The sequence below is a fragment of the Lethenteron reissneri genome, chromosome 22, assembly GCF_015708825.2.
Source record: "Lethenteron reissneri isolate LAM-NWPU_2019-01 chromosome 22, ASM1570882v1, whole genome shotgun sequence".
Lineage (NCBI taxonomy): Eukaryota > Metazoa > Chordata > Hyperoartia > Petromyzontiformes > Petromyzontidae > Lethenteron > Lethenteron reissneri.
The window spans coordinates 7424574-7712931 of record NC_083800.1 but is presented as its reverse complement, the minus strand read 5'-3'; the positions used below and the strand labels follow the sequence as shown (position 1 = coordinate 7712931).

General features: G+C 48.8%; 7 protein-coding genes across 7 annotated transcripts in view; 4 read left to right on the top strand and 3 right to left on the bottom strand.

The window, feature by feature from the left end:
- Positions 1–10908, top strand: part of LOC133345591 (cytochrome P450 26B1-like) — a 25396-nt gene extending 14488 nt beyond the window's left edge. The window contains exons 5-8 of the mRNA XM_061556499.1: positions 1184–1459; positions 3397–3552; positions 6371–6679; positions 7901–10908. Coding sequence (XP_061412483.1) covers positions 1184–1459; positions 3397–3552; positions 6371–6679; positions 7901–8317 — 1158 coding nt within the window. The 3' untranslated portion in view covers positions 8318–10908. The remainder of the gene's footprint in view (positions 1–1183; positions 1460–3396; positions 3553–6370; positions 6680–7900) is intronic.
- Positions 10909–37684: 26776 nt separating this feature from the next.
- Positions 37685–49824, top strand: LOC133345588 (cytochrome P450 26A1). The gene is made up of 7 exons (XM_061556497.1): positions 37685–37911; positions 40130–40354; positions 40754–41038; positions 42882–43028; positions 44653–44787; positions 46124–46267; positions 47603–49824. Exons 1-7 carry the CDS (start codon positions 37867–37869, stop codon positions 47963–47965), a joined length of 1344 nt encoding a protein of 447 aa, XP_061412481.1. The 5' UTR covers positions 37685–37866; the 3' UTR covers positions 47966–49824.
- Positions 49825–104177: 54353 nt separating this feature from the next.
- LOC133345586 (myoferlin-like) lies at positions 104178–188756 on the bottom strand. Its single transcript, XM_061556495.1, is given in 54 exon segments — positions 104178–106271; positions 106577–106724; positions 108462–108571; positions 110486–110670; positions 110957–111056; positions 111286–111427; positions 112109–112204; positions 113755–113843; positions 115448–115587; positions 115844–115986; positions 116833–117003; positions 117514–117605; positions 118826–118981; positions 119790–119918; positions 120634–120738; positions 122381–122440; positions 124010–124089; positions 124574–124739; positions 125900–126061; positions 126561–126662; positions 127194–127352; positions 129768–129949; positions 130477–130554; positions 130913–131024; positions 131417–131587; positions 133624–133766; positions 134183–134285; positions 135135–135249; positions 136942–137102; positions 138267–138398; positions 139962–140117; positions 141107–141299; positions 141935–142041; positions 143155–143244; positions 143246–143280; positions 143682–143859; positions 144456–144569; positions 148080–148195; positions 153375–153457; positions 154523–154566; positions 155500–155568; positions 155997–156100; positions 157360–157486; positions 159698–159813; positions 161383–161413; positions 162052–162102; positions 162633–162695; positions 163198–163326; positions 164449–164618; positions 173311–173413; positions 174098–174203; positions 177956–178047; positions 186348–186403; positions 188279–188756. Coding segments are annotated over 54 exon segments (6192 nt in total). The 5' UTR covers positions 188373–188756; the 3' UTR covers positions 104178–106238.
- CEP55 (centrosomal protein 55) lies at positions 167687–210214 on the top strand. Its single transcript, XM_061556496.1, is given in 14 exon segments — positions 167687–167776; positions 177508–177649; positions 195934–196092; positions 199445–199884; positions 200269–200529; positions 201409–201486; positions 202028–202132; positions 202134–202152; positions 202774–203175; positions 204326–204648; positions 207289–207360; positions 208438–208542; positions 208778–208969; positions 208971–210214. Coding segments are annotated over 11 exon segments (1884 nt in total). The 5' UTR covers positions 167687–167776; positions 177508–177649; positions 195934–196092; positions 199445–199620; the 3' UTR covers positions 209034–210214.
- Positions 210215–213843: 3629 nt separating this feature from the next.
- LOC133345411 (free fatty acid receptor 4-like) lies at positions 213844–221844 on the top strand. The gene is made up of 3 exons (XM_061556135.1): positions 213844–214825; positions 216246–216371; positions 218513–221844. The coding sequence occupies exons 1-3, from the start codon at positions 214220–214222 to the stop codon at positions 219005–219007; spliced, it is 1227 nt and encodes a 408-aa protein (XP_061412119.1). The 5' UTR covers positions 213844–214219; the 3' UTR covers positions 219008–221844.
- A 557-nt stretch (positions 221845–222401) lies between these two features.
- LOC133345585 (retinol-binding protein 4-like) lies at positions 222402–230572 on the bottom strand. The gene is made up of 6 exons (XM_061556494.1): positions 230418–230572; positions 228096–228217; positions 226845–226978; positions 225689–225795; positions 223923–224135; positions 222402–222804 (listed from the first exon to the last, which is right to left on the bottom strand). Exons 2-6 carry the CDS (start codon positions 228213–228215, stop codon positions 222791–222793), a joined length of 588 nt encoding a protein of 195 aa, XP_061412478.1. The 5' UTR covers positions 228216–228217; positions 230418–230572; the 3' UTR covers positions 222402–222790.
- A 3398-nt stretch (positions 230573–233970) lies between these two features.
- On the bottom strand, positions 233971–285720 carry COL17A1 (collagen type XVII alpha 1 chain). The gene is made up of 54 exons (XM_061556688.1): positions 285568–285720; positions 283289–283405; positions 282482–282550; positions 280717–280788; positions 276467–276544; positions 274780–274818; positions 274122–274346; positions 273308–273511; positions 272790–272837; positions 271995–272021; positions 271109–271156; positions 269718–269930; positions 269206–269448; positions 268215–268286; positions 267479–267544; positions 266907–266993; positions 266440–266508; positions 266122–266160; positions 264894–265100; positions 263863–264102; positions 262689–262736; positions 262045–262098; positions 261617–261661; positions 261256–261327; positions 260693–260797; positions 259981–260043; positions 259273–259308; positions 258696–258749; positions 258155–258190; positions 257288–257323; positions 256720–256782; positions 255869–255904; positions 255363–255434; positions 253486–253512; positions 252670–252722; positions 252125–252200; positions 251516–251596; positions 250604–250639; positions 249620–249703; positions 248741–248830; positions 248457–248516; positions 247271–247321; positions 246491–246556; positions 245340–245399; positions 244097–244150; positions 243630–243680; positions 242813–242950; positions 241528–241587; positions 239586–239909; positions 239037–239159; positions 238022–238111; positions 237049–237075; positions 236224–236277; positions 233971–235760 (listed from the first exon to the last, which is right to left on the bottom strand). Exons 2-54 carry the CDS (start codon positions 283311–283313, stop codon positions 235717–235719), a joined length of 4440 nt encoding a protein of 1479 aa, XP_061412672.1. The 5' UTR covers positions 283314–283405; positions 285568–285720; the 3' UTR covers positions 233971–235716.
- Between the last annotated feature and the right edge of the window lie 2638 nt (positions 285721–288358).

Below are 288358 nucleotides of genomic sequence, written 5' to 3'. Positions count from 1 at the left end.
GGTGGGGGGCTAGATCGGTCACTGAACGGCACGGAGGAGAGTTCGTCTGTCCTAGCTTGTGAACAGTGAGGGCTTGAGAACCACCATGTCATATCGGTCGGAACTCCCTAGAATAACGTTTCCACGCCACGCCCATTCTATGAACAGATTTATGTAGGTAGAAACCTGTTCATAGGATTATAGGAAGATATGTTGCCGTATTCCTGGATTATTTTAGTAAGGCGTACCTTGTACACGAGCGTAGAATCCAGGGAGATTCTAGGAGCAAGTTTTGACTTTGTGATTCACACCCTGGTGATGATGATGACGAGAAGCAATATACGTGGTTCAGAGGCCAGAGATCTGAGCCAGTGCCACAGAGATCCTGGAATCGAATCCGTGTGAAGGTTATCGAGTGGTTTAGGGGTTAGAGATATTGAGCCAGCACCACCAAGACCTGGGTTCGAATCCAGGTGAAGGTGCCCAGGTGGATTACGGATTAGTGACATCGAGGCAGCGCCACTAAGGATATGAGTTAGAGTCAAGGTGACGGTGCCCAGGTGGATTACGGGTTGGTGATATTGAACCAGCGCCAATAAAGATATGAGTTAGAGCCAAGGTGACGGTGGCTATGTGGCTGAGGGATTAGGGCTCTGAGTTGGCACCACTGAGTCACTGGGGTCACACCTGGATTTAAGCCAGCTGCGATTAAACTGGTTCTCAAGTTTAGTGAGATAATGGTCTCAACCCAATCATCAATGGCTGCACAAAGACCACCCCTTTGAAAATTGTGTTCTCATTAAAAATGGCTTATTCCAGGTCTGGGAATGAAACAAAACGACAATTTTACGTGCAGCAAATAATGCACGAAGGGCATATTAAGACAGGTCTGTATTTATAGGCCTATTAAAGAAGATTCAGACTTAGTTCTGTGATGTTACCTTCCAAGATCCTTCTCTGACATGCGCTGATACACTGCTAGCTGAAAGAGCTTTGGATGGAAATGTCTTCATATCATCACAAGATGATGCTCATAGCACAATGTGGGAAGGCAGCAGCAGCAGCAGCCACGCGATGAGCCGCCACCAACAATCGCCCATTGTAATCAGCCAAATAACGAGCGTTTAACAATCGGAACACGATTATGAAATCCCTAACATCACCGCCGTTAAACTCCCCCCCCCCCTGCCCACCCTCCCTACAGGTGATGGCGCAGGTGTTCAGCCACGCGGCGCTGGAGGGCTACCTGCCGCAGGTGCAGCAGATGGTGCGCGCTGCCGTGTCGCGCTGGCGAGACTGCCCCGGCGTCGTCACGGTGTACCCCGAGTGCAAGACGCTGACGTTCCGCGTGGCGCTGCACGTGGTGGTGAGCTCGCGCATCGCGCCCCACGAGGAGGCGCTGCTCGCCGACGCCTTCGAGCAGTTCGTCGAGAACTTCTTCTCACTGCCGCTCGACGTGCCCTTCAGCGGCCTGCGCAAGGTGAGGAGCACAGAGGAGGAGGAGGGCGGCCCGCGTGCGTGCGTGCGTGGCGACACGGTGGGGCACACCCCGGGACTAATGTCCAGCCCAACGATGAATTTGTCCGCCCCCACCACGGGATCTGTCCACCCCACCACGGGCTTTGTCCACCCCACCACGGACTTTGTCCACCCCAACCTGCACTCCTGTCCACCCCCCCACCCTCGAATCTGTCCACCCCAATTTGGACTCTGTCCACCCCACCCCCGACTTCTGTCCACCCCACCACGGAATCTGTCCACCCCACCACAGGATCTGTCCACCCCACCCCAGATTCCTGTTCACTCTACCACGGACTCTGTCCCCCCCCCCCCCACCCTCGAATCTGTCCACCCCAACTTGGACTCTGTCCACCCCACCCCCGACTTCTGTCCACCCCACCACGGAATTTGTCCACCCCACCGTGGACTCCTGTCCGGGGTGGGGTGGACGTACCGATGAAGTTACTTTATTTTACGTACACTTACAACTTCGCAATGGCGAACGGGTTCATCGCGAGAAGACGTGCACACGCGCGAGGCGTCATGTTGACGGACTGCCGAGAACGACGAGCGGTCTCGGGCAGTGCACGTCGCTCAAAGGGACGATGATCCCGCACCTTCTATTATCATGGTTGGCTACGTACGGCGCAAAAGAAGTTCAACACACACACGTGTCTAATGTAGAGACGGAGCGATGAGATCGGCCTCGTGGCTCACAGACAGGAGCTAGACGGGTGGAATTCATCCGGCAGTGGATAGAACATGCCTGCTGATGAAGATGCGATGTGTAGCGATGAACGCGGTGATTTTCGTGAATGTGTTCTTTTTTTTCATTGTCATCGTCAATGTTTGTGTTTAGTTTGTTGTCCTTCCCCCCCCCGCCGCACCTCCAATTGTCACGGTTGTCTAAGTACGTACGGTGCGAGAGAAGTTCAACATGCGTACATACGTTAACGATTAAAGGGGGTGTTTGTGGTCGACTAGAGAGGAACGGCGCACGTTTTCTCACTCGTATGTCAACCCCGCCATCGGCAGAAGTGTAGACCCTGAAAGTTCATTTCAGTTTGCTCATCGCCCTTTGGCTGTCCCATACCGAGAAGGGATTAAATAATAGCCGAGTGCCGTGTCGAGTCTTGCGCGATTCAGTCAAGCCCGGTCAAGCCTTCCCCGTCAATGAATCTTGTGTTGGTTCGATGAGCCGCAGGTGAAAAAAAGATATCTATTTATCAGAAGAAGAAGAAGAAAACTACTCCGTGGGTTTAGATATTCCCCCTCTGTCACCCGTACTCAGGGCGAGAACCGTCTGCAGGATTTAAAGTTTGCAATCGATGCAAATTTACCCGCGCTGTGCGACCGTGGTTCGGTTCGCGGCGCAACGTGGAGCGGACCCTGCGCGCTTTGACCTCACGACAGCGGCCGGGACTCACGCCCGGGAGATGGAGCGATGAAGTCAGCTCGTTCCGCAGCAGTTAGATGGAACGTTGCATCTCGATAAAATATTTTCGCAACTTAGCCACCGTTGGTATGTTTTGTTTCATTATTGAAATTTGAACTACCGTGCCTGATATGCAGTAGGTAATTGGTTCGATCCAGAACCGGACGTCTGTAGATTTGAAGTTTGCATGTCTCCCTCCCCGTGGTCGCGTGGATTTTTCTCTGGATCCTCCAGGTTTTCCCCTCCACATTTAGAAACACACGTTTAGAGCATTTGTCTGCTCTAAATTTCTACGTGACAAGTCACTTCGTTGAGCTATCATTTGTGGGCAGGTCGCTTGTAAAACAAACTATACAGCTCAGTGGGCCTTACCTGGTCAAATAAAATGTAGTTCAGTCGTTTTAGCTTACTTGCTGCTCTGCATGAGAGTGGCTTCATCATCCAACCCTGACTCTGTGTCCCCCCCCCCCCATCTGCCGCAGGGCCTCAAGGCCAGGAAGGTGTTGCACGGTTACCTGGACAAGCTCCTTCGCGACAAGCGCGAGCGGCCGGAGCTCAAGGAGTCCCAGGATGCCATGGACATCCTCATCAGCAGTGCCAAGGAGCATGGCAAGGAGATGTCCATGCTGGAGCTGAAGGTGAGAGGACGCAGATCTTCTCCAAAACCCGCGGCGGTCGTCATCCCTGTCAGCCACGCAGAGCCTCTCCGCCTCTCAGATTTAGTTCGATTCTCCTTGCCGACGTCTGTACTTATGTGCGTTGAACTTCTTTCGCATCGTACGTAGACAACCGTGCTGATCGGAGGCGCAGGGGAAGGATGACAAACTAAAAACACAAAAACGGGAATGTGCAGTGATTGAAAACGTTTTCTTTTCGGCATCACTGGTGGTGGTGGCGATGCACGTGGTTTGTAATCCTGCACTGCGGAGGCGAGGGTTCTGGGAATCACACAAATGTTGTGAAATCCCTTCCTGTGGGCGTTGAGGTGCCATACCCTGACTCGCCAGAAGGTGGCACCAGCAAGTGGACAAAATCGCCATCTGTTTGCATCTGTACAGGGGATAGAGTGCAGCTCCCTTGCACGATAGTATTAGTTTTCTTTGGGTGCTCTGGTTTCCTCCCACTTGTATAATAAGCATCTCACCATTAATTGGCTGACATCTTAAAATAAAACCCCAATGTAGCGGGACACTCGCCAAAAGAGTAAATACGTGCATTTGAAATCTTTATTATAATCACGGTAGAATTAAGCTTTCTAAAAGCACTCCATTCCCATCTCGCTCGCCTCTTCGCTTCGTTATTTTGATCCCGGTCCATAGTGGTTTTTTTTGCAAAAAAAATCAATGCGCGGTGGGATTCATTTGAGTTTTTTTGTTTGCGGTGGGGCAGTTGCGGTACCCTGGTCAGCTGACCGGTCAGCTGACCGGTCAGCTGACCGGTCAGTGCCGCGGAGGGTTCATGGCGTGGTCCACGACCACTGCTGAAGCGCGTCGCGTGAACGGGGAGATTTGCAGACGCGATAGGCGGGTGGGCGCGCGGTTACCGACACGTCGGGCACGTGTTGCTCACGCTGCGAGCGCAGGAGCGTTGGTTCGGGTGATGACGATGCTGAATCCTTGGCACCAGCGCGTGGCTACCGCTGGATTCCCCCGCTCGTCCCCGGTTCCTCTCCGCACCTCCGAGTCGTCGTCGTCGTCACTCTGTTCCTCTCTACGAGAGCGAGCGAATTCTCTGCGGCGCTTTACAAGTTCAAATTAGTGTTACACTGGTCAAAAAAAAATAATAAATTCTGGCCTGGACTTTTGCAGCTGTTTTAGACTAATTTCAGGGTGCTGATTCCAAATCTGATCTCAGATTTGCTATCGGCATACCCCATTTTCATTGATTTTACCCAAAATTAACTCTGTCACTTATGATTGCAAGTTGTTGCGAGTCAGTGACTGCTTTAGTGTTAAAATATGGTGCTGTATTTTTAGGATAGTGTGTTTATAATATCATTTTATGTAAGTATCCACATTTATTTAATATTTTTCTTCTGCAGTTTTTATTGAAAATGCAATATTTGATATCTCAAAAACCTGATGTGATAGACAAAAACTGATGCCAGATTTGGAATCAGCACCCCAAAATTACATTAAAACCGTTGGAATACCTGATGGCAGAAAAAGTGTGTTGACCAGTGATATTGTTAGCCTCCCCAAGAAAAATGCCAACGTTGGTTCAACGTTGGCCCAACGTGACACGTTTACCGGGCTCTTCCATCTTCGTGTAATTGCATCGAAGTTTTCGCCCACTCTGCATGTGAACAAATACAAAGACAAATACATCTCCCCTATAGCCTTGGCAAACTGTTGGGGCCATTGTTGCTGGCGAGCGCCTATGAAGGCCGACACATGGAAAACGAGGTCAGGAAGATGGAGGGGGGGTTGGCCAGCTCCTCACCCAGCCAGCTTTGTCTCCCTAGTGACAATGTTTATTTATTCACCGCCCCTGGTTATTCATTTGAGGCTGAGTCAACCGAAGGGAGGCACAGGACCGGTTCAGATAATTCACTATGTAACACGATTTTTGTTCGTGGGTAGTAAGTGTTATTTCTAATTGCTTATGCATCAAAAGTGCAGAAAATGGATATTATTCTCCACGAACTTTGCTTTTGTGACCAGGACTTGATGTGAAGGAATGACGACACAAATGCACACACCACGTTTTCTCATTGAAAATAGGTACATTTCTAAATATCACTGTCCTGGTCACAAAAGCAAAGTTTTTGGGGAATAATAGCTATTTTCTGTACTTTTGAGGCATAAGCAATTAGGAAACAACACTTACTACCCAGGAAGAAAAAATAAATACATTTGTTACACAGTGTTATTAACGGAGTGGATTATTAACTTTGCTTTTGTGTCCTGGTCACAAAAGCAAAGTTTGTGGGAAATAATAATAATAGCCAGTTTCTGTCCGTTTGAGGCATAAGCAATTAGAAAATAAAGCTAACTACCCAGGAACAATTTTTTTATTGTTTCGTGACACATCATCGCCATACTCTTACGCTTTTTTCGGTAAAGTCACGTAGGTAAAAAATTTAAATAAAATTAATAGAAGTAATAATAGAAATAAAATAATAAATCACGACGTTTCGGAGGCAACACAAACTTCCGTCATCATCGCCAGCCAACGCAGCCCTTTGCCCGCCGGTGGGGCTCATCACGCGTACACGCGCGCGTTCGTATGTAGAGCGCACACGCGCGCGTTAGTATGTCGAGCGCACACGCGCGTTCGTATGTAGAGCGCACACGCGCCTGTCCGTATGTCGAGTGCACACGCGCCTGTCCGTATGTCAAGCGCACACGCGAGTGCTGTCGTGAGTTTTCACGAGCGAGAGATGCAACCCGCTCGGCACGCTGCTCACCCCCCTGTACGCTCGCCGCACACGCTCTACTACGCACACGCAAAAAGGAAGCGGCCGTGGAGCTGATCTTCGCCGCGCACGCCACCACGGCGAGCGCCAGCACGTCCCTCGTGCTCCAGCTGCTCAAGCACCCCGACGCGCTGGCGCGCCTGCGGCGGGAGCTCGCCGATGCCGGCCTCGTCGGCGGCGGCGGTAACGGGGGTCCGGCAGAGGCGGGAACGTCCGAGGGGCCGCTGCTCACCCTCGGACGCCTCGTCGGCCTGCGCTACCTCGACTGCGTCGTCAAGGAGGTGCTGCGGCTGCTGCCGCCCGTGTCCGGCGGATACCGCACGGCGCTCAAGACCTTCGAGCTCGAGGTTCGTTCCCTGTGGGGCCTGGGGGGGGGGCGGGCCGGGGGGGGGAGGTAAGGGTTTACCCTCAAACTTTTGACTTTTGAGGCACCGGGGTTACAGGCCCCTCTGAAACCTCTGCGTTGATCGGGCCCCGAATCGTTGTTACAAGTCACAGGTCATAGTTAGAGGTCACAGGTCATTGTTACAGGTCACAGGTCGTTGTTACAGGTCACAGGTCATTGTTAGAGGTCATAGGTCGTTGTTACAGGTCACAGGTAATTGTAACAGGTCACAGGTCATTGTTACAGGTCACAGGTCATTGTTACAGGTCACAGGTAGTTGTTACAGGTCACAGGTCATTGTTACAGGTCACAGGTAGTTGTTACAGGTCACAGGTCATTGTTACAGGTCACAGGTGATTGTTACAGGTTCGTTGATTGAGTGCTGCACGAGTCGAGTAGAACGAAGGCCGAGGGAAATGAAGGGCTGGCTGGGAGCAGGTCGGAGCTGACTTTGGAGAGTTGAACTTGATCGTGAAAAGTGACCAACACCCCCCACGCCCCCCCCCCACTGTGGCGGTGCGTACCACATGGCGCTTGTCACGCGCCGTGCTGAGAGAACGACAGCCGCTAAGCGCATCGCACGAGCGTCACAAGCGGTGGCAGATATGGGGAGGCTTTCATTTCATCTGGCAGTGGATTGATTATGACGATGATGATAGTGGTGGTGAGATATTATCTGCCTTGCCTGATATACAGGTGGTCGTGATTTCTCCCCGTGGTCGCGTGGATTTTTCTCCAGGGCCCTCCGGTTTTCCCCTCCACATTTAGAATCAACGTCACGTGTTTAGAGCGTGATAAGCCACTTCGTTAAGCTATCATTTGTGGCCAGGTCGGTCTTACCTGCTAAATAAATTAATACAATTGCCTCGTTTCGAACTACACATGCAACCGCATTCTATCAATTAAACTTTTTTTTATTGCAGCAGGTAAGACCTACTGATCGATATAGCTCTTTCAGAAGCGACCTTGCCACAAATGATAGCTCAATGAAGCGGCTTATTATCGCGTGGACATTTATCGCAGCCAAATACGGCAGGCATCGTCCGAGGTCGGGATTGAACCCACGGCCCTCCTGTATACCAGGCGAGGTAGTCAACATCCCCCAGCCCACCGCTGCGCCCACATGCACGCGCTTGACCGTCGCTATTTGCCCTCCGTCACCCGGCCTGCTCCCACCCCGCAGGGCTGCCAGATCCCCAAGGGCTGGAGCGTCCTCTACAGCATCCGCGACACGCACGAGACGGCGCCGGCCTTCAGCTCGCCGCTCGACTTCGACCCCGACCGCTTCGACGCGACGCGCGCCGAGGACTCGAAGGAGCGCTTCAGCTACCTGCCGTTCGGCGGCGGCGTGCGCAGCTGCCTGGGCAAGGAACTCGCCAAGCTCATCCTCAAGGTGCTGGCCGTCGAGCTGGCCGGCGGCTGCACCTGGGAGCTGGCGAGCGCCGAGTACCCGCGCATGCAGACGGTGCCCATCGTCCACCCGGTGGACGGACTCCACGTGCGCTTCAAGGCCCTGCCCGCCGACGAGGGGGTCGAGAAGAAGCCGGCGGCGGCGGCGGCGGCGGTTTCGGAGAGCGACGGCGACGCCGAACGGGAGTGAATCCTCCCGCTCGGCTGATCCTCCCGCGTCACGGCGGACGGGGGGATGTGACGCGGGGAGACGACGGAGAGACGGAGGAGAGATGGTGTTGAGGTGTTATGTACCCCTTGCGCGCGTGTCTGTGTCTGTGGGTGCGGGTGGCGGCGTAGCGGCGAGGGTGCCGCGCTACGAGCCCGGCGACCCGAGTTCGATTCCCGCTCACGGCCACCGGCACCAGTGACGATTATCTGAACCGGTCCTGGGCCTCCGCTTGGTCGATTCAGCCTCAAATGAGTACCTGGTGCGATGTGTAAACATCATCACAGGGAGACAAAGGCGGCCGGGCGTGGTGTTGGCCACCCACCCTCTTGTGTGCCGTGCTGGCCTTCATAGGTGCTCGCTAACAGCACTTGCCCCAACAGTATGTTAAGGTTATACGGGGGATCTTTGTTATTTTTTTAGGTTTATTAGGGCACTCTGGTTGCACCGTATGTGGATTAATAACGAATAATAATGCAAATTGTCCCAAGTTCGGATATGTGTGTGTGTGGGTGTGTGTCCGTCTGTGTGTCTCTCTCACTATGTCTGCCTCGCTGTCTTTCACGTCTTTTTCGCTATTTTTCTGGGTGTCCATATTTGCAGTTGTTTGTCTCACTGCCTGTCCGTCTGGTTGGTTTGTGTGTCTGCACGTCTGCCCCTACTTAAATAAGAGTTGGGTAGTTGTGACGGTCTGAATATGCCTGTAAATGCTACTCCTTTGGTAGGATCCCGCTCTAAACATCGGACATCCCAAGCAGTTCCCTCCTGAAAACGAGCCTCGAAAGCCCATTCGCGAAGCGGCGGAGAGGGCCCGGATGTGCCATTCTAGTTGACATCGCAATCGGCTGAGTAGGTTTGGAGGTCGCGGTTTGGGGGAGACTTTCATCCAGCAGTGGATCGATTGATGGGTTCGGCATTGGGTAGGGATAGAGGCGACACGGAGGGTCCCGACGTGAAATCAAATGTCCACGTGCTCCCCGCGCGTAGATTCACTCTGGTGGGGGGTGAAATTAACGTAAGAAAAAAACAACCAATGTCAGTTTGTTAGTGGGTTTGTTGTTGTTGCTGTTACTTTACCATTCACTTTTATCAGTGGCCGCGGTGTCGTGGTCAGCGCAACCGGACGAACGATCCAGAGGTCAAGAGGTCAACCAGTTCCAAGTGTCTTAGATTGACCCCCCCCCCCCTTGCCTCCACACCGCCTATGTCCACCCAGCAGCAATAACGAGTGCTCCACGGTGCATCGGTGGGGTAAAGTGTGGGAAAACTCCCACCTCGTCCACGACGTTAGGCCAGCGTGGAAGAATAGGCCAAAATACCACCCTCCGTCAGAGGAACGCTCCCCTAGAGCTCTCCCCAGTGGAGGCCAGCTGTGGCGAGAGCACGTGACCCCAGGAGCCGCTCTCGTCGTGTTTGCCGAAGCCGCAGATCAACCCACAACCACCACCACCACCACTCCACCCCACGCCGACTCACCACCACCACCACTCCACCCCACGCCGACTCACTACCACTCCACCCCACGCCGACCCACCACAACCACCACCACCACCACTCCACCCCACGCCGACTCACTACCACCACCACCACCACCCCACGCCGACCCACAACCACTCCACCCCACGCCGACCCACCACCACCACCACCACTCCACCCCACGCCGACCCGCCAGCACCGAAAGGCTCCGAACAGCGCCTGGCTCACTGACGCGACACCGTTCCACCTCCGCGCGCGTGAGTAGCGATGCGCCCGTAATCCGCTGTCGACGCGTTCGTGTCACTGGCGCTTGGCAAGTGCTCGCGAGATCGCCCTTCAGTAGCCGCGTCGATAAGATGTATAGAGAGGGAGGGGTGGGGCAGGTAAAGTTGAAGGAAAATATTTTATTTTTGTATAAGTATCCGGTATAGCGCTTAATGATGATGTCCAACGCTGCTGTAAAAACGCAGGATAAGTTGGCACGGTGGGGGGAGGGGGGGGTCACGTTGGGTTTAAAGCAAAAGCCGCAAAGGGAACGTCGCAAGGACTTTCGGAACCGAGTGACATACCGAGACGGGCGATGAAGCAGTCTCGACACGTTGCATTGCGTGCATGACCCAACCTGTACATACGTTAGCACTTCATGTAGTCGACACTATCATCATAAGTTGTAACCAAACGATGTATTATTGTTGTTGTCGGTATTATAATTATTGCGTGCTATTATTGAGACCGCTGTCTGTTTCAGTATTGAGTCTGCATCCTGACGAGTATTTCCGCGGGTAGCTGACACGTGCGTTGTCCGTTACAAGATAGCCTTAATGAGAAATCACACACACACGCGCGCACCCATGGATTTCTATATTTGTACTTCGCGGCCTCGTCATTACGGCATTGCATTCGTTGTTTGTAAATAGAGCACATTTAGTGCCCTCCCTGTGTTTGTTTCTCAAGTATTCCCCCCCCCCCGACATCCCCCATCCCACACCTTCTGTCCATTTACGCCAATATTGAACGTAAGTTCCCCCTAACGTATTTAATTAACATCGGCTGTGGATCATGTTATTTAATAATAAAAAAACAACCCGACGTAATGACACGCTTGTGCGTCTTCCCTTAATGTGTGTGTGCGCGCACGTGTGACAGATCTCAACGACGGATACTGTGATAGCTTCATCGTCATGAACCGCGTGTCCCGAATGTTGTCACGTCCGAGTCGGTGGCTGTTGATCTGAGCGCGACGAAGTGAAATCGGTGGCCCTGAGAAGCTGTAGGAGTGCCCGCTGGGCGAGTCGCCCGATCAACCCTCACGCTTCGCCGCCCAGTCGAATAGAAAACAGTCTTTTTTTACGAGGAGTCATGTTTGCATAGACCACAATACCTGCAGTCATAATGCAAACAAAAAACACAACTCTGATAATGTATGCGTTGTCCTTGAAGTTGATTGGTCCACACCCGAGACAGCTTTCCTTAGAGCCTAGTTTCACATGGTGTTGGACCAGATGACGCCTTTTGGCTCTAAGGAAAGCTGTCTCGGGTGTGGACCAATCAACTTCAAAGACAAGTGCATACATTATCAGAGTTGTGTGTTTTTGTTTGCATTATGACTGCAGGTATTGTGGTCTATGCAAACATGACTCCTCGTAAAAAGGTGTCAATTTTGTTGCCAGATAAAAGGGTAAAAAACCAATTATCATATTTTTTACTGGAAAATGAGGTTCCAATGGAGAAAAATAGTCGACACTTCTAGTCGATTGGAATGATTTGTATAATGTACGACTGACCTATATCGAAGCTTACATTTGTATGATAACGTTTTCCGTTCAATGCGACTTTACGAATAACGTGAATTTGAAACAACACCGTTCTATCGCGCAAAAGCAAACGCGCTCCAGTCTCTCTCGCCGCATGTAAATGTTTCAGCCCATCAGCCCTATTTCATCACTGGCTTTTGGGGCAGAATGTAATCGAGCGACGTTTGTGTAAGCAACGAAACTCTGGACGGCTTTCGGCCTTCGGGGGTATCTCATCAGCAGAATCCGGCTTTGTTACGCAAACGTCGGCCGGATATAGCCCAGTCGTTATTGGCAAAGAGCAGCGAGCACCACGCTCACGGGGTCGCGTCGAACGCACAGCGAGCGCGCATGGCAGGACGGTGACTCAACGAGCGGCGAATGCGTGGTGCGGTGTACAGCTTGGGTGGCAACAGTCTAGGCGACTTTTGCTCGTCGTCTTGTGCGGCGGAGAAAACATCCTCCTAAGGTTCAGCCTCCACTTCTCCCCGACGGTCCTCATCTTTTGATACCAAAAGGGCGACGGACCCCAACATCTTAAGGGGCCGGTCAACGTGCTCGTCGACTACGCCAAGCTCGCCATTTACAGGGCGAGGAAGGTGGCCCTGGAGGGGAAACGTCCGGCCAGCAGCGTGGGCATCTTCCGCGCTCTGGTCGGAGCCAGGGTGTGTGGGCTGGAGTTCCGCCATGCGGCGCGGCTGACCCACGCCGTGCCGGCCTTCAATGAGCAGTGGGCGATGGAGGAGGCCGTGTGCTCGGTGGCAGATGACGGGGAGCTCTGCATGCAGTTATGAGCTACCCGTCGGAGGCCGTCGGACTGCGAGAAGGGCTGCGTGCAGAACGAGAGAGAGCGAGAGAGTGAGCGAGAGAGTGACCGAGAGAGTGAGCGAGAGAGTGAGCGAAAGGTGGGGGTTTACATAAATTAAAGTAAAAAAAAATACGAAATGATAAACGAAGCAAAGTGCCGACTGCACCGAGCATCTTCTTGTTTCCACAGATCGTAAAAAAGAGAGGGAGGGAGGGAGAGAGAGAGACACGTGTGCCCCGCAATAGGATCAGTGCTGCGCCACCTATCGTCTCGTCGCTGGGCACGCGACGCAGACGTCTTTCGCCGAAGGCACGAGGCGTGAAAGTGTAAAGTGATCAAATGCGCGCGTCCGGGACTCGCGGCGGCGACGTGCAACGATATCATGCGGCGGTTGTGCGATCTGGTGGTAGAATAATCCGCGTGTATTCGTCTCAAAGTCCTCGCCTTTTTACCCATTCATTGCTCAATCGTCTCACTCCCCAACCCACCCCGGTAGCTACGCGGGGCGGTGATGCGGAATGGGTGTAGTTCGTGCGCTCAGCTAAGTTGAGTTCGATTCCCGTCTGCGGATAATTTCATTGGCGATTAACCAGCGTGGTGAAGTATGGTCACCCCCGGCGCATAACCACAGTGTGCAGAGGCCGTAGCTTAGCAGTGAATAATGGATGTACATTTATATTTTCATCGTACGAGGTCAATTCCAGAAGTCTCTGGCCTGGAGAAACCGACTTGCTGTACTGCCTTATGCTGGTTGCCCTACAGGCGGGCGTCTCACACACTTCATATGTCCATCTCTGCGTGGCCCACCAACCCTGTTGCTATGTCAAGCTGGCGTACGCGTGTCGCATTCGCCATTTACCAGAGCTTTGTTTTTCCACCGAATATTGCCCGGGTCGCCGGTACGGTGGAGGAGAGTGACGAGCAGCAGTCACAAGCCGTCGAGCGAGGCATACTTGGGATGCGGCGTGGCCCAATGTGTGAAACCGAATTTTCTGGGGCGCTGACCCAGACAGATCCGGCCTAAATGAAGCTCTGGCTGCTACGTCACCAGACGGTGGACTGCTCGGCAGTGGACTGGACAGGCGAGTTCCAAAAGGTGTGCGATGAGAAGACACGCGCGCGAACGCAGTCAAAACACCGACAACCAAATCACGCGCCCCGATCCCACCTCTGAAGCTAAGCAGGTTGTATAGCCTGGTTCGTACCCGGATGGATAACAACAACAGGGGGCTTGCCGAGATGGTGCATCCGTTTGGGGGGGGGGGGTGGGAGGTGTGTCCAGGAGTCAGGGGATGAGTGTCACCCCCCCCCCCCTCGTATGCGGTGACGAGTATTTCTCAATGTTCTCCGGTTGCCTACTCACACGTGAAGCCCCAATCACTCGACCAGAATTCACGGTCAAACATCGCAAATTGTCGCCAGACTCGGCGAGGCTTTGCCGGGTAAAGAATTTGTAATTCTCAGTTTTTGTTCATTGTGTCTGTCCTTAGGGGCAACTTCGCAGGCGTACATGGCCCAAGTCGGAGCACAGGTGTGCGTGGTGATGCCGCGGTGCAGTGGTTAGCGCTGCTACGCTACGGATTCGGCGACCCGAATTCGAATACCAAACACCCCCTAGGTAGACTCGGCCTTGAATGAGTACCTGGTGCTGTGTTGTAAATCAGCATTTTGGAGACAAAGGCGGCCGGGCGTGGCACCGCTCGCTAACAGCAATTGCCCCAACAGTCTGTCAAGGCTACAGGGAGGACCTTTGTGTGTGATACATACGTGTGTGTGTGTGTGTCAGGGTTACTGAGCTACCAACTCGGCGAGCCGAGTTCGGTTGGCCCCGAACAAACACAAACATCTTCCCGTGTGCATGGCAAGTGCTGCTTGCAAGTGCCTATCAAGGCAGTCCCGGCGCACCACGAGGGTAGGGCAATGTGCCTGCCCGCCTTTGTCTCTCGCGCGGTATGCTCGGGGTAAGCTCAGACACCTCGCTCGGCCGTGCGGCTTGTTCGGTGTGGGGATGTCGGGGGGAGGTGAGTTGGAGTGACCGCTGTTGTTGTTCATGGCAGGCGGTCGAACCCAGGTAGGTGAACTGCGCTCATAGTGCAGTACACTAACAGTCTATACTTGCCCCGACAGTCTCTCTCTCTATATATATATAGATTTACCTGACCATGACAAAAAATAATTCTAGATTTTAAGCTTTCGTGACTGCAAGGATTCATATTCTTAGGTTTTTTCGGTAAAGTCACGTAGGTAAAAATTTTAAATTAATAAAAAAAAATCACGACGTTTCGGAGGCAACACAAGCTTCCGTCTTCAGGTGGAACCGTCACAGCACGATAGCTGTATCAAGTGAAAAAAACTAAGAATATGACAAAAATAGCAAGTAAGAAAAACCATGCATATGCGTGAGTTGTCGAACGCTTTCCAGCGTGCGTTTTTGTGTGTGTGTGTCTCCTTCCTGGGAATGTTGCATTACTCAACCAATTAGTTGAATCAGTTAGTCAATTAATTAGGCAAATGATCAAGCAAGCAATCAATCAATCAATGAAATTAATTAATTCCGTTCGTGACCACGGGGGTGGGGTGGGAGCGGCGGCTCGGATCGCCGCTCAACCCGGGAGGGTGCGACGGGCAAGGCGGCGATCAACGCGGCCGTAATTGTCCCATTGCGGCGTGGGCCACCCTGGGTGGGTCCCCTCTCTCGTGGCAAGGCAGCGTCACACGACGGCTTTCTTCGCATGGGATCATCGTTACGAAATTTGCCGTGGCCCCCCTTCTCTCTTTCCCCGCAGTGCACCGACGGACAGGCGGAGAAGCGAGCGGACGGAGCCGATGCGTAAAGACGCTGCTCTCAATCTTAGTTGAAAAGCATTGACGCACCAGGCAACGTTGGAGGGGTGGGGGGAAGAGGAAGAGGAGGGGGGGCGGCGAGAGTTCAGCCAAATAAAGATGCGATCCAAAAACACGAACCAAGGTAAACACGCCAGAAAGCATTGAGATTGACTCGAATGTTCTTCGTTCGCGGAGTGCTTTAACACAACTCAACAGCTCCGCGTTTGATCCCGAATCAAAACTAACTGCGGTAAAAGCTACGAGCAAAAGTTCTAATGTTGGGCCATTTGCGGCGGAAAAAGTCAAATATACAATGCGGTCGATTCCACGGCAAAGGGAATAGCACAGCATAACGACCCATGAGCCACGTTCATTTGGGATGTAAAGTTACCGCTTTGTCATGAAGTGGTTGGTCAATGTTGTTTACACGGAAAGTACGATGGACATATATATTTGTGTGTGTGTGTGAAGGCCCACGTCATCGCAGTGTCTAAAGAGGCATGAATCATTCTTCTGAGTAAAATGTGCGTTGTCGTAAACCCTGCTCAACCAGACACAGGCAATGAATGCGGTTGTCCCGTGAACAAACGTGCGAACTGCCTACGCGTTAAATCGTTCTTGTAATTCAATTACAAATGAATTGCCCATATATATATATAAACAGTCATTTATAAACCATCGTTAATTCACTTGTTGGATAAAGGCCTCGCCTTTCCGTTTTGGTCGTGGGGATTGCTTGGACCCCCATACTTCACCACGCTGGTCAGTGCGGTTTGCTGAAGGGATGGGTGCCCAAAATCGTTTCAATTATCAATCAGCCAATTAAATTAGCCGTGGTCGGGATTCGAACTCAATTCGCCAGTTTCATAGTAGAAATATATTACATTTATAAATGCCAATTATTAATCGTGGAAAACCTCGTTACTGAGTCTCAAGGCTCATTTTTAGCAGGGTCCTGCATTGGCATGTTTGGCCGATTCCATTAATGACATTCCGTGGTCTAGAGCAGAACATTGTATCCAGCCACAATAACAAATTTACCAGCTATGTTGGCCAATACAATAATAATTTCACAACCCCACTCATGCCGAATAGTGATCTCATAATTCACAGTTCACGGCCAAAGCGACAATTTGTAATCGTTGAAGTGATGCCATCTCAGGTGGTGCCGAAAAGTGAAACATCTGCTCTGGTCTCGTGGACTCGGGAGTGTTTTGCCTTCACGTGGACGTGGGAGGAAACTGGAGGAAAAGCAGGGAAGGACAGCGAGCGTACGAGGGAGTGGACACTCAAACTGTGACCCACATGATGGGAACATCGGTCACGAGGGGGGAAGCGGGTTATGAACTTGACAGCGAAAAGACGCGCGTTTACATCGTCAAGCAGATTCATCCCATCTGCACACTGCGGAGAGGGTCACGCAGAGTTCGCGTTCGTCTTCCTGGAAGATCTATTTTAAATTTGTTGTTGTTCAGAATCATATTCCGTGGCAGCACGTGACCACTCAGAGGACAGGAGACACCATCAGCCGCTCCGAAATTATCTTCCACGAGGCATCTCTCCCTGCATTTTACAGCAGCGAGTTCACGATTATCTTCTGGAATATGTCTCCCCATAGTACCGTATTCCCCCGATTATATAAAAAAAAAACACTTTAAAAAAATCTAAATGACCTCAATGCTTTTATTTGATTATGTTGTATGTGGAGAGACGGATATGCGAAGGAGACATCGATCTTCCGCTTTGATACTCTCTTATTTATATTTGCCACAGCGACCGCGAGTGATTATTTAGAGCTGCGTGTCACAATTGAAGTTTGCATCGTTCAAGGACTCCACGTGGTAAATAAAGGGCCCTTGCCTGTACGGCCGGCAGCTCACCAGCCGGCGAGACTCTGTGTGTGTGTCTATGCCGGTCCAGAGCTTGCTCGTCGCTAATCAATGCTGCTGACATTACGCCGCGGGGTCTAATGGGCTGTGAAAAAACTCTGTTCGATTGTTTTGTTGTTTTTGTCGAGACGAATACGTCACGGGAGATTGTGTCCGTTTATTTACGGTAGTTACTTTCCATAGTTTTGGGGTGCGTCTTACTTTCCGGGCCATGTTCTAATCCAACTCACGCACGATTCCAGTCGACTCGAGTGGACGGGAGATGGTCCCGCGCCTCCCAGAACTTGAGAGTTGATGGGGGAAACTCCAGTTGGTTGAGACAATCGGCGCGTTAGACGATGCTCCTACAATAGTTACTCGACTTGTCAACGTGAGTTGGGGCAGTGCCTGGTTTCCGCTCGGTTGGGATTCTGTCGAAGGGAATTCGGGCCACCGAGAAGCGAAATCGGCCGGGAGAATTCGTTCGGTCTCTTGTCAGAAAGGAACCGGCAACACGAGTTGTCTACAACATGGAGACGTAACACTTTGGGAGGTTGAAGCAACTTAGGTTCATGGGACAGAGACGACATTTCCCCGTGCCTCCCGATTAGCACGGTTGGCTACGTGCGGTACGAAATACGTTCAACATACATACACACATCATGCAGTTCCGCACCCTTCACTACGACACTCCTCACCAAATCATCCCTCCTGCGGATGATTGACGTGATGCCCATTGCTGTAATTGCAGTGCGTATGCTTTCGCCAGATGTCGTCGGCTGTCACAAGCTAAGCAGGGAACAGGGCCTGGACAGCGCTTGGATTGCCAGCGTGGTGAAGCGTGCCCATATAACCTCAAGGACTCACACGGTGTTGGGGGGCGGGGGGGGGGGACTGGGGAGGTCACACAGCAGTGGATGGACAGAGGGGGCTGTGCGCGGACTTCGCTTTCGATGTTATTGACGGGGCTCTTGAGATGAATCACGGGGCCGTGCGGCGAGCCCGGAGCGCGGACGTGGACACCGACGAAGTGGAGGGATGGAGCAAAGAGCGGAGAGGTGCGAACAGTCGCATGCCGAGGGAGGCACGTGTGGGATTACACTGAGGACGAGGGGCATTTGGATAGGATCACACGAGAAATTAACACAAATAAATACTTGATTTGAAGCTTTCGTGACTGCAGGATTCCATACTCTTTGGTTCTTTCGGTAAAGTCACGTAGGTAGAAAAATAAATAATAAATAAATCATATATCACGACGTTTCGATCGCAACACAAGCAACCGTCTTCAAGTGGGACAACCACGGCAAGAAAAAAAACTGCTGAAGTAGGCTCAAGGACCCGCGCGATTTTTTTCTTGCTGTGGTTGTCCCACCTGAAGACGGTTGCTTGTGTTGCGATCGAAACGTCGTGATCTATTATTTTTCTACCTACGTGACTTTACCGAAAGAACCAAAGAGTATACAAATAAATACATAGGTGGGACGCGTCGCTAGAATGGACGGTGGGCTATAGTAGCTCCCGATCCCAAGTGGCACCCACAAGAGGGAACAGATGCCCAAGGGGACGTCCACCGTGGAGATGGAGGCGACAACGAGGTCGGCCCGGCCCGGCCCGCGTGCGTGTCTGTGTGCAGCAGGAACGAGGTGCAATGTTGGTTCTATCGAACGAACGTGCTGTGCGATTATACGTCGGACATGATCGCGAATTCTCTGTTCAGCAAGTGTGCGGATCTCGCCGAAGGCTGCCGCTGCCTCCGATGACGATGATGAAATGAGATGATCTGTGAGCGCGGAGGCGCAGAGGTTAATGTTTCGCGTGGCTAGGTCCAGCTCAGAGTCCGTGCCCTTTCGCTAATGCCAAGCTGATTGGTCGCGCGCGCTGAAAGGGGGCGCAACAGCGCATTAGCGCGGTGGGTTGACGGCTCTTCTCATTTAAATCCGCAGGCGTCCCACTGACACCCGGCCCGGTCAAATCGTTAACATCCAATTAAGCGCTCAGTGGATGAATTACCCAATCTGATTGAAAACTTAATGAGATGGGGACCTCGGTCAGAAAAAAAGAGGATTTACTCAGAAAAGCCGGATTCCTCACTAACCCCCCCCCCCCCCCCCAGTGCAGTAGGCGCAAAGTGGCTTAGACTTACCAAGCTTGTCAAAAGTTCCAGCGTTGTCTTTGCAAACTTCTTAGCGCTCTATGCCCAATTATAATCGCTTATCTTGCCTTTCCATCACGCCCTATCACGGAACCAATTCTCTCCCCTACCATCCACCCAGCCCGCAACACGTGGGTGACCGACGGAGTTGCGTGTATACCTGGTGCGATGTGTACACTAGGGAGACAAAGGCGGCCGGGCGTGGTGCTGGCCACCCACCCCCTCGTGGGCCTTGTCGACTTTCAAAGGTGCTGCTCGCTAACCGAACTCGCCCCAACAGCCTGTTGAGGCCATACGGGGGATCTTTGTCTTTGCTGAGTGGTTGGTGGAGTTTTTACTTCGATGTAAGTTCTGGCTCTCAAAAAAAATAAGAGATGTGTGGGGGGGTGGGCGGGGGAGCGGTGGCACAGTGGTTAGCGCGCTGTGCTACGAACCCGGCGACCCGAGTTCAATTCCCGTTTACGACCAACACCGGTGACAATTATATGAAGCTCACCTAGATCGACTCAGCCTCAAACGAGTAGCTGCTGCGGTGTGTAAACATCTCCCCTTGAGAGACAAAGGCGGTCGGGCGTGGTCCTGGCCACCAACACCCCCTTTGTGTGCTGTGCGGTCCGCAAACAGCACTTGCCCCCAAAGTCTGTCAAGGCTACACGGGGGATCTTTGTCTCGTGCTTCAGTTGCACTCGTTAGTTTCATTGTTGGCCGCATTCGTTACGTGCGACCGCGTGGAATAATTCGGTTCGACAGTGACATTGATTATAGCCACCACCACCATCATGATGATGATGATATAAACTTCACGCAGTCTTAATAGTCGTGTGCCGAAGATATTGTACATTTTATTTTCTCTCTCTCTCAACATAACATATACAATTTTGGAAAAAGGTTGCATTTTAAATGAAAGGTCTGGGAAATAAAATAGAATTTCGCTCCAACGCTTGTCATGGAAATTGCCAATCCACCGTTGGGTGAAGGCCTTCCCCACGCCGGTCAACGCCATGGGAGTTGTTTCGACCATACTTCACCGCGCTGGTGAGTGTCCGTCAGTGAGTCTGCGGGGACGACAGCCTCGTCTCTTGTCCTCGCCCCCTCTCCCACCCACACCTCCGACAAGCACGGCTGGCTACGTACGGTACGAAAGAAATTGAACAAACAGAAAACACACACGCGGGAGTCGAGCTCGGCGCATCGCTCACTGCGCTAACCACTGCGCCACCGCTCGAGCACACTTCTCCCTGAAGCGTTCGCAGTGTCTCTGACGTACGTCATCGACTTGGGAGTCTCCACCAATGCAGAGGTTTGGTGGCGCAGTGAGTCGATTCGCGTTCCTCGGTCCACGGGAAAGAGCCCCGGAAATGACGTTCCAAAAGTTTCCACGATGTGTGAGCAAACGTCTTCTTTTAAGTGAGATACGCACACGCGCACGCGAAACGCCCTCGCCGTGCATTTGTAGCGGCCTCGCGTCTCATCCGTACTGCCTCTACGACCCCTTGCCATCTCCGTGAGCCGGAATCACCCGGAATGTGCCCGAGCCGCGTCCCGCCAAGATCCAAGACTGCCAAGCGGGATTTTTTGACCTGTGTAGTGATTGTACAGGCGCCCAGCATGCGTAGCAGTTTAAGTGAATTTTGTTTGTTCCGCGGATGATCCCGTTTAGCCAGTTGTTCGGCTACTTTACGAGAGAGTCACGTAACCACGTTTCGACGAGCAGGACTAGCTACGTACGGTGTGAAAGAAGGTCAATGTACACAGCGTCATCATCATCACCGTCACGTTCCATGCGGCAGATAGCCCGAAGATGTCCACTGCACATTTCGCAAATTTGTTTTCCACTTTCCCCTTTCTCTCTCTCGCTCTCTCGTGCCACTTTTTAAATCCTTTATATTAAGTTCACTTGCTTGCTTGCTTGCGCGCTTACGACCGTGCAAATATTTCGGTTGTTTTTTAACCCACTTCCCGTGATCCAATCGAGCTGACATTTTGCACACAGACTCGTTGTGCGTGACAATTTATTTTCGTGAAAACATTTTTCCTAAATTTTCCACTTTTTAGGAAAATTTTTTTTTCATATTTAATTAAAATACCAATGTGATAAAAATGAAACTCTTACTCAAGAAAAACAGAAATGAATAATAAAATAAAACCGATGCCACGCCTATAAAGGATTTATAGTGAAAAACTTTGTTTTTACGGGTTATTTTTTTTAATGCTCAAGTGGTGCGCACATCTCGCTGGTATCACAACAACAACACCACCACCGCGAGCAGTTCGACGATTCCTCGGCGTTCGCGGGGGGCCACGTGTTTGGCCAACAGGCTGGACAATGCCCGCAACATTCGTTGCTGTGCTGTTACTTGTAGCCTCCGGTGGTGTCCCGCCTTCACCTCCTCGGCGTGGTGAAGTATGGTCGAATAAGCGACCGGGGAGGCCGTCAGCCAGCGGTGGATTGAGCCCAGGGCTCTTCCCTGTGTCGTCTCCTCTTGACGCAACCGTCGACAATCGCCGGTGTGGATGTCGGTTCAACGTCACGACGAGCGGAGAGATTTGCCCGAGCGTGGTAATTGTTGACATTGCGGGAGGGTATACCAATAACAACACCTATTTTTTTTTCATATAAAACACCTTACGCATTGAAGCGCTGTATCATAAAAAAAAACATTAAACTACGGAACGACGATGGAGGCGGCTGATTGCCTCAACCAGCCGGTGTTACGTCAAGGCAATGAAACGTTGGGGGGTGTGGGGAGGCATTCCTTTATCCAGCAGTGGATAGATCATGGCTGATGATAACATGAAACTCGCTCCGCGTAATTTAGCTTAAGTGGGGGGGGGGGGAGGGGGGGTGCTGGACATCTGTAGAAAAGAGCTCTGCGGCTCATCGGTTACCTCCGGTACAGACACATCTTCTGACTCGGCACCGCGCGCGCATCCCCCGTTCTGGACGCGAGGGGGATGGATGCGCGCAGGGGAACGGGGCCCACGAAAAGAGTTGGCCCCGGTTCTCCATCCCCCCCCCCTCCTCCCGCCGTCCCTGCCTCCCTCGCTCCTCTCTCTCTCTCTCGCTCTCTCTCTCTCTCGCTCTGCTCACGCACCCGGCGCGACCCGATAGTGAACCGTAGCCTCGGCAGCTCTGTCCCCTGCCTGACCCCCGCGCTTAGAGCAGAGAGGACGAGCCAAGTCCCCGCGTTGCGCCGAGGCTGCGCCGCTGAGCGGAGTGGGGCGAGCGAGGCAAAGAGGTTGGGGAGTGGGGGGGGGGGAAGAGGGAGGGGTGGGATAGATTGGGAGGTTAGTGGTGGGGTGAGTGGGGAGCACATAGCGCGAGAGAGGAGGCGAGGGAGGGATGTTGAGGGGAGGATGAGGGCGGTGATGGGCTGGGAGGGGGGATATGGAAACACGATTTGTGAGAAGGGAGGGCCCAGCTGTAGTGGGGGGCGGGCGGGGGTGGTTCACAGAGGATGGAGTCGCTGGCGTCCATGACCTCATAGCAGCGCATCGAATGAACAGCTCCTTCTGTGTGTGTTGTGTGGAGCGGTGGCGCAGTGGTTAGGGGAGTGCGCGACGAACCCGGGTCACCCAAGTTCGAATCGCGGCCACGGGCTGACGTTGGTGGCGAGTGATATATGAACCGGTCTCGAACCCACAACCTCGTGTATACCCAGGCGAGGTAGTTAACATCTCCTAGCCACTGTGATGATGAGAGAGAGACACGCAAACTCCAAATACACTGCAGGCGTCAGGGTCGGGATCGAACCCACGAACCTCCTGTATACCAGGGGAGGTAGTTAACATCCCGTCACCACTGCTCTGTCTTGGTGGCCTCACCTCTCCCTCGTCCGCAGTTCCGGCATTAAACGGTGCTCGCCAAGAGCACTTGCCCATCAGTCTGTTTAAAGGCTACACGGGTGATCTTTGTCTTGTGTGGCACTGCTATACGGTTGAGCGTTGGGTCAATGGCCCCAGTAAGACTGCATTTCGTCTACTGACCATGTGGTTAATGAACTGCGTTTACTGATTTAACAATCTGAATACATTTATGTTACGTAAGAAATGTTGTTTTTTTTGGGTTAGATCGCGCAAATATAAATATGTCGTTAAACCCGTCACCACCCGACACAGCCAATTAGGAAGATTTGTTACGTAGAATAAAACGTGCCAATTATGTACTACTTCAGCACACCAATGTGTAGGAGAGTAAATATTTACATGTTGTTACATGTCCTTGTGCCTTACTGCTGACGTTCACTGATTTGCGTTAATATTATCCACTTCAAAGTTTTTAACCCGTATCATGTACAGTCCCCTTTTTCAGTCCTACCCACGCCCTATCGGTCTTGGGGGTTGTTTGACCATACTTCACCACGTTGGCGAGTACCTCTTGGACTTGTGGGATGCTCAGGGCCAGTTCAGCTGTCACTCGTCTCATGATGCGAACCGAATTCAAGTCCGCCGGGTTTACAGGTCAGAGTGCTGACCACTGCACCACCACTCTTTCCCTCGTAACTGACACCACGTGCTAATATAAGGGTTTAATCGTGGCGTTTGACGTTTTTTTTCCGCTTCAATGTCTTCAACCGGTTTTTTTTCTGTACACCTGCTTTTGTGTTTCCCAGGCCTTCCTTGAGAGCTGTATTTGTAGTGTCAGCTGACTCTCTCTGGGCTGTGGCTGCCTGCGACCCATCACTGTGGAGGCTGCAGCGGAAGGTTGGTGGATCACCGCACAGATGGGCTGTGAAGCTCCCTCCTCGTGAGCATCGAGGCGGTGCCGTACCCTGGCTCGCCAGGAGAAGACAGTTGCAGCGAGTGGACTAATCTCCATCTGTTTACATCTGTACGGGATAGAGTGTTGGACCCCTCTCACGCTTGGATTTTGTGTGACTTCCTGGTGAAATAAGTAAGTATATATCATATTATTGTAACAAAATACAACGCATACATTTTTAAAGCACGTTTGTCTGCATGTTTTACCACAGGCATGTGTGGTCAATGCAGACTCGATCCCTTGCGATGGGTGTCTATTTGGTGGTTGGACATCTTCACACCTCCTCTTTTTTTTCCGGAAAGGCGAAAGCCGATTCATTATCCATCAATGAGTGATTTGCACGTGGTGCGAAACTGCAGTATCTCGGTGAAAACCCACCACGTGTACGAAGGGAAAGCACACTGGCAGGTTCGTACCACGTGGGTTCATGAAAAAGCAGTTCTAAACAAACGAATTTTCAATCGAGGCAGGTGACAGGGTTCGGCACACGTGGGTTCCACATGAACCCACGTGGGTTCAGGATCCCACCACGTGTACCCACGTGTGTTCATGCGGAACCCACACGTGCCAAGCCCTGTCACCTGCCTCGATTGAAAATTCGTTTCTTTAGAACTGCTTTGTTTTTTGCGTGTGTTCAGTTTGTTGTCCTTCCCCCCTCCGACAAGCACGGTTGGCTACGTACGGTGCGAAAGAAGCTCAACATACAAACATACATTGCAGTCCACGGTGTCAAACAAGTTTGTGAGCGGTGTCGCTGTGGTTAATGCATCGCGCTTCAAACTCTGTGACCGTGAATTATGTTTTCGTTCACTTCTAACGTCATAGAAACACGTCTTCTCCCCCCCACTTCTTCCTCGTTTACCAAACTGCACTAACCAGCGTGGTGAAGTATGGTCAAACAAAACCCTCAACTGACCTGCCACGGGGGAGACCATCATCCAGCGATAGTTTGGCAAATGCACGGCTGTACGGTATTTTGTTTTTGTATATCAGAATAAGAATATGTATTTATGCTGGAGCAATCCGATGAACTATAAAAACTCTTTTTCACAGATATCTAGTAGTTTTCACAGATCAGATGTCCAATAGACAGTATATTTATATTCTTAGGTTTTTTTCGGTAAAGTCACGTAGGTAAAAAATTTAAATTTAAATTAATAAAAGTAAAATAAAAATAAAATAAAAATATATTTAGAGAGAGAGAGTATACACTGTAAACGATTGTTGAAACTGGAACAAGTGTGACGGGGAGGGACAGTGTGAGGGTCATTGAACGCAAAGCGCCAGGACATTGTGGTCGTAGGGCCAACGCGTCGGGTTGCATTGCACCTTTGAGCCAGTGCCGGATTATCCTCGTAGCAAAAGTAGCGACATATTTATATCAGTTTATATGCTACGGGCCCCGCAACTTTCAAGGGTCCGGCGCTAAACGCTTTCAAGCTATCAATTCCGGTTCAGTGATTCTGCACTTGCTCTATTACTATAGTACTATACCGCTTTCAACCTTTATGAACGACTGGGTGTTTAAGTTTGTCGTATTATCTGGCTGTATAGCAAGTGAAAAATACAATTACTTTACTACGCAAGTAAAAAATGTGTGTTTTAATATTTACTTTTTTTTTATTTAGGTCCCCTTTATAACTAACATATGCTACAGGCCCCGCACTATCTTAATCGGGCACTGCTTCGAGGTCCCCCTTTTTGAGTTCCCTTCGTTGTGCGGCGGCGGTTGTCCACGTCGAGCACTGCCGCGTTGCGAGGGGCGAAGGCGGCTTCCAGCAGGGCCACCAGCAGGGCCACCAGGGCCACCAGCGGGCCACCAGCAGGGCCACCAGCAGGGCCACCAGCAGGGCCACCAGCAGGGCCACCAGCAGGGCCACCAGCAAGGCCACCAGCAGGGCCACCTGCAGGGCCACCAGCAGGGCCACCAGCAAGGCCACCTGCAGGGCCACCAGCAGGGCCACCAGCAGGGCCACCAGCAAGGCCACCTGCAGGGCCACCAGCAGGGCCACCAGCAGGGCCACCAGCAAGGCCACCTGCAGGGCCACCTGCAGGGCCACCAGCAGGGCCACCAGCAGGGCCACCAGCGGGGCCACCAGCAGGGCCACCAGCAAGGCCACCTGCAGGGCCACCAGCAGGGCCACCTGCAGGGCCACCTGCAGGGCCACCAGCAGGGCCACCAGCAAGGCCACCTGCAGGGCCACCAGCAGGGCCACCTGCAGGGCCACCTGCAGGGCCACCAGCAGGGCCACCAGCAAGGCCACCTGCAGGGCCACCTGCAGGGCCACCAGCAGGGCCACCAGCAAGGCCACCTGCAGGGCCACCAGCAGGGCCACCAGCAGGGCCACCTGCAGGGCCACCAGCAGGGCCACCAGCAGGGCCACCAGCAGGGCCACCAGCAGGGCCACCTGCTGGAAGCCGGGGAGGGGGTGGCCAGTTTCATTGGCGCCTTCGTGGCAAATGTTTGTCCGGCTCGTGATGATGCCCGGGGAATATGACGGGGGCCGGCTCGGCGACATCGTCGCACGTGGCAGCAACTCCATTCATTGTTTTTGCCGGTTGCGTCGATTGCAAAGCACGAAGATTAAATAGTGTAGGTGTGTATGTATGTGTGTGAATTAGCCTCAAATGAGTACCTGGTGCGGTGTGTACACATCGCCACTGGGGAGACAAAGGCGGCCGGGCTAGATGCTGGCCACCAACCCCCTCGTGTGCCGTCCCGGCCTGCATAGGTGCTCGCTAACAGCACTTGCCCCAATAGTTTGTTAAGGCTATACGGGGGATTTTTGTATTTGTCTTTGTTCGGGTGTGAATTACGTAGCTAATCAGTGTGCGTGTTTATAGCCTGTGTTGTCAATCCACTGCTGGATGAGGGCTCTCACCAGGGATGTACGGCCATACTTCACCACGCTGGTCACTGCGGGTTAAGGTTGGGCGGAGAGTGACAGAACGACGATCGATGTGGCCCCCGTTGGCCGCAACGCCACTCGCTTGCCAGGCTTAAAACCTGCTTAGCTTCAGAGGTCTTGACGGGATTTCTCGTAGAGAGAGCAATCATTGTTGTGGTCAGTTACACGAGTAAAGGGAATCACAACGTGGGTCACAGACACTTATGGTCACAACAGGTACAATTGTAACCCCATTCATTATTTGGGATATCATAGCCCCGGACTGTTCTTACGTGGCAGGTCTGTGCGATGTACCCTTGTATAAGAGCCCTTGAATCGGCATGTATTGTTCTTGTAATTCCACAACCGTGGTCTTCTGTAAATCCGTTACTGTGGAATATTGTGATTCCGTTAGTGTGGAATGTCGTCATTCCGTTACCGTGGGATATTGTAATTCCGTCAACGTGGAATGTTGAAATTACGTTACCGTGGACTGTCATAATTCCGTCACCGTGGGATATTGTAATTCCGTCAACGTGGAATGTTGAAATTACGTTACCGTGGACTGTCATAATTCCGGTACCGTGTGATATTGTAATCCCGTTACCGTGGGCGATTGTATTTCCGTTACCGTGTCATATTATGATTCCGTTACCGTGGACTGTTGTAATTCCGTTACCGTGGGATAGTTTAAATCCATTAGCGTGCAATTGTCTTTGTGCAATTTCCACACGCAAAGATGGTGTCGCGCTCCGTGCGTGCCAACGGAGTGTATTCTAGCTGATTGACAGACGAGACGATAAATGAACGAGACGTGTATTTTCTGTTGGAAAGTTGTGGTGAGTTGGAAAACATCAACAACACTCAATCCAGTGCATGGGTCGAGTCGTAATTCCGAAATCAGTTTCCAATGTGTGTACGTGGCGTGGGGGATAAGGACAAATTCTGGCCCTAGGTTAACTCAGCCTTAAATGAGTCCCCGTGGGTATGTATGCTGAACTTCTTTCGTACCGTACGCCCCCCAGTGATGATTGCGCACTGCCTCTCGAAGTTTGTAATCATTATCACTGGGGGGGGGGGGGGGGCAAAGGCGCACGGGGATGGTGCTGGCCACACCACCCCAGCCTTAACAGGCGCTCGCGAACAGCACTTGCCCTAACGTTCTGTTGAGACTATACGATGCTCTTTGCTTTGTGCGTGTGTTTATCTCTGTGGGCGCGTGCTGTGCGCGCGTGTGTGCGCTGTACCGCAAAGCACTTAGCACAACATCCTTAGCATAAGGGTTTAACCTCGGCCAAATATTTTTCCAAGTGTCAATTAAATCCTCGTTCCGTTCCTTGCGAGGTCTTGCACACCACATACAAAGAGGTCGATTACAATGGAGGAGTTTACTCGTGGCCAATGACTTTATTCATCGTGTTTGTGTTTTGCAATGTGTGCACTTTTATCTCTCCGTATTTACTGTCGTTTTATTTAGGGACATTGACATTCTTGTAAAAAAGAGTTTGTCGGTCGGTCACAAGTAAAATGTACCACCTGCCTTGCCTGTCTGTATGAGGACATCGCCTTCATAGCGTTTAGAAACGTGTTCGACACCATTCACTTCAAACTTAATTTGGAGCTTTCGTGACTGCAGGAATTATTATTTGGTTCTTTCGGTAAAGTCACGTATAAAGATAAATTAATAAATTAAATTAAATACTAGCATACGACGTTTCGATTGCAACACAAGCAATCATCAAATTTAGCATTCTCAGGAAGAACGTAATCAACCAGGTAGGGTGTTGACTGATGTTATCCGACTCTCTGTTGTATTACATTTCTAATTATACTAGATTTGTGTTTCTATTTAATTTATACCTGATGACGAGTGCTTGTGTTGCAATCGAAACGTCGTATGCTAGTATTTAATTTAATTTATTATTTTATCTTTATACGTGACTTTACCGAAAGAACCAAAGAACCATTCACTTTGTTCCGTACCACCAGTACCATCAGCCAACCTTCACGGCAGAGTCGTGGAAGCTGCAGCCACGGGAATGTATCGCAATGAGCAAACAACAGCTGTGAAAAAGAACCTAATAGCTCATCGGATACCTCCAGTATAAATCAATATTCTGATTCTGTCAGTCGTGGGGGGGGGAGGGGGGGTGTTTAACCATACTTCACCACTTTGGTCAGCGCGAGTTGGTGGAATCGAGGTGGTAGGGGAACGGTGGGGGAGGGGTGGGGCGAAACTCGAACTCAGGACACCGGGTTCAGGGTGCAGTGCGCCAACCACTCCGCCACCGCTCCCTTGTTGAAATGCAAATGAGAAGTATGTATGAGAAAGGTAAAATCAACAGTCGTTTAACACAGGGGTCGGGAACCTTTTTGACTGGGAGAGCCATAAAAGCCAAATATTGCTAAATATATTTCATTGAGAGCCATATAGTATTTTTAACGTATAATAAATTAAATATGTCTTACTTTTAATGCGACTTCTGGTGCTGCATAGTTTTTGCTGATGGCCTTGTAGTCTGGTTCATACGTGGTGAGGTTGAGCTTCATGCAGGCGTGACCCGTGCAATTTATTTAAGTATTTTTAAAATCAGTTCCAAACTGATTTTTTTTTTCAACTCAAAATTGTCTGGGAGCCATATGCCGTCACTGGAAGAGCCATATATGGCTCGCGAGCCACAGGTTCCCGACCGCTGGTTTAACACATAGGCTTTCGCGACCAATAGTATTGATAGTAAAAGTGTGTGGTTAGGTAAATGTAAATGCGTCGTTAGTAGTAAGTAACTGGCACTTTTTTCTCAGTGACAAACATTACTAATTGGCTGTGTCGGGTGGTGGTGGGCTGACGACACATTTATATTTACGCGATTTAACCCGAAAAAACCGTTATAATGAATCAATAGTCGTGCGAGATGGTCATCTAATGGCCAGTCTGCCTTCGATGCGAGTTTCAAATGAAGAAAAAATCAGCTCCAAGCGTCAAGGGCAAATTATCTCTGCAACCTGTTATTTATTTGGTAGGTAGTAAATACACAAATAAATCTCCGTTTGTTTATCCGTGTAAACATATCGCTTTAGTCCACCGGCCTATAAAGTTCCACGACAAGATGACGGCCCTTCCACCTCCCACCGTACTTCACCATTCCGGGCAAGTGCGGCATTGGTGACAGTACAGCGTCATTAAATAAAAATCAATATAATTACGCAATCATTGTTAACATCGCTCTGGAAAGTTCATGGGAATGATGGCCTAATAATAATAACAACAACAACATATTTATACATACGGAGACACGAATACTGTAGAGATGTACGCAATTATTTGTTTCATTGCCCATTAGCAGATTAACTGCTCTCAGCAGGGGGTGACGGTGGGGTTGGTGGTGGTGGGGGGGAGATAGTGGGAGGGAGGGGGGTGGTAGGGCTGGCTGGGTGGGTGGGGAGAGACTCACAATACACGCTGTTTTGTCATGTACAAATTTTCATCTGAATGAGAGCGCCCGTCGCTCACGTAGATTATAGCCCGCAGCAATTACGGGCACCCGTCATTATGTTTACGTGACCCACACTTGACCCCGGACTGTGCGGCCCGTTTGTCCAGTCGGGCGGCGCGCTAACAAGCGGGGAGGGGAAGGCGAGCGAGACTGCGAGGGGGGCGGCGTACAGAACGAGAGAGTGAGCGAGAGAATGAGCGACAGAACGAGCGAGAGAGAGAGCGAGCGAGAGAATGAGCGACAGAACGAGCGAGAGAGAGAGCGAGCGAGAGAGTGAGCGAGAGAGTGAGCGACAGAACGAGAGAGTGAGCGAGAGAATGAGCGACAGAACGAGCGAGAGAGAGAGCGAGCGAGAGAGCGAGCGAGAGAGCGAGCGAGCGATCGAGCGATCGAGCGAGAGATCGAGCGAGAGATCGAGCGAGAGATCGAGCGAGAGAACGAGCGAGAGAACGAGCGACAGAACGAGCGAGAGAGCGAGCGAGTGAGCGAGAGAGTGAGCGAGAGAGTGAGCGAGAGAGTGAGCTAGAGGGGGGGGGGGGGGTACATAAAGCCCAGTTTAAAAAAAAAACATTTACGAAATGATGCACGAAACAAAATGCCGAATACACCGAGCATCTTCTTGTTTCCACTGATCGTAAAAAAAAGGAGAGCGAGAGGTTGAGAGAGGGAAGAGAGAGAGAGGGAGGGAGGGAAGAGTAGCGGGGGGGGGATAGAGGAAAGTTCAGAAAGGGGATGAGAAGGGAGGGGACACGGGGTAGTGCTCGAGACTTGAGTGAAACTTAATTAACTCTGGCTATCTTCTTGGTGTAGGGGGAGGAGCAGTGGTAGTCGCGGTGAGCGCGATGCTCTCTGCGCTACCGAAGCCGGCGGCCCGAGTTTGATGCCTGGCCACGGCTAGCATCAGTGGCGAGTGAGATCTCAAACTTTCCTGATCCCACCCCCCTCTCCTTCACCAGCCCGCATCGATCAGCGCAGTGAAGTATGGCAGAACAACAACAAAAACCCTACTTCGTGGCCTACACAGCGTGTGGAGGGCCCTCATCCAGCAGTGGATTAACAGAGAGCTGTACTTCGATTTAAAGCTTTCGTGACTGCAGGGATTCATCTTCTTGGTTCTTTCGGTAAAGTCACGTAGAAGGGAAGTAATAAAATAATAAAAATAAAACATAATAAAATAATTCTCACGACGTTTCGGCCACAACGCAAGCAGCCGTCCTCAGGTGAAGAACAGGTCTGTCGAGAAGACAGAGTCTGAAATTCAGAACCAAGAAGAGAGGGCTCTACGTTTCTAATTGCATATACTACATATACACACACACGCGGTGTATGTAGATGGATATCACAAACGAGGCTGTGCGCCCCAATCGTGATGTCCTCTTGACATGCCCAAGCACGCTGGGGATTTTCTTCCCATCGCGCCTGCAAGTTGAAGGGCATTTGTTTGGAGCGAGTGCAATTCCTCAGCTGTGAAACGTCTCGACTTAAAAAGGGTTTCGCGATCAACATTCACAGGCAGGCACGCGTACAAAAATATACAGAAGAGCATGAGATATACATGCAGGGGTTCACTGGGGTGTGTGCGTTGAATTAAGACACCCACAAAGCTCAAAAGAGCCACACATATTTTGACGTTAGCGTGCGCGCTTCGATAACACCCCATCCATTTCCCTGGAAATTGCGAGAGAGAGGGAGAAAAAAAAGCCCGTGGGCTGTGCGTACATGGTGGACAAGAAGGCTACAACGGTCCTTCAAACGTTTATGATATTATTATTGAATCGCAAACGCCCTGCACATTTCACAACCACGCAGTGAAGGATGTCGCCCACGCGGAATTGCTGTTGTTATTCGTGCTGACGTGGGCGTAAGGTTGTAAAACGAAAGGAATTGCGCGCGGTTGTGAGTCACAATGCTCAGCACAGGGCCAGGTCTCAGCTGGCGATCCACACATCGCCGGCACTTCCATCCGATCGCCCTGCGCGGCAGGTGAAGCAGCAACAGCAGCAGCAGCAGCAGGAAGACACCCGAGATAACCTGACAGCAGCGGGGTTCGTCCGTGTTAGGGATCACCAGAACTGTGCTTATAGCCATATTACTGCTACCCAAGGGCGTTTTGCAACTTTGTACAACATGTTTGAACGCTCGAGTGTGCACGTCAGCACCAAGGTGTGCTGAAATACGATGAAGTCTCGGCAAAGGTCAAGGATTCCCCGTGTGTATCATAATACACAGACGAAAGAACCAAAGAGTATGGACTCCTGCAGTCACGAAAACTTCAAATCAAGAGGGAAAGTGCTGTTAACGAGCAGCCATGAAAGCCGGCACGGCATATGCGAGGTTGGTGTGGTTAACACCACGCCTGGCCGCCTTTGTCTTCCCAGTTCTGACATTTACACAGTGCACGAGGTGCTCATTTGAGGCCGAATCGACCTAGAGATAGGCAGGGGACCGGTTCAGATGATGGCCACCTATGTTCGTTATCCTTGGCAGGAAATCAAAATCGGGACGTGGCGTTCCTAACCCCGTGACCACACACACACACGCACACCTACTGAGTACAAATTGTAAACAAACCCATAATTGCACGTTGTTAAATATGGCCTGCAGTCAAGAATAATAATACTAATAATAGAGTGGCAGTCAATGAATACAATGCGTTCGAGAGCACGTGTACGGAGGAGATGGAGCGATGAAATCAATGTGCTCGGTGGATTGCTACATTACAGAGTCGGTGGTGGCTTGTGAAGAGTCCATACAGCAGTGGATTGACCATGGCAAAACACCTCGCAATGCGACGATATATTTTACAGTGAGTTTCAAAAGCAACGCATGAATAGATTGCAATCAACCAGATACAATGAAGTTCATTCCTACCAAGTGAAATGTTATTAAAGTTTTCTTCTAACAATGAAATCGGTTGTAAGTCAGGTCTATGTATACATACTACACCAGATTAAACTATATATTTGTTTTTATGTTACAACGTAAGGCTCACCGAGCTATATACAGAAGGTCTATTTTAGAAGCGACCTGGCCACAAATGATAGCTCAACCGAGTCGCTTATCATGTGAAAATGTCGAGCAGCCAACTCCTTTAAACGCACGTTGATTCTAAATGTGGAGGGGAAAACTGGAGAAGCCGGAGAAAAATCCACGCGACCACGGAGAGAAAGATACACGCAAACTCCTAATATACAGGCGTCAGGGTCGGGAACGAACCCACGACCTCCTGTATACCGGGCGAGGTAGTAAACATCTCGCCACAACTATTGCATCCACACCGCAATGACGTCGCTTGAGATCACACGAAAGTCACTTCGTGTCACACGAATAGAAGGCGAGGGTTGGTGGGTCACGCACGCACGGGTCTGGGAAGCAGCTTGGCAGACCCGTCGGGGCCGAGAAGGAGCCATGGGACTCGATCTGCGCGAAAAGTTCACTTGGTATCCCCTCGTTCACGCGTGGTGGGCGCTTCTCCCTGCAGGTCTCCGCCTTCCTTCACACGCGAAGCACCAACGCTCATTTTATTGGTACTGAACAAAACGACACATCACACACGCGTGGCAGAAGCCACCTGGAAACGAGTGGTTGAGATTCAGGGAGGCGTAATTTGCCGAGTATATAAAAGCCATCGTGTCGGATATATCTGGGCATACATGGCATCACGAGAAAATATCTACCATGTTCACCGGATTATAAGACGCACTTGTTTGTCATGTGCATTAAAGCATACGCGTGTGTGTATGGGGGGGGGGGGGGTCATGCGTGCCAAAATTTGATTAACTTTATTGAAATTGGACGCAAGTTTTGGAGTGCGTCTTGCTTTCCGAAGCGTCTTATAATACAGACAAGACGATATAATAAAAATATACGTATATATGTGTAGTAAGCATAATAATTGCGTAATCATTTATTCAGTGCTCGCGAACGAGCGCTACGATACCACAAACCAAAGGTCCCTTTTTCAGTCAGCGCTGGTGGGAGCAAATCAAAACGCGGCCTTGCGCATCACGCAAATTCTCTCTCTCTCGCTCTCTCTCTCTCTCTCCCCTCCTGAACCTTTTCCCCGTGTGACCCGAAGTTGAACCTCGATGGTGAAAGAAGCCACGACGGCAAGTTTTTTTTTAATCTCAGGGAACTCCGATTCTTGGCTGGGTAGCGCGACGGACGGGGTGAGTGGAGGGCCAGTAAACGGAGCCACCTGTACAGGGCAGCCAAAGGCCTCTCCATCACCCCCCCCCCACTTCCCCTCCCCTCCCCTCCACCTCCATCCCACTATCTCCGTCTCTCGTTGATTATTGTTGAGTATTTTTCTCTCTGTAAACTGCGATGCCGAACGCACAACGGAGCAAAATTAGAAAGCCAACTGGTGATATGCACATTTACATCACGTCGATTGAACACGAATTTCTGTGTGACTGCTTCTTGATGTGTTTAGTTCGCTGTTCCCCCCCCCCCCACCTCCGATTATCACGGTTAGCGATGTACGGTGCGACAGAGGTTCAACATACATACACATATCAGATTGAAACGTTATAATAATGAGGAGGCTGGCTGGGGCGGCCTCTGTCAGGACCAGTTCGGCTCATGAACCCGGCGGGCTTAAGTTCGATTCCCGGCCACGGCTAACATCGGTTGGCGAGTGACATCTGGACGGGTCTTGGATCAACCCCCAACCCCGCTTCGGCGAACCGCACTGACCATCGCGGTGAAGTATGACCAACACCGCACTCCGACGAACGACACGTAGATAGGTTCAAATAAAATAACAAAAAACTACGACGTTTCGATCGCAACACAAGAGATCGTCATCATTCCTCCTAATGACGACAGCTTGTGTTGCGATAGAAACGTCGTAGGTTTTTGTTATTTTCTTTGAACCTATCTACGTGACTTTACCAAAAGACCAAAGAATATTAATTCCTGCAGTCACGACAGCTTTAAGTTAATACCGCACTGTTGGCGCAAGTGCTGTTAGCGAGCGCCTATGAAGGCCGGCACGGTACACGAGGCAGGTGAGTGGCCAGCACCACGCCCGACCGCCTTTGTCTCCCCAGTGGCGATGTTTACACACCGCACCAGGTACTCATTGGGGACTGAATCGACACACGGGAATCCCCAGGACATGTTCTGCTAATATAATAGTCGCTGGCGTGAACGCGCGCGCTGACACGCAATCTCTCTTTACACACCAACTTTTAATTGCCCCCAATAAGGCAGTGAAAAACCCGTTCTGAAATCACCAATCAAACGTGTTCGGGCGTAATCAGGCTGCACGGCCAGGTTTAACATAACACGTGCACGGCCAGGTTTAACATAACACGTGCAGCCTAGCCCCTGACTCGCAAATGTGGGCTCCACGGTGTTGAGAGATGTTAACTACCTCGCCCGCCATACAGGAGGTCGTAGGTTCGATCCCGACCGCTGAGACGCTTGTGTATTTGGAGTCTGCGGTGTCTATCTCCCCCGTGGTTGCGTGGATTTTTTTTTACGGGTCCTCCGGTTTTCTTTCCCCCCTTCACATTTATAATAATCACCGTGCGCGTTTAGAGCATTTGTGCCCGCTATACATTTCCACGCGACGATAAGACACTTCGTAGTAGACCTATCATTAGTGATAACCAGGCAGGTCGCTTCTGAAAATAAGAGCTATAGAGTTCAGTGGTGGTGGACCTTACCTGGTTAAAAGAAAAACTAACTATTATTTAAAAATCGTTTCGCAAGTTTCAGCTTCACAGCGCGCGCATAGCAAATCGAAGGTTGGGGCGGCGCATTTAAATAGCGACTGCAAGAGTTGGCATTTGTTGTCGTGTCCGCCGCGGAGATTGCTGAGCGGTGGCGTGGGTTGGGTTGGGTGAAGAGGGTGGCACTCAATTAGGCAGCAGGACAATTGTCTCGGCAATCTGCATTACAGAGCCACGAGATACCCCGGGCCCACTCCCCGCTCTCCTCTCTCCGTGGGTCGCGACGCGCCCATCGGCCCCGTGACTCGACCACTTCTCGAATTAAGTGCGAATGCAACAAAAGAGCGCTATTTGATTCCTTGTCTCTTAACGTGTCGCCTAACCCACCCCTCCCCTCCCTCCTCCTCCTCGCAACACAGACGTCGAGAGAACGTTTGTATTTAAAGGCCCCTCTCTCTCCGCGGCACAATGAGCGGGTGGGTGACCAACAGTCAGTTATATACAATTGACCGGGTAAACACAAACGTCTTAATTCCGTAATTGACGACGGCTAAGTGTTCTTGCGTACACAATGGGGGCTCGCGTCGCCCCTAATGTTAAAATGGATTAAGGCGTTTAACAAGCAAACGTGGGAGCGCACTACGGACACACACGGAGAGAAGAGAGAAAGGCATAGACACACGCACGGGGCAACACAGACTCACGCACAGGTCAACATAGACACACACACATGGCAACACAGACTCACACACAGGTCAACATAGACACACGCACAGGACAACATAGACACACGCACATGGCAACACAGACTCACACACAGGTCAACATAGACGCACACAGTTGACAACACAGACACACACACACAGGTCAACATAGACACACGCACATGGCAACACAGACACACACACAGGTCAACATAGACACACGTACAGGACAACATAGACACACGCACAGGACAACACAGACTCACATACAGGTCAACATAGACACACACAGTTGACAACACAGACACACACACACAAAGAGAGGGCAACATAGACACACACAGTTGACAACATAGACACACACACAGACGATAGGCCAACATAGACACACACACACAGAAGATAGGCCAACATAGACACATACGCAGAAGGGACCTTTGCATGGAAAGAGAGAGTGTCCGCCACCAGACCATGCGCAAGCCACGTGGGGCGGGTGTCGGCTGGGTCAGGGGCGGCGGGGGGGGGTTACTCAGAGGGCCTGGCCCAGCTGTTGAGGAGCCGCTGAACTCTACTTGAACCAGTCTATCTGGCCGTGATAGGTAATAGCGACCTGTAAAAAGAAAACCCCAACACAACCACAAAAAAACCCTCCTCCTAATCCAGCCACGACGAAGCGGCGGGGGGGGGGGGGTGCATAAAAAGAGCTTGGAGCTTCACACCAATCACTCGGACAAGGAAGGGAGAGAGGGTGGCACCACACCACCCGGCCTCTACCGCTACCCACCACGCTCACGTGTGCCGGCGTGTGATCAATTCACGGCGAGCGGGAGACGCAGCCTGGAGCGTGTCACCATCGGCAATCGCAAACGAGAGACGCCGTTCAGCACTCGACGCCGGACTTCCGCGACCGCGAGGTCCGACGTTCGTCGCCATGGCTCTGCTTCAGCTGGCGATCACCGTGACCATCACGATCTTCACGCCGCTGCTGCTGCTGCTGGCCACGTGGAAGCTGTGGGAGAGGTTCTGCCTGCGGGACCGGGACCCCTCGTGTCCCGCTGCCGCTGCCGCCGGGATCCATGGGTCTGCCTCTGATCGGGGAGACCCTGCACTACGTCCTGGGGGTGAGAGCGACAACGACGTTACCACCACCTACCACCACGAACCACGTGTGTGTGCGCGTGTCTGTGTGTGCGCGCGTGTGAGTCTGTGTGGTAGTGTGGGGAGCGGTGGTGGAGCGGTTAGCGCGCTGCGCTACGAACCTGGCGACCCGGGTTCGATTCTCGCTCACGGTCAACACCCAGTGGCGACGATTATTTGAACCGGTTCCTGGGCCTCCCCTAGGTTGACTCGGCATCAAATGAGTACCCGGTGCGGTGTGTCGTAAACATCGGCACCAGGGAGACAAAGGCGGCCGGGCGTGTTGCTGTGCCACCCGCCACCTCGTGTGCCGTGCCGGCCTTCATAGGTGCTCGCAAACAGCGCTTGCTCCAACAGTCGGCTCAGGCTACAACGGGGGTGATCTTTGTCGTGTGTTTACGTGTGTTTGTGTCTTTGTTTGTTTAGGGTGTAGTGCAGGGTTCCGCTTATTTAGAAAAGGCCCATCGCCATGTCGTATTGCACCACGCAGTGCATTGCGGCTCTTGAAATCTATTGAGGTTTTTCAACGAATTTTCGAATAAAAATGTCTCCTCTCTTTGGTACTTGGCTTTCTGGCCCCTGGTGTAGCGGGTTGCGCTCTGCGCTACGAACAATACCGGTGACGATCACCTACAACTGGTCCTGGGGCCCCCCACCCACCCCCCACAAATGAGTATCTGCTGCGAAGCATCGACACTGGAGAGACAAAGGCGGCCGGGCGTGGTGCTGGCCACCCACCCCCTCGTGTGCCGTTGCGGCCTTCATTGGTGCTCGCTAACAGCACTTGTCCCAACAGGTTGCCAAGGCTATAGGGGAGGTCTCTGTCTTTGTTTACGTGTGTGTGTGTGTATAGCCCGATCTGCATTGGCGCTCGCGAACAGCACTTGACACAACAGGTGGTTTTCAGAGAAGTTTGTTTTCTCTAATTCTACACAGGGCTTGCTTTGCTTGCGTTCGGTGGTGACCACGGCGACTCGCGAGCTCGCAGGGACAGCCGTTAAGCTATAAGTATACTGGATGTGGTGATCCGGGTGGGGAGGGGGGGGATATTTTTAGTTGTTGTTTCTGGTGGAGGGATGCACCTTGTGACAAACCGCACTCTGCTTCACCAGTGCCAAATTTCACCTTCACAAGCCCTTCCTCCCGGAGCAACCATTTTAAAACGATGACAAATGTACACATTTATACTGGTAGGAACCTCCTGGTTACACCAGCCTACAGGGGATTATTGTGTCCGTCCGTCCGTCGTGCAGGGAGGGGCTGGGTGGGGAGGGAGGGGCTGGGTTGGGAGGGTGGGGAGGGGCTGGGTTGGGAGGGTGGGGAGGGGCTGGGTGGGGAGGGTGGGGAGGGGCTGGGTGGGGAGGGTGGGGCTGGGTGGGGAGCGGAGGGTGGGGCTGGGTGGGGAGGGCGGGGCTGGGTGGGGAGGGGAGAGTGGGGCTGGGTGGGGAGGGGCTGGGTGGGGCTGGGTGGGGAGGGTGGGGCTGGGTGGGGAGGGTGGGGCTGGGTGGGGAAGGGAGGGTGGGGTGGGGCTGGGTGGGGAGGGGCTGGTCACCCCGTGGTGTCCTTATAAAACTCAACGTTTAACCTATTCACGCCGGCTTGTCCCCGCCCTCACAGTCGGGCATATTTGCGGAATACACCACGCCGCCGTTGTCCCTGGCCATTGACCGAGCAACCCAACGTTCCTACCAGCTCCCTCCGCAGGAATGTGTTAAATGTGACACGTTGCTGCTGCTGCTGTTGATGTTTACATGGCCGTCGCCCGAGTTCGATTCCCGCTCACGGCCAACATCGGCGACGAATATCTGAACCGGTCCTGGGCCTCCCCGAGGTCCGATCGGCCTCGTATGAGAACCCCGATGTGGCGTGTATAAAACATCAGCGTCGGAGAGACAAAGGCCGGGGGGCGGCCAGGCATGCTGCTGGCTACCCTTCCCCTCGACACATATCGCTACGCTCGTCACGTTCCGCCTACCCCAATCGATGTTAACGCACCCGGCACGACAAGACCTCTCGCTTGCGCGGTCCGCTTCTCGTCACGTGCGCGACCCGCTCCGGCGCAACCAACAGGCGCTCGCTCGCGGCACACGCGGCCCGACGGTCACCCTTTTGCTCGCGCGCTCGTTTGTACGCACGCGCGCCCCGTGGCCAAGCCGTGTTCTGATCGGAGGCGCTCGTTTGTCCGCCGGTGGGGGTCCACAGAGGGGCAGCTTCATGGAGATGAAGCGCCAGCGCTACGGCCCCGTCTACCGCACGCACCTCTTCGGCATGCCCACCGTGCGCGTCACCGGCTCTGAGAACGTGCGGCGCCTGCTGCTGGGCGAGCACCGGCTCGTGGCGGCGCAGTGGCCCACGTCGGTGCGCTCCATCCTGGGCGCCGGCTGCCTCTCCAGCTCCTTCGACGGCGCCCACAGGATGCGCAAGAAGGTGAGGGTGCCCCCCACCCCCCCCCCCCCCCCCGTCTCCCCATCGGCCATGATCTATCTCCACTGCTGTCGCCATCCCTCGCAAGCCAACTCGCTCTCACTCTACCCGGTTCACGGCGGGATGTAATTATCAGCGATGCAGGCGGCAGGTAAATATAAGTTGCCGGAGGACAAAACGCCTTCGCCGTGTTTGGAGTGTCTGGCCAGGCTGGCTGGTTTTCACTCGGGATAGTCCACAGTTTGGTTCACGTCGGATCAATTTTACGCCAGTTACCGTGCCCCCCCCCCCTTCCATTCCCACCGCACCGCCCTCCACAGGTACCGAACAAGCGGCAGAGCGAATGCGTGAATGAGAATACGTCGTGGATGATCGTAATATTTTTTTCCCCTCCCACCCCAGGTCATCCTGAAGGCCTTCTCGAGAGAGGCCCTGCAGAACTACGTGCCCACGATCGTGGAGGAGGTGTCGGCGATGCTCGGGGACTGGTGCTCGCGCTCGCGCCCCGTGCTTGTCTACCCCGAGGTCAAGGTGCTCATGTTCCGCATCGCCATGCGGCTGCTGCTCGGCATCGACGTGAACGGCATGGCGCGCGGCGAGATCCACGCCCTCGTCGGGGTCTTCGAGGAGATGATCCGAAACCTCTTCTCCCTGCCCATCGAAGTGCCCTTCGGCGGCCTCTACCGGGTACGGCGGCGTCGTCATCGTTTTTATTATTTATTATTTTCCTTCTACGTGACTTTACCGAAAGAACCAAGAAGAAGGTTGTTGTAGTCGTTGAACCGTGGCGATCCCGTAACCATTCTTGGTTTAGAGCAACCTGCGGCTCCGGAGTCATGGAAGTCCAGTTTAGCGTACGAGTCCAGTTTACCGTGGACGTCCATTTTACCGTGGACATCCAGTTTACCATGGAAGTCCAGTTTACCGTGGACGTCAAGTTTACCATGGGAATCCAGTATACCGTGGGAGTCCAGTTTACCATGGGAGTCCAGTTTATTGTGGAAGTCCAGTTTACCGTGGACGTCAAGTTTACCATGGGAATCCAGTATACCGTGGAAGTCCAGTTTACCGTGGACGTCAAGTTTACCGTGGAAGTCCAGTTTACCATGGGAGTCCAGTTTATTGTGGAAGTCCAGTTTACCATGGGAATCCAGTATACCGTGGAAGTCCAGTTTACCGTGGACGTCAAGTTTACCGTGGAAGTCCAGTTTACCATGGGAGTCCAGTTTATTGTGGAAGTCCAGTTTACCATGGGAATCCAGTATACCGTGGAAGTCCAGTTTACCGTGGACGTCAAGTTTACCGTGGGAGTCCAGTTTACCATGGGAGTCCAGTTTACCATGGGAGTCCAGTTTACCATGGGAGTCCAGTTTGCCGTGGAAGTCCAGTTTACCGTGGGAGTCCAGTTTACCATGGGAGTCCAGTTTGCCGTGGAAGTCCAGTTTACCGTGGACATCAAGTTTACCATGGGAGTCCAGTTTACCATGGGAGTCCAGTTTACCATGGGAGTCCAGTTTGCCGTGGAAGTCCAGTTTGCCGTGGAAGTCCAGTTTACCGTGGGAGTCCAGTTTACCATGGGAGTCCAGTTTGCCGTGGAAGTCCAGTTTGCCGTGGAAGTCCAGTTTACCGTGGGAGTCCAGTTTACCATGGGAGTCCAGTTTGCCGTGGAAGTCCAGTTTACCGTGGACATCAAGTTTACCATGGGAGTCCAGTTTACCATGGGAGTCCAGTTTATTGTGGAAGTCCAGTTTACCATGGGAGTCCAGTTTACCATGGGAGTCCAGTTTGCCGTGGAAGTCCAGTTTGCCGTGGAAGTCCAGTTTACCGTGGGAGTCCAGTTTACCATGGGAGTCCAGTTTGCCGTGGAAGTCCAGTTTACCGTGGACATCAAGTTTACCATGGGAGTCCAGTTTACCATGGGAGTCCAGTTTACCATGGAAGTCCAGTTTACCGTGGAAGTCCAGTTTACCATGGGAGTCCAGTTTACCGTGGAAGTCCAGTTCACCATGGAAATCCAGTTCACCATGGAAATCCAGTTTTCCATGGAAGTCCAGTTTACCGTGGATGTCCAGTTTACCGTGGACGTCAAGTTTACCATGGGAGTCCAGTTTACCATGGAAATCCAGTTTACCATGGGAGTCCAGTTTACTGTGGAAGTCCAGTTTACCATGCCAATTAGTTTAATTACAGCTGTAATAATTCACTCCCTGACCATTTGATGAATCGTCAAAATTTGGGGTCACGATTCGATTGTTTTTCACACTGCCTGCGGTGAATGGTAGCGCCTCTAGTGGCTTGCAAGGGGTGCTCGCCAGCCTAACGACAACGACAATTATCACACCCGCGATTCGATTCAGCATCGCAAGCTTTGTGAGGCTCGCTATTAATCGACCGATGCTGAACATCGTTCCACTCCCTTATCGTTGACTCGTAACTCGTTCACTTTCCCCGCTTCATTGCCAATGAAAATATTACGTTTTTTTTTTTTTAACGTATAATTCCCGACTGACCGTTCTTGATCGTTCCGCAGGGGCTGAAAGCGCGAAACGTCATCCACAGCAAAATCGAGGAGAGCATCAAGAAGAAATTGAGCAGTCCCCCGACGGACGGGTGCAAGGACGCGCTGCAGATGCTCATTGAACATTCGCGGGAAAACGGCAACTGCCTGAGCTTGCAGGTGAGCTTCTGAACGTAGCTTCGACGGTTATTATCACGTAGCCTTTCGCGACCAATATTACCCACAATCCTCGCTGTCGCCTGATGAGGCTGGTTGTAATTACCGAGCGAAACGTCGTTACTCGAATTGTAAATGTTGTGGGTTTACTTTCCAACAAAGCGGTGCGTTGGACTAGTAACTAATCGGCACGTTTTGTTTACGTGACAAACTTTACTAATTGGCCGTGTCGGGTGGTGGCGGGTTTAATGATACACTTATATTAACGCGATCTGACCCAAAAGAAAAAAAACAAATGGATAGCCGCCTCGATGGTCAGACATTGGTGCTGCTGGCCCAGTGGGGGTGGCGGGGGGGGGGGGGCGGGCAGGGCCCTCATTTGGGGGGGCTTTGCCCCCCTTACAACTTGTACGCTACCAGTGAAATGACAGAAGGGATGCAGTGTAGATAGTGGGAGAGGTACGGCGGGGGACGTGAATGAGCGTTTCACGTTAATTGGCTTTGTGTGCGTACTAGGATTGGAATCGGAGATGATGTTTGGTTCACCCATCGTGACTTGTTTCGTGATTTCTGGGGGCTCACGTGAGCTGCTGTGTGCCATGAGCTTTCGCTGAGCTCACTCACTTTAGAGCGCTGCAAACCGCTGGAGGCGCTCACCCTCTCAGCTCTCCAGAGAGAGAGACAGAGTCAGGGAGAGGGTGTGCGCACCTTGATGTACACGATGGCACGAAATGAAATGAAGCCCCCTCCAGTCCAATCTACAGCCCCGTCTCCAGCCCCCCGTGGCCTGCAGCCTCCCCCCCCTCTCCCCCGGTTGGTGCAGTGGCACCGCCTGCACACAAACGTGTGACAGCCACACCTGAGTGGGCATCCAGCTGAGACAGAGCGGACAAGCGCGAGCACAAGCACCCTAAACCGAGCGCTCAGCGCTCACCACTCCCCGCTCACAATTCACCGCTCACAACTCACCGCTCACCACTCGCCGCTCACAATTCACCGCTCACAATTCACCGCTCACCGCTCCCCGCTCACCACTCACCACTCCCCGCTCACCACTCCCCGCTCACCGCTCACCACTCCCCGCTCACCACTCACCACTCACCGCTCGCCACTCCCTGCTCACCACTCCCCTCTCCCCGCTCACCACTCCCCGCTCACCACTCCCCACTCTCCCTCTCACCGCTCACCACTCCCCACTCCCCGCTCCCCACTCCCCGCTCACCACTCCCCGCTCACCACTCCCCGCTCACCACTCCCCGCTCACCACTCCCCGCTCACCACTCCCCGCTCACAACTCCCCGCTCACAACTCACCGCTCACCACTCCCCGCTCACAACTCACCGCTCACCACTCGCCGCTCACAACTCACCGCTCACCATTCCCCGCTCACCACTCCCCGCTCACCACTCACCGCTCACCACTCCCCGCTCATCCACTCACCGCTCACCACTCCCCGCTCACCACTCACCGCTCACCACTCACCGCTCGCCACTCCCTGCTCACCACTCCCCTCTCCCTGCTCCCTGCTCCCCGCTCACCACTCCCCGCTCACCACTCCCCGCTCACCACTCCCCACTCCCCGCTCACCACTCCCCTCTCCCTACTCCCCGCTCCCCGCTCCCCCCAGGACCTGAAGGAGTCGGCCACGGAGCTCCTGTTCGGGGGACACGAGACGACGGCCAGCGCGGCCACGTCGCTCGTCATGCACCTCGCGATCCACCCGCACGTCCGCTCCCGCCTGAGGAGCGAGCTCAAGCAGCAGGTACAACGCCGCCGAGGTGCCTGTGGGATGTTAGCTCCCTCGCCTGGTACGCAGGAGGTCGTGGGATCGATCCCGACCCTGACGCCGGTTTGCGTGTCTCTCCCTCTCTCTCCCCGTGGTCGCGTGGATATTTCTCCGGGCCCTCCGGTTTTTCCCTTCACATTTTCTAATCAACGTCACGCGTCTAGGGGATTTGGCTGCTGTGCATTTCCGCGCCACCAAAAATTTGATGCGCCAGCCGTCGCCCTCGGCTTCGTGTCCGACGATTCGGCGGCCGCCCCCACCCTCGCCCCCACCCTCGCCCCCTCCCTCGCCCCCACCCTCGCCCCCACCCTCGCCCCCACCCTCGCCCCCACCCTCGCCCCCACCCTCGCCCCCACCCTCGCCCCCTCCCTCGCCCCCTCCCTCGCCCCCTCCCTCGCCCCCTCCCTCGCCCCCTCCCTCGCCCCCTCCCTCGCCCCCTCCCTCGCCCCCACCCTCGCCCCCACCCTCGCCCCCTTCCTCGCCCCACCCTCGCCCCCACCCTCGCCCCCACCCTCGCCCCCACCCTCGCCCCCACCCTCGCCCCCACCCTCGCCCCCACCCTCGCCCCCACCCTCGCCCCCACCCTCGCCCTCACCCTCGCCCCCACCCTCGCCCCCACCCTCGCCCCCACCCTCGCCCTCACCCTCGCCCCCACCCTCGCCCCCACCCTCGCCCCCACCCTCGCCCCCACCCTCGCCCCCACCCTCGCCCCCACCCTCGCCCCCTCCCTCGCCCCCACCCTCGCCCCCACCCTCGCCCCCACCCTCGCCCTCACCCTCGCCCCCATCCTCGCCCCAGCAGTGCCTGCGCAAAGCGTTCCCCACCTCGTGGTGTAACGATCCGCCTAGCGCCTGCGACCGAGCTGCCCTCGGTGCACCGTCCCCTTCCCCTCGCTCCTCCACTCTGTCCCGTCCCTCCCCTGTCGCCCTCTCGTGACCCCCCACCTGCTCCTCCGTTACGGTCGCTCATCCCTCGGCCCTCGCCCGCCCCTTTTCCGTCTAAATCGCTCGATTCTTGCTCACCGCTTTGAATCTGCGTAAAGTGCCTTGAGCCAAGGCGCTCTGCAAAGATAAAATGAGATGAAACAAAAACATTTCTACGAAAAAAATTCTACAAAAGATAAGATTACAGACATTTATGTCTGACCTTCGGGGGGAATCAGAAGCCAACGCTGTGTTGGCTTTTGATGGAAATCCGAGGTTACATCCATTCATCTTTGATTCAACCGAGGGGGTCGAGCTGGCTGCCAAGGAATTGAATTACTCACGGCGGGGGTGATGGTTTTTGTGGCCTTTGTGCTGTTTGCTGGCAGGGCTTCACCGCGGAGCGCACCATCAGCTCCCTGGCGGAGCTGGAAGAGCTGAAGTTCGTGGCGAGCGTGGTGAAGGAGACGCTGCGCGTGAGCCCGCCCGTGGCCGGGGGCTTCCGCGTGGCGCTCAAAACCTTCGAGATCAACGTGAGCCCCTTTCCTGCGCCGGAGACGCACGCACCCACTCGCAAGCACCCGCTCGCACGCACCCACTCGCACGCACACACCCACTCGCACGCACGCACGCACCCGCTCGCAAGCACCCACTCGCAAGCACCCGCTCGCACGCACCCACGCGCACGCACCCGCTCGCACGCACCCACGCGCACGCACACGCGTCAGAACGGACGACAAGTAACGCCTCACGGTGGCATTGTGTAAACTAAAAACTCTTTAAGACTAAACTGTTTTTATTTTATCAGTTAAAGCCCACTGAGCAATATAGATCTTTTTCAGAAGCGACCTGGCCACAAATTATAGCTTAACGAAGTGGCTTATCCCGTGGAAATTTATAGCAGCCAAATACTCTAAATGCGGCGACCACGGGAAGAACATGCAAACCCCAAATATACAGGCGTTGGTGTCAGGATCAAACCCTCGACCTCCTGTATACCAGGCGAGGTAGTTAACATCTCCTAGCCACCGTGGCACCCTCTCCCTCGACTGGTATCCAGGAGGTTGTGGGTTCAATCCCAACCCTGACGCCTGTTTATTTGGAGTTTGCACGTCTCTCTCCCTGTGGGCGTGTAGATTTTTCTCCAGTTCCTCCGGTTTTCCCCTCCACATTTAGAATCAACGTCACGCTTTCAGAGTATTTGGCTGTTATAAATTTCCGCGCGATAAGCCGGGTCGCTTCTGAACAAAAGAGCTACACAACTCAGTGGGCCTTACCTGGTGAAAAAATTTGAATAGTTTGTTAATAGCCTGAGATCGATGTAAAAACATCGATCTCGGGACACTGCGCTGGCACTGCCGAGGCCCCCGCTTCGACTCCCTTTGGCCCTTGAGCCGGGCGCTCGCACGCGCGGGTCGCCTCGGCAGAGGTCGCAACCGGGTACCCGATACCCGTACCCTACTCGATACCCGGCTACCCGTACCCGACCGGGTACGGGTACCCGTTTGCGACCCTGGTGCAGCCGGGTACAGGTACGGGTAGACCGTGAGTCACTGGTGAGTCACCGTTTGTCACTCATTTCCCAACGTCTTGTCTCTTCTCACAATTCAAGTTCCTAGAATCAACCCACCCACGCCTGCAACATGGCTTCATCCCAGAGGTCGCAATCAGGTACCCGATACCCGTACCCTACCCGTACCCGGCCGGGTACGGGTAGGGTACGGGTACGGCCGTGTACGGGTACCCGTTTGCGACCCTGGTGCGGCCGGGTACGGGTAAAGAATCAAAACCCGTTTGCGACCTCTGCGCCTCGGTGCCCTCGTTGCTCGGTCACCGACGTGATGACGCGTCCCCATTTCCTCCAACAGGGCTACCAGATCCCCAAGGGCTGGAACGTGATCTACAGCATCAAGGAGACGCACAACATGGCCGAGAACTTCCCCAAGCGCAACGACTTCGACCCCGACCGCTGGATGACCGGCGGCGGCGACGCCGGCGGAGACGCGGCATCGTCGCGCTTCACCTACATCCCGTTCGGAGGCGGCTCGCGCAGCTGCGTGGGCAAGGAGCTGGCGCGACTCATCCTGAGGATCGTGGTGGTGGAGCTGTGCCGGCGCTGCGAGTGGGAGCTGCCCAACGGCCCCCCCACGCTGGTGACGGCGCCGTCACTCTACCCCGTGGACAATCTGCCCGCCAGGTTCTCGGCCTTCTCGGCCGACGACTGGAGATGATGATGATGATAATTATAATGGTTCCTTCATTTTATATGGCGTTATTCATGCCAGCATTTAACGAAAAATATTTAAACGATTTTTATTTTACCAGGTGAGGCCCACTGAGCTGTGCAGCTCTTTTTCAGAAGCACCCCGGCCAAAAATGACAGCTCAATGAAGTGGCTTATCATGCGGACATTCATTGCAGCCAAATACTTTAAACGCAAGTTTCTAATTGTGGAGGGAAACAAACGGAGGACCTGGAGAAAAATCCCCACGACCACGGGCTTTATAGGCACCGCAAACTCCAAATATACAACAGGCGTCGGGGTCGGGATCGAACCCATGCCCTCCTGCATACCAGGCGAGGTAGTTAACATGTCGCATCCGTGGCGCCCCAGCTTCCCGCAACGCTGTACATTAATTATATATAAGGACATAATCCAATATATGCGCTTGGCTATGCACGGTACGAAAGAAGCCCAACAGACACACAGACACACATACACACCAAGCAAATGAAAAACCTTCTTCCAAGAAAAAACTAAAATGAATGAACAAAACAAAACTAAAAGCATAAACAAACGAACAAATATTCTTGGTTCTTTCGGTAAGGTTATGTAGATAGAAAATAAAAAAAAATAAAAAAAATATGTAAAAATAATACATTTTAAATAAAAAAAGTAAAAAACTATTATTTTTGATTTATTATTTTTGATTTTAATTTATTATTTTCTATCTACGTGACTTTTCCGAAAGAACCAAGAATATGAATTCCTGCAGTCACGAAAGTTTTAAGTTAAAACAAAAACAAGTTACCACAACAAAGGTCTACGACTTAGAACATCCCAGACCACAATCTCAACTTCCCCAACCATGGCAAGAAATATTCACAGTGGAGAGAGGCGGTGGAGATCATGACGATGCCTTCGAGTTTTGTTGTTTTGTTGATTGAATTCGGCACAGGCGGGGTAAGGGAAGTGATTGTTGAAGGAACGGTGGGTGAGCAAGGGGGTGGAATGTTTGGGTTGACTCGGTTTGAGCGTCAAATATGAATCGGAAAAAGATGCATTTATACTGGGGGAATCCGATGAGTTGTCAAGCTCTTTTTCACAGATGTGGATTGACAAAAGGTCAAAGGTGGCCAATTGTGGCATGAAAAATGGCCAAAGTTATCGTGGTCGAGATGCTAAATATTGACACAAACTGCATTCTTGCCAATACGTGACAGAGGCCCCACGATACAGGCCAGTCCGGCCCTTTGACCAGAACATCTGGAATGAGCCCAATCGCAAATCTCAGCGGTCAAGCAGGTTTGAGCCTCGATGGTGTATTTATGAGTGGCCACCGTGTGTTGTGGGTTGGTATAGTCTGTCGGGCTAAGCAGTGGGCAGCAGGGAGCAGTGCAGCGAATCGATAGTTGTACCCTACTTCTATGCACCCCACCTTGACTTCGCATCATACGCTCAAGTAGAATAGATTGTGTGAATGACGCCTGCTTGCGTTGATTAGCGATGGAATTTTTTAGAAACGCGTTGTCTACGATGCCAGAATATTCTCATTTGTTGCGTCTGGCTTCAATTGTAGCTTGCCTACATAGTGACGACTAATGTATCTTCATTAAACATTTTTATAAACACATGTTTTTTTTATAACTGTAAATTACATTTCCGTGATCCTGAGATGTACAAAATGTACCATAATTTTGTTAAATATATATCATTTTGTTTGCATGTGAATCTACCCATCGTAGCTTAGGCTCTTTAGTATTTTAACTTTATATGGTCATCTTTTGTTGATATGAAATGCCTTAATTATTGTTGACAATCTCCTATATTGGACAGCACTAAAATTTGTAATGTTTTGTACTGAATGCACGCTCGTTTGTAATGTAATTTCCATTAAATGTATTTCGTCTTCAACGAGACTTTGTCACATTATTACGATTCCAGGCAGTCGCCTCTGGTGAACCGGGTACTCGTGTGCAGTCAGTCGGTGGTCTCAGCCCAATCACCAATGACTGCGCAAAAAAACAACACCCCCCCCCCCCAATTAAATAAACTTTGGTTTCGCACTTAATTTGGTTCTTTGAGAATTCAAAACCCGGACCTGACCATCATGCGATGAACATTTCGTCTCCGATAGCAGAGCGTCTGTGGCCGAGGGATCACCCGGAAGGAATTGAGAACTAGTTCTGCAGTATCCGCTTCCGCGGACCGTTCCCCGGCATGATGGGTCGTGTTGTTCTGCGAGAGATCCGATTAGATACGTCTTCGCCTTGTGACTTAACACCGATACAATTGGCGAGGGGGAAGACGATGTCTTTTTTTAAAGCCCCTCTGCTCTAGAAATCTGGAGCACCAGTGGATTTTAAGAGCTCCCAATAGCCACCTCCGATGGTTCTCTTGCCAATCTTTGAACTGTCCACACCGCTACCGTATTCAAGTAATGTGTTGTTGCCATTCCGGCTGTTATCCACAACTTAAACATCGCTTAACAAGGCGAGTGGATCAAGCGCTGAGATTCGTGCACTCATCACGGTGAGGTTACCTAGGATGTAAAGTATCTCTTTGTGGTGGGGGGGGGGGGGGGTCAAACGTGGTTTTGCTATGGTTAGACTTGCCTCTGTCAGGGCTGTAAACAGGTGATGAGCATTGCCTTGATGCTCATTTGAGCAGAACATCGCTTCGACTTTTGACTTTTTTCCTGGAGAGCAATCCCCTAAGCATTATTATTAAATTGACATTTGCAACATTTTTTCAAACTGCACGGTTCAATTTGGTATTTTTCTCAAGCTACATTCCAAAAAAATAGTATATGATTGATCATTGTGTAAAGATTAAGGTGTTGTTAAAAAATAAATCGGACAATTACTCATGGGATGCATCTACCGTCATAGCGAATGACCGAGGCAGTGGCTGCTGTGAATACGGAGAAAGGCTGGAAGAAACACTGAAATTTGGCAAGTTTATGACACCTATAAAAATATAAATTTAATGTAAAAAGATGATAACATTTCTCATTGGTGCTTATGCAATTTACGGCGCAGAGATTGTTTGGTTTCACTTTCAGGGCAGGGCACCGCAAAGTTTAGCATTTTATCTTGGCTTTCACTTTTAATGATCTTTTTTTCGTAATTTATGTCGTGTTTAAATTTCCCCACGTCCAGCGCTTTGTGACCTTTCAATGAACGGCGCTGTTTAAACAGGCATCCGCATTATTATAATTATTGCTTAAAGTATCATACCATCAGTGAACCTCGTAATTCACCTTCCGTGGAGTGGGTCACTATATCATTTATATATAGACTGTATGCATCTTAGTACACGGTATGCATTTACTCCCAAAGGGCATCAATTACAGGTTTGATATGTATAGAGGTGAGCATATTAGGATTATCCTTCGTAAATTTTAATTATTTAGCGAATGCTTTTACACGTGACTGTCATACAGTTAGAGTACCAGATATGCAAGACTAATAAATACATGTGTTTGTCAAATCTAGAAGTATTTGTCAATGTTATATGTTCTGAGTGGACGTCAGCCCAGGTAGCCACATAGCCTACTCCTCCAGCACGTTTATATCTATCCTGTACAGAGATATGTCAGCAACCTATTTACACTCCCTCCTACATCCACCTTGATAGCAGTGCACATCCTTGACTTTCCCCCAAGTAACATTTGAAAATATTACCGCTGCGGTGCGAGTGAGTGACGCTTGAATCGCCCGTCATCTTTACTGCCTGGGTTCAAATCCAGGCAGACTGCTCGCGATGAAAGTGTATTTATTTTTCTTGCATATCTGGTGGCTTCTCAAGTGAAGGGAGTTAACGATGTCAGCTCAGTCACCAACGCCTGCAGGGAATAAAAAGAAATTCAAACGTCGCGTTAGAATTAGTTCTGCAGTTATTGAAGCATGAAAATATCGGTTTGACTGTCATGTGAAGAAAAAACCACTCTGTGCCAGGGTCAAAGCTGCCCTCTGCTGTGTAGACCGGAGGTCACTAGAAGAAATCTCAGAGGTTAGCTCTGTGAAATCCGCTTCCGTGGGCTATTCTCTAACACAGTCAGTGGTTTGTGTTGCCCTGTGAGAGATCCGGAATGGACGCTTCGTAGAATTGGCGATAAAGACGCAAAAAAAGGTAAAGAAAAATAAACCGGCGTTTATCTCTTGCCGAGTGTCGTTCAATTTGCCGGCATCGGCAGAGATACGAGTCTCGAGTTATCGGCCGAGTAATCAGTCACGCAGGTGATTCCGCGAGAAGAGCGATGAAAGGTGAACTTTGGAACACTTTATGTCATAACTGTGCTCTGCAATGTGCACCGTGACGGCTCTGTGTCTGCTACGCTTCCTTTGAAGGTTGAAAAAAAATGTAATCGGCCCGAGCTTACGCCAACAATGGAAAAATCAACAAATCCTGCGCCATAAAAACAACGCATTCAACCAAAAAAACTGACTCGTGCAGAATCTCAACTTTTCAACTTTAAACTTTTCAACTCTTCACACTTGACATGGGAAAAATAAAAGACGCAATTGCCAGAACAGCCTCTCTCTACCCCCCCCCCTCCCATCCCTCTACACCCACCCCGCTCCCTCCCATCACACTCCATACCCCCCCCCCACTCCACACCAATTTGGGGGCCACACAATTGTCAAGGCCCTTATGGGCATAATGCCTCTTGTCAAAAAAGCAAAGGGATGACCCCGTTCCCTAGAATCTCTTGTGTAGCCACAGCTATTGTTGAGCCTAAAGTAAACTTCCTGGACAAGGGCAATTCCAGTGTTATGACTACTCGCCTGCCCAGAAGTTTCCCCTCCGTGCGGGCGACGTAATATATTTATTTATATACTTATCTATCCAGTTACTTATTTCATTATTACGTGGACTCCTGCTCGAGGACGCGCACAGGATGACACTCAACTACACCTGCAGAAGTACAAGTATTATATACAGCGTGTGTATATATGTGTGTGTATATGTGTGCATCTGTGGAGGAGGCTCGTGAAGGACGCTACTGGGCAGTTGGAGGCAGTCGCCCTCCAACAACAACGGAGGGCGGAGGAGCGACGCTCACAACAACGAGCGGAGCGCCGGGTGGCTAAAGCACAGCAAGTTGGTACAGTAGGGGGCACAGGTGGTGCATCAGCCAGTAATCTCGGTCATCTCAGTCAGTCGACCCGTGGCACCTGGGTCTACCCCGTGACCTCCTGCCAGCGGTCGTTCGACACTTCACGTGGCCTCAAGGTGCACATGGCCTGGCACAAGCGTCGTGGTGACGTCACCGCCCCTTAGTGGCGAATGGCGGTTGTTGTTGTGTATCTATATTTGTGGTGTATATGTGTGTATACCTGTGTGTGTGTGTGTATATATCTATATTTGTGGTGCTAACGACTCGACTGGGCAATGAACCCCCGCTGGTCATCAAGCGGTGAGTCATCTCTTGAAATGGCTATTCACCCAAACTCCCACCACACCTTCACAACAACCACACTGCTCAGTGTGGTGTGAAGTATGGTCTAAACAACCCATACGACTGACACGATTGTGGGGGCAGGGACGGCGGGGGGGGCTTCATCCAGCATTGGGTTGGTTGCCCAAGGGGCTGTGAATTATAAAGATTAACTGAATTTCGATTTAAAGCTTTCGTGACTGCAGGGATTCATCTTCTTGGTTCTTTCGGTAAAGTCACGTAGACAGACCTGTTCTCTTTCAGACTCTGTCGACAGATCTGTTCTCCACCTGAGGACGGCTGCTTGCGTTGTGGCCGAAACGTCGTGAGAATTATTTTATTATGTTTTATTTTTATTATTTTATTATTTCCATTCTACGTGACTTTACCGAAAGAACCAAGAAGAAGATTAACTGACTCACGCATCATGTTGGTGGCAATGTGATCTTTCTGTCCGTGTGGATGCGATAAAATCCCATTGAAACGGCTCCAACAGCCTACTTTAAGTACTGCACATGGATGCACACGTACATTCTAGATATCGGGCAGCCTTAAGCCGTATCTGCATTTATGAACAACATCATCATCTCGTGGCAGTGACCGGTAAGTGCTAAAAAAAACCGTGCATATGAATTAGTCAAACAACAAAAATGTGTTGAAAGTCGACTATGAAGAAACTGCTCCCCGCCATAGGAATGTGGCTGTGAGATGAGCGCCACCAATCGAGACTGACGGGCCGCTTGGCTTGATGATGGGAACTCGGGCGTGGGACACCTCATGAGCAACAGTGCAAAGGTGGGCCGGGTGACTCGGAGGGGTCAGAACGCTGAGACGCCACCGTTGAAATCCTGGCTTTGAATCCAGGTAATCAGCCACCACTGCCTGGGTTCAAAAGTGCAGTGAAGATTATGGTCGCAGCCTCGTCCAACCTTAACTGCACACATAAAAAACCATCACATTGAATTGACCGCTTTGAACAAATCCTGTTCCGTGAATTAAGACGCTCGCTTCGCATGCAGTGCGACGAACACTTCCTACGCAGCAGTGCGCGCGTGCAAAGTGACGCACCCCTCGCATGTTGATGAAAGGTCACTCGGAGGGGCCCTGGGGAGTCGTTCTGCAAGGCCAACTTCCGCGGGCCGTTCTCAAATACCACGCGGTTGATTACATTAATTTGCCAACTTTTATTTGCACCTCATGACCTGACGCCAACCGATAGCTCAGTTGCAATCACACTGGGGGGGGGAAGGTGCGGGGGAGGGGGGAGAGGTGACCTGACGTTGCAGGTGGTGCAATACTTGGGCGATGCCTTACGTTCACTCGTTGCACAACTGTGGCCACGACGTCCTGTGTAGGGCGTGCGGCCCGGCCACGGAGTCATAACCCAGACTGCGGTGCGTCGGCGAGCCCTGTGCGCCTTTGCCGGCAGACTAAACGTCAGGGCAAAGCTCTAGACGCCCCGTGTTGTTTTAACCCGTGTCAAGCCCAGATAAGGTGTTGTTCTTACACGCGACCCTGAGTGCTTCTGAGATAAGAAAACAAAAGATATCTGGAATTCTTTCATGTCGGGAGGGTGAGGGGGGGCGGTGGGGGGGTGTGGGAGGGTTGCATTGCAAGTGCAGTCGATAAGGAAATCGCGAGAAGGAAACGCGCAACGCGTATTCGCCCCCCCGGCACAAACCTCGCCGCAAAGTCCCTCCGCAGCGCGAGGCTCGTCGACGGCGCGCGGACTGCGACTTGCGGCTCGACCGACCGTCAGCGAAAAGTCGCACCGAAGAGAAAGTGGAAACATCTGAGTTTCGAAATGAGTCTCCGTCGTACGATCGCAGTCTGCTGGCCCTTCTTGCAATTTAAGCAGCTCCCCAAAAAGGTGACCTCTGTGCGTTTTTTGTTGTTTTTGTTGTTGTTGCGGTTCAAGTATCCGGGAGATAAGAATAATGACGAACAGTAGCTTTGGGAAGATAAGGTCAAAGGGTTATAAACAGCAGACGGCTGCTAGCTGTAGACGTGGAGACTGAGAGGAGCTTTCCTCTGCGCCGGGCAGACACGGGGACACGGAACTCGGAGCTTGGGGCCACGAGGAGACTCGGGTGAAAAGTTCACCGTGGCAGATCAGGGGGGGGGGGGGGGGCATGCGGGGAGAGAGTGAGAGGGGGGAGAGAGAGAGAGGTGAGAGAGAGGGGAGAGAAAACCGAATTATCCGTGGCCACTTTTCTTCAGCCACCCGACTCTCATCCTCCCACGCACAGATCAGCCGGTCTCTTGTTTGTTGTTGTTGTCGTTGTTCACGTGTGTCAACCTGTTCGCTTTCCCTTGACTCAAATACAGAGGGGCGATCTAAATAATAAGAATTATAAGACCAAAAGAGGTAGTTGCATTTGCTTTGCATACATTCAATGTTATTATTTGAACAAGTCCAGGCTTGGCACTTTCCTTTGCTCCTCTGCCTCTGGTTGAATGTGTCCATTTACCCACATGTCTTAGTCAGCATCATCATCATCATCATCATCACCATCATCATCACCGTTATCAAACGTGGCCGTCAATGCACTGCTGGATGAAGGCTCTCTCAAGCCGTCACGATCCCGCGATGCGGCAATCCATCCGGCAGCTGCACACGAGTGCTCGACCCCACCACTCCATCTCCACGGCATGCGTCCACTTCGGCAGGCCACCTCCCGTGACCGCCATTCCGTTGCCAAAGGTCCTGATCAGCGCTCAAGTTTCCTTTCCCAGTACCTTCCTCTCTGTAACTTGTCCTGACTAAACAAAAAAAACTGGAAACTTTACATCTTTTCTCCACCATGTAATTACGCGGCATGTGTTCATGTTGTAGCATTATTATTATTACGCAGCATCTTCAGATGCGCTCGTAAGTAGACGATGCGTAAAATTCGCATCGTTCCGTATTGTGCGGCGGAACGGATGAGGTTTGCCGTCTGGGCTGGCAGACGGAAAAAGCCCCGAGGCCTCGAACTTAATTTAAACGCTCGAAGCGCACACTAGTCGGCATTAAACGATCGCAAATAACCACCTCTAAACACGTAAGCCTTAGATCGCGTACACGCAAATGTGTCGTACGCCCACCTCCACCCGACAAAGCCTCACCCATCGGCTGCATCGCGTGGAGAGGTGGGTGTTCGGCTCTCTTACACTGACGCGATCTAACCCTCACACCAGCCCTCCCCCACCCCCCCCCCCAAAAAAAAAAACAAAGGAAAACAACTTCGTGAAGACCGACCGAGTTGCTGGAGACCTCATCGTGTCGCTGGCGGACTGAGGTCGGCACATGACCCGCATAGCCACGGTCATCGCGAGAGGCGTAGTCGATGTGGTGCGTCAAATGCGGACGTACTTTTTGCGGGTCACCGACCGCTGACCCAGGCAGACCCAGCCGACGCTGAGCCCTGCTCAACGGTTGCTGTAAGAGGGCGACGTCATAGCAAGAGATGTCCCAGAAAGTCGAATACATTTTTTTAGTTTTTTTAAAGACGACGAAACTAGGGGTCGGCACGGTTTGAACCGACTCAAACTGGTTTCAAATTGAGCAAACCAAACCAAACCAGCGACGACTGAACCAAACCAAACCAAAACCAAACCAAACTAAGCTAAACCAAACCTCTTGAGTTGGCTTGAACCGAAAAGATGCGCGGCAAACAAAATTCGCATTCAATACAAATATCAAGTGTATTAATCGCTAATTTCTACGCAGGCTTTCTTCATATTGAGATTCACTAGCAAGTACTGGACGACGATGTCGTCCACAGCCATCTCCTCAAGCTTGGCACGCCCAATGTCCTTGAACGCAGTGTGGTAGTTCAATGGCAGTGAAACCCCAACACTAGGCAACATCCGCGCCCACGAGCGCACACACATCTCGGCCTTGAACGTGCACTTGTGCAGGTTTGGTCGGTCGAGAAAGGAGCGCTTGGCGGCCGAGTTTGCTCTCTCGGAGGGCACGGACGACGCCGGGATAGGCAAATAGTCGAGGGCCACGCGTCGCAGGCGCGGGTACTTGCCGCCGTACAGCTTCCACCACTCGACGACGTCCATGCTCAGGTCCTGAGTCGGCTCAAGCAGGAAGCGGTCGACCTCGGAGGCGGCGCCGTCGTGAGCGTTGGGCGCGTAGACCATGTCAAAGAGGATGTTAATGCCGCCACGCGGCGCCGCCTTCGGCGCCGCGTCCGTCGTCAACGCTGGGTAGCGCTGGTTGAGAATGTCCGTCATCATGTCCTTGATATTGCTGTACTCGGCCTTTACAACCAACCAAACTAGTTTGAGCCTGGTTCCACCCTGTCCGAGCCAAACCGAGTCGGTTTTCGTAGCCCCAAACCAAACCGAACCAGTTCAAACAGAGCCAAACCAAACCGATTTGGTTCGGTTCAAACCGCGGTTTGGTGGTTTGAGCCAAACCGTGCCGACCCCTAGACGAAACGCCGCATGCATCCTCTATTAACGACCTCAGGGAGCGCAGCGATGTCAAGGGAATGCAAAGGCACAAGTTCGCCACTTCAAAAGCTTACACACACACACGAAGGCAAAGACCCCCCGTGTAGCCTGTAACAGACTGTTGGAGCAAGTGCTGTTAGCGAGCAGCACCTGTAAAGGCAGACACAGCACACGAGGAGGTGGGTAGTCAACACCACGCCCGCCCATCCGCCTTTGTCTCCCCAGTGGCGATGTTTACACACCACACAAGGTACTCATTTGAGGCTGAGGCGACCTAGGGGAGGCCCATGCCCGCTTCAGATAATCGTCGACTGGTGTTGGCCGTGGCGTGGGAATCGAACTCGGGTCGCCGGATTCGTAGCTCGGCGCGTTAAGCTCTGCACCACCACTCCCCATCACAGCCACCACCAGCGCACGACAACAACCGAGCACGAGGTGGAATTCCGTGTGCATTGCCTCGATCACCCAGGGGTGTCCGACGAAATAATAATTATAATACTAACAGCGGGCCAAACAAGCACCATACACATGCCTCTGCTTGCACTGGAACGCAACAGCAGCGGTGTCACTCAAGACAACGACGCTGTAACTCCAACTGCAGCGAAACATCTTCGTGAAACGTTGAGCTGGAGAGTTTCACGTCCTCCTGTTGTCCCCCGCTGGCGATATTTACACACACACAGCGTACCCGGGTACTCGTTTAAGGCCGAGTCGACGTAGGGGAGGCCCAGGAACCGATTCAGATAATCGTCGCTGATGCTTGGTGGGCGTGAGCGGGAGTCGAACCCGGGCGGGGTGGCCAGCGTTTGCCGGGTTGGCAGCTAACCGCTACTCCACATGAACTGTCGGCAAAGGTGACCTTCTGAGTCGTGAATCGACACACGAGGGAGCGGTGTGCCCATTAACCACCTCGACTCGACCACCTCTTGTCACCCCCCCCCCCCCCCCGCTGCTGATGTTTACACGCGGCACCAAATACTGAGCTGACTTGGGGGTGGGGGGGGCGGAGGCCCAGGACAAGTTCAGACAGCAAACTTTTGCCACCCACGCAAAAGGTGAGTTGTGAACAGCGAGAAAATCGCTCCACAAGCCCCCTCCATCATGAGCCGCACGTGACACGGGCAGACCACACCGCGGGTGCAGATGCCCACGCGCCTCGTTCAAAGTCACCGAAGGTGCGAGTTTTGTTTAGGCAGCGGGAGGACGATGGGGCGACTGCGTCCACCGGTTCATCCTCACGAGGAATCGTCAGCACCGCATGGCCAGTGCGGGCTTCAATGTGGACGACGATCTCCCGATGTTAGCCGTAGCCGGGAGTCGAACTCATGTGTTCCACAGGGTTGCATAGCCCGGCGCGTGAACGAACCACTGCGCCACCGCTCCACGCACACACACACCGACACAAATACAAAGTTCCCCCCCCCACACGTAGCCTCCGCAGGCTTTTGGTGCAAGTGCTGATAACGAGCATCCCATTAAGGCCTTAGTGGTGACGTTTACGCGCCGCAGCAGGTACTACCCATTTAGGGCCGAGTCGACCTAGAGGATGCCCAGGACCAGTTTCAGATTTTCGTCACCGATATTGGCCGCGGAGTGGGGGGGACTCGATCTCGGGTCGCCCGGTCGCAGAGCGCAGCGCGCGAGCCGCTAGCGACGGCGTTCGCCGTCGTTCTCCGCACGCAGGCGACACGCGCGACACCAGCACGCGGTTATCTTTTGTCGCCGATTTGCTCCGGGGGCCAGAGCTCACCTCCAGCTGAACCCTCCACCTGTTTGCGGCGACAGTCGTGACACCGACCAGCCCACCCACACCCGCTCCGTTTACCGCACAAATCCTCCCCCCACTCGGCAAAATACACACAAAAAAACCCACCCACCCAACCCACCCACCCCCCACGCGCCCAGGCTCAGCAAAGCGCAGTGGCCGTGGGCACTTCCAGTGTCAGAGAGAATTGCGCTGGCGTGAAGTTCATGTGCCTGGCTGCTCACCGCTTACCCTGCCGATGACCCCACGCGTACAGACCCCGGCAGCTTGATTGAGTTTCTCAAAGGGACTCCGGGTTGGATGACTCCCGTGAACCCGAGCCTAGCACCCCCCACCCACCCCCCCACCCACCCCCCCACCCACCACCTCGACGCCGCTTGCACCCCTCCCACCGCTACCGCCACCGACGCCGCCACCACGCCGCAATGCACCGCACCACGACACGGACACCACCACCACCACCACACTACACCACCACCAGCACCGCAGCAGCCGTACACCACCAACATCACCGCACTATACACCGTGACGAGCACCAATGCCACCACCGTCACACGACACCAACACCACCACACTACACCACCACCGCCACACACCACCACCACCACCACCCTACACATCCACCACCACCGCCACATTACACCACCACCACCACTACCAACACCACCACCACTACCACCAGCACCACCACTGCCCTACATCGCCCACAGCACACTCCATCAAGACCACCGCTGCACTACGCTTCAGTTGCACGACACAAACAAAAACAAACAAAGATCCCCCGTATAGCCTGAACAGACTGTTGGGGCAAGTGCTGAAAGCGAGCACCTATGAAGGCCGTGTGGGCGGTGGACAGCACCACGCCCGGCCACCTTTGTATCGCGAGTGGCGATGTTTACACACCACACCAGGTGCTCATTTGAGGCTAAGTCGACCTAGGGGAGGCCCATGACCGGTTCAGATAATCGTCGACTGGTGGTGGCCGTGGCATGGGAATCGAACTCGGGTCGCCGGGTTCGTAGCGCAGCGCGCTAAGCGCTGCACCACCGCTCCCATCACAGTCACCACCACCGCACTACAACTGAGCACGAGGTGGAATTCCGTGTGCATTGCCTCGATCATCCAGGGGTGTCCGAAGAAATAATAATTATAATACTAACAGCGGGCCAAACAAGCACCATACACATGCCTCTGCTTTCACTGGAACGCAACAGCAGCGGTGTCACTCAAGGCAATGACGCTGTAACTCCAACTGCAGCGAAACATCTTCGTGAAACGTTGAGCTGGAGAGGTTCACGTCCTCTCGTTTTTTTGTTACGTCCAGCAAGCGGCCTCATAACGCAGCGATGTACAAGGATCATCCTCCCTTCGCTCCTAGAGTTTCCCCAGAAGCCACGAGCCATCCACTCTCCGATGTGCTTTCAGAGGTTGTACCGCGTATCGTTCTGCATAAAGTCCGACGTTTCGCTCCACGCGCTGAGAGCTTCTTCAGGAGCTGCATTGAGCTCGCGAAACGTAGTTGAAGTACGTTGCGCCTTTAAAGCTCGGACTGCCGAACTGCCTTGTCCGGCTGTAAAGTTTTCTCCGCGTGGTGGAAAATCCTCTCTGCTCCCCTCACCTTTGCCCAACTCCCCATTTCCAACCGACTCCGACAATCATTCACGACCACCGGCCCATCCATCCCCACGACGTTATCCATCCCCCCCTCCCTCCAACTATCTCTCTATCCATCCCACAACTTTCTGCACCCCCACCTCCCTCTCCATCCATCCCACAACTTTCTCCATCCCTCCCTCCCTCCCTGTCTCGGCCCATGCTCCCAGCATCGCAAACCTTTCCTGCCCCATTTGCTCCGCAATGCCCGTTAGCTGAACTTTCCTTATCTGCGCAGGGGAGAGCGAGGGAGGGGCTGGAGAGGGGTGGGGGGGTAGTAGGGGTGTAGGCGGGCCAGAGTGATTATACAGCGAGGGCTGAAGTGGCAGCAAGCCATGATAAAGTTCAGGCTGGGGTCACAGCGAGAGTATAGCGTGCGGCGAAGAGGAGCTCTGGAGCGCGAGGCCACTTACAGCTGCTGCCCTGTCCCCTTCTATCTCGCTCGCTCTCTCTCCCTCTCATCGCTCGCTCGCTCGCTCTCCCATTCACGGTGGCGGCCTCATTAAGAGAGAGAGAGAGAGGAGAGAGTGATTCTGAGAGTGAAAGCGAGGGAGGCCGTGGCCAAATTCACCACCCGTAACAAATGAGTTATCCCCCCCCCACCCCCCTTGTGCTGGCTAAATAATTAATTAAAGAGACGCATAATCCGGGGTTCCAGTCGAGAGCTCGCAGCTCTGTGCGTGTTGCTGGATTATGGGGCAATCGCCTTGTGGAATTTTTTTTTTCTAAAGTGCCCAAGAAATTACAGCACTCCACATCACAAATTAATTACCGCACGCGCTGTACATGCGTACGCGTGTACAGATGCCCCCCCCCCCCACCTCGTATAGCCCACGCAGACTGCTGGGGCGAGTGCTGTGAGCGGGCATCTATCGAGGGGGGTCAGTGCAGCCCCGATGAGAGGGTGGTGGGTGTTGTGAGAAGCAGCGCTGATGTTAATGACATCGCATCGGGTACTCATTTTAAGACCGAATGGAGGACCCAGGACCGGTTCAGATATTCGTCGTGAAGCCGTGAGGACGGGGGAGCACGGTATACGGGGAACATAGAAGCACAGTACAACTATGGATTTAGATGCATCTCCCTCCGCTGTTGCCCATCGTATTCCTTCACAACAGCAGCAGCAGCAGTCTACGACCACGTGCATCTGTGCATCGTGGTCACCTTGTCATAGCTGCTCAGGTCTGGTGAGATCGCGCCCATTCAGTGTTGATTGGTTGTGTGTGTGTGTAGTAATGTATAGGCCAAACGGTCTACTCCTGCACACGTGCACACGAAGCGAACTACCGGGACATGGATACGTATCCATACATACAAACAAACATAAATACATAACGCAATATTGTTACGTGGTCAAACACCTCCTGAAAACCCCACCCCCAGCCCCCCCCCCCCCCAAAACAAAAAAAATACCGTCACTTATGAACAGGTTAAGTAAAAAGAAAGTTCAACATTTGCTTGACGATATGCTTGAGGCCACCTGAGCCTCAGCGTCCGTGTCATTCGTTGTGCAGAGCAGCCGCGAGCTGGCCGAGTCCCCAGGTGAGCGGAGAGCGAGAGGCGAGAGGCGACGTCTCGAGACGCCGCGGTGGGAAATCTCTCGTCGCTCTCTGGAGCACAAATCTCACGGAACAACGCGCACCCGCTGTGACCACGTGACCCTGTGATGTTGTCCTTTAGCTGGGGCGGCGGCGGTGGGGGGGAGTGTTCACACCTGCTGTCATTCACCGGTACTCTAATATCTGGTGTGTGTCTGTGTGGTCGTATGGGGAGCGGTAGTGCAGCGGTTATCGCGCTGCGCTACGAAACTGGCGACCCGGGTTCGAAACCCGCTCACGGTCAACTACAGTGTGACGATTACCTGAACCGGTCCTGGGCCTTTCCTAGGTCGACTCAGCCTTAAATGAGTACCTGGTGCGGTGTGTAAACATCGCCACTAGGGAGACAAAGGCGGCCGGTCGTGGAGCTCTCCACCCGCCCACTCGTGTGCCGTGCCGGCCTATCACAGGTGCCGGCTTATCACAGGTGCTTCCCGCTGACAGCACTTGCTCTAACAGTCCTGTTAATGCTATACGGGGGGACTTTGTCTTGTATGAGTGGGTGTGTGTGTGTGTGTGTGCGGGCGGGCGGGCGTGGATCAGTGTAGATGTTCGCAGTGTCATTTCCTCGCTGGCCCTAATGGTGCTGTGGGAGGAGGAGGAAGGGTAGTGGCCTCGGAGCGAGAGGTTCACGCAAAGTTCAGGCCACCAGTAGGTCATCATCCCAGATAGCCCGGCACCCTCTCTCTCTCTTTTTTACGATCAGTGGAAACAAGAAGATGCTCGGTGTATTCGGCACTTTGCTTCGTTCATCATTTCGTAATTTTTTTTATTACATTTTTTTTTTACTTGGCTTTATGTAACCCCCACCCCCCTCTAGCTCGCTCTCTCGCTCGCTCTCTCGCTCACTCTCTCGCTCGTTCTCTGGCTCGCTCGCTCGCTCTCTCTCTCCCTCTCGCCAGGGAGGATCTGCCCCACCAATACTTACACTGCCAGCGGCTCAAGCCAATGTTCCGCCTTTTGGGGGACATCTTCAGGAAACTGAGGGTGCCTTTCTACAACAGCAGCTTCGTATACGGAGTGCCTTACCTGGCAAACAAGCGCCATGACCTCGCCAACTTCGCCTGCGCGCAAGCGAAGATGGCGGTGTACAGAACTAGGAAAAAGATGCTGGAGGGTGATACTGACGGCTGCTCTGGGCTTCCGGTGTTCAGAGGCCTGCTTAAGGCGCGGCTCCGGCTGGAGCACGCGTACCACACACACGTTGGTGATGTGCACGCATTCTTCGAACGCTGGGGAGACGGAAAGGCCCTTTGCACCAGCGTGGACGGCACCCTCGTGTTCACTTTCTGAAACGCTCGCTCGTCACCGTGGCGTGCGCGATGACACCACAACCACGTGACTTTTTGTTTTGTGTTGTGTGCGGTGCTTTCAGCACCACAGCACGTAGATTTGTAACGATATGTAACGTTTGTTTTCTTTCGTTTGCTGGTGACTGTTTTTCATATTGGAATCGCCTCCGGTGCTTTTGCTGCTGGCGGCAATAAAAGTTGTTTTAAAAGTCAAAGTCTCTCCCTCTCGCTCACTCTCTCTCTCTCCTCCTCCGCATGTGCACGAGGTCGGCGCGCTCTCAAATCCTCTCTCCCCTCTGCTGCACGAACGCGCGTTGCCCGCTCCCACAGCACGCGCCGGCACATGCCGGCTGTGTGAGACACGCGGAGCGAGAGTAGCGCGTGATTGTAGTGCAGGGCACTGCCAACATAATATAGCTGTGGCGAATATCTGTGCCGGTCCTGGACCCCCTCCACCGCCGCCTCCCCCTAGGTCGACTCAGCCTTCAATGAGTACCCGGCGTGGTGTATTAACATCGACACTAGGGAGACAAAGGGCCTCCGCCCAAATCACCCGTAATGACCCCCCCCCCCACGTCTGCTCATAGCTGGTTGGACACTCATCTAGCAGTGGATTTACAAACGGGTTAATACCTCCAAGTGACAGGAGCAGAGTTGTTTTTATCAATGTTGAACAACAATCCTCAATGGGAAATTGAAAAATTTAAATATTCAGTCATAGGGATTCGCTTCAAAATTCCAAACGATGTACATCGAGTGCACCGATCCGTTGGCTACGTAGGGTGCGAAAGAAGTTCACCATAACATCTAGTCTCTGCCGATCATTGCAATACAATCGATCTCAGAGTTGCACTGAATTTAAAAATGTCGCTGTACCTGCGTTCACAAGCGTCACCATCTTCACGTAAACACAGCTTTTGCCATTGAACAAGCCCTTCGCACGCACGAAGGCATCCTCTGAGCTGGGGACAAAGTCTTTATTTGAACTGCTGTGGGTGTCACAGTGGTGAGATGTTCAGTACTTTGCCTGATATACAGGTGGACATGGGTTCGATCCCGACCCTGACGGCTGTATATTTAGAGTTTGCATGTTCTCGCCGTGGTCGCGTGCATTTTTCTCCGGGTCCTCCGGATTTTCCCTCCACATTTAGAAACGCGCGTTTTAGAGTCTTTGGCTGCTATAAATTACCACACGATAAGCTATCATTTGTGGCCAGGTGGCTCTTGATAAAGGACCATATACCTCAGTAGGTCTTATCTGCTAAAATAAAAATAGTTTAGTTTATATAAAATGCAAATGCGGTATTGCTTCATGGGGATTTGGCACACGTGACTGATGTGCTCACCTATGGAACCCAAGTGAACCGAGTTGGAGTCCCAACCACAGCCCACATCATTGGTGAGCGATAATATCTGAACCGGTCCTCGGTCCTCCTCTTCGCTGACTCGCGTGGTGAAGTATGGTCAAACAACTGCGTTGACCGACATGGCGGTGTTGAAGCATCTAAACAGTGGGCTTCATCAATTTGCTGAAAATAAAAAAATAGATATTTAAAAACATCTTCTGCCGGGCTCAACCAGAACCAAACGGCGCGGACTTCAGAAATGAAAGGGGCTCTTCCCAGAATGCCGCACGGGCCGGTGTGTTTACCGCAGTCCGTGCAGTATTCATCGGGGCTTGGTTAGGTCTCTCGTGAAGAATCTCAAACACGGGAAATGCGAGAGAGAGAGCGAAGAAACCCCCCCACAGCTCCTACTGCTTCTTCACCCTCATGCCCCCCACTCAACTGTTTTCGCATTATGACCCATCAGGCGAGCGTGGCTAATGCGCACACACACAAAAAACACACACCCGCACAGACATACACACGCACACATACGCACACACACACACGTACACATAAAAACGCACACGCACACCCACACACCTACCCAATGAGAGGGGAAGCAAAGGGGCCACGGAAAGTCCATCTGGGAGGGCTTGGCTCGACACGGCTACCGTTCTCCAGTGGAAAGTGTGGAGGGGCGGGTGCCCCGCTGTATAAATCACTCCTTCAACATGGTGGGGGGGGGGGGGGGTAAGCGGGCGGTGGCGGCTTTGCGGGGGCCCTTGGAGAGAAGCAGAAAATTGGTGTTTTTCAGCCAAACGGTTGTAGGCCATTGGCAGGTCACGCCACAGACTGCCATAAATACATCTGCCGGTGGCAGCAGCGGCGGCGGCGGCGGTGGTAGCAGCTGCTAGAGCCGTCTGCTTCTCCTCTCCGCAACAACAAAAAATTAAAAAACCTCCTTCCGCCCGTCTCCCCCTCTCCTCGTCGACCGCGACTGCTCGTCGGTAACCCCTTGCCATGCCTGTCCCACAGGGTTCTCCAAAGATCCTGAACGTAAGGGGGAGGAGGGGAGGGTCAAAAGATTCCGCTGGGTCCGATGCATCTCGCACGTGTTCACGACTCCAGATGTGTAGGACATCTCGCCAAATTGCCAGGCTGATGTATTGCACGTGTGGTGGCCCTATTGCTGCGATGGCAATGACCTGGAAATACAGAGCGGAATGCGGTGTATTGACGTTCGCGTGGAGAGGGGCAGAGGAGGATCATTGTGGTTTTGATTTTTTTTCCGCACTACTATTTGAATCGCTCAAGTGATGTTTAGTGAATTGCGGCGTTGTGTTGAATTAATGGTTTAAAAGAGGTTCGTGCACAAAAATGCATACGTGGGTGAATTATAACGCAGGCATTTTCAAAGAGTAATATTCATGAAAAATAATGCGATTGCAGCAAAATGAAATAACGGAACATTATTGTATGTAGCAAATATTTACATGATTTCAAAGCAATGTTAAACATGTTCCACCGCTACATTTATGGAGTTTTGAGTGATGTATAATAGTTGATGACGTGATATAAAAACTATTTCTATGACCAATATGTATTCTAAACCGAACAACGTGGATGGAATCAATACAATCTGACAACATCTAAAAACACTGTTTAACTGATTGCGTTCACTCACAAGTAGAAACCATTGTCCCATTATTAGGCAAGTAAACGATACAATAACACTTAATTATTCAAACACACAAGATACGCATGGAAGAATGACATTAATGTCAATCATGGAGTCACCGTTCCAAATGCGATTCGCTAGACATGCTAGGTGGTTCCACCGAAAGTGTTGAATACTGCTGGTAAAAGACACAAACGATGGAAAGGATACGTTTGTAGGTTTCCATACGACTAACAAGACAGATCTTGTCCTGCACAGGGGTTTCCACAGTTCAGACAGACATGGAACTGAAGTTTAAAGGCAAACTTTATTCGGGTTATAACCGCGTGTGTGGTATGCTCACCAATTGTATGTATGTTGAACTTCGTTCGCACCGTACGTAGCCAACCGTGCTCATCGGATGTGTGGGGGGGGGGGGGGGGACAAGAAACTAAACACGAACAAAATTGCTGCTTAAGCCAGCCACCTTCCAATCTGTCTCAGTCTGCGAGTACTAAATCTACACTCGCTTGGTAACATTTGGCATCCCAAGCAATCATCATCAGGAAACCCGTTAACATTTCCATTCCCAATTCGCTGCTCACCGTTTGTGGTTCATGGAGATCCAGTGGCAAGGATGTGGGCGACTCAAGGAAACCAACTGGCCGCTAAGTCACACCCGAGCGAAGTTGGCATATCATTTATTTTCTCCAAACGTATTTTGTTGAACAAACGATTCAGGTAACACACAGTGTGGCAATTGACACCAGTCTAGATGCAACGTGAAGTACAATCATTATTTTTCGATTTAAAGCTTTCGTGACTGCAGGGATTCATCTGTTGGTTCTTTCTTTCGGTAAAGTCAGTAGCCGTCCTCAGGTGAAAACCAGGTCTCGACAGACCTGGTTTTCACCTGAGGACGGCTACTTGCGTTGTGGCCGAAACGTCGTGAGATTAGTTTTATTATGTTTTATTTTTATTATTTTATTACTTCCCTTCTACGTGACTTTACCGAAAGAACCAACAGATGACAATGATTATTACCAGCATATGTTGAACCTGTCCATGGCGTGTGTTTCAATAAACACCCTTAACTCGGATAACCCTTTAGGGAATGGAAGAGAGGTGGGGGGTAGAAATAAAAGAGGGGGGGGGGGGCGAAGAGGATAATCTTAAAAATAAATTCCCACTGGAGGAGAAGACGTGGAGGGGTTGCAAGCTGGGACGATATTTTTCCTCTCTGCACCTCAATTTTGCTGGTATACGTTCGAGAGCGGCTATTTGTGACACTGCATTGACTGGAATACGAATCGTCATCGAGGCTGTCGGGGGAAACTCGAATCTCAGTAAAGACACGGACTGATTCTTGCAACGCCACGCGCGCTACGACACAGCGGGGGCATTTGCCACTTTGCCTGTCCGTGAAAGACGATGCCCTCATCAAGGACCACCGGTGGTGGTGGCGCGACATTGTTCACGATGTTTTTTGTTGTTATCCCTTCTGCCAGGAGGAGGGGGGGATATATATAATAAAAGCATAGCAGAGAAAAGGTCAGCGGCTGAGCAAAAGTTATGTGGCTGTGAGGCAGGATCATATTGCTGATTTTGCAGGAAAGGCCAGACACGGTCTCCAGCGCTGCAGTGCGGCGAGCGGCAATTTAGTTACAAGTCGCGACTTGCTGTTGTGAGAACATCGAGTGGAGATACGGGACGCGCTGGTGGGTGCCTTGCCCCCCACGCCCCACCGGTGGCCAAAGCTGCAACGAGTTGGGGCCCCCTAGACAATCACCACAAGATATGCTTTCAACAGCGCTGTAAAAAAAACATCAATTTATGTTAAAACGCGGTTTCGTTTGTTTATATATTTTTTTAAAGAAAATTCTTCCATTCACGTTCCGCGTTTACATGTTTAATGAATTAGGGCTGTAACGTTTAGGCTTCCGCGAATTGCGCAAAATCAAACATCGTGGGCCCCACTTGACCGAAGCCGCCACCAAACCCTTGAGCTGATCGTGTCGTTAGCACGCCACTGGAGCGGTGGAGGAGCGGTACATACGCGGGGAGATGCCTCCGATAATCGTGTTGCTGTTGCGAGCGAGGGAGCAGCAGCTTTTGTCCGCGGTCAGAGGAAAGGGACGGCGACCCTCTGGCTAATGAGGCGTGCAGAATGATGCTTCAGATAATTGCTTCCTGCCATTGTCTGCGAATACAATGCACTTGAAAGAAGCGACTAACGGTCCGTGCAAAAAAAAAATGTTATTTTTCTAACAAGAGGTTAGTAAAAAATATAATGATCATCATCATCCTGTAACAATGAGTAGAGTGGTTAGTGCACAGCACTGTGAGTCTGGCTACATGAGTTCAATTTCCAGGCCACAGTGAACATCATCAGTGGTGAGTGAAATCGCATCCATTCCTGTGTTTGTCCCCCACCCTCCCCCCTTCACCAGCCCTCACGGTGGTAAAGTATGGTGAACGATCGCAATGACCAACACCATGACCAACATGGCATGGGAATGCGTCCATCCAGCAGTGGATTAAGCACACGTGGTATATTTTTTTACTGTAACGCTGTAATTTGTAAATGTAAAAAAAAGCCTCACTGAGTCTCAAGATTATTTTTCCGGAGGATGTTGCACTGGGATGCTTGGGTCAATTCTTTGTTTATGATTGGTTTGCATGTGGGGAGAATCTTGAAAACTCACGAGTGTAATGGGTTTGAACGCTCTTCAGTTCGCACAGACGTGTTCACAAGCTCACTCTTAGCGAGTAAGTTTGTGAACCCCTTCGGCGACATTGGGAGCTTCTCAAATCATCTGGCAATATTGTAAACTCACGCAACAGAGAGAAGTCAATGTGAGTTCAGATTCCATATCGCTAATGGAAAACAGAAAGGGGAAATCGAGAGATACGTTTTGAAGTTCCAGTTTTTTTAAGTGTGAATGTGATACTATGTATGATTTATTATCCTCTGTGCGGTCATCTGTGGCACTTTTATCAACCAGACTGCATTATATCAGGGTGACAGTGAGCATACGCTCCTGCCATAAGAACATACACACACGACGCTTCCACTCTTAACACACACACACCCACAACGCCCGCTTCTACGCGATTAAAGTTAACATGACCCATTTTCCGGATTGTAAGACGCTCCAGAAAGTAAGACACATGATCAAACGTGTACCGGTGTGAAATAAAGTTACGAAAATCTGGTATCAGAGGCAAAGACAAAGATACCCCGTATAGCATAGACATACTTTTGAGTTAAGTGCTCTTAGGGAGCACCTATGAAGGCCGGCACGGTACACGAGGGGGTGGAGGGGGGGTGGTCAGTACCACGCCCGGCCGCCTTTGTCTTCCTAGTGACGATACTTACACACCACACCAGGTACACATGTAATGCTGAGTCGACCTCACACACACACACGCATGCACCTACTGGATTGTAAAAGCAAATGCCGTATAAGCACAACAACTCAATTTTCGTTTCTCTACGCAGAAACACAAAAACGTGCTTAGCACATCGGCCTTTTATTGGTTTTCCAGACCGATATCATCGAGAAGCAAACCTCCGCCTCTCACGAACAGAGTCAGGCTCTGTTCTTACAAAATGCCGCTGCGTCACCACAGATAGATGTCATTGGCAAGAGCACTCCGTTATACACTCTGGGACCCCCGTTAAATGAAGAGAGAGCGAGCGAGCGAGCGAGAGAGAAAAAAGCAATCCCGTTCATGATGAGCCACGCACACCAGCGCAAGGAGTGTGTGTCCTGGATTGTAAGACGAGGGAGGGGTGTGTGGGTGTGTGGGTGTGTGGGGCGAGCAGGCGGGTGGGGAGAGAGAGAGGGGGGGGGGGGCTAGTAAGTGCGTCTTAGAATCCGGACACTATGTAGGGGAGACTGCATGATCTCATCACAAACTGCATGTTTAATATTCTTAGGTTTTTTCGGTAAAGTCACGTAGGTAAAAAATTAAAATTAATAAAAGTAAAAAAACCACGACGTTTCGGAGGCAACACAAGCTTCCGTCTTCAGGTGGAACCGTCACAGCCCGACCTGAAGGCGAAGCTTGTGTTGCCTCCGAAACGTCGTGGTTTTTTTATTTTTATTTTACTTTTATTAATTTTATTTATAATTTTTTACCTACGTGACTTTACCGAAAAAACCTAAGAATATGAATCCTTGCAGTCACAAAAGCTTCAAATCTAGAATGCATGTTTAATTTTTTGATGGCAACTTTTGGCGTAAATTTTTTTAGTTTTACCGTGCCCCCCGGGGTCAAGGCTTGGTTAAGGCTGTCACGCAGCCTCGCAACGCGTGGCAGCGCGCGCCGCCTGCTACGCTCGGACCCGCGAGTTGTTTTCCACGTGAACTCTTTTGAAGAGGACTTTGCAGTCAAACAAAACCCATCGGTGCAATAACAAACGCGGGCAGGGCTTTGAGTGGTGGTGGTGGTGGGGGGGGTGGCTGGGGAGGATGGGGGCGGTGGGTGGTGGTGCTGTAGAGCATAACCTAAACAGAGGGTCATGACCGGGGCATGCAAGTTCATGCAGAAACAGGAACGAGTCTTTCCACACACACAAACACGCGCACGTGCGCGCGCGCACACACATACCGGACAGACACCCGCGTTACGCATGCACACACGCAGACACTGACACGCGGACGCACACACACACACGCGCGCGCGCGCACACGCAGATATCGACTTGAGTACAGACGCACCCATACACGCAGACACGCATAACGCACGCGCGCGCACACACCACATCAACGTGGGCGCACACATCCACCCATTCAAAGACACGCGTGCACGCGCAAGACGAATTATCTCCCCCGTATAGCCTTTAAAGGACTGTTGGGGCTAGAGTGCCGTTAGCGAGCACCTTTGAAAGCCGGCACGGCACACGAGCGGGGGGGGTGGATAAACAACACCACGCCCGGCCGCCTTTGTCTCTCCAGCGCTGATATTTACACATCGCATTTGAGGCTGAGTCGAGATTAGGAGATAGTCCCAGGACCGGTTCAGATATTCGTTACTGAGGTTGGCCGTGAGCGGTGAATCGAACTCGGATCGTGGGGTTCATAGGTGGCGCTAACCACTGAAACTACCGCGCTCCCACACACACATACATACAGGCACACACACGTGCACACGTACGGACTCACGTGCACACGCTAAACACAGAAAGACAAAGGTCCCCCGTATAGCCTGAACAGACTGTGCTGTAAGCGAGTAGCTATGCAGGTCGACACAGCACACGGGGTGGCCAGCACCACGCCCGGCCACCCTTGTCTCCCCAGTGGCGATGTTCACACATCGCACCAGCGGGAGGCACAGGACCGATTCAGATAACCGTCGCTGATGTTGGCGGCCGTGGCGCGTGAATCGAACTCGGGTCGCCCGGGTTTCTTAGCGTCCGGCGCCGCTAACCGCTGCGCCACCGCTCCCCGTCGCGCGCGCGCGCGCGCACTCCGCACGCACCAAGGCCGCGCGCAATCAAAGCGCACGCCACGCGAAGCAGCGAAGGGCGATCTGCATGCGCGGGGAATCGTTCGAGCGAAGAAACAAAAAGGCAATTCGGAGCCGAAAAGGGCATTTCGGAGCGAGCGAGGGCAGCGCGCAGGTCGACGAACGCTCTGAGCGGTCACGACGTCGCCGCTGCTGAACGGGGAGGACTCGACTGAAACTAGGGAGGCAGAGAGAGCGAGAGTGAGAGAGAGACACCGAGCACACGGCCTCGGTGGCAGATGACGGAGAGCTCTGCATGCAGTTACGAGCTACCCGTCGGAGGCCGTTGGACTGCGAGAAGGGCTGCGTGCAGAACGAGAGAGAGTGAGCGAGAGAGCGAGAGAGGGGGGGGGGAGTTACATAAAGCAAAGATTAAAAAAAAACGAAATGATGAACGAAGCAAAGTGCCGTAAACACCGAGCATCTTCTTGTTTCCACTGATCTTAAAAAAAGAGAGAGAGAGACACGTGGTCAACGATTGGATACCTGGTGAAGCGAGACATTTATGAACGATTGATGATTGGAAGGGGTCGGCGGTGTGGGTGGTGGGAGTGGGGGAGCGGTGGTGCAGTGGTTAGCACATTGCATGGCTACTATTTATTCGTGGACACGACTCGCAAACATCAGTGGCGAGTGATATCTGACCAATCCTGCCCCCCCCTCCATCTTCACCAAATTGCACTGACCAGCGTGGGGAAGTATGGTCAAACAGCCCCCCATGACTGACATGGGACGGCCTTCATCCATCGGTGGATTGACAGAGAGCTGTAAATCATCCTCATCATTATAATTATTCTTTGAATGACGACCTCATGCGATTTAAGTGGCGCGACAAAAAGAGACGCGAAATGATGCAATGCTTTGCCATGCGCTCGGAAGTTTTTAATTTGCGGCACGGAAGCCGTCAGGTAGCGATCAGGGGGGTGGTGGGGGAGGGAAAGTCGTTTGTATAAACGTAAGTAGTCATGTTTGCTCCGGTTTGATTCTCCAAATGTTTGGCCAACCGTTTGGGTTGAGCAACTTGGCGAGTTTTTTCAATCGGCTTAGGTGCCTTATAGCAGCACGGCTTCATAGTAACACAAATGTTACTGATGTTGGATGCTGTTTACGAGAGTTATAGTTTCGCTGCGGTTCACGCGAGTTGGAAGTGCGTTCCAGTGACGGACAAAGCTCGCTCATGGGGTGAACGAGCTCGTCCGTCGATGGACAGCGTGAGGACAGCACAACATGCAGCAGACAGCGCAGGCGAGGCTGCTGCTGCTGCTGCTGCATTAGCGGCGGTGCACAAGCACAACTAACAACACACACTCAACACACACACACGCAACACACACACTCAACTTGGCACGCAACACACACACGCACAACAGCTGCCTCTCAAATAACAAAAATATAGCAGGCGAACTTTCGGGCAAATGTCCCTGATGGAATAAGGGTCATTGTGCGAAACGTCGCCTGCTATATTTGATGCAGAAGGGCCATTGTCCAAAACGTTCATTCTATTATGTTTTGTTCGTCCCATTTTTGTTGTAAGTCAGTGCCTATTGACAAACGTGTGTGTGTGGTTTTATTTTTATTTTTACTGTTGTTGGTGGTGGTGGTGGTGAATTCCAAATACACTGCTCAAGCGGAGGTATTACGGATTAGACAAACAGCACGATCACGACGACCACGACGACGACGATGATTATATCGATAACAATACAGAACACGGGGAATTCGGAGAACTTCCACTGTGGAAGGGCGAGCGAGGCAGGCAGGGAGGGAGGGAGGGAGAAGGGGGAGCGGAATTAAAGGCTTACGGAGCCACGATTTTAGCCGTTGAGCAACCTCGAGCCAACGGCGTTTTCAAAAGCTCCGGCAGCCGCGTGCCATCGGCGTGTGCACTTTCACTGAACTCCACAGCACACGGGGTCAAACTAAATGTTTGCAGGCAAACTATTCATATCAATGAGTTGAGGGGCGGCGGGCGGGCGAGCGGGTGGGTTGGGGTTAGCTGAGTGCGTGGGTACCGGGGCCACTGAGAGGGTAAGTAGTACACGCACAAGTGCCAGGAGGGGGGGGGGGGACTTCCCCCCCTCCCCCGCCACTGTCTGTATCAACATTTACCCCTCGCTTGCGCTCTGTACACGTGCGTGTGTGCGCGTGTGCGCGTGCGTGCGTGGGGAGCGGTAGTGTAGCGGTTAGCGCGCTGCGCTATGAAACTGGCAATCCGGGTTCGATTCCCGCTCACGGCCAACACCAGTGACGATTATCTGAACTGGTCCCGGGCCTCCCCTAGGTCGACTCAGCCTCAAATGTGTACCTGGTGCGGTGTGTAAACATTGTCAAGGCCGTGCTGGTCTTTATAGATGCTCGCTAACAGCACTTGACCCTACAGTCTGTTAAGGCTAATTGGGGGAATCTTTGATCTTTGATCTTTGTGTGTGTGTGTGCGCGTGTATTATTTGTTACGTGTGTGGCACAAAAAAAAGGTGAAGAGTGCACGCAGGCCACGCGTTTGCTTCTGCTCACTCCCACCGCTGTCCGAAGGAGCCCCCCCCACCCCCCATCCACCAGAGGGCGACGCTATTCAAAGAGGGGAGTTGGTCTACTCTTTCGCCCTCCGCCGGACTGCGTTGAAGAAGAGGTGCCCACACTTTACCCCACCGCACGGGTAGACAGAGGCGGGAAGGCGGGAGGAGTTGGGGGGGGGTAAGAAACTTGCCCGTCAGTTCAGCAGCCGCACCGGGAAATTGAACCAGTGCGCATTTGTATTTTTTTATTTTTACTCTTCTAAAACGTGCATCATTATTTGTTTGTTGCTGATAAACCAAATTTACCACGGTGCACCGATTCATCTGCACTCGCCGGATCTCCGAGGCTGAGCGGGGTAGAGCCTGGTTAGTCGGTGGACTGGTCGCCAACTCGGTGCTGCAAAGTATGAGGACCCTCCAAAGAGATTCAGTTTTGAGACTCCGTGAGCCTCTCCTGAGCCGATACGAGGCACTGCTACGACCACTCCCGTGTGCGCTCAACTGCAATCTTGTTTGTTCATTGTTTTTTTACCCTTTTATCTGGCAACAAAACTGACACCTTTTTCACGAGGAGTCATGTTTGCATAGACCACAATACCTGCAGTCATTATGCAAACAAAAAACATAACTCTGATAATGTATGCACTGTCCTTGAAGTTGATTGGTCCACACCCGAGACAGCTTTCCTTAGAGCCTAGTCTCACATGGTGTTGGACCAGATGACGCCAAAAGGCGCAAAGACAATGCACCATCAGAGTATGAGAGCTCGCGGTAAGCATTTACACCATTGGTACCTCATTTGCCAGTAAAAAATATAATTGTTTTTTTACCCTTTTTATCTGGCAACAAAACTGACACCTTTTTTTTTACAAGGAGTTATGTTCATTGTTTTATTGGATTTCAATAAGAGCCCGGCACAGAACACAAACGAAAGGGCGCCACGGTGGCGAGATGTTAACTACCTCGCATGGTATACAGGAGGGTCGCGGGTTCGATCCCGACCCTGATATCTGTATGCTTGAAATTTGCGTGTGGTTCTCTCCCCGTGGTCGCGTGGATTTTTCTCCGGGTCCTCCATCCGGTTTTTCCCCTCCACATTTCGAATCAACATCACGTGACTATAATTTGTGGCCAAGTCGCTTACCTGTTATAATAAAAAAAAAGTTTAGTTTAGATTTGTATAATAACCGTGACGCAGGACGGGGATACAGAAACTCTGCGAACGCTTTGCCCATGGATTTAATGTAGGGGAGTCTCAACTGCATTCTTACAAAACCGCAGCGGGGTTTTTCTTTGTGTGTGTACAACAATCTGTCAATTTTGCTTGACTAATGCGAACTCGGTGATATAAAAAAAATTTGGAGGGACTTACCCGTTTTACTGTCGTAAATATGTCATGGCATGCAGCACCATTCGGCACCATAAAGAGTGGTCAATAACGCAGAGGCGCGGCCCAGATAACTTACGACGATAATTTACTAAATCGAAGTCCTGTTCACCACACGAGAATAAGAAAATAAATCTGGCATTGCAACATTGTAAGTAAGTACATTTGTAGACACGCAACTCCTATCACATGATCACCCACAAAGCTCCCACGTACGCTGCAGATCTCGGGAGCTAAGTAGGTTTGAGCCTGGACAGTGCATAACAGGTGTTATAGGTTGCCACCCGGCTTGTGCTGTGGGGAATAAGAGCGCAGAGCAGCACAACCAATGTTGAACTGTACTTCTACGCTGCCGCGTCAGTGCACCCTGCGCACTGACCGGCGTGGTGAAGTATGGTTAACTAAAACGCATGGCCGACATGGCATGCAAGAGGCCTTCATCCAGCAGTGCATTGGTGAAGGAGGCTGTGCACGTGCATGACTCGGTGGCGAAGTGACCCCGTTGATACACGACAGGTGTCATCATTTACACTATGAGACCTCCTTTACCAATGGCAAAATATGGTAGTAGGTTTTTACCCTTTAAACTGGTATACAAGGTGTCAGTTTTGTACCAGTTTAAAGGGTAAAAACCTACTACTATATTTTGCCACTGGTAAAGGAGGTCTCATAGTGCAAATGCTAACCCCGAGCTCTCAATACTCTGATAGTGCGCTGTTTTTGAGTTGTACGCGTCATCTGGTCCAACACCAATGGAGACTAGGCTCTAAAAAAAGCTGTCTCGGGTGTGGACCAATCAACTTCAAGGACAGTGCATTCATTATCATTATCAGAGTTGTTTCTTTTTGTTTGCATTTTGACTGCTTGTGTTGTGGTTATGGCAAACATGATGCCTTGTATAAGGGTGTCAGATTTTGTACCAGTTGAAAGGGTAAAAACCTATGACTAGGTCTCATCATGTGCAGTCCATATCTATGGGACGACCTTTTTTTTTGCCAGTATCAAAATGATGAAAAAGAAACGGGAATATGCTCTGCCGTTAAGAGCTCAACCCGAGGTATTAATGCTTTGATTCTTACACTGCCTTTGTAGTGTTCGCCTTTTGGCGTCCTCTGCTCTAACACTGGTGAGGCAATGCCATAAAGAAGGCTCCCTCCGGTGTAGGCCAATCGGTTTCAAAGACAATGCAGACATCATCACAGCGCGTTAGTTCGCATGTTTCGCCACGAGTGCGTGCGGTTAATGCGAACTTGACGCCTTCAAATTGGTCTCTATTTGGTGCGTCAACATATTAACACCTAGAAGGGAAATAATAAAATAACAAAAATACAAAAACAAAATTCTCACCTGAGGACGGCTGCTTGTGTTGTGGCCGAAACGTCGTCAGAATTTTATTATGTTTTATTTGTATTATTTTATTATTTCCCTTCTACGTGACTTTACCGAAAGATCCAATAATATATTAACACCTCCCTGTTTCATTGCCCAAACGGGTGAAGGCTATTCTTGTTTTTCTTCATCGCGTGCAGCCAATTCTGCTTTTAGTTGTGGCCGCATGGGTCCAAGTTGCAGGCCTCGCACCCATCACACGCGTGTGCATAGAGCGTGGGAAACACCCTGATAAACTTTAAGTGTACAATCAAAAATGAAAGTAGCATTTTTCTTTCGTATAAACCAATTCCCACCTCATCCGTAGCTGACCTCCATAGCTCGCGTATTTTTACGTTCTAGTTTGAAAGCTTATCGACGTTTCTCATCGGCCGCTTATAACAGAAACTAAACAAAAGTCAGAATTTTAAACAATGGCTCTTGGCGATGATGAGTCCCCGTATCAAAGGGGTCATGGCAGTGGCTTCAAAAGGTCACGAAACTGTCTGCTGCAATGTGGAATCTAGAGGGGGCTTGGCGAGGAGGAACGGGGTGGGGGAAAATCACCCACTCTCGTCCAAAATTATCTCAAAGCCAGATTAGGTCACGGCAACAACGCGTAGCAACGCATAACAAACACAGACCTCGGAGCCGCTCGCTGGCTTAAAGAGCCAGCCAGTGTCTTCGGCCAGAGGTGCGACCAGATTGGGGGGGTGGAAAATCATGGGGGAAAGAGGGCACTTGACCCCTCCCACCATCCCCCTCGCGCGCCCCCCGCCGCCGCCGCCCCCCAAACCGAGCCGTCCACCAAATATGCAGATGCTTGTTGTCCACCGGAGTGAGTTGATGAGATTTTTCATCAACGTGAAAAGGTCACTCATGAATCGCCGCCATTCAGTGTTGATGCGTCGATCACCGTCGCTGGGACCGACCGCTGCTTCCCTCTCGTTCATCAACCCGCAATGGCCACGCGGTGGAGCATGGTCAACAATCCGCCTCCGTGGCCGATGGGGTTGCGGAGAGGTATTCTTAGGTTTTTTCGGTAAAGTCACGTAGGTAAAAAATTTAAATTAATAAAAGTAAAATAAAAATAAAATAAAAATCACGACGTTTCGGAGGCAACACAAGCTTCCGTCTTCAGGTGGAACCGTCACAGCACGATAGCTGTATCAAATCCCACGATAGCTGTATCAAGTGCTGTGACGGTTCCACCTGAAGACGGAAGCTTGTGTTGCCTGCGAAACGTCGTAATTTTTATTTTATTTTACTTTAATTAATTTTTATTTTTTACCTACGTGACATTACCGAAAAAACCTAAGAATATGAATCCTTGCAGTCACGAAAGCTTCAAATCTAGAATTACTGAGAGGCGTTCACGACGCACGCCGGCACATTGTCTGTGCAGCTAAAGTAGAGAGTCGTTACCTCGGCGCTTGCTTACTTGCTACTCGAAGTTTCATGGTAAAATGTAAAATTTATTTCAAAGTTTTCACAGGACAACAATACAAAGTGCGATCGCCTGTTCAAAGTTGGCCATCGTCTGAACCAGGGGAAAACATTTCCGGGTCAACACTGCCCCAAAACAAGACTTGGCAGAGACAATTACAATCATAAGAGCAGCATCAAAAGAGCAGCATCTCAGGCCGAGATGCAAAATTGAAAATGATCACAATTTTCTTGTTCCGGGTTTATCCGAAAGTTTGGCACCACGGGAAATAACTTAACTTATATTTTTTTCACTTCACAAAAGTGCCGCTGGGAATCGGCATGGAACAGTTTTGCGGGCACAATGACACTTTGAATTATTTAGGCAACGTAAAATTATCCGAAATAACTTCCAAAATTTGTCTGGAAGAACCCCCAAATCAGATTTTTTTTTTATTCAGAACGCATCCCGAGTACGCAATTAACGTATACAATAGCGTCAGCGTTGACCGAAGCTGCGCTGAACCCGTATATCGAGTGGTTACTGACTGTGAAACGACGAGTCATTTGGGGTAAAATATCGCGTCTGCTGTGCCAGCAGAGATCGCAGAGGCCCTCTGTGCTCTAACGGAGAAGACGCTATTTTATTATTTTATTATTTCCCTTCATCGTGACTTTACCGAAAGAACCAAGAAGAAAAAATGCAGCAGCATCTAAATATATAACGAACCTAAATCTTGACTTAAAGCTTTCGTGACTGCAGGAATTCATATTCTTTGGGTCTTTCGGTAAAGCCACGTAGATAGGTTCAAAGAAAATAACAAAAAACTACGACGATCGTCATCAGGACACAAGCGAACGTCATCATTCCTCCTGATAACGACCGCTTGTGTTGCGATGGAAACTTCGTAGTTTTTTGTTATTTTCTTTGAGCCATCTACGTGACTTTACCGAAAGACCCAAAGAATAGGAGAAAACGCTATTCGGCAGAACGTGCGCGTGTGCGTGGGGTGAGCGGTGGTGTAGCGATTAGCGTTATGCTGCGCTACGAACCCGGCGACCCGAATTAGATTCCCGCTCACGGCGGGAATCTAATTATCTGAACCGGTCATATGCCTCCCCTAGGTCGACTCAGCCTCAAATGAGTACCCGATGCGCGAAGTGTAAACATCGCCACTGGGGAGACGAAGGCGGCCGGGGGTGGTGCTGGCCACCTACCCCCTCGTGTGCCGGCCTTCATAGGTACTCATTAACAGCCCCAACAGTCTGCTAAGGCTATAAGGGGATCTTTGTTTTGTACGCGTGCGTACGCATTGCCGGGCAGACTCCGGAGGGAACAATACGTGCTCATATACAGGAAGTTCACAAAGTCAGCGCGCCCTCTAAGTACCGGGCAGCACTTCCGATGGTTTTCCTACAGCGGTTGATTTACTACGAAATGAATTCAAACAAGGAAGTGGATTCACGTTTTGGACCTTCGCTGGTGACCCACATTTTTTTTCTCCCCCTCCATTCAATTCGCACGCCCGGTGGCCGTCATTCAATAGCACCGGGGCTTACTTTAAGGAAATTTGAACACTCCTGACCCTTGGGGCTCGCTCATGTATTTGTGTAAACGCATGGTGTGGTGTGACTGTCGGTGCTAAATTTGAGTTTGAGATGCTCCTGCGGGAATAACTTAAAACACGCCACATCCATCTCGCCCTGTTTTGTCTGAAATTTGTTCCGAGTTTTTTTTGGAATATCGGGGACAATAACACGTGATTATTTACGGATAGGCGGTGCCTTCTAATTTAGTGGTAGTGCCTTATGCCAATGAACTCTCCTTTCTCACTCAGAAAATGTCGAGTGATACATTTGAGTCCCTGGGCTTAAGTCCGTTCGAATTTAATTCCTGACCATTGTGTAGATTTAACCGCTGGCCCAAGTCGGCTTTAAGGATGACTACAACCGTTAAAATAGGTGACGCTCGCTCACTCGTCTCTTGACCGATGCGCTCGTGGTTTATGTTGAGCAAGGAAGTTGCTTAAGAAATTGGTAATTTTTAGTTAAAAAAAATAAAGCGGTAATTTTTTTGTCGATGCTAATGCCTTTAAACCCCCCCAAAAAACACACAAACTTGTTTGTTATCTTTGAGTTGAGTTTCACTGACCGTTTCGGCCGCTTATCGTTTGCAATAATTATTCTGGCTTCCTTTGCAGCGTGATCTAAAATAGGAATAAAAAAAACAGTTTTAAAATGTCTATGTTGACCATTAAGACGGCTATTCCGGGGCCAATGCAAGTTTGTTCAAACAAATGAGTTCACGCCAAATTTTTCGCAGTCGGATGGAACATCTGGCCCCGGTTTGATATATCACGCACACCGCTCTCGCTCGCAGCGTTTGCCTAAGCAAATACGGGCAACCGGTGGCAGGGGATGGCAAAATCGCAGACAATGAACAAAGTGCCTCCCACGACTCCAGGCATCGTCACCATCATCATCATCATCACCATCATCTATCCACCGCTGGATGAGGGCCTCACTAATCCGTCACCCATCCGTCACCGTCTCTCACGGTCTCGCGATCTGGCACCTGCAGGGAAAACGATTTAATTGCTCCATCTCCCAAGCTTTGGTCCCCTCTTTGTCTCGCATACCCCCAGAACGAATCGCCTACCAGGACATCACAAAGGAGGTTGTAATGACAGTGCAGCTTCAAAAATGACCACTGAATTTAGTAAAATAAAGAAATAAAAAGTTTTGGGCTTCATAAAAAAAACGTTTCTTGGCAGTGTATTTACTGTGGAGTTGACCTGCCAGCACACGCACGGATACCCTCATCAATCATACCGTCATCAATGATACTCTCATCACACTGATACTCTAATAGGGTTTTTCCCCTTTTTTCTGGCAACAAAACTGACACCTTTTGCAAGGAATCATGCTTACATTAACCACAATACCTGCAGTCAAATGCAAACAAAAAAAAACAATACTCTGATAATGTATGCATTGTCTTTGAAACTGATTGGTCCGCACCAGAGACAGCTTTCTTTGGAGCCTAGTCTCATATGGTGTTCGACCAGATGACGCCAAAAGGCGCCTTTTGGCGTCATCTGGTCGAACACCATATGAGACTAGGCTCCAAAGAAAGCTGTCTCTGGTGCGGACCAATCAGTTTCAAAGACAATGCATACATTATCAGAGTATTGTTTTTTTTTGTTTGCATTTTACTGCAGGTATTGTGGTTAATGTAAGCATGATTCCTTGCAAAAGGTGTCAGTTTTGTTGCCAGAAAAAAGGGGAAAAACCCTATTAGTATATTTTGGTACTGGCAAAGGAGATCCCATGATGCACACTGATACTCTCAGTACTGATTCTGTCATGACTCATACCCCCATCACACCGCACTGATACTCTCATCGCACTCATACTCTCATCACACCAGGGGCACAAGCCCTGCGCTCCCTCGTTTACAGCCATTAACTTTTCCGTTTGATCTAATGAGGCCTGACCTAGCCAGTGGCGCACTCCTGCGGGAGCCTCAGAGAACCTCTTCCCAAACCCCCCGCCCCGACCCCCCTCATTTGCTGCCCCCCCTCCTCCCTCTCTCTGGATCAAAGATTTGGCCTGGCCAAGCCCCCCGCCACCCCCCCCCCCTTAGCTGCCCCCTCAATCCTCTCCCGTTCCTTCTTCGAGCCCTGCATGACCGCCCCCACCCGCCCCCCTCTCTTCCCCTGCTGTGCTACCAAGCCTGACCCATTAACAGCAATTACACGGGGCTGGTGGCAGGCGCTCCCCCCCCGCCCTTCTCTCTCTCTCTCTGGCGTGGCGCTCTCCCCATACATTCCTGGCGTTATGAGGGCAGGCCAAGTCTATTTAGCTTTGTGCAGTGTCCCTGCACTAATTTCACATTAACCTCTCGGCAAACCTGATGAAGGGAGCCTCTTGTTTAATTCGGCGCAAGCGGCTGGGGAACTGTCTTATTAAGGGTCAGCCTACTCACGTGCTACTAATTAAACAGAATTAAGGTCAATCTTCTTTTACAGCTTGCCTGACAAATATGATCATACTTCTATATTGTATGGCACATTCTGACAGGCCAAGCAGACTACTAATACCGCTTTCTTGGCCTCAACCAATTTCAGGAGGGGTTTTTTTTCTTCCATAACGTGAAAGATAATTACTTGAGAATAACAAAATAAAGCTTCATCCAATCAGTGCATGTGGGAACGGTAAGACTCGTGGTTCACGTATAGTCATGTACGGCTCCCTAAATTAACATTTTTAAAAAAACTAGAGAGGGAGAAATGTGAAATGCAATGAAAAGGAAATTTACAATTAAATAAAAAAGGTTTTTAAGAATCAAACGTTCATGTCTTGAGCATGTAAGTTAAGAATACGTTTCTGAACAGGCGTGTATTGAATGATGGTTGAATGGGTTTGCCATTGTGTGAGTTTAAGATCTAATGAAGCCACACAAGGAAATATATATTCAGAAACACTGCACGCTTAGCGCATGAAATACCTCTTGCATTCGAACAAAACGCTTATGGATTATTGATTTATGTTTTGTATTGCCAGGTATTCTGTGCACCATAGCACCTATCTGATTTACTGAATAAAGACCTCGTGTAACAAATGTACCATTGGCAAACTATTTGCATAAAACGCTTGCATGACATTTGCTCATTCATATGAAACCTGTTTCACCATTTGACTAATGGGGCTCATCAATTGGACTGGTTCTACCGGTTTGTAGGCTGTGGAACAAAACAACAAAAATCGTGAACAGAATTATTTCTCAATTCGTCAAAGCTGCATTGTGGTATTAGTTCCTCCTCAAACCCTCTGGATCCTCCTCAAACCCTCTCGATGATCCCAAACGAGCCAGGTCAAGGTAACAAAGTTATATGTTTTGTGCGGAGCGGGGTGGGTGGCGTGCAGTGCAGAGGTCAAGGCACTGGGCCACCATCGCTGAGCTCTTGAGTTCAGAATCAGAACATTGTATTTATACCAGAGGAATCCGATGAGCTATGAAGCTCTTTTTCACAGATGTCCAATTCAAATGTTTTCAAATCCGTCGAGTCTCAGTCTCGTGACATTTGGCCCAGATTTCAAGATCAAATGAGTTTCCCCAGTCACGCACAAATCAAACATTCATAACATGAAACAAGCCAAACCTCATTGTTGACTATTTTGGCCCTCACCGTCTCTACGTTGCCAAACATTGCTCCAGCGTACATCATTGCGAGATATCATCGTATTGACACACAGATAGAGCGTGTAGTCAAACTGAAAGGACATTAATGACAGACTAAGCTCAGAGCCAGTGGTTAGATGTACGGTCAATTTATAGCCCCTTTGACAATCCACTGCGTGTTGAAGGGCTCTGCATGCCACGTCAGTCATCGGGGTTGTTTGACCATACTTCACCACGCTGGTCAGTGTGGATTGGTAAAAGGCAGGTACCCAAGAATGAATGAGAATAGCACTTGCCATTGATGTTAGCCATGGCCGGGATCGGATCTCCGGTAACCGGGTTAATAGCGCAGTGTGCTAACCGCCACCCCAAAGACAAAGATTATCCATTTGTCTTGAACAGACTGTTGGGGCGAGTGCTGTTAGCGAGCACATTTGAAGGGCGGCACGGCACACAAGGGGGTGGCTGGCCAACACCACGCCCGACCGCCTTTGTCTCCCCAGTGGCGATCTTTACACACCAAGTACCATACTCATTTGAGGTGTAATCGACCAAGGGGAGACCCAGGACCGGTTTAGGTAATCGCCACTGGTGTTTTGCCGTGAGCGAGAGCCGAACTCGGGTCGCCGGGTTCGTAGCCCAGCGCGCTGTAACCGCGAAACTACCGCCACCCCTCCCACATTAACACTCACGATGTTTTGCCAACGGGTCGATACAGTTCGACCATTGTTGAGTGCGCAGTGTTTGGTCAAACAATCTGCCAGTGCTAATCCGCAGTTGGCAGCCCTGATCCAGTGGTGGGAATTCCTCCATAAGGTGTCTAATGTTGACTTCCCATGGAGTGGTACTCATTTTATTATAAATAATGCCTTTGTAAATTCACGACCGAACGAAGACCATCCTCTTGCCGTGTCGGTTATCCACCACTGACGTTAACCATAGCCGGGGAATCAAACTCAAGTTGCGGGGTTCGTACAGCACGGTGTGTTAACAACTAACTGTGCCATCGCTCCAGCCCTCGGTGATTACCGAGTGATTATAATCACTCTAAAACACGAGAGGCCGGATTGACTAAAAAAAATAAAACCTGGCCACGTGAACTTTTGCCCCGGCGATGTGCGAGTCGCCCGCTGCACGCACCGTTGCTCGGACGTCGCAAAGGCAAAGCCAGATCCGTGGCTATTTCACGGGACCTTTTTGGCAGTATCAAAGTCAGAGGTCGCAACCAGGTACCCGATACCCGTACCCTACCCGATACCCGGCTACCCGTAACCGGCCGGGTACGGGTAGCCGTTTGCGACCTTGGTGCGGCCGGGTACGGGTACGGGTAGGCCGTGAGTCACTGGTGAGTAACCGTTTGTCACTCATTTCGGGTAGGGTACGGGTACCCATTTGCGACCCTGGTGTGGCCGGGTACGGGTACGAGTAAGGAATCAAAACCCGTTTGCGACCTCTGATCAAAGTACAAGAGTAGGTTTAAACCTATTCTTGTTTTTCATACAGATCAGTTGGCGTGGCGCAGTCGGTATGGGCCATCGGTGCAACGTCTAAAATGGGGCCTCTGGCCAATTCCACCGTTTAATTTGGAGCCGGGCACCTGGGCCCCCCGCCCCCCGGGCCCCACCCCCCGCCCCCCGCCCCCCACCCTTCGCTCCCCGGCACAATTGCGCCGCCTGCACACCCTCTCGCGACGCCACTGTGCTGAGCTTGATTAAAATTGACTTTGTAATGAATATTCTGTCATGGAAAAAACAAACAAACAAACAAAAAGCCAACCACGTACATAACACGATTAAATTGGACGTGATCATTAGCAGATTTCTAAGATATAACAACTAAAAAAAGAAAAAAATGACGGGTAAAACGATCGGAGCCTATTACGGATGAGCGACACGCAGTGCTTTTAAAGAGAGCCGCTGTTAGGTGATGGTGCCACGTGACCCACGAACGGGGTGAGCGAGGAAGCGGAGGCTGTGGCCGCATCGCCGATATCGCCTGGCCCAGTGGTAGCGCGTTCACCGATTTTGTCGCAGGGGTTCGCGGTTCGAACGCCGGTAGGCAGCCCTGGTTAATACCGCGGGTGTATTAACCGTGAAATACTAGGCGCCGCCGTCCGATTGGCAGCCGATGTAAATTAAAACCCAACGGAATCATTCGAAAAGAGAAAGCCTTGCGTGCCGGCGTCATGGTTCAACTTTGCAAAATTTGACATTTGCCTGCAAATCACTTCAATTGGGATTGCACTTAGCAACATCGCCCCCTCCCCCGTCCCCTGCCTACTGCGAAGCTACCGCAGCCCATGTGAGCGTGACACCTTCGCGATCAACCTTGCTCGATGAGCACGGCGCTCCGCTCTCTCCAGCACGTCATCGCCAAACTCCTACCGGCCCCCGAACCGGTAGCCACCGCTCGCTCCACAACGCTCACCAACACGGCCACTGAGCACGGCCAAAGGCAATTAACAGCGTTTACTCCACTCTCCAACACGCCGCCTGCTTACTCTATACGTGAGAGAGAGAGAGAGAACGGGCGTCCGTTACGTAACACGCGACGCTATCCCAGGCCCCCTATTTTGTGCCACCAGGGCACACGCTAGGGTACTGACAGCCGTGGCTGGGACATTTTGGGGCAAGGTGCCATCTTTGCCCCCCCCTCCCTCCCCCTCCCCCCTTTCACCCCCCCCTACCCCACCAGCCCCATTCACTGGCGTGGCGCCGGCTCCGCCCGGCTAAAATTAAACCGTAAAAACAAAGTTTTTCACTATAAATCTTTATATGCGTGGCGGCTAGAGTCCTCTCGTCCTCTGGCTTGAAATGGCTGCCACCTATGGGTCAGATGATTGCCTGCCACCATTAAGCAATTGGTAATTAAATATAATTTTTTTTTCCTAAAAAGTGTAAAATTTTGGAAAAAAATTTTCACGAAAATAAATTGTCACGCACAACGAGTCTGTGTGCAAAATGTCAGCTCGATTGGATCACGGGTAGTGGGTTAAAAAACGACCGAAAGATTTGCACGGTCGTAAGCGCGCAAGCAAGTGAACTTAATATAAAGGATTTAAAAAAAGAAATTTAATCCACAGCCACCCTGTACTGTTAGTGGACTACGCTGCCACGCGTGACGTAGTTCAGCGTGCAGCGCTCAACAATCCAATATACCTCCACGAGTCGTACACACTGGTCGATGCAAGTGCTATTAGCGAGTGCCTATTAACGACGATTTTACGATTTTAGTTTAACCTTTTTCAGAAGCGACCATTGCCACAAAGGATAGCTCAACGAAGTGGCTTATCACGTGGAAATGTATAGCAGCCACATACTGTAAATGATGTTTTTCTAAATGCGGAGGGGAAAACCAGAGGACTCGGAGAAATATCCATGGGATCACAGGGAGAGGGACATGCAAACTCAAAATATCCAGGCGCCGGGGTCGGAGTCAAACCCACGACCTCTTGCATGGCAGGCGAGGGAGATAACGTCTCTCTGGCACGCGACCGAGGGGGTAGTGTGGCCAGAACTATGCGTCTTCTCCGGTGACGTTGTTGCACACGGTGACAGATGATTATTTAAGGGCCGAGTCATTCCAGGGGAGGCCCAGGACGGGTTCGAATACCATGCGCCCGCGAATGTCCATGACCGGGAATTGAACCGGGCGCTGTAATGTATTCAAGTGCATCTCTTTGATGTGTTTTCAGGTTGTGCCGCTTTGCTCTCTTCGACACGGTTCGCTCCACAGATACAACTCGAAACACGCGCAGGAGTAGAACGGTTATAAAGTTGGGTACGAGGCTATAGTAAACCATTCGTATTTTTGTTACCGACCATTTCGATATTTTAATGCGGGCCAACGTAGACGTAACCAAACAGTAAAGCTGGCCTTGCCATGCTCTCACGATAATGGTGTGGGACTCATTTCTCATTGGATGCCTTGAGTCAGCAGTGGAAATTCCACATCACATGGTAAGAAGCAGTTTTATTCATGCAAACAACCACTCCCGACTTCTCACCGAGTGCTGCAGCCTCAGCAGGCGGTGGTGCTAACTTTATCACCTCCGCAGGACGTTAATCTGCCAAGCCCACACCCTGACCGGGATTTGAACTTATGAACCCTCACAGCTTGGGAGAGCACTGCTCTGCCAACTAAACTATGGAAGTGTATCCTAGAGCTTGTAGACGTTGGATTGTTTGGATTATACGACTGGAGAGAAAAAGGCTTTTGAGTGAGCATGTGCATGTGACTCTGCTCTGTCGTAAATTATGAATAATTTCAGAATAATGTCATCCACATGGGCTAGAAGATGGTAGCAGCACTGGACCGTGAGGGATGGCGATGGTATGATGAGGCCTTCATCCAGCAGTGGATAGACAACGGCTGATGACGATAACGACTGAGGTGGAGCGGCTGTGAATTTGTTAGCGCGTTGATCTACGAGCCCGACAACTTGAGTTCCATTCCTGCTCGTGGCTAACATCAGTGACGAGTGATTTCACCACCTCGTATTGACCGGCGTGGTGAAGTATAGTCACCCCCCCCCCGCCCCCCACCACGAACACAAGGCGTAGGGGAGGCATCGTGTCTCTTTTGACGAAGGGTCGTAAGTCGTAATAAATAATGATCCATCCACATGCCAGCTCGTGGAGTATTTCCATCATGTATCTCAACACATTGGGGATGTCAGTGCGTGGTGAGGATGTCACCGGATGGTCAGATAAACCCCAGCAGGGCACCCAGATCATAAAACACTCTCGCAGTCACATCGCCTTGAAGCCAGACCCCACACAGCACTAAGAAGGTTCATGCGCTCCCATCAGTCAATAGATACACGCACGTAGATCTGTTCCTCTCTCAATAAGTATTTCGCAATAAGCAAAGTTGGTCGCTTGGATAATTTGTTGCAAAATCTATTTTTTCCTGTTTAGTCGGTCATGCCGTGATGTGGCACTGTATTTTTTTTCGTATTAAAGTTAAAGGTTTTTTTTCTCTTGCAATGTCAAGGATTCAGTTTGATGCCTTACGTCTATAATTGCCACTGGTGCGCAATTCCTTTTTGTTTGCTCTCGTATCGCTTAGTCACCCGGGCTGGTCTCCGTTAAATAAAAAAAACTAGACTTGCCATCTCAATGGCCACTCCCACGCCGTTCATATATATATATTTTAATTATGAATGGACGCATTAATAACTAGAAAACAACAACAAAAAGCGTATAAGCAACAGAAAGAGACGATGTCGGCAGAGACAGCCGTAACAGGGTTCCACATATCCTCATCAGCCAGCCGGCCTGTGACTGAGAGCAGCGCCGTGAGGATGGTCGCGAGGGGGTGGTGGTGGTGGTGGGGGTGGTGGTGGTGGTGGGGTAGTGGTGGGGGTGGTGGTGGTGGTGGGGGTAGTGGTGGGGGTGGTGGTGGTGGTGGTGGGGGTGGTGGTGGTGGGGGTAGTGGTGGGGGTGGTGGGGGTGGTGGTGGTGGTGGTGGGGGTGGTGGTGGTGGTGGGGGTAGTGGTGGGGGTGGTGGTGGTGGGGGTGGTGGTGGTGGGGGTGGTGGTGGTGGTGGGGGTGGTGGTGGTGATTTGGGGGGGTGGTGGTGGTGGGGGTAGTGGTGGTGGTGGTGGGGGTGGTGGTGGGGGTGGTGGTGGTGGTGGGGGTGGTGGTGGGGGTGGGGGTGGTGGTGGGGGTGGTGGTGGTGGGGGTGGTGGTGGTGGTGGTGGGGGTGGTGATGGTGGTGGTGGGGGTGGTGGTGGTGGGGGTGGTGGTTGTGGTGGTGGTGGGGGTGGTGGGGATAGTGGTGGTGGTGGGGGTGGTGGTGGTGGTGGGGGTGGTGGTGGTGGTGGGGGTGGTGGTGGTGATTTGGGGGGGTGGTGGTGGTGGGGGTAGTGGTAGTGGTGGTGGTGGGGGTGGTGGTGGTGGGGGTGGTGATGGTGGGGGGGGGTGGTGGTGGATGGGAGACAGAGCGAGTCAAACGCGAGGTGGTGCTGCCATGGGCGAGTCGCCGTGGTACTGCAACATTGCGGCCCTGCAAGTGCGAGAGACGGGAAGTATCGATCGGGATTTTGGGGCGCTGTGATGCAAAATTTCTGCGATTGTTTAAGATAAACTATTTTAAAAAATCTTTTTTTTATTTTACCAGGTAAGGCCCATTTAGCTATATAATAGCTCTTTTTCAGAAGCGACCTGGCCACAAATGATAGCCCTACGAAGTGGAAATGTATAGCAGCCGAAAACTCGAAACACGCGTTTCTAAATGTGGAGGGGAAAAACCGGAGGACCCGGAGAAAAATCCACGCGACCACGGGGAAAACACGCAAACTCCACATCGATGTATATTTTACGAACAGACATACTTCATGTCTGAATATCATATATTTTGTACACGTGGACGGTTTTATTAATTATAGGTAATCATTTAACTATTTGTTGTGATCTCCGGGCGGCAACGTGCAACGATAGGGTGGCACAAGTTGGTGTATGTGCCAGTGTTTAATTTTATAAATCTTAACAGCGTTTAACTGTTAAAGTGGTTAACATTTGCTTTTAACGACAACACTGAAATACCAAATTGCATTAGTCCAGCCACACCAAATTGAAATGGACATTGTTACCAATCACTGCCGTGTCACTTGCCTTGATATTTACATTTTTAAAGTGTTTTATTGAATGAAAATATAAATATATACCCTTGATTAGAAGACGCGAGCATATTTGATATCGTGGATTATTGTTTTAAAGTACAATAATTCAATATCCACCCAACCACTCATTGTTTCCAGGTGCAGAGCCAAAACTTTGAAGTGACCTCTAACATCCCAGTGGTTCTTATAGATTCTGCAACACAACGACACATGCTGAGCTGGCATCACGAAGAACAAACTCGATGTCTGGGTGTGTATTGATCATCATCGTTACAATAGTTACACTTACTGACGATGCTGTTGATAATGCTGTAGATGATGTTCATGATGATGATTATGCTGCTGCTGCTACTGCTGATGATGATGCTGATGATGATAATGACGATGCTGTTGATAATGCTGCTGATGATGTTCATGATGCTGATGATACTGATGATGATGATGATGATGCTGACGATGATGCGGATAATGCTGATAGCGGCGATAATACTGATGATGAGGGTGATAGCGATGATAATGATATATGTGAAACACTTTCCCGGAATGCCCATAGGATTTTAGGCTACAATGAGCTGGCATCATGATTAGTCATGATCCATGCGCTGCTGGATGAAGCTGCTGCTGCTGCTGTATCTTGTGGTCTTGCGATGCAACAGCGCGTCATCGAGCTCCTAATGTGCTATTTTACTACGGTGTGGTGTTGTCTTGGTGTGGTCTGGGACTGCTTTGTTGTTGTTGTTGTTTTTGCTGTCTTGCCTAAGCGCGCGTGCGTGCGTGTGTGCACGCGCGCTCGCAGAAAACGTCCGCATGGACACGATGGGCAAGTGAATCAAGCGACGTTCTCATTGTAGCACTCGCTCGCAAACGTGGATGGATGCGTTACATGCGAGCGTCGTGCAACTTTGCACGACGCCGAGTTCGATTAGCCCGGCCGCGGCTACCGTCAGTGGCGAGCGGCGCGCGACCAATGGACCAGCGCGGTGAAGTATGGACCAACGACCCCGACCAACCCCCCCCCCACCCGCCCCGCCATAAACAACACCGCCCCGAGGTGAGGATTTCATCCAGCAGCGGATTGACAAAAAGGGGACGCGAATTCATGAAAGTGATAGCGAACATGCAGAGTCGCCATCAATCGACGCATCGTTACACGCCGCCTGTCCCTCCCGTCCGTCACCGCTAAAGCATCAACATAACGCAGCAGTTGACGCAGGGCACAGTTGGCATTGGCTCAAAGGACGCGTGCTTACAACGTCTTCTTGACATGCAACATTGACAAGAAGGCAACTAAACTATGAAAGGAGACGCCGAGTGGCACTGCGGTCGAACTCAACTCACGCCCCAAGTTTACGACCCATCAACATTAAGGCCCCTTGTTTAATTTAACTTTCCACCTCCCTCCTGACCCTCCTGACCCCCCCCCCCCTCACCACCAGGCCAGCAGCAGCAGCTGTTTGAAGAGACGTTGTCTCGTTCACTCCGTCTTGGACTATTTGTCCGCTGCCATGTCGACTCATTCGCGTTGTGTGCTCGGGAGTCTACGTTGGGTCTTTGTTTTCGTTTGTGCCCGAGCCGCGAGCCAACGTTATTTACACAAGCAGGTGTTCGAATACCTCATCATCATCATCATCAGCCGTGGTCAATCCACTGCGGGACGCCGTCACTGACGATTTTCATCTCCCTCACCTGCACCGGCACACGGATCGAACTTACTGCTCCACACTTGGGATTACTCCCGCCCCACCGACCTTCACACACTCTCCCCTCGCCACCTCTACTGCGGGATGTTAACTACCTCGCCTGCTATGCAGGAGGTCGTGTGTTCCATTCCGACCCTGGTGCCTGTTGTATATTTTGAGCTTTGCATGTCTCTCTCTCCCCGTGGTCGCGTGGATTTTTCTCCGTGTCCCTCCCGTTTTCCCCCTCCACATTTAGAAACAACATCACGCGTTCAGGGTATTTGGCTACTTGCGATAAATGTCCGCATCATAAGAAGCCAATTCGTCGAGCTACCATTTGTGGCCAGGTCGCGTCTTTAAAAAAAAGTGCCATATAACTCAGTGGGCCTTTCCTGGTAAAAAAAAAAAAATAGTTAACTTTAGTTTAGTTCTTAGCAACGAGCCCCATCCAAAACTTTTCTCGACAATCAAAACGAACGCCTTTAACCTGCGATCGCACATGCTCTCTAACCCACCCGCGCGTTCCTCTCTCTGTCCCGCTATAATTCCAAGATTAACACTTGTCAAGATTGTTTTTCTCTCCCGTCTTTGTCCTCGGTCAGTCTAACACGTAGGAGGCTTTCGCGGGCAATGGTATCCATAATAGAGGTTTTTTTTGGGTTAGATCGCGTAAATATAAATGTGTCGTTAAACCCGCCACAACCAGTTCACCAATCTGGCTGTCGCCTGATGGTGCTCATTGTAATTGCCGGCAGAACGTCGTACTCGAATTGTAAATGTTGTGGGTTTACTCTCCAACACACCGGTGTCCTGTACTAGTAACTAACTGGCATGTTTTGTTTATGTGACAAACCTTACTAATGGGCTGTGTCGGGTGGTGGTGGGTTTAACGACACATTTTTTTTTACGTGCTCCAACCCAAACACCTCTATTATGGATTTTGTCCTCGGTGTATATATATGTGCTGCATGTTGAACTTTTATCGCGCCATACGTTGCCAACCGTGCTAATCTGATGTGCGGGCGAATGACAACAAACTAAGCACAGAAAGCAGTTCTAAATAAATGAGTTTTCAATTCAGATTTAAGAGTGCGTAGCTCAGGTGAGATCATGATACGGGAAGGAAGAGCGTTCCAGATGGCCACAGAAGCGCATCTGGAAGCACGCGATGCGGTTAACCGTCTTTGTTCGACGGTCAGCAATAAGCTGCGAGGATTACCGGAGTTCGCGTGATGATGGTTCACGAACCTTGACAAAAAGTACCGTGTAATGAGCAGGATCTGTTTCTGGGCCACATGTCAAATTGGGTGCTCGGATTCGTTAGCAGTTGATAATAATAATAATGTTGTTGAGAATGTGTTCTGTGTGAGCCACAGCTGCTATACTGGTGCCCCCACACATCATGGAGCCGCTGTATTTAATGACATTTTGATTTAATTTAGGCCGTAGCCATTCTGCCCAAAAAAAATTTAACCATCCACTTATAGACCAATTTATGCAAGTTTAAAGAGAAAAAAAGTACTGTTAGGTTAATTAAATTTGAGGCAAAAGTGGAAAATTGTTGAATAAATACGATGAATAGGGGGTGGAGTGGTGGCGCAGTGGTGAACATGCTGTGCTATGAACGCGGGAGGCCTCGAGTTCAATTCCCAGCCACCGCTAACACGAGCGGCGGGTGATATCTGAACAGGTCCTGGGCCCTACCCCTTCAACATGTAATAAACAGCAATGGTAAAGTATCGTAAAACAACTCCCATTGCTAACATAGCGTGTGTGGGGCGAGGTGGGGGGCGGGAGCGTGGGGGGGCTTGCTTTCATCCAGCGGTGCTTCGGCAAAGGGATAAACGAAAGCCAAGGAATGGAACGCAACTGAGAGGGGGGACCCCACCAGGGGAGATGGAGCGAGAAAATCCGTTCATGTGTAAGGGCCGACGTGGATCGTTACATCGCAAGATCGAGAGAGGTGGTGGCGGCGGCTTATGGAGGCCTTCGTACAGCAGTGGATTGGCCATAGCCCATGATGATGATGAAATGACATTGTCGTTGTCTGTAAATCACAGCAAATCACATGGTGGAGGGGGGGGGGGAGAGATTTTTTCCGTTTTCTCATAATAAAAACCTGGATAATTAATCCTTAATCAGGAAGAAACTAATTAAGGTCGCCTTCCTGCGTCCTCGTTTAGACAAACGTCACATTCGAAGTAAATGTGGCGCCCATTCTTGAACCGTGAGAGTTTACTTTGATGATGCCTTGAATAAAGGTGTCAGTTTTGTACCAGTTTAAAAGGGTTAAAACCTACTACTATATTTTGCCACTGGTAAAAGAGATCTCATAGTGTAAATGCTTACCCCGAGCTCTCAATACTCTGATATTGCACTGTGTTTGAGTTGTACGCCTTCTGGTGTCATCTGGTCCAACACCAATGGAGACTAGGCTCTAAAGAAAGCTGTCTCGAGTGTGAACCAATCAACTTCAAGGACAGTGCATATCATTATCATCATGATCAGAGTTGCTTCTTTTTGTTTGCTTTTTTGACTACTTGTGTTGTGGTTATTGCAAACATGATGCTGCCTTGAATAAAGGTGTCAGTTTTGTACCAGTTTAAAAGGGTAAAAACCTACTACTATAGTTTACTTTTACTTTTTCCGTAACGGAGCTCACGACGGACGCAGACGCCAGGGCCACGAGGCGGGCACGGCCTCACTCTCTGCCACGACCTCGGCACCGAAAGAAAAATAATGGACAAAAAATATTTCTTGTTATAGATCGGTTTTAGTTTGTGTCTGGACCGAGACACAAACTAAAATAAAAACCCAAAAGGAACTTAAAAAAGAACCCCCCCCCCCCCCCCACACACACACGTTTATGCCTCTCACACACACCCCGACCACCACTCCCACCTACTTGAACATTATCATAGCCTGCTTGCGCAGTCCAATTTTACAAGGGGGGGGGGGGGTGGGGGGGTGGTGGGGAGGGAGGTTTTACCAGGTGCAGGAATTTGTCGTGTCAATAAACGCTAACTGCCCGGTTTTATTCCTGCCCCAAAACCACCTTCCTGTAGGGGAACTGCTTGGCACACCGCTGGCTTGCCCCATTGTGCCCCAAGTTCTCACACCGCCGCTGACAAAGAGCGCAACGCTCATCCGAACCCGCTCTCCTTTCCCCTCCTCGCATCAAACGGCCGCCCTTCTGGCCAGGGGCCTTTGCTCTTTATTGTTATTATTGTGGGGGGGGGGGTAGGGGGGTGGTTGTTATTTTTTACTAAAAGGGCTTTAGTGCGCCCACCTTGCTGGCATTGTTTGGTGTATTGTCAATAAGGCTGTTTCGCATATAAACCGCGATTTCACACTCAACGGCCAAATGGTGGGTTTGAAGCTCTTTGAAGATGTAGGTGGGGATTGGGAGAGAGGCGTGTGTGCGTGTGTGCGTGTGTGCAAAGCACCGGGCTATTCAAGCCACCTGACATCATTACACCGTAGTCATCAAAAGGAGAGACTGGACAACAGATTTGGTCAATGCACGTCTGGACGGAGCCGGACGCTGCGAGACGTGAGCCACATTCGAAAGCGCTTCATGAAGAGCCCCCCGCAATCTGTCGACTTGGAACATCGTTATACGAAAAATAAAACAAAATATGAAGAGACCCCACCCCGCCACCACACCTCACTCGACTCTCCACACCGCTGTGCCACGTGCGATTTTGAAGGGAGATAGTTGTCGTCGTTGTGAACGCCACTGCGTCGTGAGGTTACAGAATCTGAGGGCGAAGTTGCTGCCAGAACGTTTGTCCGTGCCAATGGCCAACAGGGCAAAATGTCGTCGTACATTGTTGAAACAAAAAAAACCTTAATGATGTGGCGTTCATATTAACAGCACACATTTTTTTCATGGAATATTGTTACGCACATATAGCAACTTGCCCGAGAAAGACACAACGTGGTGCACAAATGTGGGTCCTTTTTATTAAGACAATTTTTTCAAATCGCATGACGAATGTCATATACGTTGCTTGTGATGAAATGCACCTTCACCGAAACTTGATACGGTATCAACTTAATGGCACGTGAAGGATGACTTCAAAAATCGTGACTCTACATTGGTAACACAACGAAAACATCATTACCAACGTAGACTCGACGATATTGAACCGACTGGAACATTGCAAGGTATTTTAATTGTACTAAACTAATTATATTATTCACATGGACCGTGCGATGGAAACAATGCCAAGATTAATAAATCGAGCAATTAGGCAACACCACTGGTTGTCAAAAAACCTACACATTGTGTAACTCAATTGACCAGGCACCTGTACAAACTGGGATTCTTTCTCACTGCAACGTTTAACAACCCAAGGCAAGACACTGTGAACCTGGTCACCCGAGTTCAATTCCCAGATCGTGGCTAAACATCAGCGGTGACTGTGATCTAAACTGGTCCCGGATCCCCTCCCTTCATCAACCCGCACTGACCAGCGTGGTGAAGTATGGTGAAACAAACCCCAAGACCAAAAGATAGTGAGAGGCCTTCATCCAGCAGTGGATTGACAGTGCTTAATAATAATAATAAATGCAGCATCGCGTAACAGGAAACAGTCGCACTGAACTATATATCGATGTATCGATTAAAATCGATGACCATGCTCACAACAAATGGTACTAAATAATTCGAATGATAATTTATTAATTGAATGTTTGCCGTTTCTGCAAATTATATGCAAACGACGCTGTAATGTCAACGATACATAATCTAAATAAATAGAAGCAGTACAAACGAGGGAAAAAAATCTGTTCGAGTAAAATCAAGACCCCCCTCCCCCATCGCCCGAATCGTGACAATTCAGAGAAACACTGCGGGAAGGAAGGGTAGTGGTGGTGGTGGTCCTTCAAATCGATAGATGCCCCAAAAACAATAATATTCACAACGACGTGGACTCGTGGCCAATTATAGCAGCTGTCAAACCCTACAGCTCGCGGGGCTCCCAAGTGACCACATGGCCAATTTCCAACTTTACCACGCTTATTAAATTGTCTGAAATTTGCTTGAGTATACATGGCAGAGACGCTAACATTTAATCATAATAAAAATTCAGCCTGGGTGGCCCATCGCTAGTTTACACTCATCATTATCAATCATCACCACCAATCACCATTTTGACAGTATATTTATCCACTCCTGCATGATATTCCTCCGCCCTACAAAAGACAACGATCCCCCGTATTGCCTGTAACTGACTGTAGGGGCAAGTGCTGTTAGCGAGCACCTATGAAGGCAGGAACGGCACACGAGGGGTGGGTGGCCAGCACCACGCCCGGCTGCCTTTGTCTCCCCAGTGGCGATGTTTACACACCACACCAAGTACTCATTTGAGGCTGAGTCGTCCTCGGGGAGGCCCAGGACCGGTTCAGATAATCGTCACTAATTTTGGCCGTGAACGGAAATCGAACTCGGGCGGCCAGGTTCGTAGCGGAGCGCGCTAACCGCTCCACCACCGCTCCCCTACAACGACCCCGACACACACGCACAGGTTTGCGCGCACCCAGGGCCCCGTCACGGCGTATTTACTCCAGCAGCGCCCGGCCAAGTGGGTCGTCGCTCTCTATCGCTTCCGACAATTGGGAGCAACATCCTGAGCACGAGACGGGGTGCCCGCTCGGGCAGACCGTCGGCAAAAAGGAGAGGGGTGGGGGTGGGGGCGGAGGTGGGGGCGGGGGTGGGGATGGGTTTGGGGGTGGGGGCGCCCTTCGGGACGATGGCGCGAGCGTGATGACCGGGGCACGGTGACCTGCACCTGACCCCTCCCGCCTCACCCCCTCCCCACACTCCCCACACTCCCCCCTTCCCTCCACTCACCACAACCACCGCCACCGCCCTTCCCCTCTCGCAAATCTGTTGCAGGGTCAGACCCCGAGCGTGACCCCAGCACGTTCCTTTTCTCAGCGCCTTTTGTTGCGATTACGGAAACAACGTATTGTGCATGACGCCACGGCGGAGAGGAAAAGGCGGGGGGCATTTATTTGTTTTATTTTTTTGTATTTTAAAGGGAGGTGGGTGGGTAAGTACATAAATAATTATACAAGCGTTTTTATTTGTTTTCGCCGGCCTTCCCCCGTGCTGGTCCTCCAGTAACTGCAGGACAAACATTGGTTTTGGGGAAAGGAATTTCTCGGAGGTTTGGCAACCGCCAGTCTCCCGGTTGACATGCCAGTGACCTTCCTGCTCGCTTTGTCAAGGTAGTGCCTTGACCCTCTGTTTTATATTTGTTAGCGTGACAAAAAAAACTGGTGGTCGCAGAATTGTTCCCGTTTGTACTTTCTGCTCGTTATGAATTAATATATTAGTCTGCAATACAACAACAGCAGCAAAACTTTCCACATTTATTCAAGACAAAAATAAGTAAATCAAGTATTAGAATTGTAGCCAGTTGGTACACAAGGACAAACTTTAAAACTTATAAAAAATTTACAATGCCTTGAGAACACAGTCGGCAAATGTTTTGGGCATTAGTCCTTGATAGCCGTGGACTAGCAGGCAGCGTTATTATTTTTGTTAACAATTTAGGAATGTTACCACTCAATTTTCTTTATTCCGATGGTTACTCAGTTTCATGAGAAAAAAAACCATTCGGAAGGCTCGCAGAGCACTGCCCCCCCTAACCCCCCCCCCCCCCCCGTGAACGAACGGTCTGCAGAAGAAGATACCGCAGAACTGCTTCTGAAATCTCAAGCGACCGATTATCCGCACCTGGGGGGGGGGGGGTGGCATTTTCCCACCCCCATCTCCTCCAGAAAATATTAATCACATGGCAAAGCTCACATTGATTCGGAACAAGGAAAATCATTGGTGATCGGGCCTGAGGCCACCAATGCGAGGAACACGGTTTTCATTGTCGAGGTGGTTGTCCGGAATTGAACCCAAGGGTCTCAGCAGCAGTGCCAGCTCAGAGCTTTGATCTCCGACTCATGCGGCTGGCCGCGCGTTATTGCCGAACGTACCGAATTACGGCGGGCTCCGTGGTGCTGCACACAGCTCATTTGCCACGTGGCCACATTCTGATCCAATGGGTGGGTGAGCTTCGGTGCAATTAAGCGATGCGTTACCTGAACGTAAATGAATTGAGCGCAGTCATTATACAATTTCAATTTGATCATGACGCAGGGCATTATTCGCTATGTGGATGTACAACAGTTAACAAAGCTATTTTATGCAAACAACACGTTTACCTTTGCTTTACTTTTACCGTATGGGTTACCAAAAGCAACCTGCCACATAGACACGAACAAAACAGCCCCTTGTCGAAGCAGCACTGGATGAAGGTCTCCCCAATTGTGCTGGTCAGTGCGGGTTGGTGAAGGGCAGGGGGTGCTGGTGGTACCATGGCCAGGAATTGAACGATTGAATTGGACCATCTTCTTGCTTTTCGATTTAAAGCTTTCGTGACTGCAGGGATTCATCTTCTTGGTTCTTTCGGTAAAGTCACGTAGAAGGGAAGTAATCAAATAATACAAATAAAACATAATAAAATAATTCTCACGAATTATTTTGGCCGAAACGTCGTGAGAATTATTTTATTATGTTTTATAATAAAAAAAGATTTTCTTGGTTCTTTCGGTAAAGTCACGTAGAAGGGAAATAATAAAATAATAATAAAAAACCATTATAAAATTATGATGCTGTCTTTCTGAGAGACCTGTTCTTCACCTGAGGACGGCTGCTTGAGTTGTGGCTGAAACGTCGTGATAATTATTTTATTATGTTTTATTTTTATTATTTCCCTTCTATGTGACTTTACCGAAAGAACCGAGAAGATGAATCCCTGCAGTCACGAAAGCTTTAAATCGAAAAAAAAGATTGAATTGGAATCGCCAGGTTCATAATCCAGCGCACGCGGCCCACGATGTTGGCGAGTGATTCAGTCCTCTTCTTGCGTCTGGCTGATACGGACGCAGAGTGACAATGTCACATTGAGGTGGTCAAGCCAGATAACCGCGTCCGGAGTAACGGAGTTGTAACGCTGCGATGTCTCCGTCGTATTTGTGCATCGGGGCATTGCGTTGTTTTATATTGTGTGGTCTGTTTAATACATCAGTAAGGGCCAGTGACGTGATATACAGAACCCTGCTTGGACAGGTAACCCGGCCCATTTTGTCGTGTACAAAATTTAAGAGTTTTTTTTTAACCGCGGGCGGGAATCGAACTAATCAGATCATTGGGTCCATTGCAACGACGTGATAATCATTGTCAGCCCTCAAGCACCACTGTCTGTCTGGTCGAGACTTTTAGTTTTACAGCTCAGCTAAGAGCTAAAATCTTCATCCAGCGGTAGGAGTCGCGGTGGCGAGATGTTAACTACCTCGCCTGGTATACAGGAGGTCGTGGGGTTCGATTCCGACCCCGACGCCTGCATATGTGCAGTTTGCGTGTTCTCGCTCTCTCCCCGTGGTCACGTGGATTTTTCTCCGAGTCCTCACGGCGAGTGTACTAAACAAAAAAAACTTCCGAACTCAAAATGAAAAACCTCAAGCTGATCCCAAAACCGCCAACTGCCAACTGTCTGCGTGTCGGGCGGTCGACATCTCAAACAAAGAGCGGCAGAGCGTGGCAGACAGAACTCCGCGCGTGGATGACAAGGTCACCGTGTGGATACAGGAGGCATATTGCCAAGGTGAATTTCAGTTTAAAAAAAAACACAAATAATTTTTTTTATTGCGTTTTCCTCGCAACACTGGCATATCCGAACAGTTCATGAAACAACATGTCCATGAAGATCAATGGTAGGCCAGCTACTACTTTTATTTCATGCAATATAGAGATATATGTAACGGGAAAACACACGCACACACAACTGAAACAATGAAAGCTCGCAAGCCATCGCTGCGACACACAAACCCATCATCCGGTGGTTGCTAAACTACTGGTACTCACTGGCACGTGACCAATCTGCTCATCTCGTAGGTTGCCACCACAGGTGGCGTCACTTTGATGATTTTAATTTCACGCTGGGGCCAATGACAATGAATCGTGAGATAGCCATTTAAAATAGGTGGGGTTATCCACGTAATCTCGTATTGGCCGTGTAAGTAAATCTTTCCGCGGGGAAAAACTTTTGCTACATGATATGCTTTTTAACCTGAACTACAACAGCACAATATGATAATTGTTTTTTTACCCTTTTATCTGGCAACAAAAGGGTAAAAAAACAATTATGATATTTTGCTACTGGCAAATGAGGTTCCAATGGCACAATAGCACAGTGCGGGATTATTTTACGCATTTGTTTTTAGTTACTCGAGTGCATTTAATGATTTTTTTAAACCCAATCATACATTTCATTGGACAGGTATTTCCATCAGAAAGGCGCGACAGACGTGGTAACACACGCGCCCACTTCGCTGCGAGGACTCGCTACAAATGGGGCGCACACGCACACACGGGAGTGGCAACGGAGGCAATGTCGAGTCTCACCGCCGTCTCAGAGCCCCCCCCCTGCCCCCCGGGGCTTGTAAACAGAGAGCCCCCCACCACCACCACCACGGCCCGGGCTTAACATCATAAGGCTCGCATAGTTCACCTTACGCCGGGCTCTGCGGTGATTAAGGGCGACCCCGCACGCTGCCGCATAATAATCCCAGGGATTTCCTCGGACACAGACACCCAACTATTGTTGACGAGCGAACGCCTTCAACGTTCTTGCCTTGCCGCGGGGGACTTCGGTGCCTGTCGCGAGCGGCTGCTCAGACGCGGCGTCCGAATGCTGTCCACCCGGGGGGGTAGGAGAAGCGAAGGCGGTCGACTGATTGGAGGTGGACACCGTGAAGGTTGACACACGATAATGGATCACCCGTGCACGTGTACCCGAACGGGCAGTTTTGCTAAACGCGTGGTGGCCTGGGCCACAGATCAATTGGTGGTGGGGTAGGAAAACCACCGTTCGCTTACAAAGACAAAGATCACCCGTATAGCCTTAATAGACTGTAGGGGCAAGTGCTGTTAGCGAGCACCTATGAAGGCCAGCACGGCACACGAAGCTGTGGGTGGCCAACACCACGCCCGGTCGCCTTCGTCTCCCTAGTGGCGATGTTTACGCATCGCACCGGGGACTCATTTGAGGCCGAGTCGACCTAGGAGAGGCCCGACACCGGTTCAGATAATCGTCACCGGTGTTGGTCGTGAGCGGGAATCGAACCCGGGTCGCCGGGTTCGTAGCAGAGCGCTAACCGCTACACGACCGCTCCCCACATAGGCAGACTGCGTCACTGTCAAAAAAAAAATGCCACGGCTTCCCACTAGACGGGGCAGTAGGGGCACATGTCATTATAATTTATATTCTTTGGGTCTTTCGGTAAAGTCACGGAGATTGGTTCAAAGAAAATAACAAAAAACAATAAAAATAAAAACAATAAAATAACAAAACACAATAAATTGTTGTTGTTTTTTGTTATTTTCATTGAACCAATGTACGTGACTTTATCTTCTTGGTTCTTTTGGTAAAGTCACGTAGAAGGGAAATAATAAAATAATAATGTGGCCGAAACGTCGTGAGAATTATTTTATTATGTTTTAGTTTTTATTATTTTATTATTTCCCTTCTACGTGACTTTACCGAAAGAACCAAGAAGATGAATCCCTGCAGTCACGAAATCTTTACGTGACTTTATTTATTGTTTGTTATTTTTATTGTTTGTTGTTATTCTCTTTGAACGTGACTTTACCGAAAGACCCAAAGAATACGAATTTCTGCAGTCACGAACGCTTCAAGTCGAGAATGATAATTTCCTTGAAAAGGGGTGAAAGTTCAGAGGAGAGATCTCGAGTGGGCAACCCGTCAAGAGGAGCAAGAGAAGCCTTGAATCGAGGAAGCAAAACGATCCGTGAATATTTCCAGACGGGAAAGGACCTCGCCGAAGACGCAGGGAGAGAATGCAACGAGGTGGAACCAAGGCAAGCGCTGATCGACGACTTGAAGAAGCGGTTGGGCCAATCGATGCAATGAAGATGACGGCACAAGATCGAAGAGAACTCGAACCAAGAACGTGCCCCCCCCTCCCCCCCCTAAGTGAGAGAACACGAATACAATAGGGAATCGTGACTTTTATGTTAGACTCCTTGGGGGTATTTACCGTGCACGGATTAATTACCCGGCAGTCAGAATTGAGACAACGCAATGCACAACGGGATTGCCACGATTGTGAACTCAATATATTCATTAACGCTGCGTCGAAACGCTCGCACGTGCGTTGGAGTTAAAACAAAAACCGTTCGCGAATTCAGCAATAAGGGAGCGCCACCTAGCGACTACGAGTGCCACTGCAATGAAATTCAGCACTCGAACCGTTGACAACAATGCTTTATTATTTCATCAAAAACACGCCCTGGTCATTTAAAAAATATTTTTCGTTAAATATTTTTTTTTGGTCATGCATCTTACCACCGAATGAGCGCAACAGGCACGTACTTGTAACACCAAGGTCCCCAAACCAGACGGCCACAGACTGAAGATGCATTTAGTGCGTTAATCTTCGTCGTCAGAACGTCTCTTATTTTTATATGAACACACACAGACGCACCTGGGCCTCGTTGTCAGGATAAAGGCGCCGTTTTTTTTTTTTAAAGAGCGAGGCCGACCTTCCGTTGTTGCTGTTGGGTAACATTCGGTTCGCACTCGCGTATAAACACGCCTTTCGCGCGAGTTGCCTCACCCCTTTCGACGATACCACAAACACAGTGTGCACCTTGACTAAATGGACACGTAAAAAAAACCACACACACACACAACGATTACATTTTCATCTGCAGAGAAATGTGACGCATGTTTTTGGCCATCCTCCAATATTTCAGAGAAAAACAACTTGTAAACTGCCAGTAATCCACCTACATAATTCTGATAATACCATGTATATATGTCAGGGTTTTTTTGTTTCCTTTATAAATGCCACAAACATTTCAATAAGTACACTTTTAAAAGTAGAGTTGTGCAGTTTATAGGGGGAAGTTTTTTCGGGAGCGGGGGGCGGGAGGAGGGAGGGGGGTATTTTATTTCAATTACAAATATTAAAATGTATCGGAGGCAATAAAACACACCACCCGTTGATTTTTTTAGGAGCAAGAGGGGGGGGGTGGTATTTGAAGTGCCTCCAATATGAATCCGGCCCAAAACGCTGAACCGCATGCGTAACATCCGTCAACGGACTGGTGCTTTAAAAGTGCTCAGGTAACTTCCCAGTACATTTGCCAATGAAGAGATGCGATGTTGTCCATCGTGTGAACGCACAACATAAGTTTGCGATGGTATACAACACAATTTCGATTTAAAGCTTTCGTGACTGCAGGGATTCATCTTCTTGGTTCTTTCGGTAAAGTCACGTAGAATGGAAATAATAAAATAATAAAAATAAAACATTTAATAATTCTCACTCTTATTTTGAGAATTATTTATTATGTTTTATTTTTATTATTTTATTATTTCCATTCTACGTGACTTTACCGAAAGAACCAAGAAGAGGAGGTATACAACACAGTTCAAGGTTATTTGACTGCGCACTTGAAATTGACGGTGTTATTTTTTTTCCCAACGGCGGAGAGCAGGTATATGCTTTCGAATTAAAAGTTCATCTCATAATTTATCAAGCGATGAGCGAGCGACACAAACAAAGTCGCCCGTTAGAAGATGTACTACTTTTAAAACCGGCTCTAAGCATTGCACCTTTTAAAGTGAAGTTTGTTCGGCTGTGATGGTAATTACATTCACGTACGTTTTGGTTGTTTTCCGTCACACAAACATGAACACACATCGATAGATGATTTTCATATATTGCCTTTGATGCGAACGTGTTGAAGTAAGAAACCTATGTTTGCAATCTTTAATGTATACATTTTTTAATTCATTACTAAATGCTGTCTGTGTGTACTTCAGCATCGAAAACATCACACACCATCCCACATGGGACGACAAATAACCGCACTGTTTGTTTTTACAAAGTGCAATGCTTCAAAGATGTAAAATTAGACACGAGGGTGAGGGGGGGGGTGACTTTTTTTTTACGATAATCACTTTTATGTTTCCAGCAACTTGCACTTGTGACGGTCACGTGACACCGATTCACAACTAATATCAGTGTCAGATTCAACTGCTTTCAGCACCACTACTGGGAGAATACCCGACGGTATGTGGAAGTGCTCGTGTGTGTGTGTGTGCATTCTAACCCTAAGCGGGAGTATATCTCAAACTTTATAATTGCTTGTTTTAAAAAGAAAAATTACATTCAAGCCATTTTTCTGAAGGACCACATGAGTGCATCCAGCTATATATAGATATTTTTTTTTACTCTGGAGTGGACATTCCTCCTGCTTGTAGCACGTTTCCAAATTCACGACAACAAAAAATTGTAGATCAGTTTATCCCAGCACGATTTTCTGCGCAGTGTAGTTCTGAAAAGACAATCAAACAAATAACGTTCAAATATCTGATGGCCATCATACAAATAATTTGCACAAAGCCCCTGAATGTAATAAAGTCCCTTCTATTTTGCGAATATCGAGCGATTCATTTGCATTAACTTTTCGCACATTATCGTTATAGGAAGTTTAAAACAAGCCGGCATCAGCCTGGTCGTATGAACGAGGCGACTTGTCAGATGTTAGCTCTACTTGCGAGAGGTTTCCAATTTTCGGATTAAATACCAAAATTGGGGACTCGTCCCTACAGTCTGCACAGAATTTAGAAAAAAACTTACCGGCAGGGAATAGAAGAGGATGGCGAGGAATAGGAGGACGAAGAGAAGGATGATGAGCCCAATGAAAATCCACTTGTAGCGCCTCCAGATGATGTACTTGAAGGTTTTGAGAGGCGACGTGAACCACAGAAACGATGTCTCTGGGCGGCTGCGTTTCGTCACAAAGCAGAAAGACGCCAGCAATCAAAATAAGGCCAGTGACAATCACCACCACCACCACCACCCACTGGATAATGATCTCCACAAATTGTCGCCATCTCTCTGTCATGGTCTTAACGATGCAATAGTCCAGCCTTGACCCTGCACCACGAGCCGATTTTAAATCATCGCTTCAACTTCACGGCAGACGTCCTCCGCAGGCCCTCCCCTCCTTTGGCTGCCACTCTGTTGTTAGTCTCGACTGCCACTCTGTTGTTAGTCTCGACTGCCAGCCGCCATCCTCTCGTGATGTTCTCCTGCCACTTCGTTTTCTTACCGGTTACATTTTTTGCGTCTCTTCTGGTCTCATTTCAAACATGTGCCTCTCTATGCTTCTTTGCGCACTCTTTACCTATGACACACCATTGCATTTCTATGGCAATCATCACCGACAACTGCCACGCTTTTATGAAATGTACTAGTAATGGAAGAACTCCACGACTCCAGGAAGTGGCCCCGAAGCTTGCCATAACGTAAGGGACCGTGGCCAATTACAGCCAACGTCAGTTTACCGTGGACAATTAGACCCAAGCCGAAACATAACATATAAAAAAGAATGTTTAAAAATATTCAATTTTTTATGCTAGAACATAGTATTGTCATCGGTATGACATACGTATACCAAGTTTGCAGTCGATACCACATTGGGAAGTGGGTTAAAATTGAGTTACAGGATTTGAGAATACAACAACGACAACAACGACAACAACGACAACAACAACAGACAGGGTGAGTTAAATGAAAGCGTGTAAAAAAAGTCTCCGTTTCAAATCTTGATATATCTGCTGGCTGCTCCCCCCCTAGGTGGGTAACTGGGGTAGCAACTTCCAATCAGATCACAGAGGTCACATGGTCTGCCCAAAGTTGTGTGCTCTGTAGACCAATCGATGTCATTGGCGAAATCGAACCTTATCCCCTCAATGCCATTGCTGTACCAAGCAACTATGGCAGCTCACACTGAATGCACTGCCAGGAAAAAAACTTTCCAGTGGCAATTGCCTGAAGACCGGCGATTCTTTAGGTGCCACAGCTGGTTGTGCGATTTGCCTAAATTACAGAGGACAATTGTAGATGCCTCATGTATGAGGTGGCCAGGTAGCTTAAAGGTCAGAGCATTGAGCTGGCCACTGGTGAAATCCTGCATTGAATAAAGGAAGCTGCTGCCTGTGATGAAACGTGATTCTCAAAGTGCTGCGAGTCTCTGGTGTCAAGCCCAGTCACCAATTACTGCACCACATTATATTTGATTTTGCACTTAATTTGGGTGATTTCCAGCTCGGCGGATTAAACAGATCAGGTTGACGTTCTTGCGACAAACATTACTTCGTAGCATAGCGAGTGGGAAAGTGCTGCCGAATACTGTGTAAGTAGAACTTCTTTCGCACCGTGTGTGGCGAACCGTGCTCATCGGAGGTGCGGTATGCGGACCATAGGTCAACTCGGAGGATCTCAGAGGTAGTTCTGTTATATCTGCTTTTGTGAGCCACTCGAACACAAAGGGGGTTACAACTGCTCTGCAAGTGTTCCGGATTGATTCTCCCTCTCATGACGCGACACCAACAGCACAATTAGAATTAAAATTGTGGATGAAAACACACGAAAAACAAAGCCACGTCGATCATCTCAGCACGTTTGCTCACCACCCCCCGGCATTATAAATGGCCGAACATATTTCAAGGACCCTTACTTTGGTGGGTCCAGCTTTGGGTTCATGTTGGGTTCCTCACGGCCCAGGCCTGCGGGTCTCTCCTCCGCCTCCTTGTCAGCCAGGATCTCCAGCGTCATCTCCACCTTGCCCTGCAATCAACAACATGGACAAGAGGCCCCCCCCCCCCCATTTAGTTTTTGCTCTTGGGGCGAGCGTTGTAAGCGTCGATGTAAACCAATGTTCTTCACTCATATTCAGAGGGGGGCCCACTTTGGCGATAAGACGTCAGTGTGAGGGCCGCCACACAGTTGAAACCACTGACTGGGGATTGACAGCAGCACGGTGGTTTTGTTTTCACATTTGTGTACTGGTCGGGGGCAACACATCAGGGGCCGCGCTTAAGGTTGCCAGGGGCCGCCAGGGGCCGCCAGTGGCCCGCGGGCCTTGCAATGAAGAACACTGGTGTTGACGATTCTCCACATGCTCGCCAAAGAATGCACACAACAAATCATCATTTCAGACTCTTCACTTACATTAAATAAACTTTTCCAGCTCTGAAAAAGAAGCAATAGATCAGCTCGATTGGCATTAAATTAACACCTGTCAAAAGACATGCAGGAAAGGGCAGTTCCCCCCATGTGGATACGTAGTGATCTCCATAGTAGTTTTGTGATATCACCTTCTGTGGACCACTCTCAAACTTTGGGCGATGCATTGCCCTGCCAAAGTTCTAAAGGGACGTTTATTCACGTCGCAACATGGCTCCGATAGCAACCAGAATTACAAGTGTAAAGAGACGACTACTCTCTTCATTAAAAACAAATATAAAACGTATTTTCAGTCCTTTGCCAATCAATCCACTGTTGGACAAAGGCCTCCCTCTCCCCCCACACCATGTCAGTCACGGAGGTTGTTTGACCATACTTCACCAAACCGGCGAGTAGGGGAAGGACGACCCAGGGCCGGTTCGGACATCACTCCCCCCACTGATGTTAGCCGTGGCCAGCAATCCAACTCTGATTGCCAGGTTCATAGCGCAGTGCGCATTCCCACTAAAGCACCTGCAGGGGTTGAGGGAGCTGAGCTACCGCCCCCCGATTAAAGAATCAGCCGCCCCCACCCCTTCTTTTAATAATGTAAGCTTAAACTAGATTTGAAGCTTTCGTGATTGCAGGAATTACTCCATGGCTCTTTCGGTAAAGTCACGTAGAAAGAAAATAAATTAAATAATAATAATAATAGAATATACGACATGTAGATTGCAACACAAGCAACCGTCATTAGGTAAGAATGAATAAGAAAACAAACTTAGAAATATAATGCAATACAACACAGTCGGCTAACACAACAGTCAACACCCTACCTGGTTGATTATGTTCTTCCAAAGATTGTTAAATTTGAGAGAGAGACAAAACACAGACACGGAGCCACACAAACAGACACACAAGCAGAGATAGACATACACACAAGCAGAGAGAGACACACACATAGACACACAAGCAGAGAGACACACACACATAGCCACACAGAGAGAGACACACACAGAGGTGTGCCTATGTGTGTTAGCCAACTCTCTGTGTTGTCTAGCATTATATTTTTAAGTTTGTTTTCTCATTCATTCTTACCTAATGACGGTTGCTTGTGTTGCAATTGAAACGTCATATTCTATTATCATTTAATGTATTTTCTTTCTACGCGACTTTACCAAAAGAACCACAGAGTAATGTATGCTTAATTTAATCTTTGGACGCCACTGAACAAAATGCAAAAACCGAGTACAATTCAATGATGGGCGTCTCTGACGCCTTTCCTCATCGCGCACACGGGGGCGGGGGGGGAGCTAGAGCAGGGTGCAGAGAGACAACAGCCGATCGCATTGTTACTCGCTGAATTTAGCAATTCACACGTTTAAAGTAAGTTTATTTAACATTTAAACAAGGTTACCGCAACAGGGAAGCTGGCGACGTGCGCTAACCATTCGCTGCTGCGCCGCTGCACCGGCTGTACGTAAAAAAGAAGTTTTAAAAAGTAGAGAAACACATCAATAAAAAAATATCACTCACGGCGATGATCTTCTTGCCGTCCTGTTCGGCGATGCACGGCCACCAGCCCTTGACGTTCTTCTGCTCGAACAGCGACGTCGTCTTGTGCTTCTTCTTGCCGGTCGGGGTCTCCACCATCTCCAGGGAGCATTTCTCCGCCGACTTTGCCGGCACGGGCATGTGGGACAGGTTCAGGTCCAGGTAGCCTGGTCACGGGTATGGCGAGCCGGTTGTACGAGGGAGGAGATAAAACAAATAATGCCGTTGTATAGCAATTCAACAACCACATCATCATCATAGACTCACATTCCATTAAACGTCTGCGTATAATCTGCTATGAAGTGTACAGATCAGAAACATGGCTCTCATTGATAGGGTCCACTGCCCTCTGCTGCCCAAAATGTAGCCTCGCAGCAAGTCGTGTAAGAAACGGGGGTCTTCTGGTGTTTCTCAACCTTCTGGGTATGGCGGGCAGGTAGGTGGTGCACGTACCCAGGTAGTCATCTGGAGAAAACTTGTCATTGTCCCAGATCTGGATGGTGAACTTTGGAGGAAGGCGCAGCTCGGTTTTGTCCAAACTCCAGAAGTGTTCCTGAAGGGCACGGGCAAACAACCGCAGCAGCGGCAGCAGCAGTCAAGCGGCAGCGCCCTACAGACAGACATCGCTACGACGCCTGACAGCAGATCTGCTGCTCTGTCAGCCGTTCTCAAACGAAACTTCCTCACATCTCATGAAATCATATCAACACCGCAATTGGAATATTTTTTTTTACAAAATCAAAGAATAAGCAAGGTTGGGGCAACAGCCATAGTGAACGCACCTTCCTGGAGACCACACAGATGTTCTCAGCTGGCACGTACTCGAAGGGGAAGATGTAGCGCCAGTTAAAGTTGCCTTCCCCACCCAGGGACCGGTAGTGCACGTCCGTCTTCTGCTTGACATCGTCACGCCCGTCGATCCATCTGTGGAGGCAGCCATCATAATCATCATTTATCCATCCACCATCATAATGCCCCATCATAATTCTCAATCCATCATCATCATCATCAATCCATCATCCTCCATCCATCACCCATCCATCAGCATAATCATCCCTCATCCATCATCATCCTCCATCCATCATCATGGCTTTCATAGCTCAGAGATAATCCATTCTCTTTTTTGATATAAGCTCTGAATGTAGGAGTCGGCTACTATGGCAACAATGTTAACCACTAAGCTACTTATTTCACAAATCCACCAAAAAATTCCCATAACGTACACAATCTGCACTTTTATCATGGCAATGTTTGCATCAACGTCCAAGTAATATATATATATATATCTCTGGATTTTACCCAAATAGTTTTTTTGCCCTTTGACCTTAGCCGTACCCAATGACCTTTACATTGCATAACTAAGATTAGGTGACCAACGAATAACCAGCATCATAAAACACACATGCCTACATATATACACACTTTTAATTACATCTCTAGCTACCCCTCCTCCCTGTTGCGTAGGCCACAGGTCACTTGAAGGAATTTCAAAGGCAACTCTTCGATACCCAATTATGTGGACCATTCTCTAAACACAAAGTGGAGATCCCGATACATTCTTCATCACGTAACAGGCGACAAGAACCACGCGTCCACTCGGCGTACCCCTTCACGTAGATGTCACTCATCTTCTCTCCTGTGATGCTCGTCTCATCAAGAATCACATCCTTGGTATTCCAGATGATGCACCGCAGCTGGTACCTTCGAATAGAAACAATTGTTAAGAGAGAGGGTTTGGGGGGGGGGCAAAAAAAGTGGTTTCCCCACTCTTTGAACGCGAGTTATTCTTGTATATCCTGCTCACAGCACTGAGGCAGTGGTGGAATTTCCACGTTCCTATGGTAGGGGGAGAGTCTATTCAGGGACAAGCACCGTTGACTTGCCACAAAGTGGTACTCATTATACAGGCCCCTGGAAAGATCCTTAACCATAAATTGAACTTGCAAACCTTTCACCTTTGAACCTTACCCCCTTGCCCCCTCTGCTTCATGGTCACGGCAAGAGACTCGGATTACACCGCAATAATGTTTGAAGTGTTATTTGATTATGAATAACACTGATAGTTATTCGTTATTCATTCCAAGTCCATGCATTGCCATTTACGTTCAAGCGTTATGTTTCATTTGCACGTTAAGCCACATTTCAATGTAGTCGCGTATTAAGCGTTTCATTAATTGCTGTATGCCGGAACCCCCCCCCCCCCCCGCCCAGCACCAGGAGAGGCTATTCCCTGCCAATTATTCTGGCCCAGAGAAGCTAACCGGACAATGCTACTGCGGAAGAATTTTCGCCGTTGTGCTGTGCACAGCTCTCGAAATTCGTCTTCCGATTGCAGCGCGCGATGTTAGGCTCCATCCAATTTGCTAAAAAAAAGCACGTGGGGCGTGCAAAACTGGACATCTGTGAGAAAAAAAGCTTCACAGCTCATCGGATTCCTCCAGTATAAAGAAATACTCCGAAACATCGCCCATCTCGCCGAACAAAACGCGGCCCAACCCGGCAGCGCACAACCTCGGAGAGGTTCTTTGAGTTGCGGCAGTTGCGCCGAATCCAGAGAAATCATCGTTGAGATGTAAACGTGCGTTTATTGCCGAGGAAAAAAAATAGTTCAAAGCAATCTCCATAACACGAAATAACAAAACCGACGAAGGAATCCGCCACTCAGCCAGAACCCACATCTCCAGTGCCGTACGCCCTCTTGTGGCGAGGTTCATAAATTACCGTGCTTCAATTGGAAGGTGGCAAAGGACGACCGAGGGAAAAAAGATGGACCGATGAAGTGGAGGAGGAGGAGGAGGAGCCACTTTCACGGACAGGAATGATGGGTAAACATCGGCAGCGTATGGGATAGGACGATAATGATGATCGCCAAGAGTGGAGGGTTGCTGCTGCTGCTGCTGCTGCCGCCAGAAGTTCTTGGACCCAGCGATCTTCGTAAAAGGGTCTGACGGGAGGAAGGTTGCCCCCCCACTTGGACACTGGATGGCACGAACATCCCCCCCCCCATGTCCGCTAACGCATCCAACGTCCATTTACGTTGCCCACCAATGTTTGTGGAGAGGACCGTGGCGGAGCCAGGCGGTGGACTTGACGACACGTGTGTGCGTGTGTGTGTGCGTGTGTGCGTGTGTGTGCGTGTGTGTGCGTGTGCGTGTGCGTGCGTGTGCGTGCGTGCGCGTGTGTGCGCGTGTGTGCGCGTGTGTGTGCGTGTGTGTGCGTGTGTGTGCACGCAAACCGTAGCAGCCACTCACTTCTTGGCTTTGCGTGGCGTGATATCGAACGGAGGACCGGGAGGTCCCATGTTCTTGGGGAAGACGTCGACCCACATCATCAGCTTGCCCTGCAAAATGACAAAGATTGCCCCGTACAAGCCGCGCCTCCGATTAGCACGGTTGGCTACGTACGGTGCGAAAGAAGATCCAACACACACACACACACACAGATAGCCTAATCAGACTTTTGGTGCAAGTGCTGCTAGGGAGCACCTACGAAGGCTGGAACTGTACACGAGGGGGTGGGCGACCTAGCACCACGCCCGGCCACAATTGTATCACCAGTGCCGATCTTTACACACACCGCACCAGGTACTCATTTGAGGCCGAGTCGATCTAGAGGAGGCCGAGAATCGGTTCAGAAAATTGTCGCTGGTGCAGGCTGTGAGCGGGGATCCAACTCGGGTCGCCGGGCCCGTAGCACAGCGCATTAAGCACCACTTCTAACTACCGCTGCCCAGCTTACCCTGCTAACTCACACAGGCAATATACACAGTAAATTTATAAATTCTACACTAAAAACCTGGCTAATTTCAGCAGCAAGTGATATCCGAATCGGTCCTGGGTCCCGCTTAGTCAATCCTGGGAGCTGTTTGACCATACTTCCCCAAGCTGGTCTATAGGCTCATCCGGATTGCTCCAGTATAAATAAATATTCTGATTCTGGATTGCCAAAGGCCAGCTAATTATTTCTTTAATATTTTGACAGGATCTGTCCCTATAGTCCAAGTCTATAAAATATAAAGTCGGGATCTCTGTATATTTGTGCTGCGAATGGCAACTGAGCTATAGGCTCAGTCACCATTCACAGCACAGATTAACCAAATGAGCAAGGGTAAGAGAGTGAGATGAGAGGGCAGAGGTAGAAGAGTACATGGGGGGGGGGGGGAGTAGAGAAGATGAGAGGGGAGAGGTAGAGGAGTGCGTGGAGGGGAGTAGCGTGAGATAAGAGGAGAGGAGGCAGGGATGAGCCCATGAAGGATCTTGAAGACGGAAAGTGCAATCTCTCATTTGATCCAGTATTGGATTACGAGCCAGTGGAGGGATCGGGACACTGCAGTCGTCATGTGATCTTTCGTGTGCGTGCGCGTACTTCGTCTGGCAGCAGCATGGTGCGCGTACTTCGTCTGGCAGCATGGTGCGTGTAAGTGTAACGCAGACCGCTTTTACAACTGCTACTTACTCCTACTGCCACTACTGCCACAACTGCTGCTGGCGCGAGCACTACTACTACTACTGCTAGCACTGCTAATAATAGCACTGCTACTACTACTACTAGCACTCCTACTACTACTACTAGCACTGCTACTACTGCTAGTACTACTGTTAGCACTACTACTACTGCTACTACTGCTAGCACTCCTACTACTATACTACCACTAGCAATGCTACTACTACTACTAGCACTACTACTACTGCTAGCACTACTACTACTATACTACCACTAGCAATGCTACTACTACTACTAGCACTACTACTACTGCTAGCACTACTACTACTTCTGCCACTACTACTACTGCTAGTATTACTACTACAGCTGGAGCTAGCACTACTACTTCTACCACTAGCACTGCTACTACTACCACTAGCACTGCTACTACTACTACTACTGCTAGCACTGCTACATCTGCTGTTGCCACCGCTACAGGCACTGCTGCCGCTGTGTGTGCACCTGCTCGAGGCCCGGCTGGATCGAGTGCTCCAGCGTGCGCGTCTCCACGTGCTCGGGGATGAGGCCCATGCTGCGCAGGAGGTGCAGGGCCAGGCGCTCCTTCACGGGGCCCAGGTGAGGATTCGTCGGGGCCTTCGCCTCTGCAGAACATGAAGGGGGATTCCCCAATGAGCGCCCCCCCCCCCGTGGTTACATTGCAGAGGCGCGTAGCAGCCCCTTTCCTTTCCCGGAAGAAGCGCCGAATTTTCCGCCAACGCGCGGCGCGAGGAGAATCATCGAGGAGGAACGCGGTTTGGGATCGATGGCGGTTGGCGCAAGACTGCTCGCCAAACTGTACAGAAACCAACAAGGGGGGTATAATAACACACGCACGGCCGTCACGCGCAATTGTCTCACCAAAGTCGGACAGCAAATAGTCGCGCCCTTTCAGGGTTAGGCGGTCCCCTTCGTAGATGGGCTGCGGCCAGCTCTTGGCCCTCGCCACGCCTTCCAGGATCATGCTGGGAGTCATCTGGTCTCTCCACTGGTTCGGGCCCGAGCTGAGAACACCGCAAAGCAAGACGGACAGCCGGCTCCCGGTTAGAAAACAACGGCGGTTCTTACGGGACCACGTTCGGTAGCCACTCAAGCGATTTCAACGCTTTGTGATAACACCCACGACAGTTTTACTCGAATTTATTTAGTTCTGTTTACCCTGGGCAGGGCCCATCGAGTTAAAAACGTTGTCCATCTCAAGGGTTGAACCGGGGGGGGGGGGGGATGAAGGAAATTAAGGTCGAGAAAATGGAACAACATTGACAATTGTAAATCTCACAGCCAAATTAATTTGAGAAGGAAAATCCACAACAGCAGCATCAGCAGCAGCACCTTAAAACAGGCACGGCCATGACGTGGGGAGGGGCTTTCATCCAGCAGTGGATTGATGAAGGCCTGTACGAAATTTTAATTCTGCTTACGATTATTATTTACGACATCCAGATTCTGTTTCTGCTCTTCGTGTACAGTGCAAAAATATGAACCGTGACGGTGGCCAACCGGATTGTACGCTCTCGCGAAAAGAGCAAGTAGACACGTAATAAAGAGAGGAAGCACTTGCGGTCATTGCAAGGAGGAGAATGTGGCCAAGACACATAGAAGGGACGGATAACGACCGAAGAAGCCAAACAAAATTATGAACCGAGACAAAAATAAAATGAGGATGAGCACGGCATAGGAAGATGCGGAGAGCTTCAACACACGGACTCCACGTGGGGAGAGGAGGAGGCAACTTAGCAAAGCGCTGCGGGGGAGCGGCGATGCTGGACAGCTCTGCGTGTGCGGGCACGCGCGCGGCAGACTAAAGTACTCTGCGTGTCGCGTCGTGTTTCTGCAGCGCAGCCGCTCACACGCAGTAGGACTGGGAGAGGCCGCAGCGAGCCCCGAAGCGCGACAGGTAGCGGTTCTCCAGGTCGATGAACGTCTCGCCGATCTTCTCGTCGCGGCCCACCATGTCGTAGTCGAACACGCTGATCTTCAGGTCCTTCTCCAGAGGCAGGGTGCAGGTCATCTCGAACATCCTGCGAGCACAGCGGAGGAGGAAGAGGAAGACGGTGCTGACGCCAGGCGGGAACGTTGATGGAGAGCCGAGCGGTTGAGGGACCGACGGCGTCGCGGCTACGATGGTCGACAGACCGAAGCGTCGTGGCTACGATGGTGGCCGGTGCCCGAAACCAACGACGGAGAGGCAGCCGAAGGGAGGGAACGCGCCCGAGGGTACGTCCTCTGTGGACATGGAACAACGAAATCGGATCGTGTGCAGGTGCCAAGTGGATTTCTGGGACCGCAGGACCATGATAGTGCACGACGGCTTGGGGGAATGTCCTTCAGAATCAGAATATGTATACTGGAGGAATCCAATGAGCTATAAAGCTCTTTATCACAGATGTCCAGTAGGGGGGGTGGGGTAAGAACGTTACATCCAACAGTGGATCGATCCAGGCTTTTGACGAATGCTATGCAAACACGTGTAGTTGATGCAATGATCCAACGAGGTCTGCGCCGCACGATAACAACGAGACGCCGTTCACCTTCCGAAGACGGGGTTGAGCGTGTTGGGCATGTACTTGTCGTGGTCATCGATGGTGGTTTTGCCCAGATTGATCTTGACGTAGGGGTCGCACTAGGGGGACACGAAGACACGGAGACACGCGCACAGCCAGGTTAAGGCTGCGCGTGCAGCCAAATCGAGGGGCATGACACGGCGCTCGGCAAACGGGCGGCGCCCCTTAACCCCCATGCGGCTTTGGTTGCCGCCCGCCTTGTAAGCAGCAGTAAAACAAAACAAAAAATAAAAATCTTAAAATGCAATTTAACGCAAAGAAAATGTATGAAATATAGCAGGGAATGGGTCACCATGGGTTGTCTTGGCGACAACAAAATGCACAACAGTCGAACTGCACTGATAAAAAAGGGAGGGAAAAAAAATTAACTAAATAGGCGCGCAGTTTATTCCATCACCTATTTCGTTAATTTAAGTACGAATTTGTTTGTCACTTGCCGTATACCTGCTGCATCTGTGTTTGTGTACGAGTAGCTCTGCGTGCGAGGCGGCTCTCGAACTATTTTGGTCAAAGACAAAAAACAAAAAAAATGTATCTTCTTCTTCCTTGAAAGGTTGCCGACCCCCTGGGGCGGAGGTGAAGAAATCGATAGTCCTCCACGGAATTCGGCTTTGTTCAGAAAGACGGCTTTTGTTGTCGAAAGTAGGCCGATTAAGTGCATGGAAAAAGCGAATTTGTATTTTTTTAACCGTGTGAACATCTGCGGAGAGATGCTCATTAAAAAAAATCCATTGGAGGTGGAATGTAAAGTGTTCCGATGAAGCCAGCATGGGTTTATCATTAAAATGCGAGTCATGAGCGCAGAATCGGCGTATCTTGGTACGCATTCATCTTTGTCTGGAGCTCTCCTCCAAGACCGTTTCACCAATTGCATATTGAGGAACCATATAACAAACATTCTTTGGTTCTTTCGGTAAAGTCACGTAGATAGGTTCAAAGAAAATAACAAACAATAGCAAAAAACTACGACGTTTCGATCGCAACACAAGCGGTCGTCATCCTGATAACGTAGTAGTTTGTCATTTTCTTTGAATTGACTGTGGGGGAAAGTGCTGTTTGCGAGCACTTATGAAGGCTGGCACGGTACACAGGGGGGGGAGGGTGGCCAGCACCACGCCCGGCCACCTTTGTTTCCCCGGTGTGAATGTTTACCGCACCGGGTACTCAGGCAGAGCCGCCGCGCAGACAGACACATGCACGCACACACGCGGGTTATCGAGATTTTCAAGGACACCACGCGGTTATGCCATGCAGCCGGGTGAGGAGGGGGTGTCATTACCAGGCCATTGGTGTCCTTGGGCTGGAGCGCCAGAGCCTGCACGATGTAGACCCTCACGATGCATTCCTGGAGCCCGATATCCGGCAGCAGCTGGTACTGTGCCGGCGGGCTGGGCAGCCCTGGGTCGTCCGGCAGTGGGTAGATCTTGAAGGAGCCCTGCCGAGAGAGAGCGATATCATTTGCCGCTAAATGTCGTCAACTTAAATCTTGACCGAAAACTTTCGTGACTGCAGGAATTTATATTCTTTGGGTCTTTCGGTAAAGTCACGTAGATAGGTGAAAATGAATAAATATAAAAGAGACTATGTCGTTAACTTGTTTAAAATTGATGCTGCTCTCTTGCCCACGACGGAGTCGCCCTGAATGCGCCCGATTTGCAGACCTCGGTAGCCAAGCAGGTAAAAAGAAAACACAGGAGGCAAACCAGACGTGAGAATCGGGAGATGGATGGCGGGGACCAAGAGACTGGGCTGGGATCGGTCCGGAAACGAAGAGACGTGGAAGGAGGCGAGGAGAGTGGCCGTGCCCATCTCAGGCAAGGTGGGGGGAGAAACATGTGACTGGGATGGGTGGGCACGTGTCTCGACAACAAGAGAGAGGAAAGCCACGTGGGATTAACACGACGAAGGTCGAAGCACCAGGATGGAGAGCGAGAGGCCTAGGGAGAATGTGTGGTGAGAATGTGTGGGATTGGAAGCGCCGTGGAGTAGACGTGGAGATGGACTAGAAGAAGGAGGAGTGGAGAAAGGGGACCAAGGAGGGAGATGCCTCACGCGAGTGGGAACAACGCCAGAAGGAAGTAGAGAGCTCAACGGGAAATGAGCGTGATGAGATTGGCTTGCTGTCGCTTGCTAACATCGACAAGGGTGACCGAACTACACACAGCGCTCCAATGGTCACGTTCACAGGCAGAAGCGCGTCCGTACTGTGCATGCGCAACACGTTAAGGGTTTCTCCGCCTTGCCTTGAACTCTCCCACGACTGACGGGTCGTCCGAATCGTCGTCCGCTTTGCCGCGGTACAACTTGAACGTTCGGCAGAAATCATTCAAGTACTGGAACTCGGGAACTTCCTCCAGCATCGTGTCGTAAATCTGTAACGGAGGGTTTGGAAATGAGACTCGGGTGAAACTCACGTTGTCCACTTCTGCCATTCTCACGAGTAAAAATGTATGAACGTCACCTGAATGAACGTGAGCCCATCATTATTTTCGGTGCTTGAAGGAGCCCCCCCCCCATCCATGTACAATAAAATCACTACGGGTTTCTGTGAAACATTGGTCATACAATAAATAGACCGTCATTTGTATCAACCTATTACCTTTTCCGACCAGCATCATCCTTCAGTAACAACGTAAACAAAGGGTCAAGAATATGGATCTCAGAAGTAAACTGTTTCCGTTGCCAGGGTCACTTCCTGACGTGACGACACTTGGCTGTGGGAATTCTTGGTGAGCTGTACGTCTTTTGGTGTCCTCTGGTCTAGCACCAATTGAGACGAGGCTCAAAAGAAAGCTATCTCTGGTGTGGACCAATTAGTTTCAAGGACAATGCATATATTATCAGAGTGTGTTTTTTGTTTGCATTTTGACCACAAGGGATTGTGGTTAATGCAGACATGATTCCTTGTAAAAAAGGTTTCAGTTTTGTTTCCAGAAAAGAGGGGAAAAACCCTATTATATTTTGGTACTGGCAAAGAAGGTCTAATGATGCAACACCACACTCTCATGACACAATTCGGACAAAATCGGCAGCAAAGCAACAAAAACAACACAACCGATGCCGGACCATAGAGGAGAGGGCCCTCACCTTCAGGGTGTCGTGGCCCTCCTCCAGGTACGAGCCGCACTTCTCCACCTCGCCCAGGGAGGCGTAGAACTTGCTCCACCAGTCGACGGTGTCCTTCTCGTCGATCTAAAAGCGAGCGACGCGTCGACGGCACAGCGGCGGAGCAGCAGCGTGACGACGCGGTCACTCCGAGCGCGCCGGCGCGGCGCAAAGTGCAAAGGGAGGCGTGGAACGATTCGTAACTCCGTCTCCAAGCGATTTGATTCGTTGCCGTGATTCGGGGTGGAGAGGGGGGGTGACGATTTGATTCAAAGATTTATTTATTTCATTATGAAGTTTTAAATGGGCTCGTTTGTATCTTTTCACATTTGGTCTGATTTGTAGTTTTTGTTGTTGCTTGCTTAAATATTAGGATATGACTTGCATACAATTTGCATAAATTAATCGTTGCAGAAATGCTTCAGATGCTTGTGTTCCGGAGTGTAAGAATCTATTTTAAAATCAACGACGCGGCGGATCATTGCATGCGCAACACGCGGGCATTCCCCCTTCATTCAGAACCATGCAAAGGCGTTTCACCGTTTTTGTTTTGCAGCCAAGAACTTTCATAAAACACCACAGTTCAAACAGAATACCCTCTCTGAATTAGAACAAGACCGTTGAGTAAAACAATAACAACAACCAAACAGTGGAGAGTACCCTCCCATGCAACACCAACTACACCGCCCCCTCCTCATGCTGGGGAGATGTACAGAGCCGAGAGACCGCACAGAGCGAGTGACGAGAAATCCCTGGGAGACAGCAACGACCGACCCCTCTCTCCGTGTGGCACAATCGAGCGCTCCCCTCCGCCGCCACCGGCACCCCCTGGAAGTTGTGCGCCTCCAACGGAGCGAGATCGATCGTCGTCGGCGACGCCGGCGTTGTCGCGTGGCGGCCCCTCGATTGTTTCCAGGCTGCGTCGTGCGCTTTTGCGTTTTAAAACGGACGTTGTCACAATGCACTGGAATTTTAGTTTTTTCTCTCGAATTCCAACGGATAATTTGAGATTTCGTACTAAGTCTGCCCCTCACCTCAATTGGTTGCTCAAACCGTGGGCAATGAACAACACACAAAAGTATAAAAACTGCGGGGCGTCCTGGAAAAAAACGTGATACAACCCACACATTAAATATGTCCCATGCTAGCTTCATTGCAATTGTTTGCAATGAATGTTTGATAGTTTTATCGTATAAAAACGTGACTTACAATGAATGCAAGTCACTTTCTCATCCACTTAGTCCTAGTCTGCTGTGAAACAAAAGCCCACTTTCTGAACAATTTACGTTTGTGGATTATAAAGTTTAGTTCCAGGACTCCTCTCGATCCATGCAACTTGTTTCGTGGCCTATGAAGCCCAAGTCAGCTTCACCTCCAAAATGGGACATATGCCATGGAACCCACTTGGCTCCTTGTATCAAACGACCCAATTAGTGTCAAGTGTTTGCTGGCAATTAGGCAGGCCAAGAGTATTCCGAAATAATAATTGACAAAACCAACACACCAAAACCTCAAAGACAAAGAACACCCATATAGACTACACAGACCGTTAGGGCAAGTGCTGTTAGCGAGCACCAACACATCACACACACACACACGTGCGCGCACGCGCGCTACTGGTTAGTACAAAGCCAAGCGAAGCAAGAGTAAGCCAAATGCGCAACACAGCCCCTTCAACCGAGAAGTAAGCAGTGTCAAAGCTTTCTACGAAGTGACGAGTGATACATACAGGGCTGACTGGCGTTGCTCTGGAGAAAGGACTTGGAGCGGAACTCAAATTTCCAAAGAACTGCAAATCGAATGGGGTGCGCAACACATGGAGTCGTTTGACGGGTGCACACGGGAAAGGCGACGGCAAGGCATATTGGCGACATGGCGCCGGTCTCTACGTTCAGGTCCCCCTGCCTGTGTGCGATTTCGCTTGACGTTGTTTTTTTCCCTCCCCCTCGTGCGACGTGATGCTGCCTTTCCATCGCCACCTGGGACGTAAATTATAATAGCCGCAACAATAACATTACTTTATCGCGTTGCATTTTCTTTTTTAATCCTCGGCTCCCCTCCGATTAGCACGGTTGGCTACGTACGTACGGTGTGGGCAGTGGGAAAGAAGTCCGACATCCACACGTAAGATTATTTTCTAAACAGCTACTTGGGCATAGTAATGTTGTAACGTTGGGTTGAGTACATTTAAAACCAGAGACCCGACTTGAATTCTCTGCCATGGCTAACGTGAGCAGCGAGCGATCATCGAATTGGTCCCTGGGTGCCGACCCCTCACATCACCAACGCCGCACTGACTGACATGGTGAAGTATGGACAAACAGCTCCCCATGTCCGACAAACGTCGGGGCCGAGGCGGTAAATCTCAACAGTGGATTCACAAATTTGTGTTGCGTTGTATCCCTGCCGATGCATTCCTATTCGTCGAAATCGCGCTGCTGAGTGCAGGAAATGTGCATGGCGAGGACAGATATTTAAAACAGAAACAAATCCCCCAGCACGCACATCCGCTGGATGGACGAGTTACTGTTACGACACGAAAGCAAAACACGGACGCGTGCCAACTGTTCCACAATTTCTGCCGCAGCTGTTAATGAGATTTGCCACACCGCCATCGTTTTCAAACCCAATTTCAGCGCGATGCCATCAAATTGTCGGAAAAACAATGGGCGGGCCGTTTAATAATTGCAGCAACTTCATAATAATCCACACAGATAGACAATATATTAAAAGCAAGGCTATGGCGATATGATTGCGCAAGCGTTAATAAAAACCGCCCTAAGCTGCTTCAATATGTATCTTAAAATAACAACACCAAAGCATTGCAAGCCACGTGATCAATAATCAATGGATGGCGGCACGTTGGCTCAGCGGCAGAGTGAGCGGCTCGCAATCAGAGGGTTGCGAGTTCACATCCTTGTTTTGGCATCTACTCGGCTCATCATCTCTCTGGGGCCGATAAAATAGCTACCACATTGTGGGTAAGTCAACAGTGGGTTTTTGTCCAAATGATACTCTCCTCCAACACATCAACGTGGAATTTTGACCACCGGCTCGGGGCTGTAACAAGAGCTAAGAGCACCGCTAAAATTCTAAATCTCTGGCGGGAAATCACCAACATCACCTATTCTTTATTTTGCAGATCCTGGCCCTGGGGGTCTCAGAAACATGAAAAGTTACCAGCTGCCAAGTTCAAAGTTGTAATTGTAATCTTAACTACACAAGTAAGTTAGTCATGTACCTAAATGATACAAGGCACGGCAATTGTTCAACTGTAACGACGTTTCTGCGGTAAGTTGAATGTACTTTGCGCTTATCTCCGTGGCACCAATGACATCCACAAGTGCAGCACACCCACCTGGGAGGTGAGCAAGGGTTTGCTGTCATCCGAAGCGATGTTGAGCATCACGTCGCTGGACGCGCGAGCCCGGCCGGCCCCTGTGTGCGAACGTGACAAGCCTCATCGCGACGCAATTCATTCCCCACGATGACGTTCTCGCTATCGGCCTCGCTATCAATAATCTGCCAGACTAAGGAGTCTCCCACACCCCCCTCCCTACCATTACCATTTCTCACGGTACAACAATCCATCAGCTCTCCTTCACACAATCCATCAGCTCCTTCACACAATCCATCAGCTCTCCTTCACACAAGCCGAAAAAAAAAAAAATCACTCCATCTCTATTGGTGGATTCCCTCTTGAAGAGTGTTCCCATCCTCTGGCTGTCACTCTGTACATCAAGTTTAAAACACCTCCTATAATCCCCGTCCAGTGATAAATCCTGCCCAAAACCACTTTCAGTAAAATTCAAGGGTCGATATGATGTCTAACTTGCCGTTAATACTTTCGGAACCGCTGGGACCCCACCGGCGCCACCTGGGCATCCGCGTGAGCCGCACCTGTCGAGCGCCGCCGGCTTACCTCCCACGGTGGGCGGGAGCTGACCGTCCACCGCATCCGGGTCGCAGCGGAAGTCCTCCAGCTCCTTGATGGTGAGCTGCGCCACCACCGGCTTGCGGCCAAACTGCCGGTTGTCGATGACCTTGATAATGATGGGCGGGGTGTAGATTTCCTCCTTGGGGAGACGCTGCGTCGGACGGAGAGGGAGGTGGAGTTATAGAATCATGCTGCTGGCAGGCGCAACAAGACAATGGCGCTCGTTTTCCTTACGATCAAAAAATTATAATTAACTGCGTGGGGCATAGGTTCGTAAACGAAGATATATTTTAACAAAAACTCTCTGCTGGTTGTTATTAGCACTGCCTGAGAGTGGAGGCTACTTTGTCAGCTTGGGAAAGTGCAGAGAAGGCTGGACATGGCCATAGCTAAAAAGTAGAAACAGAGGGTCGACGTTTGGGGCAGTTGACTGTCCGTCACAGCAGATGGGGGACACGTGGGGAGAATGACTGACGTCATTGTTGGAGATCACACCACTTTTCACTGCGAGCTGTTGTGAAAAATTGGAAAATTTGAAGGACGTTTGGCAAATGCACAGCATTAAATCGAACAATTTCTGCTGAGAATTTTTTTGTTTTGTTTATCAAAACTCTTGATTTTTCAACTTCCTTAACATTTCCCAGTTATTCCCACGGCACCGCAGCATACAGTTTGATCTCCAAAAATCACATCAGTCAACCGGGCTCCCTCACTCTATCTGCACATTCTCTAAAGAGGAGTAGCGTGGTTGCGTGATGGAATTAAATGGGACCTCTCCCCTCTCCACCTTACCCCTCCTCCCCCTCTACGTCGCACGACGCTCGAGTCCCTCTAAACCATGGGCGATTGCACGCCCATTTTTAAAGCGATGGGCCCTCGTGTGGTCCTGGGCAGTGTGAAATGAAGCAAGGGGGCACCAACGGTGATGACGAGGGTCCCTCCACGATCAAGATGTCATCATGGCCTAAGCCAGAATGACATCTAGATTGAAAACTAAATTCTTTAGAACTGCTGTAGTGTTTAGTTTGCAGTCCTTCCCCCGCACCTCCGATTATCATGGTTGGCTACGTATGGTGCAAAAGAAGGTCTACATACAGACATACAAGCCACCGCTGCCACCACGCCTCGCCAACCAACGCTTTCCACCGTTCTCCGCGCAAGACACACGTGAACCTCCATCATCTTCGCCAACCATCTCTCGCACCATCGATCTTAGGCGTTTATCCCCTTGGTCGTCGGCCTCTCTGAGGCCACTCCAATGAGTGTCCCCAGAGAGAGGGGGAGAGCGAGAGCGCGAGTGTGCGACGTTACCACTTCCATGCTGAGGACGGGGCTGCTGAAGTTTGGGTTCTTCTTCACGTTCTTGATGACGGGCGACTGCACGTTGACTCCGCCGCACTCGATCACCAGACTGGGCGATGTCACGCCGAGCAGCTGGTAGCTTTTCAGGTTTCTCAGACCCCAGGCAAGGATCTGCACAATTACAACCATCATCATCATCATCACCGCAACCATAATCGTGCAGAAAAAAGTCGAAATGATCTATTACGCGAAGTGGTGCTAATTGTATCGACCCCAGAGAGAGGATGGGCCGAGATAACTCCCCAAACAAGATTGACCTTGGAACCCACTCTCACCGCTGAGTCCACCTGGCCAGCTGCTACAAGAATAACAACGGAGAAAATGTGCCATGTAATTTCATGCCATCTATTCTCGATGGAGGCAAATGTCGACCATTTTCACACCGATACGCAGCATGAAACACATGTGTTGTGAACACCGCATGGACTCTAGGTGTGGACATGTGGTCTCTGTGTGTATTGTGACCTGACGAATCAGGGTTGAGGGGAGGGGGGAGGTGGACGGGGGCGGTCGGGCACTGGGACTAGCCGTGTTGACAGGGGAGGGACCGCGAAACCAAAACTGTTGAGAACCACCGCCGTTAGGCGCTCGTGTCGTTTGCGTGGCTCACCTCGATTTTGGTGCGCTGCAGCACGGGTTTGATTCCCTGGGGGACCATGAACACAGTGGTGTCCCGCTTGGGCGGAGGGAAGGGCAGGTCCGATCCGTCGGCCTGCAGTGTCGCCGGGAGGACAACTGTCAGCAGGATGACGCTCGCAGTTTCACCGAGACTCGAGCTTCGTAGTCTCGCGCCCGTGTGCAGATGTGCAGCCTTCCTCTCGTCAATCCAGCGACGGGTGAGGAACTCGCCCACGCCGTGCGGGTCGTGGGGAGTTTATTTGACCGTGCTTCACCATGCTGATAATTAAATAATTAACTCCCTTAAATAAATAAGCTATTAAACACAAAAAATAAATTGGTTATAATAAACATAAATATTTAAGTATCAAACAATAGTTTCTAAATGAACTTACCCTAACGCATCACTCTATCTTATCCATTTATCTCATCACATGATCCCATCACTTTCTCTCGGTCTCGATGCAGTCGTGCAGAGTCTCAGACGCGATTCGCGGGCAGCCCAACAGCACGGACAGCGCGTTCGCGAGGGAATACCTTAACCTGTTATTTTACGAGTACACGGCACCAGCGGGCCAGATCATTTACGCCGACCCAAAACGAATCGGCGAACGGAACGGCGTACCTTCTCTTTCTTGATGAGCTCGAAGGCGGCGAGAATCTCCCCGCGCTCCTTGCTGCCCTGCTGCAGGGGGTACCACGCCAACTTGGGCGTCAGGTCATCGGACACCGACAGCTTGACCAGCGGCGAGCATTTGGCGCGACCCATGAACTCGTCCTTCCCCTGCAGCACCACGCGGTAGAGAGTGTCAAAAAAGTATACGTGCGTACTTTTATTTCGACAGGTAAGGGCCCACTGAGCTATGCAGCTCTTTTCTGAGAGGCGACTGCCACAAATGATAGCTCAACGTAGTGGCTTATCACGTGGAAATTTATAGCAGCCAAATACTCTAAATGCACGTGGAGTCGAAAATGTGGAAGGGAAAAATCGGAGGACCCCCAGAAAATCCCATGCGACCACGGGGGAGAGAGAACATGCATACTCCAAATACGGTATGAACAAGTAAAGTTTTTCACTATAAATCCTTGATATGCGTGGCATCGGGGCGGCTAGAGTCCTCTCGTCCTCTGGCTTCAGATGGCTGCCACCTATGGGTCAGATGATAGTCTGGCAGCATTAAACAATAGGTAATTAAATATTTAAAAAAATTTCCCTAAACAGTGTAAAATTTTGGAAATTTTTTTTCACGAAAATGCATTGTCACGCACAACGAGTCTGTGTGCAAAATGTCAGCTCGACTGGATCACGAGAAGTGGGTTAAAAAACGACCGAAAGATTTGCACGGTCGTAAGCGTGCAAGCAAGCAAGCAAGTGAACTTAATATGAAGGATTTAAAAAGAAGGCCGTCTCTGGTGTAGACCAATCAATCTTGATTTGAAGCTTTCATGGACTGCAGGTATCCATACTCTTTGGTTCTTTCGGTAAAGTCATGGAGGTAGAAAAATTTAATGAAACATAAAACAACATATCACGACGTTTCGATCGCAACACAAGCGGTCGTACTCAGGCGGAAAAAAAATATATAATCCCGCAGTGGAACTGCTGAACCGACGGTGATATATTATGTTCTGCTTTCTTTTATTTTTCTACCTACGTGACTTTACCGAAAGAACCAAAGAGTGGAGACTAATCAGTTTCAAAGACAATGCCATATATTATTATCAAAGCATGTTTTTGTTTGCATGTTCACCACTAGTACTCGTGGTTAATGCAAACTTGATGCCTATAAATTGGTATCTATTTGGTGCGTGAACATATTAGCACCTCCTGCCTTATTGCCAGAAAGGGTAAGACCTATTCCTATCTTTTTCATTCTTTGATACTGGGAAAAAAAGCCCCATGTCCAAATATACAGGCGTCAGGTTCAAACCCATGACCTCCTGTATACCAAGCGAGGTAGTTAACATCTCGCCCCCGTGGCATTCGAGATTCACCCCAGCCCCCCCCCCAACATGCCCTCCTCCCCCTGCTTGGGTTAGAAAAGGAACACGATACACCTTAACGAGTCCCTGTTCGGGCAGGAGAGACAACCCAGGGGGTGCAATCCCGAGACAGGCCTTACTTGTTGGATGTTCACGAGCCCCCTCTGTTGTGACTGCTGACGATTTGGGTTCAATAATAAAGAAAAAGCATTCTGGCCGAACGTTGCACTACCACCGACAGAGGTCGCAACCGGGTACCCGATACCCGTACCCTACCTGATACCCGGCTACCCGTACCCGGCCGGGTAGGGGTACCCGTTTGCGACCCTGATGCGGCCGGGTACGGGTACGGGTAGGCCGTGAGTCACTGGTGAGTAACCGTTTGTCACTCATTTCCCAACGTCTTGTCTCTTCTCACAATTCAAGTTCCTAGAATCAACCCACCCGCACCTGCAACATGGCTTCATCCCAGAGGTCGCAATCGGGTACTCGTACCCGTACCCTACCCGATACCCGGCCGGGTATGGGTAGCCGAGTATCGGGTAGGGTACGGGTAACCCAATTGCGACCCTGGTGCGGCCGGGTACGGGTAAGGAATCAAAACCCGTTTGCGACCTCTGACTACCGATAGCTTTTCAACGAGAGGCAGCTGCCAGCATTCAAACTCTCAGGATCTTATCGATGCCAGCTCGCTGATCTGACCCTTTGGAGCTACCTGGCCACTTTGTCAAACTTGATTTGATTGCACCTGTGTGCGATCCCAATTGAGTAAATTGCAGGATATTTTTCGCCATCGGGGTCTTTTGGTGAATACCAATCGCAATCTTTAGGTATTGTTTTTGTTTTAGCTTTTAGAGGAAACCCATGCAGAACACGGCGGAGAATAAACAAACTCCATGCGGAGAGGCGAGCGCGAGTCGGGAATCAGACCTAGGCCGTTCTCACTGCAAGGTACGACTGTTAAACCACCGAGCCGCCCCGGGCGCACGAGAGCTTTAAAACGTCGTAGAGCGGTGGTCTTCATTGCAAGGCCTGCGGGGCCACTGGTGGCCGCAGGGCCCCTTCAGTCCGGCTCCTGACGTGCGGCCCCCGACAATAGACAACAGGTTTAAAATGTGTGGCGGCCCTTACATTAATGATGTCTTATCGGCAAAAGTGCACCCTCTCTGAAATTTGGTAAAGAACGCTGGTGTAGAACGTTGAAAGAGGCACTCACAAAAGTGTCAAAATCGAAGACCTCCACGACCACGCTGGGCGAGTAGAGCACAGTGGAGGATGGGTCGCCGTAGATTTCGATGTCGTGGAAGATGAGCGTCTGGTCCCAGATGGGGTTCAGCGTCGTCTTGATCGTCTCCGTCTTCTGCGACTGTGTCAGGAACGAGACGACGGCGTACGGATCTGGAAAAGAGCAGCGGCGAATCGATGACGTGCACGCACAGCCCCTTCCCCCGTTGACAATCCACTTGCCGGACAAGGGCCCCCCCCCTCACACCGGGCGAGTCTGCGCGGTTTCGTTTGACCGTGCGGCGAGTCCTCGCGTAATGCTCATGCGATGAGGTTAGTTTTGTGCAACCCACTTCCCGCACCTCCGATTAGCACGGTTGGCAGCGTACGGTGCGAAAGAAGTTCAACGCACAGTACATTCGTTGGGCTCCACTCAGACCATCACAACTCGCTACACGCGGCAACACGGTTTAATTCACACAAAGCTGAAAGCCAGATTCGAACACCTATGATCTCAGCGACAACCGGTTCAATATCGCAGACATCTGATCCAGCCCAGCCACGTCATGATGTACTCTTGGGGGAAAAAAATAACCCAAGAAGTTGATAATCTGCTTCTCCTAAAACCCACATTTCAAGCATTCACCAGTGTTGACAATGTAGCCACGTTTCACTTCAGAGCTCGCGGGAGCTTTAATTACCGGAGAAGCTCTCTTTGTCCAGTGCTACCAGGTCCCTGGCTTGGTAGATGTAGCAGCGAAAATGGAATTTGTGTGGTTCTGCAAAAACATGAGAAATTCAGTCGGGCAGTAAAATAACAACGATAACAGAGAGTGCATCTTACAACAAAATACAAATGGAGGACTGCACCAACGAGGCGTGGAACGATTCACCGCCTCCCGCCCCTTGCGACTCGACGGAATCGTCACGATTAGAGATCACAATTCATCGGGGATCGATTCTCTTTGGCCGCTGCAAATATAGAGGCTGCATAGATTGCATCGCTGCTGCCGCCACCACCCCGGCTAGGAATCATGTCCAGGCCGCCCCCCCAATGATTGTGGTGGCCTTCGCAATGAACGCAGAGCGGCGCACGTCCGCCTCCGTACCCCTCCCCCCCTCGCGCCCGTCTCTCACTGTCGAAGATGCAGGAGATGGTGGGAGTGTTCACCCCCAGCACGCTCTTGGCGCTCTTCTCGTCTTTGTCCTCTTTCGACGAGTCGGGGTCATCTTCCTCGCCGCCGCCGCCCTGCCAGCGTGCATGGCGCAAAAAAACGGCGACCGAGCTCGTTACGGGCAAAAAGCAGAGCCATCCGAAAGTCTGCGACGGGATGGAGTTTGTGCTGCGTTACTCGCCATTGTCATTGTGTTGCCCGTGTCGATCGCGGATTTGTTCGTTTCGCGTGCCGTTTGTGTTTGCCATGTTGCTGTTGTGTTGTTGTTAGCCAAGCGCTGTTGTGTGTCGTGCCATTTATTTCGCTCGTGTAATTGTCCATGCCGTGCCATTTAATTCCTGCCATGCGTTGCCCCGTGTCGCCCGGTTCGTAAGCAACACGCCGATTTCGCGTCGCGCGCATTTCTTTCCGTGACCGCGCGCGCTCGCCCCCCGTTGCGTCTCGCCGGGGGCCGTCACCGACGCACCAAGGCGCCTTCCAGCGCGAAGACCGCCGCTTGGCCCAGCCTCTCCGCCGGCGCCATGCACCTCCGCCAACGACGCCGCCGCTGAGTGTCCGTGCTCTTCTGCTCCAGGTGGAACTTCCAGCCGAAGAGCGACGCGTACTCCCAGCCCTCGGTCACCAGCTTCTCCATTTTCTGGCGGCAACAATCCCGGCACGCGCGGTGAAGGATATTTATTTATTTTTACGGGGCGGTTGGCACTGCTGCCGAGGTTTGCTCTTTGAGCCCCAGTAGCCTCCCTGGTAAATACTGCGTATTACTGCAGGTATACTGCACATTAATCCTGACTGCACGCCGTCTGCTTCACACGTGGATAAACAACATCAAAAAGTTTGACAGTAACCAACGGCACGCTCCAAATTTTAAGTTACGCATGTGTAAAATCACACGGTAACATCGCCCCATACTGACAAGACTATAACCATACTCTTCCGTGATACACATTTTCTCTCGCGTATAGCTTCGCGCTATAAGAATGGTGTCAATGTCAAATGTGCTAAATTAGTGTTACTCTCAATAAGTTCGTCTGTGCCAAGTGCATCGCTCCACGTAGCCATGCGTGTCGATCATCCTTACGGTTGACACAACAATTGCGGGCAAGCGCTGTGGGTGAGCATCTGTTTAGGAGTTAACATTGATCTGTAAGGTCCAGATATTTGACCTCCCCAAAACTAACACGGAGCCAATTCTCTCCTTAACACACACATGCACACACACGCACACACGCACGCACACGCACGCACACGCACACACGTGTCAACATGTGCACCTTCTAGTGCGGCCAAGCATCTCCGCCACTCAGTGCAGCAAGAACGGTGTTTTGAAAGTCAAACGGGGAATGGGCTAAAGTTTTCTTCAAACAGGATCGGCCACGTACGTGGTCAAAAACACGTGTTTAGCCACGGAGGGCTTCTGCAAACATCAACTGAATTTACACACAAATACAAGATCCTTCCCCGTATAGCCACACAGACGGTTGAGGCCAGTGCAGTTTAGTAAGCGCCTATTTGGGTCAGTTTGGTGCCTACCAGCAGGTGGCAGAGGTAGCATAACACCCCACCCCCCAACCACTTTCGTCTCCCCAATGATGTTGACACCACAAAGGTCCTTGTTTTTTAGGCCAAGTCAACATAGCAGAGGGCCATAACCAGCTTGGATACCACTCACTTCAGCCATAGCCAGGGATTGAACTCGGGCCGTTGGGTTCATACCATGGCGAGATAACCATTGCTCCACCGTTCCCAACAGAGCAGACACGCTCAATTGCTAAGCGGGAAGGCGTGTTTCCAAATGCCATGTCAACTGTGCAGCGTCGAAGTAAGCAGGGGACCTCAGGCAATTTCAGTTGCCTCTCTAGAGCCTCCAAAGACAAAGATCCCCTGTATAACCTTTACAGACTGTTGGGGCAAGTGCTGTTACCGAGGCGCACCTATGATGGTCAACATGGTAGACGGGGGGGGGGGTGAGTGGACAGCACCACACCCTTGTATCCCCAGTGGCGATCTTTACACACCGCACCAGGTACGCATTGGAGGCCATGTCAATCTAGGGGAGGCCCAGGACTGGTTCCGATAATCGTCACTGGTATTGGTAGTGGCCGTGAGCGGGTATCAAACTCCGGTCGCTGGGTTCGTAGAGCAGCGTGCCAACCACTACGCCACCGCTCCCCACCCCCACCACCACTTGGTTCAATGCATGATGGTGGCTTTGTGAAACATGGCCTGTAATCATACACCGTGGAGGGCGGCGAGGGTTGTCGGATCGTACAAATGTAGCGAAACTCCTTTCCCATGGGCGTCAAGAAGGAGCCCGTACACCGACTCGCCAGGAGAAGGAAGTACAGCAAAAAAGACGTGAACTCCACCCGTTCCGTTTGTATGGGAAAGTGCGTTACTTCCCCCTAGCACGTGTGGGTTTTCGCCGGGTGCTCCGCGGTTTCCTCCCATGTGCAAAACACTTCATTAATTGGACAATAACGCCTCAACATAGAGAGGACCGGAGAGTTTGCGCAAATTGTTGGTGGCGCCGGCTCATCGTGCGGCTGCGTTCCCCCGCTCGTCCGTAGTTCCTCCCCCGCACCCCGGTCGTCCTCCCTCGCGCTCTCTACGAGAGCGAGCGAATACCGAGCGGCGGAGTGGCGCGGCAAGTTGAGATCATTATCCCGCCAATACCTGTCTGGCGATGTCCATCTGCTTTGGGTCGCGCCGACGTCTGCGCAACCAGCGCCGCCGCCGGTACACGTGGTACATCTTCTCCGCCGACACCCACTGCTTGGGCCGAGTCTCCGGAGGGAGGACGAGCCCGTACTCCCAGCCTGCAACAGAGCACACGGTTCAGGCTAGGGGACGAGCCCGTACTCCCAGCCTGCAACAGAGCTCACGGTTCAGGCTAGGGGACGGGCCTGTAATCCCAGCCTGCAACAGAGCTCACGGTTCAGGCGCAGACGAGCCCGTACTGACTGGAATTTGAATTCACCACGTTCAATGAATTTACTCAAATGGTACTTTAATTAGTTGTTAAAATCCATAATGTGGATAACCACGCTTGTCGGTTCCACTTACCGATTTAACATTCATTCATTATCCTCTGAAAATGGTGCTATAAAATTAACAGAATAATTGGCAAGACAGCGACACTCCGTCCACTGATAATACAGGAATATTGCCAGCCAATACTGCAGTAAATGGTGCAATAAAAGTGAAGATGAACAAGAGCAAGATTTGTTCAAACCTTCTTCATCCACGGCTCGATTCTGATCCACATTCCAGTCCTCCATCAAGATCCACCCAGCTGGGACCTCCAGCTCCGTCTTCGGCAGGGTCTTTTCTCCGTTCTGAGCAACGAATCACAAGACCAAGACGGGAAAAACCAGACAATCACAGTGGAAGTTACGTCGATTCAGCCTCTTCCATCCAAAAAAACGGCACCAATTTTAAGATGAACTTAAAAAAAATGAATTTCGATTTAAAGCTTTCGTGACTGCAGGGATTCATCTTCTCGGTTCTTTCGGTAAAGTCACGTAGAAGGGAAATAATAAAATAATAAAAATAAAACATAATAAAATAATTCTCACGACGTTTCGGAGGCAACTTGATACAGCTATCATGCTGTGACGGTTCCACCTGAAGAAGGAAGCTTGTGTTGCCTCCGAAACGTCGTGAGAATTATTTATTATGTTTAAAACATTTTTTTACCATTCTTGCCAACTTTCTGGAAAAAAACCCCACCGGTTTACAATTATCGAAATACACAATGTACTGGTACACACATTTTTGTCAATCCACTGCTGGATGAGGGATTCCCCATGCCGTGCAGGTTGGGGGGGGGGGGATTGTTTGACTTTACTTGATCACGTCGGTCACTGATGTTTGCCACGACCAAGAATCGAACTCAGGTTATCCTGGTTCATAGATCAATGCACAAACAATTACGCCACCGCAGTAGCGTACGCATGTTTGGCATGCGTGGAAAACTGCTCATTGTCAATTTCAATCTGGTAACATAAGCTGCGTTCAAATATTCCAGGATTCTCAAAGTACCACGTTGTAAAGTGCAGTCCTTCTCTGAAGAGAGACTGTTGCCCAAAAAACACTGGCCCACGTGAAGTTTGTTTGAACATTTTCAAGAAAATAAGAAGAGTCAGAAACACACGTAGTCAATTCTAGTACCAAAGGACACGTACCACATCTGTGTAGGGGTCAGAGGCAAGCTGCCAATCTCTTCCAGGAATCCGATTCTCGTTCTCAAAGACTTCATCAGCGAAAATGGAGTGTCCAGCATCCGCATCCATCAGCAAACTGTGCGGGACACACACACACACACGCACGTGCACACACACACACACGCACGCACGCACGCACACAGCGTGGTACGTAAGCAATGCACGAGCAACACACGCTACGCAGACCTGGGGTCAAATATCACTGCTAGTACAAGCAACAATTGTCAGCTGAAATGACAATTACAATTGTTTACAAATTAAATGACCACAATTGTAATTTATCCCAGGTCTGATTCTATGCTTTAGGTTTTAAAGACACTCCTGGAAATCTCGCAATTAAAAATGGTCACGCTTTTCCCCGCAGTGGCAACAACTCTCTCGGTGTCAGAACGGCCCACAAAAGTGGATGTTACAGAGCTACTTACAAGTAACCTTTTGTCAACACAGTAGGGAGTAGCACTTTCTCACCCACCCTGCTAGAGAAGGCAATGTTTGTTGCACAGTGACATATATATTTGTAATTCCCTAGGCTGTGAATTAACTAAATTTGTTATAAAACAAAAAAATGTTGGTGTCATCGGTCACTGGGCTGAGATCATCAACTCACTAAAGTTGAGAAGCCAGTTTAATTACAAGAAAATCATAGACTGGTGCCCGTTTGCGATTCAATCTTCACATTATTATTATTATACTGTCAAATTTTAAACATGTACTATATTAGTTCAGAAAGCACCTCTGTTCATTAATTTAGCAAATCCGTTCGTGACTGCAAGGATTCATACTCTTAGTTCTTTCGGTAAAGTCACGTAGGTAAAAAATGAAATTAAAAGTAATAAAATAAATAATAAAACTTCATTAAATTAATAAAAAATTCTTGAAAAAATAAAACAATAAAAATCACTTTTTTTTATTTTTTATTTTAACTTCATTTTTTACCTACGTGACTTTACCGAAAGAACTAAAAGTTTGTCAATGTTATGTGTGAGTGGATGTCAGCCCACACATGTAGCACCTCCGTCGCAAACAAATGACGAATAAAAATAAAATAAAGCAGGGAGGTGGGCATGGTGGCTCAGAGGTCAAAGAGATGAGCCGGCACGACTGGAGATCATGGGTTCGAATCCGAGCAGGTGACCGTGTGGTAAAACTGGCTTCTCGTTCACGCTCGCAGTCCCTGTGTAAGTGCGCCACAGCGAGCTCATTGATTTCCCCCTTTCACACAGACTCATGAGCTCTGTGTTCCGGCTTCCGCCAGCAGAATTTCTGTGCCTGCCGCCTTACCTTGTTTATTGCTCGCGTTGTCCAGGGCTCTTGTTGAATTAATAAAACATCATTTAAAAACAACTGGGTTCTTAACCACAGCGAGTTAATGGTCTCAGTCTGTTCACCAATAAAATTCACCCGACACCCCACCCGCACGCACCGCTCCCAACACATTCACATGTTGGTTCTCACTTAATTTGGATACAATCTAGCACCAAGAATTTGAAAAACATTGCTTTGACAGTCACGTGAAAAGCAGTGTCAAAAGAACTAAAAAGGCTACTTGAAGGGTTTTTCAGTGGTAATGCAAGCATCTCTCACATGGCTCTTCTCAAATACGCAGGGTTGCAATCGCAGCCCCTGCGAGGTTTCCAAATGATATTTCGTTGAATTGTCACACGGCACAGATGCAACGCATCGTGAAAGCAGCAGAGTGAGAGAGTGACGTGCAGGTACATAAACAGAAACCAATGCCACCACCTCTCGGGACAGGATGACACCTCACCTGCGCTCTGGATCAATGTACCAGTCGCCATCCCATTTCCAGCCGACAGGAGGCAGGAACGTCTCTTTCTTCAGTTTGATTTTCCCAGTGACGTCCGTCCACTTGTGGCGCGTTAGGCCTTTCGTGCCCCAGTTGCCAAACAGCTTGCACTGGTTCTCGTACTGAACACATTCACACCCACACGGCGCTCATTCAGGTGGTTGGTTAAGTTTTTGGGAAAAGTTCATCATCGTCTTCATCATCGTCAGCCATGTTCATTCCACTGCTGGATGAAAGCCTCCCCCAAAGCCGCAACAGTCTCTCAGCTGAACAATGTAACAATTTCACCTCGTACCTGAGCGTAAAAGACAAACGTGAAGTAAGCAGTGGACAGCAGCGGGTAGTGCAGAAATAACTATTTGTCGTTCTGCACTTTCCTCACCAAACCGCACCAACCAGCGTGGTGAAGTATGGTCAAGATATTCCTCATGGCCCACAAAGGCATGGGGTGATGGGGGAAAGGCAATCACACTTCCAGCAGTTGCACGAAAAGCGGGCTCTTGTGCACAATCCAATATTCAATTACTTTAACATTTAAATGTATTTTCAACCCTTACAACTGCGAGTTTCACTTTGTCTTGCGGCCAATGAATAAATTTACCAACATGCCTTGGCCCCGCACTTGCAATTTACAGTGCGGCACACAGGGCAAGGCAAGCAGGGGGTAGGTCGCGTAAATTTAGCTCTGCCCTGCAGCCATGGGGCGCGCAGGCACACACGAAAACCGTCAGTGAAATTACATCAAGCGCCCATTCTTGTCACATCGCGGACAAATAGCCGAGTGGTGGTTTGGCGTTGCACAACGTCGCACGAAGCAGGGCGAAGCCGTGAGACCGGAAAGTCAAGGGAGGAACATCAACTAAGCCCGTCCCACTTGGGAACTTAAAAAAATAAATATCGTACTCTCTTCGGTTCTTTCGGTAAAGTAACGTAGGTATAAAATAAATTAAATTAAATCACGACGTTTAGATTGCAACACAAGCAATCATCATCAGGTGGGAAAACCACAGCAAGACTTTTTTTTGCTGAAGTGGGAACTTCGAATCTAGATTAAAATAAATATCGTTTGACAAAATGGCTGCATACGTTTGCACAAAGTAAGCAAGCTGCAGGCTGGAAATGACTGATTTCCTGTTCAGCTTTGAATCGTGAAAGGTGGCGTTTGGCAATATTTAAGGTGGGTGTGTTATGAGCAGATGGCGATTTGTGCTTTAGAGTGAATTCACGGGATTGTAACGCTTTCACCGCTAGAGATGTGAATTCACGGGGGCCACGTTCTCTCTTACCGTCTCGGCGAACACGGTGAGTTTGCCCTCGGAGGATTCGTTCAGTTTCTTCTCGTCGGCTGCCATGCCGAGCCACATGCGGATGCGGAGCTGCACCGGTATCTTGTTGTTCGTCGTCTTGTCCTCCGGGTACTGCGCAGAGTTTGAAGTGCACATTGCGCATTGCGAGCGGCGAATTGAGACCATGGCAGAAACGCGGGCGACAATAACAGGACTTCGTCCGGAAATGGATGAACAAGGTGGGTAAAAATTATTACCGCGTGCCTTACCATCGCGTAACCCATTCGCTTGGGCCATGAGGAGGCGCACAATGTTACCCATCGCGCATTTGTATTCGACGATCGACACCGTCTGAATGGCTGCTTCTAAAAGTTGTCAAGCTGCTGCTGTAGTAATGGAATTTCATTTTCAATTGTTTTAATTTTTCTGTTTCCTCCTCATGCCCCCGGGGGTGGGGGGGGGTCCACCCTTGTAAAAAAAAATTATTTCAGGCGAAATAATAATGAACGGGCACACCCGCAGTTGGGTCGGAAGGTTGTTTGGTGGGGGTAAAAGCGTGGGTACTCCCTCACCATCTTCACAGACGTTTGTTCAGTGTGGAAGAGTAGGCCAACATCCCCTCCAGAGGGGCTCTCGAGAGCTCCCTCTAAGTAGAGCTCTGCTAGCGGTGGCGTGGGCAAGCTATTGCAGGGCTGCACCTTTACCTTTTTACTGCCAACTGTTAGATGTACAACACTTTACCCATAAGGGTTTTTGGGGTGAGAGCGTGTAAACATAACTGTGTCGTGAAAACACCCACCACCCGACACAGCCAATTAGTGGGTTAACGCCGCATTTATATTCACGTAATCTAATACCAAAAAAACCTTCATTATGAATAATATTGGTCGTGAAAGCCTACGTGTTAAACTAACATTTTGCCCTCGTGCGAATGTTGTTGAATACACACACACACACACACGTGGCAACACCCACAGCTTGCCGCCTTTCACCACTCGTCTAATCCAGCGCATGGTGGCAAGATATTTACAAGACGTCTACCGCATTGTGTGCTTACCGCATTACGCACTTTCAGGGTGTGCTTCCGCGGCCATCTGGAACGCCCTTCCCCCTTCCGATATCGGGAAGCCACTGAAGCTACACGCACATTTAAATCTAGACTAATAACGAATTTCTTCAGAACTGATTTTTGTGTTTACTGCGCCGTCTTTTCCCGCACTTACGATTAACACATTTGGCTACACACGGTGCAAAAAAGTTCAACATGCATACATCAGAGGTCGCAACCGGGTACCCGATACCCGTACCCTACCCGATACCCGGCTACCCGTACCCGGCCGGGTACGGGTAGCCGTTTGCGACCTTGGTGCGGCCGGGTACGGGTACGGGTAGACCGTGAGTCACTGGTGAGTAACCGTTTGTCACTTATTTCGAGTAGGGTAGGGGTACGGGTAGGGAACGGGTACCCGTACCCGGCCAGGGTACCCGTACCCGGCCGTACCCGGCCGGGTACGGGTACCCTGGTGCGGCCAGGTACGGGTACGGGTAAGGAATCAAAACCCGTTTGCAACCTCTGGCATACATCCATACATGTTCAATGGGCCGATATCCTCCGGGTGCACAGAACATATGCAAACTGCGCTGAACCGAACTGGTGGGCCGCAGTGGGCGGGAAGAGTGGGCACACACACACACCTTGAGGAAGATGGTGCGGGTCCTGCCGCAATACTTCCCGCACATCTTCATGCCCTTGCTGGAGTAGAGAACCTCGTGGGCGGGGATGCGAGCGTAGGCCACGCGCTTCTCCCCGCACACCATCCACACCACCACGTCCGGGAGGCTGTTCTGAGGCTGTGGGCCAAGCAGGGAGAAAGTGGTTACACAGTGCACGGTGAGAGAGAGATCATGCATGGAGTCTGCGATAAATCGAAGTTAAGATCTGCGATAAATTCAAAGAAAATAACAAAAAAATAACAACAAAAAACGACGTTTCCATCACAACACAAGCGATCGTCATCATGCGGTTCCGTCGCACCGGCATGGATGACCGTGATTTTTTTTTGTTGTGCCCTGTTACCGGAACTTTTTGGCATGGTATGCAGGGACTCGCGTTTTGCGGTAACAAAACAAATAAACACACAAAAGGTGCAATCCCTGCAAATTGCTTGCTCAAGTCACTGCTGGCAGGAGGAGACAGAATTAGCGTGAGCTCCATGGAGCTTCAAGTGGCACGGGGCCAAATTAAATATCTGTACCGAACGCTGCGTCAAGTGCCATCGCTTGCAAGAAACATCGCATCTTTGTGAACTTCTACCGGGAATATAAACAGTGGGCCGTGTGACGGTTTACTCCACTTGTAAGTCAATGAAATAATTTTACAAAACAAAATAAAAGTTAAAATTTGGATTTGCACTTAAATTGATCAGTTAAATCAAATCCGAGTTTTAATGCAACGCGACAAAACATTTTCCTGCAGAAGGGCACAGGGGGAAAGTGATCCTGGCTCCTGTGTGGATCAGGGAGGATCTCAGAGGCAGTTCTATGACATCAACTTCCACAGGGCCGCTCTCCAACACACAGGGGGGGGCTTGCACTGCTCTACGAGTTCCGAATGGGCACCTCATCTCATGACGCGAGTCACGGCACAATTTTTATAATATTGTGGGGGCCGGGGGGGGAGGAGAAAAGATAATTTTATAAAATTCCAAAAACCCATGGGTAAAACAATCCTCGCACATTTCACACAACACCAGCGAGCCACCACGGCTCAGCTGCTCTCAAAGCACAGCAGGCTCCACCCCACGCGCAGAAACCGAACGGAGAGAGCGGCGGTCGCGTACCTCCTCAGCCACGGTGCGGAGGATGTCGAGCCAATCCTCGATCTCAGGAATCGTCTTGTCCACCTCGGTCGCCTCGCTGCGCAGGCGCTGGGCCCCCTCCACGATCTGGTTCAGGTGCAGCATGCGCAGCTTGCGCCTCTGCACGTCCAGGGGGGTCACGTTGGCGCAGCCGTCCAACGGCGGCATCGGGATGCTGTGGCGGTGGTGGTAGCGGTGGTGGCAAAGTGGGTTGGAGTGTAAACAACAATTAATACCAATTCACCCGTTGTTCAAGGCAATGCACGAACATGACAGACACGACATGGTAGCAGTGGTAGTCATAGTGGTGGTCGTGGCAAAGCAGATTGGAGCGTAAAGAACAATAAACACGCCAAATCGCTCGTCGTTCAAGGCAATGAACAACACGACAGACAAGACCGATTGCGAGCAAATAAACACGCATGCCATTGTGCGACTAACAATAGCTGTACGCTGAAAATAATAACCTGATTTCCATTAACGACAACGAGTGGGAAACCAGTTGAGATTCGCTGTTAATTTAGTTTGAGGGCTCATGGGCATCTCTGCACCTGGTCTCTGTGCACACCCATTCCGGACAGATCCCTCCCTAAAATGGCACGCACCACGTGACTTTACCGAAAGAACTAAGAGTATGAATCCTTGCAGTCACGAAAGCTTCAAATCTAAAACGCACCAATTCATTGTATCGTTTTCAAACGGGGCTCGCGTCACACGCTGTGCTACCCGGGCACGAACAAACGTTCTGTCATGAAGACAAGAGAGTGGTCTGAAATTAACGTTCGCAGAATCTCTTAAAATCGACCGTACCTGCAGTCTTCCAGCACCTGGTCGATGAGACTGAGCCACACCGACGCCAGCTGCTGTTGTGGCAGCTTGGCATCCAGAGCCATTTTCAGTTTGCCGTACATGAGATCCTGCAAATGCACGGCACATTCAAAGCAAAGCGGTTACAACGCTTTGCTTTTGAGGCAGCCGCCCCCCTGTACGCCGGGGCATCGCAGCTCATCTCAAACATATCAAAGAGCAACCCCCCCCCCCCCTCCCCACCACCAGTGGCAGCTGACCCTCTCGGCAAAAGTGACACAACATGTATGTTGAACTTCTTTCTGACCGTACGTAGCCAACTGTGCTAATAGAAGGAGCGGGGTCGGGATGGAACCCACGACCTCCTGCATACCGGACGAGGTAGTTAACATCTCGAAACTGTGGCGCTCGCTGGCTACTCCAGGATTGCATTATGTTGCGGATATTGGAGAGATGTCTTTTTTTCTTCTCTACAGGAGTGCGATCATAACCCCCTGATCATCAGATCTCAAAAGGTAAGCAGGGCTGAACCTAGCTAGTGCTTGGCTAAGCAACCCCCATTAATAAAGCCGTTGTATCTGGCTGCTGCAGAAGTGTCTGCAGAGGGCAGCAAACCCCGCTGTTGTATGCTACATCTATACTCCCCTCCCTACCTTCACTCACGTTCCCCGACCAAATCATGACCGTCTGGTCAAACATCTCGCACGACACACACGATGCGGCGAGGGGGGCTCTCATCCAGCAGTGCATTGACAAAAGGCCGCTGCATACGCGAACACAGACTGTTGGCGTCGATAAAAAAATAAAAATGGGGACGGTCATTGTTTTTTTACCCTTCTATCTGGCAACAAAACGGACACCTTTTTACAAGGAGTCATGTTTGCATAGACCACAATACCTGCAGTCATAATGCAAACAAAAACCATAACCTGAGATGGTGCATTATCTTTGAGTTGTGCGCCTTTTGGCGTCATCTGGTCCAACCCATGTGAGACTAGGCTCTAAGAAAAGCTGTCTCGGGTGTGGACCAATCAACTTCAAGGACAGTGTATACATTATCAGAGTTATGGTTTTTGTTTGCATTATGACTGCAGGTATTGTGGTCTATGCAAACATGACTCCTTGTAAAAAGGTGTCAGTTTTGTTGCCAGATAGAAGGGTAAAAAACCAATCATCATATTTTTACTGACAAATGAGGTTCCAATGATGGGGACGGTCCTCACCAGGCGCTCGTAGGTGTAGAGGAGGATGTTGAGCGCCTGCAGTCGGTGGTTGATGTCCTCCCAGTAGGAGGTGAGCGTCACCACGGGCTTAGGTGTTCGCCCACGGCAGGAAGTAGTACTGGCAGCCTGCAGGGGGGCGTGCCGTGATTAGAGGAGGCTACTCCAACAGCTACTCTGTGGGTAGTGCACCGCGCGCTATAAACCCGCCGCCACAATTTCGATTCCCCGGTCATGGCTACCGTCAGCGGAGAGTGATATCGGAACCAGGTTCCGGGGGTGCTCTTCAACAACCTGTGCGGACCAGCGTAGTGAAGTATGGTCAAACTACTCCCCATGACCAGGGGTCGACAACCAAAATAGGAGCCATTTTTTTACGAATTCGGTAAAAAAAAATATATTTCAAGAGCTGCAATGCATGTGAGTAACGAGACCGTCCTTAACAAGTAATGCCACAAAGCAGCCATTATAGAGAAGTATGCGGCTCTTTCAGGACTGGATGCGGGAAGGGAAGAAGGAAGACGACTTGCCGTCGAAGACGCTGCGGCTGTACTGCGTGGTGGAGGCGAGCGGCATGCACGTGCTGTCGAACTTGTTGCCGTAGTTGCCGATGCTGACCTCAAACTGCACCGCGTCGTCCACCGGCTGCATCATGCTGGCCGTGTAGAACGCTGCGTACAGGTTGAACTTGCGGCGCCGCATGTACTTCTGTACGACGAGCCGGCGAGGGGTGGGGGAAGGAAGGAGACAACAGGACAAAGGAGGACAATCAAGACTTGACTCGCACGATCCATTCGACAGCGAGACAGACACTGGGATCCGTTAGACGAGATATTAGAACGACATTCGTCGGACGTCACCCACACACCATCTGTTAAGACGAGACAAGAAGCCACCAGCAACACATCACTCACACAAGCAACAAGATAGATATTAGCACACTCACTCGCACGATCCATTCGGCGAGACAGCAGCACATCGTGAACGCGCAGGGCTGCCCAGAGGTTCCTGGAGGCACCGGACCTCAGTACTCAGGACAAAAAGCCCCGTGGGGGCGGCTCCCTTATTCATTGGCGATAAAAAAAAAAAACTTGCTATTGCGCGAACTCGAGGAAAATCTAACCCTTTTGCTCCCCCCCCCCCTCAACTCTTCCCACCTCTGGTCAGCCCCTCGTTCACGCAATCTTCAAGACAGCAATTCAAAGTGACGCCGGTGTATTGTTGCCCACGAGGGTGCGCTAGCGCGGGGGGGGGGGGGGGGGGCGATCAGAGACGTCGTAGAGCAACAGTGGTGAAGAAGGCACCTCAGCCCGGAGCAGGTCGTCGTTGGAGATGGGCTCCACTTTGAGGTCGACCTTGGCGTCGAGTTGGGTGATGAGCTCGATGAGAACGCGGCCTCGGTACGACATTCCCTCACCCTGGCCGAGAGAGAGCGTGCGGTGCCACGCAAGCCAACAAAAGCCATCAGCGACATCTCCGCGGGCAACGATTCTTATAATCTCGTCTTATTTTAAAATGTACACAGCGCCTTAACCAAGGCGGCCAGACAAAGAATGTAATATTTGAGCAGCTGAAAAGTGCGATGAGGTGAGTTGACGAGCAGCTTGGCAGTACGTAAACAATGACAATACAATGAAAGCACAGCCTGTGTTTGATGGTAACGAGCGAGCGTGGTTGATGTTAACGAGCGAGCGTGGTTGATGATAACGAGCGTGGTTGATGATAACGAGCGTGGTTGATGGTAACGAGCGTGGTTGATGGTAACGAGCGAGCGTGGTTGATGATAACGAGCGTGGTTGATGATAACGAGCGTGGTTGATGATAACGAGCGAGCGTGGTTGATGTTAACGAGTGAGTTTGGTCAATGGGCAGGGGAGTTGGAAAGAGAGATGAAGTTAGTGATGGGGGAAAAGGGAGGGGGGGGGGGAAAGAGTTTGGGTAAGCGAGGGAAAATAAATTAGTGTTTTAAAAGGAAGAAGGAAAAATAGAGTGCGAGGCCGATAATTTGGCACATAGTGGCAGCTTGTTCCTATGTCAGGAGGCCAGCGGCGAGAAGGAACAGAATCGTGATGGGACACAAACAGCGGAGTTTTGTCAAGAGGCCGTCTCATTCAGCCTCTCTGGAGTACCACAGATCAGCATTGCAGGCTAGTTTTGTATGGAAGTAGGAGTAAACAAACAGGAAATAGTTACAATGATCTTCTGCCACGATCTAAACACGACTGAACGACGGACTTTGCAAGGCGATGACATCCCTCACGTCCCTGCGATGCGTGAATTCAGTCTAATAGCTGCGCAAGAGCCAGCTCCATCGCTCCATCTCCGCGTTGGATATACTTCTCAGCCGCTGTCCCCCCTTTGGTTGCCAATGCATCATTAGGTGTTCCATCGGACACCATAAATTAGACTTTATTTGTGTACAAAATTGGATGCAGTGGCTCAATTTTCATCCCCAGACACGGCTAAGATCAGTGGCGAGTGACACCTGAACCATCCCAGAGCCGCAACCCCCCTACCGCACCTTCAAACAACCGACTCTGACATGAGAATAACCTCCTGAGCCACCCAGCTCCTGATATACACCTCTCTTCTCAACGCCATAATTACAAAGACTTTGTTTTACTGAAGACAGCTGCGTAGTCTCTAGCGAGCAGTGCTGCAGCGGCAACGCGAGCTACAGACGCCACGGCTCGTCCAACCTAATACGATTACGCAACACGATTTTTAATTGTGTGCATATACAGCCCTTTTGAAATCCACTACACTGGATCGTGGGGGATATATAACCACACTTCACCACGCCCATGGATGCGGGTTGGTCACAAGCGGCCAGCGTGGACGCGAGAGCACAGAAGCACGGAAAGGATTTTGCTGCACCGCCAACCACTTCGCCACATCGCGATAAACCATACGCGGGAAGCGTCAGCATTTATTTGATCGCCAAATGTCAGCAATTTCCTGCTCAAGTGAGCGCCGAGGCGGCGATCGCTCATCTCCCGTTCACAAGCCCCGAGCCAGTGGCGGAAATTCCACATTCCTGTGGCGGGCACGCGACTATCCACAGGACAACCACTGCCGGCTTCCCCAACACAGCCGTCCTCGTGGATCTTATGGGGGGGGGGGGGGGTGCGTGGGACGGCGGGCAATCAGTCCAAGGCAGATGGGAAAAAGGGAAGGTGGTCAGAGCCTGGACTTGACATTTGGGACAAGGCATTGACAGCACGGATGGCTGACGATAAGGGGGGGGGGGGGGGGTGCACAAGCAGTGGTTGCTAGGTTCAATTTGTTATCAACTAAAAGGGGTGCCATGCGTCCGGGAGGGGGGCAGCAGCTGAGGGTACAAAAAAAAAGGCCCCAAGCCGCTTTCCTGCCCCACACCCCACTTGCACAGGGACACCGTGCTGCCTGATGAGATAACCACCAACCCAGGGCCCATTTGCCCAGGCAGCAACCCAGGATCCACACATGGTTTAGTACGTGTGCAAAATTTGGCATTTGCACATTGCGTACGGGGGGCGGGGGCGGAGGCGAGTGCGGTTGGGTTTATTTATTAGCGTCGTCGGTGAGAGTGCCTTATAAATACCGGCGCTCTTTGGAAATGAAACTCACATTTTAAAATCACACTAACACAAAAGGACAAAGATAGCTCCACACAAAGCCTACACAATCTGTTGGGGCAAATGCTGTTAAGCAAGCACCTATTGATGACCGCACAGCGCATGAGGGTGTGGTGCGGCAAACACCACGCCTGGCTGATTTTGACTCCCCCCATTTCTGATGGTTACATGTTGTGCCAGGAAAGCGGCTTGGGGCTTTTATTTACGCGATCTAACCAAAAAACCTCTATTATGGATGATATTGGTCGCGAAAGCCTACGTGTTAAACTGACGTTGTACCAGTTACTCATTTAAGGTGGATTCACCCAGATGGTGGGAGGAAATCCATTAACAGTTCAAATATTCACCATTCAAGTTAGCCATGAACAGGATTCTAACTAGGAACACCGTTTCCTTTCTCCCTCCTTGCACCCTTCAACTGGAAACAACTTCCCCTGTACATTTAGCATTGTCTCTCTCCTCGACTTCCTTTCGTTCCTCTCTTAAAGCCTCACTTCTCCATTGCCCATTCCTTCCCTCTTCCTCCTCCCTCGCTCCACTCCTTCTGCCTCTATGTGACTCCATGTGCCCTCTCTTAGTCACTCATTCTTCGGCCCTTGCATGCCCCCTTGCCATTCCAATTCACTCTTTTTGTAATCACTTGTAAAAACTATGTAAAGCGCCTTGAGCGATGGCACTCTATAAATGTATATAAAGATAAGAAAGCGCAGTGTGCCAACCACTGCACCCACCGCTCACCATAGCTCGCACACGTGCACATTCATATTCAACGTATTATCCTGGAAACAAGACCCAATCACGTGTTTGGCTTTCTGCTGCCAATGGCATGGCGTGTGTGTGTGCGTGCGTGCCTTTCTTCAGCAGCGTGCACATGCCAAACACCACATCCAAGAACCCTCCCCCAGCTGGAAGAGGCAAGGCCAACAACAGCCAGAGGGAGATGTCCCCCCCCCCCTTTTTTTTAACGGAACAGTAAGCGGTGCATCATCTGGTGGCGAGAGAACGGCACCGAAAAAAATGCTCCGGAACTATTTTCTGAATAGGTCTCGATATCCGCCTTCGAGGCCTAACTCCACACAACATTTCTCATCGCCGGCGGCTAGGGGAAGGGAAAACACCCTAGGGGCTCAACCACCAGGGAGATGTAGCGACGAAATTGGTTCATGTGCTCGGTGGACCGTTACACCGTTAGGACCGCGAGATGTGGCGATGGGCTTGGTGATGTACGCGCCTTCGTCCGGCAGTTGGATCTGTCGTGGCTGCAGTCGACAAGCGAGCGAGCGAGCGGCTGCGCATCGACGATGAAGTTACCTTGCCGAGGTTGAGGTCTTCGTATTTGTCGGGGAAGCTGCTGAACTCGCGGAGGCTGCCGTACAAGTTGACGTAGCACGGACCGAACGTGGGCAAGAACCCAGTGGTGTCGTCCACTGGGGGCAAAAAGAACGACAGGCGACCGGGGCACAGCGGTCAAGCGTCGACGTGGGAGCGTTCGAACACCGCGCGCGGTTTCACCAGCATCGCGGCAATTCGTCAAACCTCAGAATCATCGTCATCATCATCATCATCACCGTCGTCATCATTATCAGCAGTGACTGCAATCAATTTGAAATGTAAAAAACATCAGCAACAGCCCACCGCTTTTAGAACTGCTGTGGCACAACGAAACCTGTGTGAAAATTGGCCACGGTGCAATACGTTTGGTCACACGGAGGGGGGGGGGGAGGGCATGGTTTGTTGGGCCTGCCCGGCTTGGTACGGAGACGGAAGCTGCTGCTGCTACTGCACCCACTCACATGGGACTCGGAGAGCATTCCTGTGGGAGGGCGTGTGTGCCTGTGCCGAGCCCAGCCCAGCATGTCCTTGATTGCACACGCGTTTCGGAATGCCAAATTGAGTTGTGAAACGCAACCTCGTGCACTGTATGGTAACGATACAAGGCATAATTGCGGATTGCCAAAGGCGAGTGCTTAATACACGAATGCATTACGTAGATTTATATTGTAACAGGTAAAGGCACATCCCCTTCACCGTATGTATATTATAGCTATTGATTATTTTAGATTTTATTTTATTAAATTTTTACGTACTTTAGCTCCTTAGTATTAGTTAGACTTGTACCTTTAGTATAGTTAGACTTGTAAACCACTTATTTAAGATTCCTAAATGTTGAATGTATGCACCTTCCGGCCAAAGTAAATTCCTTGTCTGTGCGAACGTTCATGGCGAATAAAACCCTTTCTTTCTGATATATTCCTTTACCAAAGAGCAAAGAAAAATACATACTGGAATCAAATGCATATTCAACCACAAATGTGCCATTCACTTCAACTAAAGTCTCAACTTTGCAGACAAACTCCACGTAGTAGAGACTTGCCACTGCAGATCGCTTTTGCACGTCGCCGTTGATCAACGTTGTAAAAGTAAAACAAATCAACTCTCACCCACAAATTCCCGCGCCCCTACCCCAGTCTTCTCCTTACTCCCCTTCCTCCTCCTCGTAATTACCCGAATGCGTACCAACAATGTGCACGCAAAATGAGAAGTGGGGGGGGGGGGGCAGCGCGCAGGAAATGAGTGGCCCCTGTAAAAGAGCAAAAGGCCTTCAAGCTAAATCCAATCGTGCTCACCCTCCCACCCTCCTCACAGCGTCACGCCGGAGTGCTCCGCGGGATTGCCTCTTACACAGCGAGAGAGAGAGCTCGCGTCTAGGCTGAAAGAAACCGCACTTGAACAAGACTCACTTCGAGCTGCCTGTAGGAGGCAGTACGGCAAATAGCCTGCGCGAAATTAGTTATCAGCTCATGTCAGTGCTGGAGATTCTGAACGTTGTGAGCTTGTTCCCTTCCACACGCAGCTCATTTCTTTGCTGAAGACGCTAAAAACATAGTGGAGGGGGCGGCGATGCGGAATGTGACCTTTAACGCAGGCTTCATTGTCAACCAAGAGCATTCAAACATTTACACAAATATTTCAATCCGGTTAGTCCATTAATCCAGGGGCTTTACAGCATTTAGAAAAGTGAAGTCAAGGATGGTAATTAGAGCACGTTTCATCACTGCTTAAACCGATGGAAAGGATAAAATAATGACCGTGTTAGACATTTGAAAGCCCCTGTATTAAACGAACTACGTCTATAAAGATGCCTGTACAGTCAACTCTCAGCCATTGGTGATGTGTGGGGGCCCAGCCTGGATAAAACTAAAACAGGAATTAAAAACGTAATTTAAATATTAATTTAACACTAGGCTATGTAAAATATTCAGTTTGTATTGCATATTTCTTTAAATAAATTGGATTAGTGACCCACCATTAGTGAGGAGCGGCTAATTCGTAAACTCTTCATGGATGAGAAAACAGATTCAATTTTTTTTTGCACCAGCGTGGTTAATCCACAACCCAAATAATCGAGAGTTGACCATACTGTCGGCTAAACACAGACGGTCAGTGTTGATTACGTGAACACACATGCACACACACGTTAATATCAAATGCACACACGGGATTAGAAAGGTGGTATGTATTTTTGCTCTCATGAGCTTCCAGCAGCACTCATCTGCTTACGAGCCCTGAGCCAGCAAGTGGAAATTCCACATTACTATGGTTGGGGGGGTGGGGGGCAGTTTAAAAGACAACCACAGTTGACTTCCCAAAAAATAAAAAAAATTGTTGTCAACCAATGCCGACTGAATGAACCATCCGCCATTCAGGGTCACAACAATTCCACTAGAGGGGCTATTTTAGTGATAAGATGAGAACACGCATTGACCGGCAGTGCCTCTGGCGAATGGCAGAGAGTCAGATGAGTCCATTGCAAGCGACACAGGAGGCGAACTGAAGATCTAGATTCTTACACGCAATATATGAAATTGTTTCATAGATGTATCTGCTGCATACATATTCATCAACTAATTTCAAAACAGGACGGATCGGTGTCCTCTTATTGAAATAAAAGTAGCAATGCACCGAGTTGTATTTAACAAATACTGATTACCGTGTTCGGTGTCATTGGGAAAACATCCACTGATAGTTACAACGCAACGCGATGGCAAACGAGTCTCGAGTTTGAAAGCGTGGCTCTAAGATGCTGTAGGAATCGGCACTATTCTGCTTGCAAATATAATCATAAGACGATAAGTTAAAAGCATGCTATGCATTGTGACATCACACAGGGATACACACGTGTGTATATGCAACAAAGTGTAACTTCAGCGACACTTCTCCGGTTCAATTCCAAGCCCTCGATTCACGGAGGATCTGCTAAACGAGGAGATTAATTTGTGATCGATTGCACAGTTTAAATCGCTGTCATCGCAGCACGTTGGCCAATGATGATGATGTCAAGGTCTTCTGTAAGCATCTGCTGTATATTGAAAAAATTCAAACTGCAATGACCTACAAGGAAGTGGTCATTGAGTTTGTAGAAATGGAAACACGTTAGTAAAATTACTTAACGAATGTTTTAAAACCCATAATGAGTACATCATGGTATTCGATAAATAATTATAAAGTCAATTAAATGTTGAGGCCGCATATCGATTGACAAAATGCACATTAGCGTTTAATTTTCAAACTTTATATACATTATATACTGTGCACATGCTCTCCATGTAGTATTGCCACTTTGGAGATTCATTCCCTGCAGATAAATGCGCTTGTGCAATTGCACATTGCTCAGAATGGGACAGATGAAGTGTCTGCATAGATGTCAGCTGGCTGGGGAACACGAACGCCTGAGCCTCGCGTATAACAAGCGTGATGCTGCTTTCGGCTACAGCGAGAACATTGCTGCCATCAGTCCACGATGAACTTCAGTAGGCACAATGACCCACCAAGGGGATGAGAGAGTGGTGAAGGGTAGATTAGCTTTGTGTACAGATTATTGCCAAATCCAATGATCCATAACCATTCCGAAAAATTTCACGTTCGCAAATAACACCGACTTGAAAGGAAAAATTATGCGAAAGGCAACACTGCAGTCAGTGGCCCTTTTTCATCGTTATATATTTGTCCCTTTAAGGCCAGTGTTATTGACAAATGCGTTGATTTTTTGTTTGTTATTTGTGGCTGTGCACCACTGCCACTTCAGCAGCATTACCAACATAATTTGTAAAAAAATTACCGGCAATCCAGACACCTGTACACCCAGTTTCCCACCACTCGCACGCACTTCCCTCCCCAAAGTTGGTTCTATGCCTACTTGTTCGTCCTGTTATGATGGGAAAATTGCAGAACCGACTGATGGCGAAATCGTGGTGGGCAGCAAGAAGGCAGTGGAGCAAATCTCACTGTTTTGCACGGGATGTGCGCCCACGCCGAACGCTCCCCCAGTTTCGCCAACCGGTCGTATTAAGCGGTGTCAAGTGCGGTCAAGTAACCACCACGGCACGGGTGGCATGGGGAGGAGGCCCGAATCCGGCAGTGAATAGACCAAATGACTGCGAACGGACGCAATTAATCCAATGTCTTTGCAGTCATTGAAACATCCTCGCTCGTTACACGAAAGGCCAGCGTTGCCCAGCTTGCTTTGTTGAGTAAATTAATAGTTTGCTTCATGCACAAACGATTAAGATAGGCAAAGCCACACAGCAAAGCTGTCGGTGATGTATCGAACGAGCAGCGGAGGATCACCCACCCTCCCCCAACCCCTTTATCATAAATGGTGAATTCCACTGTTACAATTCAGTCTCCTATAGCCACACACAAAGTGAGGAATGCACCATTTTAATAAGAGTTGGGAGGGGGGTGATTTCACCACCGTTGCTCCAAATACATCGCCAACAATTACCACTACAGCAGGAAGCCCCCTGGGAAATGGAAGCGTCATCTGGGTTGCACAAGAAATGTACACACAAATGGAGATAAAATAAATGTTACTGACCGTACATTCATTTTACTCTTATGCAAATGTTTCACAGCGAGCGCACGGGGTCGTGTAGAGGCATGCAATTATTCCACGAGAGCGAAAAACCTGGACATCTTTACAGAAACTGAGGAAGAATTAATTTAACGGGTGCAGAAATACTCTCGTTTCTGAACGAGTCCAGCAAATTACCGGGTTTCCAATTCATTCATTTTTAGTCAAAAACAGCTGGAGTTTATCTGAAAGTTTAGAAACAATTGATGGGATAGATCAGACGTACGCATCATTGCAAACAAAAAAAAGTACCTGATAAATAGATGTTTATCATGCTTCAATTTTTTTTCTTCTAAACAAAACGCATTGAGGATGAAGTGAATATGTTTAACGTTGAACTAAGTTACGTGACGGAGGCCATCGAATTGCAGTTATAATTTAGATGCTATGCTAAGATTAATACGTTAATACGATTCTGATCATCACAGTGCATCATAAGCCAAGTGATCACGAGCTTACATATTGTGGAAATGTTAAGTTACTATGCCGCTGAACGTTTCCTTAATCAACTTTGCTTAGTCCGATTAAGCAGCCATTTCTTCTCCTGATTATTGGAAACCGAGTGAACTTGTACTCAAATGCCATGACCCAGTATACACCCACAGCTGGAAATAACACGAATTAAAAACATGCATGCATTTAAATTCTCCAGTGAGTGAACGATAAGAGGAATTGGCGCTGTAAATCTGTACCTTCCAAAGTGCCGCCTGCGAAAGAGATCTTGGACATGGAGAGGAAAGCGGTTCCGATGGTGTCGTTGTGACTCAAACGATCCCTATTAAAAAAATACATTTTATATACGTAAAACAATCCCGGTAATTTACATCTAAAACCGGGATGGGACGAGGAACTTTTCCTTACTGGAAGACCAAATATGGCTTTCGAGTACCTTTTGCCGGCCCACACATTAACCGTGCACCTCTGGCATCGTCTGATTATCACGCAAAATAGACCGCAAGGTGTGCGTGTCCACCGAGCGGAAGAGAGAGGCGTGCAGTGACAGCGGTGAACGGGTGCGTTGAAAGTAGAAACAGCGTTGCGCAGTTCAAATTATCACCACCGCCTCGTACACAATGAGTGGGATCGATAAAGTATAATTTGCGGGGCTGTTATCAGTGATGGGCCTCATGTGGTCACGGGGCTTAGATTCCCTGACCTCGTGTTAAATAAAGTATTTTAAAATAAAGTATTTAAAAATACTTTTTTTTAAAACACGCTTTAATTAAATGTACCGTCCGAGCTGCCCCTCCCCCTGCCCCCTTCCCCCACAGCCCCTCCCCTCCTTCCACATCCCCCGCCCCTGGGTGTGGCTCCCCGAAGCTTGCCGTGACGTAAGGGACCCGTGGTGATTTACAGCCAACGTGAGTTGAGCGTCGACAATTAGACCCGTAAAAAAGATTGTTTAAAAAAAATGTTTTATGTTTAAATGATAGAATATAGTATTGTCATCAGTATGACATACCTATACGAAGTTTACAGTCGATACGACATTGGGAAAACGGTTGAAATTTAGTTGCAAGATTTGAGGATACAACAACAGACGGAGTGAGTTAAATAAAAGCGTGTAAAAAAGACAAAATTATACAACATTGAGGACTTAAAGAGTATAAATTCTACAGAATCTCAAGATGCTGTATAAAAGAGTGGAAGGTGTAAATCAACCAGAAACTAAATGTGTGTATTATAATTTTAACACCCAACAATTATAAAGAAACAATGATAACATAAAATAAACTACACCGCATCATTACCGGTGCAATATAAAACAAAAAGTGAAGCGTTTAACCAGTTGTTACAATTTACAAGGCAATTAATATGCATGTGAAAAGTTAGAACTTGCCAGTCAAGTAGAGTTAACTTCATTCTTTCACACATGGAAGGAAACTGCAGATAAAGAATCACTATTATAAATTTTGACATTACTTGATTTTTTTTGCGTGCAAACATCCAAGCCCAACAAGTCTAAACTCTAAGCTAAAGATTTGCATTCATTTGTTACAAGTACGGTATTTGTAAATTTAATGACAGACAATAAAAACGAAACCTTTAAAAAGAAATAATATTTAAACTCTTTGCGTGCTGTAATGCTAGGATCATGGAAAATGAAAATATTACACATTATTCTTTCATTATATCCCCTCATTTGTAGTGGATTCTCCAGGTACACACACATGTTTCCTCCCACACAAAGCCAGACACTCAATAAAGGAAGTGGTCAAACATCCCAAGGCAGGATCTTCTTGTAAAACAGAGTCTGGGCACCCCACGTTTTCCTGGCTAAACAATTCCTGTATAATAATGTCAATCGGTTTTCTAGTTTTCTATTCCTGTGCTGAATGTATCCTGCAGTTTGTGGCATTATCTTTGCTATAACATCGGGAACGTAGCAGAAGTTGTTTTGAATTGAACCGACTGCTGATGAGATACTGAAGGTTAAAAAAAGACCCGGAATTATTTTCCAGCTTAAATAAATGCTGCAGGAATACATTTGTTTGGAAGGCCATAAGCTGATGAAAACATTTTTATTTAGTTTGCTAAATTGACTTCCTATCCATTCATTATGTATTCAAATCGGACATTTTTGTCTGTCCATTATACATGTTATCCTTTTAAAACAGTACGCACATTACCTTGTACCAAAATAATACTTTGATGCTCATTTTCAAAATTGCTGTTGTTTAATAAATACACAAATAGGTATTTCAAGACGACACTATTTTACGAGGCTCCCCTTACTCAAAGCTGTGAGATTTTATCTTAAGCGAAGCGGGCTTCAGAATAAAACAGAACATATTGTACAATAAAGTTCAATCTCACCCTGACGGGCAGATTCAAAGCCTCATTCCACTCGGGGTTTGCATTCTTCTGGATGATCCGCGTGCATTCCTGTTATTTTGGGAGATGGGCAGAATGAAAAATGCGGCATAAAGCCGGTGAACATCTCATCATATGCACGACGGTAAAAAAAAAGTTTGGATTTACACAGCATCGCAAGCCAACTGTCTCAAAACAGTGGGCAAATTGGTCTTGTAGAGTGCAGGCGGTTAGTCATAGCCGGAGGGAGGGGGGGGGAAACAACGGAATGTCTTGACGCCTAAACTAGAAGAGGGGAGCAAGGGAGTCGACAGCGCAGATGGCTGGGAGGAAGGCAGTCCCAGACTGGGGGTGGCAGCAGGTGAAAATGAGACGCTTCCCACTGCCACAATGTGCTCTTAATGGATCTTGTGATGCATAAACATCCCCTCGATTATGACGCTCAAGGAAGGCATTTAGAAAAATTAGCGGCGGGCGTTTCACGAGTAATCAACGGTTACCTTTTTTCCAGCGAATGTGACCTCCAGGAAGGGGTCGACCAGATTCTTCTTGTTGCCCTCCATGCCGAAGACCTCCTTGACTCCCTGCAGGATGGCGTCGTCCACTGCCAGGGTGACAGGCAAAGCGGAGGGGGAGGTTAGAGTTGGGAAAACAAATCGGCCCCAAACTAAGCAGAACCGTTTGCTGTTATCAAACAATAAAGGTATTTTCCGTTATCATAATAAACTGTCCGTTATCACAATGAACGGTAGCTGTAATAGAAGAGCCAGGCTGATGGCCAGAGCAACCCATTATTTTTTAATGAACCAATGGTCAGGAGCAGAGAGAATTTTGTTGACCTCTTCTCCCAATTGTGCTTCGTCACAAGACGAAGAATCCATCTGCATCTCACACAGAGCGGCAAGCCTCCTCGTGTAACAGGGCGGACCACAGAAGGCGCCGTCACACGCGGTCCCCTTTCCAGTGCCCTCTTTGCCCACACAGTAGGAAGCAGCACTCTCTCATACGCTCTGCCACCGAGGGTGATGTTTGCCACACGGCAGTCAAACGGACGTGTTCTTACTCTTTGGTTTTTTCGGTAAAGTCACGTAGGTAAAAAATAAAAGTAAATTAAATCACGACGTTTCGGAGGCAACACAAGCTTCCGTCTTCAGGTGGCACCGTCACAGCAAAATTACTGTATCAAGTGTTTTGCTGTGATGGTGCCACCTGAAGACAGAAGCTTTTGTGTTGCCTCCGAAACGTCGTGATTTTAATTTACTTTTATTTTATTTTTTACCTACGTGACTTTACCGAAAAAACCAAAGAGTATGGACCCTTGCAGTCACGAAAACTTCAAATCTAGAATTAAAGGACGTGTTCTTGTTTTATTCGCAGGGGATAGAAGTTAGCCAAGTTAAATATAGAACCAATTACTTTTTTGGTGCAGTCATTGGTGAGGAGCGTGAGACCATCAACTCACTACATTTGAAAATATTTTCTTAATTACAGTCTGCTGCCTGGATTGAAACCCAGGTTTCTCAGCGCACTTACTTCTGAGTCACCTGGCCACCTCCTTAAAATACCTGTTTAATAATTTAGTACGTAACGTGGCTACAAAATTACACCTTAAAATTAGATAAAATATTGGATTCATTTTTGCTGTGTAAGTCGCATAAGAATGGTGTTCATTGCAGATGTCGTCAAAACACAAGCACAAAATGCTAGTAATGCCTGCCTCCTATTGCATGTGATAATGCATTTGCATGGGGAAGCAGCAGCCTGTATAGCACGTACACGATGTGACACTTCATTTGCATCTGGGATGGAATCATGCGAGTAAAACGCCCGCCCGCTCGCCCGCCCGCCCGCCCGCCCGCTCACTTTGTGGCACGTCCTCCGCTCGGTAGACGCGCAGAGAGAACACGGCCCCTCGCAGGTTCACCCCGGCCGGCCGGAGGAGATTATTTTCAATGTCCTCCTCATCCTCAGTCTTCACTTTCTTTTCCACCTGGTAGTGGAAAATAATAATAAAAGCTGAAGGTAGGGGGGAGGGGGGAGTAAAGAAGTATTGAGAGATGCATGCTTGGATTTATGTTGAGAGACCGGAAGATAAGCGGATGGGATTCGTGAATACATGCCGGTAACTGACAATTCAAACTCAAGAAAAGTTAGTGGGCTTGGGCAGGACAAATTTCTAGAAGGGATGATGACTGATGTTCAAGAATGATGACAGTGGCAGCCACTGGTGTGCAGGCGCTTAGTGGATTTTTACGTAGCAGAATCACGGCATATGGCAGCAGCTTTGGGAGGACTTCATCCAACAGTGGATTGAGAATGTCGGGAGACGATCATGAGAGGAAATGGATCAAGAATCAGATTATCGAGGCTTTTCTCAACAGCCATTTGTTTATTTGTGTCTGCATTTATTTGATTGCAAAAAAAATTGCAGGGCTGTGATAACATACGTTCTTGGCCAAGCCTGAAATATACACCAAATACAATTAATACATTTCATTGAAATACTCTTATTCTTGTCTACGTTGGTGGGCGGCTATCAAAGGATCCAATTATTCGTAAAAACAATCTGTGAAAATTACTCCTCTTGGTAAGAGAGATATTTTTAAGGCTTTTAAAGAAATAAATTATGACATCTTGGGTTTCCATGTGAAAAAATCATTGCAGTTTCAATTCTGACACAGAGAGGAAGGAACAATGCCCATGTGCACTTTGTGAAACACAAAAAAAAACTCAGAGATAAACAACCTCCCCAGAAACTAACACGCAGAGAAATTCTCCCTTTGTCACACGCGCCAATGCATGTGACGTTGAGTGCAGCCAATGGGTCTCCGCCACTCAGTGCAGCATAGCAAACGTCAATAATGGTGTTTGAAAAATAAAACAGGGCATGGGCTAAAGTTTTCTTCAAACAGGATCAGCCACGCACTGGTCAAACCCTCCGTGTTAAGCCAAAGAGGGCTTCTCTAAATATTGTTGGAATTTACACACACACACACAACACAAGATCCAGCCTTAAAAAGTCTGGCAAGGCACAGGCTGTTGGCAAGCACCTATGAAAGCCATCACGGCCCACGTGGGAGGGATGTTAGCCATTTCCACGCCTGGCCAACTGCCTCCCCAGTGACGACTGTTTACACACCACAATGGATATAAATTTGTTAGAGTTTACCTAGACGAGGTCCAACGAGGGCTCGCCACTAAATGGCTGCTGTGGCCGGGAATCAAACTCCAGTAACCAGGTTCACAGTGCAGTGAGCTAACCACCGTGCCACCGTTCTTCGTACAAACACACGTGCACCACGACAAGTGTGTCAATGGAAACTTTGCATACGAGCACAAAACTCAACTGGCCAAATTTTGCACAAATTTCTTGTCGTAGACAAATTCTTAGGATTAAGAGAATCTTTCCATTGACATGGGGAAATTATATCTACAAGCCACATTTAAAAAGTGTTACAGACCATCTGAAATATCCGGTTGAAAATTCCAAATACTTTCGTGACCGTTTCCTTGTGGATTTTTCATTTTGTGTGAATTGTTATACATTTAAATGAGACCTGTAGAATTCTTTCTTATTTTAAGAATTGTACTAACTTTAGATTTTTGTTACTCGTGAATAATAATAATCTACAGCAGTCATAATCTGTCTGCTAGGGAATGGTTCCTAGTGGTCTGCCCCCCATCTTCGTCACACATTTGAATAGTCCCACCGTAAAATTATAACCAATTTCATTACAATTATGCAACACAGGTGAGGGAGCCTCATGTCCTTGCACTGCTGTGCATTTTACAAATGCGTCATCAGTATAATTGGCAGTTAAGTCACCTTGTTGGAGGTAGAGAAAAAAATTATTTAAAAAAATGCCCATTTTAAACCTTTATAAACAGATGGCGACCGCTTGTGTTGTGATCGAAACGTCGTAGTTTTTTGTTATTTACTTTGAACCTATGTACGTGACTTTACCGAAAGATCCAACAAATATGAATTCCTGCAGTCACGAAAGCTTTAACTCGTGAGAATAATAATACTAATTTCACAAATTACCGTCTTAAATGCTCCTACATTGTACATTGGATGCATGCAGAGCTTATATAGTTTTTAAACACACTTTTTTGGTGGGGGGGGGGGGGTGGGCAAGCTTCCACGACACCCACGGTGGCGATGGCAGCCCCCAGCGTGGCGCTGCACAGAAACACTTACCGGGGTCTCGTCCCCAGTGGCCAGCACAAAGAGGCTGACTTTGAGGTAGCCACGTGCCCCAGCCGCCAAGTCCTCGGGGTCGGACAGGAGCAGCCACTTACGCAGGAACGCGTGGTCTGAACACACAGAAAGGCCAAGGGTTCAGTCGAGAAAAGCCTTTAAAAAAAATAAAACAGTGATGGGCAACCTAAACGAGTTAGTGGTGCCACATGAGCGACCCTCCTTCAGCTCAGTGGACCACAATCTTGAAATTGTGATTATGTACTAATCACAACACCACACACCACCCCGGGCCGCAGGTTGCCCAACCACTGCTTTAAAGCCACCGGTGGAGCAGCTTTCTATTGGTCAGGATTTGATCAATACACATTGGCATGCGTAAATAAGATCTTTGCAAAAATGACAATGTTGTCGGGTGGTGGAGGGTTAATGACACCAATTTTGGCATAAAACTACCACGTGGCCAAACCAAAAAGATAAATGCGGATCATCATTATATTGGCTACCAACACCGACGTATTGAGGGCTTATCCACATCCACCAGGGCCTCAACAAGAAAGCCTTTACATTAACTGCATATTAGGAGAATGTCCCCATTAATGATATGAATTGTCACAGAGCAATGCGCAACACACCAACCACTGCCACCACCAATTACCAATGTGTTGGGGGAAGGGATATCATTTATCATAGTATCCACATTGTCAAAAACAACGCCAATACGAACAATAACCCTGTGCTGTATGTGTCGTATCTGAGAGGTTTGGGTGTAGCCCCAGACTTGGCAAAGTTAGGCTTTCCTGCACAGACAAGTTTAAGCCAGACTCAGAGTGGGTGTGGACAACTCTCTCCTCTTCGTAGCTCCGGCTCTCACTGTACTCCACCAGAGCATGCGGTAAAGCAAGGTTCGACAGGCATGACAAGTCATGTCCGACCCCGTTCCGAGACTCCTGCGCTTAACATTCCTTCAGAGACGGATTTTTAAATTAGAGTGAACAACAGCAGGGGAGGGTGTAGGGTAAAGTTGTTCCACACCTGTAAACACTTACCACGGGCGCAAATAACCGGCGCAAGAATTACAAAGAAAATTACCAACATTTAACAATCCGTATGAACACAATCTATTCCATGGAATCGTCCCAGTAGTTTCCTTTGCTTTTCAGTTGTGTTTTTGTTTAAATTCTTGTCAATTACTTTTTCTTGAAAATATGATTCTATATTTAACAACACAAGTTGACTAAAAATTCTACTTGATCATAAACAATCCAATCTGAATGCAGTCAAATGACACCGATACATGAAAATTGGGTGCATTAGCCGAGGAAGAGACTTCAGTGAAACTAAGGGAAATCTGTTGACCACACGCTTCACACAATTTACTTCTTGTTGATTGGACGAATCCCTGCCACTGGTATGTGTAAAATTAATGACATTGTATATCTCTCTTTTTTTTCAAAAGTCCTTGTGTTTAATGGCATTATTGTACGATAAAAAATACTTAGGAGGAACATTCTTCAGATTGTTTATAGGGCCTTGTTTGTAAGAGGCGAGTTCGTTTTAAGTACAAGGCTGGAACTAATGAAAGGGTGATGCAATAAACAGAGGGGCCTAAAGCGCAACGTGTTCCGAGGCGTTTTGGGTTCACAAATATACATATATATATAAATCTCTGTTCAAGTTCTTACTTTGTTCATCGTAGACTGTGCCAATGTCAATCTGCAAATACAACAGTGAACATACTCTTAGTTTTTTCGGTAAAGTCACGTAGGTAAAAAAATTAAATTAAAATGAATAAAAATCACTTTTTTTTTTACCTACGTGACTTTACCGAAAAAACTAAGAATATGAATCCTTGCAGTCACGAAAGCTTCAAATCTAGAACAACAATGAACCTTTGGACTTTAAGCACTTTATCCTCAATAGCATAAATTAAAAAAATATATAAACACTATATATACATTTTATTACACGTGTCGAGAAATGTAAGTGTTGTGAAAAGTGTGAACCTTTGATATAAAAACAAGACGTAAAAAAAGGAAAATAACTAATAAAAGGGTGAGGCAAATAAAATGACTACATTAATTCGCATCCGGACATGTGGATTTCAGATTTTCAAAACATCTAAAGGTTCCATTGAGTAAAAGACATTGTATTTGAAATGTTTAACTGATGGACAAGCTACTCTCCGAGAAATGATACAAGGTCGATCGATCAAGGACGATGAAACTAAACCTATACCACAAAGACAGACCAAGCTCGTGTTTATACAAGGAAGCGGTAAGATGAGCACCTATTCGCTTGGTCATGTTGGTTTAGCCATGCTGAGTGTGCGTGAGTGTTCTGTGACGCATTACCTTGAAGCCTCCAATTTCAGAGTCCGCCCTGATGGTTGTGGCATTGAATGCCTGGTGAGAGTAGTCACACACACACAACCACAGCACAGTGTCCACTGTCAAGACTCCGACGTGTGTGGGTTTAATGCCAGGGTGGGGAACCTTGTTATTACCGATGGCCAGATACGGCTTGCATACCTTTGGGTAGCCACAAATTAACACACAACTAAGGTCACGTCTGCCACTGAAAGAGGCCCATGCAGTGTCAGAAGTGACCGAACGGCCCAGAATTATAAACACGGTTGCAGCCTGAGCGAAAATCGTATCTTTTAGTACCCGATTAATGCAGCCAAGATGCTTGCAGTCAGGGATAATTATCCCTTGTGGGCTATTTAGAAGAGGCAGGCCTCCACTGGCTGTGGGTCGTATGAAAAGGAACTGCAGGCCCTGTGGTATGAAGTTGCGAGCTGTACGTTCTCCACCCACGGTTTAAAGCGTCGCCCTTAAATAATGCCAAACCGGCTGTATATATTGCCACTAGTGTGATTTTTCTGACAACCTGCGATAGGACCACAATGGACTCTCTTGTCCGGCAATCTTACCCGAATGTTAATAACTTCGTCAAACAGCTCTCTTGGGGATTCGTGAAAGTTTAAGAAAAAGGTCTGTTGGGAAAAGTGAAAAACACATAATTAATTACCACACGTCAAAATCAATTTACAATTATCACTTGCACAAATGTCATACATTCACAAAATTTAAGACATGTCAAGTGCCGAGCTTGGTTACCAATTAGATTTGGAGACTGCCTGGGAAAAATAGCAGGTGTTGAAAGGCTTGAGCTGTGAGGTAGCCAAGATGTTGACGGTACAGCAATGGAGCGATTCAAACGGTGTGGGGGAGTTTTGAGCGTTATCCCTCGTACGTGTAGGTTTCCCCCCATATGAACCCAAACAGTAATGAATGGAATTTACCAAAAAAACATAAGTGCATGGCACTTTTTGAAAAAGCCTTGAGACTCGGTGAGGCATTCCTGGATAAAGGACATCAATATTATTATTATTATTTTTTCCACATTTATTTTCACACTGCGGTCTCCCAGTACGCGGTCTCCCAGTACGCTAAACAAAAACAAACAAAATCACTCTTTTAAAAAGAAGAGGTCACCTCATCGAAATAAGGGTTGTTCCCTTTCTTGATGCGCGTCCGCTTGTTCTGCCCGGCGACAGACACCCTCACCACGGGCTTGATGTTATTGCCGGCCAGCTGTCTCCCCTCGATGATGCGCACACGCACCTGCACACGGCACAGCCCTCGCTCTTTAACGACAATCGCTACTCCAGACTCTGATTAAAAAATAAAACACAATGGGACCGTGAGCAATTGTGTGCCCAGCTTGACGTTGGGGGCGGCGGGGAATATTTTGTCCAGCGGCTGAGTGATCGAGGCTGACAAAGAGGATTATCATGGCGACCCTCGACTCACAGAAGCATGCCAGATGTTCGGCGTGCTGCAAGTCGCTCACGCTGGCGCAACATATATCGTTTTGTAATTCCGTCTGAATTGGCAAAATACAGTCAAGCTCAAGTTAGGAATGGGGTCGGAGCTTTGAGCCAGTGGTGGAGATTCCCACATTTTCATAACAAGGACTCTATTAATCTTGATTTGAAGCTTTCGTGACTGCAGGAATCCATAATCTTTTGTTCTTTCGGAAATGTTACTTTACTGAAAGAACCAGTGTAAGGACTCTATTACTATGACAATAATAGCTTTTTTACGGCTTCTTTATAATTATAATCAGCGATGTTCCTCTCTGTTTAACTTACATGGGTGTTTGTAATATTAAATAAATTACAGCCCTCTGGAAATTCCCTGCCAGATGAAGGCATGCCCGTGCTGGGGGTGGGGGCGATGGGGTGTTTTGTGGTTTGAACCCAGGAACCAGAGCGTGATCCCCCAGCCAGGACTCGCGTCAGTAGAGAGTCATCGGCATGTTTCAGTACGCTACAATCCCCATGACCGACGTGGTATTGGCAGGTCTACATCCAACAGTGGATTGCCAAAGGATTTGAGGATTATTTTCATATTACGACTACCTACTGGCATCTGCTTTGTTATTATTAAAGCATTGATTTCATCATAGCCTGCAGATTAAAAAAAAAACTGAAATTGGGTGCAATCCATCACCGGTGTCTTATTTCAATTAAAAACTCTCAATGCATCATAAATCGATAAATTTGACAAAATAAAAAAAAATGTAAACCGATTTACAAATAGCATTAGTGTTTTGGAATGACTCAGAATGATTTTTTGCTTCCTCCAATTCATTTCCCAAACGATTTGGAAATCGGGTCAGTCACTTATAAAAAAAAAACACATGTAAACTGGGAAAACCCAGTCATTAATTGCTGGCATTGCCTGAAAGTCCTGCGCCTTGTTGGACAGCACTCGCTTCGACTTCTTCTTGCGGATGTTGCCCCTGGGCGGTTTCCCGGCCACTCCGCCATCCCCAATGTCACCGCCTCCCTGCACGATGCCGCTGTCCGCGTCCCCATCGTCCCCATCTTCCTCCTCTCCGTCTCCCTCGTCTATCCCGCATGCCAGACACCCAACAGCCAGGGATTAATTTCCCACCGAATATTTTCGCGGTCGCTGGTTGTTTGAGTAGGCACATGCTTTTATCCACAGCAATTGCGGGATGTATACAGTATGTATGATGATCTTATTTCACACCGTACGTAACCAACCGTGCTAACACTGGATTTGGGGTGCCAGGTATATTTTCGAAAGGTTGCCGACCTGGACAGAACCATGAAATTAAGCCTTGCATACATACATATAACCCTCGCTTCCGAAACCTCAATTACATACGTAGCCCATTTGTCCAATCCATAACACTGCAAACACCAGGTATGATGCAGATAAGAAAAAATAATGCACGTCGAATAAATGGTAGGAAATAATGTTTGACTGGACACAATTGGAAAAGCATAACATTTGTGATCTTATGGAAATTATTGGCGGTCAAATCCAAAAATTCCTGCAAAAAAACATCACAACAGGAAAATGCATCTGGGCTGGAAACAAAGATTAAATTAACACCACCCAAGGGTGCGCTGCTCACAAACAATTGGAAGGCACAACTTCCGTCATGCCTTGCATCCATATTACGTGACACGACCTTGCATGGCTAAGACAAGGATGGGAGCAAAGTAGATGCGGCGATGTGGTGGTCACATGACATGAATTTAAGGCATTATGGGAGTCGTGCATTCCTGCTGATTGTAAGCAGCACGCACCTTAGTGTGTTGCTAACCAATTTTCAGAGGACAGATCGGGATCAAAATTATGAAATTAGAAAATAGAAATATAACAGGATAGAGTGATTTTGGAAAACTGAATTTGATAGCGAAGAGAAACTTGCAAATGCATCTTCACAAGAAAAAAAGATGAACCTTCAGACTTCACACACACACACATCACCATTGTTTTGTGTGGAAGGGTTTGATAGAGCAAGTCCTCTCGGGCACAAGTCGTGAATGCGGTTGTAAGGACAATGTACACACACGCCCTTTAAAAACCAGTTTCATACTTCCATTTTACTACCAAGAGAAGCTAATGCCTTCTGTCGCCCAACATCTACATCTAGTACCGTCCATTTAAAATGGTTTCTAGACGATTCGAGGCCAAGGACATTACTTTGAACAAAATGTTATTTATTCTACATTTCCTCCTTAGTTTCCATATTAACGACAAACATTTTTCCAGTAAATGAATGACAAATCGCCAATGTCCAAATGCTTTCATACTCTTAGTTCTTTCGGTAAAGTCACGTAGGTAAAAAATGAAATTAAAATTAAATTTTAAAAAATCACGACGTTTCGGAGGCAACACAAGCTTCCGTGTGTTGCCTCTGAAACGTCGTGATTTTATTGTTTTTATTAATTTTAATTTCATTTTTTACCTACGTGACTTTACCGAAAGAACTAAGAGAATGAATCCTTGCAGTCACGAAAGCTTAAAATCTAGAATCCAAATGCTTTGTTTCAATACAATGGACACAATGTAAACACTGGTGGTGCTGCATTGGAAGTGGTGCACAAGCACAGTCAACATCAACAACAACAAAACTCATTTGTCACCAACAACTGCCTTAAAAGAAACAAAAATCTATAACGGGCAGTGTTATTGACGCGAGAGAGTGCATTTTTGTCGTCGTTAACATCATTCGAGCGCAACCATCAACTTTCCTTTTTTCTAAGCCACATTTTGCAACCCGCCCAGCAAAAAATAGCACATGAAGAACCTTGCCACACTCCCCTAAGTGTAGCAACAAGCACTCTGACTTATCCATTAAAGAATACGCTCCACAAGTTTACTAGGTTTGTTTTCTCAAACTTCCAATTTCTCTCCGCCTCTCGCTCTCATTGACTTGCTTATTTATTTGCCCAAATCCCTCCCAATTTCTACATCTAAATACCTCGTCACAGAGGCGTTGTTACTCTGTGTGTGTCTCTGTGTTTGTCTCTGTGTGTTTGTGACTCTCTCTGTCTCTGTCCGAGCTTGAATTCACACCTGATGACGGTTGCTTGTGTTGCAATCGAAACGTCGTATTCTATTATTTCTTTTCTTATTGCTACGTGACTTTACCGAAAGAACCAACGAGAAAGACGAGGAAATGTTCCATAGCCAGCCCTAACGTCCCTCAAGGGTGGGCGATGCAGGAGTGTTTTCCTTTCACTTAAAGCAGCATTCCAATGCGCTTAATGAACGGTTGTAACCATCTTCTTGGTTATTTCGGTAAAGTCACGTAGAATGGAAATAATAAAATAAAACATAATAAAAATTATCAGGTGAAGAACAGGTCTGTCTTCTCGACAGACCTGTTCTTCACCTGAGGACGGCTGCTTGCGTTGTGGCAGAAACGTCGTGAGAATTATTTTATGTTTATTTTATTATTTCCATTCTACGTGACTTTACCGAAAGAACCAAGAAGATTAATCCATGCAGTCACGAAAGCTTTAAATCGGTTGTAACTAGTGAATATATACACATACACACTACCTGCTATGACATGGATAGCTTCTTGCTACCATATACGTAACACTGACATTTAAAAAAAAATAAAAGCTGAAAATTCTAAAACGTCTTCTTGGTTCTTTCGGTAAAGTGACGTAGAAGAGGAAGTAATAAAATAATAAAAATAAAACACAATAAAATAATTCTCACGACGTTTCGGCCACAACGCAAGCAGCCGTCCTCAGGTGAAGAAACATTCTAAAACGTGGTTGATAGTAGCAACAACTTTGGGAAATCGTGCCTTCTCATATCATTGGATGGCCTTAAAAAGTGTAATTCTGTTCACTATCTTAGTGAATGCTTCATACTTGTGTTAAAGGCCAATAGCTCTAAGGTTGTTCAACATTTAATCACCTTTAAAAGTTTTGCGGCGCTAATCGTTAAAAGTTCGGATCGATTATTGAACCCGATTCCACTTATTTACCGATTAAGTATGCGCGGAATCGAACGTAACTCGCAGTAATTTGAACGATGTAGAAAGAAAGAAAAACAACGCGCGTGTTGTATGTTACATCGAGGTTACTGGGAGAATAAAATTAATCAAAAATATTGAACATTTTAAAAACCGGAAAAGCCGAATCGATAGGGAATCGATTGCAGAATCGCTGAATCGTGACGAGGACGGGCGGTGCAAGTTACATGCGTGTGAAATATCAGCGTCACCTGGGTAAGTTGGACACTTAGACGCGTATTACTTTACATTCCTTATTGACTTTAACACTAAACAGTCTGTGCCTGAACACGATTGCGATGACGAGAATATTCAGACGTTCGTCGTTTTAAACGGCTGTATAACGACGATTTAAATGTTTGCAAACAATAGCGAGTTGCGACAATGAAATCCGATTAAGTGCGTCTGCTATGACACTCAGCCGTCGGCATCATCATCATCACGGGCCATGATCTACCCACTGCTGGATGACGGCTATTCTATCTAGAATTAAGCTAAACTAAGTTGTATTATTGTACTAAGGGCAGGGCCCCGCTATTCGCCGCCGGGCTAAGTAACTCTTTCTAGATTTGAAGCTTTCGTGACTGCAAGGGTTCATACTCTTAGTTTTTTTCGGTAAAGTCGCGTCGGTAAAAATTAAAATACATAATAAAAATAACGTCGTGATTTATTATTATTTTTCTATATTTTTATTAGTGTTTTATTTCTTTCTTTTAATTTTTTCCGACGTGACTTTACCGAAAAAACCTTAGAGTATAAGCAACTCGTTTTCAGAAGCGACCTGGCAAATCACGAATGTCACGGCTCAACGTTTTATAGCAGCAGAGGCCAAACAAATACTAGAAAATGTGGTAGAAAACAAAAATCCACGCGACCACCGATGAAGAGAGAGAAAGACGGAGACAGCTGTGAGAGTGTGGGGATGGAACCCACGACCTCCTGTACACCTGGCGAGGTGGTTAACATCTTCAAGTTTTAACATCTTCAAGTTTTAACATCTTCAAGTTTTAACATCTTCCTTGCCACCCGTGGCCCTAATCCCACTTAACGCGCATGAAGCCGTCAAGGACACAGACCGACCACGATGACAGACATTTCTCCACAATGCACGTGTCCTAAAGAGAAACCAAAATCACCGTGGACGTTCCGATTAACAGAAAGAGTGACACGTGTTTTTTCTATGAACAGCAAATGATATAATTCTCACCATACACGTGTAGCATCTGCTCGGCTTAAGAAGATGCGCTTACTGCTCTTGAGTGACAAACCTTCACCCGCGTGATGCCGCCTTTAACAGTTGATGTAATTTTGTGGTTCCTGCATCAATTTTTTTTTATTGTTCTAAAAAAACCAACAACAACTTACGATGTTGTTCTCAGTGTTGAGTGTCAACGCACAGGCACGCAACTTGCAATCGGGACATCAAATATAAACGCATCTCACAAGAGTCGTGCGCTCGAGATTTAGGGCTTACACTAAACAAACATCGAGATTTAAATGACGATACAGCCTTGTAAACATGCCAGAGTTGGGCCAATGTTTGCTGGCATGTTTGCTTGGAACCGTTTGAACCAACGTCACCCCAACCACCGTTCAGAGTTTTCTAGGACTGAATGGATAACACTGGTCAACAACAACAAAAACATTTTTTTCTGGCCTGGACTTTTGCAGCTGTTTTAGACTTATGTCAGGGTGACGATTCCAAATCTGATCTCAGATTTGCTCTATCACATCTCACTTTTTATGCTATCGGCATACCCCATTTTCATTGATTTTACCCTGAAATTAACTCTGTCACTTATGATTGCAAGTTGTTGCGAGTCAGTGACTGCTTTAGTGTTAAAATATGGTGCTGTATTTTTAGGATAGTGGTGTTTATAATATAATTTTATGTAGATATACACATTTATTTAATATTTTTCTTCTGCAGTTTTTATTGAAAATGCAATATTTGATATCTCAAAAACCTGATGTGATAGACAAAACCAGATTTGGAATCAGCACCCCAAAATTACCTTAAAACCGTTGGAATACCTTATGCCAGAAAAAGTGTGTTGACCAGTGTAATGTACTGCATTCGTTTTCTGCACATGTTTTACCCTGATTTCGAGCAATTTCCAAAGCAGTTTACTTCGCGAAGGGCTATTTCTATATTAGCAGCCATCGCCAACACGGGTTTAACAACAGAGAATTGCGATTACAATACAGCACTTGTGCCAATGCACAGTCAAACGTGAAATGTTTATTCTAGATTTGAAGCTTTCGTGACTGCAAGGATTCATACTCGTAGGTTTTTTCGGTAAAGTCACGTAGGAAAAAATTAATAATAAAAGATACGTAATAAAAATAATAGAATAAATAATAGAAATAAAATAATAGAAAATTACTTTCTTTATTAATAAAATAATAGAAAATATTTTTTTTCTATTATTTGGATTATTTATCTTTTATCATTTATTTTTACCTACGTGACTTTACCGAAAAAACCGACGAGTGTGAAATGTTTACACAAGTGCAATGTTCATTTGTTTACACTGCGGGGGTTAACCGATATGGAATTAAGACGAACGTTTCAATTTCGGCAATGCCTTCTTCCGTGTCGTCTCATCTACAACACGGGAACGAAACACAAAGTTGCGCCCACGTTTCTTTTGATGCGATGTATTTGCACGTTTGCTTGCTGGGGGTGGGTGGCAGTGCCCAAGCCCCATATGGTAGCGGTGGCTGGAGAGGCCTTAACTCCCCCAACTCCTGCTGAAGGTTCGGCCCCCCACCAGAGGTCGCAAACGCGTTTTGATTCCTTACCCGTACTCGGCCGTACCCGTACTCTACCCGTACCCGGCCGGGTACAAATATATGCACATACCCGGCCGGGTACGGGTAGGGTACGGGTATCGGGTACCCGATTGCGACCTCTGGGATGAAGCCATGTTGCAAGCGCGGGTGGGTTGATCCATGGAACTTGAATTGTGAGAAGAGACAAGACGTTGAGAAATGAGTGGCAAACAGTTACTCACTAGTGACTCACGGTCTACCCGTACCCATACCCGGCCGCACCAGGGTCGCAAACGGGTACCCGTACCCGGCCGGGTACGGGTAGCCGGGTATCGGGTAGGGTACGGGTATCGGGTACCCGGTTGCGACCTCTGCCCCCCACACCTCTTCCAACGTTTAAAGTTTGTTTAAAGTTTGTTTAACGATGAGAGAGAGAGAGAGTGTGTGCCGTGCCCCCGGCTGAGTCAGTTTGCATATGCTGCCCCTATAAACAATGTCACGCTACAGGCTTGGCCTCGCCCAACTGTTCAGATGGACATTTTTGACACTTTCAAGGCGTGGGAGTGAGAATAAAAAGACCTGACATTCCACGTGCGCCGGACGGACTCGAGACTCGGCAATTCGTTTCGCGAGTCGAACCGTCGTCTTGCGACCAAGATCACCTTTTGCATGTGCTCGATCTCATCAAAACTAATGAAGCCACAAGCAGGTTGGTGCCGGGATAGCGGCTTGGTTGGGTGACCATCACATTTAAAAAAACAGGCGGTACGGTAACATCGTTTCCCAGTGAGCATACTACGTTGAGCCGACGTTGGAACGTGGTTGGAACTGATGGACCAACGTTGGCCCAGCGTTCCATGTTTACTGGGTAGCTGGCAGCACTGACCCCGCACTTATAACCATGGTGGTGAAGTATGGTAAAAAAAACCCAGAACCTTCACAGTATAGAGGGGGCCCACATCCAGCCAGCTGATTGATGAAAGGGCTGTACGTAACACCATCGACTTGTTTCTTGAATAAGCTATACAGTCTAATTTTTTTTACATAATCATGTACCTTTAAAACGACACCCGGTATGTATTCGTGTATGAGGATTTTTAGGATTTGACTGAGGTTTTCTAATTTGTGGAACTCCGCAAATGATCCTTGACGAGACGGGCGTGGTTTGGAATGTCTGCTTGGGAGAATGTCAACGTGTCTGAGCCTATAGCTACACGCCCATTCTCTCCAAACGCACAAATATATGCACATAAAATATATATAAATAAAGACCCGAAGATAACCATCTCTTTCATCGTTACGCATGAACCAACTTGTACGGTTATACAACGGATTAAAGCTCTGGGCGATTGTGTGTTCAACAAGTAACTGAGAAAATGTTATGCTTTCACTCGATATGTAGTGATAAATGCATCAATGCAAATACATTCTTCACCTCACCATACATGCATACATTCGTTTGTGTGAATATCAACTACATACAATGATTGTAAGAACGTTATGTGCAGCGACACTGTTAAATACAGTTGAACGGGAGTGAACAAAACTGTACGAGACAGATAAGAACAAGAAATAATATCAACAAGACGGTAAAAATTTTGACAAGAACGCCTTTCATGAATCAATTATTTTTTTAAATCAACTCATGGTAGAGGTCGTATTCTACGTAACTTTACCGAAAGAAACAAGAATATGAATCCCTGCAGTCACAAAAGCTTTAAATCGAAAAATGGTAGGGGTCGGTTACATAATTTAACAATTATTACTCACCGTCAGTTTTCAGATACGTAAAATGTGTGAACGCCTCCCTGTTCCTGCTTAGGATGGAGGTGTGTTTACGAGCCAACTACCATTGTGCCAAGGTATGCTAGCCACGATAGGGCTTCAGGAGAGAGTTTGTGTAGTTTTGCTAATCCTCCGTCGAGGGGGGGGGGCAACTAGAGTGGTTTATGAAATGGACCGTCGTTTGGATTTCATGGCCACAATCACGCTGGCTTATCATCTTGAGGTGCGCATCGGCCTGTTGATGTTCTCATGCGGTTAATGGTTCCACTGGTGTCTTTAAGGAATGTCAAAGAGAATAGGGGCAATTTTCGATTTAAAGCTTTCGTGACTGCAGGGATTCATCTTCTTGGTTCTTTCGGTAAAGTCACGTAGAAGGGAAGTAATAAAATAATAAAAATAAAACATAATAAAATAATTCTCACGACGTTTCGGCCACAACGCAAGTAGCCGTCCTCAGGTGAAAACCAGGTCTGTGGCCGAAACGTCGTGAGAATTATTTGATTATGTTTTATTTTTATTATTTTATTACTTCCCTTCTACGTGACTTTACCGAAAAAACCAAGAAGATGAATAGGGGCAATGTTTGGGTCTCGAATAAGGGGTTTAGTCTGTTCATAAAATACAATAATGCTAAAGTTGGTCTTACATTCTGGTATTGATGATGCATTGACATGCAAAATCAACCACTGCAAAAAGCTATGAAACTGTTCAGCAGACACTTTCAGAGAAGTGCAATACTTTTTAATGCAAACACTGGCTTTATTTTAATCACCAGAGTTTCCACACCGAATCCAATTAAATTGAATTACATTTCCAATTAAATTCACGTCAGGGCATTTCCAAGTCTCAGGAATGGAAAGATTCGTGGGAAGTCTTGTGACTACGCAAAAACACCAGAGTTAGAAAAATGTTGAATTGTCTACACCCACCTGTCGATTCAATGAATCATCAAAGATTACATTTTCAAACATTAGTTTTTATTTTAACGCTCCGGTGAATGCTTACAACATATCTAGGCTGCATGGGTAAACCAACCAACGACATACACATATCGAGACGAGACCTCGACCCTTAACACGTGCGATTCAGTGCATGTTCGGTCACGAGTGTCAAAATCGATATACAAATGGATTACATTGAAGCGTCGTTCCACCCCTGAGATAACGCAAAGCCTCCTCTGTGCTCCATACCTGTGGCATCTTGTTTTTCCACGGGATCCCCGGGGCCCCGCTGGTTGGGCGGGGGACCGGTCCCCGGTGGAGGTATGTAGCCCACTTGCATGGAGAGCGTGGCCTAACAAGGGGTGTGGGCACACAGGGAAGGACAAATACAGCCTAGCATGCAGTGCAACACAAAGATAATGACAACCGCCCCACCGCTATTTATCCTTATATACCACAAATACCCAATAAACCCTCACCGCCCCGCATCCCGCCCAATTAATTGATAGGGTTGACTGCTGGATGTCATTTTCTCCATGCACGTTCTATACTGTGGCCGTTCTGTAATCATGAATTAGGTGTGTGAGAGGAGAGGGGGGATATATGAACAGCTTTGGTGTGCAGCGTAGTGCTTGAAGTCAAAAAGCTGCTGTGGACGGAAGAGATGAAAAGACAAAATACGTTTGATGTCCAGCTACAGGAGAACCGAAAGCTGTTGAGACAATTATTATTTAGAATTAAGAGGTGTCCAATGAGAAAGCAAGCAGCAATTACTGATAAATATGATGAAAAGGAAGGTGGTGTTGGTACAGAACAGCCCCCTCTTCCCTTCCATTTCACAAGCATGGAAAATGTGAAGGGGAAAAGTGGACCAAGATGAAAAGGGATCAGTTGGTTGGACAGTGAACAGTTGGGCGAGGCTCTCCATGAGAGATGATGTAGATCGCTAAAAGGCAGAGAGCATCGGTCATGGACATCGGCCCTCAGCTACGGGGATAGCCCCAGAGAGCCGGGGTGTGTGTGTGTGCGCACTCACCCCCGTTGACTGCTGCTTTTCGCCCACAAGGGTCAAGACGTAGCTGTTGGTGTTTCCCGGTTTCGTCAGCAGCTCGTGCAGCTGGATCTGTGCCGATCCCAGCAAACTGCACCAGCGGCACAAGAGTAAACGCGTTAAATAAACAGTTGCATTGTTTTCATTCACAGCGCCCAATTGATCTGCAAATACTCTGATCATGTACTGTTGTTTTTAAGGGCAAGAGGATAGCACAGAGAAGTCATCATATCACTTCGCATCTACCCTTGGGGAAGAAGCATGCCTAAAATACATTGTTGGGTGATGCGACTGCTTTGGCAGTGGTGCAAAAGCAGAGTGAACAAAAACTCGTTAATGTATTCATAATCCTGCCTTAAAATAAATAATATGTAGGAAACATTTTGGGAAGACCCTTCTTCACAGCACATTAAAGGTTGCCAGAGGTGGTAAAGTTTTCGTGAATAAAGGGAATTGCGCGGAACTGAGCGGTCAATGCAGCGGCTGAAATAATTCAAATATCTGCACCATATCGCAGATAATTTAACCCAAGAGTGGCGACGAATTCATCCAAGTTTCCTTATTTGTCCATGGGTGACTGGATAAGGGGGAGTTGTTATCGTGGCTCAAAGCGAACAATAAGATCCACCAGTGGTGCCCCCACACTTCAACTCGCACGGAGAATTTCTCCGCATTATTTATGATCTGGCTTATTAGGTCGCCTTGACTTGCAGTTGCATTTAATCAACTTCCTCAATCTATCCACTGCCGGATGAAGCCCTATCCATGCTGTCATCATCAATCATTGTCACGTGACGCAACGCATGACAATGATTGAGAACTTATTCTACGATTCAAAATGTATTATAGATTTTAGAACTGCTTTGTGTTTAGTTTGTCATCCTTCCCCACAACTCCGATAAGCACGGTTGGCTACGTACTGTGCGAAAGAAGTTCAACATTCATAGAACAACCTAGCTGCCACACACGAGTCGATTTCATCACTCCATCTCCGGAGGATGGCCCCATTGGGCGTATGCCCTACTTTGGCTGCAAATACCATTTACGTTTGTCCACTGCTCATCATCCCGTCTCCGACTGTCCTGCCAAAGTCCACTTACATTTCTAAATGGTCAAGATGTCATCTCGAATTTGTGCACATTTTGTAATCCATGTTTTACTCTTCCGGTCTCTCAACGCAATTACAAGCATGCTGCTTTGTAATTGTCAAATATTTCATCTGCATGTCGTAGCAGGTAATATGCATCAGTTAAAAACTCTTCTTTTAGGCACAATGGAATGTTGCTTTTCATTAAGTTAAATTTCCACAAGGACTCCGACCCGCTTGCATTCACCAGCCAACTTGGAAATGATCAAGTTGCCCTAATTAAGTGACACTCTCAACCATCTGACACAGACAAGATACTGTACTCAATGGCCTTTTTGCACAGAAACAACTGGCAGCTTTTGCTTTTAATGGAAACCCAAAGTGTACCCTTGCAGGCGCCGTACGGGACACCGCGTGCCATTTTAAGCCAAGGCTGTTTTGTAAACAGAACAGTGTTTAACATACGAACACATAGCAGCGAGTCACTCATTCAGTTGTCGGTGTTTGATTACGTGTTAGCCAAACGCTGGGCAATATGTTGGTTCCCCTACTGTATGTAGGTCCTTGTGGGCCATTGTTGGACTTAGACTTACCATACCACTACTACTATTTTCATTTTCCCAGGTAAGGCCCACTGAACTATATAGCTCTTTTTCGGAAGTGATAGCTCAACTTAGTGGCTTATCATGTGGAAATTATAGCAGCCACATACTCTAAACGCATGTTTCTAAATGTAGAGGGAAAAACTGAAGGACCAGGAGGTAAATCCACGCAACCACGGAGAGAACATGGAAACTCACGACCTCCTGTATACCCTGCGAGGAAGTTAACATTTTGCAAGGTGAAGGCAATGAAATTTGTAAGTAATTGTGTTGATTTGGGGAGGGGGTAGGAGGACGCTATTTGTGAATCTTATCTACAAAAACTGCGCTTGTCCGATCAGTCGTGCACAAAAACAGGCTGTCATAGGATGCGGGACTATGTGGTGAACAGGAAAGGGGAATGCATCAAAATTCATTGTCCGACTGCACTTCATATGCCCGAACTGCGTGGTGGCTGTGCTGCACGTGACCTGTAACCCAGCACTGTCGGCGCAGCGAGGGTTGGTGGATCGTGAAAATCACAAATGTTGTGAGACTCCCTTCACGTGGACGTAAAGGTGCTATACTCTTGCCTGCATAACGCAATACAGCAAAGTGTGGACGAATGGCATCAGTCCCTTCTGTGTGGGATAGAGTGTTGCCCCCTCGCATGGGTGGGGTTTCGCCGGATGTACTGGTTTTCTCCCACGTGTATAAACACTCACCGATTGGCTGAAAACAGCTTCATATAATTGCTGGTGCGGCTCATCGCATGGCAGCCTTCCAGCTTTGGTACCTCAGCGATTGCGAGATGCAATTTGCATGAACAAAGCTATATAAAGTTATTTTATTTTTTGTTGTTTTAGAATGTCTATGCTCCCTGCCTTAAAACCCCACAATGACGAATATGTTGAAGTCTCGTCAAGTAACCCTGCACCACCAGCATGACAAAAGGGCTGCTTTGAAAAATCAGCCGAGGTACTTTAAAGGGGCCGATATTGCCAATGCATTTTCATTTCTCACAATTCCACAATTCACTGCGCATTTCAAGCACGGTGAAATACTGCATTTATTTACAACTGTCAACAAAAGTTTTGTTACCTGCAGGGCTATACATATATTAACCAGTTTAATGTTAAATATGAGTCTTCAACCAACTAATGAAAGCTTCGAGAACTTAAACGCCACTTGGCAGGCACTTCCGTAGCCCTGACCCTGAAATCCAATCTTTGTAGTTAATATAATTCCTTCCAGATTGAGGCCTCTTTAAGTTGGTAATGCTGGTTTCAAACTGCAAGAGCTTCTCTTAAATTGCATCAGGCACTTCTGACAAGACACCCTGGTTTTCGGAAGTCCTGCTGCGCAATACTTTATCGTTTGCAAGCACTCCTCTTGGAAAACGTATTCCACGAAAATGGGTCATCATTATCTTTTTGTATTTCTATTGGGCAAGACATTGCCCGTGTCGGTTGTGTAAATGCCAAAACAGCACCAATGTTCAATAAGACTGCTCATACGCAAAGATTATTTGCCAAACGTGGCATTGTGCTCCGGCAACAAAAAACACGTCAACCAAAGTGCCGGTTAACGGGAAGTAAAAAAAAAAATCCTCAGTCGGTTGGCAGTAAATAACTGACCGTTAAAAGAGAGCCGGTGAAAGCTTTAATTTGCTTTGCAGCGTTTGTACGTCCTCTTTTGTCTGGCTATTGTTACCCTTTACTTTCCAGGACGAGGAGAGTTCAACCTCTGGCCCAAAGTGCGACGTTGACCAGCATCGCGACCAACTCGGCGGGTGATTTGCCGCGAAATCAGCTACCTACAACGCCCAACCCTGTTCGTGACGCCACAATGGGTCACGTTCGCGAATTGGTAAGTTGCATTTTGCAAACGCGACGTCAAGTTCGCAGGGTTTCCACGCGACCCTCTCAGCCCGCGCAATATCTACGTGCATTCAGTAAAAAGGTATATACGAAGGACTACAAAGCTGATATCACATCATAAACATGTTTCGTTCAAAAGGAGTTGTGGCGTCGCAAGTGTGCAGTCAATGGAAGTCAACGTTGATCGAGTTTGCATTGAAAGCAGAAGGAAAAACACTTGTTGTTATGCACACGACCACTCGCGTTTCCATTGAGAACAAGCGCCGCGCGCAAGGCAAGAAGAGGGAGACCGTACCGACTTTTCCCGATCTTCTCGTAGTCCTTCACCTCCACCACGAGCACCGAGGAAGCTTCCAGAGGAAACCCCTTTAAGTCGAACTCCAGAGCCTGGTGTCAGCCAAACACACACACAGAGGGGTGTGTATCAGTCATAGAAAACGCACTACTTGTGCACAAAATAACATCATAATCAGGATCGTTTGCTCACGATTAATGCAATGTTTCAGGCAATGGACCTTCATGGCCCAATGCAATGGGACGCATTTATTTGTTTAATTTAAAGGCTCACTGTGATTATTTTCAGCCAGTGTGGTATATAGTACTCCACGTGTATTCTGCATTTTCAGTGGAAAACAAATTGAATTCAAACCGTTTTATGGACAAATAGTTGTATGTAACAATACACATTGTTATCTGCACATACTCTTGTCACAGCAGTGAGCCAGGAAGTGCAACTCGTTGAGTAAAAAAAAAATTCAAATGCTTTGACACACGACCCCACGTTTAAATCTAATTTAGAGGTTCAAGCGACGCACAGAATGAGTCAAGAGCACACGGCTTGCGTGCATTTTCTGTGCGTTGTTTGAAATTTATGATTTTACCGCGCGGCACTATTCTTTTATGATGGGGTTTCCTCGTCATTTTACAGATTTAATTAAAAATAATTGAAGGGCGACTCAAAAGGTCTGGCCAAAGGCTGACCTAACACACACAAAGTATCTCCTTATGCACTCATAAAGACAACGCGCAAACCTTTCAAGCTGACAATTATACATACATTGCCATTGTTTTAAAACCCCTAAACATCATTGGGATATTAAGTTGAGTATAATGTATTTTTTATTACAATAATTAAACTACCTATTTCACAACCCTTTGTCAATCATCTGCTGAAAGAAGACCTCCACACGTCATGTCGGCCATTGTGGTAGTTTGACCATACTTCACCACACCGGTCGGTGTGGGTTGCGGTGACGGGAGTAGACCCAGACCCAGAACCGATGTTAGCGATGGGTTCGTAGCGCAGCGCACAAACCTATGCACCCCAGCTCCACCACATTATCTTTACATACAAATAATGTATTTCAAAGTTGAACTTATTCTCTGAAACAAACGTCCGGACATGCCTACACACTCGAGGAGTGACTGGGGGTATTGGGCAACAGGAAACGGGTTCCCATGGTGGCAGCTCCTAAAACCCCCCAGCATACAGCCCACATGTGTTTCACTTGGCTCGCAGCCAGGGGTCCTGACACCGCAACGCACGAAGGAGCCGCTCTCCACAGGAAGAAACGATCAGGGTATCACTTCCATCTGGACAACGGTTTATTAAATCAGTATCCAGCTGGCCAGACGCGGTGCGCGCCCGTCCTGTTTGTCGCCGAAGTTCACTCAAACCTAGGTGCGGAAATGTTGACGGCCGGCTGAAAAGAACATGGACACACTTTTTTTTATTATCACGGCTAGCTGTTGACAATTGTTCATTCCCCTTATTTTCACCGTTGCTTTGTTTTCCCGAGGAAGTTTGACAGCAGTTGTAGTTGAGCATGTGGGATAATGCTAAAAAAGTTCCTGACCCAGGTTTTTAAATATTTATTTTTAAAAATGTTTTGATTCAATCGCCTGCGTGTGACTAAGTAAACAGCGTAACGCATGCCTCAATTTTTTCACGTAAAATTCTACGCGATTTGAATGCTTTAGTTTTTTCCCCCCCACTATACCGAGAGAGAGATTCTGGTCATATACACTATTTGTTTGCACCCGAGGTCTCCCTAGGCAAAGAGAGAACTTTGTCTCGAGTGGCTCTTGGTGATTTACACCATCGGTCAATGCACTGCTGGATGGAGGCCTCCCCCGTGCCGTTGTCAGTCGTGGGGGTGGTTTTGTTTGACCGTCACGCTGGTCAGTGTGGCCTGGTGGTGGCACGCCGACGTTAGCCATGGCCAGGAATCGAAACTCAGGTGGCCGAGTTGACAGTACAGCTGTTCACGTATCACCGAGCCTCCGCTACTCCCAATTCTTACATGGTCTTGAGAGGTCCATATATTCTGTACTCTAGTCACCTCAATAAAAATATCAGATTATTCCAATGGTTTTGCTGCTGCACAGTCTACAATTGCACAGTCTCATACTCTGATGGTGCATTGTCCTTGAGTTGTGTGCCTTTTGGCGTCATCTGGTCCAACACCATGTGAGACTAGGCTCTAAAGAAAGCTGTCTCGGGTGTGGACCAATCAATTTCAAGGACAGTGCATATATTAGCAGTTATGTTTTTTTGTTTGCATTTCGACTGCAGGTATTGTGGTCAATGCAAACATGACTCCTTGTAAAAAAGGTGTCAGTTTTGTTGCCAGATAAAAGGGTAAAAAACAATTATCATATTTTGCTACTGGCAAATTAGGTTCCAATGGTGTACAAAAAGTTCCTTTTGAAAGTTGAGCAGTCATTTGTTGAAGAGGGATCCCAAAAGAGCGTCTCTTACGGGTGATGCAATTTTCAACTGCACCCTAGTTTAAATAACATGTGCATATTCTGAATTTAGTGCCGGATCTAGAGAGGACGTTGCCTTGAGAGACCATATCCAGTAAATACAAATCATCGTGTTTTGTAGCGATGCATGCCGGGTCTATGACTAAATCAACCGGAATGCGACTAATATTGTGAAATGTAAATCAAGCAGGATTGAGCTTGGATAGTGCTCCGATGGACGAGGTGTTGTTGGATGACCTCGTGTGGCCGATAAAGGGGGGCTATCAAGACATTCGGTTTACCAGTGATTTAGCCATCCAGCTTACTTGGTCTAGATAGTTGGTAAATTGAAGATAGGCCACATTCAATGTATATTTGGGGCAGTGCAAAGTCACACAGTCCGTGTTTGAGTGTTTGTAGCCACAGTCGCACTCAGGAGAGTCTGATATTCCACTTGCGCATGAGGTGTCCGCATCTAATTCACGTGTGGAAAGGTGTATTTAAGGGTGCAGCAGGGCTGGTAGCGAAAGGCAGTGGAGCAAAATGCATTAGTGACTCAATGTCTATGCTGCTCCGCGCCTTCGTCAACCAACACCGACCAGCGTGGGTGAAGTATGGTCAAAAAATGTAACCCCCGTGACCCGCACGGCGATGAGTTGACAAAGGAGGGCTGCAGAATATGGCTCTGGTGATATCGGTCGTGGCAATACAGTGGCGTCTCGTGATCACCTCGCAAGCTGTACGCGTTTTAAAATGCATGTTGAGCCCTGGGCACTATTCAATGTGTTCATACTGCCCAGACTGGTTCCGGTTGATGAATTAGTTAAACTTAAACACTCAATTGTGAAGGGGACATGGGGGGGGGGCGCACGCGACCTTTCGGGTATGAAACAGAGTTGCTCGTTTACTGAACACATTTCAAAGCAAAACGTGCAATCAACCTCGCTTAAAAGCAACAATCGGTGTTGCTATATTTGACACGCATCGTACCCTTTATGGACACATCACCCACATTCCGTGGAGGCGAGGCATCCCACGCGACTTGTATGCGGGACTTTGAATTTGACACACATCGGCCGAGGTGATCGATGTGCGGATTGTCGACATTTAGGTGTCCGTGAAAAACACACATCAACCGCGTGCATTAATGTTGCGGCCGAGTCAATCCATTGTTGCACTGTACTATGCTCCCACCCTTCGAAGCAGCTTGGCGAAGCATGGTCAAACAACCTCCACAAGCCACGGTCAAACAACCTCCACAAGCCACGGCCAAATAACCTCCAGAAGCCACGTAAGCGTGGGGAGCTCCTCATCCAGCAGTAGACCAAAAAAAGGGGCCCTTTTAATTCTTCGATCATGCAATATAACGACGCAAACAATTTAGCAATATCATCCCCTAAACCCACGATAGATGTACAAAACACGCGTGTAAGATTCGATCTTTTGATCAAATCTATGCAAATTCATTTAATGCGACGCTTGCAGCCACTGCGACTACGATCATTTTGATTTTAGAATCGCAAGTCGACAGTTGAATTGCCAGGAGGGATTAACGACTACACCCGCTCATGCCATGATATTAAATCAAAACGACAACCCTCTCTCTCCTCTTAGGTAATTCTTTCTCCCACCCCACACGAGGGCTGAAAGATTTGGGGAAAATATCTAACTGCGGTTTTTCTGACAGATATTGCGATTTGATTTGCGATAAAAAAAATAAAGTCAAGCTTCAGTTTAATATTTATTGTGTAAGATTTATAACATGTGATGGAGCATTACCACATGATACCATCAAAATATGGACTGCTCTATATATTCTAATGCAAGGATGAAAACTTGAAAGATATGAATTGCTTCCAACATGTATTTATAAAAAATAATACAACAATCAAATATGAAACAATTGTTAAGTTCAATAAAGTTATAATAATAAAAAATTAAGCAATTCCAAAAAATAGGACTTTTCAAATCGCAAAAAATTGCAGCCTTTGCCATTTGCTAATCGCATTGTTTCAAATTTCGATTTGAAATCGATTAATCGTTCAGCCCTACCCCACACCGATTTTTTTTTGTTATTCGCCTTTGCCATTGTGAGAACACAATACAATGTGGATTTATATATTCGACCACACTGAGAGCCCATAAAAAAACAATCGTTACATTTTATTGTATAGATAGCGTTAGTCGGTCATGGGCAGACTTTAATAAAAACGTATTGAACTTGAACAGGCAGTTGACAGCGTGGTTATCCGGGTGAAGAAAGTGTCCAGCCAGACTATGGGGGGCAGTAGAATCGAATGAACGACCTCCCACTGAGAAAATAATGACGGAGGGCGCGCGGGTGGGGCGCTTTCGACGTATATGGCGGCAGGAATATTCACACTAATGTGGGTAAACCGTCAGTTTGCTTCCTCTGTATGGAGGATGTAGATGCAGGGCAACACCTACAATTTCACATTCTGGTGGTCCGGCCAGATAACCGCATCAGGAGCAGCGGAGTGTAACGCTGGGAGGCCTCCGTATTTGTGGATCGGGCACTGTGTCATGTTCTGGATGACCACAGTCGCACACTGGAGAGAGCTTTTTTTATTTTTGCCATTTAATTTTCCACATGTGCAGTGGGATGCGGCTTTCTGACCAGCCTATACTGCAAATCTGTGGAAAAGAAGAGCTTCATAGCTTACCGGATTCCTCCAGTCTAAATAAAGACTCTTGACCGCGAGCCTTCAGCGTGTCTTCCGAAGCCTCACACGACTCTGCAAAGCGCAAGTCAACCCCGTACTGCGGAGGTGGCCTTGACAGCCACCTTCCAGTTGCCCTCAAGAGCACCCAGCGCCGTGGTGTTTATGGCCTCTGTCGGCAAGAGTCCTGGCAATGCTCACACTCCTCCGCACGCTGCGAGAGACGCGCGCGCACGGAGAGTGCCCGCGCGCCGCTCCGAATGTGGCTCTTTAAGGCCCCCTTTGGAATTTCCGTTCATTCTCCCGAACTGCCAAATGCGGTACAGTGAGAGAGACTGTGGCCCAGGCGAAGTTTTTCCAACATTTTTTTTATTTGTTGTGGGAGAGGAAGTCTTCTGCATTGCCAGGCGACGGTGAATCACTTTGGCCAAGTAAAATGGGCCTGTGGATTCCACAAACATTCATCACTTGGTTGAAGTTTCCCAGGTTGAAGTAAAGCTATTCGTGTTGTTAAAATTGTACTTATTCTTGTCTGATGTAGAAATTTTATTCTCTTATTATTTTCATTTCTTTAGAACTGCTTTGTGTTTAGTTTGCCGTCCTTTCCTCGCACCTCCGATTTGCATGGTCGACTATGTACGGTGCGGAAGAAGTTCAACATACATACGATTAAATCGTTTCTCTAGCTCTTTACAAGAGGATGACTCATTGGGCTAATACATCATCGGAAGCAGTCTACAGCACTGCAGTTGTACCCAATCCCAGATAACATCGGAAGCTATGCAGGATTTGAGTCGACCTTGGAGCAGATTCCATTGCTGTGCTGTACTTCTGTGCTGCTGTCTGTACTCTCCCCCCCCCCCCCCCATCTTCATCAAGCCACACTGATCAGCGGTGAAGTATGGTCAAAAGAACCACCGACAAACTGCACAGCATGGAGAAGCTGTCATCCATCAGTGGACTGCCAAAGGGACGCGCTGTGTGGAGCGGTCGTGCAGCGCTTAGTGCACTGCGCTATGAACCCGGCGATCCGAGTTCGATTTCCAGTCACGGCCACCAACACCAGTGACGATGATATGAACCGGTCCTGGACCTCTCCTAGGTCGACTCAGCCTCAAATGAGTACCTTGTGCAGTGTGTAAACATCACTCGGGAGACAAAGGCGTCCGGGCGTGCTGCTGGTCACCCACATCCTCGTGTACCTGTTCCGGCCTTCATAGGTTCTCGCTAACACCACTTGCCCCAGCAGTCTGTTAAAGGCTATACGGGGGATCTTTATCCTTGATATGACCAAAACAACTTTTTTTTTTGTTGGAAACGCACCGGGTGTGGCCGGATGATTGGTTGACAGAAATGCCATTAAAAGTGAGACAACTGGTTTTAGAAAGTCCTGGGGTATATTCTTCAAGGTTGCTCATCTATAGCACATTATTTAGCATTCACGTTCATTAATTTCATTTTTTTTTACCCCATTGTCGCGGACAAGCAATGCTGCAAGATAGTCATAGTATTACAATACATTGCCACCAACAGGTGACCACCACAGCTGCATACGATGCAGGTAAGCTTGCTAGCTCGAGACACACGCATGCATATTTTAAACCCTATTGTTAGGTTAGAAGTTTCGGTAAAACAGGCGTGGCGATGGGAACTTCCCTGAGGCATCAATGCTGTGCAGGTTGGACCACTTAAACGCTCGTATGAAGCAGAATAGAGAATGCTTCCCTATATAATAAAAAAAACTACTTAAATACAACTTGACTGGCTTTGGTGGCCGTGTGCACATGAAGGGGTAATTACCGTGCACACAGGGGCTCATCTCTGTGCAGGTTAGATACAATGAGGACGATGACAATTTGTTTTAGGATGAGGATTTGCAAATCGCGTTTCAATGCTATCAACAATTGTAGCGTGATAATGAAAATCATCTTAATCAATATTCTGCCTCTCTGTGCGTTGTGAAGGGCCATTGCCCGAAACGTTGCCTGCAATATATTTGTTCTTTTTAAGGCCACAGTGTTATTGGCGAATGTGTTAATTTCATTCAAGAGTCCTGTAAGCCTGTTTTTGTTATAATTGTAACTTTGCCAAATTTTCAATAGGAGACGCTCGTTCGTGAGAAATTTAAATAATTCTCAAGTATTTACCCGCTCTGCAGGCAAGGTCAACGCCCTCTCAAAATACTAATTTTCATTTGGGAAAGTGTTGGACAGTTTGGACATTTTGTGCATCGTTCATACTCGAATTACGAGGGAAATGACAAGCATCCTTCAATCAACATCAACGACCGTGCGGTGCTTATGATATACACCAATGCAAATCCTCTCCGGTGCAGTGCGTACACGCAACGTGACATCTGTAACATAAGCAACGTTTTATCTGTAATGAATATAATGCAGTACTCAAAATTGTGAAGCTGCCGTTGGCGTCAGTACTGCCCTCCAAAAGGAGAAAAACCCCATCGCAGGTGTCGTTCGGGGCAATGGGCCTTGTTCATAGCAGATCAGCCAATGTCTGGAATGTCACCTTAACATGCATACATTTTCCTTTTAGGGAAGTGTAATTGATGAACGTGTTTAGCATTTTCTCCCAAAGCCCAGCTTGAGAAACTGCCCTTTAGAGAAATTGTGCCGCACCTCCATTTCGCACGGTTGGCTACCTACGATGCGAAAGTAGTAAAACATACTTTAAGAAAGGCCAAATTTAAGTATATCCAACTATTTAACTATTTATATTTTACCAGGTAAGGCCCACTAAGCTCCATAGCTCTTTTTCAGAAGCCACCTGGTTATCACAAATGATAGCTCAGCGAAGTGGCTTATGTGGACATGTATAGCAGCCCAATACTCTTAAACGCATATTTCGAAATGTGGAGGGAAAACCTGGAGGACCCTGATAAAAAATCCACCGATCACAGAGAACATGCAAACTCCAAATATACAGGCATCAGGGTCCCGTTCTAACCCACGACCTTCTGTATTCTAGGCGCGTTAGTTAATATCTCGCCACCACGTCCCAGGTCTGCCAGGAAGCGGAGACAATTTTGGCACACACCAAATGCAAGGTTTTCCAGCATCAGCAGTTGTACAGGATAGTGGGGCGTGGTTACATTGCACTTGGCATATGCGTAAGTGTCTTATCGTTTTGTAGCCATGAACTGAAAAGCCAATGACTAAGGTGTGTCCTTGCAAAGAGCATGCGACGAGATATTATTTTAACCTGATAAAAAAAGTGACATTTATGGTGAAAAGCACTCACCTCGTTCCATTCTGGATTCAACTCGTTTTCTATGGTTTTCGTCTTTTTCTGTTCACCTGTTACAAACACATACACAAGGTGTATTGGTATGTATATTAACAATGTCTTTTATAGTGTCGCAAAAGCCTCGCCGAGCCATTGGGTCAATTCCACATTCATGAGTTTTCAGCGCGTGGTGGGAGGAGGAAACCAAAGAACCTGGCGAATTCCCACCTTACATACGAGGGTAAAAAAAAAACACAAACTTCGCACAGATGGATTCCTCCCATTGGCAAACCATCATCTCCTGGCCACATTGCAGCCCAAGCATACAACCACCTAGTGGTATTCACCATAGGCAGTCTCCCGGTCAAGTACGAACCACTCAAGGCAGTTTAATTAATGTGTTGAGTTTGTTTTTGTTATTTGTTCTTGTGCAACACTGCCCAACTCGGCATCACCAAAAAATTCGCTTAGATTTGAGGCGCATTTGCGATATGGTCACACAGCTATGTACAATCTAGCACCGGGCGGGCATCCTATTTACCTGTTTTGCAAAATGTGGATAAAAATCCATCATAATACAGAACTCCATTAATCGTCCAATAACAAAGGGTTAAGATGCAAAGATAGCAAAGTTCCCTAGTCGTATAGCTTTTAGCAAACTGTTGGAACGAGTATTGTTAGAGAGCACCTATGACGGCTGACACGGCACACGAAGTGGTGGGTGACCAGCACCCTAAAAAAAAACAATCTTTTGCTAGGTAAGCTTTTTTCAGAACCGACCTGGCCACAACGAATTGTTCAACCAAGTGGCTTATCACGTGGAAATGTATCGCAGCCAAATACTCCAAACTCGTGTTGAGTCTACATGTGGAGGGAAAACCCAGAAGACCCGGAGAAAAATCCACGCGACCACGGGGAGAGACATGCAAACTCCAAATATACAGGCATTGACAGGATCGGGATCGAACCCACGACCTCCTGTATACTAGGCGGCCGATGCACACCTGCCTGGTAAGTGAACTGCGAAGCTTGTGTGTGTAGTGTGTACAGTGAACGTACACATAGGTTGGGTTACAGCGGAGCGGTTAAGGTTCTACGAACAATAGCAGGCACACAAGTTATAGTTGCACGGGCGCTCTCACGGCAACAACTGAACTTTGTGTAACTGCACACGAGCTGCCATGCAAACAAAATAACCTCAATGTTCTTTAAATAATAACTGGAATGTATGGTAACTTGCGTGCAATCCAATTTTTTTTCAGTGACGCAATATTAATATTTATAGTGGCGACGAATGATGGCATTCATCCAGCAGTGGAAAGGCACTCAACCAGCAGTGGAGACATCACGGCTACTGATGATTGATAGATGGACATATTTACAAAAAAAACTGCAATAATATTAGATTCATTGTTGCACTCTTACCTCCAACATTTTTCAACATCCTTCGTGGCATGTGTGTGCACCACGCAAATGTTTTAAGGATGTTTAACCAAACGATAATTATTTTACATGTCCCAAGGAGTTGGTGGAACTAATAAACACATTAACGTTAGAAAAATCACATGCAAGTGTATTTCATTTGTACAATGCACATTTATTTCAAACGCGTAAACATTTTTAAAAAATTCAAATAATGTTAACTCATCACAAGTAAGAAAGACCAATAAAAGAGTCCGTACACAACACAGCGAATTATATATTTCAATATACAACTGCTCTTAGCGATCACCCATGAAGGCCGGCACGCCACGCCCGACCGCCTTTGTCTCCCCAGGGCTGATGTTAACACGGCACCAGCTACTCCTGTGCTGGGGCTGCATAGATTGTTAAATCGGAGAGATGGCAGTGGGATTGCCCATGACTTAACGATTATAATGGTACATGCATATACACACGCAAGCGTTCTCTGCACATTTGTCGAACAATATTCGTCGTCGTCCCACCTTTGTAAGTCAGCCTCGTGTAGGGGTCACTCTTCTTCCCGAATTTCTCCACATTGGGAAGATCTCTGGCCGACTGCACCACGCACCGCAACATCTTGCGCAGGTCACTGTCGCCAGGCTACGCTATTCAATTTACCTGTATCCCGAAATTCAGTGACGCTAATAATTACTATGAAGATGCTATCGATGCTTTGTCAATTCTACATACAGAAAAAAAAACTTGCAGTCTATATTTGTATATTAATGGACCTCAAATTTATGAATGCAAATTTAAATTTAACTCGGTGTGCGTTTCAACTTCATTCACTCGTTGACTATGAACCATAAACTCGGTCTATGATGAGTAACATCCGGTAGAGAGAGAAAAAAAACCCACACAACTAAGCTCAGAACCAAGTTGGAGCAGCCGAGAAGAGCCGAGTTCAAGAGCACATCGCCGAAGTCGGTTTTGTGTCTCCGCAAGCCCAGCGCGGGCAGAGCGCCTGTATTTTATACGGAGGGGGGAGGAGGGTGGATTTGGTCACAGACTGCACCACCACCACCCACCCACACGAGCCTGGGTCTGGTCTGACCGGTCCAGTCACTCGCACGGCACCGCCTCTACCACGCCCGTGCATCTCTCTCTCAATTGCTGGGAACAGCTGGAGGAGGAGGGGAGGGGGGGTGCCTGCGGGGCTGAGCAGGCTGAGTTCTAGGACCATCGTGTGGATGCATATCAGCACTGCGTTCACAAATTGCCAACTCTTGTAACCGCTAAGAAAAGCACTTGCCCCAACAGACTGTTGGGGCAAGTGCTGTTAGCGAGCACCTATGATGACCATCACGGTACGCATGGGGGTACCGACCGTCTTTGTCTCACCAGTGGCGATGTTTACACACACCGCACCAGGTACTCATTTGAGGCTGAGTCGACCTTGGGGAGGCCCAGGACCGGTTAAGATAATCGTCACAGTGGTGTTGGCCGTAGCACTGCGCAGCGCGCTAAGGGGCCGTCCATAAATGATGTTCTACTTAATTAAATAGACTCTTTAATAAATGTTTTCTCCTACAACATCAGAGTGCAGCGCCACATTAAATACGCACTACAATGACAATAGTTTAAAGCGATTTGAAGCATGTTTTATTTTGGGGGAGGGGGGGGGGGCAGAGCTTTGTGACGTCATATTTGAGGGGGGGGGGGTCTGACTTTGTGACGCCGTGTGACGACGGGGGGGGGGGGTCAAATCGTCCAACATCGCGTGACGTCATTTATGGACGGCCCCAAACCGCTACACTACCGCTCCCCACAATACACACACACACTCTACGTGATGACATGCACGGATGGAGCATGGTACGTAAATGATTAAGTAAACACTGCGCAGAACTCCATAATGTCTCCGCAGAGGAATAACATGTTTCGTTGATCACACTTATGGGACACTCCAGACCAATGTAATCCAGCAGCGTCTGATTAAGAAAGCTTATTCTGGACTGGTTTCGACCTTGTGGGTCTCTTCAGCAGAGGCAGCCCATGTTAAACAAACTCTTATGCTGGATTGCCAGACGTCATTGTCAAGAACACCCCATGTTAAAGCATGTGACACTGTTCAACGCAAAAAAGGCACACACAAACTAATTTCATAGACCCCAACGCATAATACAAAATACATGGCCACAACAGCCGCCATTCGCCACTAAGTGGCTGTGACGTCACCACGGCGCTTGTGCCAGGCTAGGTGCACGTCGAGGCCACGTGAAGTGTCGAACGCCCGCCGGCAGGAGGTCACGGGGCAGACCCAGCAGGTGCAACGGGTCGTACAGCCCTTTTGACGATCCACTCCTGGATTAGGGGGCCCCACTTGCTCACGCCGCGCGGGTCGTGGGGGTTATCTGACCATACTTCACCGCGCTGGTCAATACTGCGGGTTGGAGGCGAAGAAGCGCACGATAGTTGGAGCAGAGCGCAGTACAGCAGAGTAACGCGTCATGCTGCACTGCCCTCTGCTGCCAACAACAAATAATAAGTATAACCCGTAAAAACAAAGTTTTTCACTATAAATCCTTTATATGCGTGGCGGCTAGAGTCCTCTCGTCCTCTGGCTTGCGATGGCTTCCACCTATGGGTCAGATGATTGCATTGCACCATTAAGCAATTGGTAATTAAATATACTATTTTTGTCCTAAAAAGTGTAAAATTTTGGAAAAAAAATTTCACAAACATTAATTGTCACGCACAACGAGTCTGTGTGGAAAATGTCAGCTCGATTGGATCACGGGAAGTGGGTTAAAAAACGACCGAAAGATTTGCACGGTCCTAAGCAAGCAAGCGAACTTAATATAAAGGATTTAAAAATGCAGAATTTTGCCGTACGGAGGGAGGACCTGATGCCGACGTGGGTATGATCAGATCGATATTTGTTGCAAAGTTGCATTCTGTCACGGTTTAATGTTAAACCGTGCACTGGCCATGATCAGTCACCCCTTGTAGCAACGTGTCCTGCTACTTACTCTGGCTTTACTTTACATTTGCTTTACATATTGTGGGTGACTTGCCCGTTACACAAAAAATGACACAAACCCCATGCAATGTAATAATACCATTGTCTTTATGCGCTTTAATATAAATACACATTACGTTGCAAATCACGTGTTACGATTCAATATGTCCAGAACTGGCTGCCTTATACGGTGCAGTATAATGTACTATGAGCCGTAACGGTGTTTGGGGAAGCCTTCATTCAGCAGTGTATTAATTAAAGGGTTGACTGAGCATTATAATGTACAGCAAGGTGTGTTAACAAATATTATCAACGAATGTAATGACTTTCAATTTTACACGCATGCATATATGAATTGTACTGTCACTATAGGTGAGACCCTGTTGAAACGTTTGCGTCTGTTTTATCAGAAGGTAGATCTGGGATGACGGAGGACGGGAATAAGTTGCAAATGTACAAACGAAATTCCATAGCTACAGGCGAAGAATACATTTGCGAACAATGAAAGGGGATTTTGACACGTAACTAAACAAGGAAACGTGAACACCATAATTCCGTACATCGCAAGTAGAAGTTTAATGATGTACAACTCCCGCATATTTGATTCAAGATTCGATGAGTTTGTGCCATCATTGTTGACGGGTTCGTTCGCAGAACGGCGACGCGACAACAAATCGCAGCACGTCGTCACCAAACTCGATTGACCGGTGTTATATTCCGACTTCGTTTGGTATTTTCGATAATCACCGTTCCGCGAACGGACAAGGTCACGGAACAGGCACAGAATATTAGTTGCGAATGAACAATCCGGATGAAAACAACTGGCAAGCAAAAGCAGAGCACGTGCACCTCGGGACGAGTTGATGATCACGGACCTGGATAACGTCGATACCGTTGACGGGGGAAACGAGAACGGGTTGCTAGGGTGTGTTGATGAGCAAGTGAACTTGATAACAAAGCGTCACGTGCCGTTTAAATTTCGATTTAAAGCTTTCGTGACTGCAGGGATTCATCTTCTTGGTTCTGTCGGTAAAGTCACGTAGAAGGGAAGTAATAAAATAATAAAAACAAAACATAATAAAATAATATAATTCTCACGACGTCTATTACTTCCCTTCTACGTGACTTTACCGAAAGAACCAAGAAGACGTCACGTGCCGGTTGCGCCGAGAGGGCTGCTTTGTTTAAGTCGATGCTACAGCATTATATATGCTGCTGCTTGTGACATGTGGACGAGGCACAGACACGAACGACGGTAATGGGATTTACATTGCGAGACGGAAATAGGAGCACGTGGTTTAGAAAGTACACGAAAGTTAAAAGAAGACGTAACTGTGTTGATGAGTGTTGATTTAAAGCTTTCGTGACTGCAGGAATTCATACTCTTTGGGTCTTTCAAGTCACGTAAAGGGAAATAATAGATCACGACGTTTCGATCGCAAGCAATGTGTTGCGATCGAAACGTCGTGATCGAAAAAGACCCAAAGAGTTTGTTGATAAGTGGGCTCGGACTGAGAAAACGTTGCGTTACGAGAAGAGATGACGGGCGGTGGTCGAGGTTAACTACCGAGTAGCAGCCAAAGGTTAGAAGACGCCGCTGAGATGTAGCAATGAGATCGCTTCGCGTGCAGGAGTTGGAATAGATTTACAACACACACATACGCAGCCGTGCATTGCACGCACAGAAGCTCTACGCCTTATCCTGACAAACAGCTATAAAGAACTCAAGGTGTGGCCATTTTGTCGTTTAGACCACCCAACTCAAAGAAAGAGTCGAGGAATTGTGACCATCCCGACGGGCTGCTTGGAACGTTGCATCGCGAAACCGTATCGACGTTGAACTTCTTTCGCGCCGTACGTTGCAAATCGGAGGTGGCGACGGCTTGGATGAGGACGCTTCCATTAAACAGTGGATCGATCACGGCCGCGCCTCCGATTAGCACGTTTGATTACGTACGGTGCAAAAGAAGTTCAACATGCGTACATGTGACCGCCGATGAAGATGAGCGCATGCCTCGTTACAAATCAATTTACCTCTGAAACTGACGCAGCAGAGAGGGTCGCTGCATCCCGAGTATTTGTCCACGTTCAGCAAATCCCGCGCGCTTCGTACGACCACCTTGAGCATTGTTGCACGAGTCGAGAGCAGCTTCCCCACTCCCCCGTGATTGTGTGCCGGTGCAAGGAGCTCGAGGCTCGGTGTAAAGAAGGGGGAAGGTGGGGCGTCTCATGCGTGAGTTCACTTACGGCACCCCCCACAGTCAAACAACCGGGCCAATGTATAAAATCTGCAGCCCTATTTATGCCACGTCAGAACTGCCAGTGATGGGTGGGTGGGGGTTGTGAATTTGCACGGTGGAAGCGGCACAGAAACATCGACACAATAAACTGTGGCACTTGCCCAAAGTATAATTTGCGCAAACGTGGACCCGGGCCGCACAGTAAAAAAATAAAAATCTGTGTTCCCACCCTGAAAACAAATATAAATTTAGACGCGTAACGAATTCCATGAAATCGCACATTTTAAGGGCTGGTATGTATGAGGGCAAAGTTGCTCAGCCCCCACGCGCACAACATAAATGGTGGGTTTGTAGGTTCACACTGTAGCATCCAAACATCCGAGAATATAACAAAAATAATTAACCCAATCAATGTAGGAGAGTTTAACACGTAGGCTTTCGCGACCAAAATTATTCATAATAAAGATTTTGGGTTAGATCGCGTAAGTATAAATGTGTCGTAACCCTCCACCAGCCGACACAGCCAATGTAGGATATGCGAAAAATGGAATGCGGCTTCAACAATGCCAACACAGAGCAGAGGAGCGGTGGAACAGTGGCTAATGCACTGCGCTACGAACTCGGAAAGCTGATCTAGATTTCAAAACCTCGTTTATGTCCCACCGCTCTGGCCTCTCTGTTTGCCGTGACGAGTCATTGCCCGAAACGTTGCCTGTTAAATATATTTGTTTAAGGCTACAGTGTTATGGGTGGCAAGTGGTATCTAAACCGGTCTTCCCACCTAGCCCCCTCCCCACCCCACACCCATGACTCTCCTTCAGCAACCCGCCTTGACCAGCGCGGTGAAACCCCGCTCAGAGCCCTCACGACCGACACGGCGTGGAGGGATGAGGCATTTATCCAGGGCCAGATTAAGGCATGGGGGCTTTAGGGGCCTCCGTCAGCTGGAGGGCCTCCAGAGGTTAAGTGAAAAGTAATTTCATTTGTGAATGCTGAATTTTATTTGTTGTCGGCCTTGTAAAAACATTCTATTTTTCTTTAACTTTGTTTTCCCTTTGAAAATATTACTGGGGGCCTCACAGTACCTGTATCCCAGGGGCCTACGAAATCTTAATCCGGCCCTGCATTCATCCAGCAGTGGAGCCTTTATCCAGCGCGAGGCTGCTGGCGGTGGTGGCGGTGCACGCGTGCAATCCAGCACTGTAGAGGCAGCGAGGGATGGTGGGTCGCCGCACATTTTGCGAAACTCCCTTGCCGTGGGCGTCAAGGAGGTGCCACAACCGTGACTCGTCAGGAGAGGGCAGTACGGCAAGTTGACTAATCGCCATCTGTCTTCATCTGTACGGGAACAGAGCGATGCCCCCGCACGGTTTCCTCCCATTTGTATACACACTCCTTTATTGGCTTAACACATCTTAAAATAAATAAATAAAACAGTGCAGGACCCTCCTGAAAAAGAGTCATACGACTCAGCGTGGCTCTCTGGAATAAGTAGATTATTATAGAAATTATTAAATAACGCTACAAAGTTAGGGTGAAGAGCTATACGCGCAGTCAAGAGCAATGTTCAAGGTTGCTGAGCAACTATACATTATTTATGGAGGAAATAACAGATAATGTTTATCTTGGAGCGATATTGAAGGCGGGCGGGATGCAACTAGTGTAATTAAAGAGGCGAGACGAGAGTATGATGGAGTTTATTTGGTACATTTAATTTGATAGGTCGTTGCGCCACATACCCCTCATGAATTGGATATTCAAGACACAAACCACAGTGATATTGTGATCGTGCAACCAAAACTATGGGCCATGCAGTATCGTCAACCACTGTCGCCTGCGTAGCAAATTGTTAAGAACGCTCCCGTGAAGCCCTCCCATGGCGAGCAGACCTCGAAATTGGCATTTACGCCCTGAAAATATGTCCATAGACAATAATAGGAGGGATTTGATAATGAACCATCACATACCAATGAATGTGCCGAGAGACCACTGCTTTTAATCACAGCACATTATATTCGCTAGTGACACGTGAAATTTTTTTTTAGGAAATATGCACACTCGCAAAGAATATTGGCAATAAACGGAACACAAGCACGACGCAGCGATGGTGAATTGCACGAATTAAGAGACGGATCGGATACGTCGTCGTGATAAAGGGCGGTTCATAAATGACGTCACGTGATTTTGGCCGATTTTTATCTCCCCCCCCCCTCGTCACACGGCGTCACAAAAAGTCAGACCCCCCTCAAATATGACGTCACAAAGCTCTGCCCCCCCACCCCCCAAAACCATATTTCATTTTGAAAATAAAACATGCTTCAAATCGCTTTAAACTATTGTCATTGTAGTGCGTATTTAATGTGGCACTGCATTCTGATGTTGTAGGAGAAAACATGTATTAAAAAGGAGGCGTTAGAAAGCTGAAATTTAGCATAAAATTCACTTGAAAATATTCAACGTCTAACTAAAACTGCAGATGATCGGAATATTATATTGAAATTCTATATATATAAAATATTAAAAGTAATTATAACTATTAAAAAATACTTGAATCTTTGTAGTAGAACGAAGAAAAATGGAGAGTACAATTATAACAATCACATATTCATTCCACAGAATGAAAAGCCCTGGTAGAATCATTAAAATCAAAATGTTTATTAACAATCATTCAAAAAATTTACGAAATGTATGCTTCTCCATTCTCCCATGGAGAAGCAAAATGCTCCTTCATGGAATAAATAAAAGGTGACCTTAGTAAATTTCAGAAATAAAATAGTTAATAATGAAAATTAATCAAAATTTGTGTTGTTATAACAATATTGTTTATTTTTATTTAAAGTTGCGCATTTTGCTGTGACGTCACATTTCTCAAACCCCCCCTACCCCCCTCGTCACACATCGTCACAAATGTCTGACCCCCCTCTCCCCACCCTAGGTGCGTGACGTTATTTATGGACAGCCCCTAACGTGATCGTCATGAGCGCGTTGTGGAGAACTCTATAGTGGGTGTGCAGAAACACAAAAGTGGGCTTGTGCAGAGATGACAGTGGATGGAGACTGGCAGCCAGAGAGGACGACCACCGTTTGATATCAGGTGAAGCCTTTCATCCAGCAGTAGATATATCACAGTTGATCATTCGTAACGAGTGGCTCTCCATAAAGCTCCCCCCAGTGGGGGCCCTTCCGCATGAACTGATCAAGAACATTTAAGAGTCATAATTGATTTTGGATCAGATCGCGTAAAATATGTCGTAAACCCTCCTCCACCCGACACAGTCAATTCAACAATTTGGTACCAGAATGTTGTGGATTGCTCTCCGACAAACCAGTGTGGTGAAGCAGTCGTAAATTGGCACTTTATTAACTGTTTGCGTCGGGTGGAGGGTTAACGACACACATTTACGCGATCTGACCAAAAAAAAGAGTATAAAAAAATGCGGGAGTCATTTCAGGGCTGCACCTTTAATACATTTAAACATTTTTTTTTTACATTTTATAATTTGACTATCCGATATTAACCTTCTATCTACGCACTACACGGATCTGTAATTGCGTCACGTTTAAATTTATTCCCGGGGTTCTTGTAAAACCTTGCTCAAATCAATAAATCTACAGAAGAATTACAGCAACTATGCACCACGTCCAGTACACCCTCTCGAGTGCTGTGTATTGCTGGCCGCTTGGCGTCTTTTGTGTGGTTTGTTTACCTTTCCTATACTTTGCAATGCTGTCGTGTTTTTTGTATTGTTTGTTGCTGTAACGTTCTGACCCGCCCCTACTGGACATCTGTGAAAAAGAGCTTTATAGATCATCGGATTCCTCCAGCATAGTCAGATTTTGCTCAACTGTGATTTAAATAAAAATAAACAATCAGGATACATATTGTATACAACTTGCAACAGTTTACATGCACATGAGTAAAAACTGTAACATAAAAAGTACTATTTTTGACTTAAAACTTTCGTGACTGCAGGAATTCATATTCTTTGGTTCTTTCGGTAAAGTCACGTAGACAAAAGATAAAATAAAATGGTAATTTTATTATTTATTTTATTTTCTATTTACGTGACTTTACCGAAATAACCAAAGAATCTAAAAAGGCAATAATTATAATGGCCACTTATCAGTGCTGTATACATCATATGGTTACATATTCTTAGATTTTTTTCGGTAAAGTCACGTAGGTAAAACATCAAAATTAATAAAAAAAATAATTTTGATGTTTTACCTACGTGACTTTACCGAAAAAAACCTAAGAATATGAATCATTGCAGTCACGAAAGCTTCAAATCTAGAATCATATGGTTATTATTATTGTATAGAACAGCGCAGCTATTCTAAACCACGTGTTTGTACGACGACCGGCAACCTGTGTGGCCTTTAACGGCGGATACGTCATCACGTATCGCCGTGTACGTCATCGCGCAGTATCACGTCATCGCAGATCGCATACGTCATCGCGGCTGTTTGCACCCCTCATCTCGGCGACGTTGAAGCGTAACGTCGGTGACGTCATTACGTTTGTGGCGTGAACTCCGCGGAGGTTCCCGCCCACCGCCGTTACGAGTCGACGTCACGACGTTTTGTTTGTGGCGTCATGACGAACTCTCGGATGACGTCATTACGCTTGTTTCGGGAATTCCGCGGAGGTTCCCGCCCACCACCGCCGTTGTGCGTTGACGTCACGACGTTTTGTTCTGAGGCGTCATGACGAACGCTCGGATGACGTCATTACGCTTGTGGCGGGAACTCCGCGGAGGTTCCCGCCCACCGCCGTTACGCGTTGACGTCACGACGTTTTTGTTACTGCGGATGACGTCAGCGCGTCGCAGCGGCGTAACCGCCAGGATTTGAAAAAAGCCGGAACGACTTCGCCTCACGGCGTCACCGCGTAAGTCTCAACTCGATTACCACTTATTCATTTATAGTCGATTCCCTTGTTGTTGTTGTTGTTATATATTACGACTATGAACGTTGTAATTTTTGCGGTTACGTAAACACGATTTTAAATTGTCGAGAGCCACCGAGTTAAAGAGTACGGGATGTAACTACGGGGCGCAGATGGTCGTGAATAAGGGCGGTCGCCCGAAACGTTGCCGATTATATATACGCGGTATATTTGAAGGCCACTTTGTCGTCGTTTGTTGCTGTTTGCTGACGAGTGTGTTGCTTTGTATTCTTGTGTTGTGCATCACTGCCAACGCAGCAGCATCCGCCGAATGATGCGTGTTTAACACGACCGCTTTCGCGACCACTTATCCACAACAACCCAAAGCACCTCTATTATGGATAATGTGTGACCTGTTACGAGTCCCTGCCTTTAACATACCTGTCAATCCATACGGTTTTCCCCGTATTCTTGTACAGGGAAATTGAGTTTTAAAAATGCGTGTTTCTCACTTGTGATGGGGCTTTGTAGGATCAACGTTGAGATTTGTCAGGGCACGGGGTGACATCTGAATGTGTCTGTAATAAGGTAGGGCACTGATAAGGAGTTGACAGGTTTGTGTATAGTAGTGTCAACCCATACGGTTTACCCCGTATTCTTGTACAGGGAGATTGAGTTTTCAGGTCCATTTGGCGTACAGCCGTTTCAATACGGGCAAAGATGTTTTTTTATATTCTTGGTTCTTTCGGTAAAGTCACGTAGAAGGGAAATAATAAAATAATAAAACATTTCAAACAATACAAATTATCACGACGTTTCGACTGCAACACAAGAAATCATCATCAGGTGTGAAATCCACAGCAAGAAAAGTGTTTAATATTTTTTTCACACTTTATTGCTGTGAATTTCACACCTGATGATGATTGCTTGTGTTGCAGTCGAAACGTCGTGAGGATTTTTATTGTTTTTATATTTTTATTATTTTATTATTTCCCTTCTACGTGACTTTACCGAAAGAACCAAAAATATGAATCCCTGCAGTCACGAAAGCTTTAAATCAAAATGTGTTTTTTTGTATGTTTGACCAATTAGGTCTCTGAATTTGTCTGATAAGGGGTTGACAGGTTTACTTTAACCAAACGCACCCGACCTCGCCAAGCTAAGCAGTTGTTGAGCCCGGACAATGCTTGGATGGGTCACCACCAAGCACAGCTGGTCAGTTGGTTTATAGCCTGCGTGGTGGGGGGCAGCAGAGGGCAACATACAATATTGTACTGCACTTCTATGTCGACCGCGTCCACGGTGAACACACCTTGACCAACCAGCACTGACCAGCGTGGTGAAGTATGGCCGGATAATAACCCCTTTCGCGACCGACACGATATTTGGGGTGGCTCTCATCCTAGCAGTGGATTGACAAACGGGCCGTTACATGCACATTGAGTGATTTAAAGAATGTAAATATTGAACCGTGCTATATTATTGATTCAATAACTACTACTGTACAGTATAATTGTCACCACTCGCGTGAAATCTTTACGTTTTTTTCTCTTTACAGGGGTCACATGTTTGTCGATCTCACACAACGGTGGCATCTTCAATAATTTTCACTTAATATAAATTCAATTCGTGGCATTAAAAAACAACATACGGTTGAATACATATTGAATTCATTCTCCAGCTTGGTGACAGGACAGTAGTCATTTCAGGCGTAAACCGCCACTTGGGAGTGCAATGTCCTCCGGGAAGACAACAGAGAAAGGAGCCGGTGTGATCAAGAGAGTTGCTCCTGGTGGGAATGGCAAGGGCATTCTCCCAGGGCAGGGCCGACCGGTGCCTGCCAATAGATCCCCCTCAAAGCCACATCCCAGCTGCTCCACCTCCTCCTTCTCCATGGACCTACTGCAGAAGGAGAACGCTGCCCTGAAGAAGACCATCGTGGATATGAATAAGGCCAAAGGGAAGATGATGGACCCAGAGAGAAATGCCTTGCTGCAGGTATTTCACGTTGGGGTGAACATCTGGAATTCTTTATAGAAACAATTTTGTCACCAATGCCATGGACCATGTGGTAGTTTAGAAGGATGAGACTCCCGACGACAACATATTTATACTCCCAAGTGTGTGTGTAACTCAAACACCTTTTCTTAAACAGCTGTCTAATTGAATAGTGTATCTGGAGTAATTGCGCAATGAACCTGGTGCCCTTAGATTGATTAAGGGCCATGGATAAGTAATATTGATGTTTTTAAATGTTTGAATCAGTGGCTTATGGTGATACCTGAAAGAGTTGTCACATTTCACCAAACCCCTCTCCCCCCCGCTCCCATTACCGATCATTATGAGTTGATTGCAGTCGTTCGTTGGCTGTGTGTTGTCCAGAAAATCCTCTCGCTGGAGACGCTGAAAGTGAAGCAGCAGCAGCAGCTGTCTGAAAAGGACGCGGAAACGACGCGGCTGCGCGGCGAGGTGGCAACGTTGCACGATGCCAAGTTGAAGGACCAGCGCGGAGAGGCAAACCACCAGGAAGCCGTCATGAGGTCCCAGCGCCAGCAAGTGGAGGTGCTCGGGCAGCAGCTGGAGACGATGACGCGGCGTTGCCAGATGCTGGAGAGTACCTCTAGCGCCACGATCGGCATGGCGGTGCGTGCAGGCCGCATGGGCGGCGCACGGGCGAGTTGTTTGACTTCGGTTGATAGGAATGTAAAACCGTTTATTAGTTCAAATCTAGTATACGCCGCTCATGTTGTATGTGTGAGAGCTGAATATGTGGGTATTATTAAAATTATATGTAAATAATCTTTTATCTCTAATGTGAAAAAAATCATACACCCAAGAGGTGGCGATGCAATTGGCTATTGCACGGTCGCAAGATGGATTGTTGCGTTGCAAGACTGTGTCATGAGACTTGAGGATCATCCAGCAGTAGCTAGATCATGGCCCGATAAGCTAATGTTACTTTTGGGTTTATGGAGCAAACAAAACTGTACAATCGTGAAGGTAAAATACAATTTTGAGTTTTGAATAAAATTATGACTCCCAAATTATGCCGATTCACCAAGTGACAATTGTATGCAACTTGGGTTGTGTAAAGCATCCAAATGTGACTGCATCTCAAGACATTGTACAACAAAGAGAAGCTTGAGCATTAAGATCATTTGGTAAAGTGAGTGAAGGGGCAAAGAGGGGAAAGGGGACGTTTTTTATGGTCAGGCCAGAATGTAGAGAAATCAGAAGATCGAATCAATCATAGGTAGAAGGTTTTAAGCCTGGAACTAAAAAATGAAAAAATAATCGGAGGTGCACACATCAAGAGGCCAAAGGTGTAGCAGCAGGGAAGGAGTGACCTCTAATTGAGTAGAGGTTGATGGGAGGTTTCGACAGAAGTCAAAATTTCTTGTCTAGAACATCACCGGAGTGGCATTACACTTTCAGACACAGCCATTATCTTTTTACGTGTATATATATTGTGTTTTTCTTATGTTGAACGCGTAACGTAAAAACTTGTGCTTATCCCAACAGGCAGCTACAATGGAAGGAGGGATCATAAAGCCGAATGCACCAGTCGACATGGAAGGAGTGGAAGAACGTCTGAATGACGTGCGTAAAACATCCCGCGCGATTTTAGTGGCAGGCACTGGGCGGCGCCAGATTAACACCGCAGCGGTCACAGAGCAGCAGAGGTCGCAACCGGGTTTTGATTTCTTACCCGTACCCGGCCACACCAGGGTCGCAAACGGGTACCCGTACCCGGCCGTATCCGTACCCTACCCTACCCGTACCCGGCCGGGTACGGGTAGGGTACGGGTATCAGGTACCTGATTGCGACCTCTGGGATGAAGCCATGTTGCAGGTGCGGATGGGTTGATTCTAGGAACTTGAATTGTGAGAAGAGACAAAACGTTGGGAAATAAGTGACAAACAGTTACTCACCAGTGACTCACGGTCTACCCGTACCCGTACTCGGCCGCACCAGGGTCGCAAACGGGTATCCGTACCCGGCCGGGTACGGGTAGCCGGGTATCGGGTAGGGTATGGGTATCGGGTACCCGGTTGCGACCTCTGCAGAGCAGTGAACGCTTCATCTCTCCTCTGCATCTTTGCTGCTGCCACTTTACGGGTGCTGTTTTCTGTGCTGCAGGCACTGGAAAAGAACCGCCAGTGGTTGGTGTATGACAACCAGAGGGAAGTCTACGTCAGCGGTCTTCACGTGCGACTTTCTCAGTTGGAACAGCAACTCGCCGAGACTGCTCAATAATGCGCAAGGTAAAGGCAGAGTTGGCCATCATTCATACAATGCATTTATGGAACTTGGCATAATTTATCAAGTATAAGACATATGGTGATACGAAGTTGTAGGAATAAGTTATTTGAGTCAAAGTTTACAGGTTTCTATTAGAAGTCCATTAAATGACTATTCTGCCATGGCAAGATTTTAACTACCTCACCTGGTGTGCAGGAGGTCGTGGGTTCGATCCTGATCCTGACGCCTATATATTTGGAGTTTGCATGTTCTCCCCGTGGTCGTGTGGATTTTTCTCCGGGTTCTCCGGTTTTTCGCTCCACATTTACAAACATGCATTTAGAGTATTTGGCTGCTATAAATTTCTACATGATAAGCCACTGTGTTGAGCTATCATTTGTGGGCAGGTCGTGTCTGAAAAAGAGCCACATAGCTCAGTGTGCCTTACCTGGTAAAATAGATTTGAAGCTTTCGTGACTGCAGGAATCCACACTCTTTGGTTCTTTCGGTAAAGTCACGTAGGTTACCGAAAGAACCAAAGAGTATGGTAAAATATTAATATATTTTTAAGACTTATATTTATCCATCACCGCGCTCACAAGTGGAGCCACCCCCTCTCGCCTCACGCGCACGCACGCACGCAGGCACTGTGACGGAGGAGAAGCAGAGGCACTTTGAGCGGCTGTTGCTGCGGGCGCGCACCGACCTGGACGAGCAGCGAGCCGCTCGCGCGCGCGCCGAGTCGGAGCTGGAGCTTGCGCGGCGCCAGCAGGAGACGGAGCGCGAGGCCGCGACGGAGGCTCGCGCCGAGCTGGAACGGGAGCGCCAGCAGTGGGAGGCAGAGCGCAGCGCGCAGGACGGCGAGCGCGAGCAGTCGGCGCTCGTGAAGCAGAGGCTGGAGGGGGAGAAGGGCAGCGTGGGGCGGCTCCAGGCGGAGCTGTCGCTGGTGCGGCAGCGCTTCGAGGCGGAGCAGAGCGCGTGCGGGCGGCTCCGGGCGGAGCTGGGACAGTTGCACAAGCGGATAGAGAGCGAGGCCAAGCAAACAGGTGCAGAGGGGGGCTCTATGTTCAGGCAGTGCTGCCGTCAATGCGTCGCATCAACCTTGTTTGTATCTAACATGCAGTGCACGGACGACTTGATGGACTGACTTACAGAGTCCGATCCTCCCGACATACAAATCTCACTTGATGTGCGATGTTTCAAGCTTATCCCGTTGTATGTCATTGCATCATGTCAGCCTTTTTGTGTGACTGTCTCCTGTTGGTTAGGCACATTTATAGTCCTACATGTCTGCACTTATAGTTGGTAAATCTTGTTTTTCTGGGGGTAAAATCGTTTTTTTTATTCCATCGAGTCAAACTTGTGTAGCTTAAATATGAAGTGGGTTGTGTATGTCGGTGCATCATATCAGTCTTATATGCAAGTACATCCTATTCACATTTTGTGAATGTCATCAAGTCAGTTATGTGAACTGGCCTAGGTGGCTCTCAGGGTAGAGCGAGCGGCTTGCAATCTGAAGGTTGTGAGTCAAAACCTGCTTGGGTGGGGTTTGACGCCGTCCTATGATAAAATGACTACCACTTTTTAGGGGAAGGCCAACAGTGGTTGTCCTATAGATAGACTCTCTCCCGCCATGGGAAAGTGGAATTTCAACCGTGGCTCAGGGTTGTAAACAGGAGAAAAGCACCTCCTCAAGACGCAATTGAGCATGAAATCACTTTGATTTTTGACTTGACGGTATATTAATTAATAATTTTTAAGTTTATTAATATCAATCAATACATTTTTGAACCAAGTTAGTGCTCATTTAGACAAATGTCTCTTTTCAAGGAGACCTGCCCTGCAATTATATATTGCGATATGTTTAATAAGGGACATATCTATTAGTTTTACTCCGTGGCGTCTGTTCACTTGATGAAAAATAAGAATCGGCTTTACCGTTCTGGCAATAAAACAGATGCTAAGATGTGTAGTTATTGCAGACTCTATGCCTTGTAATAAGTTTCTATTTGGTGTTTGAACATCTTAACACCTCTTGTTTTATTGTCAGAAAGGGTAGAGCCTATTCTTATTTTTTCATGATTTTGATACTGCCATAAAAAAGTCCCATAGATGCGTCTACTCGCTTCACGGTTTGCCGAACGTCGTGCGATGATACCGCCCCCTCCGTTGCCCGCCGCCGTCGTAATCGCGCAGAGGTGGCGCTGGAGTGGGAGCGTCGGCGCTTGCTGGAGGTGACGGCGAGTCTGGACGCGGAGAAGAAACGCGCGGCGGAGTTGTCGGCGCGGCTCAAGTCGGAGCAGGAGGCGGCGAGGGGGCGCGAGGAAGAGCGGCGGCGGGCGGAGGCGGCGGCGCGGAAAGGGGACGGCGAACGCAAGCGCGCCGAGGGGGAGAGGCGCGCAGCCGAGGAGGAGCGGCGCAGGATGGCAGAGACGGCGCTCGGGCTGAAGAACGAGCTGGAGCGGTACCGCGCCCTCTACGAGGAAAAGTTTCAGAATGCGTCGGATTACTGCGCTCAGGTGAGACGATCGTTCCACACGACGGTGCGCATATTGGCGACACGGGGAGGGCACGGTTTAGTAATTAACCGTTTTTAATTTCCCATTCTGATGACGTACGTGTACATCAAAAACGCAAATAAAATTACATTATCGGTATCGAGGCTCCGACAAGGCAATGCGGGAGGGTGTGTGGCACAGTTTGGCGCCAGGTATCGAAGAGTGCGGTCGTGTCGCTACAGTTCTCTGCGGTGAGTACAATGCCTTTAAAAACAATGGTGCTATGCCTCTCTAAAGAAAAGTAATGCTCACCGCTTGCGCGTTCCGAGATTCTGCGGTGAACTGAACCCACCATGCAGCTCGGAGCAGGAAAGGGTTAATGGGCATATAACCACACGTTGATTCGTTGATAAAAATATGTTTTTATGCACGTGATACATGCATCAAGTAATGAGTGTGAGAACTGATTATTTATGATCGATAATAATCACGTCCGCCGCGAAGATGGCACGATGAATTAAGCTCATATGCAGGTCAGACGCTGGTTGGATTGTTGCATCGCAGGACCAACCATGAGATGAGTGTGGCTTCGGGGAATCATAATTATTGTAAACGTCATAAATGTATATTGCTACGTGATCAGATGTTGACATTGCTTCATAAGCTCCGAGGGGTGTTATTTCAGCAACTACTTTGAAGTATTTATATGATAGATATTTTAGTTTTTTGTGCGAAAGAAGTCCGACATATTAGGAAGCCATTGTAGTTGTGCACTTTTAAATCTCTATTGAGAACTAATTTCTTTAGAACTGCTTTTTACGTTTAGTTTGTTGTCCTTCCCCGCACACCTCCGATTAGCACGATTGGCTACGTACGGTGCAAAACAAGTTCAATATACGTATGAGTGGTGGTGCAGTGGTTAGTGATTTGTACTGTGAACATAGCCAACTGTTCAATCCCCGGCCACTAACATGAGTGGCCAGTATGTAATACCTGAACCGGTGCTAGACCAACCCAAATCCTCCCCCCCTCCCCCTTCATCTAACCTGCACTGATCAATGTGGTGAAGTAAAGTCAAACAATCACTATGAAGACACGGCATGGGGATGCCTCCATGCAGCGAATTGATGAACATAAATTCAGTGAAGGATGAGTTGTTAACATTTCAATTATCAGGCACGAACTTCATAAAACTTGAGGATTATATACAGTGGGACATATTTTGGAGATGATAAATTTTACACAACATCATTTGACAGACGGGTAGTTTGCCATTTAACCGCAAGCAAAGGGCTCACACAAACGGCTGTTGTTTCGTTTCCAGTTTCCAAATAGGAATGCCCTTCTCCCTAGTAAATATCTACAAGGACTGTTTTCAATAACATGTAGTTGGGTTTATTGCACAACCAGCTCCAGCCTCTCCATTCAGAGCAAAGCTATTTCGTGCTGTGATGGGTTAAACAACACCCAACTCCAGTAAAGAGATGCATGTGGGTCAAATGTAAAATTCTGCAATCGTGAGACTTGCTGTGCTGTAGGGCTTCTTTCCTACATGCATTTTTTTCTCCGTATCATAGTTTTCTTCCAAGAAATAACGTGTATTTTATACACACAAGATGCAACATTATCACACACATCTTGCATACTGTTGCTAAAAAGCGTTTCCAAAGCACAAGCAGCAGCGAGTTTGTTTTTGGCCGGTTATGGATCAGTTGTTTGACAGGAACAGTCTCATGGGAGAAGGACACAGTTGCATAACTACTGAATGGGATATCTTCTATACCAATAAAATAAGTGTTATTTTTTGAAAAGTGAAAAAGTTCTGTTTTTACTTTCCCATATATATAATGAAATTATGCTGTCGGCAGCATGTCATGAGATTACGAAGTTGTGCAGTGACAAGGCTGAGCCCGTCAAGTTATTCCACTTTACAACCTGGTTTCGTCATGAGTGATTGCCCGATTGTAAACCCGAGATCTTAGCAGTGCTGGGACCCCTAAGCTACCCGATCAGCTATTGGAAACGTTTTTTTTTTAAAGAACTTCATCTATAATTATTTCAAATAATTCACCATTCGAAGGGCAGCAGACCTTAACTAATTTTTCTTCCATCATATGTTTTCAATCTTCACAAGAATGGCACAAGCAGTGTATTGATGGTGCAATGGACTCAGTTGCCCCAGAGTGTTATGAAAGAGTAATATTTCACAATGGTATGAAGGCCTTATGATATTAATACTAATGTTATTAACGCTCACGTTGGTACACTGATTATAAATTAAAAACTGTCAAATATCAAATCTTACTGACACAATGTAATGAGATGTGTTGCCTAGTTCAATTTTATTTTTTACATTGCAGAAAGCATTCGCCTGAAATTTTCAGCAAGGATTATGGATGTAATCCTCAGTTAAAAAATGTTTGCGGTGGTCTTTGTATATCCATTGGGTCATGCACCACCACTTCACTCACTTCAATGAATTCATTGAAATTTGTGTATGCTGTATGTGCCTGAATGATAAGTACCATGTAGCTGCTATAAATGCTTCATTACTCTACAGGAGAGAGAGAAAACCTTTGTCAATTTCAACATTGACAACGAGTGAATATGTTCTGTGTGATATTGCCATGTGTGTTTAAACACATTTGTTTTTGTCTATAGGTGCAGTTACTTAAGAAAGTGTTAAACCAGAGAGACAAAGAAGATGCAAGGCTTGCCTTGCTGGAGGAAGAGGTATGTATGTTGGTTGAAACATTTTACAGGTACAGTTAATTTAATTTATTTTCTCATTTATCCACCTTTATGTGAACTTTCAAATGAACTTCTTGCAACTGTTCATTAGCGATTGAAGTACTTTTTTAGTTGTGAAAATGAGAACAATGTTCTGTAATGTGGTTAACATGCTTTTGCACCTCTGCATTTTGCTGCCAAATTAACTTGCCAACCGAATGTGAGTTGTTTGCCAGTCGTGATGTCCCAACTGCACGTTAGCCTATCTTTTGTTTGCAGAGGTGTAAAGATGAGATTCCAAGCAAACATCAAGCAATAACATTGTTCTGGTGGAAACACCCCCCCCCCACCCCAATGAAATGCAAACAGTCAGTAAGCGTGTAACGCAGTTGAAAAACAAGAGCCCGTTTCCATGAACAAAGTGGGTGAGACATGATCTCTGCTGAAACACTCACACATGTCTCAAATTACCATGATGCTGTTGGAAAATTATAAATCTGCAATACAATATAGGCAAGTCGAAATGCATTGATTCGTCGATGAAAATCGATTCTTACGCTCATGATACTGTATTCGATGGATTATTTACGATGTATGCAAATACTAACGCTACATTTAGGCTGAAATCATAGCTAACGAAACAGAAATATTGAGATACAAAATTGAAAATAAGTCAATTACAATAAAAAATTATTCTCAAATAAAATTGTGACCACATGAAACATGACAAGTCATTGAATCGCTGGGTAGCGGCATGAGAGTGAATTGTTACACGCATAGAGACTGCGCGTGACTGCTGTTTCAATGGGGCCTGCACTGGAGGGGTAGCGTAGTGGTTGTTCGCGCACTGCACTATGAATTCTATTTCCGGTCATGGCTATAATCACGAACAAGTGATATTCGAACAAGTCCTGGTTCCCCTCTTCGCCAATCCACACTGATCAGTGTAATCAACTATTGTCAACCCCCACGAGTGACATGGCATAGGGTTTCCTTCATCCAGCAGTGGATTGGCACGGAAATGCAACTTATAATTAAGCAAGGCCCAGGTAATGTGGCATGGCTTGTGCATTTCTGTAGGTGAGGAACGGCCAAGGAGACCGGATAAGACTTGAGGGGGGACTCAATAAGGTGCTGAAGGAGCTGCGACGTGCGAGGGACCGCAGCCGTCACCTCGAGGCCGAGGTCTGCATCATCACTTTGAGTAGTCACCTCGCCTTGCACACTGTGGAGAGTGTGGCTGCTACTGCGTTCAGTGCTCATTCACTCACACGTCCACCATGGGTTTGTTAATGCTGGGTTGTCATTCACTACGTTTACATTGTAGCCCAGTGCACTGGAAATTTATACTTTTCAATCACATTTTTCACTTGAAGCAAGACAAGCACATCCCCTGAATGACCGGCACTTGACCTTGCAGATTGCCAGCCTGCCGAAGGGACTGCGGAACCTCTGTCAGGTCGAGCCGCCATGCCACCCTCATTTGGACGACGATGATATACCGCAGCTGCTGACGCGGGAGCCACGTCAGTCTCCAAGAGACCCGCGCGCCGTCCGTCACTCAAACAGCGACGTGCTGGAGGAAAGCCTCCTGGAGTGTCCCAACTGCAGCGTCCGAGTACCCCGTATCCCGTCACCGGGATCTCCTCAATCATCTGGACATCTGCTGCCAGTAGTGGGAGGACTTGCCTCGACAGGATACGAAAGGGCCTTGTTTGAAAGCCATGGGCGCCAACGCGTCCCACTCCAGGCGTGTGTTTCTAAAATGAATGTCTCGTGAGGTTACGAGCAGTTAAATTTAAGTAATTTATGTGTTGCCGGGAATGTTTTTATTTTGCTTTGGTTTTTGTGATGCCTCATTTTTAAGTTCCTTTATTTTATTGCGACGTCATACTGTATTGCCTGCTGAGCTGTACACAATACCTTGACCAAGAGAAATAAATAGAAACGCCCTTGCATAATGAAACCAAAAATGAAAGGCCAGGGAGCAGAACGTTTAAATGGCACATGGACATTGCACTTACACCACTGGAAATGTTAAAGACGTTTTTAATTGAATAGTTTTCTATTAGTAGTTGTTGAGTGAACAAACCCTTAATAGTCAAAAATAAAATTCTCAAATGTGACCGTTGAACAATGCCATTTGAGATGGTAACTAGTGGCATTAACTTTATTGTTTAGTAACCCTTTTTTTATTAAAGGTCTAGAAGCCTGAGCCTTTGAAACCTCAATATACCAAGTGAGTTAGTAAATGGAAGGAGTCGGCCAGGTGTTTTTCCACACTGCGTTATAAGCACGTCAACCAAAGTTCGATTCCTGTCCGCGGCTAACAGCGTAAAGTATGGCCAAACAAACCCCACAATCGACACTGCTGTGAAGAGTCTTTCAGCAGCGGAACTGCCGAATGACTTGATCAAATATACATGAATTTTTTCTTCAGTTGAGAAAACAAAAGTGGTATTCTTACTATTATGGAGGTAATTCTCCAACATGGTTGTGGGTCCTGATTAACCTCGTACCATCTGGACTCAACATTCACAATACAGCTCGGGAGGTATTCATCTCAAATTAATTAGGATAACATATCGTATACTGTACATAATAAATTGGATGCCTGACAGTTTGAAACCCTGTTGACATTTGATTGCAGTTTGTATGGTATCTATTTTCCTTTTGTTCAAATTCCCGCAAGATAGCACGACGACGTTTGATAATACTGCTTAGCTTTTTTTACTCGAATATTGCAACAACTTCCTCAACTTGCACTCATGACATGACCTGTTTTTATGATATAACCCATATTAAATGTATACACTTTTTTTTTAAAGAATGTTATTTTTATTAAAACGAAGGGAGTTTTGCCAAAATAAATTTTTATAAACTGGCTCTGGAATTGTGTTTTTTTTAGAATATACATGAATTTGAAAGTGCTTCAACCTGTGCATTTTGTTCTCTACATGAGTTACACAATTGAATGCAAGTGTAGTGGGTCCAACTGAGTCACAGACGTTGTGCTGTCCACGATGTAGGAACATCGAATGGCACGGCCCTTCCAGGCCGCCACCATACAGTGACATCCCCGATGTCACGACACATAACAAGTATAAAAACTTGAGGCGCTGTATGAAATATGTTTTATACTCTTTGGTTCTTTCGGTAAAGTCACGTCGGTAGAAAAAATAATCGATCACGACGTTTCGATCGCAACGTAAGCAATCGTCCTCGGGCAGATTGCTTGCGTTGCGATCGAAACGTGATTTATTATGTTTTCTACCTACGTGACTTTACCGAAAGAACCAAAGGGTATGGATTCCTGCAGTCACGAAAGCTTCAAATCAAGATTACATATGTTTGTGTTTAATTATTGTGTGCTTTGGACATTGGCATATTCTGTTGTCTACATTTACAGCCCCTTTGTTAATCCACTGCTGGACAAGTGCCTCCGGTATCGTGTGTATCGTGGACGTTATTTGATCATACTTCACGTTGGTCATGAGTTGGTGAAGGCAGAGGACATGAGTACAATACAACAATGCATTCTAGATTTGAAGCTTTCGTGACTGCAAGGATTCATACTCTTAGTTCTTTCGGTAAAGTCACATAGGTAAAAAATGAAATCAAAATTAATAAAAAAAACAATAAATCACGACGTTTCGGAGGCAACACAAGCTTCCGTCTTCAGGTGAAACTCACAGAAAAATATCTGTATCAAGTGAAGAGAAATCCCAAGAGGTACGACCTTATATAGTGCAATGCATTTTGCTCGACTGCCGTCTTGATCACCAACAGCACAGCATGCATTGTGCTCACACATGCAACGTTTTATTCATGATCAACTCTACTTTAGCTTCTGAGATTTGACGAGATGGGGAATTTTTCAGGTGATCTGGTAATTGGCAGTTGACAATAATATGAAACATTTTAAATTGCACAACATTTATTTAATTATACATTTACTTGACGTGTTTTTTTAAATATATATAAATGCAGTATTTGAGCTGGCCACGTTGGCAAAGTATGTTTAGAGCAAGCTTCTACACTGTTGCCAGTGCAGTCACTAAAGTTTTGATGTAAGTCGTATCTTGTTTCCCACCTGCACAATTAAGCGATCAATGTGTCACTTCTAGATTGCCCCCTTTGAAGTACACATGCACGCCAGATTATAACTGGGAAACAAAAATCTATCAATACTGATCGCAGATGCTCTTTGTAGTGGCTTTTATTAGTGCCGCAGTAATGGCATATTAAGTTATGATTACAAGCCTGCATGTTGGTACCTGCATAGGCTGTGCAAGCATGTCAGCATTTTTCTTAATCGGGTGGTTGGGCGGTGATTTCAAAGTTTCAGACATTGCATAAACAAACAGCTTCATACATTTCTATTTGTTTATATCTATACAATATGTAATAAATGTCAGCTCTGATGGATTGTGAATTGTCCACTCCTGCCTCACGGTTGTGAAGGGGATTTCAGTATCAGCCCATGCTCGTATGAGCAGGAAAACACTGACTTTTGAAAATGATGGGTTTCTTTCATGAAACCAGTTGAGTGTCCGTGGAGACAGTGGGCCCCCTAGTCATGTCTGTTATGGTCATCATTCCACCGCGCAAAAATGCTGCGCTAGTTCCACCAACACTCACTCGCCACTGACATTATCCCTGGACTGGGAATCGAACTCCATGTCGCCGGATTTGTAGTGCCGTTTAGCTATCCACTGCGCCACCGCTCCCCTCCGCTCAGACACATACACGCACAGTGGGAGAAAACGACATGCACAGTGGGAGAAAACGACACCCCATGGATTCCTCTGGGCTATTGATTCAAGTCAAGGAGTTCGTGCAGATGGCAGGGAAGGTGAGAGGAGGGGAGGGATGGGCGGCAATGCATTACCAACTCGGCTGCCTGACGGTCAACACTCAGTGGTGAGTGGCATCTGCTGAACAGTTCCTGGCCCTCCTCTAGGCCGACCTAGCCTCAAATGAGTACCTGGCGTGGTGCGTAAACATCGCCACTGGGGAGACAAAGGCGGCCGGATCCGATTCCCTGCCACGACTAACATCAACCCGCACTGAGCAGCGTGGTGAAGTATGTACAACTCGTACGAGCGACGCAACGTGCAGAGGCCTTCATCAAGCAGTGGATTGGAAAGGGCTGTGAGTTCACCTAAGAGGCCTTCATCCAGCAGTGGATTGACAAAGGAATGTGCGATAATAATTTTGTTAAATGATAAACACGATCATTACGGTGCACATTCGCCCTATGAAAACGCACTTTTCCTCCACTCATTTAAAAAAAATGTTGGGATTGCGTCTTATCATCCGGTGTGTGTGAACGTGCTAGAATATATATATCTTGTACTTTTTTCTTTAACCTGGAAAACCTTTTTGGGGACATCTTGATTTCCAGAGCGCCGTACGATCAGGAAAAAAATAATATACCGATGACGATGGGTGAGAAATGGGTCAAGAGCAATGTTACGTGAACTTCTCTCGCAAATGCTTCTGTGGTCATCGGCGCGCATTCACCCAGCCTCAGTGCGCGTGTTGGGGGAAGGGGTAAGGGACGTTTAAAACCAAGACAAAGGTGCCCCCAGTATGGGCCTCAGTGCCGGATTATCCTCGTAGCAAAAGCAGCTACACATGCAGTAGCTACGGGCCCCGCACTTTCAAAGGCCCGCGCTAAATGCTTTCAAGCTATCAATTCCGGTTCAGTGATTCTGCACTTGCTCTATTACTATAGTACTATACCGCCTTCAGCTTATACGAACGACTGGGTGTTTAAGGTTAGCGATTTGTCGCATTATCTGGCTGTATAGCAAATTAGCACATTGGGATTTGGTGTGGCCGGGTTTTTTCGTGCCCGACCGCCTTTGTCTCCCCGACGCTGATACATTTATACACTGCACCGTACCACCGGGCACTCGTTTAAGGCCGAGTCGTTCTACGGGGAGGAGTAATGTCGACGGTTCAAGTGTTCGCCACTGATATTAATCGTGAGCGGCTAATCGCTAACCACTACCCTGCCGCTCCCCCGCCACCACACACAAAGCCAAAGACCCCCCCTATAGCCTGAACAGATTATTGAGGCAAGTGCTGTAAGCAAGGCACATGAGGGGTTGGGTGGCCCAGCACCACGCCCGGCCGCCTTCGTCTCCCCGGTGGCGATGTTTACGCACCCACACCAGTTACTCACTCGAGGCTGAGTCGACCTAGGGGAGGCCCCAGGACCGGTTCGGAAATTCGTCGCTGGTATTTGCCGCGAACGGCGATTCGAACTGGGGTCGAGGGCTCATAGCACAGAGCCCTATCCACTCCCCCCCACCAAAGCCCTCCATGCACACACGCACCCCCCCCACACACACACCAGCAGCATCTTCAGCCGCTCTCCCTCTCACACTCACACACTTGGCCGTGCATGCTTTGTTGTAGCAACGCTCATCACCGTCGATTCATTATTTATCAGACCCGTCACGCCGGGTGACCCCAGCCGCGCAACAACCCAAGCCCAGCGCCTCTCCAGGTGACCCGGCCTCTCCGCGGGCACCATCATCATTCCAGCGTGCTGCAACTCGAAGGCGCAAATCACAATTGCACGTAGATCCCGTCTGTGTCGCCGCTGTACGTCTGACATCGTTACGAAGGCGATCTGACCCGTGCGGAAGATTAGGACAAAATTCCCGATACACGGGTTGCTGAGTCCCAGAGAGGGAACTTTTGTCGAGATCATTCCACCAGCAGTGGCATCAAGCAGCCAATTTGAGTACTGCACCTTCAACCTCGCATCTTTTTACCGTGACCCTTCGGGCGAAGTGTTCGCGTTGTGGAACCACCACCACCACCAACCACCACGACCACCACCACGATGAGCGTGGTGTCTCGAGCCTTCCCCGACGACCGATCGTCGTTCGTCCAGATGCACAACAACGACAGCCAGCAGCAGCAGCAGCAACTCTTCTCCTACTTCACCGAGGTGGTGCAGGCGTCGACCCACAGACGCACGGAACACCTCGTGGCCCAGACCCTGGTGCTGGCTCTCATCTTCCTCACCGCCGTGTCCACCAACGCCCTCCTGGCCGTCGTCCTCATCAAGAACGCGCGCTCATTGAGCCCCACGGCGTGCCTGGTGCTGCACCTGACACTCGCCGACCTCCTGTTCGTGTCCGCGGTGCCCACCGTGACGCTGGGCCGCTGGAGGGAATCGTGGAATTTCGGGGTGCCCGTCTGCAAGGGGGTCATGTACACGCTGGGCTTGGGCATCTCGTCCATGCTCTACGCGCTCGCTGCCATCAGCGTGTGCCGGCAACTGTGCGTGAACCGGGCGCCCGGCCGTGCGCTCGACGTTCGATTCCCCGGCGGCACCAAGGGGCTCGTCGTGGTCGTGTCGGTGGTCATCGTCGCGCTGTCCGCCGCCGGCGCCGTGCCCGTGGCCGTGTACTTCCAGGTGGTGGCCGTGCAGGTCAAGAACCATGTAGGCGATTCCTTCCACGCGGCCGCATTGGTCTCGAGACCCACCGACCTTCTTAGTTCGTGCGGGTCATGGAGATGGAGAGCGTCAGCTGCAATTTCATATTCAGGCGTGCGTGCGTGTGTCTCCTGTGTGTGTCTCCTGTGTGTGTCTCTGTGTCTCTGTGTGTGTGTCTCTGTGTGTCTCATGTGTGTCTCTGTGTGTGTGTGTCTGTGTGTGTGTCTCCTGCGTGTGTCTGTGTGTCTCCTGTGTGTGTGTCTCTGTGTGTCTCTCTGTGTGTGTCTCCTGTGTGTCTCTGTGTGTGTCTCCTGTGTGTATCTTTGTGTGTGTCTCTTTGTGTGTGTCTCTCTGTGTGTCTGTGTGTGTCTCTGTGTGTGTCTCTGTGTGTGTGTCTCTCTGTGTGTCTGTGTGTGTCTCTGTGTGTGTCTCTATGTGTGTCTCTGTGTGTGTCTCTGTGTGTGTGGGTCTCTGTGTGTGTCTCTCTGTGTGCGTCTCTCTGTGTGTATCGCCTGTGTGTGTCTCTGTGTGTGTATCTCTGTGTGTGTGTCTCTGTGTGTGTGTCTCCTGTGTGTGTGTCTCTCTGTGTGTCTGTCTGTGTGTGTCTCTGTGTGTGTCTCTGTGTGTGTCTCCTGTGTGTGTCTCTCTGTGTGTGTCTCTGTGTGGGGAGCGGTAGTGTAGCGGTTAGCGCGCTGCGCTATGAACCTGGCGACCCGGGTTCGATTCCCGCTCACGGCTAACACCAGTGACGATTATCTGAACCGGTCCTGGGCCTCCCCTAGGTCGACTCAGCCTTAAATGAGTACCTGGTGCGGTGTGTAAACATCGCCACTAGGGAGACAAAGGCGGTCGGGCGTGGTGCTGGCCACCCACCCCCTCGTGTACCGTTCCGGCCTTCATAGGTGCTCGCTAACAGCACTTGCCCCTACAGTCTGTTCAGGCTATACGGGGGATCTTTGTCTCCCGTGTGTGACCATCGGAGGGGAGCGGTAGTGTGGCGGTTAGCGCGCTGCGTTACGCACCTGGCTTCTCGAGTTTGATTCCCGCTCACGACCAGCACCAGTGACGATTATCTAAACCGGTCCTGGCACTTGCTAAGGTCAACTCAGCCTCAAATGAGTACCTGGCGCGGTGCGTAAACATCGCCACTGGGGAGACAAAGGCGGCCGGGTGTGGTGCTGGCAACCCACCACATCGTGTGCCGTTGTGGCCGTCATAGGTGCTCGCTAACAGCACTTGCCCCAACAGTCTGTTACAGTCTGTTACAGGCGACCATGAGAGGCCTTCATCCAGCAGTGAATTTGACACGGGCGGTGAGTTCACCGAACAGAAAAAGCGTACTCAGATCGTCACTTTCTCCCCCATTACGGTGACCTCTAAGGGTGTGTGGGTAACATCACGCTGCGCCGTGCCCGTGTCTCGTCAGACGGTCGACATCTGCACGTTCGTGTCGCCCGCGTCCGTCTCCTATGCGTGGTTCGCGCCGCTCTCCATCCTCGCCTTCCTCGTGCCCCTGTTGTTCATGGTCGTCAACTACTGCAGGATCTTCAAGGTGAGATGATGCGTCGCATCGGAGCCCGGGAGCCGTTTTGGGGGTTTTTTTGTTTTTTCGTCTCGCGCACACGCGTAGTGTCCGACGTTTCGACCTGCGTGCCGGGAGCTCCTTTGCAGGAAATTAATTCGGCGAGTTCCAGCTCAGTTAAATTTCGATTTAAAGCTTTCGTGACTGCAGGGATTCATCTTTTTGGTTCTTTCGGTAAAGTCTGTCGGGGAGACAACAGCGTCTCCCCGACAGACCTGGTCTTCACCTGAGGACGGCTGCTTGCGTTGTGGCCGAAACGTCGTGATACTTATTTTATTATGTTTAAATTTTATTATTTCCCTTCTACGTGACTTCAGCTCAGTTGTTCGGTGAATTCGGTTCCTGAGTTTGCGGGGCAAAACGTTGGACATCGTGGCTTACAACATGCGTTACCATCTGAACTTTTCAAACCGTTGATTTTGGACCTCCTTATTTGCTTTCCTTTGTCTTCTCTGCCCTCGCTCGGCCTCGATAATTGTCCATTTCCTCCTTGGTAATTCTGTGCTCAGGGATGTCTGTCACATCACTGGCGCATTATAGAGGTACGTCCTTGTTGTTGTTAATAGACTTGTGTGATACTGCATTAAAGCACTTGCAGCCGGGAAACGCAAGGATAAATGTCACTCAAGTTGAACATTTATACTGGAGATATGCTTTGGAGTTAAGCCCCATTGAATTGTTAAATATAACTAACATTGATCAGTCTTAAACGTTGAGACCTGTGAGTCTTAATTGTTGAGACCTGTGCCTGGTTGCATAGAACAGGAAAACGTCTCTTGGTTTTCGATGTAAGTCAATGTCAATTCGGGTTAAATTTTCACTCAAGGTGTTTTAGGCTACCACCCACGGTGTCTTAAGTATTAAGTTTAATTTGTGTCATTGTGCAATACTTTCCAACCTCCCCAGCTAGTGTCTGCAGCGTGCGCAGCAAACCTTCAGCCACAGAGTGGCGGAGTGCAGTACCATCGCAGGAGAATGCAAAACGGAGACCGGGGAGACGTCCGCTCCGGTTTTCCGGCCATTCCAGGATCAGGGAAGTGAACCGAGGGCCACAGGGTGTGGTCGGAACATGAATCTAGAACAGTAGCGATATACTAATTGAAATGAAACTCTCTTGACACAAAATAGGGCCTGGATGGCAAACAGGAACGAAGGGAAAATTAAATAAATGCCAATGGCCGCACTGCCGAAAGAGCCCAGGCAGCAGTATGAGCTATTCATTATTCATACCGGTTAACCCAGACGAAAAAAAAACCTCCCCGCCAAACAGGGTTTCATGTTCAAAACTCAGCACAGATGGCTTCAAGAGGCCATCACTGCCCCGCAACCTCACGGGCACCTTTGCATCCTAAAGCCCTACGACACCTGGCATCCCAGCAAAGTTGGTAGCCACGTCATAATCACGAGGCGTCCCGTTCCATTCCCCGCGTAGTGTAACGTTGGGCAGCACTTGCCCCGCAATGCAGGCGTCTGCGGTTACGTCTCCCGGAGAGCGGCAGCTGAAACAGCGGTGCAAAGTTACTGAAATCCCAGCCGCCCACCTTTGTCCACACAGCAGCGGTGTACACGGGTACACCGCACTTGTGTCGATTGGCACGATGGCGCGTGGTGGGGTACGACGTGGGGACTCCCATCTCTTCTAAGGTGTGTGGTTAGCATGGAAGAGAACACCAAAATGCCCCTGAATGGGCCTCTATAAAGGCCGATCTGCCAGCAGTGGTGTGAGAAATAAATTGCAGGGCTGCGGTGGCGAGATGTTAGCTCCCTCGCCTGGTATGCAGGAGGTCGTGGGTTCGATCCCGACCCTGACGCACGCACATTTGGAGTTTGCATGGCTCTCCATGGTGGCGTAGGATTTTTTTTTTCCGGCTCCTCCGGTTTTTCCCTCCACATTTAGAAACATGCATTTGTGGAGTGTTTGGCTGCTATACATTTCCACGTGAAATTATTTGTGGACAGGTTACTTCTAAAAAGAGCGAAATAGCTCAGTGGGCATTACCTGGTAAAATTAAAAGAGTTGTGATCTCTCCGTAAGGCTTGCCTCAGGCTGATTGTCACCAAACTTCTCCATACATTTTTTGGTTTGTTTGTTTGCCGTGTGCCGTCCGCAGACCGTCCGGCAGAGCAGAGACCGCACCTGGAACAACGGCCTGAACCTGGGTCTCCAGCCGAAGCAGCAGCACAGAGCGAGCCGGTCCCTCCGGAAGCTCCTGCGCTCCCTCATGCTCCTGGTGACGTCGTTCTTCATCTTCTGGCTGCCCCTGTTCGTCACCGTGTGGCTCATGTACCTGGACAGGGCTGCGAGTAGCCGCGTGGAGAAGCTCAGCACGCCGGCCTTCACCTGGGTCGCCATCATCGCGTTTGCCAACACGTGCCTCAACCCGCTCCTCTACGGCTTCTCCAACCGTCGCATCCGAGCCATGCTGGCCAGGAGCTGCCCGACCTGCGGCTACCCCGCCAACCGCGTCGACCCGGGCGGCGAGCGGAGGGACGGCGGCGACGGGAGGCGGCAGTGGCGGAAGAAGAGCGGATCCGGGCGGGTGCCGGCGACGGTCAGCTACATCGAGGACTCCAATGAAGAATACTCGCAGATCGAGGAAACGTGAGGCGAGGGGGGAGGGTTGAGATGAGGCGGTCGCGGCTGTGATCGTCGTCGTCCCTAGTGTCGTCGGGTGGCGTCGACTGAGCTCACTGCTCTGTCCGCACGACGGTCATCAGGATCATCATAGGTGTTTGCCAACCTTTGGCTGCCATTCTGTCACCATCCCTTGTCGTAATGCGTCCTGCCAAGGCTCAATGTTCTTAACAGTCAGGATGTTGTCTCCGATGTGTGTTTGTTCTCTGATCCGCTTTGTTTCTATTTACGTCTCTATCGGTGCAATTCACAGGGCGTACCTCTCGCCGTGGTTCCGTTTCGTCTGTCGGTGTCGATGTTGTCTAATCCACGGCCAAGTCGGCAACGTCCGCTGATTTAAAACTTGCGCTGCTTTCAATCGTCAAATTTACATTCGACAACAAAAAGAACCACCGGAGTGCAATGCGGCAGGGCATGAAATGTGAATGATTTAAATAGCGGCACGGTGGAATTAGACACCTTTGTGTCCATATAGAGGGGGCGGTGAAAAATCCTCTTAGCCACCAACCACGTAAACGTTTCTCACCACCGCGAACCATTACAGATGCACTTTTTTTCAAATCTATGATCCGTACAAAAAGTTACATTAATTGCATGTTAATTTAATCAAAATCAAGCACGATATAAACACCGTGCTACGCCTGCGACCTACATCACCTGGAAGGCGCCTTATCTCCCTAGGATATCGGAAGCTAAGCAGGCCTGAGCCTGGATAGCGCTTGGCGAGGGCAGCCCTCGTTCATAAAATCGGTGTCGTAGGCCGCATCGGGGCTACGCGGCGGGCAGCAGAGGGTAGCACAACAGCGACATTAAATTGTACTCTTGTACGGCGTCACATCCACGCTACCCACTTTCACCAACCCGCACGCGCCAGCGTGGTGAAGTACGCTCAAATTAAGCCACGTGACCTCGCGCTCTGTGGGGAGGCCTTCATCCAGCAGTGGATTGGCAAAAGGGATGCGCGTACACTAATGCACTTATTTCAAGTTATGATGAGTAGGGCTAATTAAAAATTCGTGTGCCATGTCTGTGAGCTAGTGTTATATCTAAGCACTTTATCTTTCTCGGGAAATATCTGGACAAATCCACCTGAACGGTATGTCGTGCGTCTGTTGAAGGCACTAGAGAGTAGGTTGCTGTCCGATTTGTGTTGAGTTTGAGTGTTTATTTTTTCGTGTTTGTGGGTTTTCTCCAGGCGTTCTGGGTTAACTCGAAACAGGTAATGGGCCAAACATTGCAAAAACAAGTAACCTGCTGAAAATGAGGCTTTCCTGGTTGAACATGCTTTATTCTTTATGTTCACACAAGATATGCACGAAACTATAGGTTAAATGACCAATTTGTTTCAATGTCCCAGAAACTCCTCTTCTTGGTTCTTTCGGTAAAGTCACGTAGAAAGGAAATAATAAAATAATACAAAGAAAACATAATAAAATAAAACTTTCAAATTGCATATTGCGGCTGACATCATGCCAGCAAGCAAGATGATTGTAGCCTTCATCCACCTGGTGAATACTTCCACCCCCTTTAATAACTTACAGCCCTTTGTCAATCCACTGCTGGATGAGGACCTCCCCACGCCCTTTCTGTTCGTCGAGGTCGTTTGACCTTAATCCACCATGCAGACCAAAATCCGGTTGATGAAAGGGGTATCCAGAACCAGTTCAAATATCGTCCGCCACCGATGCAAACCGTGGCCTAGAGTAAAAAAAATTACGTGAGTCGGTTTATATCTCAGGGCGCTGACCACTGCACCGCCATTCCATAAATCTTGCTGTTGACCCATGGAAGCAAGTGACGGGATCGTAGTCTGTGTCCGTTTGATGCAGACTACAATTTCCGTCGTTGTGGACACAACGTCTCGTTTGTAAAGCTGTCGGCTGGTGTTCCCCATCCTGTCGTCGTGAATGGTGATGTTCCCGGCCGCCTCGCCATTTGCGTTGTCGTCTAAGCAATGCTTTTGGGAACAAATTCAAGCTTGGCTGCATATGTTTCCGCCGTCCTGCTGGAGGGCTCATTCGATGAGCTCTCAGGCTTTCACCGTGTGCTGCTTGGCATTACGTCCGACGTTTCGTTCCATGTGCTGGGAACGAATCGTCAGACAACCATGACAACAGCAAAAAACACACGCGGCACAGCCCCGAAAAAAAACCGCAGCAGAGAGATAATTCGAAGAGAATTCATAACACTGGTTGCCCATTGATTGGTGTCTATGAAGTATGGGAATTGACGGCAGGAACTTCTTGACGGGTAACACACTTTTATTAAATCCTTTAGGTATCACAATACAACGTGTGGTCTCTCTTCTTCCTCCGACACACTCCACTAATCTCGTGTAAGCTCTAGGCCTCTGGCTACACCCGATACACTTGACTCGTGTAGACCCTATGCCTCTGGCTACACACAATATACTCGACTCGTGTAAGCCCTATGCCTCTGGCTACACAATACACTCGACTCGTGTAAGCCCTATGCCTCTGGCTACACAATACACTCGACTCGTGTAAGCCCTATGCCCTGGCTACACATAGTACATTCGGCTCGTGTAGACCTATGGCTACACCCACTACACTCGCCTCTGGGTTACACAGAGTCCCGGTCCCCTTAGGACAGCGGGGCTAGGTACCGCAGGGCTCTAGGTCTTCATCCCCGTCTTCCTTCTTCGCTGGTTACACACTGCCCTTACGCCTGTGTGCATCCCCTTTTATAGCCCCTGCTCACGAGGGACGGAGCTGATGCGGCGTCGACGTGAGCGTCGTTCCTTAATGACCCAATCACGACGCACTCTCTCTACGATCCGCTTTCCCCAGCGCGTGTTAACATTACTCCACCAATCACACTGCGCTGCCACCTGATCACTCCCTCTCAGCGCGTCACCACCTACACAGCCAATCATCACGCACTGTGCATACGATCCTTAATCCCAGCGCGTATCACCTCTACATCTATACATGGACCTTTGTCCAAAGTGTCAATTATATTTTTCTGAAATTGGGGTGTTACGATGAATCGTCGCGCAGGACGATGAGAGCTATATGGGGTCCGGCAGAAATGAAAGTGGCGATGTTTATTTTCTCGAGTACGTGAGCCGACAGCTCAGTAGCTATAGACGTCAAAGTGTGCAGGCGGTGTAACTGCAACGGTGCAATTGCAACAGGGCATACGCCCCCCCCCTCTTCAGGAGCCCCCCCCCCCCGCCGACATCCATCTCTTGCACCAGGACTCATGCCAATCAAGCTAAGCCAGTGAGACACTTGCTAATGATTGACACAATGCAATACACAAACATTGTATTTTCAGATGCCCGATTATTATATATGTGCACTCACGATTATTTGTCTACTTCAAAGCAAACAACAGTCGTATTTAATGTTGTCATTCGTTTTATTGTTTCGTGAATTGCAATATTTTCATAATTACAAACTAATCGTATGAGGAATTACAATCTACAAATGCTTCGCTTATATAACAGTTATCAAAGTCCAAAGCTAAAATCAGAACATGACATACGATACACTTGTTATTAGCATAGAATAATCAAAACTATCAGTATAATGCAGAGTGAAGCATGTCAAACAGACAGCTGTGCCAACAAATGATTACAGCCGTATAGAAGAACACATTGGGTTGTTTATTTTTTTAAACTCACGTTACGCATATGGATGTGCTCTTTACCAAATTCAAATACAATGAACGGCATTGTGGTTTCAAACTGGGGAAATTCACTCACAAATCAATCCCCATCCGTTCCTGGTTAAAGACACAGATCTGCAACAACAAAAAAGGAGAAAATATACGTGTGTTATAAAACAAGCACAGCATTGATCGCTGACTCAGAAGTGCCAAACTTTACAATAAACTTGATAACATTTTATGGAAGGATACAGTTTTTTTTCAGCCGCGTGTGTGTTTTGATGTGTCTTCGCTGGTAGTGGTGCAATGCTTTGTGCGCTACGCTACAAACCCCTTCACCTGAGTTCATTTGCCAGCCACGGCTAACATCGGTGGTAAGTGACATCTACACCACCGAGGTTGACTCGGCTTAACACGAGGACCGGGTGCAGTGTGTAACCATCGGCGCTGGGGAGACAGAAGGAGCCGTGCTGGACGTACTTGGTGCGCACTAAGAACACTTGCCCCAGCAGTCTGTACGGGGGATCTCTACGTGTGCGTGTGAGTGTGTGCGTGAATGATCACGCTTGCACGCACGAGTGTGCCTCCATGAGCCATGTGAGTGTACATCAACGATCGTGCACGTGCGTATACGTGAGTGTGCGTGCATGATTGGGTGCGTGTGCAAGTACAGACATGCATACATGTTTATGTGTGTGCATGCATGATAGTGTGTGCATGATTGCGTGTGAATGCATGTTCGAGTGTGCGTGCACAAGCGTGCACGATTGTTAGTGTGTAGGTTAGCGCGCTGTGCTATGACCCCGGCGACCCGAGATTGATTCCCGCTCACGGCCACTAGTGACGATTATATGATTATATAGATCGACTCGGCCTCAAATTAGTACCTGGTGAGGTCTGTAAACATGGCCACTGGAGAGACAAAGGGGGTCGGTCGGGCGTGGTGCTGGCCACCCACCCCCTCGTGTACCGTTCCGGCCTTCATAGGTGCTCGCTAACAGCACTTGCCCCTACAGTCTGTTAAGGCTATACGGGGGATCTTTGTCTTTGTGCGTGCGTGTCATACCAATCAAGCAACCCGTGGCACCTGGGTCTGACCCGTGACCTCCTGCCAGCGGGCGTTCGACACTTCACGTGGCCTTAACGTGCACATAGCCTGGCACAAACGTCGTGGTTACGTCACCGCCACTTAGTGGTGAATGCCGGTTATTGTTGTTGTTGTTTGTGTGTGTGTGTGCGTTTGTCGCACTCACTCGTGTGCTCCACGATGTGGTACTTCCCCGCCAGGCACAGCGACTCCTGCTTGAGGCGGATGCTGCGCTGCATGCTCGGGGTCATGCCCTTGAGCTGGCGCAGGAACACGATGGAGTAGCTGTTGGCACACGTCCCGTCGTCCGCACGCTCTCGGCACGAGTACATGATGGCGTACGAGTCGTAGTCCGTGTCCACCACCCAGAAGTCGTCTCCTGCAACCGCGTGACCCAAGCGTTAGCCCAACGTTTCGCTGGGCAGTTTTCAAACTAGGCGCATGCCGTTTCGGTCGCGGGGTGGAGGGGGGTTGCTTTGGCTGTACTTTGCCGCGCCAGTCAGTGAGGATTGCTTCAAGTTCACGTTTCATTTATTAGGTATAGCCCTGTGAGCCAATCGGCTCTTGAATCGGGTGCAACCGCAACAAACAAAAAACAAAAACATGAACAAAAAAACATCTTAAAGTGAATATGTGACTGAGTGCAAACAGAAAATCCAAGAAAAGACAGCAAAATATTGCAGAAAAAAACACCGTACACCAACGCTGTGTGCAAAAATCCCAGTGGGATGCTTGAAGGCAGGCAGCGTAGATGTGTGGGAGCGCAGAGTGTACAGGACAACAATTGATTTTGCTGCACCGTGCTCTGCTGCCCGCATCACGTAAGCACGCAGTCACCAGCGTCAACACGGCACGCATGGTGGATGCCCACCTCGGCGCTATCAAGGCTCAAGCTTGCTTAGCTTCTCAGATGTGGCATGAACGGGCACATCACGCGTGTCCACGAGGGCATAGGAACTATTCACAATGGGCAGCTCTTTTGTCAATCCGCCGTGAGGTTGAAGGGCTGGCCATGCCGTTTCGGTCATGGTGTTTGTTTGACTATACTTCACCACACTGGTCAGTGCGGCTTGGTGAAGGCAGGGTGGGGTGGGGTGGGGGGGGAATGTGTATAACCGGTTCAGCTGTCACTTGCCACTGATGTTAGCCGTGGCTGGGAATTCAACTCAGGTGGTCGTGTTCGAATGAGGAAAAATGGATTGCCCATAGATTGGGTAGCATGAAAAAAACCCTCATTGCAAGCAAGCCTTATAAACTAAACTTTTTATCTTCTTGGTTCTTTCGGTAAAGTCACGTAGAAGGGAAATAATAAAATAATAAGAATAAAACATAGTAAAATAATTCTCACGACGTTTCGGTCACAATGCAAGCAGACGTCCTCAGGTGAAGAACAGGTCTGTCGGAAAAACAGCGTCTTTCCGACAGACCTGTTCTTTGTGGCCGAAACGTCGTGATAATGATTTTGTTTTAATTTTATTATTTTATTATTTCCCTTCTACGTGACTTTACCGAAAGAACCAAGAAGATGAATCCCTGCAGTCACGAAAGCTTTAAATCGAAATTTAAACTTTTTATTTTACCAGTTAAGGCCCACCGAGCTATGTAGCTCTTTTTCAGAAGCAACCTGGCCACAAATGATCGCGTAACGAAGTGGCTCATCACGTGGAAATGTAAAGCAGCCAAATACTCTAAACGCGCGTTGAGTCTAAATGTGGAAGAAAAAACCGGAGGACCCGGAGAAAAATCCACGTGACCACGGGGACAGAGACACGCAAACTCCAAAAATACAGGCGTCAGGGTCGGGATCGGACCCACGACCTCCTGTATACCACGCGAGGTGGTTAACATCTCATCACCCTGGCAAGATTTGGGGGGGGGGGGCATTGTTGAGCCAACGGGCATTCGATTTGTTTTGCCGGTGTGTGAGCGTACGTCCTCTGGCGAGGTAGCTGGCGAGGCCCCAGTACTTGAGCTTCATCTTGGCCGGGTTGTCGGTGTCGCTGTACGTGCCCACCATGTCGGCGCACACCACCCAGTGGCTGCAGGAGGAGAAAAAGGTGGAGGGGGGGGCAGCGACCGTGCGGCTAAGACGTTCGCCTTTGGTGGCGGGGGAGGGGGGAGGTGCGGGGGAGTTTCCATTCCATCTCGCGGGCCGATTCGCTCGCTGGCCTGCCGATGGTGGACGCGAAACGTTTCTGTCGGTTGGCTTGAGAGGTAAGGGCCCATGCTATAGCCCGGTGAAGGTGACGCAATGTTGGGTTGACGTTGGCACGTGGTTTGGAAGCGACGTTGGCCCAAAGTTTCCGTATGAACTGGGAGCTGGGTGCGAGGTTTGTCCGATAGTTGACCCGGCGATTGAGAGCGACGCGGCTCGCGAGAGATCTCAAGCGTCCTGAGGTTTTCTTCATTTTTACAAAAACGGTTTTAGAAATGTTTAAAGCCCCGTAATATTAGCAATTGCGAAACATTTCAACATTTTTTCTTACCGAGGTCATGAGCCATACATAGATCATCACCACCACCAGAGGTGCCCGGTTTCTTCCGCTTAAAATGAGTCCTTACGCAACTCTGGACGACGATAACTGCTCGGACTAAAGTGCTGTGAACGACCAAAGATGTTCCTGGTGTATAATGACAATACCCTGCAGTTAAAGCACCGAGGAGCGCATACGCAGCATTACATTGGAGAATTCCGAGGAGGAACACGTGGACCAGACAACGATACCGTGCCATGCTCAAGCAGGACACATCTTACAGCGGGGATGCAATGGCCGGTGGTGGAGACTAACGGCGTATTCACTCCCAAAGGAGGAAAACGCTCCCGACAGGACGCCCGCGCTCTGAAGATGGACGGGTCACATCGTCCCAAGCGCCAGAGGCACGGCGATACCACTTCGCCACTCCTGACGCGGTTATCTGCCTTGACCAGCTGAACGTCAAATTGCAGTCAGCCGTGCGAAGGAAAGAGCGCGCGCAGGAGCCGGGCGGATCTTCGCGACGGGCTCGGCGAGGACTTCATCGCACAGTGGATAGATCCTGACCGGCGACGAAGACGGCGACTGGCGGCGACTCACGGCGATCGATTCACCTGAATATGGTGACGCGCCCACGGGCAGTGGCCGTCATGATTCCATCCTTGACGGCGAACTTGGCGCGGATGTTGTCCTGCAGGAAGACGCCGTCTGGGTCCTTCTTGGCCACGGCGAACCACTGCCCTACAAACTGCACGAGGGCACCGCCGGAAGGGGAGTCACGTGCCACTTACTCGTGCAACGCCGCCGCTGCTGCCGCTGCTGCGATTGCAGCGATGGTGGAGGGGGGGCGGTGAAAACGTCTGCAAGTGGGGAGGCTGCCCCGGCTGCCCCGGCTGGCTCTGAGGTCTCAATGTTGTCGATGTCGATCCACGACGACGTTTTTCGTTTTGTTTTGGGTTAGATTTGGTAAAAAATAAACGCGTCGTTAACCCGCCGCCACTCGACACAGCCGATAGGTAAGGTTTGTCACGTGAACCAAACGTGCCAATTAGTTACGACGCACCGGTGTGCTGGAGAGCAAACCCACTACAACATTTACAATATGAGTGCGACGTTTCGCTGGCGATTACAACCAGCTTCATCAGGCAAAATTTGCTAGAATTGTGAAGAAGGCTTCCTGTTTCGGTCTTAAATTGAGTTAAAGGTGATGTCATCACTGTTGATGTTGGGCTGCAATTCCTTTTTTACCTACATGACTTTACCGAAAAATCCAAATAGTTACTATTCATATTAAATTATGTACTAGATTCCTGGCCAAGGTGAGTAAATAGTTGAGTTAATTAATCGATAATGTAAGTAACAAATTATTGATTAAACAAACAATAATAGGCTTTACGCTTTTTGGCAATAAAACAGGCGTTAAGATGTTTGAACAGCAAATAGATACGTAATGCAAGGCATCAAGTCTGCAATAACCACACATTCACGTGGAAAAACATGCAAACAATCACGTTCTGATCATTAATATATGCATCGTCTTTGAAACGGATTGGCCTTCACCAGAGAAAGTCTTCTTTATGGCCTTGTCTGACCAGTGTTAGACCACAGAATGCCAAAAGGCAAGTAATACAAAGGCACTTGAGCAGTTATATTATTTCTCAAAAAACACAGCAATATCGCTTCTATTCATATACATCTGTAACAAAAATTGCTCTGAACCTCATCGGATTCCTCCAGTACAAATTAATATTCTCATTCCGAATTCGGACGATGATGGGACATTTGCTTACACGTGGTTCAATCTTTCCCGGCCCGCGAGGTAGCTGTCAGTGAATGGCGGGGGGGGGGGGGGGGGGGGCATTTACCCTGGATTTATCAAAGTCCTTCATCACAGGAATGCTGTCCACTTGGCAGTCGGCTGCCCAGCAGCAGCCCAGGGCAGACACGAGGGCCAACAGCGTGGCCAGGAGAGGAGTCGAGGCCATTCCTGACGAATATCAAAGCAGTCACGCATAGAGAGTAGAGAGTGCACACACATCAAAGACGAAGATGTCTCCCCCTCCTCCCACCGCTTAACCTTTAACAGACTCATCAGCTTGGTTCTTTCGGTAAAGTCACGTAGAAGGGAAATTATAAAATAATAAAAATAAAACATAATAAAATAATATAATAATATTAAATAATAATATAATATTTTATTATGTTATAATTTTTTTTTCCCATTCTACGTGACTTTACCGAAATAACCGAGAAGATGAATCCCTGCAGTCACGAAAGTTTTAAATCGATCTTTAACAGACTGTTGGGGCAAGTGCTGTTAGCGAGTAGCACCTATGCAGGCCGGCACGGCACACGAGGGGGTGGGGGTGGCCAGCACCACGCCCGGCTGCCTTTGTCTCCCTATTGGCGATGTTTACACACCGCACCAAGTACTCATTTAAGGCTGAGTCGATCTACGGGAGGCCCAGGACCGGTTCAGATAATCGTCACTGCCCACTGGTATTGGCCGTGAGCGGGAATCGAACTCGGGTCACTGGGTTCGTACAGAATTGCAAAACCGCTACACTACCGCACCACACACACACACAAAGACCAAGAACACTGCATACACACACAGCAATACACACACACACTGCATACACTCAGCATAAACACTGCACACACAGCATACACACACTGCATACACACACAGTATACACACAGCATACACACAGTATACACACACAGCATACACACACAGCATACACACAGTATATACACACAGCATACACACTGCATACACACACTACATACACACCGCATACACACTACAAACATAGCATATGCTGGATAAACAGCACACACATACACACTCCATACACATACTGGATATCATGGGACCTCCTGTTTTATTTTGATAGTGGCAAGGGGGGTCCCATGATGTAGCTGCTCACCCCGAGCTGTCAATGTCCTGACAAGTGGCATTGTCTTTGTGCTGGTCGCCTTTTGGCGTCCTCTGGTCTAACACTGTTTGAGACTGGGCTCTAAAGAAAGCTGTCTCTGATGCGGACCAGACAGTTTCAAGGACAATGCATCATCTACTAATCAAAGCATGTTTTTTGTTTGCATGTTCACCACGATTACATGTGGTTAATGCGGACGTGATTCCTTGCAAAATGTTTCAGTTTGGTGTTTTAACATCTTAACACAAATGTTTTATCGCCAGAAAGGGTCAAACACATTCTTACATACTGGACACACACATCACACACGTCAACGAGTATAAACCATCACGCAAACTCCGGTCATCCTTGCAGCAGCAGCGGGGGCGGCTTGTGGCTGGCCATCGGACAAAGACGGTCACTGCATCGCGCGGCGCTTTCAGATGCGCTTCTGCGGCCGTCTGGAACGTCTCTTCCTTCCGACATTATAAAGCAATTGAAGCTGTGCACTTTCTAAATCATCCAACTTGGAAACTAATTTCTTGGAAACTGCTTCTTGTGTTCAGTTTGTTGTCCTTCCCCCACACGGTTGGCTATGTACGGAGCGAAAGAAGTTCCAAATACACCACACATGCCCCATACACTACAAAGACCCCCCCATTTAGCCTTAACAGACTGGAGGGGCAAGTGCTGTTAGCGAGCATCTACAAAGGCCGGCACGGCACACGAGGGGGTGGGTGGCCAACACCATGAATCGTTACACACAACATCACAAACATATGTGTTAACAAATCCATCAAAATCTGAAAAATATATCGTTCAGACTTATACAAAAGCCGTCGCTTCCACGTGTTACCTGCCATCTCATTCGCAGGCCAAACTGCCACAAGGCTATAAAACAGACAACGCACCCAAGTATACTTTCATGCCAACATGAATACATCTTAAAAAATAAAATATCCACGAGCGGAAATTAACCCTCATCTAAAATTCACGGAGAAACTCGGCAATATGAGTATCTAAAAATAAACAGCCAAACGCAGCAATATAATTCATATCTGAAAATCAACAGCGACACACAGCAATGCAAATGATATCTGAAAATACACAGCGACAGAGCTATGCAAATAATATCTGAAAATCCACAGCGAAAGAGCAATACAAAATATATCTGAAAATCCACAGCGAAAGACAGGCACGTAAGTGAAAATCCACAGCGAAACACGGCAAAGTAAACGAAACCTGCACAGGACAACACGATTTTACCCGAAAGTTGCCTGGGCTCTTGCGCTCGCCCTGGATCGAAAAACAAAATTAGCGCAATGTGGCGCTTCTGGGCAGAGACCGCCAGCCTTAACTTCCCAAGGTCATCGCAACCATTGGCTCCTGCACGGCACGTGGCAACGATGCCGCATGTGCCAGTAGATTGAATTGCTTCAACATGCCAGACAAGTTGCGGGGGGGGGGGGAGTTTCATAACAGCCAAGGGGCTCTGTGTGGGCCAGTGGACTCAGGCGCGCGTGTGCGCGAAAGCTGTCAAAACACCGGGGCACCATCAGGGCTCTCTGTGTCTCGGTCGTTCTCAGCGTTGCTCACGATGGCCCTTCGCCCATTTGGAACTCTCTCTTCCCTCTGCTGTAAAGTCTCCCCTGAAGCTCGTTTACGCCGGGCATTTGGGAGCGCCCTACATTTTTAAATCCTTTATATCAAGTTCACTTGCTTGCTTGCGCGCTTACGACCGTGCAAATCTTTCGGTCGTTTTTTTAACCCACTTCCCGTGATCCAATCGAGCTGACATTTTGCACACAGACTCGTTGTGCGTGACAAATTATTTGCGTGAAAAATTTTTCCCAAAATTTTACACTTTTTAGGAAAAAAATAATTACATATTTAATCTAAAATACCAATGTGATAAAAATGAAACTCTTACTCAAGAAAAACAGAAATGAATAGTAAAATAAAACCGATGCCACGCATATAAAGGATTTATAGTGAAAAACTTAGTTTTTACGGGTTAATTTTCCCCCTATTCTCCTCTTCGCTGTGTTGTTGTTGTGTTTACGCGTTGTTTGTTTTATCCGAGCCAATCGCTCTCACATTGCCCCTCTATCTCCCCCCAGATAGGCGAACGCTGATGCTCACCGTTCATGTTACATTATCTGTCCGTCTTAGTCTCTGCCTACCTCTCTGTTCCTTTGTCCATCGCACTGGACATTTTCTCCACGTCCCCCCCCCCCCCCCCCCCCAACGTACCTATCTACGTGTTTCAAACGACTGTGAGTTCCTGTCACGGTGTACAGTTGAGCGTTTCATCTTCTTGGTTCTTTCGGTAAAGTCACGTAGAAGGGAAGTATTAAAATAATAAAAATAAAACATAATATTACGTTTTATTTTTATTATTTTATCATCTTCTTGGTTCTTTCGGTAAAGTCACGTAGAAGGGAAGTAATAAAATAATAAAAATAAAACACAATATTATTACTTCCCTTCTACGTGACTTTACCGAAAGAACCAAGAAGATGAATCCCTGTAGTCACGAAAGATTTAAATCGAAAGTTTATTTTTATTATTTTATTCTTTCCCTTCTACGTGACTTTACCGAAAGAACCAAGAAGATGAATCCCTGCAGTCACGAAAGCTTTAAATCGAAAGTTTATTTGTATCATTTTATTCTTTCCCTTCTACGTGACTTTACCGAAAGAACCAAGAAGATGAATCCCTGCAGTCACGAAAGCTTTAAATCGAAAGTTTATTTTTTATTATTTTATTACTTCCCTTCTACGTGACTTTACCGAAAGAACCAAGAAGATGAATCCCTGCAGTCACGAAAGCTTTAAATCGAAGTTGAGCGTTTCTCGCCAATCTATCGCCGTCTGCCTTCGCTCGTTCTTCTTGCCGTTTGTCCACGGGGGTGCACAACGTGTCTTCTTTCTCTCGAGCGGTGGTTCAGAACCTGGGGGTGCACGCACCCCCTGGGGGTGCACGCACCCCCTGGGGGGTCCCAGATGCCCTTTCTGAGTGTGCGAGACGTGGCCAGATCGTTTTAGAAGGTAAATCATCCGAACACGAATTAAGCACGTAAGTACAACTCACTTTGTTTCATCACGCCCATCATGTGTATATTGACATCAAACCTTTTTTTTCTCTCCCACAAATGAGAACCAAATGGGTGCAAGGCTGCAGTAGATGTGAAAAAGAACCACTGCTCTAGCATCAAAGTCCACGAGCTGTGTGCGCTTCCTCCTGTCTGCTGCATTGATCACAATGGTGCAAGGGTGGCACAGTCGGGTTTTTTACAATCGGGTTTACTTGTCTTTTTATATTAAACCCGATCATCTGAGATTGGGAGAAATCCGGTTTAATTGGTTCTAATTGCAGAACCGCACTTCGCCAACTTCTCAACGATGGGCTTCATCCATTCCAAGCTAAGGAACTCACTGGCACCCACGATTGTGGAGGAGAAGCTCGTGTTCATCAAGACCAACCTGCCCGCCGCATTCTACGACTACCCCGTGCCTGACGTCCCCGAGTACGATAGCAGCACCGACGAGGAAGCAGCCTAAGCCTATCAGAGTTTCGTATTCATTAAACCAGGTTTTAATTCCCCGAAATCGGGTTTAATTGTATTAAAGAAAAAAACCCGATGCCTGCCGCTGGAAAAATCGGGGTTTTTCCACCCATGCAATGGTGAAACGTCCGTCGCCTTAAACCAGGGGTGGGGAACCTTTTTTCTGCCAAGGGCCATTTGGATATTTATAACATCATTCGCGGGCCATACAAAATGATCAACTTAAAAATGAGCCTGTTATATTTGGTCAAACATTTCATTAACTCACCCCTAATGTGATGGCTGGAACTGCTTCTCTTTGGCGAGGCGTGTAATGTTAGCCGGTATTGATGATGTTGCTGCTACTCGCAACTGCTTTTCCAGGTTTGCTCCTAGATTTATTGAATTTCGAGTCCTGCCTGCGGTTGCCTTGGCAGGGCCAAACTAAATGATTTCGCGGACCTTATAAGGCCCGCGGGCCGGACGTTCCCCATCCCTGCCTTAAACACACACTTAGAGCAATGATGACTTGTGTGTCCAAGTTGTAGTTCATTTCCACCGTACAACCGAGGCATGCCAGGGCAGTGCAAGAGCCACCTGTATTCTTGCCGGAATGGGTAAAGCCTATTCTGTTTTCATCATCTTCATATTGGTAAATACGGTCCCGTAAACAGAAGTATATGTTATGTAATTACCCATCATGCTCAACAACGGTGCTTCGCGAGTTTAATGTTAACATGTCATTAACTGTGGCCTCTTGGCTGGCATAGGACCTCATAATGAATTGCGATTGGCAGTATTGCTTCTGTTTCCTACCTGAACAATGCACCCACTAATCCCGTGGAGGAGCACACCCGTCATCCATGAACGATACGAAACATTCAAGTTTCGAGTTCATTGTTTAAGCCGGTGGAGAGCTCGTTGAGACCAGGACGAGTCTCATTCGCAAGCGCAACCGAGGGCATCGGTCTGCCGCCGGCAGGGAGCGACCGACAATGGCTACGTAAAATTTGAAATGGAGTAAATGTGTGTGTAATGTTCGACGTTGGCGAATTCGGACCGTGACGCCAGCACACAACGGCCTCGTCTCGCACACGACGCCCAAGGTGGGATCTTCAACGTCCCCTGGCGAAGCAGACGATTGCACCGCGCGCTATTAACCGGGGCGGCCGCTGGATTCGAAGCGCTAACCTCTGCACACAAGCGGCGAACACGCAGGCGGCGTGAACGTAAATGACGACGCGGAAATGCGCGGGAGACGACGACTTTGTTCCACAACGGTTTATTTTCATTTTTGTTTTTTAATACAAACGACTACAAAAAAAATGCAAGAGAAAGTGCATTGAAGCGGTTTACGTTGAGTAACACTAAGGATTAAATTAAGACGCGTGGTAACAGAGCAACAAGTGACGGACATTTTTAAGACGTAGAGCTAATTGCGCTGTGCTTTAAAACCAAAAAAAAATTGATCCCCCTTTTCAATGAGTACAGCGCTAACATCGCTGCCACCCTGTGCTCTTTTTCTCTGGAAATATTTTTGGTATTTTTCCCACTTGTGATTCCTCGTTGCAGTATTGGGGGGGGGGACCATGCGACAAAAAACAATCCGTCCGGCAAATCTCACGTCCGCGAATTTGGAACGCAACTTATTTTCACGCGTCTTTTTTTTCTTTCAAAAAAACGAACGAAAATGTATTCGCCTTCCATCGTTACACAATCAGTGGGGCGCACTGTCCTGCGCACACTCCGCTACGAGATTAGTGTCTGTCACATGACGGTCAAATAAATATTTCGCTAAATTAAGTGCGAAACCAAATTACGTTTTACGGCGTTTTCTAGTGCATTCATTGGTGATTGGGCGGAGACCATCGACTCGCTTGATGGCCTCGCTCCACTTGAGAACTTTAATTTAACCGTTGCCAGGAATCGAACCCCGAATCTCTCGTAACTTTGACCTCGAAGTTGCCCGATCACCTCCACACCTTCTGGTCCTAAACCAAGTATTATTTACGTACTTACTTAACCATACTTTGAAGCAAACTGGGTGGGGGCGGGGGGGAGCTGTGTGTCTCCCAAACATAAAACAAGTCACCGGTAAAAAATATAATAATGCAGGACTGAGGGCAAGACAAGTGGCAGGTGTAGAGGCAGCGTTATGTGACAGGAATAAGACACCCGTTCGCACGTGTAACCATCTTGGCAGTTCACAACGACAAGGCGATGCAAAGATTTCTCTCCCCCATCGCCCCGCAGCGATTTCCTAAAACGTTACGCGCCACGATACGATTAAAAAAAAAAAGCTTTTGTTGTGTGTCTCATCCTAACTGTGTCATTTGAATTGTTTTTTTAAACCTCGGTTTGTACACGTTTGTCGCCACTCCATTAGTTAAAAGCGCAACTTTATCTTATTGGTTGTATGTAATTTGCGTGAAATGTAAATAACTGGTTCGAACACGCGTTGTTTTCGGCATGCATCGTGAGCGCGAGAGCGAGATTCATTTTTAGTCGATGAATCTATGGGATCGTTGCATACTTAGCCGTGAATATTCCGTCTGTAACTCGTGAAATGAGATAATCTTGTAGAACAAATATACTTTTTAACCAGATCCAACCACCCTGAACAACGTCTCAGTAAAAATTAACTAATTTTATGATCGGGCTGAGAGATCATGAGGCTGTGTGTGGTGATCAGATTAACAGCAATGGAATTCTTGCTCTTAACAAAATGCGAGGTTGTTTTAGCTCTTCCGTAGTTAATTATTTTCATCGCCAATTCAACTCTATCGTAATGACACAGAGACATTTTCTTATGAAAACTCTCAGGATAACTATCCGCTAAGTGCTAGCTGTCCTTTCTTTCTTCAAACTAACAGGCAGTGGAATGCATAGAGTTGGAAATGGCAGTGTCACTTGTACAGGTCTCCCCACACTGACCGCGCAATCACATGGAGTGGTGTTGCTAATTTTCAATTGACAACACTCTCTCCGTGTGTGTGTGTGGGCAGCGTCTTCTCAGTCTCATGCCGCTGCCCTGCGGTTTCTTCTTGAGAATCCTGCCTCGCCTGCGGGAGGCAAATGAAGATGGTATTGTTATAGAGCCATCATACTGTACGTTTGTGTGTCAACTTAGAATCCATATGGCTGGACAAGTGTTGGTGATAGACATTTCAATTCCTGTAACAAATAAATTAAACAGTCTTGACAATTACTGCCCCTGTCTAAACCCTTCTGCCCATGGCTGTCTCTTCTCTAAAAATAGATGCAATATTTAGACAAAGACCCCCCTTATAACCTCACCAGATTATGGGGGCAAGTGCTGTTAGCGAGTGCCTATGAAGGCCGGCACGGCACACGAGGGGGCGGGTGGCCAGCACCACGCCGGGGTGTGGTGCTGGCCACCCCACCCCCTCGTGTGCCGTGCCGGCCTTCGTAGGTGCTCGCGAACAGCACTCGTCCCTACGGTCTGTCCAGGTTATGTGGGGGGAATCTGTCTTTGTATTTCGATAGGAAGACAAGAGTGCATACCTTTCTGTCCCTTCTGACCGTCAAAGCCAGGAGAACCGGGGGGCCCTTCTGGTCCTGAAATGTCAGACACAATTTGGAATCAGCATAATAATAATGAAGAAGAAACGTTCACTTGATATTAACCCTGCGAAGTATATGAACATACTCAACAAACAGGCTCCAGCCTCCATCCGTGGGTTTACAATCACACGTAGTGGGGTCACGTGACTACCTTAGCCACCGCTACATCCGCCACAAGGTCAGACAGAACAATTGATGCTCAATTGTGATCGTGGTTACGAAGCGATGGATCGATCATTCAGGTTGGCTCAGCGGGTGGGAGCGAGTTCAACTCCTGATCGTTGGTTGACTCAGCCCATCATCTTTCTGGGGTCATAAAAAAAACGAGTACCGTTTTGTGCGGAAGTCAACAGTGGTTGTTCTATGGATAAACTCGGCCCCGTCATATGAACGTGGGGTTTCCACCACTGGCTCAGGGCTATAAACAGGAGATTAGCACTGCCTCAGTGCTGGTCTCGTTTGTGTACAGTAGTTTTATATTTTCCATTATCTTCCATGTAACGTTGACATATTTGAAGAATGAAAAAAAAAACAACTGCCTCATTATTACATTGCACGATTTGATGCACGTATCATGAGTGTAGGAATATTTTTTAAACTTAGAATCAATACAACTGTTCAAGGTTTTTCGAGTTGAACCGGCAGAGAAATCAACAGGCCAGGATGAGCCTCATTATTTGCAAACAGTGACCTGGGTACATGTGGAGTCTGACGTGTCCATGGAAGATATAAAGACACAGTTCGAGAGACAATAATCAGACGTACCGGGTGTGCCTGGGAATCCTTGCTCACCTAAACAAAAAGGTTCAAAAACAAAATCATTAAGTTGACAAAAGTTTGCTTGTTCATTCATATTCTCCCACCAAGCAAAGTCGGCCTTTTTTTAAATAATAATAATAAACATTTAAGTTGATTTTGAAATCTGGATGCTCAGCTTCCCCTGCCCACTGCCCGTGAGACTCTGACGTGTCACCCTCCGCCTGAGCGCCCACGGAATGGGTAGTGCTCGAGTGCAGTGAGTTGATGGCCTCAGCTTGGTCAACAAATAACTCTGAACAAAAAATATTGAGTTTTTCACTTCATAATATACCAAATAATTGACAACACTTGGTCAATCCGCGTCTGGACGAAGGCTGCCCCCCCCCGCCCCCCCTATGCTGTGTCGGTCGTAAGGGTTGCTGACCATATTTCACCACGCGGGTCAGTGCGTGTTGGTGAAGGGGGTGGGGAAGCACCCAGAACTTGTCCCTGAAGTTGGCCGCAGCCAGAACTCAAGGTCGGGTCCCCAAATTCATCGCGCTATACGAAAACTTCCGGCGATGAGACTTTGCATATTTTTGGTTTTGTTGGCATCCGTGGCACCACTCTTTGTTTTCGTAGATTTAAAAAGTGTACCCCCTGGTGTAGAAAGAGAGGCCACATGAAGTGACCTCGGCAGTAGCCAACCATGCTAATCGGAGGTGCGGGGGAAGGACAAGAAACTAAACACAAGAGAAGTTCCTAAGAAATACATTTTCAAACTAGATTTGAAAGTGTATAGCTCCAGTGGCTTCCTAATATCGGAAGGAAGAGCGTTCCAGGCGGCTGCAGGAGCGCATCTGAAAGCGCGCGATGCGGTGACCGTCTCTGTTCGATGGCCAGCCAAAAGCGGCTGCTGTTGCGATGATGACCGGAGTTCGCGTGATGGTTTACGCTCCCTGACGACGATAATGATGACGATTATAATGAAGAAACATACCGCGCGATCCACTGGGTCCCGACAGCCCAGGCTCCCCCTGGTCGCCTTTCTCTCCTGGTGTTCCCGGCACCCCATTGATGCTCCGGATAGCTGTGGCAAAAACAACGAACCGGGTAGAGGGGTCACACCGGCCACGTACAGAATGGCACGCGGGAAACTGGCGAACTATACGTTCAGATTCGATATCACGGCCGAGCAAAGAATTAGAGGCTGTAGGGGATGACAGAGATTCAGTGATTAATGCTGTAAAATTCACATTGAATGCGCTATGAAGAAGATTGGCCATTGCCCCAAAATGCACCCGATCGTAATGTTTTCCCCGTTTAAGGCCACGGTGTTATTTATTAATGCGTTGAGTTTTTTTGTTTTGTTTATTTGTGATTTTTTGCACCGCTGCCGACGCGGCAGTGTCACCAAATGAGCCACAAGATCTGTTCTTTCAACGACAATATTTAATCTCTTTTAAGTTGTTGAAAAAAAAAAGCCCAGTCTTTTCTCAGCCAATTTTTCCAATCCAATCCGATCTTTATTCCATCCGGAGATGGAAATGTGGGATGCGGTGGGTCACGCCACTGTAATAAAGGATTTTCAGCAAAAATATTATCGTGTAATATAAAAAACAATCATCGTCTGGCGGCCAATATATAGCTCAATGATCATGAAGTTCGTGAATGAGAGACCACTGAGCCATCCAATGAGATGTAGTGTCTGAAACAGCGATGGAGAACCGACGGCCCGTGGGCTTGATATGGCGCGCAACTTCATTTCACACCGCCTGTGGCGGTACGAGGCCCTTCCACATTGAAACGACCCTCAAACATCACGTGTCTTGTCAGTACAAGCATCTTGGCTGCACTAATCGGGCAACATTTCCGACCTGACGACAGCAGTGCGTTTCTTATCTTCGCGCCGCGCTCAGTCAATTCTGTCACCGCACGGGCCTCTTTGCAGGGACAGCGGCGACAGTCGAGGTGTGTGTGTGTGTTACGTTCGGCGCAGGGTCCCCGTGACTCACATCTCAGGTACTCCTGTATCTCGACGATGTTGTGGATCGTGCCAGGCACACCAGGGGAGCCAGGCACCCCTGGACGCCCACGGGGCCCTTGGGGTCCTTGAATTCCCCCGTAGCCCTGGTAGTCTATGGGGGGGGGGGGTGTTTTTAAAGAACAAAACAACAGCCATGTTTCACATAGGGGATAATTGGCAGGACCCTCCTGAAAACAGTCTTGAGGCTTTCCTGGCTAAACAAGTGCGATAAATCCCAAATGCGAACAGAAACATTCACACCAACGAGATATAATGCGTCCGGTATAGATGTATATATGTACGTATGCTGAACATCTTTTGTTAGATAAGCCGATGTTCGGTGCTCGAAGGATGAGCAGAGGGCTCGAGAGGTCGGGGCAGTTCCGCGCGTCCTCTGGGCAAGCGTCATCAAACTATCGGACCAGGCAGGAGTAGCGAGAGGTGGGAGAAGACCAATGGACGAGTCGGAGGCAGCGGTGTAGCGGGAGCAGGTGCGTCCCGACTGTCGCGATGTACAGCACCACCCCCCAGCAGCTACCTGTACTCCAGCTGCTTCCACCGCCGGAGCCCGGTGGGCCGGGTGGGCCGGGCGGGCCGGGCGGCCCAGCGATGTACTGCACAGACGGCTGCTGTGAGCCACGATTGGAGGAACCACTCGAGAAGCTGCCGCCACCGCCGCCGCCGCCACCACCGCCGCTGTTCCTGCCACCGCCTCCATTGCTGCCGCCGCTGCTGCTGCTGCTGCTGCTACTGCTGCTGCTGATCTCTCTCTGAGACCCCGACCAGCTCTGCTGCTGTTCGAGCTCTCCCACACCGACCATGATGGAAATGTCCTCGTCCGGCTGAGCGCCGTTAGTGGCGTCTGCGAGCGTGGTTTGCGTGGATGGGGTGGGGGGGGGGGCACGGGAGGGGGGGCATGGGGGGGAAGGGAGTTGGGAGGCACGGACGAGAAGGAAAAAGTTACGCGCTGTTTCAGGACGTACGTACATTTGGATGCGGGTATCGATTTAGAGCAGCGATTCTTAACCTGGGGTGCACGCAGCCCCTGGGGGTGCGAGATGCCCTTTCTGAGAACCAAAGGGGTGCAGGCTGCAGTGAAGCTTAAGAGCCACTGCTTTAGAGATACGCGAGAGACGTGGGAAGTGCTCGGGTAAGGTATTTCAGCCGATTGGGACTGTAGTTTTCGAGCGATGAGAAATGCTCGTAAAATACCACGGTGTCGGACGTACTGCGACCAAATGATTTCATTTAATCCGTTCTGCGTGGGTGATGAGTCTTCAGGAGTTTGGTTTCGTGCCCTTGAGTAAAATCATCCCACATTCGGTGCAGGTTGCTTTTAACGTGGGCAATTGCTTGGCATTTCATTTTCCAAACATTACTCTCGAGATATAACTATAATCATTATTATTATTTCATCGTCTATAGCGTCTAAAAACTACAAATATATTCCAAGATGATTAAATGAAGTTATTCCGAAAACGAAACTTGAGCGTGTTTAAGAGAAAATGTAGCAATTCCATTCACACCTATGCCAACCCTCTGCTGGTTGAACCCCATCCAGTGCCAGTCGTGGGGATGCTGATCGAACATACTTCACCACCACCACCACGCTGGTCCTTGCGGGTTGGGGTGCCACGGTGATGAGATGTTAGCTACCTCGTCTGGTATACAGGATGTCGTGGGTTCGATCCCGACCTTGACGCCTGCTGCTGTATATTTGGAGTTTGCGTGTTCTCTCTCTCCCCGTGGTCGTGTGGATTTTGCTCCGGGTCCTCCGGTTTTTCCCTCCACATTTAGAATCAACATCACGCATTCAGAGTATTTGGCTGCTATAAATTTCCACACGATAAGCCACTTCGTTGAGCTGTCATTTGCGGCCAGGTCGCTTCTGAAAAAAATAGCTGTATGGCTCAGGGGGCCTTACCTTGTAAAATTTAAAATAGAAACCAAAAAAAAATTGTGAAGGTGAGGCCTGAGACCGGTTTAGATACCACTCACTGCTGACGTTAACGGAATCTCAACTCAGGTGGCCGGGTGCTCACCACTGCCCCCTCCACTTACCCCCATGCAGGCTACATAATACAACATGCGCTTATATTACATGGAGAGATCGGACAGCAGATCGTGTTGTTGTGGCCTGGAGGAGGGAGCGGGGGGGGGGCAGGGTTCATTGTGAAGGGGGCTCGCTTGACCTCAGGCAGCAGCAACGTGATCTCTGGAGGTGCTTCAGTGGCCGTGTGGCAAGGGGGTTAATTTTTCTTAGGTTTTTTCTGTAAAGTCACGTAGGTAAAAAATTAAAATTAATAAAAGTAAAATAAAAATAAAATAATATAATACATATTTAATTTTAATGTAACTTTTTATTTTACTTTTATTAATTTTAATTTTTTACCTACGTGACTTTACCGAAAAAAACCTAAGAATATGAATCCTTGCAGTCACGAAAGCTTCAAATCTAGAGGGGGTTCATACTGAATTACCTCTGCCAGGGCGGCCAGGAATTCCTGGAGCACCGGGTACCCCGGGATAGCCAACGTCTCCTGAATGAACAAACAGAAAGGTATATTTTCATCAACACACACACACACGTCTTGGTTTCGTCAGGTGGGCGGCAACGTTGTTGTGCATTCAACGACTCTCTTAGACACCTGAAGCTAATCCGTGCCGTTCAAGCCGTGGTCGGCAAACAGACTTGGATTCATCGCAGTTTAACGCGTCGGCTTTCACGACCAATATCATCCATACTAGAGGTTTGTTTTCTGGGTTAGAGCGTGTAAATATATAAATGTGTCATTAAAATCCGCCACCACCCGACACGACCAACTAGTAAGGGTTGTCACGTAAACAGAACGTGCCAATTCGTCACTAGTACAGCACACCGGTCTGTTGGAGAGCCAAGCCACAAGATTTACAATCTGAGTACGACGTTTCGCCAATAATTACAACCAGCTTCATCAGGCGACAGCTATATTTGTAGAGAAGTCCACCTGTTTCGTTCCTTATATAGTGGCGTAGATGTGCTAGGGGGGGGGTGATACCCCCCCTCCAACTTTGCGCAAGAGCGCAGCTGTGTGGTCACCGCTCTCTTGTGGTTGGATTCATCACACAGCGCGGGAGCGGCGAGTGCGGGAGCAGGGGGAGGGGGACACAGAGGGCGACCGCACGCCGTCGCCCGGACGCGTGGCAGGATTGTGGCAAACGAGGCCAAAGCTGTAGCTTGCTGGCTGATACATTCTGCGAGGCCGGTGCTGGCGTCGCAGAAGCTGGAGAGGGGGGGAGGTGTGGGGCTAGAGAGCACAAGGATGGTTCCTTGCGATGGGTACCAACATGCCCACCTTACCACAGGTGCCAACATGCCTACCCCTTGCCAACGTGCCTATCCATTGGAACCTCATTTGCCAGTAAAAAATATGATAATTGGTTTTCGACCCTTTTATCTGGCAACAAAACTGACACCTTTTTTACAAGGAGTCATGTTTGCATAGACCACAATACCTGCAGTCATAATGCAAACAAAAACCACAACTCTGATAATGTATGCACTGTCCTTGAAGTTGATTGATCCACACCCGAGACAGCTTTCCTTAGAGCCTAGTCTCACATGGTGTTGGACCAGATGACGCCAAAAGGCGCACGGTAAAAAAACAATCATCAACGTGCCTAGCTACAGCTCTGAGTGCGCCAACCACCGCGCCCCTGCTCCACCCCACGCGGTTCACCCGTCAGCGTCACGCCGAGTCGTTCCGAGCGGAATGCCTCGAGTACCTTTGTCTCCTGGGGGCCCGGCGGGGCCTGGGGGTCCCTGCACGCCAGCGTAGTGTCCGCCCAGGCCGGGGGCCCCTGTGTCTCCCTTGGGGCCCGGCGTGCCTGGAGGCCCAGGGGGTCCTGGGGGCCCTTGCTCTGCTGCAATACAAAAAACGGCGACGTCAACGGGTCAACGGGCGGGGGGCCGAGTGGCAACACGAGTCGTCGTGCTGCCCGCGGTCACTCGCCAGGGGTGGAACGCGAGCTTCAGCCGCCCGTGATTCTCAAGTGTAGGGAGTTGATGTGTGATGTATAGCTGTGTAGTGTCTAGCAGTAGCAGTGGGGGAGCGGTGGTGTAGCGGTTAGCGCGCTGCACTGCAAACCCGTCGACCCGAGTTCGATTCCCCCGCTAATGGCCAATACCGGTGAGAATTATCTGAAGGGGACCTGGGCCTCCCGTAGGTCAACTCAGCCTTAAATGAGTACCTGGTGCGGTGCGTAAACATCGCCACTGGGGAGACAAAGGTGGACGGCCGTGGTGCTGGCCACCCACCCCCTCGTGTGCCGTGCCGGCCTTCATAGGTGCTCGCTAACAGCACTTGCCCCAAGTCTGTTAAGGCTATATGGGGGATATTTGTCTTTGTTTTGTATAGTAGTGTATAATATAGTGTAGTCTATATGTATGTACGTGTGTGTGTGTTAAACTTATTTTGCACCGTACGTAGCCAACCGTGCTGATCGGAGGTGCGGGGGAAGGACAACAAACTTAAACACAAAAATAAATTCCATAGAAATGAGTTGTCACGGCCAAATCTCTGACACACCACGCGGCCCTTACCTCTGTAGCCTTGGCCAGCAAATCCTGGAGCCCCTGGGACACCGGCTTCTCCTGCAGAGAGACAAAACCGTTCCTCCGTCAGGCACCGTGACTGCACGCAGACACAATGCTTGCGTTTGCACTATTGGGTGGTAGCACGCCCCAGCGGTGGCGCGTCTTGACCACACTTCTCCACGGCCGGTCAGCGCGGCTTAGCGAAGGCGGGGAGCATAGACGTTGGGCCATAGTACAGTACGACAAACGGTTTTGCTGCGCTGCCCTCTGCTGAACAGCGCATTGCTCCGCAGGATCAGCGGCCTATGGCGCTGGTACGTGCGTGGTGGTCGTCCTCGCTCGGCAGTTGCGATCTGACGAGATTGGGCGCATCTCGGGTGGTTTGGCCATAGGCTCGACAAGTGAGGCGATCGGCAACGACTGACTGAGCGTGGGAGAGGTGTGGGGCCGCTGTCTCTCTGGCTGGCACGTACCTTTCTCTCCGGTTTGGCCTGGACTCCCAGGCATTCCTGGTAGTCCCATTTGTCCTGCAGAGCAACATCAACACGCCAATGTTTATTTGTACAAGGACACGTTGTACTTCCTTTCGTACGAACGTGTCTCGAAGTTTCATTTCGCTGGGGGATTTCAACACAACTGGAATTATGACCTTGCTAGAGAGTGATTTTTTTTGTAAGTTGTATAATCACTGCCTTATGCGACGTTACAAAAACATGACAGGAGAGAGAGAAAAACACATTAGGTTACTACTTTAGCAGCTTACATAACACAGAAAGTTATTGGTCGGCGAATGCTATGAATCAAGCTCTGTGTTGGCTTGTGCTGCTGTGTGTTATACAACCGTACGTGTAAACGCGATACTAACATTTAAAGCGATGACGATGATGACATTGCTATATGTATTTATGTTGAACTTCTGTCGCGTCGTACAAAGCCAACCGCGCTAATCAGAGGCGATGATGATGATGATAATCATTTACTTTGATTTGATGATTTATGGCACTCTAAGTTCACATTCAAGATGTCAAGCGAAGAAATTACCGAGGCCCACAGCGAGCGTCATACTAAACCAGCCGCTGGATTTTTCAACTTAGACATCGATTTAGAGTTGCTACTCGAGTCATATCCACGCGACGGAGATAGAGAGAGAGAGCGACCACAAAAGTCTTCATGGCCCCCATAGACTCCACATTCACAAGTACAAAACAAAACCCCGAGTGCAAAATCGAGTTTCCATCCCAGCAGCAAAAGAAGAAGCAGCAGCAGCAGCAGCACATTTCTGCAGTATTTTTTTGTGCTCGTGCACTTGTCAAATCGGGCTGACAACTTGTTGACGTCTTCTTGGTTCTTTCGGTAAAGTCATGTAGAAGGGAAATAATAAAATAATAAAAATAAAACATAATAAAATAATTGTCACGACGTTTCGGCCACAACGCAAGTAGCCGTCCTCAAAGGACGCAAGCAGCCGTCCTCAAAAGACGGCTGTTTGCGTTGTGGCCGAAACGTCGTGAGAATTATATTTTATTATGTTTCATTTTTATTATTTTATTATTTCCCTTCTACGTGACGTTACCGAAAGAACCAAGGAGATGAATCCCTGCAGTCACGAAAAAAGCTTTAAATCGAAATTTAACTTGACGCGCGCGTTCAAGAGCTCGCTTTGTCAGCCACGCCGAGTCGTTGTGGGCGGAGGCATCTGTAGGGCGGCCATCTCACCTGACGGTCCCGGCGAGCCGCGGTTGCCTGGAGGGCCCATCGGGCCTTCGCGAGAAATTCCTGCGAAGGCACGGACACGCACGGTCGTTATCGGGGTGGGGAATCAACGAATGTCGGCAGCTGTCACGGAGCAGCTCTTTACCGCAAAACCTTGACGGCGGTGATCCACTCGGAGTGTCACTGCCGGGGTGCGTTGCATACTCAAGCCAATTGACGCATCAAGGCGAGCCTCGCTGGAGGCTTATTCCGGTGTGTGGGTCGTAGTCCAGCTTAGTGGGTTCACAGGCTGGGTTTGTGGGATCTAAGTCCGAGTGTCTGATAGAAGGAAGGTGCTGCGTTTTTTTTTAACCATTTTTTTACAATTTTGTGTATCTCAAATTTTAATGATGTGAAGTGCTCGGTTATTATTTTATTGTGAAGGGCGCTGTATTAAATTATAAAGTTTGATTGATTTTAGGAGGTTCCTGGATTGCATTGTTTGGCCAAGTCCTCCTCCCTTCCCACATTTCTAGAAAATATTCCATTCGTGTGGCACTGTTTGTACATATTTATATATATTATATCGCATGTTCTGCAGGTGTTTAACGGTGCGTCAGTTCATTTATATCTAAAAGCGTTTTTTGCAATCTGATGCCTCCGTGATCCAGTGGTCTAGGTTGTGTCCAAGGGTTCTCTCCTGGTTGACGTGAACGTATCATTCATAACTACCATTACACACCCCTTAAAGAAATACATTTACTTCCCTTCTGTCTCTTCTCATGAAAAAACCCCATACATTTGAGTCCAATTAGCCTATTTGCCTTTACAAACGTTTGTTTTACTCTGGACCGGGTTTCTCCCATCTGGGTCTCATCGTCAGAGCGACGCTCATCCAGCAAACGCCGCCGCTTTACGAGCCGTGCCGTGCGTTCTTGGTGAGAGTTCTCCCTCTCAGGCGACACGGCCTTCTCGGGAACGAGCAACGGACACGATCCTAAACCCACACGATCCTAAACCCACACGATCCTAAACCCACACGATCCTAAACCCACACGATCCTAAACACACACGATCCTAAACCCACACGATCCTAAACCCACACGATCCTAAACCGACACGATCCTAAACCCACACGATCCTAAACCCACACGATCCTAAACCGACTCGCTCACCTGGTGGGCCGGGTGGACCGGGGGGACCTGGGATCTGCTGCTGCACCTGCTGCCAGTTTTCACTCGCTGCGGGAGAAATCACGACAACACCGGCACGAGAGTCAACCGCGAGCGGGCCGTAGGATTGCTCAGGCCGCTGACTCAGGACAGGGATTGTAAACGAGGCCATCCCAACGGCGTTGTGCAAAATCGGACTCTATATTTATGCTGGAGGAATCCGATGAGCTGTGTAAAGCTCTTTTTCACAGATGTCCAGTAGGGGGGGCGGGGTCAGAAAGTTACAACGACAAACAAACAACGCGGACAAAAAACATCGGAGTGCAAAGTGTAGGAAATGTAAGAAAACCACTAAAAATGAACACGTAAAAATAAAACATGCAGAGTGCGGTGGTCACGTGACGACACGCATGCAAGGCATGATGGAAATCGTGCCTTCCCTGATGTTTGTGAGCAGCACACCTTTGCGTGTTGTTAAATCTGTTTTGTTTCCAGCCTGCACGCGTTTTCCCGTTTATTTTACACCATTTAGTCACAGTTTCCACCCGCCCCCACCTCCACCAAACCCATTCTGGGCCACCGCTAGGTCGACTCAGCCTTAAATGCGTACCTGGTGTGTTGTATAAAACACCAGCACCGCGGTGTTCACCACACCACCCCTTTGTGTGCAGCGCCGGCCTCAATCGGTGCTCGCTTATGAGCACTCGCCCCAAACGGTCCATAACTCGGAGCACCTTTGCCTTTCGTGTGTGCGCGTCACCCTTTCAGCACAACGTTACTCACATGAAAATCCTGGAAGTCCTGGAGGGCCTGGAGGTCCCACGATGCTCTCACCTGGAGAAGGGGAAGAAACAAAACGTCAAACCCCTTCACTCACTCGGGTAGCCAGCGCAGACGTGGCAAACGGGCGAGCGAGCGAACCGCGTGGTTCTACGTTGCCGTGCAGCTCTCCGATGAGTTTGCGGTCCGCGCCGCCGCGTAGTCTGGCGCGATGTCCGACGTTTTTTGCCGAGACCTCCTTTGGGAACTTCTTCCGTCACCGAAACTCCCGGGTTATGCAGAGCGGAAACGTCGAACGGCGTTCTGAACTACAACGCTGCAATGCCCGCAAACGCGTCGGGGCAATGTCCGCGCGGTTCTTTATTTTCTTTCTGCGAGCAGGCCAGATTCGGCTCATGGTGATGAGGCGGGTGGTGAGGGCGCTTCTCTCCAAACAGAGCCGTGGTGACCGGCCATCCACCCCCTCTCGTGTGCTGTGCCGGCCTTCGTGGGTGCTTGCTAACAGCACTTGCCCCAAAAGTCTATTCAGGCTATACAGGGGACCTTTGTCTTTGTTTTGTATAGTAGTGTATAATGTAGTCTATATGTATGTACGCGTGTGTGTTAAACTTCTTTCGCACAGTACGTAGTCAACCGCGCTAATCAGAGGTGCGGGGGAAAGACAACAAGCTAAACACAAAAATTAGTTCTAAAGAAATCAGTTGTCACGGCCAAATATCTGACACACGCGGCCATTACCTCTGTAGCCTTGGCCAAAAGTCTACTTAGGCTATACAGGGGATAGTTGTATTTGTGCACCAGTGATACAAGCATGAAGGAATCAATGACATGCAATGTACGTACATAACTGTGCGATTATTACCTGAAGGCTTACGGCGCGAAAACCAACAAAACGAAAAACGTACGGATGACACAAAAACGATAAAGGAAACAATACAAACGAGACGACAGAAATGAAACAAAATTGAATGCATTCTTGATAGTAACTTCCACCCCCGGGAAAATGGTGCCATCGCGCGCCCACCCGGCGCAGCACACCATCCCACCACACCATTGCAGCACACCATCGCCTTTCAGCTGACAGGTATGCAGAGCGCGACGCAACGCTGCTTGCCGTACGCCTTTGCAAAGTTCATCCTGAAGATAACGCGGAGTGCAAAGGTGCGGATCTACGAGACGAGCGTCTTACCCGGGGGACCTGGCGGCCCTGGTCTGCCCGGAGGACCCATTGGGCCGTCGCGTGAAATGCCTGCGAATGCACGGACACACGTCGTCGTTACAGGGAGACGAGGTGAATGTCGGCCGACGTTGAGCTGTACGGTTAACAAGCCCACTCGTCGTTTCATTGCGTTCATGCGTTACCCAGTTACGCGTCGAACCAGGACCCATATCGAACGGAGAAGAGCCCATGCCTCACTGTGACATTTTTAAGCTGTTTCGTGAAAGTTTGTTGGATTGAAGACGATGGCTTACTGGTGTCGGAGGAGTAGCCTGGCTGTCCGGGAGGTCCGGGAGGCCCAGGAGGCCCGGCCGGTCCCTGCTCGTACGAAACTGAACTGGAAGCTGAGAAGGGAAAAATGCACACGAATTAAATTTTGGTCATTGTCCTGTCCCCCAATTTTATCCCTGATTGTGACTTGTCCCAAAGACCCAAGAGAGTCACGAAAGCTTTACATCAAGATTTGTACTCTTAAGGACAACAAACTACAAACACAAATATCTGTCTTAAAGGAATGAGTTTTCAATCTAGATGTAAAATTGCATAGCCCCACAGGCTTTCTAAGGAAGAGCGTCTCTCAGCGGTAGCTCAAGGAGCTACGGCTGAGACCAGCACTTCGTCAGCCACCCTGCCAGAGGGCGGTGTTTGTCGCTTCAAATAACCCAAATTATGTAAAGGACCAAATTTCATGCGGTGTTTTTTAAAATATTTTTCTTGAATAGTTTTGTGGTTGGGTTTTTATTAGGCGTCTAACCGCATGTGTGTGCGTCTTTTTTTGTGACCTCCGGGTGAAAGATCCTTTAGAAGTGTCAATTATTATTATGATTCGGCTGATATAAATTTCCACGTGATAAGCCACTTCATTGAGCTGTCATTTGTGGCCAGGTCGCTTCTAAAAGAAGCTAATCGCTCAGTCGGCTGGTAAAATATTTGTTTTTAGTGATTCGCTTATCTTTCATATACTTTGCACTCATATCGTGTTTTTGCATTGGTTGTTGTTCTTGTTACTTTCTGACCCGCCCCCCGTACTGAACACGGGTGAAAAAGACCTCGAAATCTCAGCGGATTCCTCCGCTATAAATAAACATTATGATTCTGTTGCGCGTGGGAAAACTTCCGACTCGCGATTTTACCTGCAGAGCGGCCCGCCGCGCCTCTCTCTCCTTGCTCGCCCATTTCTCCTTTGAATCCACGGTCGCCCTTCTCGCCCTTCTCACCTGCAGGGAGGACAGGTGCGGCCAGGTGTGACCTCATCGCGCAGACTAACACGTGTCTAACGTGCAGCAGCAGCCCCTTTTTTAAATCCTTTATATTAAGTTCACTTGCTTGCTTGCTTGCGCGCTTACGACCGTGCAAATCTTTCGGTCGTTTTTTAACCCACTTCCCGTGATCCAATCGAGCTGACATTTTGCACACAGACTCGTTGTGCGTGACAATTAATTTTCGTGAAAAAAGAATTTTCCCAAATTTTACACTGTTTAGGGAAAAATAAATAAATATTTATTTACCAATTGCTTAATGGTGGCAGACAATCATCTGACAGCCATAGGTGGCAGCCATCTCAAGCCAGAGGACGAGAGGACTCTAGCCGCCCCAATGCCACGCATATAAAGGATTTATAGTGAAAAACTTTGTTTTTACGGGTACATTTTTTGTCAACTCACTGCTGGGTGAGGGCCACTCCCCATGCTGTGTGGCTCACAGGGGGGTAATCTGACCATACTTCACCACCCAGGTGACAGGGAGGGTCGGTGAAGGCGTTGAGCGTGTGCGCCACGATACAGTACAACCACGGATTTTACCGCGCTGTACTATGCTCACAACATAGCCCCAAAGCAACAAAAGCAGCAGCAGCAGGAGCCTGTAGCACCTGTTAATAGGCACGATGGTCGCCCATTCATAAACAATCCAGGCTCAAACCTGCTTAGCTTCCGAGTTCTGACTTGATGGTGATTTGGTCATAGGCTGAAGGCTAACATGGAATTCAAAATGTAGCGTTTCTCGTATTGGAAAGTGTATAGGCACATAAGTTGTGCTAATATAGTGAGCCCGAATTTTACAGGTATGTTTTCCTTAGGTTTGATAAGAAATGACCGCGCCATTGTAAATCCGCTTACCTTGGATACCCTGGCTGCCAGGAGGACCGATGGGACCTGAAAATCAGAGCAGCGTTTTGTAACTTCTGTGAAAATCACGCAAACGGCTCGTGTCCTGAAGCAACGTCAATAACCGCGTTCGAACAATATTAACCGGCGCTCAGCAACGACAGAGGAGGCATTCACGAAATACATTGCACGTTTGGATCGTTAACACGTTCAAAGTCTGGTCTTGTAGCCAATCGCTTCATGATCATTATAATTTCGATTTAAAGCTTTCGTGACTGCAGGGATTCATCTTCTTGGTTCTTTAGGTAAAGTCACGTAGAATGGAAATAATAAAATAATAAAAATAAAACATAATAAAAGAATTCTCACGACGTAGACAGAGTCAGACTGTCTACTCGACAGACCTGCTCTCCACCTGAGGACGGCTGCTTGCGTTGTGGCCGAAACGTCGTGAGAATTGTTTTATTATGTTTTATTTTTATTATTTTATTATTTCCATTCTACGTGACTTTACCAAAAGAACCAAGAAGACAATTATAATCCTAGTGTTCTTGAACTCGGCTAAAGTAATGGCTTTTTTTTTACTGCGAAAACGTGAATGCTGTTGGCTGGTTCTCTTTTTTAACGGGATGGTCGTTACGGTGGACAGGGCATGTACCACGTGATCATATACTTTAGTCACAAAGTTGCGAGCTCAAATCCCAGTTGTTCAAATGTTTGTGGAGAAGTTCTCAGTGGTTGTCGTATGGAAATTCCACATTTTATGGCCCCCACCCATAGGAATGTGGAATTTCCAGCACTGGCTTGTAAATAGGAGATAAGTGCCCCCGTGCTCATCTTAGCAGAAAGACCACGTAGACTTTTTCTTTTATTTTTATTTTACAATGCTCCATCTACCAGTGGAGAGAGCAGGTCACACCATACCTGGGAATCCTTGCGTGCCGGGCAGACCTGGGGACCCGGGTGGACCTGGGGGCCCGGGAATCGTGATCGTCTGAGAATTTCCTGCAATTCACAACGATTAACAGGGTGACATCACGACGATCTGTTTCCCGGTTCGCGCTGTCCACGTAATCTGCACGTCCGTCGCGCAACCATCAGTAGCTAGACAATGGCTGGTGATGATGACGATGATGATGATGACCAAGCAAGTATAACCCATAAAAACAAAGTTTTTGACTATAAATCCTTTATATGCGTGGCGGCTAGAGTCCTCTCGTCCTCTGGCTTGAGATGGCTTCCACCTATGGGTCAGATGATTGCATTGCACCATTAAGCAATTGGTAATTAAATATCATATTTTTGTCCTAAAGAGTGTAAAATTTTGGAAAAAAATTTTCACGAACATTAATTGTCACGCACAACGAGCCTGTGTGGAAAATATCAGCTCGATTGGATCACGGGAAGTGGGTTAAAAAACGACCGAAAGATTTGCACGGTCGTAAGCAAGTAAGCGAACTTAATATAAAGGATTTAAAAAGGATGCGATCGGTTTGTAGAAATCGCGTGCAAAATCGTAGAAAGTTCTCGTACCTCCATCACTGATGACGCTGCCAGGGCTGCCAGGTTCTCCTGCGAAGTGTCGAGAGAAAATTAAGGTCGAGGACACCTACTCTTCCCTCTCTCTCGATGCGTTCCTGGCACCCGTGGGCACAGGTTCGGAAGTGCACATGCAGCAATATACTCTCAAGCACGAAGGGGTGCAATGCGTAACGCACGCGCGGGATCACGATGAGCGACAGAGAAGAAAAAAACAAGAGGAACACAGAACGTCAGATTGACTTTGAGAAAAGTACGTTGGGTCTGCGTGGGACACACTGTCGACAGAAGGGGCGGACGATGGTCGGTGGTCGAGACTAACGACAGAGTGACAGCCAAAGGAGGAAAAAACGCGCTCGAGAGGATGCCTCCCCCAGAAGGGATGGGGTGATGAAACCCATCTGCGTGCAGGGAAATTGATGGATTGCCTCATCGCAGGACCATGATAAATAGAGGTGACTTGGCGGAGGTCGTCGTTCAACAGCGGTTAGACCGTGCCTAAATATGATGATTGAGATTATTTGTGTTTGTGTGTGTACCTCTAATCCAGGCTCTCCTTGCACGCCAGGCCTTCCCGGTTCTCCTGCGAGGCCTGCGATGTTTGGAGAGCAAAGGGTTAATGATGCGCACTTAGTAGCCAGCAGCGGCAGCGCTACCTGATATCAGTTTCATCTGTTTAGCGAATGCTGTTAGACGTGACTGTACAGAGCCGAGCGAAAGAATATACAGCTAGAAAAAATATAGTTATAAAAAAAATAAGACGTCAATGTAAAATCCAGTTATATTTTGTTGGGTGTAAGTTGTTATCGTCATTGCATACGGTGGACTGTACTCTATAGAGGTTGTGTACTGAAAACGTCATAAGTGAAAATTTCAATGACAAATGAAATTAGAATTATGAAATAGTGAATTAAAAAAAAATGTAGCTTCATATTTCAAAAAGTGTGTTTAGCCATGTGAAAGTGAACACTATGCATCACCAAACACATATTTAAGAAAACATTTGGATGCAAAATGAATTGTCATTTATTAGTCACGTTTACAAAAGATGTGTAAAGATTCACCCCAGGCCAGGGAATTGATGAATAGTCACGATTCGATTCGATAATGGGATGATTTTTTAAATGAACACTATGGTGATCGTAGCGGCCACTAGTGGCTGCAGGGGTCACGTCGAAGCCATTCCGTACGTGCCAGATAAACACGAAACAAAGCACATCGATTCTCACGCACGCAATTCGATGCGTGCGTTGTTACTTAACGATCGTTATCGATCGATGAATCGATGTATGGTTTACACTCCTTATGGGTGACACAACTGCTGTCGATTAATTTTCCGAAGTGCTGCAAAATACCTGGCAGTCCGGCCACTCCTGGAGGTCCTACAGAGAAAACAAAACAGCATCATCTCGGTCCTTGGCAAGGCCCAGGTGCAGGGCCGGATAATGGCATCGCTGGGAGCCCTTAGCAGTGTCAAGCGTAGGGTTTCGTACATCGAGGCATGCCTGCATATTGTTAGATCGGAATGAAAATAACCGTTTAAGAGAGTCTTTTTTTCGCTGTCGCCTCTATTTTTCAACGAACTCTTGTCATAAAACTTGAAGCTTCGTATCATTATTATTATTTGCTCGTATTTTATGTATATGTATGTTGAACTTCTTTCGCAGCAGTACGTAGCCAACCGTTGCTAATCGAAGGTACGGGGGAAGGACAGCAAACTAAACAAAAAAGCAGTTCTAAAGAAATTAGTTTTTTTTTTAATTCCAGATTTAAAAGTGCATAGCTCCAGTGGCTTCCTAATATCGGAAAGAAGAGCGTTCCAGACGGCCGCGTAAGCGCATCTGAAAGTGCGCGATGCCGGTCACCGTCTTTGTTCAATGGCCAGCCAAAGGCCGCTGCTAGGAGGATGACCGGAGTTCGTGTGATGGAATTTAGAGGCCTCTCTTAACGCGAGGCCCTAAACCCGTAGCTTACTTAGACGATACCTCAACCCGGCCCTGCCCAGGTGCCGCCGCTATTCACGTTCACGCCGCCCCAAATAGACTAAGAAGAATTATACGGTGATGAGAGATGGGCCATAGTGGTCAAAGAGATGGTTTGACCATACTTCACTCTGCTGGTTAGTAACGGACGGAGAAGGGGTGGGTGGGGACATGCTTTGATGTCAATCGCCACTCATGTAGACCATGGATTCATAGCGTGGTGTGCTAACCACTGTGTCCACCGCTCCGTGCAAAACAGGAACACAGAGCAGCATTTCTCACTGACAGTCCTCGCGACGGCCAACCACGGGACAGCTTTTTCTGATTACCAGATATCGAGAAGGGCGCCACGGTGGCTAGGAGATGTTAACTACCTCGCTTGGTATGCAGGTGGTCGTGGGTTCGATCCCGACCCTGATTGCCTGCTGTATATTTGGAGTTTGCGTGTCTCTCTCTCTCCCCGTGGTCACGTGGATTTTTCTCCGGATCCTCCGGTTTTCCCCTCCACAGTTTAGAAACGTGCGTTTAGAGTATTTGACCGCGATACATTTCCACGTGATAAGCCACTTCGTTGAGTTATCATTTGTGGACAAGTCGCTTCTGTAAAAGAGCTGTATAGCTCAGTGGGCCTTACCTGGTAAAATAAAAAAAAATACTTTTGTTGAAATGCTTTTAGAGAGCAAGCAGTAGTACACACACGGCCTTGTGTTGCACAAGAGCGGCAAACTGGGTGAAGGTCGTGAGGAATGGAGTTGAGAAACACCGATAGAGAGTAACAAACAAAACAACGCAACGCATTTGTCAATGACACTGTGGCCTCAGAGAGGGGGGTGTGAACAGACACAGAGGGAAGAGGAGGAGGGTGTTGTGTGTGTGGAGTTGTGTTTCTGGCAGTGCCGGATTAAGCTAGTGCGGGGCCTGTAGCATATGTTCCAAAGGGGCCCTAAATAAAAAATACACGTATATATTAAAACAAATGTTTTACTTGCATAGTAAAGTAATCGTATTTTTTCATTTGCCAATACAGCCAGATAATACGACAAATCGCTAACCTTAAACACCCAGTAGTTCATAAAAGTTTAAGGCAGTCTAGTACTATAGTAATAGAGCAAGTGCAGCATCACTAAACCGTAAATTGATAGCTTGAAAGCATTTAGCGCGGGGCCCTTGAAAGTGCGGGGCCCGTAGCCATGTGTAGCTACTTGTGCTGCTGAGATAATCCGCCACTGGCTTCTGGTGATGTCTCTTACCTTTGGGTCCGGATTCCCCTGGCTGTCCATCAGCTCCACGCTTTCCAGCACTGCCCGGGTTGCCAACCTCTCCTACGGGAGCAATGTGAGGAATTATGTCTGAGCAAATAACAAGATTCAGCTTTTAATCCAAGGAAATGTAGTTCGCTGTGCTTTGCATGCCGCCGGGGAACGGGTGTGATTTTTTTCAAGATGTCAACTAAAAATGAGCAAATTTTAAAAGCATGGGCTGATTCCACAGTAAAGTGAGTTACAAAGCCAATGCGAGCATTATCAGACACGGGGATGAAGTGGGATCTTCTACGCGTGGCAGCGACATGCTGTGCAAGCACATTTAGAGGACTTATACAATCCACGTTTGACGCGAACGATTAATTTTGCGATCATCAGGTTCCTCGTCCCGTACTGCGATCACTTTTACCGTGGAACTGACCGATCGTTCGCGTACGCAGAATAGCAACTGAAGACACGCGCACGCATTTTAACGCGTAGGTCGTGGAAAGTACCTTGTGGTCCGGGACGACCCGCCGTTCCAGGTTCGCCTGTGGGAGGCACGGCCAGTTCATGAATGATCGAGTGAAATGCAGCTTTCGTTCGACTCCAGAGCAATAAAATATTTCTCTATGTGTACTTGCGGTAACAGTAGCTTCATAAATCAGTGAAGCACTAAAGACATATTTCACATGTACATGGAGAAAATACGCGTTTGAGCACTGCGACAATTCTGTTGATAACATGTAGCATTACATTGTTAGAAATTATAAGGGTGCTATGAATCATTCATTTGGAAGCATGTCACAACCTGCTTCCACACGGAAACAGGATAAACTGCCACGATTCAGGGTCACGACTCAGTTCGAGAATCGATTTTTTGATCAACTTTTTTTCTATTAGATCGATTTTCATCGATGAATCACAGCATCGTCACATCCTTAGCAATTAACTCCGATGCAAATATCCTTTGCATAACTCCCAGTAAACGCGGAACGTTGGGCCGACTTTGGGCCAACAGTTTCAACCACGTGCCAACATCGGCCCAACATTGTACGTTCACTGGGTTCCTACAGCACAGAGGGTGGCCACCCTGCAACAGACTGAGAGCAAAAGAGTGTCCTTAAGTTCTGCAAAGAGCCAAGTGTATACACATTTAGAGTTTTCGGCACAGCACGGGAGACATTCATTATCTCTTTGCCACTAGTGTGGTAGTGCGTTCGACGTTATGCCCCTTCCATAGAGCCGCGTGCGGTGGTTTAAAGAGCCGCCAGTTGGCGAAACGCAGCACATCGTCTAATGCGCGACAACGCGTGAACATATGGAGAGAAGACAAAAAATCGTAACAATAATCATTCTAAATCACCTTTGTCGCCTTTTATTCCTGCTGGGCCTGCAGGTCCTATGGGCCCGCGAAGTCCGATCTCGCCTGAAACGAGATCAAGCGACGGGCCGTTTGAGGGCCGAAAGATCGCAGAGGCCACGGGGAAACCGCACACGCAAACATCGTCGTGTTGAATGCGACAAAAAACGGCGCGCGTTGAACAATTCAGGCTTTGTCCCATCTCATATTTATTGGTTTATTTTTGTTGCACACTCGAAATGAAGGACGTGGGTAGGTGCTCCAAATCGAGGGCAAGCACATTTATTTATTGTGGTTAATAGCAATCTTGTGAAGAACAGCACCGTCACTCTTTGGGTCCTTTACCTTTAAAATGCAACAGCACGTGTGGTAATTAACCCTGCCAGCCACCTACAGGCCCAACTCAGTCATCACATTTTGCTTCTCGCTGCAAGGGTTAAACACGGCTTGCTCGTCTCTTTAAACTTGCGCGTGCAAGCGTGCGCATTGCCACGGCGATGCTGGTCGACGTTTTTTCAAGAGCGGCATTTCAGAAGAAAAATAACGGCGCCAACGTGAAAGAAGTGCTCACCTGCCAAACCACGCAGCCCTGCTTCACCTGCATCGCCTAACGATCAGAAATAAAATAACAACAAAAAACACAGTGAGACACATGGCCAAAGCAGCATAGCCGACTGATTTTGAGAAAAAAAATTGCCATGGAAAAATTACTTTATTCACTCATTTATATCCAGTCCTTTAAGCGCAGTCTGACTGAGCGAATGTTTTTATTTTTATTTTAGCAGGTAAGGCCCACTGAGCTAAGTAGCTCTTTTTCAGAAGCGAACTTGGCCACAAATGATAGCTTAACGAAGTGGCTTATCACGTGGAAATGTGTAGCAGCCAAATACTCTAAAAAAGCACATTTCTAAATGTGGAAGGAAACACCGGAGGACCCGGAGAAAATCCACGCGACCATGGGGAGAGAGAGACACGCAAACTCCAAATATACAGGCGTCAGGGTCAGGATCGAACCCTTGACCTCCTGCATACCAGGAGAGGTAGTTAACATCTCGCCACCCCGATGCCCCTTTTTAAATTAACGGGTTAAGGACCAAGTAACCTACTAATTAATATCTCAGGTGACTAAAAGCAGCATTAAAATACGATGGCAACTGTAATGGAGTCTTTGTGAAACCGCGTTGTTTTTTGCCTGTCAAATGAAATGTGAACAAAGCACGATTTCATGAGAATTCATCAAATTAACTCGAAAATTGTCCTCATTGGTAGAATTTATAGCCCCTAAAGTCTGCACGAACAACTAGTTCCACGTTCTGAGTTGCTCTCCAACATGAAAGGCCATGTTCTGTATTGCTCATAATCCTTAAAGACAGCTTGTCTATCTTTACACTGGTTCAAGCCTAAACACCGTGGACTGTAACCGTGCATCGGTCCTCACCTTTAACACCAGGGCTGCCATTATCACCCCTGTCACCTGCGAACGCAGCACAACGCATCGGTCATCACAAATCACGTTCACGATAAATTCGTTCGTTTCAACCGACGGGGCGGGGAGGGGGGTGGCTCATTTACGCCAGAGTGTTTTCGCTCGAAGTTGAATGTAACTTAGCAAAACATGAGACCCGAACTCTACCAGTGATTATTTAACTTACAGACTCAATGATAATTGCATTTATATATAGCATCATTCATGCTAGTTGCATCTCATAACGCTGAACTTTCATGATATATAAGGACCAAATCCTATATTAAGCTACGACAGAGCAAATGAAAACCCAACTCCCAAGCAAAGAATTTCACCGAAACTTAAAGCAGCACAAACACCAAAGAAGTGATCGCAACAAATCAAATGATTCCATTCGGTCTCACACATTACAGACCACGACCCCAACTTGCCAACCAAGCCAGGACACCCTCGAGGCAAATCGACGTTCAAGTTAAAGTTTTGCGCGTTAAATCTTCCAAAACAGGTTCCGTACCCTTTGATCCTTTTTGTCCGGGCTCGCCTCTCTGGCCGGACGCTCCTGGCAAACCTGCGGTGCAAGACGAGACGAGATCAGTGCTGGATTCTCCTGGTAGCAAAAGAAGCTGCAAGTGCTACGGGCCCCGCACTTTCAAGGGCCCCCGCGCTAAATGCTTCCAAGCTACCGGTTCAGTGATTCTGCACTTGCTCCGTTACTATAGTACTATACCGTCTTCAACTTTTACGAACGACTGGGTGTTTATGGTTAGCGATTTTGCCGTAGTATCCGGCTGTATAGCAAATGAAAAAATATAATTACTATACTATGCAAATGAAAAATGTATGTGTTTTAATCTTTACGTGTTTTTTTTTGTAGAAAGGGCCCCTTTATAACATATTCTACAGGCCCCGCACTAGCTTAATCCGGCACTAGACGAGATGACGGGGGGAGGGGTGGGGGTGAGCGAGAGGAGTGACGTTCGTCCCCCCCCCCCGTGCATCTCATTCCTGATGGGTGCAGCGGGGAAGGGGGGGGGGCAAGGGGGGGGCCTCAGTCACGAGGGGGTGCAGGGGGTTGGGTCAAGAGTCCTCACCGTCAAATCCTGTGGAGCCTTTGTCTCCGGCAGAGCCTGTAACAGACACACGAACACAGAGTGATTCAACTAACGCTAAACACTTTTTTTCTATTTTACCAGGTAAGGCCTACTGAAGCTATGCGGCTCTTTTATCAGAAGCGACCTGGTTACGAATGAGAGCTCAACCAAGTGGCTTATCACGTGCACATTTATAGCAGCCAGACACTCGAAAAGCGCGATGTCGATTCTAAACGTGGAGGGGAAAACTGGAGGACCCGGAGAAAAAAATCCTCGCGACCAAATATACAGCGGACGTCAAGGATCAGGATCGAACCCACGACCTCCTACATACCAGGCTGAGGGAGTTAACATCTCACCACCATCGTCAATCACCCATGATCTATCCCGCTGTTGGATGAAGGCCTCAATTATAATTGTATTTTTATATTCATCATTACCCTTGTTTGCTTAAGGAGGGTCTTGCTAAGTTTATTTTTTTGTTCGCATGAAGGGGCGACGTCGCTGATTGTGTGTCGTCCCAAATGAGTACCGTAATTTGCAGTGTAATTTTTTGCATATTTCGTATGGGTTGGCCAATAGCAGTTTTATTGCAGCCGGAGGAGAACGCACGCAGAACACAGGTGTGGAAGGGGGGGGGGGGTGATTGGGGGAACAAAATACTCCGCACCGAAAATAACTTTTTCTTATTCCTCCCCCCACTGGTACCTTTTTGTCCGGAGACACCGGGAGGGCCCTGGAGACCTGGAAACCCTTGCTCTCCGGGCGCACCTGGCCAGACACGCGGAGCGAAACCGTGGCGGGTGAATTCAAGCCAGGCATCAAAACCAGCATCCACGGCGGTGACGACGACGACGACGATGATGATGTACGTACGCTAAACTTCTTTCGCACCGTAACTTCGCCAACCGTTACCAATCAGAGGTGCGGAATGATCATGATGATGATGACGACGACAATTGTAATGATTGTATAAGTGATGAATATTAAGATAATACTGATTATAATAATGCAGATAATTAGGATCGTGTCTTTGTGGCGAGGCGCAAGCGTGGCCGCTGCGGCCAACTTGACGCCCACTTCTGACGCAAGTATTAGTTTGGGGCGCCACGGTGGCGAGATGTTAACTACCTCGCCTGGTATACAGGAGGTCGTGGGGTTCAATCCCGACCCGGACGCCTGTATATTTGGAGTTGATTTTTCTCTGGGTTTTCCCTCCACGTTTAGAATCAACGTGCGTTTAGAGTATTGGGCTGCTATAAATTTCCACGCGATAAGCCACTTCGCTGAGATATCATTTGTGTCCTGGTGGCTTCTGAAAAAGAGCTGTATAGCTCAGTGGGCTTTACCTGGTAAAATAAAATAGTAGTTAATAGTTAGTGATCTTTGTGTTTTTGTAAGTGTCGGGAGTGACTCTCACCTCGGTCGCCCTTCTGTCCACTACCTGGAGCTCCGGGCTCCCCTCGAGTGCCGGGAATCCCGTCACGGCCTTTCTGGCCAGGTGGTCCCTCTGGTCCAACGTCTCCTAAACAGCGCGGACACACAGACAAAGATCCCCCTTATAGCCTGAGCAGAATGTTGGGGCAAGTGCTGTTAGCAAGCACCCATGAAGGCCGGCACGGCACGATGAGGGGATGGGTGGTCAGCACCATGCCTGGCCGCCTTTGTATCGTGAGTATCGATGTTAACACCTAACACGTACACCCACATGCTCACGGCACAGGTGTACTCATCAAACATGGATATAGACACGGGTCGAAATTTGACATTTGAAGACGCCGTTCACATATTTATATGAGTGAGTGTTTTTATGTACATAATGTAATGTTGCCAATGAGTGACCAGGATGGCATCAACATGAGCAAAAAAGCAATCGCATCATACAACGTGCACCAAAGAAGCGAATAGAAATCAGAGTGAGGACGGCAAGACAGCATTGGGAGTGTGACGAGAGCCACCTACGGCCCGTCATTGCCAACTCACCCCGAGCTCCTTTCTGTGCGACGGTCCCGTCAAATCCTTGAGGTCCCTGAAGTCCAGGGGGTCCCTGAATGCCTACGAGTGTGGGAGGTGGAAGAGAGGAACTTGATTCGATCAGTGGCCCTTTACTACCAGGTGACTGCCTAACATTGTTGACCAATGACGATGATGATGATGATTGTAATCGCGGGATGTGATGACCACGACTAATACCACTGTGACAAAAATACAGAATCAGAACATGTATTTATACTGGAGGAATCCGTATCGGCCCTCTCATCAACACGAGGCAGATCACTACGGCGACGAAGACTATCACAAGCAGAAGAATGAGATCGTGCACAGACGTGCAATTATATATTACCCATGGGGCCTGGAGTTCCTGGCGAGCCTTGCTGACCTTGATCGCCTGTTAAAGAAGGTGAACAATTGTGTTAACGTGACCCGTCAAACACGTGAGCGCATCACGAGCACCAGTCTCTACAGAAGCGTTGTCAACCCGCGGCCTCGCCACATTCCGTCCTTGACCATACTTCACCACGCTGGCTTCGTGCGGCTTGCGGAAGGGGGAATCCGTTCCGACGTCACTCGCCACCGATATCAGCCGTGAACGGGGGGGGGGGGGGTAATATAACCTATGTCGTCAGGTCTGCAGCGGCCGCACGGTTCGCTGGGCAGGGCGGTCGAATATCTCCCACGAGCCGCAGCGGCGTGAGGAGGCCCTCATCCATCAGTGGATTGACAACAAGAGCCGTACGCGTCAAGAAATTAAAAAAGAAGAGAGACACCTACCCCTGCTCCCGGGGATTCCTGGCATGCCCCGGTCTCCAGCTTCACCTTTAGCGCCTGAAACAAACAAAGTGTTCGGAACGAGTGTGAATCAATGAGTCAACACGTGTCAACTACCGTCTGCTGCCGGGGAAGTCAATTTCATCAGTAGTCGTCATCATTATTGATAACAAAAAATGTTGTCAGTTTAACACGCAGAAGGCTTTCACGACCAATATTATCCATAATAGAGGCTTTTGGGTGAGATCGCGTAAATATAAATGTGTCGTTAAACCACCCACCACCCGACACAGCCAATTAGCAAGGTTTGTCACGTAAAAACAGAACGTGCCGATTCGTTACTAGTAGCGCACACAAGAATAGAGTTTCCTCTATACGACGTTTCGATCGCAACACAAGCGGTCCTTACTGGCTGTGCCGGGTGGTGGACGGTCACGACACATTTCTACTTACGCGACCTAACCCAAAAACCTTTATTCATTAATAATATTGGTCGCGAAAGCCCAGCTACGTATTAAACTACTGCTACTCCATCCGGGTCTCATTCCAAGATTCCTATTCCGAAGATCCTCCGAGAGGAACGCCTCCCAGCTGAAAGCAATCGCGAAACTTCGATGAGCGGTGTGGGTGAACGCGGCTCGTCAAACCTCTCAGGCCGGCTTCTCCCGCTTCTCCCTTCGGACCGCGGAACCGATCTGTGGGAACGAAACGAGAACGCGTGTGAGTCCAATTCATGTGAAAGTAATGAAAGTCAGCGGACAAACACCTCCCTCCCTTCACCCCGATGGCCGTACGGACCTGTTCGGGAAAGTTCTGGCAGCGAGCTCCTGTTCAGGCCGCCACGGCACACGAGGACGCATGGTGTGGCCAGCACCATGCCCCGACCGCCTTTGTCTCCCCAGTTGTGATTTTTAAATTTATTTTTTACACGCTGCATCAGGAAGGCTGAGTCGTACCTACGAGAGTCCCAGGACCGGTTCGGATATTCGCAACTGATTTTAGCCGCGGCCGGGGATCGAACCCAGGTTCGTAGCGCATTGCGCTATGACACTACGCCACCGCTCCCCGTGTCAACGCAACAACAGTTGGAACTGCAATGGTTCGTCTGGCTGCAGAAGCAGCAGCAGCTGCGAAGGGCTTTTGGAAGAACGGTTGAGAAACTCGACCGGAGTGCGCCACCCAGTGGCACACGTGTATCAGAGACACCTTCGGTAAACGGTCGGGATTATACTAAACTAAAACTTACTCATCTTTTTATTTTACCAGGTAAGGCCCATTGAGCTATATGGCTATTTCTTCTAAAGCGACCTGGTCACAAATGATAGCTCAACGAAATAGCTCATCACGTGGAAATGTATAGCAGCCAAACGCTCTCAACGCGTGATGTCGATTCTAAATGTGGAGGGGAAAAACCAGAGGGCCCGGAGAAAAATCCACACCACCACGGGGAGAACATGCAAATTCCAAATATACAGGCATCATCAGGGTCGGGATCGAACCCACGACCTCCTTCATACCAGGCGAGGGTTCACGTTTGACAGCGCCTGTTTACCCTCAGGTAAACGAGGAACGGCCGACGCACGATCGAATGAAAATCCGTTGCCATCGGCGAAAATCTGCACAGGTCCATTATATTTTTCCGTCGTTCGCGTTGTATTCGGATCGTCCGCCCGCTCCTCATCCCCCCCCCCCTCCCCTGGCTACTATTCGAGGAAACACTCGGAAGAGGCCGGCGCGACACGTCAACGGGACCGCTCGCCTCCAAGAAGATCAACGAGGGGAGCTGCCACGGAGGGGGAAGGGGGGCAGGCGGCCACCCACCTCTCATCTCCGTCGACGCCAGCTGCTGCTCGAGCATGGCGCGGAGTCTGGTGCTGATCTCCGCATCCGTGGCCGCCCAAGTACCGGCGTCCACTCCGGGGTTGAGGCTTCCCACGGGCTGCGCCCTCCCGACGTTCACCCCGGCTGCGGGCGCCACGTAGCGCGAACTCTGGCCCACGCCGCCCTGCATCATGCGCTCCAGCTGGTCGACGCGCGACTTCACGGAGCTGAGCTCGCTCCCTGGTGGGGGGAGGTGGGAAGGAGGACGTCGCCGCGTGACGATCGCCGTGCTTCGTGCTGCGAGTGCGCTCTCTGTGTCTCTCTTGCGCTCGCTCAGTCGCTCGCTCGCTCGCTCTCTCTTGTGCTCGCTCAGTTGCTCTCTTGTGCTCGCTCAGTCGCTCGCTCTCTATCTTGCGCTCGCTCGCTCGCTCGCTCTCTCTTGCGCTCACTCACTCACTCGCTCGCTCTCTCTTGTGCTCGCTCAGTTGCTCTCTTGTGCTCGCTCAGTCGCTCGCTCTCTCTCTTGCGCTCGCTCGCTCTCTCTTGCGCTCACTCACTCGCTCGCTCTCTCTCTTGTGCTCACTCACTCACTCTCTCTCTTGTGCTCACTCACTCTCTCTCTCTCTTGTGGTCACTCACTCTCTCTCTCTCTTGTACTCGCTCTCTCTCTCTCTCTTGCGCTCGCTCACTCGCTCGCTCACTCTTGCTCGTTCTCGTGTATAGGTTTATTTTGTGTCACCGCGGTGCGAGCAGCATGTGAGTCTCACTTTCTTCAACAGTGACCTGGCTCACCGAAATTAATTCCAGGCAGGGGGGAGGAGGGGGGGGGAAATTACGCAGGGGGTCCAATTCCATTCCACACACGGGGGGGGGGGGGGGAAGAGTGGTCCGTGCCAACCAAAATTGTATTTAAAAAATGTTCTACTTCAAGTAAGAAAATAGTCACGGGTTGGTGCAGTTGCCGCTGAATGATACGGTGGTGGGGGGGGGGGGGGGGGGGGGGGGGGGGGCGGGTGGTGGCGTTGCCGTACCCTGCGCGAGGAGTCCGGCCAGGAGTCCCAGCAGCAGCAGCCACGTGAGCAGCAGCCCCAGGAGCCAGAGCCACCAGGGGCAACCCGCACAGCAGGGGCTGCAGAGACCGCCGCCGCCACCGCCACCCTTGCCGCCACCGGCCTTGCCCGAGCCACCCAGCCCGCCCCGATTGCTGGCGTACCACGGCTCGTCGTCCATTTGGGTGTCTGCGGAAAGCATAATAATGATTGTGATGATAATGACGGTAAAAATAACAACAATTACATAGTGTAAATGCTTACCCCGAGCTCTCAATGCTCTGATAGTGCGCTGTTTTTGAGTTGTACGCATTTTGGCGTCATCTGGTCCAACACCAATGGAGACTAGGCTCTAAGAAAAGCTGTCTCGGGTGTGGACCAATCAACTTCAAGGACAGTCCATATCATTATCATTATCAGAGTTGTTTCTTTTTGTTTGCATTTTGACTGCTTGTGTTGTGGTGATTGCAAACATGCCTTGTATAAAGGTGTCAGTTTTTGTACCAGTTGATAGGGTAAAAACCTATTACTATGTGATGAACGTATTTTACATTTGTATCTCATTATTATCATTGTTATCATTAACTAATTCCATTTTATCATTAAAGTCATCATTATTTATCATTCGGATTGTGAATAACTCATTTGAGCACGCGTCAGTACGATCAACATTAGTTGCATGACGACGATGACATATTTAATGTTTCCGTGGTAATCATCGTCAATTCCATTATCAACTACCAAGGGTTTGTCAATAAATACCGTTTTTACAAGTAATATATATGAGATAATCGATATGGTGGATTCACAAACATATATTTATATCTACGTATACCTACTTAAAAAAAAATCCCACTGAAAACAACGACGCGCTGTTGATTCAAACACCCTCGATTATTCAAAAACTAAATTCATCAGCGTCGGAGCGAGATATTAATTCGTGGGATTGCTTGTTGTTCCATGAAAGCGGAGCACGTTTCCCAAACTCTCCAATCGCTGCCATTCGCAGAGAGGGATCGAAGCGCTACAATGACCACTCCTCGTGGAAATTGTCAAGAAAATGCCACCTGGTATAGCGGTACTACAAACGAAAAGCGCGTGCGTGCGTGCACGCATGTACGTGCGCGTGCATGTTGAACTTCTTTCGCACCGTACGTAGCCAACCGTGCTGACGGGGGGTGCGGGGGGGGGACAGCGCAATGGGACGTACCGATGAGTGTCGCTTTGTCCTTCACATACGTGCGGGTGCCTGATAGGGGCAACAAACACACAAGTAAATACAATTTACTTTTCTTTTCATGAACGTAACAAAATTTAATTTTGACATTTTATTTGGATACAGAGCAAGAAAATAGCGCAGATGCCGCTGAATGAAACGCGACTGCGCGGACGGAAGCGGTCGCCGTCGGGAATGTGAAATCATCACCGCTGGATCAATCGCAGTTGCGAAATGACGACGCAACGGGTGGATATAACACACATGGGGCAAAAAATGCAGAGGTAAAATAAATAAACCCTCGTAATTTACCAGATTTGTCCCTGGAAGATTGGATGACCAAGACGTCCTTCTTGGGAGGCTCTTCAGACAGATACATCTCTGTGAGGTGCACACCGGCAGAGGGGGTATCAGATACTGGCACCACTTAAATTTTCACTCCATATTCACGGAATGCTGCTGGGGCTTGCTCGTTCAGAATAAAGATTGTCGGAGTAAGGCACTACAACCACAGTATAAGGCGCTCCTGTCTGCAATAATCATATATTATTATTATTATCGTACACCCTACACTCCGATAATCCTATAAACAGCTGATGCACAATCACGTGGACAAAATAAGGCAAGGTGGAGATGTGGCACGTGCCAAGATAACTCAGCGTTCCGGACCGTTCCGGCTCGCTGGGTTTACAGGTCGTGACACACGACCGGCCTCATGGTTACAAAGTCGACTTCGCGGATGTTGAACCCGTCGCGTGCCCGTGACTTGCGCCCGTTACCTTTCCTTGCTCCGTGGCCGCTGGAAGTCAGAATCTTTACGTCGGAGCTGTTGGCGCTTTCATCCTCGCCGTAGAGTTTAGTTGCGGCTGTGATGACGATAAAGCAGAGCAGCAACGCAATGACACGAACAGCTCGCGGAATAAGCACACGGCTCGCAGACAACCGCATTAATCATCGGAGCAACCACGGTGGAAATTCTGCGTTCGGGTTTATTTGCCCATTTCTAGAGGAAAAAAAAGAGATCTTATTAACGCGAGTCCTTTCTTTTATGTAGGAGCCTCGCTGAGTCTCAAGACTCCATTTCAGGAGGGTCCTGCACTGGCATGTTTGGCCGATAGCGTTCAAGAGCGTTTGGCTCTATGTGGGAAGAAAGCAGAGTACCTGGAGAAATGTGACGTACTTTAATGCGATCAGAAACAGTAAAAGAAAATCCGTACACAATGAGAGATTTAGCAATCGTCCTCCAAAGGCACATGTTACGAGAAATATAAATTTGCCTCTACCATTTAAAATGATGACGATAGCCGAGCTGAAATGTTTAATGTTATATTGCAGATACGCGAGCACTCACCACCGGAAGCAGTGTCAGAACTCTGTTTCTTGATGGCGATGTTTTCAACGCGAGTATTTACAGATCCTAGCGGACACAGGAACAATAATAACAAGTAACTTAGTTTTTTTTTATCCAAGAGAAGCATACTGAGTAGTAGGACTCCTTTTCAGAAGGGTCCTGCATTCAATTTTTTTAAGCCAACTAATGTGGAAACTGGAGCAACTGGAGAAAACCCACGCACGCGAGGGAGCAACACTCTATCCCCGGAGAGATGTAAGCAGACGGCAACGAGCCCACTTGCTGTACTGCCTTCTCGTGGTGAGCCAGGGTATGGAACCTCCTCGACACAAACGTGAAGGGAATTTCACACCACCTGTGCGGTGATTCACCAACCCTCGCCAGCTCCACACTGCCGGGCTATGGGCCACGTGCAAATCCACCACGGCCCGCCATACTAAAGACGGATTAAAACGCCACTGCTGTAATCACGCACATGCTTCTCGCTTCACGAGTTAGCATGCGGCGTGGCATCAAACGGCGTCTAAATGTGACTGCGTGTCAAGCCGCGGTACAGAAACAGGGGGATGAATACATTTTAGAAACGCAGAGGTAAGAAACAATAAACTTGAGCGGGGGTGAGTAGTCGACAGCTCGCACGGCGGGGGAGAAGGGAGTTCCAAACGGAAGGTATTGTCGCTCGCAGTGATGAGGTGTTTCGTGGCCGTCGATTAAAGCCGCGTTCGTGTTTGTTTACCGCTGGCCGCCTTCGGCCGCTCGGCGAACGTGCTGTGCTTCTGAGCGGAGTAATCCTCGCTGAAGGCGTTCACTGCGGTGACAGTAACAACAACGCGCGCACCCGTCGTGAGCGACGTCGCAAGCGAGGCCGAATAATAGTCGCAATTGGAAAGCGAAGAAAGTGAGAAGGGCTCATGCGCGGTGAGTTGTACGCGAGCCGATTGCATTTTTGCTTTTTACATTTGGCGACAAAAAATGTGCTGACCACAAAGACAACAACAATGGTAAAAAAAGAAAAAAAATTTCTTTGCGCGTAGGTGGGAACCCGACTACCCGGAGAACGTCCGCGCGTATGAGGGGATAACCCTCAGGCTGCCCACACAGGAGTAGAGAACCCATTTGCCGAGAAACCCTCCGACGGGGGGCCTCTACCGATCGTATCTGGATTCGAATTAACGGCGTCGATTTCGCCCCAGATGACGGCGTTCGTTGCGATTAAGCGAACACGCAAACACGCGGCAGGTGATCCGCCGCGGCAAGACTAGACAGTCCGATAAAGCGCTGTAGTCTACACTCCTTCAACGGAGGAACGGCAAACGACACAAACTCTCTCTGCTGAAGCCCCTCTCGTCGCGGCGAGCAGCAGCAGCAGCAGCAGAACTCGGCATTGGCTGCCATCATTCGCGAGAATAGAACGGGGGGGGGGGGGGGGCTCTCTCGATGTTCCTCTCGCGGAGGCCGTTCCGCTAGAGCGGGGGCCGGCGACCTGCGGCTCCGGATCCGCACGCGGCTCTCTGGCGATGTGACGTCGTTTAAGAAGAGCTCTTGAAATATAGAGGGTTTTTTTACAGAATTCTATTTTAAAAACTGCCTCTTTTTATTATTATTTTGGTTGCCGACCCCTGCGCTGGAGCGAGAGAGCGCGCGAGCCGCTAAGCGGCGCGAGAGCGAACGAACGAACGAGCGAGTGAACGAATGAACGAGCGAGTGAACGAGCGAGCGAGCCGTACGGTCGACGGTGTTGTAGGTGGGCGGCTGCGCGGGCTGGCGCTGCTGTGTGGTCACGGCGTAGGAGGCGATGGAGCGCGACGTGGACGAGTGCGCGGGCATCATGGGCGCGCCGCCGGGCAGCGTCGCCTGCAGGGCGAACGCCGACAGCTTGGGGTCGACGTGGCGCAGCGGCTCGGGCGGGAAGTAGGAGAGGTCCTGAGCGGAGCGCAGGCGGAGGTCCACGTCGTAGTGGGGCAGCACCACTGCGGGGAGGACGGCGGACGGCAGGGTCAGCGTATCGTCGTGGAGGGGGTCACAATAACGACGTCGACTTGTGACGCCGCCACCGCCGCGTTCGCTCGTCGCTCTCGTAGAGAGAGGGAGAGAGAACGACTCCAAATATACAGCAGGTGTCAGTGAGGGTGGGGATCGATCCCACGACCTCCTGTATACCAGGCGGGGTTTTCAACATCTCACCACCGTGTCCCCTTATCCTTAGGAGTGGCCGTTGAGAGAGCAATCGTGAAACCACCTGGTTTGACGCTGTTGTCGATCTTGACCCAGGTCTCGTCGTCCGAGCGGTAGCCGCTCCTGCCCTCGACGCTGGGCTTGCGCTCCAGGCTGGGCTTGCGCGGGATGGGCAGCGTCCCCATCGCGCTCCGGGAGACCGAGCGGCCGCGCGTGGGGCTCACGCTGGCCGAGCGGGTGCCCTTCACCAGGCGCTTAACGTCGTCCAGCTCGGTCCCTGGGGGCGGGGGGGGGGGAGGGGGTAGGGCCGGTGGGAGGCGGGGGGGAGTTTTTGACCGAGGGTCCGGAGTTTTTTTCGTCTGACGTGTGTGCCACGGTGGCTGTGAGATGCGAACTACCTCGCCTGGTGTACAGGAGGGCGTGGGTTTGATCCCGACCCTGACACCTGCTGTATATTTGGAGTTTGCGGTGTCTCTCTCTCTCATCATCATCATCACGGTGGCTGTGAGATGTTAACTACCTCGCCTGGTGTACAGGAGGGTGTGGGTTTGATCCCGACCCTGACACCTGCTGTATATTTGGAGTTTGCGTTGTCTCTCTCTCTATCATCATCACGGTGGCTGTGAGATGTTAACTACCTCGCCTGGTGTACAGGAGGGTGTGGGTTTGATCCCGACCCTGACACCTGCTGTATATTTGGAGTTTGCGTTGTCTCTCTCTCTATCATCATCACGGTGGCTGTGAGATGTTAACTACCTCGCCTGGTGTACAGGAGGGTGTGGGTTTGATCCCGACCCTGACACCTGCTGTATATTTGGAGTTTGCGTTGTCTCTCTCTCTATCATCATCACGGTGGCTGTGAGATGTTAACTACCTCGCCTGGTATACAGGAGGGCGTGGGTTTGATCCCGACCCTGACACCTGCTGTATATTTGTAGTTTGCGGTGTCTTTCTCTCTCTCTCATCATCATCATCACGGTGGTTGTGAGATGTTAACTACCTCGCCTGGTATACAGAAGGGTGTGGGTTTGATCCCGACCCTGACACCTGCTGTATATTTGGAGTTTGTGGTGTCTCTCTCTCTCTCATCATCATCATCACGGTGGCTAGGAGATGTTAACTACCTCGCCTGGTATACAGGAGGGTGTGGGTTTGATCCCGACCCTAACGCCGGCTCTGTATTTGGAGTTTGCGTGTCTCTCTGTCCGTGGTCGCATATAATTTTCTCCCGGGTCCTCCGGTTTTTCCCTCCACATTTAGAATTTTAGGGTATTTGGCTGCTGTAAATATCCACGTGATAAGCCACTTCGCTGAGTTATCATTAGTGATAGCCAGGTCACTTCTGAAAAAGAGCTATATCGCTCAGTGGTACTAACCTGGTAAAATAAAAAAAGTCTAGTTTAGAATATGGAACAGCGTTGGCCAGGCGATGCATGAGTGTGGTGAGCAACTCACATCTGGGTGACGGTGAAGTACTCTGCAGCCTTTGGCGGATCTGGCTCTCTGTTGAGAGAAGGCAGTGGGGTCACGCTGTTAGTGCAACCTTCAAATCATGGTTGGGAAACCTTTTCCTTACCGATGGCCAATTTTTGTGTTAGTTTGTTGTCGCCCCCCCACACCTCCCATTAGCACGGGTGGCTACGTATGGTCCGAAAGAAGTTCGACATACATAACAAATTGATGATAAGACCTTAATATATATAGAGGACCGCAGAGCTTGGGGAAGGGGGTGGAGTTGGCACTGACTCATCGTGTGGCTGCTGCTCCCTTCCACGCATGAGCTGTGTTACCCAAGCGTGCCTCTGCACTTTTAAATCCAGATTGAAAACTCATTCCTTTTGAACTCATTTTTTGTGTGTTGAGTTTGTTGTCCTTCCCCCGCACCTCCGATTAGCACGGCTGGCTACGTATGGTGCAAAAGAAGTTCAACACACATACATACAAGTAGGACTTTCAATCCCCGTTGGCGAGCCACACATGAACGCACACAGCCCAGGCCCCTCTATGACCGCAAACGGGCGTGCTGAAAATCATACGCGCGTTGTTTTTTTTTGCCAGGTTCGAAAACCATTCCCCCTCCAGCACCCGATTAGTGCGGCTGAGACGCCCGCAGCGATGACCAAAATGACGTTCGCGGGAGGCACAGGAGCGGTGAGCCTCATGTAGTGCCCTGGGGCTTGAGCAAAGTGAAGCCGTGAGGTCGTGTGTGGCTAGTGGGGGGCCGTAGGTCCCCCCCCCCCGCCGCCGCCCGTTTGAATCGACGTAGCCCTGTTGAGACGACCGACGGCAACCCATAACAATCAAACCCAGGTGGGTGTCCGTTCACCGCGGTGCGCCTCACCTCGAGACTGGCTGCGCCCGCGCGTCTCTGCAACACAAAGGCACGCGCGGCGAGGTGAGGACGACGGTGTGTGGGGCGCAGCGTCAACAAAACCGCGCGCACAAATATTGAGGCTCGTCCCCCTTATTCTCAGCCACGCGCTGTCCGCTAAGTGCTCTCCGTGAGCGCACAACTGCAGCCGCTCGGTAGGCGAGAAGCTCGCGTGTCTGGCGCCGCGCGGGCCGTCACCCTCGGGGGCACGTCAGCGCGTGATGTTCACACGCCGCGTACACGTAACCGATTCCCGCACGCGCAGTGTGATGTGTGCGCTCTGAGCTGAATGAGGGCACCATCGCGGCGAGCTGCACAACCACAAGGCAAAGATCCCCCATGCAGCCTTAGCAGGATGTTGGGGCCAGTGCTGTTAGCGAGCACCTATGAAGGCCGGCACGGCACACGAGGGGGTGGGTGGCCAGCACCACGCCCGGCCGCCGTTGTCTGCCCAGTGGCGATGTTAACACGCCGCACCAGGTACTCATTTGAGGCTGAGTCGACCTAAGGGAGGGCCAAGTCCAGTTCAGATAATCGTCACTGGTGTTGACTGTGAGCAGGAATCGAACTGGGGTCGTCGGGTTTGTAGCGCTGCGCTACCACTCCCCATGAGCAGTAGCTGTAAACCACGCTCACACACTAGCACAAAAACCAAACTGCCGTCTGTCACTCCACCTGTGCTCACCTCAAGCTAAGAATACACAACAACAACTACCGAACCGAGATCTATTTAGGCTTGTCGTTTGTAAAGTAAGAAGTTCGTACCAAGATTTTTTCGAGCTGGCTCTGGAGATGATGGGCGACTGGAGGTGTCTGCAAAGAAACAGCGCGTCGAAAAATCAGTCGGGGGTAGAGGGGAAAAAGGTCGGTCTTGAGTCTGGATTGGAACTGGGGCAGGGAGCCAACAGCACGAGTGGCTGGGGGCTTGAAGACAGCACGCACAAAACTACCGCACAGCATTACCAAGGCTCAAACCTGCCATCTCGAAACATCGCACGCGTCTAGCGCTGCCACCTCCCCAGGACGTTCTCTTTGTGTATCAGCTCCCTTGGGGAAATTTGTCGGTGTTTTTTTCGAGACGTCAAAAGTCCCCGTATTTGTCAACAGTAAGTTGCGCAATAATAATCATGACAATAGTTACACACAAAGTGAGATGTTCCACTCGCCATGACCCGTCGCGGTCTGTGCGACCCTTCACTCCTCCGTCACGCGGAGTCACGAGCTCACGTGACCCCGCGTGACCCCCGCCGTGACCCCACACGACCCCACGCGACGACCCTCACCGCTGCTGAAGTCGAACGCGGTGGCCCCCGGTGAGCCGAAGCGGCGCTCTGCTGTCGTGGAGTTGCTGGTGACGGTGGTGGTGCTGGTCATGGTGGTGCCGCCGTTCGGGCCCCTGGTGGGAGAGCGGCCGCGGGGGGCGGCAGGGGAGCGCGCGCGCAGCGTCTCCGTGGTGGTGATGACCGTCATGCCGGGCGGGCGGGCGCCTGCGGACGCGGGGGTGGCAGCGAGGACGGGTCGGCGGATGGAGAGAGAGAGAGATGAGGCGAGGGTTGTGTGGGTGCTCAAGTGGTGAAGATGCTAAATGTAGAGGGAAAAACCGGAGGAGCCGGACAAAAATCCACGCGACCGCGGCGAGAAAGAAAATGCAAACTCCAGATATACAGGCGTCAGGGTTGACTTCGAACACCGCGACCTCCGACATACCAGGCAAGGATTCACATACTGCAGTGCCTGCTTACCATGAGGTAAACGAGGAATGCCAGAATATTCTGTGGTTCTGGTGCAGATAACGGCATTTAAAACGATGAAGGCATTTCAAACATGTGGACATTTCTAGCAGCCAAATACTCCAAATGCACATTGGTCCTAAATGTGGAGGCAAAACCCGGAGAAAAATCCACGCGGCCGCGGGGAGAGAAACACCGCAAACTCCAAATACACAGGCGGCATCGTCAGGGTCGGTATCGAACCCTCGACCTCCAGCACACCAGGCGAGGCAGTACACATCTCGCCACCCGTGGCGCCCAAACAAAGAAGAAAAAAACGGAGCAGCCCCGGCTAGGCCTCGCCCCTCCTCATCGTCGTGCCACCCACCTCCTCCACCTCCTCCTCCTCCTCCCCACGCCGTGGTCTGGCTGGGGCCGACCTGGTAGGAGTGCGCGCCGGGGCTGAGCGGCACGTTCAGCGAGTGGAGCGGCACGTTGTGCGAGTGGAGCGGCGTGCCGGGCATGGCGGGCACACGCGAGGGCCCCAGGCGCCGCTCCATGCTGCTCGACGTGGACACCTTGCGATGCGCGGAGCCGCCGACGCCGCCGGACCCTGCGGGAGAAACAACGCGAGAGGCGGCGCGCGGCGTTGGTGGACTTTTCTCATCTCGCTCGCACGCACGCACGCTCTATTTATATTTACGTGTGCGTCCGTGGATGTATTACCGCGCAAGCAACAAAAAAAGCCAACGATTCGGGGACTTGAACAGGTACGTGCGGAAGTTTGTGCCTGTAGACCGGACAGCAAGTGCGCTTATGGTGGACATTACCCATTGGTGGACACTGGTAGTATATGTCACCCCAGGTCGTATCTAGCAATGGCCTTGGGCTGATGGGTATTCCTGGTTCTTGTGGGAATTGAAGGGTCGGTTTATCACACCATTTCCCTTTGCTCTAGCGAAAACTATGAGCACACAATTGCAGGGCATGTCACCAACACTGAGCCACAAATGTGAATTGTAGATCCCAACGAACGTCACGCTTACGTGGGGGCAGCGAGGCCAGACTGGTGCTGCTGAAGTCACCTGCAAAAAGGAGAGCCATCACAATGCATTAGATTCGCATGCCAAAGTCAGTGATGTATTGTCAATAATGAAATGCACGTTTGCGTTTTTCATACAAAACAAACGGAGGCGTGTCCAGGACATACGGTGCGAAAACGGTTCAACGTACGTACATGCAAAGCTGTGTTGAAAATATATTACTCTTCATTTGCAAGATAGCTTCATTATCACATTTTACAGTCCACTTTTGATCGTTTTTATCGCATAATCTTCTCACAGATGGCACAATTTATTGAATTATTCCACCACCCGCCCCCCCTTTAATTTATGTAGCGCTCTCCAGCGTCCGAATGGATCAAGTGATATACCATTACCTGCAGAACAAAATTCATTTAAAACAATCGATTCGCACAAATGCATTACTTAATGCACGTGTAAGTCTATCATATATTAAGCCTAATATATTTTTTATCAACCAGGTGAGAACTCAAGAGAGCAGGATGAGCCTCGTTTGCTTTAGCCTGCCGGTAGGGGGCAAGGATTTCTGTTGTGCGTGGAATCCCATGGGAGTCATTTTGCAGTGTCATGTCCGAATTTCTGTCAATTCGGAACCTGTCTCTTTTTGCGAACGACGTCACGAGGTATCGTTACACCTTTGCCGACCACTGTGAAGCCGACGGCGCTTACGAGCATGGCCGTTTACACACCGCCGCAGTATTAACCAGGGCAGCCGCTGGATTCGAACCGCGAGCAGTACAAGTCAACGATTCGTAGCATCATTGGAGAGCGGGTTTATATAGAACGAGTGAAACTCGAGTCCAGGCCAGGGACAATGCGATCTGCCCCGTATCTTATTTGCCACTTGTGCAAGTTGCGGATAATTGGGACCACGTGAAAACCTGGGATTTTACGTGCGTTCTTCATCTCACGTCACCTCGCCGCACCTGGAGTTATTGATAAACAATCCACGGGGCACACACAGATCCCGCTGTGTTGTTCCACAGTAAGCTCGGCGGTCTCATGGTCAGAAAATTCAAGTGCAAATAAATTTGTTTTTAAGTTTATTTCTGATTCATCTCTTCGGTGCAGATAGTCGTACTGGAATTGTGTTATTTTTTTACCCATCTTACAAGTGGTTAATTAACTTAAAATTAAAAGTTTATTTGACGTCACTTTTACATATAACCCTCGTCATCATCGTCATCGGTCATGATCAATCCACTGCTGGATGAATACAAAACTAAATCGAGTTGCTATGTGGGAGAGCATCTTTATTTAACTCACACAGTAACTCAAAAGGTTAAAAGTGATGCTTTCATTTTCAGCCACGATATATCCACTGCTGGATGAATGCCTTCCCAAGCCGTCGCCATCTCTCTCCATCTTTGTGATACAACACCCCATTGCAGTGTAGTGCTGTGCCTGCTTCTCTAACCCAGGTGTCCTTTGACAAAGAGACCCGTCATCTCAATGAGCCCCTCAGCCGCTCATAAATACACTCGCCATCTGTCTGTTCTTTGTTGGCTCGTGATCTTCAAGGGCGCTCGCTAAAAAAACGTTACTTGCCCCAACAGTCTGTGAAGGCTATACGGGATGGCGGTGGGGGGTGGGCTGGGGCTGGTGGGGATCTTTGTTGAATTTGGAACGCGCGTAAGCCGCTGAAACTCACCGTCGCGCGTGTGGCTCGGCCCGCCGTGCATTTGGGGTCCGGTCGCCTGGAACCCCATTGGAAAATCGCCGTGGAGGCCTGCGGAAGAGCGGGGGGGAGGGTGGGGTGAGAAAAATAAATCGCACAACGCCACGATGATGGACGGCGATGGAATCCACCTGCGAGGGTAGCCCCGAAAGTACTGCCCCACTGGCAAGGGATGCGACTGCTCTCGTTTCACGATGCGCAGGGGCCCGAGCATGGATGGCACTTTGCGTTTGCCATGGCCGATGCCAAACAGAGATGCTACAGGCTGCAGCGGCGACCATGGTGGGCAGCATGGCGCAGAATAATCCAATGTTGTGCTGTGCTTGTAAGCCACGTCCACGCTGCCCACTTTCACTAAGCCACCACACTACGAACCAGCGCGGTGAAGTACGGTCAAATAACAACCGGGTGGGACGCGCACGGCTCGTCGAGGCCCTCATCCAGCAGTGGATGAGCAAAAGGGGGAGGGCCGTACTTGTACGCTTAGGGCACGTGGAGTTTAACGTGCGATGAACTGTTCCTGACAATCTTAACTGTGGTGTTAAACAAAAAACCATCACGAGGTCTGATGCGAGTAGCTATGGCAGCGTACGCGGGGTTGTTTTTTTGTGTGTGTGTGTCAAATCGTCGAGTGTTAGAAAGAGAAAAAAAATTGCGACAAATGTTTTGTTGTTGTTACCGTTGCCCGACTTTAGTAAGTGTGAAAATATTCGTCCGTCACTACCACCACCCCTAACACGCGGGTGTGAGCACAAGCATTGCCGCGCGTGAAGTGGGGGTAGGAGCGGTGCTGGACTAAGCTAGTGTGGGGCCTGTAGTATATGTTATATAGGGGCCCTAAACTTAAAAAAACACGTAAAAATTAAAACAAATGTTTTACTTATATAGTAAAGTAATTGGATTTTTTCATTTGCTATACAGCCAGATAATAAGACAAATCGCTAACCTTAAACACCCAGTTGTTGATAAAACTTGAAGGCAGTATAGAACTATAGTAATGGAGCAAGTGCAGAATCACTGAACCGGAATTGATAGCTTGAAAGCGTTTAGCGCGGGGCCCGTAGCATGTGTAGCTACTTTTTCTACGAGGATAATCCGGCGCTGGGCATGACTGCTTCTAAGGGAAACAGCCCCGCGGTGCAACTGGCAGCAATGATGTTTAAACACATTCCGAACATAGTTTATACCAGCGTCGCCATTTAAGATAATAGTTATGATTTAAAAAATATTGATGTTTTATATATACGTGTGTGTGTGTATAGCGCCCAATGAGTGTACGTCACTCTTGTGTCAATCCGCTGCTGGATGAGGGCCTGCCTTTGCCGTGCGGGCCACGAGGGATATTTGACCGTGCTGCACCACGATGGTCAGTGTGGGTTTGTGAAGGCGGGTGGCGGGGGACATAGCCGTAGGAGCTAAGAAGTACAGTACAATTTAAAGTTGCTGTTGTGCTACACCCTGCTGTCCACCACGAAGCATCCCTGCGGCCTGCGGCACTTGTTTCGTTAACGGGAGTTGCCCTCTCCAAGAGGTATCCAGGCTCAGGCCTGCTTAGCTTCGGAGATCTGATGAGATCGGACAAATTAAATGCTAACATTTTCAGCAACGGTCCTCTTTCTTTAGACACGGGTCTCTGTTTAAAAAAAAAACATTAAAATTGTGCCTTCAATTATCTCTTACCAAGTTATTAACTAATGGCCGACTGGCTTAGATTGGATATCTCTGAAATAACGATAATTTTACAAACACTTCAGCTCACTCTTTGTACCAACTCTGCTCGTGACAGCAGTTGGTTAAAGGACGTACAGAGAACTATGACCTTAAACAGTTTTGCCGCCCAACAAATGTGACTTATTATTGGATACAAATTACGAACACCTAACACAATTGTTTGTTTCCGCCATCACTTGGCAGCCCCGTCGTCGCTGGAGGCTTCCCGTTCCAACGCGAGACTTATTTTTCACGCATGAGAACAACCGAACGCGAGTTCGACAGCCATGGTGGACTCCCACAAATTTAGTGAGCCCCCCCCCCCCCCATTTCAGAACGCGTTTCACAAGGCGAGGGTTTCCTCGCCCAGGTGGTCCCGACTTGGGGGGTTCGCAAACCCATATACCTGTCACCCCCTTATCAGTACCCTACCTCATTACAAACCTTATTGGTCACCCCGTGCCCATATAAATCTCAACGTTCATCCTACAAAGTCCCATCACAAGGGAAAAACACAAACAAATAGACAAAAAAAATGTGCCCCGATTGAAACGGCTGTACGTCGTATGGATCTAAAAACGCAATATTCCCTGCTGTACAAGAATAAGTGGTAAACCGTGTGGGTTGACAGGTATGCAAACCCGTCGCGTTGGAGGCGTGGGTTGGCGAATCACGTGGACGTAGTTAACTCATTGCCACGTTTTGTTCTCCCACAACAAAACCTTGCTCAGGTGATTGGTGGGTTAACGACATATTTATATTGACGCAATATTACACTTTTTCATTTTATTATTATGGATAATATTGGTCGCGAAAGCCTACGTGTTCAACGGACATGGATATTTGTGAAACTCCCAAACCCGCCGGGCGGCCAGAGGGCCTGGAGAGTACGGAACAGCAATGGATTCTCGAAGCGACCTTGTGTGTAGCTTTGACTGTGATCCCCGCGCAAGGCGTGGATTTTCTCTGTAAAAATGTCCCACATGCCAAACGTTGACGAACGGAATTGGCCAAACATCTCAACACAGGTCCCTCCTGAAAAAAAAAACTCCTGAAACTCAGTGACGCTTTCTTCGGTAAACAGAAGACATCAATTACCCCCACCCACCCATTACACGTGTTCACAGGAGGCTTTGGTTCCACGAACCCCAAAGTACAACTCATGTGACCAGTTCAGATTTGGTTACACTTTTATCGTAACTACCATGGTCATTATTCTCGTGAACTTCACACCTTGATATCTCCAGTCATATGTATGTATGTTGAACTTCTTTCACACCGTACGTAGCCAACCGTGCTAATTGGATGTATGTATGTTGAACTTCTTTCACACCGTACGTAGCCAACCGTGCTAATTGGAGGTATGTATGTATGTTGAACTTCTTTCACACCATACATAGCCAACCGTGCTCATCAGTCACGCCAAGGCTTCACTCTACCGGGTTGACCTTCACGTCTCATCCAGCCGGGGGCCTCCACCACATCACGAAACAAATCATTTCACTTCCTCCTCCAAACCGCCCGCTCTGCTCGACTTGGAACTCCCTCCCATCGTCCATTTTCCCCTACGATTGTTCTCCTAGAACCTCGCTCAATTAGAGAAACACGCTCTTATCGGCTCTACTTGCATCCGTGCTCTGATTTCATGGCTTTGGAGCACACCTGCCATCGTCATCATCATCACCGCCGACCATCGATGTAACCCTCCCCAAGCCATCGCCCATCCCTCTCAGTCCTGCGATGTCATCGTCCACTAAGCACTCGCACACGAGCTGATTTAATTGCCCGTCTCCTCGGCCGAGTTCAATCCCTCGACAGACACGCTCCGTTATTCCTGACCATCGGTCAACGTCCCCTCTAGCGGCAGGTCCTGCAACCTTGCTCAATGCAAGAAAAAGGCAATCGTTCTTGATCTGCTGTCTGCTGTACCCTAAACAATGCTCTAGGTTGCCAACTACTCTGTGTTACAGCCCACCGGGCCCACGTCCAGCAACTAAGATTTTAAAAAGAAATCAATAGAGCTAAAACTGAACCAAATAATTTGTATTTTACCATCGAAGGCCCACTGAGCTACATAGCTCTTTTTCAAAAACGACCTGCCCACAAATGATAGCTTAACGAAGTCGCTTTTCACGTGGAAATTTATCGCAGCTAAATTCTCCAAACGCGTGACGTTGATTCAAAACGTGGAGGGCAAAACCGGAGGACCCGGAGAAAAATCCACGTGACCACGGGCAGAGAGAGAGAGAAACACCGCAAACTCCAAACACACAGCAGGCGTCAGCGTCGGGATCGAACCCGCCACGTCCTGCATACCAGTCGAGGCAGTTGGCATCTCGCCACCCGTGTTCAACCCCAGGCTACTGCACGGGCGAAGTTCCCGGCAGCGTCGTGACGCGGGGCGACGGCGCGGCCGTGAGAATGAGCCACGCTCGGGGGGCAAGGGGCGGCTCGCGGGTCCCCTCCGTATTTGATACGTACGTGCCCTGTGCAAATAAAGCGCGTGGACTCACCGCCTCCCGACTGGCTGGTGTAAGTCATCTTTTTAATGACGGTCTTCTGCTGGGGCAGCTGAGACAAGTCGCCTGCGTTAAGGACGAGAGAGCACATGGGGAGGGAGGGGGAGGGGGTTACGCGAGGGTAACACGAGGGTAACATCATCGACGCCGCATCCATGATAACAACGCGAGATCCCGAACTTTGTTGGCCATCGTTGTTGCTTGATGTAGTGCCGAACGCAGGTGACCACGGGGATTAAGAAGAGCGGTGGGACACGGCGAGGTTTCAGTCGCCGCTCAACGTTTTCCGAGGGGCAACTTCAAAATGCTCTCGACTTCCTAGGAATCGGAGGTGATCACTCGAGGACAAAGGAACGGGTTGTCCACAACAATCCTACAATGCTTGTTTCCCACGTGAACAAGTTTGTTTTTGTTTTTTTAAATAAATGTCGGGTACAATGGAGGACACATTTAAAGGTGGGTGAGGTTTACTCCACTTGATTGTCCGCGAAAGTCACGCTCAGTTGTAGGGCACGTTGTCAGGAGGGTCTGGCTGCTCCATTGGGTTTTTAATTTCAAGATGTTTTCAGGCAAGTCATGGTGAGTGTTTAGTATACAAGCGGAAGGAAACCGGAGCACCCGGAAAAAATCCACGTGCACGCAAGGGGGCAACACTCTATCCCCGTACAGATGTCAAAAATATGTACTGTATGTACTGCATGTTGAACTTCTTTCGCACCATACGTAGCCAATCGTGCCAATTGGAGGTGCGGGAAAAGGACACCAAACTAAACACAACAACAAGCAGTTCTAAAGAAATGAGTTTTAAATCTAGATTTAAAAGTGCATCGCTCCAGTGGCTTCCTAATTTCGGAAGGAAGAGCGTTCCAGACGGCCGCAGAAGCGCATCTGAAATCGCGAATCTCGCCCGCGTCTAGTACTGCCTTATCCTGGCGAGGGAGGGTGTGGCACCTTCCCGACGCCCATGGGGAAGAGAGTTCCACAGCTCATCTGTGTGGTGATCCACCACCACCGGAGATGGGATGTTGGTGAGTGGCGTGCCACGATTTACATCCCGGAACAATCGTTCCGGGATTTAAACCTTGCCGGGTAGTGCACGTATCCCAGACAAGCGACAACCGAGTTTACACCGGGGTGCTTAATAAGCGAGCGCACAGATCAGTCGGCTTTAGTGGAAGCGATGTTTGCTTAAGTCACGCCAAGTGTCGCGTACATGGTTCGACAGCATCTCTGGGCGTCGCACACAAAGTTGTGAATAACAACACACATCCCCGCACCCACCACCCAACTCAGGGAAGTAAGTGCAAAATAATAATGGCGAGTCGCAATAACAACAACAACGTGCACTTGTAATACTGCACCACCGCACAATGTCCGTTCACTCTCGCGGAGAGAGAGAAATCGAGGATGTATCCACGTTGAACTTCCTTCACACCGTACGTAGCCAACAGTGCTAATCGGAAGTGCCGGAGGAAGGACAGCAAACTATGAACACAAAAAGCCCTCCTCACGGAATGAGTTTTCAATGTGGATTTTAAAAAGTGCAGAGGCGCGCGGAGGAACCACGGACATTGCGGGGAAGGCAGCAGTCGTAGCCATACGATGAGCCGGTGCCAAATGCCACTCCCCTCTTCCCGTTCCCCAAGCTCTGCGGTTCTCTATCTATCTATGTCAATGTGTTGTCGTCCAATTGACGAGCGTTGACGTGCCTGCTCGCGTGTTTATCAATGTGTGAACGGTAAAGTGTTGAGCGTGTTACCTTCACCGGAGCCATAGCCCAGGTCTATGGTGTGGTCGGTCTTGACTGGGCTTGGATTCAGCAATGATTCTGTTGGGCAAAGTGACAACACGTTATCCTGTCAGTATTATACCAACAAAGAGCCAAACAGCTGTATAATGCAACACGTGATTTTTTTTATTTAAGACAAATTTGAATTTGCGCAACCTGATTTTGTCCCGAGCGTTGTCACATTTCACGTTGTAAGTTACACGGAAGCACCGTGTCTGCGACATGCGGTCGGTTGCGTTAGAGTTTGCGCTTCCTGCATTTCGCTGAATTGTCGACGGTATCTTTTTTATTTTTACGGGGTGGAGAATCGGCGGCTCGGTGGTTTAGGGCAGCGACGCACCGAATCCAGCGACCGAATTCACAAATCCGCAGTGAGCAGCGCGTGAGTGAAGGGTCCGAATAAGAATTTTTATTTAGCCTGCAAGAAGGAATCCGATGAGCTATGAAGCTCTTTTTGACAGATGTCCAGTATGGGAGCGTCGGCAAGTTACAACAGCAAACGATGCAAAAAAAAAACGATAGGAGTGCAAAAGAGAGAGAGAGAGAAAAAAAGCTAAGGACTGTAAGTAACTAAATAAAAATACATTAATTCTACAAGTCCGATTTATCAAGCTCGGGCAAGGCAGCAAACAAAGCAACAGCAACAACACAGTCCCAGGCCACACCAGGATAACACCACACAGCAGCAGTCCCTCAATAAAATGTCACGTTAACATCGGACGAAGGAGTGTTGTCAAACGAAGTCTGTTCCCCACGCCCTCGCTCGCCATGCCGTACCTAAAACTCTTTCCAGATCTGCCATGTCCGCGCAGCGATCGGCCTCTCGCTTGCTGCTGTCAGAACAACTCTCCCTTGCTTCGTGCGACTCCCAGCAGATTAAGGCAATCGCAAGATCTGAAAAAAAGGACGTAAAGTAAGCAAGCAGAGGTAGGTCATTCTAGATTTGAAGCTTTCGTGACTGCAAGGATTCATACTCTTAGTTCTTTCGGTAAAGTCACGTAGGTAAAAAATGAAATTAAAATTAATAAAAATAAAATAAAAATTACGACGTTTCGGAGGCAACACAAGTCTCCGTCATCAGGTGGATTCAATCCATGTTGGACCAAGTCCTCAATTATTGTTAGGGTGTCAGGCACTGGAACTTTGGTGAACAGAGATACTACGTCAAAACTGACGAGGATATCATCAGGAGATAGTACCATGTCCTTGACCATAGAGACTAATTGGGTTGAGTTGAGTACTGCCGAAGGCATAAGAAGATCACGCAAACTCCGATCATCTTCGCAAGCGGCGACTTGCGGCTGGCCATCGAACAAAGACGGCCACTGCGTCACGACGCTTTCAGATGCGCTTCTGCGGCCGTCTGGAACGTCTCTGCATTCCGATATTAGGAAGCCGCCGGAGCTATGGCCTTTTAAATCTAGATTGAAAACGCATTCCTTCAGAACAGATTTGCGTGTTCGCAGTTTGTTGTCCTTCCCCAGCGCGTCAGATTAGCACGGTTCGGCTACGTACGGTGCGAAGGAAGTTCCACGTGCATGCAGATGGAACACGCGATTTTAGTTCAACGGATGCGTCTGCCACTCGGCAACAGCGAGAGCCGTTTGCGTTGATGTAAAAGCAAATAAACACGGCGTGCGCAGTGACCCGGTCAGTCAAACACAGTCGTGCGATTTTAACAGAAACGAATTAATAATATTAAGAATAATATTGTTTATATATATTTGTAAAGCACCTTTCTTACCCGAGTCTCAAAGCGTTGCGCAAAAAAAACTAGATTCACAAATATGAACACATTCCAAACGAAATACAATCAAAGCTGATAATAGCAATATTAACTACGCTCACAACATACACGAAATTAATAACTACGATACAATGTTGTCCAATATAGTTGCGTCGGTACAAGCCTGATGAAGGTAAAGACTTGTTATAGAAATGTTCGCTACTCGGCACATGCGAGCACGTATTAGCACGGTTGGTTCATGCATGGCTATGTACGGTGCGAAAGAAGTTCAACATACATACTTGCATGTATGCAGTAAACTGGATAAGATCCACGGGAATGTGGCCACAACAATCTATCGATGGTTCATGCACGCAGCATAGCAGAGTTTAAGATGGCAAGGATTCAACTCTACAATTCAATCTGCCCAGACGAATGTAGTGAATACCACTCATTACATTTACACACGATGAAGAACAATTGCTCAATTTTTTGCATCCATTTATTAACTGTAAAAATATCAATTTAGGATTTAGTACTTTGTGTATGCTGCATAAGCGCAGCTAAAACAATGTAATTTCTGAAAAGTGACCCTTTCTTGTAAGTATTATCATATATACATAAATAAAAACTTAACGGGATAACATTCGACATTCTTTGACACTGGACATGTCAAATAAAAAAAAATAATTATAAATCAAAACTCTCATCAAGATATTTCACAATTTCTCTATTGGCTTCTTAACCCAAACAGCACAATAATGCAACCGTATGAATTCACGAAGAATTTTCGTGGAAAAACGTTTCAACAAATATCTTTAAACGCACAAATAATAGTAAATAAACATTGAAAATTCTTTAAATGTTAACACGACAGATTTGAGACACATGCAACAGTTGTCCAAAGTGCACTCCTCTAATCGAGTCCATTTTATGCTGGATTAAAATCCCCCCACGTTAGAGCCGATGGGCATTTAAAAAAAGAGACAAAGACCGAACCTGCAATAAAGTGTCCACACACACGGGCAGCGAACCGAGCGAGAGACCTTACGCAACCCGGACCCAGCGATCAATCCCGTCACACACACGGGGTACCAGGGGGTCTACCCCCCCACTACACTCCACCACCCCCTCTCTCAATCTCTACTCACGAAATCTCCGTCGCACTTGCCCGTCGCGCAACGCGTGTTCTGGCAGCTCGGAGCAAACCGACCCCGTACTTAAGACTTCGTGCGATCGACGCGGTCGTACAGTCAGCGCGGAGGAATGCACGCGTGTTGCACAGGTGTGTGGTGGGGGGCGAGGGGGGGGGGCAGCCACAGGTACGCACCTGAGCTTTCCGCAGGAGCTGCCCGGGCAGGCACGAGGGGCGGAGGTACAGGTGGTACACCCCCTCTCACCGGAAAAGGGAAAGTGCACAAATAAGGACTTGTGTGTGTGGCGAGTTTGAATTTGTGTGTGCGCACCGAGGGGAGATGTGAAGTTGCCGTTGGGCTGGGCTGGGGTTAATGGGGGTGGCGTGGGCCGGGGGTGGCTGTGGGTGGCTGTGAGTGGACGGGTGGGAAAGGGAGTGGCAGGTCTCTTCTCTGGAATTGGGCTCAAAAACCTCGGTGACCTTCCCACCGCGTTTGATGGAGATGCTGTTTTTGTTTAAAATCGGTTCGCGTGGCAACGACGGAGCCAAACACGTAGAGTCTGTTCTTTGGTTGTTGTTTTTTTAAAGAGGCCAAGTTTCAGTGAGGACATATATCGCTTTGGGACAAATATTACCGCTATTGACTTGATCACAATTCCTGTCAATGCCAGCAACATAAAAACAAACCATTCTTGAACCAGGTGAGAATGTAAGAGAGCAGGATGAATTTCATTTCCAAGATGTTTCCGGATTTCCAGTTTACTCTGTTTAATTTAAATAAGTGCCGTTGATTCCAATTAACGTACTCTGGAACATTAATACTGGTAGGAACCTCCTGGTTACACCAGCCAACATGGGATTATTGTGTCCGTCCGTCCGTCGTGCAGGGAGGGGCTGGGTGGGGAGGGTGGGGAGGGGCTGGGTGGGGAGGGTGGGGCCGGGTGGGGAGGGTGGGGAAGGGCTGGGTGAGGAGGGTGGGGAGGGGCTGGGTGGGGAGGGGCTGGGTGGGGCTGGGTGGGGCTGGGTGGGGGGTGGGAGGGGTGGGGCTGGGTGGGGAGGGGCTGTCACCCCGTGGTGCCCTTATAACACATTCCTGCGGAGGGAGCTGGTAGGAACGTTGGGTTGCTCGGTCAATGGCCAGGGTCAACGGCGGCGTGGTGTATTCCGCAAATATGGCCGACTGTGAGGGCAGGCACAAGCCGGCGTGAGTAGGTTAAACGTTGAGTTTTATAAGGACACCACGGGGTGACCAGCCCCTCCCCACCCAGCCCCACCCCTCCCACCCCCCACCCAGCCCCACCCTCCCCACCCAGCCCCTCCCCACCCTCCCCTCCCTACCCTAGCCCCTCCCCACCCTAGCCCCTCCCCACCCTCCACCCAGCCCCACCCCTCCCAATTTTGGATGCACGACGGACGGACAAAATAATCCCATGTGGGCTGGTGGAACCAGGTTATTCCTAACAGTAAAACTCAACGTTTAACCTACTCTGGTCATTGACCGAGCAACCCAACGTTCCTACCAGCTCCCTCCGCAGGAATGTGTTTACGTGGACTCAAAATGTGTACTTTATGAATAGCATATCAACAACAGCATGAGCCGTGGTCAATCATCTGCTGGATGAAGGACTCTCAACCCGCCACCACCACCGCCTCTCACGATCCTGCGATGTCACAATCCATCCAGCACCGACAGACACCATGGCGAGATGTTAACTACCTCACCTGGTATGGAGGAGGTCGTGGGTCCCATCCTGACTGACGCCTGCTGTCTATTTGGAGTTTGCGTGTTATTTCCGTCGTCGTCGCGTGCATTTTACTCTGGGTCTTCCGGGTTTTCCCTCTACATTTAGAAACTTGCATTTAGACTATTTGGCTGCAATAAATATCCACGGCATAAGCAACTTCATTGAGCTATAATTTGTGGCCAGGTCGCTTCTGAAATACAAATAATTGTTCTGTGGGATTTATCAAGTAAAATAAAAGGTTTAGTAACAGTTTATTTATTTTTCGTGATTTGCTTACCGTGCCTATACTGTGCATTAATTCTATATTTGAAGCTTTCGTGACTGCAAGGATTCATACTCTTAGGTTTTTTTCGGTAAAGTCACGTTTGTTGTTGTAACTTCATGACTCGACTCTACCGGACACGTGAAGGAAAAACAAGAGCTTCATAGCTCATCGGATTTCTCCAGAATAAAGTTGATGATATTAATTTTCGATTTAAAGCTTTCGTGACTGCAGGGATTCATATGTTTGGTTCTTTCGGTAAAGTCACGTAGAAGGGAAATAAAAGAAATAGTTTATTTTATTAAATAAAGCAATAATTTTATTTTATTATTTTATTATTTCCCTTCTACGTGACTTCACCGAAAGAACCAAGAATATAAAGATGATGATTTTTTATTCTGATTTCCTGGCAGACACCGCCGTCTCAGACGCGTTCCATTCCATGGCTGCCATCCCGTTACTATTCTCGACTCGACCGTCGGCGATCATCATCATCAATCATCATCAAACATCAATCATCATCATCAATCATCATCATCCCTTCTGGCCGTGACGTGCTCTGTCTAAGCCCATTTGACTTTTCTTCACACTTCGAATGAAATCTTCAACCTGCGTACGTGCTGTAATCCATGCGTTTCTTTCTGTGTTCCAATGTGGCGAGATACATGCCGAAAATTGGCAACAGAATATAAAAGTGCGTGTCATAGTTTTTATATATTGTCGAATAAGCGAATGCTGGATGCAGTTAATACGTTTCAAATGGAAATAAACGACACGTGGATGATTCGAACCAATCGCGTGCCATAATCAGGAACATTGTGTAAGAAGAAAAAGGTTTATCGGAATGTGCCTGTGAACCAATAGCTACTTCGTGTAACTTATTCATGTCAACTGAAAAACTGGCCATCATAATTGTTTGTAAGCGTAGTGCTCATGGTGCAAAGTGCAGTCTCCAACTCTTATCAAAAGGACGGGTGTA

Coding starts and splice junctions, on each gene's coding strand:
- LOC133345585 (XM_061556494.1), bottom strand. CDS start 228,215: ATGGCCTCGACTCCTCTCCTGGCCACGCTGTTGGCCCTCGTGTCTGCC. Junction 226,979..228,095: donor AGGACTTTGATAAATCCAGG/GTAAATGCCCCC, acceptor GCCCTCGTGCAG/TTTGTAGGGCAGTGGTTCGC. Junction 224,136..225,688: donor CAGCTACCTCGCCAGAGGAC/GTACGCTCACAC, acceptor ACGCGGTTGCAG/GAGACGACTTCTGGGTGGTG.
- COL17A1 (XM_061556688.1), bottom strand. CDS start 283,313: ATGGCAGATCTGGAAAGAGTTTTAG. Junction 274,347..274,779: donor TCTGGCCTCGCTGCCCCCAC/GTAAGCGTGACG, acceptor TTTCTCCCGCAG/GGTCCGGCGGCGTCGGCGGC. Junction 269,449..269,717: donor CGACAACAGCGTCAAACCAG/GTGGTTTCACGA, acceptor TCCTCCCCGCAG/TGGTGCTGCCCCACTACGAC.
- LOC133345588 (XM_061556497.1), top strand. CDS start 37,867: ATGGGTCTGCCTCTGATCGGGGAGACCCTGCACTACGTCCTGGGG. Junction 40,355..40,753: donor CCCACAGGATGCGCAAGAAG/GTGAGGGTGCCC, acceptor CTCCCACCCCAG/GTCATCCTGAAGGCCTTCTC. Junction 46,268..47,602: donor TCAAAACCTTCGAGATCAAC/GTGAGCCCCTTT, acceptor TTCCTCCAACAG/GGCTACCAGATCCCCAAGGG.
- LOC133345411 (XM_061556135.1), top strand. CDS start 214,220: ATGAGCGTGGTGTCTCGAGCCTTCCCCGACGACCGATCGTCGTTCGTC. Junction 214,826..216,245: donor CCGTGCAGGTCAAGAACCAT/GTAGGCGATTCC, acceptor GTGTCTCGTCAG/ACGGTCGACATCTGCACGTT. Junction 216,372..218,512: donor ACTACTGCAGGATCTTCAAG/GTGAGATGATGC, acceptor TGCCGTCCGCAG/ACCGTCCGGCAGAGCAGAGA.